The following is a 288,358-nucleotide window of genomic DNA, read 5'->3' as shown; positions in this document are numbered from 1 at the left end:
TCTCCATTGAAATGAATGCTGTCATTGAACCATGATCAGGTCTAACGCAGCACCAGTTCAGTGGCCAAGTTTTCCATGTACCTGATGGGATCCTGCAGGAGATGGTCTCTGCCACTGGACTCCGCAAGGATTCCAGCATTGGAGTGCTGCAGGAATCACTGGGGAAATTTACAATTTCTGCATATGGCCCTTTGAAGTAATGCAGTTAATGTGTTGTGCACCATTAGTTTACTATTTGTTGTAATTATTGCTAACCATTTTAACTCCCCTTCCCATTCCCATGGCAAGCTTTCTGTTCTGGGCTTCCTCCACTATTGCCAGAGTGAGGTTACATGCAAATTGGAGGAATAACACCTCATATTCCACCTGGGTAGCTTATAACTAGCTCAATGGTATGAACATTGAATTCTCCAAGCTTAGGTTACAAATACAAAATTACCCACAGCCACCTCCGCTGCTTTTTCAATCCTCTCATCTATATGCCCTACCTGGATGTGCAGCTCTTTCTCCTACCAACCCACTCCACTTACCACTCCCCCCCCCCCCCCCCCCCGTCCCGTCCCGTCCCCATCCCTTTCTACCTACTTCTCTTTTTCCCTTCCTCGGGCTTCACAATTTACTTTACTTCTCTCCTTGTCAGCCTTTTGTCTTCTTTTCATCACTTGCCTTTGACCACACATTTGCAAATAAATCCCCACCCCACCTGACTCCACCTATCACTTGCCAGGCTTTGTCTCCTCCCCACCTCTTTTCTCAGCTTTCGCCCTCCTCCAAAATTAGTGTGAAGAAGGATCCTGATGAGAAACATCGCCTCCCAACATCTTCCCGAGAAGCTGCCCGACCTGCTGAGTTACTCCAGCGGTTTGTGTCTTCATTAATTTAAGAAGTATTTTTTCCTTAAACTTATTGCAAGTGTACCCTTTTTCAAAGTTTCCTGCATTTGCCAGTACCTATTTGAACTCTCTGGTAATCTGTTACAATTCTCAACCACAGAACTGTGGCCCGGCTCTTTCTAACCAAGAATTGTCATGAAGATTTCATAATCCACATAATCTACGCTGGGAAAGTGCACGTATCCCCAGAAACATAAAAGAGTTTTAAACTGTCCTTATTGATTTTCAAGGCTGTAATACGCATATGGATGGCTCTGATATTAATCCCAGCATAGTGATATCTGCCACAGTCTGTCTGTGCCTGTCTGTGTCTGTGTCTGTCTGTCTCTGTCTGTCTCTGTCTGTCTGTCTCTGTCTCTGTCTGTCTCTGTCTGTCTGTCTGTCTGTCTGTCTGTCTGTCTGTCTGTCTGTCTGTCTGTCTGTGTCTGTCTCTGTCTGTCTGTCTGTCTGTGTGTCTGTCTCTGTCTGTGTCTGTCTCTGTCTGTCTCTGTCTGTCTCTGTCTGTCTCTGTCTGTCTCTGTCTGTCTGTTCTCTAAAACTCTCATCTTGTTTGTTCCGTACTTGTTTCTTTGTCCCGTTGTTTGTGTGGTTGTTTGTGCGCTTTTCATCCACAAAAAAAGGTACAAAAAGAAAACAATACATGATAGCACCATAATTTTAGCACCACCTTACTCACCTTTGCCCTGGGGACATTCAAATTGGTCTTATACTTTTAAAGTTAGAGAGGTTTAAAAGCTTTTAAATGACCTTATCAAACCAATGCTTGCCATGTTCAGCATGTGACGTCACAATGGGACCCGCCGGAGTGACGGCCAATGAGGGAGAGGGGGCCACGATGACCACCGGGGGCGGGACTCGCCAGAGTGATGGGAGTCGCGGCCATTGAGGGGGGGGTAACTTTAACCCCGCCCTCACAAACTCCCCCCCCCCCCGGAGGACGATCTGCATTTTCGACGTCAGTCCACGCATGCGCAGTTGGGGCCCGTCCATCTATTACAGATGCTCCCGGACTTAGTGGGGGGGAGGGGAGGGGAGGAGGGGGGGTGGAGTGGGTGAGGGAGGGGGGTTGAGTGGGGAGGGAAAGAGGGGGAGTGAGGGAGGGGAGGGTGCTAAACCAATGCAGGAGAGGTTTGGGGGGTTGTGGCGGGATGGAGTGGGTGAGTGAGGGGGAGGGGTGCTAGTCCAATGCAGGAGAGGTTTGGGGGTTCTGGGGGGATGGAGTGGGTGAGTGAGATGGGTGGGGAGGGGGGATAAGGTGGGTTGAGGAGGTGAGAGGAAGGGAAGGGGGAGGTTGAGAGGGGATCGAGGGGTGAGTGGAGAGGGGGATAGGGGGGTTGAGGGGGATGGAGTGGGGGGGAGTGGGGGAGGAGAGGGTGGTGGACCAATGCAGGATGTTTGGGCCCAACGTGTCCACTTGGTCTATTTCATTTTTAAAAAGCCGTTTAATTTAAACAGACAATGCTTTATTTCAAAGAAAGATTTTTTCCTTTTTTTTTAAAGATCACCATTTTCATTTACATTTCTTTCACCTTAAAAAAAGCCGTTTAATTTAAAGAAATAACGCTTTATTTTAAAGAAAATTTTATTTCTTTTTTTTAAATGCCACTTTCAATTACATTTATTTCATTAAAAAAAAAGTTATTTGAAACAAACATTTTTTAAAAAGCCGTTTAATTTAAACAGACAATGCTTTATTTTAAAGAAAGATTTTTTCCTTTTTTTTTTAAAGATCACCATTTACATTTACATTTATTTCATTTTAAAATAAAGTTAACTGAATATTTTTAAAACGTCGTTTAATTTAAATACAAAACGCTCGGTGACCGATTGGTCTGGGTACCACGTGGGAGGGAGCGCTGCTCTGATTGGTCGCCGGGTTTTCTCGCTCCAAGCGCCCTCGTTGTCCGTCGAGGCTTCTTCATCGCGATTTTCATTGAGATTTATTTTTAAAAAATTTTAAAGCCATTTATTTTAAAGAAAAAACACAATTTTCCCACGTCACAATGGGAACCCAACGAGGAATGGGCCCGACGGGTCCACTTGGTCTAGTAGGTTTTATAACTGACCATATAAACAAAGATGTTTGTTAAATGTGTGGCACATCGCCTTAATTTAGAGTTTCGACAACAAGACGGCAGAAAAAATGTAATTTAAAAATTTGTAATGTATACTTACGATTTTGAGATTACATCCATAACTGGCTACATTTAAAAATAGTCTCCTTGAGTTTCACTTTAAGTGAGATTTAAATTACATTTCAACTAAACTGCAAATTACAAACTGCTTTGGTTGCACTCGGGACTTCAGGCTTTGATTTGTTTTTTGCAGTGATTTGTTGAACTTTTTTAAATTATATTTTAATATTATCCACTGAGTACTGTGTTGATTAACCTGTTGAAGGTTTATTAACCTGTATGTAAGCATGTTATTGTTCTGTTTCAGTACATATGACAATAAAACACGACTCTCTCTCTTGACTGGTAAAATATTCGCAAAAGTGTCTGCATTGCACCTGACCTGAATGTTGAGACTTATATTTGACACAAACCTTCCTATTTCTATATCTGTCTTTTTCATATCTACCAGCAATGCATTGGAACAGAAAAGCAGCAAAAATTGGGTTAATTATGTGAGGACAATCCCATTCCCCACGTTTTACTCCCCCCCCCCCTTTGCTTTTATGAGATAAGTGGACTAATCTGGGGTTAATAACAGTTTATTTTCTCTCAAGGCAGCACCCATACAGAAAGTGTCAATAAATGTTTTACTACATTGCCAAATGTATTTGCTTTCAGGAAATCATTTTTTTTAAATTGTAGTGTGACCAAATTAGCCAGAGTATCAAGAATAGCAAAAGGAAGCAACAAGCAGTATAAGCAACAAGCATTTAGTGTGCAATTTTAAACAGAGTGCAAAACTGACCACACCAGTGCTGCTGCAAGATTGTAAATGTATTGACAGACTCAGATGTTAATATCAATGGTGAAAGGCTTCTGTCAATTTGCAACAATATATCATAATTGCTTCTGAGAAAATTAAATTATTGTCAAGCAGTTCAAATATAGACAGTGAAATCTTATTATTCCAAACATTAGTTTTCTGGGGGTCAGACTCTTTTCCAGATACATTTTCTTGGCTTTCTATTCTATATGCCACTTACAATCAGAAGAGTAGGTCCAATACTGCAATTCATGAGACATCGGTTGGACCATCTTGGAGTAAAGCTCCCTGTATATGATCTCCCCCCTGGATCAGTCGTGATTGGTGTTTCATGGATTCTCTTTAATGCAGAACCATTGAGACCACTAAGTCAATATGCTGGAAATTGACGGGCACAGACTTATATCTACAATTCAATGAAGCAACCTACTCATGTATGTAAGACAACACAGTGTCTTTCTTCAATCTAGCTTCAAGAGCTGTGAACTCCAGTTTACAATTTAAACATATTTCATTTATTTTAATATTTCATTTTCACATGGAGAGGAAGGCCAATGTGTCTATGCTGGATCTCAGAGCGATCCCATCTATCCCATTCCCTCACTAGTTCCCTTGTAACCTACCCTATGTTATATGTGCATCCACCCTACCCTAATTCTCCACCAACACACTACAGACTTTAAAAAATATAGATTTTATTTTATTGTCATGTGTACCGAGATACAGTGAAAAGCTTTATGTTGCATGCTATTCAGTCAGCAGAAAGACTATACATGATTACAATCGAGCTCTCCACAGTGAACAGATGTATGGTAAAGGGAATAATGTTTAGTGCAAGATAAAATCAAGTAAAGTCCAATTAAAGATAGTCCGACGGTCTCCAATGAGGTAGAGGGTATGTCAGGAATGTCCTCTAGTTGTGGATGGGATGGTTCAGTTGCCTGATAACAGCTGGGGAGAAAGTGTCCCTGAATCTGGAGGTGTGCGTTTTCACACTTCTGTACCTCAGAAGTGAGGGAGAAGAGGGAGTGACCAGGGGAAGACTCGTCCTTGATTTTGCTGGAGGCCTTACTGAAGCAGTAGGAGCGGCAACGTAATTTACTATTCAACATGGAGACCATGTGGGAGCTTCTACATGGAGACCACATGGGAGCTCCGACACGGACACCACGTGAGAGAATCCATGAGAATTGCTGACTGTCTTACAGAAACAGCAGCATGTGACTGCAGTATCGCACTGCTACCAAGTTTGGGTTCTAGCAAATCTAATGTAATTCAAGAAACAGAAACAAAGAAAAATTGGTGCATGAGTAGGCCATTCGGCCCTTCGAGCTAGCTGATCATCTAAATCAGCACCCGTTCCTGTTATTTTCCCATAATCCCTTGATTCCCCATAATCCCATTATTTCCCCATAATCCCTTGATTCCTTTAGCCCTAAGATGCTCTCATGAAAACATCCGGAGAATTGGCCTCCACTGCTTTCTGTGGCACAGAATTCCACAGATTCACAACTCTCCGGGTGATAAAGTTTTTGCTCATCTCAGTTCTAAATGGCCTACCTTATTCTTAAACTTAAACTACTTATTCTTAAACTGTGACCCCTGGTTCTGGACTCCCCCAACATCGGGAACATTTTTCCTTCATCTAGCCTGTCCAATCCTTTAAGAATTTTAAATGTTTCTGTAAGATCCCCTCTCATCCTTCCAAATTCCAGTGAATACAAGTCCGGCCGACCCATTCTTTCATCATATGTCTCGCCATCCCGGGAATTAACCTGGTGAACCTACGCTGCACTCCCTCAATAGCAATAATGTCCTTCTTCAAATTAGGAGACTAAAATTGCACACAATACTCCAGATGCGGTCTCACCAGGACCCTGTACAACTGCAGTAGGACCTCCTTGCTCCTAAACTCAAATCCTCCAAGGCCAATATGCCATTGGCTTTCTTCACTGCCTGCTGTACCTGCATGCTTGCTTTCAGTGACTGATGTACAAGCACACCCAGGTCTCGCTGCACCTCCCCTTTTCCTAATCTGACACCATTCAGATAATAATCTGCCTTCCTGTTCTTGCCACCAAAGTAGATAACCTCACATTTATCCACATTATACTGCATCTGCCCGCTCATCCAACCTATCCAAGTCACCCTGCAGCCTCATAGCATCCTCCTCGTAGCTCACACTGCCACCCAGCTTTGAGCCATCCGCAAACTTGGAGATGTCACATTTAATTCCCTTGTCTAAATATTGTAAATAACTGGGGTCCCAGCAACGAACCTTGCGGCACTAATCCCCCACTAATCACTGCCTGCCATTCTGAAAAGGACCTGTTAATTCATGCTCTTTGCTTCCTGTCTGCCAACCAGTTCTCTATCCACGTCAATCCCCTACCCCCAATACCATGCGCAATAGGTAGAAACTTGAGACCTTGCAGAGTGCGTTGAGTGGGATGTGAGCTACCAACTGCTGAACTTGTGTACAATTGTTTGTAAAATGCTTGTTTGGCAAGGTCATAGGGTTCCGCTACAAACTGATTCCTGTTCTTCCCTTGACACCACTTTGTGCTTCTGTTCCCATTGATATTCCGTCTGAGCTGTATCCCCAATTCCCAAGTAACTTAAATTGTCCAGGAATAATATAACAATCTCTTGCAGAGGATTCGGTTCATGGGAATGTGTGGGCCAGTAGCCTCAGGAGACGTAAAGGACGTAAAGGACGCAGTAGAATGGTGTCGGAAAATAAATGCCAAAGAAGAATGTTTCCCATTAAAATACAAAGTTGGATGAGCAAGACTAGAAAAACTCAAGACTAACAATGAGGCTTGGAAACAGTAAACAAAAAGGAGAATTCCATGTTCATGCCTTGAAGGAAAGCCCCGAACCGGAACATAGCCTGTGTATTTCCCTCCATGGATGCTGTCTGCCCCATTGAGTTCCTCCAGTAGTTTGTTTGTTGACTAACAATGGGGGCTGGGATGTTTTCCTCACGGCCAATTCCGTTTACAATTACCAGCGTAGCCTGAATGCTGACCGAGGAGCACTCCTGCTGACAATGAGCTAGACTGTGCAGAATAATACTGACAAAATCATCAGCATTATCCTTGATTAGCAAGAAAAAATTGATAGCAATTTGCGATTTCTGCCAGCACAGAAATCTGGAAGTTACTGGCAGCAGTTGTCCGCCAAGCAGCAGGGTGTGTGCTGAATCTGGACTTCTCATAGAGCCCAGTGTGGGAGACAGAACTTAGGCTAATTGGCCTACATTAGCATGATGATGTTGCCAGAGAATTCTGTAGCTGGTCTGTGCAGGGATTTCATTATTCTTGAAGGAAGTGAGTGGTTACATGCAGTTTACCTGAGGTGGGGATTTAAGAACACTTTCTGGAATATTTTAGTTTTAAGACACATCCAAATCTTTCCAAAAATCTAATGGATTGTTAATTTAAATAGTTGGAAATGCTCTATTTTTTTTCAAAGTCATTCAGTACTTGCATTTTTTATAGCTGCCTGTATTATGTATAGAATGCTGCTGTTACATCTACATGTTTAATAGATTTAAGAGTGCCAGTTCTGGCTAGGTCTGGTATTGGTTTTGATTTATTATTGTCTTGCAAAGAGAAAATGAACAGAGTACAGAATATAATATTACAGCTACAGAGAAAGTGCAGTTAAAAAAACTACCAGGGCCACAGAGGTAGATATGGAGATCAAGAATACATCCTTAGCGTGTAAGAGGTCCATTCAGTAACCTGACAACTTTGAGGAAGAAACTGTTCCCGAAGCCAGTTTTTGAAATATTTTGTATCTTCTGCCTGATGGAGCGGGGAGAAGAGAGAATCATTGGGGTGTAAATGGACCTTGATTATGTTGGTTGCTTTACCGAGACAGTATGAATTGAGGATGGAGTTGATGGGTGGGATTCTGGTATGTATGATGGACTGGGGTGCATCCACAACTCTTTGCGATTTCTTGCCGTCTTGGGCAGAGCAGTTGCCAAACCAAGCTATGATGCACCTGGAGAGGATGCTCTCTATGATACATCTGTAGGGATTGATGGAGTCATTGGAGACATGCCAAACTTCTTTTCACTTTCCAAGGAAGTGGAAGCATTTTGTGCTTTCTTGGCAGTAAAGTCATTGTGGAGAATAATGTGTTCGCAGAGGAAAGTTCCTGGGAGGGGGGTGGTGTGGGTGGGAAGGGATGAGTTACAAGTAAACCTTTGCCTCACCTGAAATTAATTTTTGAGTCCTGGACGATTGGGTACCTGCAGTAATACAGTGAGGAGAAACTACAAACATTGACAAGGTCTTGTTTTACCTTGGAAGATTTTCTTAGGGTCTTTACCTTTTCTCATCAGTTTCCAATGGATGTTGGAGGCCATGTTTACATCGCCCCCACATCAAGGGTCTGGACAATATCAACACAGAGATTGGGAACCAGATGACCTAAATTTAAGATCATTGGCAAAAGAAATCAAGGTGACATAAATGTTTGACACAGATTTGGGTTTCACATGCTTGTGGCAGCAGATATAACTCACTTTCAAACAGGAATTAGATAAATGCTTAAAGGGAGAAAATCATTGCAAACGGAAAAGAGCAAGGGAATGGAACAGATCAGTTTGATCGTGCAGAGTTGAGGCTGGCCCAGATGGGCTGGAAGGTCTTCAGTGCTGTAACAACTCTATTATATGCAATATTTGTTGCCATATTTACTCTTTAGGAATGGGTCCAAAGGAAAATTCTCAGCCTCTCCTGGACTTTTAGGATAGGCACCTCAAGCATACCCAGAGAATGCGACTTCAATGGTATCTGCTTTTCCTTCTCTGCAATGCTGCATTACGCCTTTAAATAACGGTTACAAACTACATGCTATTTCCCACCTGACTGACAACGTGCTCCCTTGGGCCAACCATATCTTGTCTGGGAACTTGCTATGAATAACAAATGAGGCTGCTCTCAGGAAATCCCATTTGATTGGCCTCGCTCAATTTCACTGATTTGAGATCTTATCGCTTCAGGGCTTGAATCAGAAGCTTTCCCCTTGTGTATGTGAATACAAATCCACAACAATCCCAGCTCCGATTCCATCGCAGGTTTCTGACGGATAGCAGGATGTGAGGACTTGAGATAACATTGGCGTGGTGGAGGCACGTAGATCGCATTCTTGAACCATTACTCTGGAAGGCAAAGGCTGTGATATCTGTCAAGGGCTATTCTTTTCCCAGATGAATCCTTGTATTCTTTTCCCAGATGAATCCTGTCATGGGTGGAGTTTGGCTTCCACTTTCCCAACTTTATCCATTACCTTTCATGCTGCCGAAGGTTCTGCAAACAAATCGCATCACTCCTCACAAATTTAGGTTTCCTCGCTGCATGAGTCTGTCGGTTGACAACGTGGTGACCTACATCACACTGAGCAGATTAACCCTGATAACCAAAGTGTTTTTGCTGTGCTGTGTAGGTTTTCTTCAATGTTTCATCCTTTTGATGATAAATTTAATGACAGTTAAATCAGTCTTTTAGTTTCGTTCCCACATAAGTACATATCTCCCCCTCAGCTAATCTGCTTACAACAGTCTCCAGCGATAAGGGGTTTGGAATGTGAGAAATGCATTCTGGGTGAGAACATGATGGAAGAGCTGCTAGGAATCATAAATTTATGATATGAAAAGTGATTTGTTTGCAAAACCATCAGAGATAAGGAAAAAATGGTGGGAAAGTTGAAGACAAAGTCCACCATGACAGTGGAAAGCCTCTTACAAGGAATTATCTAGGAAAAGGTTTGGAATATGATAGGCCGAGGCATTTGGATGCATAATGTTTTCATTTCATTTCAAAAAGGCAGCCAGCATCATCAGAGACCCACACCATCCTGGACACACACTGATTTCACCCCTGCCATCGGGAAGAAGGCACAGGAGCCTGAAAAGCTTCGTCCTTACAGTCATCAGGCTGTTAAACACTGCAACCTCAAATAAGCTCTGAATTACATAGACTATTATTGTATTATTGTTTTTATTGCACTATTATAGTTTGTTTTTTATGTGTAGGTATGCGTGCGTGTGTGTATATATACATGCATACTGAACTTTTTTTTCTCATTTATCATATTGTTTACAGTGTACTATGTTTACGTATTCTATTGTACTCCTGCAAGTAAGAATTTCATTGTTCTATCTGGGACATATGACAATAAAAACACTCTTGACCTCTTGACATTGCATCTGAAAGTCTTTTTTTTTGTAGCTAATACATTTGTGACCATCTTCTGATTGTCGAGGGTCGCCACCTTGTCACGGTAGAGAAGCTTGCGTGTGCCTAAGATCCTGAGAGCTAAATTGCCTGGAGCTGTGCTTCATGGTGTTCAGGGTCACCCATGGTCGAGGGGGAGGCTCCTGACAAAGTGCGGCACAAGAAGGCCTCATTGGTGGCACAGGCAGTGATGGTGACTGGCCAGCAGGTGGAGCACCACAAGGGCTGAGAAGGCTGCAGCAGTGAAAGACAGTGCTTAAATGTCTTAAATGTCATATGTACTGAAAAGTGGAAGAATGAAATTCTTACTTGCAGCAGTATTACACATCGTTTATCACAGTACTCAATAGATGACACAATAGGCTAAAGAATTTTTTATCAGTTAAAAACTGTATTAGTGCAAAACAAAAGTCCCAAGTCCCTAGTACAACCAAGACAGATTGCAGTTTGTAATTTAGTTACTGTTTGTAGTATTTAAGAAGTTATTCCTGAACCTGGAGGTCACAGTTTTCAGACTCTTATACCTTTTTCCCCGATGGCAGGAGTGAAATGAGAGTGTGGCCAGGGTGGTGAGGATCCTTGATGATCCTGGGCTGCCTTTTTGAGGCAGCATCTCCTGTTGATCCTTTCCATGATGGGGAGGTCAGTAGCTGTGACAGATTGAACAGTGTCCACCACCTTTTGTAATCTCATGTTCCTGGGCATTCGAGTTGCTGAACCAGGCCATGATGCAACCAGTCAATATGCTCTCGACTGTAAAGCTGTAAAAACTCTTCAATCTGCTAAGGAAGTAAAGGCATTGATGTGCTTTCTTCATAATTGCATCAATGTGCTAGGCCCACAGCATAGCTTCAGAGATATGCACGCCCAGGAACTTAAGGTTGTTGACTCTCTCCACTGCCAATCCATCATCAAAAGAATAGAATGAAATGCTGAGGACAGGTTGGATGATCTTCAGCCTTCCTTTTCTGGCACCATTCAATCAGACGATTGATCGATTGACCTGCCACATACATCATCTCCTGACTTAGCAACATTTAAGAAACAGTTAGACAAGTACATGGATAGCACAGGCTTGGAGGGATACGGGCCAAACGCAGGCAGGTGGGACTAGTGAAGCTGGGACATGTTGGCCGGTGGGGGCACGTTGGGCCAAAGGGCCTGTTTCCATGCTATATGACTATGACTATATCATTACCCATATTCCCAACCATCATGGAGTACATGCCATTGGACCTGGGTCTGTCTCTGTCAAGGGCGATGTGGTGGCCGACCATGCGCCAGTCTCAGATATTCACAGGTGTCCACCTGGATGGACACAGGAAGGACCCACCAGGAAGACAATCATACTTAGCTTCGTGTGAGTAGCAATGATGTTGAATTAGTCCAGTAATTCAACTAGGCACCTTTGGACATTAATGTCCCAAACACGTCTAGCTGGAGTTCTGTGGATTCAGTGTTGTCATGCCTGGTGCAACTCTTTCTTAGCACATTGCCTGGAAAATAAGGAAACATTATTCCAGGAATGTCTACCTCTGCTCCAGTCTAGGTCCCCCTATGGGGACAGTTCAGATTGTCTCCATATCATCCCCTTCTCAACTCTACCACAATACCAGCCCTCCCCTTCTCCCTCTTGCCCCCCACCCTGCAAGCCCTGGATCTGATTCCCCCCCCCCCCCCCTTCCCCCACACAACCAGATTCTGATAATCCTCTGCTTCCTGGTTTTTGTTTTAAATATATTCTGCCGTTGCACCAACCTTGAAGTATCGGTAGCAGTCATCACCCATCCTCTCTGCCATTCTCCCCCCACCCTTGGCCTGGAGCAAATGAAGAGACGTGCTATAGATGTTCAGCATTGCACAGTGCTGTTGAGCTTGAGGTAATAATCCCACATCCAAACAGTGCTGTACATTGACACCGCAGCACACTATTAAGAGCTAGATCATCTTCTAACTGTTCTATAAGATCACATGCTGCATTTGTATCTCAACACGTCATGCAAGAGGCATAAGAGTGCAGGAAAATAGGAGCAGATATCATCTCCCTGGTCCCTCAAGCCTGCCCCTCCATTCATACCATCCTGGCTGATCTTCTCTAGGCTTCAGCTCCTCCTCTGGGCCTGTTCCTAGAGCCCTCAAACATCTTGATCTTCCAAACATTTTTACACTTCTAAACATTTGGTCCCCAGAACTGTCTGGGGTAAATATTCCTGAGATGCAGTATCCTCTGTGTACTTCTGTTTTAAATTACCGGCTCCTTCTCTTGACCGTATGTCCCCATGTTCGTGGCCTTCCCTTTATGAAAATATCTCAGTACAGACCGTGCTATGCCCCCTCATTTGTTTCAACAAAATCACCTTTGGTTCTTTTAAATTCCTAGGAATGCAGATCCAACCAGTCTGGCCTCTCACGGTAGAACAACCGTCTCATCCCAACAATTAGCCTGGCGAACCTCCTTAGGGCTGTCTCCAATGCCTCTACATCGTGTCTTAGGTAAGGGGACCAAAATTGTGTGTAGAACTTTAGGTGTGACCTTACCAACACTTGGTTGAGGATTGAATACAAGTTGGTCCCTATTATTTTCTCATAGCAAATTCTCTGCATTGGTTGGGCAGTTTTTAAAGATGGACACAGCTTGTAGAAGAAGAAACATTCTCTATTGGCAACATTTCCAAACAGCTTATTATGTTCAAAGGTTGCCAAGGTCCTTGGAATATATTTGTTGCCTGACTTCTCTAAATAATGGAGTGTCATAAGTAATGAATAAAAATAAATATCTGGGTAGATGGAAACTTCATTGCTTTTTTTATAGAGTTGTTTTCTTTTTAGCAATTTAGTTCAAATTGTTTTACTCTTTAAATTGCTTCTCATTGTAATAGATATCCTAAAAATACATAATGATGTAAAATATTCATATCTGTCACATATTTGGTAATAGCCCCTGGTATATGGATGGATCTCAGAAGAGTATGTAAATTCAAACCTAGTTTATATGGAAGTGAAAAGGTTACATTTAGTTGAGTTGAAAATTGTAGATTGTCAGAGAGTATGCCAGATATTCCTCCATAAAACGCACTTAGCTGTAAAACTGTTCATCATATTTTATTCATTCAAATACATACAAAATAATGTTCTCTCTTCCCTTTTCCCCATGTAAAATAATATTTTTGCCATGGTGTTAATTAGATTTTGGAACCACACTCTTATTTTAGAAATATTGTTTGCACTCAAATCATTGCTTTTGAATTCAACTTTAATTCAAATTCAATAGCAAGACAAAGGTCAAAATGGGAAATTACAAATTGGGAACTTCATCACATCTCTTCCTTCTCGTATGGCAACATACCATTAAAGGGAAGCCAACCGTTACGTTTTGCAAAGCTCTTCCTGTTTATATGAGGTTTAACAACGATGAAGTAGATTATGGCAAAGGCTGAATGAACAGCGCTGACATATGTGGAACTTGTATTTATAAATGTGGTGAGGTTACAATAGTCAGTCAACAGCTAGCAAGTGTCAAATGCAATTGCTTGCCTATCTTCAGTTTCGCTTGCATTTATTCTGCAGTACAAACAGATTTTCTTGATCTCCTTTCAGGCTTTTATAAATGGCAAGTTCTCTGCCACCCCAGATCACTCCACGCCTAACCCCATCCCAATCACTGCTGCACAAAACCTTCCCTTCATCGTGTATCTCATTGTCCAGGATTTGCATTCCCTTAGAATATTGGTGAGAGTCTTCTCCTCCCCTGCAGCCTCTGTCTTTTCCATGGCAACTACAGTGTGTACTGCAGCAATGTGGTAGCCAGGAGGAATGTCGCTTTAATGGCTTTGAAAGCAGCACAGCAGTGTCAGGAGATGCACAAGGCTGGGTGCAGTCCAACTGCAAATTATGTAGGTCCCTCTTTATCGTTTGTTTCTGGATGCAACTCACCTAACATCATTTCCAATTGGATTTGCCACATTTTTGTGGGGGACCCAAATGAATGTTAGCATTAAATGCAACCATGTTGTGCAGGAAGGAACTGCAGATGCTGGTTTAAACCGAAGATAGGCACAAAAAGCTGGAGTAACTCAGCGGGACAGGCAGCATCTCTGGAGAGAAGGAATGGATGACATTTCAGGTCGAGACCTTGAAGAAGGATCACCTGCTCGGCTCGGCCCTGGGACTTTCCATCGCCCAGTGGGGGCTCAGGACTTTCATCGGCCTGCTCGGCTCGGCCCTGGGACTTTCCATCGCCCGGTGGGGGCTTCAAAAAGTTGAGAGCCTCGATCACCTCGTGGCACCACGGGAGAAGAATGAGGAGGAGATAAGACTTTGCCTTCCATCACAGTGAGGGTGTGCCTAGAGCAATCACTGTGATGGCTGTTTTGTGTAAAAAATTATATCTGTGTGTCTTGTGCTTTTTAATGTCTACTGCCGGACCCTGACGTGAGAGGACGCTGGCGTTGAGTATTCGCCGCTTTTCCGTCAGGATAGTTTGTCTGTTTGTTTCTATGTTAATTGTTTTTGTAAAGCGCTTTGAGCATGTGATAAGGCGCTATATAAAATAAATGGATTATTATTATTATTATTCCTTCTCTCCAGAGATACTGCCTGTCCCGCTGAATAACTCCAGCTTTTTGTGTCTAATGCAGCCATGTTTAGAGGTACCATAACAGGTACACGATAGTGCAACAATTTTAGCACAGCCTTAAGCACCATTGTCCTGCGGTTCAAATGGTTGTTATATTTAAAATGTTTGTCACTTTTTAACTTTAAAAATCACCTTTTTAAACTTTAATAAATCCCTTTTCCACCTGCCCTGCCCATCAGCCGTGTTCAACGTCACAATGGGAACCCAAAGCGTCCGAGCCTGTGCCAGTTGGGGCCCATTGATCTGATACTTATGTAAGAAGGCCGCCAGATCCGTGCGTGCGCAGAACAAATGTGTCAGCGTCAGTGCAGTTGGGGTCTGTTGATCTAATACTTACATAAAATGGCCGCCGGATCCCAGGTGGGGGATGGTTGCCGCTTGGAGGGGGGCGGGAGCTGCCCAAGTTACGGGAGTGGCGGCCAATGAGGTGAGGTGAGGGGAGTGGAGCAGAAGAGTCGCCGGCGTGTCCTGATTTGGTCTTGCCACTCCCCCCCACATGGGGTCCATTGATTGGCTCCGACCACCCGCTCAATGCCCCATTGGTCCGGGTGCCACGTGGTGGGAGCGGGACCCGCCTGAGCGATGGGAGTGGTGGCCAATGGGGGGGGCGGGGGGAGAGGAGAGCTCTCCTGCTGCTGGCCGATGTGATGGCCGCCCAGGGCCCAGGTGAGTGGCTCCCTCTACGCTTTCCTCTCTGCCTTCGCCCGTCCCTGGCCCCGGGGGAGTTTTATCGGGGGTTGAGGGGGGATGCAGTGGGTGAGTGTTGTCAGTTGGGGGAGGATTGCCGGGCCGCAGGAGAGGTTTGGGCCCAACGGGTCCACGTCCAACTAGTTAAACTATGAATATGAACATTTTTGGGATATGGAAGGAAACTGGAGCACCTGGACAAAACCCACGTGGTTACAGGGTGAACGTGCAAACTCCACACAAACAGCACCCAAAGTCAGGATCAAACCCAGGTCTCTCGCACTGTCAGGCGACAGCTCTACTAGCTGTGCTGCTGTGGGGAGAGATTTGATGTGTTGAGTTTCATTTCCCTGGAGCAAATTAGGATGACCTGATAGATGTATGAAAATAATGAGAGGTTGAGATGAGGCAGAGAGTCAGAATGTTTTCCCAGTCGGGCATGGGTTTGAGGTAATAGGAAGGAGTTTTAAAGAGATTTAAGCAAAAGTATTTTACATAGAGAGTGTGATCTAGAACTTGTTGCCAGAGAAGTTGGTGGAATCAGATACAATCAGTATGTTTAAGAGACATTTAGACAGGCACTAAAATGAGAATGGTATCGAAGGAAATGAACCTAATACAAGCAAAATGGGATTAGTGTAGATGTGCACAAAGCTCGGCATGAACATGGTGGGTTGAAGGGTCAGTTTCTGTGTTGTACAACTCTATGACTCTGATGACAACTGAATATGGAAATCCAGCTTTAACCTCAAAGAAAACATATTTTAAAATTCAAATAATTAAAAGAGATTATCATAAATTATAAAATCATTTTCTTTGTTTCCAGATTGCAAGAGGGTCTGTCAGAATTTTTCTGTGCAGAACATTGGGATCTAATACTATTATTGAATGGAACGTACTGAGCCAGATTATAGGAAGTCATTAAAATCATATCAATAGAGAAATGTAGGGTGAACAATTCCTTCAGCTGCTTTTCCATATTCAGCCACCATTGTTTATAGAATGTCAGATTTTGTTTTTGCAATGGTAACAATAAAATTGGAGGAGTCTTTTACTTGCCAGACATGCAACAGTGAATCTTGCACAGCTGCATGTAGCTAGAATAGGCTTCAATTATAAGCCGTGCACATCAGAGAAAGTCCATTGATTGCACTTTACTGTCCATTGACAAATCCATTGAGACCCTTTTCCAACATCTAAAAATATATGGAGTTAATGGAACTAAAACATTAACTTAAACATTAATTTAGATGTTCAGGAGAAATACTGGCAGATCCATATTAAAGTGCCAGTACTTCCCCAGATAGGGAGTTTGAGATTCCTCAGCCAAACATGAAATCCCAAGTTTTCTGGCAAGTGTAAAAACAAGGAACTACAGATGCTGGTTTACAAAACAAAGCACACGACGTGCTGGAGTAATTCAGATGGTCAGCCAGCATCTTTGGAGAACATGGATGGATGACGTTACGGGTCTCAACCCTTCTTCAGTCTAAAGAAGGGTTCCGACCAGAAACGTTATCTAGCCATGTTCTCTAGAGATGCTACTAGACCTGCTGAGATACTCCAGTACTTTGTGTTTTTCTGACAAGTGTTTGCTGTGGTGTTGCCATCTGCGTTCTACCATTGGACTTCATGAGCAAAAACTACCTTTAATTCCTCAGCACTAATAATAGGGAGTTTTAATAAGATTATCTGAGTGTCATCAGCATTCAGAAGCATTAAAAATCATGTGTAGTTTCGATAGTCAGTTATGGTTTTTCAGTACTTCTCTAAGATGGGTGTGCTTATTCCTGCTCAGTGATAAGATTTATGGCAAGAGAGCCGAATACTGGGTAGAACCTTTGTTGATGAGGATTGCAATGGGTTGTGCCAGAAGTCTCACCGGGGGATCGGTTTAAAGTAGAGGTGGACCTTGTGAGCTAAAGAGTAATGTCGGCACAGTCAGCTGCCCATGATCAGGAGATTCTGCGGCGTGGTATGGATGAAAAGTCCAATGATCAAACATTTTCATTTAGTTCTTCATTCAGGTGAAATCCAAATGCTATGAATTCATTAATTAATAAATATTTAACAAAATACAACTAATTTTCTGTCTGGTTGAAACATTAAGTCATTCAGAGGACTTTTTTTCATGTATTGTGTATATACATAGAGAAGAATGCAATTAATCATTTTATACACATAGAAAAACAGGTGCAGGAGTAGGCCATTCGTCCCTTCGAGCCAGCACCACCATTCAATATGATCATGGCTGATCATCTAAAATCAGTACCCCGTTCCTGCTTTTTCCCCCATATCCCTTGATTCCTTTAGCCCTAAGAGCTAAATCTAACTCTCTCTTGAAAACATCCAGTGATTTGGCATCTGTGGCATCTGATACTTAATTGTAGATATTCATAATTGAAACAAAAAAATTCTTACAGTTGTTCTTTGTCAGAAGTATCGACCCAGGTGCTTACCTTAGTTTGCCCTCTTGTCTCCAGAAATCAGCAGAAATCTAAAAGGAAGGAGATGTTATAAATGTTTCTTCTATCCCCTTGTTGGAGTTTTAACTCACAGGAACCCTCAAGAAATTTCAGAATTATGAACTCCCAAGAGCAAAGACACCCAAACTCACACTCCCATTGGGCCAAATAACACTACAACTGTTAAGATTATTAAACACCAGAGTAAGTTGAGGAGATAGCAGGTAGCAGGCCATCACGGTACTGAATTCCGAACCAAAGTGCCTGCCCAATTGTACTGGGCAAACTTTACATGGAAACACAATGATGCAGCTGCATAGAAACAATATTCCATGATCATATTGGCACCTTACCTGTTGAGCCCACATGTTGACGTTCAGGTGCCTGATCCTTAATGGAAGGAACATGCTGCAAATCGCTAATCTCAGCTGTTTTGCAACTTTCAGACTGGGCAAATTTCTTCAGCCTCACTGGTGTCTGAACTTCCATTCTGGAAATCTTTGCAATAATATCTGTGTTAATAGTATTATTTGTGCATTTCAATAAATACATGCAAAATATGACTTGAAAGTTCTTGTTATTGAAAAATTGCCCAATCATAAGAAGTATTTGAGAGAATGGATCATAATATATTGAATTGTGTGTCCGCAAACCAAGTTCATGCAGTTGAAAATATAATCTGTAATCCTTTAATCCAAAAATACAACTATACTAAATATATTGGGGTATATTTTAAGAATAAAGGACGATCCATTTTCAGAAAAATCCTTCCATGAATAACAAATTAAAGGTTTGACTCTTTTTGTTGCTGATAAAGTGGGATTATAGACACCTTCTGCCAGTGAAAATAGGGTTTATCCATAGATTAATGAACTTCAGTGGGCTTGGCCAATCTTTAGAGATACAACACGAAAACTGACTCATCGTCCCACCAGGTCCACGCCGACCAGCGATCACCCTATACACTAGAACCATCCCACTCACTTGGGACAATTTACAATTTTTACCAAAGCGTTTTAACTACAAACCTGTATGTCTTTGGAGTGTGTGAGGAAACCAGAGAGCCCAGATAAAACCCATGCAGCTCTTAGGGAGAACATCCAAACTCCATACAGACAGCACCCATAGTCAGGATTGAACCTGGGTCTCTGGCGTGGTAAGGTAGCAATATCACTGCGCCACCGTGCAGGCCCATTTGAATGATTCCCCATTTATTATTATATGTAATAAAGTCTATTTATATTATTCAGACACTTTGCACTCCTTTTGAAAGTAAGCTTTTTGGGGAATTACATTTTCTGCCTTTTGGCTTCAATGAATCCCTTTATTAGTACGTTTGTTCCCATAAATAATTAAGGTGAAGGAACAAGCTAGTTTTCAAGCAGGATATTAGGCACCATTTTGCTTCTGTTGTCACAAGAGGAAATCAAGTCAATGTTATCGTCAAAGACAATCGGTTGATTCCTTGCTGTACAGCATATAAATGTACATGATTACATCCACTAAGTACATTGTGTTCTTTTTGCTCTGTGGCCAATTTAATGATTATTTTAAAGGATAATCAATTATGTATAAGCAATATACTCGTAACTGGGAGTAGGAACTCTTTTCTTAGTCCCCCAGAATGGACAGGCCCATTTACAATCATGATTTATGTTAATTTGGTTCACGCACATTTTACTGATAAGCAACTGTTCGTTACTCATTGAAGATCGCTTTACCAAGTCACTAATACTCATAATAATCTACCAATAAATCAGTAGGAGACTGAAAATTGAACAAATTCACCTTAAAAAGAATTCTGATAACCATCATGTGTAGGAAGGAATTGCAGCTGCTGGTTTAAACCAAAGATAGACACAAAAAGCTGGAGTAACTAAGCAAGTCTTCAGACGTCTGAAGAAGGTTCTCGACCCGAAATGTCACCCATTCCTTCTCTCCAGAGATGCTGCCTGACTCACTGAGCTATTCCAGCTTTTTGTGTCTGATAAACATCATGATATTTTTGTTAAAAAAAGTAGTGGATTGACTTGGGTCTGAATGATAAAACCTAGAGCTTAAATCCATTCTGACCTGTATGAAAGAAGGAAATAGTGAGCTTGAGTGGGTGAGATCACACTGACAAAGCTGAGAACTATTTGGGCAAGGAATTGGGCAAGGAATGCAGTTCTAACACGTCTATGCTGGCTTATTATTTTCCACGTGATATCAATCAACGTCACATTAGTTCCATCCTTTCTTAGGGGAGAGTATTCTCCAGTGTTTGGTCTGTTTTAAAAAAAACATAAACCTCCCATTTACTGTTCCTCACTGATGATGATTGAGTTTTCACTGAATTGGCTTACACTAGCAAACATGATTAAATCTGTGGGTTCCGGTTTAGCTTTCCCTAATGTTAATAATTGCTGGAACCATGCATGGATATTTGGTTCAAATCCCTTATGTATTTTGCTTTGAAAAATCACAGTCAAGTGCTGATGTGATTGTGAATAAACTCGTGAATTCTCAAGAAATAGCCTTTCATTCTCCTCATTCCAATTTGCAGATATATGAAGACTGCCTTGATCACAGCCCCACTTAGTTTAGTTTAGAGTCACAGCATGGAAACAGGCCCTTCGGCCCATTGAATCTGCGCCAACCAACGATCACCTGTACACTAGTTTTATCTTATACATTAGGGACAATATTTTACAGAAGCCAATTAACCTTCAAACCTGCATGTTTTGGGAATGTGGAGCATCTGGAGAAGACCCACGCAGTCACAGGGAGAACATTTCCAGGACAAGCTGAACAACAGATGCTGGCAAGTCTGTCACTTTGTTCCTTCACCCCACTCCATATGGGGTCTAATGGCAGAGCCCAAACTTGCTGGGATGTTCCAGCTTGAAGTACTTTCAAATAGTAAAAGGAAAATTGAAAAATTGAAAGCTTAAAATATATTTTTGGAACTTCAGATGCTGGTATGCAAAAACAAAGACACAAAATGCTGGAGTAACTCAGTGGGTCAGGCAAAATCTCTGGAGAACATAGATAGGCGAAGTTTCAGATTGGGACACTTCTTCAGACTCAAAATCTTAACAATAAAGGATAATAAGACAGTGCAGTCATGTTTACTGAGAATTTAAATGACGTGTATTTAGATAGGAATTTCAATAGTTTGCTACTCTCCTTGCCCCACTCTTCCGTATAGCTCTTCCTAAAGGCAACAGCGCAGACAACCTACCCAGAGACAGAATATATCAGATGAGATATATTAACAACAGTGGTATTTAAACAACCTTACCGTTCTTGTAAGCCAGTCAGCTGTTGCTCATGGGAGGCCTGAGTGGCACCAACTGTTGAACCGAGGGGTCTGGAAATTTATGAATCAATGAGTCAACTTTCTGGGTCATTTGTGCTCAGATGGTTGTCATGATTCTATATATCTATGGTCGGATATTATTCGCCTGCTCAAAGGAAATTTGGATTACAACTTGATAGTTCTTCTTAGAGTAATTCAATACTGTATCCTCCTTCTGTTATTACGAGCACATTGTGGACAGGTGTTCTGCCATGGAAGTATCTTGGTGGTGAGGCTTGGGGAACAATCTTATCCATATTCTCACCTAAAACCACAATGGTCTCGACATAGAACATTTAACAGTCTTTTTGTTTTCATGCTGTTTTTTAAAAATGATCTACGTTTTGGTTTAGACATATTATGTACATTTTATCATCAACTGTAGTGTGCGATACACAAAAATGGCAGTCAATATCTCCATAAAATTCATAAAAGAACAAACTATTGCAAAAGTTCCTAAGCAGAGGCAGACTACACATATCTCTGGTCCAATATATTCAGAATTATTTATTTCCACAAAATTCAAAATTTCCTACATAAACAACAGGAAAATTTAAAAAATACATATATATAAATATCCAATATATTACTTTTAAAATATAGTTGCATTTTAGAATTTCTTTTGGAGTAGGGAAATACATTTGATGAATTGGTTTATCTGCTTTTCCCAGTGGGTGTTTCTTTGAGGATGTGATGTCATATGTGTAACTAAATCACATGTGATGATGTATCCCTCATGGGTTAAAAAAATAATAACTAGATTTCTGATAGTTATACTGTGGAAACTGAATTTGCAGTTCCTTTTGAACAGAGGAATTAAGCAGATCAAGATGATTACTGTCTCCAGGGCAGCACAGAGGCGCAGCAGTAGATTTGCTGCCTTACAACGCCAGAGACCCGGATTTGATCCTGACCACTGGTGTTGTCTGTATGAAGTTTGTACGTTCTCCCTGTGACTGTGTGGGTGTTCTGCGGGTGCTCTGCTTTCCTCCCACATTCCAAAGACGTGCAGGTTTGTAGGTTAATTAGTGTAAATTGTCCATAGTGTGCGGGATAGAGCAGGAGATCAATTGTCGGCATGGACTAGGTGGGCCGAAGGGCCTGTTTCCATGCTGTATCTCTAAAACTAAACACGCCTAGTTGACCAGAGGAAAATTGGCAGAAACACTTAACCTGGTAGGAAATGCTGAATGTAAACCCACTTCCACAGTAAACCACAAAGTAGAATTTGTTGAACAATCTACTAAAAAGCTGCTTCCATTAACATTCTGAACTCAAATCTCTGTACTTATTTGTAGACATACCACATCGGTTCCAAATCCTTTGGTCTCCATTACAGATTCTGAAAAATAGCTGGCCTATTTATATTTCTCACCGCAGCTGAACTTGTCCAAGGAATTCTTCAGCGACTGAAAACTCAAGTTGCATGGAAGCAGGTGCTGGATTGTGTTCGAGAGTCCACTCGTCATAATATGTAACTCTGATTTATTCCTGTACTTCTTTCTGCAAATCAGTCTGTAATTCTGCTTGCAATTCCAGGCAAGTGTGATGGGAACTAAATGTGGTAATGCCTAGACTCAGAGGCTGGGGCGGGAGATAAGCATGGTAATGAAGCATTAACCCATGCATGTTGATTCTGAAACAGGCAACATGCCAACATGTCTTCTTGTTAAAATGATTGCAGTGAAATAAATGCATAAGTGTGCTGTTGAGTGGCAGCATGCTTCAACAAACAGACTAAAAAATGTAAGAGGCCAGCATTGTTTAAAATTAACCATGCTAACACCAGCCTGTGCCTCTTAGAGTCATGGAGTCATACAACATGGAAACAGGCTCTTCGGCCCAAGTCGTCTATGCCACTCAAGATGCCACATCTAAGCTTGTCTCATTTTCCCGTGTTTACCTGTCCAAGTGTCTTTAAATGCTATTATGGTATCTACCTTAACTACCTCTTCTGGCAGTAGACACAAAATGCTGGAATAACTGAGCATCTCTGGAGAGAAGGAATGGGTGACGTTTTGGGTCGAGACCCTTTTTAAGATCTTCTGGCAAGTAAAATGGAAAGTGCCTTATGATTGCAGCTGGTTTTGAAAGTTACTGTGAACCCTGTGGACAAAGATATAATAATACAAAAAGATAAAATTCAAAGAGCTTCAAGATGTTTCAGAGCTGTCTTGGAGGCCTTAATGGAGGAAGAAGAAAGGAAATGAGATACGTAAGAGAACCATCAGATAACTTGCAGATAGCAGTGGAGCAGATAGTCAATGTCTCACATGGAGTTTCAATGACCTCATGCATGGTCCAGGTCAGTGAGTGCATTTAACTACCAAGCTTATGCTCCACAATGTACCACGTCCATCATTCACCAACAAACAATCTCTTGCTCATCTCATTCTCATACACTCAGCAACGCCGCAAACCTTCCCCCACCCACATTCACAGCTCGCACCATCCAACCATGAAAACACATCATCTTATCAGTTTGCATGACATTCACAAGCATATTATCCTTCTTCTTGCAAGCAATGTGATACATAAACACATGTGACAGGGGTTAATTGATGGGGGACTGGTGTGGCTACATGCTGTTATCTCAAAGGACAAGACAGTCTGCCAAAGCCACAGCCCATGGAAGGACTGAATGGTAAAAGCTGATGATAACCTTATTGTATTTTTCCTTCCCACATCACATTTCTCCTCCACCATTTCTACTTCAAAATAACATACATACAGCCTGCAACAATCCTCAGAAGGCCAACTTACTCTCCATACCCACTGCTATCTGTCAATATGGTCAGCTGTCTCTGAAAAAAAAGCATGAGGCCAAATAAAAAGCAATTGTGGATAACAATCAGCAAGATATTGAAAGTAGCACTAGCTCCAGCCTAGATGGAAGCTCGTAGCCACTGTCTCCTCATCAGCCACCAGCAATGCGGTCCTCCTCCTGCTTTGAGAATGTTATTGAAACTGAGCTTGGTGGACCTTCGTGGGAATAACAGAGCTTTATTTGTCGTTCGGTACCGAAGTACCGAACGAAACTACATAGCAGTCATAGAAAAAAAAAGAACACAACACATAACCCCAACACAAACGTCCATCACAGTGACTCCAAACACCCCCTCACTGTGATGGAGGCAACAAAACTTCCACTCTCTTCCCCACGCCCACGGACAGACAGCTCGTCCCCGACCGACCCGCACAGGAAGCCCACATTTTATTCCTCATTGAAAATTTCTCTTTGAATTCACTGAATATATAAGGTTTCCTGTTGGGAGCCCTTCAGTCTTTTGCCCCCACCCACACCCCCTTCTTTCTTCTTCCAGCAGCTTATTCTCTCAGCCATGCTCTTTTGAAATGGGAATGTATACTAATGCACATATGTGCATGAGCAACTGCTTTGTGCACAAGCCTTGGAATTAGAACAAAGTTACTGCACCTGTCACCCAACTCCCCATGGATGTTATCATTTTTAAAGCACGAAACATGGTATTGAATGTTGAATACAGTTGTAAAAAGTCAGCTTAGTTGACTTGAAAGTAGTTGATACTTCCTTTGAATAGTGCTGGTGGGAGGATTTCTCCCTGATAATTAAGACAAACTTACGTCATATGCTTAAGTGAAAGTATTGGCTGGAGAACCAAGGTAAAAAATTGGCGGGTTTGCTCAAATTGGTAAAGAATGCTAATTGACAACACAATCTATTTCCTCTCTGGGTTTTGAGTGCTTAATGGCTCTTATCTATTGTGAAGTGCCTCCCTAATGTCTACAAGAATATCATTTTGGGGCTGGAACTTCATTATTACAGCCAAAACAAACTGACGTCTCTGGATTGTATTTTTGGATTCAACTTCCTCATGAAGAAAAGTAGAGAGATTATGATCGGTGGATCTCTTGAGTGGTGAGGCAGCAGTTCTACTAGTTGTGCTGTTGTATTGCCCCAAAATGTCAAGTCAAAATAAGCTTGCCTGGTTCATGTATATATTTAATTCCTAACATGTGAGCATATCCTAAGCAGAGAGCATAATTATATAATTTGGAAGGATTACTGAAAGCTGCAATTATACCTGGAAGGTGAGTTTCAGGGCCCCGAGGAATAAGGAAAGGTAATGAGAATAGGGAAAGTTGCAAAACAAGTGGTAAGGAGAGGACCAAAGGTCTCTGGCCAAAACATGGTCTGCACATGCTCCCGTTGTATAGTTTCATTAGAAAGGAATATAATTGCTCAATATTTAGTGATTGCTCAATATTTATAGATTGAAACTGCGCTTTATACTTAATACCTGGCAGATTATTTTACGCAAGGTTTGCAATATAAAACAAACTGAGCTAATCCACTTTGGCGGCAAAAAAAAGAAGGCAGATTATTATCCCAATGGTGCCAGATTAGGTAAAGGGGAAGTGCAACAAGACCTTGGTGTCCTTGTACACCAATCACTGAAAGTAAGCGTGCAGGTACAGCAGGCAGTGAAGAAAGCTAATGGCATGTTGGCCTTCATAACAAGAGGATTTGAGCACAGGAGCAAAGAAGTCCTTCTGCAGTTGTATAGGGCCCTGGTGAGACCACACCTGGAGTATTGTGTGCAGTTTTGGTCTCCTAATTTGAGGAAGGACGTCCTTGCTATTGAGGTAGTGCAGCGTAGGTTCACAGGGTTAATCCCTGGGATGGAGGGACTGTCATATGAGGAAAGATTGGAAAGACTGGGCTTGTATTCATTGGAGTTTAGAAGGATGAGAGGGGATCTTATAGAGATGTATAAAATTATAAAAGGACTAGACAAGCTAGATGCAGAAAAAATGTTCCTAATGTTGGGGGAGTCCAGAACCAGGGGACACAGTCTAAGTATTAAGGGGAGGACATTTAAAACTGAGATGAGAAGAAACTTTTTCACCCAGAGAGTTGTGAATTTGTGGAATTCTCTGCCACAGAAGGCAGTGGAGGCCAATTCACTGGATGAATTTAAAAGAGAGTTAGATGGAGCTCTAGGGGCTAGTGGAATCAAGGGATATGGGGAGAAGGCAGGCACAGGTTACTGATTGTAGATGATCAGCCATGATCACAATGAAGGGCCAAATGGTCTCCTCCTGCACCTTTTTTCTATGTTTCTATGTAATCGGAAAATGTTTAAAATCATGAGGAGCATTGATAGGGTGAATGCATGGAGTATTTTCCCCATGGATAGGCGAATCAAGACCTAAAGGACATATGTTTATGATGGGAAAGATTTAATAGGATCCTAAAGGGCAAGTTTTTCACTCAGAGGCTGGTGGGTACATGGAATTAGCTGCCTGATGAGGTATTTGAGGAAGGTACTATAACAAAATTTAAAAGACCCTTGAACAGGTACATGGATAGGAAAGGTTTAGACGGATATGGTCCGAATGCAGGCAAATGGGACAAGCTTAGATGGGGCATCTTGGTCGGACATGGATGAGTTGGGCCGAAGGGCTTGGTTCCATGCTGTATGAATTTCCCACAGAAAGGCTTCTAGAACACTGAAATGCAAAGAAGTACAGGAAAGCGACTGGAGCATCCAAAGGAAGCAGGCACATTATTCCATCTGAAGTGACAAAGAATGGGCACTGCTAAGAACTGGATATCCAGTGAAGATGAGGCCCACATCAAATCATCACCAAACCTGGCGTAAGGCAACAGTGTCTCAGCACACACCACATCTCAGACAAGGTCATAGAGGTGGAGCGGGTCCTATATCAGAGAATTTGGTGCCATCTCATGAAAATCATTGAAGAGAATTGCTTGACTGAAGCAGACATGAAAATGTCGGGGAATGCACAACTAATCCTGCATAGCACCAGGCCTCAGAAGAAGGACTTCCAGTTTGGACCAGGTCTGAAAGGGTAATCCATGGGCCAATGTTAAGTGAAACTGGGAAGATATTTTGGATTTTTATATTCTGTTCATTTTAATTTTCATTATTGAGATAGGGATGTAACATATGTACTTTATAGAATGTTGAGTTTATTTGCTTAAGCTAGGGTACTGTCTGATTCACCTCTACCCCATTGCAGACGTTGGACTTTGTCTATGGAACCGATGTGCTACAATGTTGCTAACTATATTCTGCACTCGGTATCTTCCTCTTTGCTCTTTCTGTTGTATTTGAGTTTGACTTGATTGTATTATTGTAGAGTGTTATCTTATCTTTTTTGGATGGCATGCAAAACAATGCTTATCATTGTACCTCGGTACATGTGACAATAATAAACATAAACACCTTTAAGAATTGTAGCATGTGACCAAATGCCCTTTGTATGTGGTTATAAATGTTTCAGTGTAGAACCTGGGAGAGCTGGCTGTCTGAATGGAAGTAAGCCAAAGAAGGGATAATGTCCCTCAGTGTAAATGTTCCTTCTGCTTAATAAAGTGCCTTGCAATGTTAATTTGAATCATTGACTACTTTCCAATATCTTAGGGAGAGCTATTGAGACAAATTGTTACATCAATGATGTTTCCTCCATCATTTGGACAGAAATAGGGTTTTTCAATGATCTTTGCACAATGTTCAATTCCATTCACAACTCCTCGGATTATGAAGCAGTCCCTTGACAACAAGTAGGTAAAGACTAAGAATTGGCTGTTAACTCCTGAAGTACACATGTGCCAGGCAGTGACCATCCCCAATAAGGCAGAGTCTTAGCACTTCCCTTTAACTACCAACAGTGTTAGCAATACAGTACTACATTTTCCCATCATCAAAATCCTGCCACTGTCTCTAATAAAGAGGGTAAATATTCACCACCGTACTTATTTAGGAGAGAAAGCATCAGTTCTGTGACCTAGGTGACCCACAAAAGGGAGAACACAATGTCCACTAGTATGCTTGATGTCCTTCACATGGCACAATGGGAAACACGGTTATTAATCGACACTTGAAATAATGTTTCTATGGTTTTGTTGGAAAGGAATTTTGTTTAAGTATCTCTCTCTTTAATTGGGCTGCATATTAGATTGAATTCAGAGAACCTTTCACAAAGGACTCTCATCTTGCAAACCTTTCAGGTCACCCAGGAATAACTCGGTGCCAATCATATTGATTCAAGTAAATGAGCCCAAGTAGTTTCATCTTTTCCCTGGAGATCAATTTCATCGCTCAGTGACAATAAAATCCTCAAACAAATGGAACTGCACACCTCCCACCACTTTTTCCTGAACTTTTAATATCCCTCATTAACCTTATTCCGGTCATTAACCTAGCTTCTGCACTCAGTCAAGTGGTGCTAGTTTTTGCACAGTCATTGTAGTTGCAACCTTTTCATTAAAATATAATTGGCATGATTGTGCTTTTCACTTTACTACAATCTAATACTAGTTTGCGGCTCCATTGGATTTTATTAGGTTTTACATTTAAATAAATGGAGTTAAATGAATAATTTTAAATGCTTATAAAGCTTTTTTAACTGGCTAAGTCCTATCAAACTAAACTAGAATTGCATAGTGGTGTGTGTAAAAGCAACAAGATCAATCAATGCATCCACAAGCTCAAGTTACATGCAAATCTAATGCAATTAATCTTTTCTATTATACCTAATTGCCTAATTATTATGCAACAGCAAAAGTCATACAATAAAAATATAGCAATGAAGTCAATTCTTGGGTACAATAGAGCAGTGATTATATTACTGGATCCAGAGGCCTCTGCAAATAGTTTCTCAGAATATGAATGCTAATTCCAAAACTGCTGCTTGGAGATTTGAATTCAGTTTTAAAAGCTAAGAAATACTAAAAAACTTGTTTAAAAAACTATCCACAGAGTTGAATTGTCATTAGGTTAATTGATGTTCTTTTATCTTCCCTATTTTTGTTTAGATGTCCTACACCAGTTCAGTCCCACACCAATTTGGTCAATCTCTTAAATGTCTCCTGAACTAGCCAGTGAAACATTTTACCAATTCAAAGATACCCTACGCTATCCTCTCAGGGCAACTCGGGACGAGATGTAATTAACAGTGTTGTCAGTATTGGTTTCAACATGAGAATTTTAACAAAAGATTTTTCCATTGCTATTTCTATAGTCATTTTGAAAAGAACAAAGAAATACACTACTTCCATGGGGAACATTAGTTTTATTTTCTATGAGTTTACACAATGGTTTTCCCTAATTATAGAATAGGAAATAAACATGAGGCTAAAATGGAAGGTCTTTATCTGGAGACAGATATTTGGAATGGAGAACAGGTCTACATATTCACAGAGCAGCAAAAGGTCAGGTCATTTGTTAACAATAAAATGATTATTTAATCTATAGGTGCTAATAGATTACATTGAAAGGACCTGCTTCCATTGGCAGAAGATTCAAAGACCAGGCAAATAAAGTTAAAATAACTTGTAGAATGATTAAAGAGTTGAGGAAAATATTTTCACCTGGAGGGTGGTAGGTGTCTGCTTGAAAGGGTAGTAGAGGTAGAAATGTTCATTACCTGAATAAGGAATTTGATTGTGCTCTTGAAGAGCTGTGACCTGTGGATGGTGAGATGAAACAACAGAGCCTCCACCATTGGCTGTGAGTAGAGAATTGTAAAGATTCACTAGACTCTGGGGAAAATAAATTCTCTGTATCTCTCTCCTGAATGGCTGACTCCTGACTTTGAGGCCTTTTATTCATGTCTCAAGACACCCAGCCAGGGGGAACATCAACTCATATCCACTCTCTCAGTTCCTTAAGAATTTTGCATGTTATTCATTTGTTATTTTACAGTGCTGACTTGACAGACCAAATGTACTCTCCTGTGCTGTGGATTTTGTATAATTCTATGAAACAAAGACTTTAAAAAAATGAATTCTTGGAAATTTATTTGCCGATCATTTCTCTTTCAAGAGAAGTGCGGAGAAGATTTATAAAGGACTTGAGGGCCTGAGCTATAGGGAAAAGTTGGACAGGTTAAGACTTTATTCCTTAGAATGCAGGAAGCTGAGGGGGTTCTTTTGAAGGTGCACAAAATCATGAGTGGATTACATAGGGTGAATGCACAGACTTTTACCCAGGGTAGAGGAATCAAGAACCAGAGGACATAGATTTAAGGTGAGAGGGACAAGACTTAATAGGAACCCAATGGGCAACTTTTTCACTCAAAGGGTGGTGGGTTTATAGAATGAGCTGCTAGAGGAGGTAATTTGATACTATAACAGCATTTAAAAGACACTTGGACAGATACATGGATAGGATAAGGGCCAAATGCGGGCAAATGGGACTAGCTTAGATGGGGCATGTTGCTCAGTATGGACGAGCTGGCACTTGGGCATGTTTCCATGCTGTATGACTCTATGACCAGAGGAATAGATCTGTGCAATTTTTAGGAAGCTTGAACATTGAAACAGCTATTTGTACCAAGTAATCCATGTCGTGTTTATTCTCCATTCAAGCAAATAATCCTTATCACATTTGATCTTAGTGTTTCTTTAACACTTCATCATATTATCAGATTTTACTTTATTCACATAGCTAATCTGATGTTGAATGTTCACACCAACAGCCTGGAATTTCCTCTTAGGATTCAGCAGCTCTGCATGGACCTGCTGGCTTTAAGCTGTGCGATGTGCTGAAATTCAGGACTTCTTGCAAGCGTGCATAAATGTACACATTCAAAAGCCAGGGATTTACAAATTGCAACCTGACAAGATAATGGAAAAAAAACCCGCACACACAAAGATCTGGAGTAACTCAGAGTAACTCAGCATCTATGGAGGAATGAAAAGGAATGGATGTTCCTCTAGAGATGCTGCCTGACCCGCTGAGTTACTTTAGCACTTTGTGTGTGTTTTATTTGGTAAACATGCATCTGCAGTTCCTTGTGTCCACAATAAGATAATGGAGTCCAGTTCTGAAGTATGAACTCCAGTACATTTCAAACCAATTGTGCTGGGAAATCTGCCCATTGTTCCAAGGGCAAGAATTAGGGGACCATTTATTTAAATGGAGAAGAGCGTCTAGAATGGAGAAGGGCAGGCATAAGGTGATTTGTTTATTTTTCTTTCATTGTTAATTTAAATATATTTTACTGTCTTAGGCATTTTCCACTATTTTACTAGAAATATTTTATGTAAATAGTATGTTTACATTTTTTTTAGTAATTCTTGACTGTTTGTGAATGGCAGAGGCAGCACAAATTTACAAATTGTATGCCAACTTTGAAACATGATTCAGCCTTGGGCGCACAGTGGCAAAGCTGGTAGAGCTGCTGCTTTACAGTGCCAGAAACCTGGGTTAAATCCTGTCCTCGGGTGCTGTCTGTGTGTGGTGTTTGCACGTGCTCCCTGCGACCCCATGGGTTTCCTCTGGGTGCTCTGGTTTCCTCCCACATCCCAAAGACGTGTGGGATTGTAGGTTAAGTGGCTTCTGTGAATTGCCCCGAGAGTGTAGGGAGTGGATGAGAAAGTGAGAGAACATAGAACTAATGTGAATAGGTGATCAATGATTGGTGTGAACTCAGTGGCCGAAGGGGCTGTTTCCATGCTGTATCCCTGAAGTAAACTAAACAAATTCGAGTTCAAAGCAAGTTAACGGGATTGTTGACTGATCAGATATTTTGCTGCTTAGGCCCTTGTTGATCAGCTCAGACCCAGTCTCTCCATGCAAATTCATACTGGGATTCTGTTCCAGGTAAGAGTAGCGTTAGCAGGAAGACAATCAATAAAAGGCTGAAAATTGCTATGTGGATATTTTAGGCCTTACTTCCTGTTACTTCAACCTTGAATTGAACTCTACAGCTTTACAAGAAACTGGAGAGTTCAGTTCTGGCAATGTAAAGAAATGTTCTCTTTCTCTCTATTACATTTAATTACGTCATGAGAAAGGAGAAAGGAATACTATGGTATTACCCCAAGGTTAGGTAAAGAGAGGGTAAAGAAGAAGCATTTGGGTTTGTAAACACCAGAATCAACTGAGTGGGCACAATGGCCTGCTTCTGTGTTTGCATACAAGTTATTTCTTAAATATAATCTTGCATTTGGGACACATTCATCATAGCTGACTTTATAATCACCTTAAATTTAAGACTTTCATGTTATTTATATTTCCCATTACCAAACACGATCCCACTAAACCTTTCCAATATTAGGTTTCTTAATTGTTAGTCCAATGTTGCAGCTCGCTGTCAGTGTCAAAGATGGAGGTGAGATACTAAAGGTGATATTACCAAAAGCTCCAGAAGGGAGTTGCACTTAGTATTGCAAAGTGTATGTACTGGCATTGTGCATTTTCACTTTCTTTTCCTTTGTGGCAAATATGTAGATATTTCAGCTTTTAGGATAGGTGCAGGCTCGTTCAGTTAACCTTTGCACGTCGATCCCAACCTACTTTATTGCACAATAAAAAATTATGTGGCACCACATAAAACATATTGTAATAAATTTATGATGGTCATGAACTTGCTCAACACTATTCATAAATTTTGTTTTAGATGTGGCTAAGAGGAGTAGTTGAGAAAACAATCATTTATAAAACCTCTGCAACATTACTGCAATAGTCCACTCAATAGAGTAAGAGGTTAAATATGGGGAAACAGAATAATGTGGAAACATGTTTAGGCCAAGAGGAAGTGGAGAAGCAACGTGAGGCCAATACATATGAAAGGAGAGGAGTCTCAATATTCACATAATTTGTTGCAGGTTCCATAATATAGAACATTACAACACAGGAATGGGCCCTTCGGCCCATAATGTTTGTGTCAAACATGATGTCAAGTTAAATTTATCTCATCTGCCTGTACGAGATCCATGTCCCTCAATTCCCTGCATGTCCATGTGCCTGTACAAAAGCCTCCTAAACACCACTATTGTATCTGCCTCCACCATTACCCCAGGCAATGTGTTCCAGACCTCCACCACTCTCTATGTAAAAATACTTTCCCAGCACATCTCCATTAAATATTGATTCATTTTGTTGAGCATCGGTAAAAGTGATTCAGAAAATATGGTTGCATATCCAAGACATGAAATAAAAAAGTGAAAACATAAAATTATTTAGTGTCCCTAATGAAGTGTCAACCTATCTTTTGTACATGCTTATTAATAGGTTATGTATTTATGTCGGTACCAACAATTACCAGCATTAATATTTTCCCCTTTATTCTAGGCAATGTTTTAGTGCAATGAATTGGTGCTGTTGTTCCTAATGGTGCGATTCTAGTCTATTGAATTCATGGGCATGTTTGCAAATTAGGGAAAATAGCAAATTATATTAAGGAAATGAAAATATCCATCATTCTGTATGTTTTGCAGGACAGAGATCTGGTTGAGAGTGCTATTAAAAAACTACTAGAAAGTAAAATTGCACATAATTGTTGGAAACAGGCTTCAATTAAATGATTTATTGAATTTTCCTGTTTATGGAATTATCTATTTATAGTACACTCTCCACAATATGCAGTAAATTCTGAAAGACTTTGTTGATGACATTTGTGCTTTGCTGGTTGTTGGATAGGTTGTAAAATTAGGCAAAAAATGTGGCTACATTTTACACCAATGGTTTGCTTATGTTTGAGACAATGTTGCTGATTAGCATGCCTAGTGTAATTTAGTTAACAAGATGTTTATATATTGTTGGGATTTAGTGGCAAGGAGCATTTTTGGCCACTGCTGAATGCCTTTGCTACCACAATGATATTAGATATCCAGTTGCATGAGATTGATTCAGTGACAATGACGAATTACATTACATGTACCAATAAACCTGGTCCCCTTGCTATTCTGGGTTGTTGAAGATTATGAGTTTCCTGCAGTGCTTCAAGTTGTTCTAGCAATAGAGTGGAAATTTAGATTGTGGTTGTGGCATGCTCTGTCCGGAGGGGGAAAGAAAAAACTATTAATTATTTGATGCGATTGGGAATGAATGTTCCTTACGGGATGAGGTATTCACAAAATGGTGCTGCAGAGACTGACATCCTGCCTAATGCCACAGATGTAGTTTGGGCCTATTCATTCCAAGCTTAAGACATCTATATTCTGCTGACGGAGATCGACTGCCTCTCAGGATGGTGGCTTTGCTATTTCCTGGTGTAATAGATGCAAATAGAAATTCCTTTAATAGGTATATATATATGCTCAGCTCAATTGTAGCTAGCACTGCCACATCATTGTTGTGCACAAAGACGCTGATATCAAATAAGCAACCTCTGTGTTACTCTGCATGGCCAGAATGTTCATTCTTATTCCATGACAGTGCACCCCAATGAATGAGAAGGGCAAACATTGTATACTGAGGTTTAAGCTGGCCCAAATGTGTTGCGAACTTATAAATTCCTTATATTCACTGGAATTTAGGATGAGAGGGAATCTTATAGAGAAACATACCTGTTGGATATGCCTGTCTGAGTTAGTCCCATTTACTTGTGTATGGCCTATATCCCTCGCATTTTTTCTTATCCGTGTACCCAACTAAATATCATTTAAATGATCTGGATAGGAGTCAATATGTAGGAAAGAAAAGAACGTTAGTTCTGTCAAAAGTGTAGAAGTTATGGAGATGATCTTGAGAAGTGTATTTTGTGGATTTCTTTCTTTAACTTCTGTATCCACATAGAAAATTAGACAGCATTACAGGGTTGATAAATGTTCTATTATTCCTGTACACTAACAGCAAGCGGGAACTAATGGAAAATGGGAACCGATCTGCAATGATGTTCTAGAACTGAATATACAACGTTCAAAACAGATAACTGAATTTAGTGTAAAGAAGAGAGCAACATTAAAAAAAACACAAAAGCAGGAGGATGAGGGGTGATCTTATAGAGGTGTACAAAATCATGAGAGGAATAGATCGGGTAGATGCACAGAGTCTCTTGCCCAGAGTAGGGGAATTGAGGACCAGAGGACATGGGTTCAAGGTGAAGAGGAGAAGATTTAATAGGAGTCCGAGGGGTAACGTTTTCACACAAAGGGTGGTTGGTGTATAGAACAAGCTGCCAGAGAAGGTAGTTGAGGCTGGGACTATCCTATCATTTAAGAAACAGTTAGACAGGTACATGGATAGGGCAGGTTTGGAGGGATATGGACCAAGCGCAGGCAAGTGGGACCAGTGTAGCTGGGTCATTGTTGGCCAGTCTGGGCAAGTTGGGCCGAAGGGCCTGTTTCCGTGCAGTATCACTCTATGCAAGAGGAGAAATGGATAATATCATTAAAAAATTAATGAAATGGATAGCGCACAGAAAATGATAATGCCAGAAACAATGGAAATTTATTGGACTAGATATTAACAAGACAAGGGCTAAGATAAAAGAATTGGTTGGTTTGCACAAAGATTTCAAACATGGGAAGGGATTACCAGGGATAAAAGCTGAGAAGAAAATGGACACAAGAGGAGCAATTCTAAAATGTACAATGTGCATTTATTTAGTCATTTCAACATCATGAAACATCCCAAGGAATTTTGCAGAAACATTACAAAAGTTGTGACTGAGTCAGTTGAAGAGATAATGGGTCTAGTGACAATAGATTGGGTCAAAGAGGTAGGATTTAAGTGTGTCATAGAGGTAGAGAGAAATGGGAGCAGTTTCAGGGAGGGAATTTCGTGATGTTATGAAGGCTACTAACATTGATTTTTAAGTATCCGAAGACTGCAGGGACAGAGATGCAGCGGAAGAAACACTAACCTTGAAAGAATGCATTTACTCTGTTAGGACAGACATCTGATTGGAGAAGTTCAAGCAAGGAATCTTGGAAAATGTAGGCATAAATATAGACGTTTACCAAACGTTCAAAACATATGGAGAGGAAAGAGTTGAAAATTCAATGGTTTTAGTGAGAGCTCAGAAGTTATCTTCCTTGAAGGGATGGGTATTGATGGCAGATTTAATTTTCCCTTTCTTATGAGCAAATCATTCATGAAAATGCTGAACAGTGATTTCTGAACTGATCCTATGTAATACCATTTTCATATGTTTTGTCAGTAGCCACCCTTCATCATGTTTTGTGTTTTGTAAATTCTGCTACTTGCTCCCTGATTCTATGCACATTGGGCACAGTCTATATTGGAGCACCTGCTTCATATTCTTTTGAAAATCCAAATATGTCATTACCGCAACATCATTCTTATCCATTTTTTTCCTGTTACTTCTTCAAAATATAATTAATATAGCTCACCAAACATAACCACCCCTTTTGAAAGTCTGAAGAAGGATCCTGACACGAAAAATCACCGATGCATGTTCTAGAGGGATGCTGCTGGACCCGCTGAGTTATTCCACCATTTTATGTGTCCCATTTTGAAATATGTTTTTGAAAGTTTATTTCAACTTTCTACATGTTTTTCCTTTTACATTTTTACAACAAAAAAAAGTAAATATTTGTTTGGGAAAGTTCCAGAATTATAGAATTATGTGGACAGGAGATATTTATTAAAATAAGAACCAATCTTCAAAATGGCAAAAAACAAACTGTTCACAAGTTAACTTAAAAGGATACTGTAAGAGTATTGAAAAGTTATTGGGTGTGGCACATTTGGATCAGTACCACTGAGTGCAATAGATGAATGTACATGTTAATTGACCATTATTGAAGCCTCCATGAGGAAATCAGGAAAAACATGAAGTGGCCAACCACATGTATTAATACCCTCAACAACTTCATCGACTCCTCCCACTTCATCCAAATCCAAGGCGTAGCTATGGGCACTCGCATGGGCCCTGGCTATGCCTGCCTCTTTGTCGGGTACGTCGAACAATCCCTGTTCCAGGCCTCCACTGGCCCTATCCCCAAACTCTATCTCCGCTACATTGACGACTGCATTGGTGCTACCTCTTGTATCCATGCAGACCTCACTGACTTCATCAATCTTACCACTAATTTCCATCCTGCTCTTAAATATACCTGGACCATCTCCGACATCTCCCTACCGTTTCTGGATCTTACCATCTCCATCATAGGAGACAAACTAGTGACTGACATCTACTACAAACCCACTGACTCCCGCAGCTATCTTGACCTCACTTCTTCCCACCCTGTTTCCTGTAAAAACTCTATCCCCTACTTCCAATTCCTCTGTCTACGCCGCATCTGCGCCCAGGATGAGGTGTTCCATACTAGGGCATCAGAGATGTCCTCATTCTTTAGGAAATGGGGGTTCCCCTCTTCCATTATAGATGAGGCTCTCACTAGAGTCTCCTCAATATCCCACAGCACCGCTCTTGCTTCCCCCTCCCCTATTCGTAACAAGGATAGAGTCCCCCTTGTCCTCACCTTCCACCCCATCAGCCGTCGTATACAACATATTATCCTCCAACATTTCCGCCACCTCCAACGGGATCCCACCACTGGGCACATCTTCCCATCTCCACCCCTTTCTGCTTTCCGCAGAGACCGTTCCCTCCGAAACTCCCTGGTCCACTCGTCCCTTCCCACCCAAACCACCCCCTCCCCAGGTACTTTCCCCTGCAACCGCAGGAGATGCAACACCTGACCCTTTACCCTCACCCTCGACTCCATCCAAGGACCCAAACAGTCTTTCCAGATGAGGCAGAGGTTCACCTGCCTGTCCTCCAAATTCATCTATTGTATCCACTGTTCCAGATGAAAACTTCTCTACATCAGCGAGACCAAGCGCAGGCTCGGCGATCGTTTCGCTGAACACCTCCGCTCAGTCTGTCTCAACCAGCTTGATCGCCTGGTGGCTCAGCACTTCAACTCCCCAATCTGACCTTCCTGTCCTGGGCCTCTTCCATTGTCAGAGTGAGGCCCAGCGCAAATTGGAGGAACAGCACCTCATATTTCGCTTGGGCAGTTTACATCCCAGCGGTATGAACATTGACTACTCTAACTTCAGATAGTCCCTGCTTTCCCTCTCTATTCCCTCCCCCTCCCAGTTCTCCTACTAGTCTTCCTGTTTCCGACTACATCCTATCTTTGTCCCGCCCCCTCCCCTGACATCAGTCTGAAGAAGGGTCTCGACCCGAAATGTCACCCCTTCCTTCTCTCCTGAGATGCTGCCTGACCCGTTGAGTTACTCCAGCATTTTGTGTCTACCTTCGATTTAAACCAACATCTGCAGTTTTTTTTCCTACTCATGTATTAACATATTGTTTAATTTCTTTGATGCACAGTTTATCTGGCCATTTAATATCCTGCTGTTTATCTATCCAGGGAGCCATCCCTCAACATTTTATCAAAAGAGGCATATTTTACATGTCTGGGTTTTGTGGCTGATCTGGCACTCTGGTGTCAGGACAACAGCCTCCTCTTGAATGTCACAAAAACTAAGAAGCTGATTGTGGACTTTAGAAGGGCTCAACATCCGAGGACGTACACGCCACTGGAGTTAAATGGGATTACTGTGGATAGAGTGAGCAGCTTTAAATACCTGGGATTCCACATCACAGAGGATCTGACATGGACAACACACATTGCCGCACTGGTGAGTAAGGCAAGGCAGCGCCTTTACCACCTCAGACAGCTGGGGAAATTTAGAGTCTCTCTGAGGATCCTTCAGTGCTTCTACTCTGGGGCTGTAGAAAGGATCTTGTCCGGGAACATCACAATCTGGTTTGGGAACATCTCTGCCCAGGACAGGAAGGCTCTGCGGAGAGTAGTGCCAGGGCCGTCAACGCATGGGCCTGATGGGCACTTGCCCAGGGCCCCACGAGCATAGGGGCCCCATGCTGATCTGTGTATGTTAAGTGACTTGCAATAAATAAATACTACTTTAAAAATGTAGGTTCAATAAGTGCTTTTTTCGCAACATTTTCCATCCCTAAGTGCTTCTCACAGCGATCTGTTTCGCAACAATGTAGCACCCTAAGTCCATCGCTAAGTGCTTTTCGGTAAGTGCTTTTCGCCGGCACGACGGGGGGGGGGGGCTGGTAGGGAAAGGGGGGTGGGGGAGAGTAACGGTAGGGGCCCCAGTACACTGCTTTGCCTGGGGGCCCATAATGCTGTAAAAACGGCCCTGAGTAGTGCGTTCGGCTGAACGCACCATGGGAACTACACTCGCCCCCCTGCAGGACCTATACATCAGGAGGTGGAGATCCAGAGCCAGCAACATTATGGGGGACCCCTACCACCCCAGCAACAGACTGTTCCAGCTGCTACAGTCAGGCAAACGCCTCCGCTGTCACGCTGTGAAAACAGAGAGGATGAGACGGAGTTTCTTCCCACAGGCCATCAGGACTGTTAACTCTCATATTACCAGGAACTAATTTAATTTACTGTATTAATTTATTTTTTGTGTTAAAAATTGTTTTTTTTTCTATTCTGTTTTGTAGTTAGCACAATCCGCAGGCATTGCCACTTTCATTTCACTGCACATCTCGTATATGCATGTGACAAATAAACTTGACTTGACTTGTCCTCAGAACCTTCTAGATTATCCATATGAATAACATTGTCCGAGCAAAGGTGTTTGAATATGCAGTGGTGTCTTGCAGCTCCTGTGCACTCCCATTGTAAATATGTAATTCTGTTGTGTTACCTGTCTAGACTAAACATGTTAACGCTAATTAGATAATTATGGCCAGTGAATCTGTAGTTAAGTATTTATAGTTGTCTTTGTGTTTAAAAAAACATAAAAGCTTGGTGTACTTTAAGTTTGGGGATTCTACTGGGAGGGTCTCCAAGAGAATGTCTGTTTCTTCTTGATGAATAAAGATTTTGATATCATCCTCTGAGTGGTTTAGTTTACAAAGTCACAAAAAAACATTTTTACTTAATTAACTTAATTGGTCTGCAGACACAGGGCTTATTGCAACTGCCATTTTTTAAATATAAGAATCGAATTAACTGCCTGCCAGTCTTTTGGCACGACTCCATACTCTAATGGACTCTTACATATGAAATTAAGGCTTTGCTATCTCTTAGCTGCATTTCTTTTACCCAGCACAACAGTCCATTTGGATCAGAGATTTGTGCTCTCTGTTTGGTTGGTTTATCAATTAACTTCTAATGTTGACATATTTATCTTCTAATGTCATTTTCTACCTGTTACTATCCTAAGAAAATACTGAATCAAATAAGTTAAATATTTTTTGCCATTGCCTCTGAGATAATAATATGTGTCTCCCGGTGGTTCAGTGGCTGTCTTGATCTCCACTTATTGTTTATTTTCATGTTTCTCAATCATGTAACAAGAAGTTCCTTTTTGCTTTCTGACTTGTTTCCTATTGACTACCTTTCTAATCATTTACCATTCACTCCTTTATTGAACCAAAGTGGCGAATGTTTTTGAGGTTTGGGGATTAATATCTTTAAGGGGATTAGAAGAACAGAAGTTGCTGATGAGGAAAAAATATATACAGTGAACCCTCGTTTTAATGGACCTCTTTACAACGGGTTTTGATTACAGTGGACTGACCGACCGATGGATGATGATGCCACCCTTGGCTCGCACTGCGTCCCCAGCCGCTTTCAGCCCAGGTTTCCCACGCCACCCCCGGCTCCCATTGCCTCCCCGGCCACAGTCAAAAAGATGAAGGCCAAGAAGTCCGTAAAATGGACTTTCAGACAAAGCCAAAAGCAGCAAAACCCAAGAAGGCAGTGGCCAAAAAATAATTTAAAAGCGCATCTTGTAATCAAAGACCTGAACACAACGGCTCATTAAAAATAGGAAGGTGACCATGGCTGCTCAAGTATCAAGGAGGGAGTCCATGCTTGGAGTCATAGGTGAGGTACTAAAGGAGTACTTTGCATCTGTATTCATCAAAGAGAAGGACTTGGACGACAGCAAAAACAGTGTGGAAAATATTAATATGCTGGGGCAGTATGAGATGAAGAAGGAGGTAGTGCTGAGGTTCTTAAATAAGGGTGGCAAATCTGTGGAATTCTTTGCCACAGAAGGCTGTGGAGGCTGTCAGTGGATATTTTTCAGTCAGAGATAGATAGATTCTTGATTAGAACAGGTGTCAGGGGTTATGGGGATAAGGCAGAATTTTTTTTCCCAATGTTGGGGGAGTCCAGAAACAGGGGACACAGTCTAAGAATAAAGAGGAGGCCATTTAAAACTGAGGTGCGAAGGAACTTTTTCACCCAGAGAGTTGTGAATTTGTGGAATTCTCTGCCACAGAAGGCAGTGGAAGCCAATTCACTGGATGAATTTAAAAGAGAGTTAGATAGAGCTCTAGGGGCTAGTGGAATCAAGGGATATGGGGAGATGGCAGGCACAGGTTACTGATTGTAAATGATCAGCCATGATTACAATGAATGGTGGTACTGGCTCGAAGGGCCAAATGGCCTCCTCCTGCACCTATTTTCTATGTTTCTATGACCCGCCAGAGTGACGGCGAAAGTGAGGGGGGGGGGGGATAAGGGGGGTTGAGGAGGGATGGAGTGGGTGAGTGGGTGATGGGGGGAGAGGAGGGGAGGAGGGGGGTTGAGGCGGGATGGAGTGGTTGAGTGGGGAGGAGGGGGATAAGGGGGTTCAGGGGGGATTGAGTGGGTGAGTGGGGGGGAGGGGATAAGGAGGGTTCAGGGGGATGGAGGGGGGAGTGGGTGAGTGGATGGGAGGGGGAGGGGGAGTGTGGTAGAGGGAGTGGGGGAGGAGATGGTGCTAGACTAATGCAGGAGATATTTGGGCCCAACGGGTCCACTTGGTCTAGTAATAAATAAAATGCAATTTTTAGATTAACTTGTAAAGCTAAAAGAAGGCCAAAATACCCAGGCCAGGATCTAATAGGAAATACTCAAGAATCCTTATGGGATATTGTATAAGAATTAGCACAGACAGAGGAAATTACATGAGCATTAATGATTGGATGTATGTTGAAGAATGGGTGATGTCTAATAGTTATTTTCTCAAAAGCAGACAGAGCTAATCTCTATAATTATAGAAATCTGAAATTAAATCAGAAAACATTTTTAAAAAATCAGTAGGCATGGCAATGATTACGGGAGAGAAACAGAATGAATGCCAAAGGCCTTTCACCAGAACTTGGAAAAAGTTAGTGATAAATTAATTTTAAGATGCTGTGAAAGTGGAGGTGGGGGGAAGGGGGGTGGGGTGATGTGGAGGGGGAGGGATGAAGAGAAACTTAAAGGGAAGGTTTGTGATAGTGTAGATTATAAAATACATTAAATCACAAAGTGGTGTCTGATGTATGTACATAAGACACCACTTTGTAATCAAAGCAAACAACACATCTTTTGACTGAAGGTGTGAACAATAGCATCATTATCTGAAGCGAATGTAGATATCAGTCAATGTTCATGAGTTGAAATTGTACAATTCGGCATTAAGATTTGAAGGCTCTGACGTGTGTGCCTGAAAGATCTTAACAATGGTGACTCTGTCATCAAATGCATGAGGTCAAAGTTCTACAATGCCTTCCGTAAACCTTTATGTCTCCCAACTTCCTTAAACGCTTCTTAAAGTTTACTTTGGTGACCTTTGTTCATCTGTCTTAAGACTTCCTGTAGATTGGTGAATGTTGCAGTACTGTGAAAGTTTTCGATTGCACAAAACTATGTGTACCCAGCATTGAATTGTACAGATATTCAAAGAAATGGGATACTATGCAACAAGTAGCTTTGGAACAAATACAATTTAATGTGAGATACGGTTCTTGATCAAATTATTATTAAGAAAGGGGGGTAACCTAGTAAGAAACATAAAAAAAACAAATGGTAACACCGTCTAGAGATAAGTAAAATGGAAAAGACTTACTAAAAGTTAATGGAGGTCACTTAAAGTGGGACAGGTGAAATTATATTGATGAATAAGGAAATGGTGGAGAGATTAAACCAATATTTTAGTTTAGTTTAGTTTAGTTTAGAGATACAGCATGAAAACAGGCCCTTCGACCCACCGGGTCCGTGCCGACCGGCGATCCCCGCACATTAACACTATCCTACACCCACTAGGGACAGTTTTTACATTTACCAAACCAATTAACCTACAAACCTGTACGTCTTTGGAGTGTGGGAGGAAACCGAAGATCTCGGGGAAAACTCACGCAGATCACGGGGAGAACGTACAAACTCCGTACAGACAGCACCCGCTGCATTCGCTGTACAGATATCGCTGCTACAGATTCGCAACTCTACCGCTGCGCCACTGTGACTGCCCTATTTTCTATGCCATCACAGGAAACATACAGGGTGGCATGCTGCTCCCACTCTCCCTCTCCCCTCTCCCCTCTCCTCCCCAAACCCCATCTAACCCCCCCCCCCAACTCCCTACCCCCTAACCCCGACGACTGCCACTGAAAATAGTAGACAGCAGGCCCAGTATTAATGAGAGGCTAACAGAAATTAGCAATGGTTAAAAAAAAATGAAAAAAAGAATACTAAAAGCCAATGAATTTCTAGGACCTAATGACCTTCTTTCTAAGGTATTCAGAGAAGAGATGATGGATTCACTGGTTGGTCATCTTCCAAAATTCCAAGATTTCAGAACAGATCCCACAAAATGGAAGACAAATAGCAACATCTCACCACTGAGGTCTGAGATTCCCATCTGCTTTAAGAGAGCATCAATAATGCAGGTGTCCAAGAAGAGTAAGGTGACGTGCCTCAACGACCATCGACCAGTGGCACCAACGTCTGTGGTGTGAAGTGCTTTGAGAAGTTGGTTATGGTGGATATCAACTCCTACCTCAACAAGAACCTCGACCCACTACAGTTTGCCTCCCATCACAACAGGTCAACGGAGGATGTAATCTCACTGGCTCTCCACTCCACACTGCACCACTTGGACAATAAAAACACTTAGGTCAGGCTGTTGTTTATAGACTACAGCTATGATGGTTCAATACCAAGCTGGTTACCAAGCTCACGGAACTGGGTCTCTGCGCATCCCTCTGCAATTGGATCCTCGACTTCCTCATCCACAGACCACAGTCTGTTAGAATTGGCAGAAATACTTCTTCCTCATTAACAATCAGTACGGGAGCACCTCAAGGCTGCGTGCTCAGCCCCCTGCTCTACTCACTCTATACTCATGACTGTGTAGCTGGACATAGTGCGAACTCCATCTTCAGGTCGCCGACGATACCACCGTTGTTGGACAAATTACAGATGGTGATGAGTCAGAGTATAGAAGTGAGATCGACCGATTGACCAAATGGTGCCAGCACAACAACCTGGCTCTCAATATCAGTAAAACCAATGAACTGATTGTGGACTTTGGAAGAGGAAGGATGAGGACCCACAATCCTGTTTATATCAACGATGGTGGAGAGAGTCAAAAACTTCAAATTCCTGGGCGTGCATATTTCTGAAGATCTTTCCTGGATCCAGCACAATGATGCAAATATAAATAAAGTACATCAATGCCTCTACTTCCTGAGATGATTAAGGAGATTTGGTATGTCAAAAAAGATTCTCTTGAACTTCTACAGGTGTACAGTAGAGAGCATATGACTGGTTGCATCGGCAACTTTAACGTCCAGGAGCGGAAAAGTCTGCAAAAAGTTGTGAACACTGCCCAGTCCATCACCGGCTCTGACCTCCCCACCATCGAAGGGATTTATCGGAGTCGCTGCCTCAAAAAGGCAGCCAGCATCATCAGAGACCCACACCATCCTGGCCACACACTAATTTCACCACTGTCATCGGGAAGAAGGTACAGGAGACTGAAAACTGTAACGTCCAGGTTCAGGAACAGCTTCTTCCCTACAGCCATCAGACTATTAAATACTACAACCTCAAATAAGCTCTGAACTACAATAGACTATTATTATTATTATTATTATTATTATTATTATTATTATTATTATTATTATTATTATTATTATTATCCTCCTCCTCCTCCTCCTCCTCCTCCTCCTCCTCCTCCTCCTCCTCCTCCTCCTCCTCCTTCTCCTCCTCCTCGTTTTTTGAGTATGTGTGTGTGGTTTTGCAAATAGTGAAGTTGGTTGTGAATGATTGCAGCAAGATCTGGATCGATTGGGTGGAGGAATGGTTGATGGAATTTAATTCAGAGAAGTGTGAGGTGTTGCATTTTGGGATGTCGAACAAGTCAGGACCTACACAGTAAATGGTAGGCCTCTGGGTAGTGTAGTAGAGCAGAGGGATCTAGGAGTACAGGTGCATGGTTCCTTGAAGGTCGAGTCACAGGTATATAAGGTGGTCAAATAGGCTTTTGGCACTTTGGCCTTCATCAGTCAGTGTATTGAGTATAGAAGTTGGGAGGTTATGTTGCAGTTGTATAAGACGTTGGTGAGACCACATTTAGAATATTGTGTTCAATTCCGGGCACCATGTTATAGGAAAGATATTGTCAAGCTTGAAAGGGTTCAGAAAAGATTTACGAGGATGTTGCCAGGACTGGAGAGTGTGAGGTATATGGAGAGGTTGAGTAGGCTGGGTCTCTATTCTATGGAATGCAGGAGGATGAGGGGAGATCTTATAAAGGTATACAAAATCATGAGAGGAATAGATTGGGTAGATGCACAGAGTTTTTTGCCCAGAGTAGGGGAATCGAAGACCAGAGGGCATAGGTTCAAGGTGAAGGGGAAAAGATTAAATAGGAATCCGAGGGGTAACTTTTTCACACGAAGGGTGTTGGGTGTATGGAATAAGCTGCCAGATGAGGCTGGGACTATCCCATCATTTAAGAAACAGTTAGACAGGTACATGAATAGGACAGGTTTGGAGGGATATGGACCAAGTGCAGGCAAGTGGGACGAGTGTAACTGGGACATTGTTGGCCGGTGTGGGCGAGTTGGTATGTGTGTGCGTGCGTGCGTGCGTGCGTGCGTGCGTGCGTGCGTGTGTGCGCGCGCGCTTGTGAGTATGTGTATATATATACACACTGAACTTTTTTTTTCTCACTCATTTATCATATTGTTTACAGTGTACTATGTTTACATATTCTGTTGTGCTGCAGCAAGTAAGAATTTCATTGTTCTATCTGGGACATATGACAATAAAACACTCTTGACTCTCTTGAACTTAAATGCTCCGCCTCCACTTTGATTGGTCATGGACTAGACATTACCAGGAGACAATGAAAACGTTGCATTTCTTCAAGGAGGCTTTGTGCACATCCATGAATCATTTCCTATTCCCACTTTGTAATCATCTTCCGCAAAAGAGCTTGGTTTCAAGAGGAAGAGAAATCAGGAATGCAAGAGATGTAGCCTGCCCAGTGTTGCTGAATGATTGTAACTAGGGGTTCAGTACTGGACATGTTGGCCCAGAAACGGACATTGACGTTGATTTACTTGCCTTTCCAGTGAATTTGGAGGATTTTGAAGAAACATAATCGGTGGCATTTTTATTGAGATGTTATTGCAATAATTTAGAACTAAGGGAGTAGGAACAGACATGTGGAACATCATAATAGGACTGGCAGCACAACATGGAGTTAAGAAAGGAAAACACTATTTAACAAATCTGAGATTTTTAGGGTTGTAACTAGCAGAACATTTAATGGGGTCCAATGGATGTGATCTGTTTGGACTTCTAAAAGTCTGATGGAAATGGAGATGAGAAGGCCTACCGGGAGGAGGTGGCTGATCTGGCACTCTGGTGTCAAGACAATAGCCTCCTCTTGAATGTCAAAAAAACTAAGGAGCTGATTGTGGACTTTAGAAGGGCTCAACATCCAAGGACATACACGCCACTGGAAATAAATGGGTCTACTGTGGATAGGGTGAGCAGTTTTAAATACTTGGGAGTCCACATCAAAGAGGATCTGACATGGGAAACGCACATTGCCGCACTGGTGGGTAAGGCAAAGCAGTGCCTTTACCACCTTAGGCAGCTGAGGAAATTCAGAGTGTCTCTGAGGATCCTTCATTGCTTCTACTCTGGGGCTCTAGAGAGCATCCTGTCTGGCAACATTACAGTCTGGTTTGGGAACAGCTCTGCCCAGGACAGGAAGGCCCTGCAGAGAGTAGTGCGTTCGGCAGAACGCACCATGGGAACTACACTCGTCCCCCTGCAGGACCTATACATCAGGAGGTGTAGATCGAGAGCAAGCAAGATTATGAGGGACCCCTGCCACCCCAGTAACGGACTGTTCCAGATGCTACGGTCAGGCAAAAGCCTCCGCTGTCACGCTGTGAAAACAGAGAGGATGAGATGGAGTTTCTTCCCATAGGCCATCAGGACTGTTAACTTTTATAACTCCAGGGACTAAATTTTGTCTTCTCTGTATTAACTTTTATTTATATGCTGTAACTGTAATTCTTTTTTTTGCACAATCCGCAGGCATTGCCACTTTCATTTCACTGCACATCGTGTATGTGCATGTGACAAATAAACTTGACTTGACTTGATATAATTCAAATGGAGACAACAGTCCATCTCAGATGAAGGGTAGTGACTCAAGGCATTAATTATCCATTACTCGTTCCCATCCTGTAGCTTCCCCAGCCGCCTGCAGGCCGGGACTGAGGACTCTCCTGAGTCCTACTGCTCCTACAGCGGCCTCCAGGCTGGGCACCTTAACATTGACACCACTGGGGCCTGTTGCCTTTCCTGTAATCCTAACCAAGCCAGTTCGCCTCACTCTGAACGCCACCACACACACCCCACTCTCCTTTGAGCCTCCCTCCTCCGTACCTCCGCTGATCTTCCTTTCCCCCTCTGCCTTCCACACACCTTGTCTGACCCCCCCCCCCACACACACACACGACACCACCCCACCCCACCCCACCTATCCTCTCCTACGCTGAATGCTCTGTCATCAGCTGAGTCTTTATCTTTGTACCCCTACACACAAACTCAATGAGTTTGGAGCCCACCATGACATCAAACCCTTCACCGACATCTTCATGGCTACTTCTCATTCCAGCTTTCTCCCTACCCAAAATGTCATCTGTTCATTCCTTCCACAGATGCTGCATGGCCTCAAGAGTTCTATCAGCAGCTTGTTTTATTTTGCTCCTAATGTCATTAAAGTGTTTGGGAGAGTGTGCAGCGCTTGAGAAATAAAATGGTTGAACGAAGACGAGAAAAAACAGTGGAATAGGGGAAATACCGGGTAACTGGATTGATGATGATGTGCATTTATTGGGGATGGCCAAATCCAGCAGCTCGTTCTTATTGACCTTAGGTATGTTAGTTCATTAGTTAAATACAAAGATAAAGCAAACGTGTTTAAAACAATGATATTGTTTGTGTTAGGAGTTTAAAACCTTCCAGGATTGTGTGTGGAAAGCTGCTTGACAATTTACAGTTTAGCCCCAACCAGTCATCTCAGCACGAATCCAAGTGTACCCTTTTCATCTGTACCGCTAATCTCCATTGTTTATCTGCTTTAATTTTGCATTGTGAGACGTTAGCATCAAATTTTCCTCTCGGGTTTTGTGATCTTGGAGCTCAGCATCTCAATTAACAGTCACCCTTAAAACCGAACATAACATACCTTGTAAAAGGGCACTTTAACGGCTATGTAATCATAGAGCAATGCCCAATTACATGAAGCCATTCCGGAGCCTGTTAATGAGAGCAGAGGGGGAAGGTTTATCAAAATTTAATTGCAGGTTAAGAGATGCGAACGGAAAGCAACGTTGCGACATCTTCCACTGCAGCAGATATAAGCATTTACTCAATTCCTTTACAGCCTTTATGGCGCAATTGTTTTGTGATACTATTTCAGATACTATTATGGGAACTAACTGTGACTGCCGCGCACCAAATTCCAATATACCGACAACGCCCCTTGAAAATACGCTCCTTCGAAACAGCCCACTTTCGTGCCAGGGGTAAAGAAGACTTTGTTATATCAGAATCCAATCTCACCGAAGCATAACAGTGCTCCCTCCCTGATCATCTTGCCAGAAATCCCCTCCTTTTTAAAGAAAACTCAAATAGATTGCAATTTGTTCCTCCAATTTGTCATGTTCTCGGAATGGGAACTGGTGTGATATCTGGCAATGCAAGCTCGTTATTTCGCTAAATCATGTTCCCCTTTTTCACTCGTGGGAGAGAGAGAGATGCGTGATTGTGAAAGCTCGTCTAGATTAGCTCTTACGTTACTGGGTCGAGGTTTATTTATTTTTTAAATTTCACCTTTTTTTCTGCGCGACAATGAACGCTACTGTTTGTCATGCAGGTGATGAAACGATGCATGTACAAGCTCAGCGTATAAGAAACAAAACCTCCTTTGCGAACTGATTCCATTTTTAGTCATTTTGTGCTCCAGCTGTTGTTACAAACCTGAAGCAAATGACGCGCAATTGACCAACCCGGAAGTAACAGTTCTTGCACTTTCAGCCTGAATCTGCCTTCACTTGAAGATTACTTCCCGTTTTAACAAACTGTACGCATTTTCTTTCTCTCCTCCTCATCCTCCCGCAAGGTACAGTGCGAATGTTTTATTTTCCAACGATGAAAACAAGAAAACCGTACGGATTCAGCTTTGTTTTTTTAGCGATTGTGTTTATTAGAACATGCTCGCACCTGGAGAGGAAATTGAATTAGAAATCCGCAAAAGATCGTGAAGGGGGAGGGGGGGAGACAATATTTTTAAATATGTGTAAAACATAGTCTTTTAAGCAGTGCAAGATATGACATTTAGTATCGGTTGTTGCAAAGGATGGATTTACATTTTAGAATGATTCTGATTCCAATAGATTTATTTCTGGTTTGAGAGTGATTCGGATTTCAGCGGATTTTAGTCCATAGACTAAAGGTTGACGAGGATAGTGCAGCTGCAGAGGATGACATTGCTTCTAGGTCCAAAAGCCTGCCTTTTAACAGCGAATATTTGGGGGGGGGAAACTTTTTTTCTCTTTATTGTTGCTTTGTAATATTTAGAGAAATTGAAGGATGGATGAGTTATTTCATATTTTCTATCACAGAATGAATACGTTTTGATAATATTTATCTCGCATTTTGTGTACACTAACCTTAATGTCTGCACATATTATGTGATCGTTTTTGTTTGTCAAGTGAAAGGCTCTTTTTCAGAGTTCGTGTGAATATAGATACAATGTCGGTTTTCTAGTGCTTTTGATTTATGGCACTTAACGCGATTTTTGCAGCGTTTTTCGTAGTGCCTTATGCGATCGTCTGAACAGAATGTCATCGATTTAATTTTTATATTCATTCTTTTTAAATCCATCTCAAACGTGTAGTTGCACAGTTCTGAAATATGCTTCTGGGTTCAAGCTCAAACGTGCTGGGACCTGTGTCAATCTTGGTTGATTTGACAAGGAAGGGAGAGATTGAAGGCATGAAAGATCAACTCTATTATCTTTGATCAACGTACAGAGAGCTCTAAATGACCACCTGAGATTTTGCATGGCTAGTCCAAAAGTAATCTTGGTTGGATCATCTGTTGGGGATAATACTAGGATATCTAAATTATGTCATCATGTGACATTGTTCACAGTAATTATAGGCTGTGGTGAAACATGTTATCTGACGCGTGCCTGTTAAGGCACTATGGAATGTGAGTGTGACATTTACAAGTGTAGAATAAAGGCATACAGACAGAATATCTTATTTCTGTGCTATGGATTTATATATTTTATGACTTTTAATATCTGCTGTGCTAAATCACATGGCAAATCAGAGAAAAAAACTTACTCTTTATTGCTTTATGTGTTGATTCTCACTTGTAGAGAATCAGCACTAATAACTCAGAAAGAGTAATCACGTTGTGTTTCCTCCCCACCCCCTCCAATCTTTTAATTCTCTCTATTTGGGGTGGAAGGCAGACTTTAAAATGGCACAAAGTGGAATCAGGAAAAATGTGATTTCAGCAACTTATTTTACAGACAATCATACTACTTCACCTGCCTTGATTTCTTTTGGGTCCCTTATGTTCTACAAGTTCAACAGACTGCTATCACCAAGGACACAAGGATAACCTTGTGCATCCTTGTACCCTTTCTTCTTGCTCTGGAGTTCATAATATCTTGTGTCAAAAGCATCTTATCTTGCAAAACATGAGGTATTAATTCTTTGAGAGGAGTTATTTGTGAATTGACTTATTATTTTATGGTCAGAAACATGAATTGTATTAAGTACTCAGGTAATGAGACTGAGACCAACATTCAACATTGTCTGTAGAAATGTGAGTCCCCAGTTAAGTGCTAATGTAAACAAAATCATTTGGCTATTTCAACATTCTATCATTCTAATCCCATTTCTAAATCCTTGTTCCATGTTCCTGAGTTGTCCTTATTTCTTTAGCATCTATCCTGTTTTTAAATACTTCAATTCATTTGTAGTTTGTAGGAGGGAGGGGGGTTTGATGGTGGTGGGTGGTGGGGGGGGGGGGGGGGGCTGTACTTCTACTGAGCATTCCCTCGCATGCTATTATGGAAGGAGTTCCTGGATTTAAACTCTGCAACAATGAAGAAATGTTTGATGAAGGTGATTTTCCATGCCTGAAGCCTTTGTTGTGGAATGGTTGTGGATTTAGGAGCAGTGCTGGATTAACCTAGTGGCAAAAGTAGTGTAAGCTACGGGCCCCGCATTTTCGAGGACCCTGCACTAAATGCTCCATCCCACCGGTCGCTCCGCACAACGTCCCGGCTCAGTGATGCTTCCAGTCCGGGCTCCGGTTTCTCCTGCTGCCACTCCGCCTCTAGCTCCTGGGGGGCCCCCTGACGAAGCCCCAGTCCACGCTGATGGGCTGCCCGGCTAGCTCCGACTCGCTCAAACCCTCCATGGCCGCCTGCGCCTCCTTGTGGCCTAGGTCTCGTACTCCACCAGAGCGTAGCCCTTGAGTAGGGTTGCCAACTGTCCCGTATTAGCCGGGGTATCCCGTATTTTGGGCTAAATATGTTTGTCCCGTACGGGACTGCCCTTATCCCGTATTAGGCCTGCGGGCCGCTGTAGGCCCGGTCAGTGTAGGCTAACGGAGCTCGTTACCGTTAACAGAGTTCGGGGAGTGGGGCCGAGTGTGTTCGCCTCCCGGCCCGGGCGGCTGTCATTGGTGGAGCGGGAGCATACAGCCACTGGCTGGGTGAGGTCACTTGGGGTGCGGGTGGTGACATCACCTTGTCCCGTGTTTGGGAGTTAGAAAGTTGGCATCCCTACCCTTGAGGTAGCCGGTGCGCCGGTCCAGGTTGAGGTGCAGGTTCTTGATCTCGTACTCGGCAAACCTTTCGTGGATGTCCTCCTCGGTGGCTTCCTCGTGGACCCTGGTCACAAACAGGATCCACCCCTCCACCGAGCGTTGATGGCCTGGCTCGTTGCCATCTTGTTCCACGGAGCGTAAGAAAATAACTGCAGATGCTGGTACAAATCGAGGTATCTATTCACAAAATGCTGGAGTAACTCAGCAGGTCAGGCAGCATCTCAGGAGAGAAGGAATGGGCGTCGTTTCGGGTCGAGACCCTTCTTCGTATTCTTCTTGCAGCCTGGATCGAGCGCCTTCCTCGGAGCCAAATTCTCGCCCCTTCCTCTTCTTCGCTTTCTCCTTCAGTTTGTGGATACTTTTGTCGCCCTCGTCGTCCATGGTGAAGTTCTCGCCGCCCGCCTCATGGAGTTCCAGCAGAAGATGGATGACGTTTCGTGTCGAGACCCTTCCGAAGGGTCTCGACACAAAACATCACCCATTCCTTCTCTCCCGAGATGCTGCCTGACCCGCTGAGTTACTCCAGCATTTTGTCTACCTTCGGACACTGTAGGCCCAGGTGCCACCTAACGGAGGTTGCGTAGCAACCCACTTCCTGGCCCGGGGGCCGCCATTGGTGGAGCGGGAACACATGGCCGCTGGCTGGCTGAGGTCACGTGGGGAGCAGGGCTGTGTTGTCACCTTGTCCTTTATTTGGGAGTGAGGAGGTTGGCAACCCTAGCTACAGGCCCCGCACTAGCTTAACCCGGCCCTGTTTAGGAGGTGCTGTCAGCATTGCTGTAGTGAATAACGATGGTCATTTTGGTGATGGTGCACATCATATCCACTGTCTGCTAGTGGTGCAAAGAATCAATATGTAAGTCAGTGGGTGGATACCAATCAAACAGGGTGGTGTTGAGCTTCTGGAGAGTTGTGGGTGCTGCACTCACATGGCCAAGTGTGGAGTATTCCATCACGCCTTTGACGTGCTTTGTAACTGGTGGAAAGGCTTTGGATGTTAGGAGATGAGTCACTTACCACTAGATATACAATCTCTGATCTATTCTTGAAGCCGTGTTAATTATGTGATTGGTTTAGTTCAAATTTCTAGTTGGTGGTTTCCATCTGGAGCTTGGTGGGCTACTTGGTGATGATAGTGCAAATGAATGTCAATATATAGTCCTGGAAACAGGTTAATGACTTCCAACAACCACATTCATTTTCTTTTGTGTGAATATTGACAGAACATTGAAGTGGATTCTTGATGCCCATTGATTTCAGTCATACCGTACCAGGATGACTTGGTGCCTTGCTCAATGAAATGATGCCTTAATCGTCATTGTCAACTCACACCTGCTATTCAGTTCTTTTTCCATGTTTGGGGACTAAAACTGCAATGAAGTCTGAAGTTGAGTGGTCTTTATGAAACCCAAAGTGAACATTTTTCAGCAAGTCATTGGTGAGTAAGTGCTGCTGGATGGCATGGTTAAGGACACCTTCTACTACGAATTGACGATTGAGAGTTCATTTCATCAAGCATATTGGATTTGTCCTGTTTTTTTTTTTGTGGACAGAACATCCCCAGGGAATTTTCCACATTGTAACTGTCCTGGAATTGCGTTGCTATTTCTGGAAGAATATCTTTGGTACTCCATCCATCCTCACAGTTTGAGAGTTTATAATGTAGTTGATGAAAACTGCAACAAGAAAAATCAACACTGCTGTGTCACAGTAAAATTAGGCAAGTTATTGGCATTGACTATGAGCTACGTTTAAGGTAATATATAGGATTTAAACAAATTTTACAACTTAAACGAGATGTATGTGATCACTAATAAATCATAGCCAAGGAGATATATTGCTGCTGAAATATGCGGAAACTCGCATACATTTTTGGCTGGGGTGACTTCATCTGTGGAACTTTGTGGAGGAGTCAGAGTCCAAAGTGTAGGCACTTCAAGGTATTATGGAGAGAGAAAGTTACCTGCATTGTATTCTCCAGGAGGTGGATAACCCTGTAAAACTAAATAATTTAGAAATGACACATGGTCATGGGAAGGAGGGTGTGACAGGAAGTAACTGCAAGGCAGATATGGGAGAAAAAGCTAGAGGCTACTGTAAAGGATAAGATAAGAGGATACTTGGAAAATATCAATTGGCTCAGATATGGATTATGAAAGGGAAATTGAAGTTGACAAACCCACTGGAGATTTCTGAAGGTAACTGGTAGATTAGATAAGGGAAAGTCAGTTTGAATGATAGTGTCATTTGATAGAGCAAAAGTGGGCTTTTGCTTCCACTTTTGTGTTTCCTATGATTTGCGTCCTTTGCTGTATCCAGTGATCCTGGCTGTTTCTTGGTATCACTTGGGGTGAATCAAATAAGCTGAAGAATGGCTTCCATGATGTTGCGGATGTCAGAATGAAGTTGAAATGTGTCATTCACTTGTCACTTTTGGCCAAATGTGACTGCAAATGTTCCACCCTTTTTTTTTTAGCTTTTTTTTGGGGGGAGAAGGCAGGACGGGGTACTGATTGAGAATGATCAGCCATAATCACATTGAATGGTGGTGCTGGCTCGAAGGGCCGAATGGCCTACTCCTGCACCTATTATCTATTGTCTATTGTCATTCACAGCTAGACCGCATCCATGTCAAGGATGTGGATGTTAATGGGACTTTCTCCTGCCAATGTGCATGGCCGATGGTTATCATACAATAAACAAGACATCAGTCAGGGATCTGCTGAATACCATGTCAAAACATCACACTGCCCCTCTCCCTCCCTACAATAGCCCATGAATGGTAACCATCTTGAAAAATAATGGAAAAGCAGAGTTAATATTACAGAAGGATAATCTATTACTGAATTGACCAGTTCTAATACAGAGCAAGTGACTTACCTGAAACTGTTGGATTTGATACCGAGTCCAGAAGGCTGCTGCATGCTCATGTGGATGATAGGTTCTGTTTCTCAACCATCGATTGAGCTGAGATAGAGCATTGCATGGCAGATAAGTCGTAATGGAGTATTGTAATAAAGGAGTCAGTCTGTAAGGTATGGTCTGCTTCAGCATCAGAATCGTCCTTTATGGTTAAGGTGCCATAGTCCTATGTGAAAGGATGATTGTGTTTGCCTATCCAATTATGAATAATGAATTCTAATTACTTTCTATTCCTGGCCTTTGGTTAATATATTTGAATCTTACATTATTTTTGATTAATCGTACAGCTTTTGATAGGACTGATTTCTGAATTTCTTCTCCAAAATATAGTGAGTTTCAAAGGGTCCAATTTTGTGTCATTTCATTATCTACTCTTTAATAATTTGGATTTAGAAAGAAATCTCCTTTGTTGAATATTAGCCTGCTTTCAATCCCATTAGTTCAATTCCTTTTTCTGTAAAATATTTATATAATCTTCAACAAGACTTCAAAATGCCTCCCAAAAATCCACCTTAATGACTCAAATTATCCTTACACTTCATTTATCATAATTCTCTCTTCAATTATAAGAATCAAAGTGAACTAACTACTCGGTTACCCTTTCCATCAAGTCCTTGTCCTCATTTGTTGCAATTCATTGCTTTGTCATACCAGACTTTTTTGCAGCTGTCATCTAGGACTAAAGTAAACATTTGCTTTAATCCTTGATTACACCTGCAAGGGTTTTCCTAATCTTCCTCTTGGAATCATACAGCAGGGAAATGGGCTCTTTGGCCCAGCTTATCCATGCCAACTAGTCCCATTAGTTTGTATTTGTCCCATGTCAATCTAAACCCTTCCTATCCATATATCTGTCCAAATGGCATTCAAAAGTTATAATTGTATACATTAGCGTAGCTTCCTCTGGCAGCTCGTTCCAGATATGGATTATCCTCTGAATGGAAAAAAATTGCCCCTGAGGTTCTTCTTAAATTTCTTCCCTTTGACCATAAGCCTATGTCCTCTAGTTTAGAATCCACTACTCCAGAGGAAAAGGACTGTGAGCATTTATCTTATTGCGTCCTTCATGATTTTGTATATTATCCCTCTTTCGCCTCTGCTCTCAGCCTATCCAGTTTCCCCCTATAACTCAAGCTTGCAAAACCCGGTAACATCCTCTCAATAACTTCTGCACCCTTTCCAACTTAATGACATCTTTTTTATAGCTGGGGTATAACTCCTCCTTTGCATTTTGAAAGGAATGCATGGATTATGAAATTTGAATATAAATATTGTGTTAAAGTAATAGGATTGAAAGTAAATATTTTCAGCTTTTGAGTTTTCTTTTAAACCAAGCTATTAAAGAGTAAATGAAGCAAAATTTCAATTTTTAAAAAAACTTAATGTATTTTGGAAAACACAGGACCTTGTCAAAAATGAAGGCTGAATACCCTTGGTTGGATTCCATTGTCTGAAACAATCTCCCAGTCTTGCCATAATTCTCACTCTAAATTCTGTAGATTAATTTGTGTTTTCACCTTTTGCTTTTCGTTATTTGTATGTGTAGAATACAAAATGCTTCATAATCCAGTTGTAAAGTGTAAGGATTTGGGAGCAGAGTAAGCATAGCCTATTTAGAGTGGCACCTAATAGATAGGGCCAGAAGCAGGGAAAGATTATCCTCAGACTTCCCTTGTCAACTAATAAGATCATGGCTGATCTGGTCTTTAGTCTGAACTCCACTTTCTTAACACCAATAAACCTTGATTCCTCTATATTCCAAAGATCCTGTCCTAGCCTTCAATACACTTAATGAACGAATGTCCACAGCATATTGTTGGAGAACGGCAACAATTTGCCTCTAAGTGGTTGACCCCATTTCCTGACATAACAGATTTCCTCCACTCACCGGAAAGCATCCTGATGGCATCCATCCTACCAAATCCCCATAAAATCTTAGTTCATCCATGTAGAATAGTTAGAACCAGTAGTAAAACAAAGAAGAAAATAGCAACACAAACCTGGTTTGCCTTTTTCATGTTGATAATATTTTGAGTTATTATGTCTAAAGTGTACTAGACTCCTTCTTCATGCAAGATTGAGGAGACCGCCTGGAAATAAAGGGTAATGTAACAGTTAGAGATAAGTATGCTATTTCAAATATGCTTTAAAATAGTTTTGCTTTGGAGACAACATTTTCAGCTTAAAATTATCAAGCTTGGCAAAGAAAATGTTCGATGAACAAAATGGCAAGTCAGTATGATTGGTTCACCTTCTACTTTTGGTTACTGTGCTTTTGACTGGTAGGTCTGGAACTGTTTTTTTGTGCATGAATTGTACATTCATTACTGCTGAATAATTTTTATAATCATGTATTGATATATGTAACAGATGCAGGAAGAACGAGATGAACTGACACACTTTGATCCTTTCTTTGAGAAAAGTAATATATGCTGTGTGGCTTTTTGCTTATTTGCATTCTCTGATTTCCTAATCTATCTCAATGATTATATCGTATATCATTGGAAACTTGCTTCTGGCTGTGGAATCTTTTCTACAGCTTTTTTTTTGTATCAAAGGACGATAATTCCATAATTTTCTTTTTCATTTGTTTTAATCATGTGTGCCAATAAGCTTTCTTTCCTCTAGCAAAACAAAAATATGCTTGGTTTTGTGCTTTAAATCAAAACTAGCAGTGCTTAGAATTCTGATGACATTGTGCATATTTGTAATAAAATTCTACTTTATTAATAAATGTCATCCACCAATGGGATTTGTACTCTACACTGTTACCGCAAGTTGCAAGAGGGCTCATTAAATAATTGGGAGCATAAGAAGTAACTCATTGGCAGTGGTTCTGCAGGGGACAGAACTAATGAAAATGTATGAACTTGTCAGCATATTCTAGGGATTATTTGCTAGTCCTACCTCTGAACAGGCAGTTTACTGGAACCTCTGACAAAGTGGCCATATGCAGTAAACTCTTGTTATTACGGACCTCTTTACAATGGCCTTTGGTTGTAGTGGACAGAGTATTCCCCAGAAATCATACAGCATTGATAGATACAAAAAGTTGTTGTTATTCAGCAGGACAAGCAGCATCTCTGGAGAAAAGGAATGGGTGACGTTTCGGGTCGAGACCCTTCAGATCATACACCACTGTCTCTTTTAAAACACAAGCTGCTGGTTACAGTGCGGGAGGACATTTAGGTTGACAAGCAATTGCTTTGATCAGCACCTGTGCAATGATGAAGGACATAAAGCGCTGGAGTAATTCAGCAGGTCTGGCAGCATCTCTGTAGATCATGGATAGGTGATATTTCGGGACACGACTTACCGCTGGATTCCCGCCACGTAACCGACGCCATGAGGGTGAGACCCGTGTGGGCGCTGGGAGATGCAGCGCCAATGTTCACCACCTCCCCGGACCCTCTGAGGATGGGACCACCAAAAGCTGCCACCGACCTGAACCACCGCCACCCAGGCCACTTCTAATCCTGTCCTACTGACTTTCATTGTCAAGCCAGGCTGCCGATGCCACCTATGGCTCGCACTGCTTTCAGGCCAGGCTATCAACACTGGCCCCCACCGCCCCCCCACCCACCCCCTACTGCTGCCACCGCTGGCCCACACAGCTCCCTCATCTTTTTCCAGGCCGTGCCCGCCATCACTGACCATTACCTGCACTCTAGCTGCCCATGAGCCACGACCAATGACTCAGCCGATCCTCACCTGCTTCCCAGCTGCCAGATTGCCGGGGCCATCAATTCACCTGGATTCTAGGCCCAGTTTCAGACCAAGGAGTCTGAAGAAGGGTCTCGGACAGGGTCATCACCTATCGATGACCTCCAGAGATGCTGCCTGACCTGCTGAGGTTCTCTGGCACTTTGTATCCTTTCGTGTATCAGCCAGCATTTGCAGTTCTTTGTTTCTACTACTTGTATATTGATAATCCATTACCCGGTAATACTTTACTCGGTTAGAGTGGACCATTTGCAAAAATGTTGGATTGGATCGATAAATTCTCAGGTTTGTAAAGGAAACATTAGGTTATTTTGCTTGTATGTTTTTATTTCCCTCTACTTGCATGTATTTTGTAATATTGCTTGGAAAAACTTGTTTGAAAAATTCTTAAAGACTTCCACCATTTGAATATTAGTGGTGTGAGATCCAGATTTCAAGCCACTGAGTTTCTGAACAAATTTGTATTCCTGATAAAAGGATGTATGACCTTCCCGTGACAACTAGATTCGTTGCATAGCAACTTGTAGATGCTGACTCAAGAATGAGGGATGAAGATATGGTTGTTGAATTTATTTTTAATCTTGTATGAAGAATAGGCAGCATTTAAGTTTGGAGTTGAGCAGGTGATGCAAAATATGTATACACTTAACATAATTCAGAAATCTTTCTTTGAACACCACATTAAATTTTATATCCATTAGGATTTTTTTGCTTTTTTATGATAGAAAGGTCTGCGTTTCACAGTTTCTATGTTTTGCTGTTTTAATGCTGGCAACTGATGAGGACTAAGTTGGTTCTTTCCTTTCAAGTTTCCTCGATACATGACATTAATGCCTATCATATAGCCTGAAGGTCAAACCTGAAATTACTTAAACTCACTGGTAAAATAAATACCTTGCATTTACGTAGAGTGCATTTCGCAACCGCGGGCCATCCCAAAGCATTTCAAAACAAATTAATTATCTCTGAAATCCATCATTCTTCTTGGGAATCACACAATACATGGCAGTGTCCAACAAACAGCAGAGGTAAATTACCAATTAAATGTCCACTGAAGGACAAATGTTGACTTCATGCCCAGTTGAAAGGGGAGAGGTAATCTCAGTTTGGTATCACATCCGAAAGGGCATCTCCACACTGGAGTATTGGCTCACTGTTCATTTGATTATCGCCTTAAGTTATATGTACTGTGAATGGCTTGATTGTAATCATGTATTGTCTTTCTGCTGGTTGGTTAGCACGCAACATAAGCTTTTCACTGTACCACACGTGACAATAAACTAAACTAAACTAAACTGATGTTCAAACTCTGGACATATGATCTTCTGACTCTGAGGTAACGGTTCTCCTATGAAGCTATTGCTGGCAAAAAAAATGCCTGTTTATTAAAAAAATCTTTAATTTTCTTGTTGCATTCTGAAGGCAATGTGGTTACGTTCTACGGATATGATTCTAGGATTTGTATCCACAGGATATGGATCCTATCTGGAGGATAGATTGATAGGTAGGATATATCTGTCCTATATATATATAATATATCAAAAGTCAAGTGTTTTATTATCATATATCCCAGGTAGAACAATGAAATTCTTACTTGCAACAGCACACAGAATATGTAAACATAGTACACTGTAAACAATAATAAACAAGAAAAAACATTCAGTGTGTGTGTATATACTGTATACGCATACAAATAAATATAGATCGGATATATCTATATACATACACACACAAAATGCAAACGATAATAGTGCAATAATAACAATAATAGACTTATTCAGAGCTTATTTGAGATTGTAGTGTTTACAAGTCGAATGGCTGTAGGGAAGAAGCTGTTCCTGAAGCTGGACATTACAGTTTTCAGGCTCCTGTACCTTCTTCCAGATGGCAGAGGTGAAATGAGTGTGTGGCCAGGATGGTGTGGGTCTCTGATTATGCTGGCTGCCTTTTTGAGACAGCGATTCTGGTAAATCCCTTTGATGGTGGGGAGGTCAGAGCCGGTGATGGACTGGGCAGTGTTCACAACTTTTTGCAGTCTTCTTCACTCCTGGGCATTCAATTTGTGAACCAGGCCATGATGCAACCAGTCAATATGCTCTTTACTGTACAGCTGTAGAAGTTCAAGGGAATCCTTTCTGACATACCAAATCTCTGTAATCTTCTCAGGAAGTAGAGGCGTTGTTGTGCTTTCTTTATTATTGCATCAGTGTGCTGGGTCCAGGAAAGATCCTGAAAAGAGAATTCAGGGGGCTAGGAAGAGAGTTAAAAAAAAGGACTTCCAAAGTAATAATCTCAGGCTTACTGCCTGTGCCACGCGATAGTGAGAATAGGAATGGAGTGAGGTGGAGGATAAATACGTGGCTGAGGAACTGGTGCAGGGAGCAGGGTTTCAAGTTTCTGGATCATTGGGACCTCTTCTGGGGGAAGTATGACCTGTACAAAAAGGACGGGTTGCATCTGAACCCGAGGGGAACCAATATCCTGGCGGGGAGATTTGCTAAAATAACTGCGGAGACTTTAAACTAGTACGGTTGGGGGGAGGGACTCAAACACAGATAGCTAATAGGCAGTGTGTGAGGCAGGAGGCAGAAAAGGGAAACACTCAGACCCAATATGTAGGAGAGAAAGAAGGGAAAAGAAATAAACTGAGAATAAGAAATGATGGGTCCCTTAAATGTGTATATTTTAATGCTAGGAGCATTGTAAGAAAGGTGGATGAGCTTAGAGCCTGGATTGACATCTGGAAGTATGATGTTGTGGCGATCAGTGAAACATGGTTGCAGGAGGGTTGCGATTGGCAATTAAATATTCCAGGATTTCATTGTTTTAGATGTGATAGAATCGGAGGGGCAAGAGGTGGGGGTGTTGCATTGCTTGTCAGGGAGGATATCACAGCAGTGCTTTGGCAGGACAGACTAGAAGGCTCGATTAAGGAGGCTGTTTGGGTGGAACTCAGAAATGAGAAAGGTTTAGCAACACTTATAGGGGTGTATTATAGGCCGCCAAATAGGGAACGAGAATTGGAAGAGCAAATATGTAAGGAGATAGCAGATATTAGTAGTAAGCACAGAGTGGTGATTGTGGGTGATTTCAATTTTCCGTATATAGACTGGGAATCACATTCTGTTAAAGGGCTGGATGGTTTGGAGTTTGTAAAATGTGTGCAGGATAGTTTTTTGCAGCAATACGTAGAGGTGCCTACCAGAGAAGGGGCAGTGTTGGACCTCCTGTTAGGAAATGAGATGGGTCAGGTGACGGAGGTATGTGTTGAGGAGCACTTTGGGTCTAGTGATCATAATGCCATTAGTTTCAATATCATTATGGAGAAGGTCAAATCTGGACCAAGGGTTGAGATTTTGGATTGGAGAAAGGCTAATTTTGAGGAGATGAGAAAGGATTTAAAAGGAGTGAAATGGAAATTGTTGTTTTATGAAAAGGATATAATAGAGAAATGGAGGATATTTAAAGGTGAAATTTTGAGAGTACAGAGTCTTTATGTCCCTGTTCGGTGGAAAGGAAAGAATAATAATTTGAAAGAGCCGTGGTTTTCCAGGGAAATTGGACACTTGGTTCGGAAAAAGAGGGAGATATACAATAAATATAAGCGGCAGGGAGTAAATGAGGTTCTTGAGGAATATAAAGAATGTAAAAGGAATCTTAAAAAGGAAATTAGAAAAGCGAAAAAAAGATATGAGGCTGCTTTGGCAAGTAATGTAAAAGTAAACCCCAAGGGGTTCTACAGATATGTCAATAGCAAAAGGATAGTGAGGGATAAAATTGGTCCATTAGAGAGTCAGAGTGGACAGCTATGTGCTGAGCCGGAAGAAATGGGGGAGATATTAAACAATTTCTTTTCTTCGGTATTTACCGAGGAGAAGGATATTGAATTATGTGAGGTAAGCGAAACAAGTAGAGTAGTGATGGAAATTAGGATGATTAAAGAAGAGGAGGTACGGACACTTTTGAAGAATATAAAAGTGGATAAGTCTCCAGGTCCTGATAGGATATTCCCTAGGACATTGAGGGAAGTTAGTGCAGAAATAGCAGGGGCTATGACGGAAATATTTCAAACGTCATTAGAAACAGGGATGGTGCCGGAAGATTGGCGCATTGCGCATGTTGTGCCTTTGTTTAAAAAAGGTTCTAAAAGTAAACCTAGCAATTATAGACCTATTAGTTTGACGTCTGTGGTGGGAAAATTAATGGAAAAGATACTTAGGGACAATAAATATAATTATTTGGATAATCAAGGCCTGATTAGAAACAGTCAACATGGATTTGTGCCTGGAAGGTCATGTTTGACTAATCTTCTTGAATTTTTTGAAGAGGTTACCAGGGAAATTGATAAGGGCAAGGCTGTGGATGTTGTCTATATGGACTTCAGTAAGGCATTTGACAAGGTTCCACATGGAAGGTTGATTAAGAAGGTTAAATCATTGGGTATTAATAGTGAGGTTGCAAGATGGATTCAACAATGGCTGAATGGGAGATACCAGAGGGTAACGGTTGACAATTGTATGTCAGGTTGGAGGCCAGTGTCTAGTGGAGTGCCCCAAGGATCTGTGTTGGGTCCACTGTTGTTTGTCATTTACATTAATGATCTGGATGATGGTGTGGCAAATTGGATTAGTAAATATGCAGATGATACTAAGATAGGTGGAGTAGTTGATAGTGAGGTAGATTTTCAAAGTCTACAGAGAGAATTGGGCCTTTTGGAAGGGTGGGCTGAAAGATGGCAGATGGAGTTTAATGCTGATAAGTGTGAGGTGCTGCATTTTGGTAGGACAAATCAAAATAGGACGTACAGGGTAAATGGAAGGGAATTGAGGAATGCAGTGGAACAGAGGGATCTGGGAATAACTGTGCATTGTTCCCTGAAGGTGGAATCTCATGTGGATAGGGTGGTGAAGAAGGCGTTTGGTATGCTTGCCTTTATAAATCAGAGCATCGAGTATAGAAGTTGGGATGTAATGTTGAAATTGTACAGGGCATTGGTGAGGCCGAATCTGGAGTATGGTGTGCAGTTCTGGTCGCCAAATTATAGGAAGGATGTCGACAAAATAGAGAGGGTACAGAGGAGATTTACTAGAATGTTGCCTGGGTTTCAGCACTTAGGCTACAGAGAGAGGTTGAACAGGTTGGGTCTTTATTCTTTGGAGCGTAGAAGGTTGAGGGGGGACTTGATAGAGGTTTTTAAAATTATGAGAGGGACGGACAGAGTTGACGTGGGTAGGCTTTTCCCTTTGAGAGTGGGGAAGATTCCAACAAGGGGACATAGCTTCAGAATTGAGGGACAAAGGTTTAGGGGTAACATGAGGGGGAACTTCTTTACTCAGAGGGTTGTGGCTGTATGGAATGGGCTTCCGGTGGAAGTGGTGGAGGCTGGCTCGATTTTATTATTTAAGAGAAAATTGGATAGGTATATGGATAGGAGGGGATTGGAGGGTTATGGTCTGAGTGCAGGTAGATGAGACTAGGTCAGGGAGAATGGTCGGCGTGGACTGGTAGGGCCGGACAGGCCTGTTTCCATGCTGTAGTTATATGTTATATATATATGTTATGTTAATATTTCTCCTCTGTTTTTACTGTGGAGAAAGCCATGAAGACTGAGAAACGTGAAGTAAAGGAGATGTTGATGGAGGAAGTAGTTGAGGCAGGTCCAATAACAACATTTAAAGATAATTGAACAGCTACATGGTTTTGTTTAATTCTGGTGCTGTTCAATTCTGATGGCTACCTCATGAAACTTAATACATTTGAATATGAATAATTGGAATTGGGTGAAAGTAAATTTAAATACCAGTGAATCATTTTGAAAATGGCACAAGTCTTGAATACTTATGGCAATGATACAGTTGACAGATGTCATCTGTGCTGGATCGGTTCTGGATGCTGAGATATGGAAGTGGATATATAATACAAAACCAGTGGGGGGAAAAAATGGTTAGTAACACCTTTGCAGGATAATGTGCCAATGTTTTGGGGCATTTTCTAGTAAAATAGTTTTGTTTTCTATCCCAAGATTGATAAATAACAGATATAATTGCTATTTCTGTTGTTATATATTAATATTTATTTTCTTGGAGTGCACAAAAATCGTAGCCTTAATTGCAACTTTGATCGGTATCTTATCGCATCCATTCCCTCTCTCCATGCTCTGTAATTTAGGTTTATTTGGTCAATTTCTGCTTCTGATGTATGGTGGTTGATCTGAAGCATCATCTCTGTTTCACCCCCCACTGTTGCTGGTTGACCTGCTGAGTGCTTCCAGCTTGTCTGTTTATGTTTCAGATTTCCACCATCTGTTGTTTTTGGCTCTGATTATTTTTTCTCCTTGTTAATTAAAATACACTTGATCAATTTTATATGAACCTTTCACTTAAATGGTATCTTAAATTCATATTCCAGCTTGTTCTCAATGTTGTTGAATATTGTTGAAAGCATATCAAAGACTATTGTACCAAGAAGAAAAAATACTGCAGATTTTGTAAACTTTTTTACAAGGTCCTGGTTTAAATAAAAAAATTGCAATCGCACATTCTGTATTCACACACTTTCACTGAGCTAGGCTTTCTACCAGGTGAAAATTAATCACTTAAACAGAACTTCCAATTATTAAGTTATTATCAAATTTTGCACATGTTCAGCTTAGTGTCGTGGGAATTGCAAGCATTGGAGCCTTTGTCAACTTCCCTCGACCAGCAGAAAAAAATTCAGGCTAAGCTGTTTGGTGAGGTTAAAATACTAAGGTTGTTTGAAGATGATTTTTATGGGACATTAAATACAATAAATACTGCACAAAAGAAAATCATAAATGAAAAATGTTGTGCTTTTAATATTTTTAAACTTTATTTGTTGGGCAATTAAGATTTACACATTGAGTAATTTAAACGATATCATTTTATGTATCTTCTCATGTGAACAATGAATTTCATTTCACTGTGTAAGTGGCAAACTAATTTGAATCTGGTTTAGTTTCTGCTTTCTGCATAGGTTTTGACCACTGGAAAAGTGTATATCTGATTTAAGGATATGAGTAATGTGACATTTTAACCTATACAGTATTGTTATTGGTTTACTATTGTCTCATGTACCAAGATACTGTGAAAAACGTTGTTTTGCACGGAAATCAAACTACACATGGGTACATCAGGTAGTGCAAAAGAGAAAATAAACAGAGTGCAGGACATAATGTTACAGATGCAGAGAAACTTTGTTTTAAAAAAAGTGCAAGGGCTGCAACAAGTTAGATGGGACCATGCAAAATGCCTGTTGTATGATTAAAATAGATGTTTTATGTAATGCTTTTCCACATGTAAATCTTCTATGATATTCTTTATGGAGAATCAGAAGAGATGCTGTTTTTGGTTCTTTGCAGCAAACTTACAGTATAGGTGGACTATTTTACCCTATCAGTCTGCATTGGTAATTGTTCATTCCCAATCAATTATTAAATTATAGAGCTGTACAGTACAGAAACAAGCCACTATGCTCATGTTGACCATTTGCCCATCCATAGTAATCCCATTTGTCCACATGAGAACCATATCCTTCTATGCATTGCTTGCTTAAATGCCTCATTATAGTAGTGATCGTATCTGACTCCACCACCTCCTCTGATAGCGAATTGTGTGTACCTTTCACTCCATCCACTAATCCAAAACTATTCCTACTTGTCTTTGATAACCCATAGGAAAATATATTCTGATTACCCTATTTAGATCCTTTTATAATTTTATATATCTCTATCGTCATTGTTCAGCCCTTTTACTCCAGAGTACACACACCCTATCCTATCAATAACTAAAGTCAACTAATCCAGGCAACATCCTACTGAATTTCCTCTACTTTCTCCAAAGCCATCATATCCTACCTATAGTGCAGTAACCAGAACTGCACACACTATTCTAAGTGCAATTTAACCAGTGGTTTGTAGAGTTGAAATATAATGTCCCAACTTTTATATTCTATGCCCTGACTATAAAGGTAAATATGCCTGCTGTAGCCTGAGACAACATTTCTCACTATCCACAACACCATTTTGGATTATGCTAGCCAGCTTGCCTTTTCGGGGATACATTTGCTGTACTGCTATTCTGCTTCCTACACTCCTGCCAAATCAGTTTAAGTCTTCCCAAGTAGTGTGACCTCTCTGCATATGTATCCCCTCTGCAGTTTAAGTGCAACGTAACCTTATTATACCAGTCCCACCTATATCCAGAGGTGATCTCAATTATCCAAATGCCTAAAGCCCTCCTTCCTGCACCAGCTCTTTAGCTATGCATTCATCTATTCTATCCTATTTCCACCCTCACTAATTTGTAGTGTAGCTAGTAATCCTTGTTGATCCTACTTTTTAACATAGAAAATAGGTGCAGGAAGAGGCCATTCGGCCCTTTGAGCCAGCACCGCTGGCCTTCTATCAAACTCCCTCAATTCACTTTGCAGGACATTAAACCTCTTTCTACCTATGCCATTGGTACGAATGTCCACTGTGATTTATGACTGTTCCTGCTTCCCCTTTGGAAATGTGTCCTTTTAGCTTCTATTTATAAATCCTCTTCCTCTTTTCTTTCTCACCATTACTTGACCAACTTTTCCATAAATGCTGTTAACCTTACCTAATCTTATCACAACAATCTCTACTTATTAAATTTTTGGGGGGTTAAAGAACTTTCTCTCGAATTTAATTGGATTTATTAGCAACAATATTCCCTGTTTTGGAGACCCCAAGAATTGAAACATCTTTAATTCTAACTTTTATAATTTTAACGGCTTCCACTACAACTTTCCTCACTCTCGTCTTTTCTGAAAAAAGCCCAGACTGTTTAGTCTTTTCTGATAAATTACAGCCTCCTAAGTTCAGTTGATCTATTCATCTTTTTGGAGTTTCAAGTGTCTTTACTCCATTTCTTTTATAAGCAGATCAGGGCTGCACAACATGCTTAATAATGACCTAACTAAGGTTCCACAAAAGTTTAACCTAACTTCCCTAATTTTATATTAATTCCTCTTTTTTTTTTGGCCTTGTTAGCTTGCATTAGTCTGATGAATGATTTTTGAATCCTAAGCTCTCTTTGCCACTTTATTCTATCTAATCTTTTATTTCTTTATTCTGCCTACAAAATTGTATCACTTCACATTTATTTAGATTGAAATGAATTCTCTGTTTACCTAACTGTTTTATTTCTAAATGTATTTTTTCAATATTGTTCTTAGCTTCTATCGTATCCTAATTTTGAATAGTGAACAAATTATGCAATTCAACTTCTGATTCCTTGGTCCAAATCTCTTTTGTAAATAGTAAACAACACCAAGCCAACATTTTTACCTCACCTGGCAGTGAAAACAGATTTGTGATAAATTTCAAAAAGAGATCGTACCATTTTATAAACAATACATTTGAAAGTGATTTAGGTAAGGACTGAGTATTCAGCTAAAGGGATTGCTACCTGTTTAGTCATAATGGGACATAGCCCCCATCTATACAGTGGAGGATATGCTAACCTTCAGATGTATTCTCATCTTCTGCCATTGTGGTATACACTCTGTGACAGTTTCAAACCGTTCTGCAACTGGCTTCTGACCACCTATGCTATGACCTTGTTCATGAGTATGATAGACAATACTTTTTAAAAGCACTTTAAAATACAACTATATTCTTTCTAGAAGGTACCCAAGTCATCTTGTGTTGCTGTTTCCAAAACTAATTCATTAAGAACATTGAGCAGAATCTTGTCCTTTGCAATTCATATCAACTATTTGTTGTTTTTAGTTTCTAGATGTCTTTCTATTATTTATTTGAATACAAATAAATGTTCTTTCTACCCCCAAAATGAACTGACTTGTGTATCACTACCTTGATTTATTCTACAACAATGTTGAAGAAATATTATTAGTTGTTTGTTGGTCTACTTGCACCATCCACTGTTCCATTAAATGAATGATTGTGTCTATTATCATGTTTATCCTCATAAAGAATAACAAGTTCCAGTCTATTACTTAGATATTTGACTTGACCATGTCTTTCTCAACCATTATTGCAAACAATATTATGTAATGATTGTTAATGCTTATGTGTACCCCAATGCTGCATTTCTTATTTACTCTAGTTCATATCTATGCCTCAAGGTGGTTCTTACTTTGTTTGACCTCTGGCACATTGTGTAAGAAAACAGCCTGCATTACCATTTAATTCATTGATGTGATTTGAATATCATTGGCCAGGCCATTTTTTTGTTGCTGGAATAACTTTGACAAGTAATGGCAGCAATTATTTGAAGATGATGAATAATGTATCCATGACATGGTGGTGGAGGATGTGAAGATATGGGATTGATGGATGGTGGCCAATCAAGTGGGTTGCTTTTTCCTGGGTAGGGCTGAAATTCTTGCATTGTGTTGGAGGTGGACTTATCCAAACACCTGGAGAGTATTCCATCAAGCTCTTGACATTTGGTTTTTAGACGATGGAAATGCTTTGAGGTGTCATAAGATGGCTCTCTCACCCAGGATACTCAGCATCTTGCTTAACCTTGTAGTCACAGTATGTATATGTGCGTGGTCCAAATGAGTTTCTGAGCAATAGTGACTCTCCAGGAGCTTGGTGGTGGAGTTCTCGGCATTGGTAATAACATTGGAGAAGGACATACTTTGGCTTATGTGACAGAAATATTATCTGCCATTTATCAGACATGGCTAAATGTTGTTCATGTTTTGCTGCATTGGGACATGAAGAACATTTTCTGAGGAGTTGGCAATGGAATTGCTTATTTAGCAATCATCAGTGAACATTCCCATTTCTGAACTAATGAAGGAAGGAAGTAAAGCCTTGAGGAAGCCAAAGATATCTGGATCCACACACTGACCTGAGAAATTATTGGAATGATGCCCTTGGACTTTAGGACAAAGTACAAGGTATGGCAACTAATCCCATTGACTTTAGTGTTAGTGGGAATCCTTAATGCCACATTCAGTCAAATACTGCCTAGATGCAAGTGTAATCGCTCTCACCTCAGCTCTGGATCTTGGCACCTTTATCAATATTTTAGCTAAGGTTATAATGAGATCTTAAGTTGGGTGAGTCTGGTGAAATCCAGATGAGCCATTTATTGAGGAGTAGTGAGGAGTTCTATCGGATAACATTGCTGAGGAAACTTGCTATCACTTTGCTATCATGTGAGAGTAGACTAATTAGGTGCCAATTTGCTGAATTAATTTGCCTACTTTTTCTAGACGGTATAACTGGACAATATCCCATTTGTCTTTGATGAGCAAATTTCAACATTATACCTGTACTGGAACAATTTGGCTGGAGGTATAGAGGAGTACAAGTCTACAGTATTACAACCAAGGTATTGCATGTACCCATAACCGTTGCTGTATTTGGTATTTTCAGCCATTTCTTGGTAAAATATTGAGTGAATTGAATTGGCTGAAACATTGGCTGGGTTCTATGATATAGCATCCACTCAACCCTTCTGGATGAAGATACTTGCAAATGCCTCGACCTTTAATACTTTCTTTTGGGTCATACCATTGTACTGGATTGGAATATATTTATGAGTCACCTCACCCTTTAATTATCCACAATTATTCATGACTAGGTGCATCAGCACTGCAGAGCTTTGTACTGATCTGTTGGTTGTGAAATTGCTCAAAGCTGTTCAGTGCATGATATATTTGCTGTTTATGCACGATGCAATCATCTGTTGCAGCTATGTCATTGCCATCGTCTTGGGTATTCCTGCTATGCCCCTACCATGCCCTTCTATATTTCTCATCGAATCCCTGGCATGATAGTATTGGTGAAACCATAGGTATGCTGGGCAATGTGGCCACGGATTGTAGTGAAAACCATTATGTTGCTGCTGCTGGCCAACAGAAGCTCTTGCATTCACAGCTTTGAGATGCAGATCTTTCTGGATATTTCTCACTTTGGCTTGCATTACAATCCAGAGAGTGAAGACAGGACTTAATCTCCACTGTGATCATTTCCATTCATTTTATCATGGAAGGTACACCTGAACAGAGATATGTGAGAACAAGGTAAAGTAAATTTAACCTATATTCTCTCATTGTTTACAGCAGAGACCCTCTGGCTGCTATGTTCCTCAAGACTTGCTTCTGTCAACACTGCTTTCAAGTATTATTCAACATAGATACTCTATGCCCTTTTTAACTCTTCTTCGGTTTTTATTTAATTTTATTTGAAGATGGCTAAAATTGATATGGTTGCTCCATCTTTAGTAATTTCATAGATATATTTACAAATAGTTTACTTTTCTTTCTGTTATAGTTTGTAGAGTACTCCATTAACATATTTTGTTTATTATTTATCTCAATTCATACAGATCATGTGTCTGTCTTTGTTTAATTCATGTTTTTTCTGCTATTTTTATTTTTAATAAGCTATGCCTGCCCACTTTTCCATTGTTGTTTCCAAGTGCATTTAGAAACTTATGTTCAGTTTATTTTCAGAACCAACGTTAGTTCTGGTTTGGTAGTAATTGATTGAAGGAATTGTTTGACTTCACATTAATAACTCTTATTCTGTGTATCAGGTACTTAAGCCAAATTGAGTTCCTTTAAAATTGGTTTCCTCTACTCCTTTATTTATTTTATCCTCATATATATTTAGATTATTTAGTTCCTTGAGTCTATCTGTTTATCTAACATGATAATTTAATTTCTCAGTATATTTCAGTCATTACTATGTTGGCAACGTCTTCACATTTCTAAATGTTCTCACTATCTTGTATCTGGTGATGTCTGCAGCTGCTTCTGATAAATTGTGGCTTTAAGTGTGTTATCCTTTGTAACATAGCATAATTATTTTGTTAACATGAGCTGGTTATGTGGTAGGATTGATAGTGATGGGGAAGGAGTCCTGGGGCCTATGTGGGGAGCAGCTGGAATTGCTGCAAAATCAGGGAACGCTGGCAGAACTATCTAAAGGCATGGATGAGAAATTCAGAGCATTATAGATGCTCGAGAGGCTTTGGAGATCCTGGCTTATTTGGAAATGGTATTTTATGAGGGGCACCACAAACAAATATAGTTCTTTGGCGGCACGGTAGCGCAGCGGTAGAGTTGCTGCTTTACAGCGAATGCAGCACCGGAGACTCAGGTTCGATCCTGACTACGGGTGCTGCACTGTAAGGAGTTTGTACGTTCTCCCCGTGACCTGTGTGGGTTTTCTCCGAGATCTTCGGTTTCCTCCCACACTCCAAAGACGTACAGGTATGTAGGTTAATTGGCTGGGTAAATGTAAAAATTGTCCCTAGTGGGTGTAGGATAGTGTTAATGTACGGGGATCGCTGGGGGGCACGGACTTGGTGGGCCGAAAAGGCCTGTTTCCGGCTGTATATATATGATATGATATGATATTAAATTAATCAAGAATTATGGGTATGATGTAGAAAATTGCATTGAAGTGGAGGATCACCCTGAACATAAGACTAACTGTTTCCAAAGGTAGGCTGGTTAAATTAAAATTGAATAATATGAATAGTTAGACCCTTAAGAAATAATTAGCTGAACTTGTTACATTCCAGGAATTTTAGAAAATTCAGGTACTTCCATTGATATTTCCAAGATATTAAGGAGAATCAAAAGCATGGATAGAAAGAAACATTTTTGCTGATTAGAGACTCTAGCATGGCCTATAAATTAGAGTTGGTTTTCAGGAGTATTAATATAGGGAGATCCGGTGTGGAAATAGGCTCATCAGCCTTATGTTGTGTTGACCAACAGCCATTCATTTACACCAATGCTGCATTAATCCCATTTTAATTATTCCCTTCAATTTTTATCAGCTACCCTTAGTTTCCACCACTCACCTACACATGGGGCAATTTACAGACGCCACTTAAACAATCACTTTGCGATATGGGAGGAAACCAGAACACCCTGAGGAAGCCCTGTAGTGACAGGGCAAATTCCACACCGACAGTACCAGGTTCAATCCTGAACAAGTACAGGATTGAACTCTGGTCACTGCTGCTGTGAGGCAGTAGGTCTACTTCTAGGAAACATTTCTACGTGTAAGGGATGGGTTAATTTTAAATCTAAGATGGAGTAATAGTTGTAATTTAAAAATAACAGATCAGCCATGATCTCATTAAATGGTAAAATGGGGTAGTGTCTCACAAAGTCTGCTCCTGTTCCCATGAAGGGAGAGGTTGAAGATTCTATAAGAAGTGTTTGGGGCAGGTGAAATAACATTTAGTGTTTATTTTCCACAAGAAAGTGGAAATGTCCATTTGCTCTTTCATTCTTCTTTCACCATTCATCATGGGCATGGCTAATTTTCCACCTCGGTGCCAATTTTTGCACTATCCCCAAACCCCTTGAATCCCTTGCCCTGAGTATCCAAAAATCTATTGCTCCCTGTTGAACATCAACATTATCCAAGTTCTCAACAGTTAAAAAAGTTTTTTTTTCTCTTAGTACATCAACGTGGATGACTTTTCATTTTTCCACATTTTGCATCTACCTATTCACTCAGCATGTCCTTATCTCCTTGAAGTATCATTCCATCCTCTTCCTTGCTCTCAATCCTATCTAGATATATATCATAAGCAGTCTTGGATATTTTGCATTTAGTCCCCTCTATCATATCACTGAAATAGATTGTGAATAACTCCTGGTCAAGCACTGATATGTGATTTCCCCCACTATTGTAGGCTCCTTATTAATTCTTATCACCTCCTTCATTATACATTGCAACATTATTCTAGCCACAAATCATTTGTTTCCTGTTTTATTTTTTCCCTCCTTTCATAAATAATAGGATTATATTTTCTCCATAGGACAAATTCTAGAAGAAAACCAGTGTGTTCACTTTTTCTATGGACACCTCTTTCAAAACACTAGGAAATAAATCATATAAGAAAATAACTGCAGATGCTGGTACAAATCGATTTATTCACAAAATTCTGGAGTAACTCAGCAGGTCAGGCAGCATCTCAGGAGAGAAGGAATGGGTGACGTTTCGGGTCGAGACCCTTCTTCAGTCTGAAGAAGGGTCTCGACCCGAAACGTCACCGATTCCTTCTCTCCCGAGATGCTGCCTGATCTGCTGAGTTACTCCAGCATTTTGTGAATAAAGGGAATAAATCATAGTGTCCTTGACATTTTTCTGTGTTTAATGTACTATTAACTTTCCACTAATACTTCATTTCTACATTTTCGTTGGACCCTTTTTATTTTTGGTAGCATTTTAAAATTTTTATTTTTTATTTTTAAATTTTTGAAAAGCATATGTACAAATAGAAATAAAAGACACATTTGTTACAGAGTTCTTACATAGCTTCAATTTTTAAATTTTTAAAGAGAGAAAATAAAAAAATAAAGAAGAAAGGAAAAAAAACCCAAAAAAAAACTATAAACTATTGGGAAGAGAGAATAAGAGGATTAAAAAAAAGATATAACTATAAAAATTAAAGGGAGTAGATCCGGGAGACAATAACCACAGTTGTACATCCAACCCCTAACTCAAGTTTCAACTTTTAATTTTAAATTTTTATTTTAGTCCTGTGCCAAACCCATTTACTTTTCTAAAAATTCAATAAATTGAGACCATATTTTAAAAAATAACTCAGGTTTGTCAATTAAGGCAAATCTTATTTTTTCCAAATGCAGGGTCTCTGTCATTTCCGTAGTCCACATTTTAATTGTGGGGGTTATTGTTTTTTTTCCAAAATTTAAGTATTAATTTTTTCGCAGTTATTAGACTGTAATCAAGAAAATGTACCTGACTTGTTGTAAAGTTTGTAGTATGTTCTGATAATCCTAATATAATTAATTTTGGATCCATATCCAATTGCTTGTTAATAACTTTAGAAACTATTTAAAAAATCTCCAACCTGAAGTTTTGCATTTTTATACAAGTTACGAAAATATGAGTTAAATTAGCTTCTTGAAATTGACATTTATCACAAATAGGAGAGATACTAGGAAAAATCCTATTTAATTTCGTCTTCGAATAATGTAATTTATGTATTATTTTAAATTGTATTAAGGAATGTCTAGTATTTAATGAACATTGGTGTATATGTTGTAAACTTTCATCCCATATATCTTGCATTATGAGTTGATTCAATTCGTCCTCCCATGCTCGTCTATAAGATTCTGATGACGGAATGTCAGTGTCTAGGAGAGTATTATAAATAAAGGATATTAATTTATTTGAATTATGTCGATTTAGGCATACATCAAGTGTTTCTGGACCTCTAAACTTATATTCTTGCATGTGTAATTTTACATAATCTCTAAGTTGTAAATATCTAAAATAATTATTAACATGTAATCCGTACTTCTGCTGTAAATCCTGAAAAGAAAGAAAAGTTCCCTTATGATAAAGATCTCCCACCCTTTTAATTCCATAACTTTTCCATTGAGCAAATCCTCTATCTAAGACAGACGGTTTAAAAGAAGGGTTATTCGCAATAGGAAGGAAAACAGATAATTTACTCAATTTTAACGTAAGATTTAATTGTTTCCAGGTACGGATAACACTGTGTATAATGGGATTACCTCCATATGTTTTTTTATTTAAATTTATTGGAGCTAAGAGGATCGCACCAATATCAAATGGCAAACAATCCTCTTTCTCCATTTTGGTAGCATTTTGTGCTGGTGATTTAACTCTCAGGTAGTTTTTAATTGTCTTTAGAAGATTTTATTTAGTTCTCGGAAATTTCCCAATAATCTGGGAATAGCATCCCTATTTAGACCTGAGAATTAAACTGTATTTATCCTGAGGGTTGTAAAGCTGAATTATTTCTCCCGAAGGGCTGCTCATCCTCGCTTGTTGAGTATATTCATGACTGAGATGGGCAGGTTCTTGTACAATAATAAAAGCAGAGGATGTGCGAAAGTGAACATGATCTTGATGATTTGCCACGTTAGTTGAAGGCTCAATGGGCCATGGGGCTTACTCCTACATATGTTTTGGTTGAACTCCTGCACTGTAAATCTTAGACCATGACATGTGCCTTGATTTACAATAAGGGGAACCACAATGCCAGCTGGTTCAAAACAAAAATGACAGAGCTAATACGAGCAGTTTATGAAATTGAAGGGCATAGATAAGGTGAATGCACAGGGCCTCTATACCAGAGTTTTGGAATCAAAATCTAGAGTGCAAAGGTTTAAGGTAAGGTGAAATATTTAATAGGAGCCTGAAGGGCAACTTTTTCACTCTGATAGCGCTACATATATGAAGCAAGCTGTTAGAGTAGGTGGTTGAGGCACATGAAATAACATTTAAAAGCCACTTGCGTAGGTACATGGATAGAGGTTTACATGGATCTGGGACCAATCTGGCAAATGGGACAATCTTAGATAGGCATCTTGTGTAGGAAAATAACTGCAGATGCTGATAGGCATCTTGGTTGGCATTGATGAGTTTGGCTGAAAAGCCTGTTTCTGTGCTGTATTACTGTAAAAAGATTCGAAGCAGTTGGCTCTGATGACCTATGGCTTCAATCTTGACCCCCTGGCACTGCCTGCGTGGAGTGTGTATCTTCTCTGAATGCTGCTTCTGCATCTGAAAAACGTGCAGGTTGTCATGTTAAGGGACTAAATTGCCACCAGTGTGCGGGTGAACGGTGGAATCTGGAGTCAGTTTCCCCTACGGATTGCCTGCCTGCACACGACAAACCTATGGTGGGTGTACTGCTATAATGTGAGCGGGTCAGGAAAATCCACCCCCCCCCCCTCCGTGCCAACCAGTTACAATGGGCTTAAAACGAATCAGTGGGCACAGCGGGGTGCCACTGCAGGAGCACCAGCTGGCCGGATAAGGATCAGGTATAACCGGGGGAGGCGACGAGGGGCTCCGTCCGCCATCTGGGCATGAACACTGGGTGGGGGGTTGGGGGGGGGACAGAGGGGCAGGTGTGCGCGCGCACCAGGCCCCGCACGGAGCGGGTGGGTGAACGCGCGCGCGGCGGCGGCAGGCGAGGAGCCGGCCGCGTGACCGACGTTACCTGGCTCAGCTGGCGGACGCGGACGGGCGGGCGGGCGGCGGCGGCGGCGGCGCCGAGCTCGAGCGGTGAAGCGGGCGGACGGACGGACGGGAGGATGAGCCGCTCGCGCTAGAGCTCCAGCCCCGGGGCCGCAGGTGAGGAGGTCACGGGCGCGGCGCGGCGCAGCAGAGCGGCCTCGGACCAGACCGGGTGGTGGGGTGGGTGAGGACGGACGGACGGATGGTCGGTCGCGAAGCCTGACCTTCGGCGGAGCTGGCAGGCAGGCCGGCTTCCTTCTCTCCTCGCGGATAAAGTATGGAGGCGGCACCGTTTGCTGAGAACTGCCCGCAAGGGATTGACGCGGCGGCGGCGGCGGCTCTGCTCTTTGTCGGGCGAGGAAGCTGGCGAGAGGCGAGGATCATGGCCGGGGGGAGGAGGAGGAATGAAGAACTGCAGGGAAGAAAGGTGCCCGGGGATGAGGGCCGGAAGAGACCCTGGTTGTGGGGCGATGGAAGACGGGGGTGAGACAGGGTGGCGAGGGAGGAATGAAGGGGTGGATGAGAGAGGGCAGGAGACGAGTGGTGGCGGAAGGGAGGGGATGGAAGGAGGGAGGGCAGGGGGGAAGGGGTGCGTGCGATGGAGGGATTGTAAGGGGGGGGGGGGGTGGTGGGAGAAGGGAAGGGGGGTGAAGGGATTGGTGGGGTGGGGGAAAGAAGGAGGGGAGGTGGAGAAGGGATAGGGCCAGGGGATGGAGAGATGGGTGGATCGGAGGTGGGTGGAGATGCTGGGGAATAAATGATGGGGAGGGAGTAGGTGTGGATGGGGAGGAGGGAAGAGGGGAGGTCAGGTTTAGATCGGGGAGGGAAGTGGAAGAGGAGGGGTGGGTGAGAGTGGAGGGAAGGGGTAGGGATCAGATGATGGGTGGGGGTGAAGATGGGGAAGGAGGAGGGGGAGAGAGGAGGCTCTGGAGAGAGCTCGGGGATGACAGGGCTGAAGGCAGAAGAATGGGATTGAGGTGGGGTGGTGGAGAGGAGGGGAGACAAATCGTGGTGGTGGGGGTGGTGGAGAGCTTGGGGAGAGGGGAAATGACAGGATATTAGGGAAGGAGGGTGGGCAGAGGTGGGGTGATGGCAGAGGTGGGGAGGAGGCTTGGGAAAGGATATGGGGACAAACGGTGGAGGCTGGTGAGTAGTGGAGAAGGCGGAGGACGACAGAAGATAAAGGGGAAAAGATGGAAGGCAGACGGGGTGGAGGACGGCCGTGCGGATGGAGCTTGGGAAGGAGAGGGGGGAGGGCAAGCAGAGCCTGGGTGGGAAAGGAGGAGAGGACAGATGGGTTTGGAGGGAGATGGGAGGTCGGAGGATGTGGAGATTGGAGGTGTGGAGATTAGGGGAAAACATTCAGTGCTGGAGTAACAGCGGGTCAGGGAGCATCTATTGAGAATGTGGATTAGTAATGTTTCAGGTCAGGACCATTCTTCAGACTGATTGTGGGGGGTGGGGAAAGAAAGCTCGAAGAGAGGAGGGGAGGACAAAGCCTGTAAGGGAGAGGTGTGTGGGGGAAGAAGGGAGGGGGGAGAGTTGTAGTTCCTTTTAACATTGGAGAATTCAATGTTCCTACCATTGGTTGTAAGATACAGCACATTACCTTTGAAGTTATTGCTTGTATGGATGTGAACAAAGATGGCAGGGAAGGTAGACTGTCTATGGCACTGCAGTAAACACCGTTTGAACAGAAATATGGTAGGGGAAGATTGTAGAGAGAAAGAATAAATGCTATTCTCTGTATTTGTGAACTTGAATCCCAATTTTTGTTATTGTCATCTGGCACATTTGAGAAACTATCTTGGCTCAGAAGATCAGGAAGAAGACGTGATTTGGGTGGGATTAAAAATTGGACAAGGGCAGAAAAAATGCCCCATAATAGCGGCTATATTGTTCGGGCAATCAATCCATACAGTTGGGCAGTTTATCATTTGACAAATAGCAAGATCTTTAATCATTGTAAAGATTAGGCAAATCAAATTGTAAAAGTTATTTTTTAAATGATTTTGTGGAATGTATTTTAGACTATTTCCGAGAAAGATTGACTCTGAGCCGAATCAGGGAACAGACACTTTTAGATCTGACTTGTTTAATAAGGCAGGATTACTTAGTAACCATGTAGTAAAGGTTTCTTTGGAGAAGATTGATATTATACTGAAGAATTTCACATTTAATTCGTGAGTACAACTTAAAATCAGCATTATAATCTTAAAAGTTGGTTAAAGAAGGATGGTAAATCTAGATTCGTAACAGTGCGTGTGTGATGGCTGGCATTTAAAGAAATAGAAGTTCATAACAATCAAAGAATGTATATATCACATTAAAAAAATAAGGGCCTGTTTTGTAACCCAGTCTGCTGCCCCGAATTGCCTGCATTCATTGTTTCCCGGATGCACTGGATTGAAAGAGCAGCACAATGGCACGGCTGATGGAGCTGCTACCTCATAGTGCCAGAGACCCGGTGGCCTCGGGTGCTATTTGTGTGGAGTTTGCATGCTCTCTGTGTGACTGTGTGGGTTTCCAATGTATCCTCCGGATTCCTCCCACATCCCAAAGACGAGCGAGTTTATAACATAATTGGCCTCTGTAAATTGCCCCCATTGTGTAGGGAGTGGATGCGAAAGAGGGTTAACATGGACATAGTGTGAACGGGTGATTGAAGGTCATTATGGACTCAGTGGGCTGAATGGCCTGTTTTCATGATGTTTCTTTAAATTGACCAAACAGTCAGTTAGGTGACCCTCAGAACTGGCTCGAAGTCAGCACTATTTAGTCCAAAGATTCTTTGTGGGTGGAAATGGCTAATTGAAGAAATTGAAAGAAAGTGATTACAGGGTGTGAGAGGGTTCTGTTCCTGAGAATTAATTATGACCTAATTATGATCTAAACAGTTCGCAAGTCAGAAATGTAGCCACCTGGCAATATATTTAAATAACGTGCAGTTAAACCAGAACGTTTAACTGAGGCAATCAGATATTGTCGTGAACTGAATTCCTACATGGCAGGAGATGCCTATAGCAGATGGCAAATGCATTCTGCCGGTCTTTGAAAAACTGATTCGTATTTGTGGGCTGTACATAAGTCAGGCGATCGTAACCTGGGGTGGCCCTGCATTAAGTTCCAAAGAGTGGAAAAACTGAGGATTGGCTGAATATAGACAATAGGTGCAGGAGTAGGCCATTCGGCTCTTCGAGCCAGCACCACCATTAAATGTGATCATGGCTGATCATTCTCAATCAGTACCCCGTTCCCCAAATGTTAGAAAGCAACACAGAATGATGAAAAAAAAATTATAGGAAGAAATGTAACGAGTGCAAATTGGCAAGGAATTTAAAAACGGGTTGAGAGCTTCAGTAAGAGGTTACAGAGGAAAAGAGCTGAAAGTAAATGTTTTCTGCTCCTGTAGTATAAATAATGGGATATTTGGAAATAGCAGAGGTTAAACAAATATTTTGCATCTACACATAAAAGCATGCCTAAAGTAAAAGATAACCAAAGGGCAGTAGAGAGATGAGGTTATGTCAGAGTGCTACTGTTGGATTTCTTCAGTGTCATTTAACAAGATTTAAAAAAATCTTACTCTTGGCTCATTATGATATTACGACTTGCAGTGTATAAAATAATATGAGATGTTGACGTTTTTTCACCAACTGTGCCTAATAATAGTTTATTTTGTAAATTTTGTGCTTGTTTTATCAATACTGGGTATTACATTTCACAATTTCAATTGTGAATCTTTTCTAATCATACTATAAAAACATCTCTGGCTCTTTTCTACCCGAATGTCATGTTATTTTTATATTTATATGTGGTGAATATATCGCCGAGCAGGCTTGCCGATCTTTTCGCTCAACACCTTCGCTCAGTCCGCCTTAATCAACCTGATCTCCCGGTGGCTGAGCACTTCAACTCCCCCTCCCACTCCCAGTCTGACCTTTCTGTTATGGGCCTCCTCCAGTGCCATAGTGAGGCCCACTGGAAATTGGAGGAACAGCACCTCCTATTTCGCTTGGGCAGCTTACAGCCCAGCGGTATGAACATTGACTTCTCCAACTTTAGATAGTTCCTCTGTCCCTCTCTTCCCCTCCCCTTCCTAGTTCTCCCTCTATCTTCCTGTCTCCACCTATATCCTTCCTTTGTCCCGCCCCCCTGACATCAGTCTGAAGAAGGGTCTCGACCCGAAACGTCACCCATTCCTTCTCTCCTGAGATGCTGCCTGACCTGCGGAGTTACTCCAGCATTTTGTGATACCTTCGATTTGTACCAGCATCTGCAGTTATTTTCCTACACTACCTGTAAATTATGTTTACAGGTAATTGTGCTTTTCTATGGCATGGCATTTTTTAAAATGCAAATATTACTTCCAAATGCACTGGCTTGCAGCTGGGCAGTGTGCACATCAAATAAGACTATTGACACATACTTGAGACAATTGGGGGTGGAAATTGGAACATGGATTAGTCTTCGAAATGCAAGATTTTGTATTTCCTCTGTTGGAAGATCTTTGTTTTTATTTTCGTATGGGAAACGTGTATCTACTTATGGTCCCTTCATTTGGTAACATTGAGGTGCTGGAACATGAATGCAGGTTATTAATCTAAGGGTGCTCAATCACCACGGTAGGCTTTAGGTATCTGGATTTTAAGAATTTTGAAACAGTAAAAAATAGATTTAGTGCACATGGATAGCAACTTTTGAGATGAATTAGGAAAGGACTAGGAATGTGTAGATGATCTGCATATGTTGAAGTAGGTTTTGGCATAGAATTATATTCTGGAGTATTTTAATTGTGTGCACAGCATTTGCTGTTAACGTTCATGAAGAAGCTGGATGATTTCTTGAATGTGATTGAAAAGACTACAAATATTAATTGGATGGTATTATGTTTATCAGCCCAGGTAATGTTTAATTATCCTGGAATCTTTTTAATTATCCTTAGCTTTAGAGAAATTCTTCCTAAAATGGCCTCAATGTTTTTTTACCCTTTTGTCTTGCATAGGCTTGGGATTCACAGCTTTGGAGAAAAACAAATTGGACACTGTTTTTAATTTTGTTGGTTTTGCATTTTATGTTCACTACTAATAATTTGTTATCAGGCATTTTATTGATTGAAGGATGCCAGCATACCTGACAGTTGTTCAGGTCACCATCATCTGAAAATGTCATATTTAATGATGAGTGCTTTATTGATTGCAAAATAATTACACTATCCATTCGTACTTATCTTTCAATACTTCTGCAAGTCATTCGTGCAATAAAATCCTTTTATGGGCGCTCAACACCAAATATTAAGGTTTTTTAAATAAAGAATTTAATGACAAACAATTGCATATGTGGTGCCTAATTAATTTTTGGGTCATTTGAGCACTTTGCAGGAAATGAAGTATTCCTGAAGTGCCCTTATATATTACAGGAAAAGTAATGACTAATTTGTACTTGGCTCCCACATACAGTAATATGATAATGACCAGCAAATCAGTTAATAATGTGATGAAGTAATTGGAAACATATAAAGGTTAGCTCCCCAGGTCTTCAGATTAGTGCTATGGAATTTTTAGACTCCACCTGAGAGGACAGATCAGGACAGATTTGGTTAACCTCCAGTTTAAATTCCATTTGGAATATTTTGGAGAACCAAGAACCAAGAACAACTCAACTGAAAACAGTGCAGTGCTGTCCTAGAGATGGTTTAGGTATGTTTTTTCAAAATTATATCTTATTGGTATATTGGCAAGACCAAGCGCAGGCTAGGCGATTGTTTTGGTGAATCCACCTGGGCACGCATTTGCTAAGTCCGCCTGGGCCTATGCGATCTCCTGGTTATTAAACATATTAACTCCCATTCCCACACTGACCTTTCTGTCCTGGGCCTCCTCCAATGTCAGAGTGAGGCCAAACGTAAATTGGAGGAACAGCACCTTCTATTTCGCTTGCGCTTACAACCCAGCGAATATTGATTTATCTAACTTCAAGTAACGCTTGGTTTCCCTCCCTCTCTCTTTCTCTCCTTCCCTTCCCCAACCCTAATTCTCCTACTAGTTTCACTGTCCTCCTGATTAATTTTTCTGTTTGTTTTCCTCGTGGTTACCTTCCCCTCAACCAACAATGAACAATTGTACATTTCCTTGATCATCATTTGTCTTTTTCACACCCTACATGCTCTTTGCACCCTTCCATATCTCTAGTTTCCCTCACCCTGCAATTCCTTCCAATACATAAGTTTTCCTTGTCTGCACTAGAACAATGTTTGCTGTTTTTTTCCCCTTTGAGCAGGTACTTCTCAGCATCCACCTTGATCAACTGCAGCAGGATCATGTTGAGCATGCTGTACTGGAATTCGCACACTTTCTTTTGACTTTCTCTGTCATTCTGAATATATCTGAGGATGAAGAACTCTTGATGTTCATCTTAATTGCTTCCCACCGATGCAGGAGCAATGGAGTAAGGATTGAGTAATTTCAGACTCGTGGGCTCTCTAAGTTCTTTTTTCTGGATTGGGATGTTGTCTGTTTCATGCTTAGCTTTCTTTTTCCTTGCTAACTAGCCAGCCAGCAGGATACAGTGATCAGAGAAGAATCTCATATGACATTGGTCCAATACTGATCAATTGGACACTGACCAAGTATTAGTCAGAAGTATTGCTGTGTAGTTCCATCTGCAGATTTGCTGAAAACATTGCACAGCCTGGTATCTTTTACTGTGTCATCCCGAAGCCTCAATGTTGTCCTAATTAATTGTCATCTCTTCGTAGATGACACAGTTGAAGTAATCGTCTGGAAAGTCTTTCTGGAACATTTCAAATAGCAATGGAGGAAGCTGAAAGATGTCTGGCTACTTATTCATCAGAGATAAGGTGTAAATGTAATGAGAAAGGAGGGAGAGAGAAAGCAGGGAATTATAAACTAGTTAGTCTGACATCAATGGGGAAGATACTGGAGTCGATTATTAAAGATGTAATAATGGCGCATTTGGATAGCAGTAACAGGATCGGTTCAAGTCAGCATGGATTTACGAAAGGGAAATCATGCTTGACTAATCTTCTGGAATATTTTTGAGGATGTAACAAATAAAATGGACAAGGGAGAGCCAATGGATGTAGTGTTAGTGGGTAAAATTAGAGCACACGGTGTGTGGGAAAGAACTGCAGATGTTGGTTTAAATCAAAGGTAGACATAAAATGCTGGAGTAAATCAGCGGGTCAGGCAGCATCTCTGGAGAGAAGGAATCGGTATGTATTGGTATTGGGGGCAAGGCTCGGTGCTGGGACCGCAGTTATTTACAATATACATTAATGGTTTAGATGAAGGAATTAAAAGTAACATTAGCAAATTTGCAGATGAACAAAGCTGGGTGGCAGTGTGAGGAGGATGCAGGGTGACTTGGACAGGTTGGGTGAGTGGGCAGATGCAGTATAATGTGGATAAATGTGAGGTTATCCACTGTGGTGGGAAGTACAGGAAGACAGATTATTACCTGAATGGTGTTGGGTTAGGTAAAGGGGAAGTAGAATGAGACCTGGGTGTCCTTGTACATCAGTCACTGAAAGTAAGCATGCAGGTACAGCAGGCAGTGAAGAAAACTAATGGTATCTTGGCTTTCATAATGAGAGGAGTTGAGTATAGGAGCAAAAAGGTCCTTCTACAGTTGTTCAGGGTCCTAGCGAGACCACACGTGGAGTATTGTGTGCAGTTTTGGTCTAATTTGAGGAAGGACATTCTTGTTATTGAGGGAGTGCAGCATAGGTTCACCAGGTTAATTCCCGGGATGGCAGGACTGTCATATGAAAGAATGGAGCGACTGGGCTTGTATTCACTGGAATTTAGAAGGATGAGAGGGGATCTTATGGAAACATATAAATCTATTAAGGAATTGGACAAGCTAAATGCAGGAAACATGTTCTTGATGTTGGGGGAGTCCAGAACTGGGGGCCACAGTTTAAGAATAAGGGATAGGCCATTTAGAACTGAGATGAGGAAAAATGTTCAGCCAAAGAGTTGTGAATTTGTGGAATTCTCTGCCTCAGAAGGCAGTGGAGGCCGATTCACTGGATGCATTCAAAAGAGAGTTAGACAGAGCTCATAGGGCTAGCGGAATCAAGAGATATGGGGAGAAGGCAGGAACGGGGTACTGTTTGGGGATGATCAGCCATGATCATATTGAATGGCGGTGCTGGCTCAAAGGGCCGAATGGCCTCCTCCTGCACCTATTGTCTATGTATTTATGAGCAGGGAACTAAGCATTTTTACATATTCCATCTGCCACAAAGGGTGGATGTCACTCATCTTTCAACCATTGTTGGTGAGATTGCTTCTCCATACTGGAAACATAGAGCAGTGGAGAGAATTTTATGCTCAATTCTGCAATGAGGCTGGAACAGACATCTTTCTGGCTTGAGGAGAGAATACCATCACCTAAGCCACAGCCGTTACCTTTTAAATAAAGTAAGATTGAAATGTATTTAATGCCATGAGTTTTAAATGTTTTGATGTAACAATGCATCCACCTACCTGAAATATTCAGTACTAGATAATGAAAGTACATTTATAAAACAGTAAAACAAAGAGAATGTTTAAATAGGAAAGAGTTTTTATGGTTGAGATTCACTTTTTTTCTCCTATCTGATAGCAATTTCATGGTTGAGGTGCATGTTTTTTTTCAATTGGGACTAAAGTGAGTTATTTAGCTCCCATCTCATCAAAAGCCAGTTGATTATTAAAAATATTAAAATAGTATATTTCATGAATGATCAAATGAGAGAATAAACTACTTTGATGGAATGTACATATGAAATAACGTGGGAACTTTGGTTTCCTCCCCTATTCAGTGAGGCAGCTGGATTGACGTTCAACATTTGTGTATGAACCATTCATGAGACAACATCTGGGTTGAGTCCTGTTGTTAGGAATGTTTGAGTTTTGAGAAGACTGGCAATAGACAATAGAATAGACAATAGAAAATAGGTGCAGGAGAAGGCCATTCGGCCCTTCGAGCCAGCACCGCCATTCAATGTGATCATGGCTGATCATTCTCAATCAGTACCCCGTTCCTGCCTTCTCCCCATACCCCCTGACTCCGCTATCCTTAAGAGCTCTATCTAGCTCTCTCTTGAATGTATTCAGAGAATTGGCCTCCACTGCCCTCTGAGGCAGAGAATTCCACAGATTCACAACTCTCTGACTAAAAAAGTTTTTCCTCATCTCTGTTCTAAATGGCCTACCCCTTATTCTTAAACTGTGGCCCCTGGTTCTGGACTCCCCCAACATTGGGAACATGTTTCCTGCCTCTAACGTGTCCAACCCCTTAATAATTTTATACGTTTCGATAAGATCCCCTCTCATCCGTCTAAATTCCAGTGTATACAAACCTAGTCGCTCCAGTCTTTCAACATATGACAGTCCCGCCATTCCGGGAATTAACCTAGTAAACCTACGCTGCACGCCCTCAATAGCAAGAATATCCTTCCTCAAATTTGGAGACCAAAACTGCACACAGTACTCCAGGTGCGGTCTCACTAGGGCTCTGTACAACTGCAGAAGGACCTCTTTGCTCCTATACTCAACTCCTCTTGTTATGAAGGCCAACATTCCATTGGCTTTCTTCACTGCCTGCTGTACCTGCATGCTTCCTTTCAGTGACTGATACACTAAGACACCCAGATCATGTTGTACGTTCCCTTTTCCTAACTTAACACCATTCAGATAATAATCTGCCTTCCTATTCTTACCACCAAAGTGGATAACCTCACACTTATCTACGTTAAACTGCATCTGCCATGCATCCGCCCACTCACACAACCTGTCCAAGGCACCCTGCAACCTCATAGCATCTTACTCACAGTTCACACTGCCACCTAGCTTTGTATCATCGGCAAATTTGCTAATGGTACTTTTAATCCCTTCATCCAAGTCATTGATGTATATTGTAAATAGCTGCGGTCCCAACACCGAGCCTTGCGGTACCCCACTAGTCACTGCCTGCCATTCTGAAAGGGACCCATTTATCCCCACTCTTTGCTTTCTGTCTGTCAACCAACTTTCTATCCATGTCAGTACCCTACCTCCAATACCATGTGCTCTAATTTTGCCCACCAATCTCCTATGTGGGACCTTGTCGAAGGCTTTCTGAAAGTCGAGGTACACCACATCCACCGGCTCTCCCCTGTCAATTTTCCTAGTTACATCCTCAAATAATTCCAGTAGATTAGTCAAGCACGATTTCCCCATCGTAAATCCATGCTGACTCGGAACGATCCTGTTACTGCGATCCAAATGCTCCGCAATTTCGTCTTTTATAATTGACTCCAGCATCTTCCCCACCACTGATGTCAGACTAACTGGTCTATAATTTCCCGTTTTTTCTCTCCCTCCTTTCTTGAAAAGTGGGATAACATTAGCTACCCTCCAATCCACAGGAACTGACCCTGAATCTATAGAACATTGGAAAATAATCACTAATGCGTCCACAATTTCTAGAGCCACCTCCTTAAGCACTCTGGGATGCAGACCATCAGGCCCTGGGGATTTATCAGCCTTGAGTCCCATCAGTCTACCCAAAACTTTTTCCTGCCTAATGTGGATTTCCTCCAGTGATCTCTGGCCACTAGAACATCTGGGAGATTGTTTGTATCCTCCTTAGTGAAGACAGATCCAAAGTACCGTTTCAGCCTTGAAATACAGTGATTTTAGAGGTGCATAGAATAGTTGAGAGAAAATAATGCATATAATTTAAATTATAAGAATGCGTGGAAGTCTATTGCAATTAGTAGGGATAGATGACAGGAAATTCTTTATACCATGGTCACCATGCAATTCCACAGTCTCAAAAGATTTGAGTCTTTTAAGAAATGTAGTTGCTAAAATGGATGGAGTATCTGCAGTGGACTGAATGGCTTTCACTCATCTGCTGGTTCCTGTAGTCTTGTGAAAGTATCAGGTCACAAGATCATAATCATAAGATCATAAGTGATAGGAGTAGAATTAGACCATTCGGCCCATCAAGTCTACTCTGCCATTCAATCATGGCTGATCTATCTCTCCTAACCCTGTTCTCCTGCCTTCCGTCCAAAACCTCTGACACGTGGACTAATCAAGAATCTATCTATCTCTGCCGTAAAAATATCCACTGACTTGGCCTCCAGAGCCTTTTGTAGCAAAGAATTCCACAGATCACCACCCTCTGGCTAAAGAAATTTCTCCTCATCTCCTTCCTAAAAGAACATCCTTTAATTCTGAGGCTATGCCCTCTAGTCCTAGACTCTCCCACTAGAGGAAACATCCTGTCCACATCAACATCTCCACGTTTACGGATGGCACAAAGCTGGGTGGCAGTGTGAGCTATGAGGCTGCAAGGTGACTTGGATAGGTTGGGTGAGTGGGCAGATGCAGAAAAAATGTGGATAGGTGTGAGGTTATCCACTTTAGTGGCAGGAACAAGAAGGCAGATTATTATCTGAATGGTGTCAGATTTGGAAAAGGGGAGGTGTAACGAGACTTGGGTGTCCTTGTACATCAGTCACTGAAAGTAAGCATGCAGATACAACAGGCAGTGAAGAAAGCTAATGGCATGTTGGCTTTCACAGCGACAGGGTTTGAGTAGAGGAGCAAGGAGGTCCTGCAGTTGTACAGGGCCCTGGCGAGACTGCAGCTGGAGTATTGTGTGTAGTTTTGGTCTCCTAATTTCCCCGGTGTGGGATGAATAAAGGAATATATTATTATTATTATTATTATTAATTTGAGGAAGGACATTCTTGCTATTGAGGGAGTGCAGCATAGGTTCACCAGGTTAATTCCCGGGATGGCGGGGACTGACATACGATGAAAGAATGGATCGACTGGGTTTATATTCACTGGAATATAGAAGGATGAGAGGGGATTTTATAGAAACATTAAAAAATCTTAAGGGATTGAACAGGCTAGCTGAAAATATTCCCGATGTTGGGAGAGTCCAGAACCAGGGGTCACAGTTTAAGAATAACGGCGTCGGCTATTTAGGACTGAGATGCGGGAAAACATTTTCAGCCAGAGAGTTGTGAATCTGTGGAATTCTCTGCCACAGAAGGCAGTGGAGGCCAATTCACTGGATGTAGCCCTTAGATAACTCTTTGGGCTAACGGAATCAAGGGATATGGGGGAAAAAGCAGGAACAGGGTACTGATTCTGGATGATCTTGTTTCCTTTTCCCCTGACTAGTCTGAAGAAGGGTCTTGACCCGAAACATCACCCATTGCTTCTCTCCAGAGATGCTGCCTGTCCCGCTGAATTATTCCAGCATTTTGTAACTATCTTCGGTTTAAACCAATTTAATCTGCAGTTCCTTCTTATGCATTTTGTGTGATCCTTATCCATGTGCTTATCTAAAACTTAAATGCTTCTATTGTATCTGCCTCCACCACCACCCCTGGTAGCACCCGTCACTCTGTGTAAAAGCAAATTTGCCATACACAGCTTTAAATTTTCACTCTCATATTTGACATTTCCACCCTGAGGGAAAATAGTTTCGATCTATGCCTCTCATAATTCTGTACAGTACTAATTAGGTCTCCCCATGGCCTCTAGGAACAACAATCCAAGTGTCTTCTTCACCTTGCCTGATTCTCTATCACGTTTGAAACATTGGAAGCCTGGAACTTTGAGCTGCCTGTCCTATCCCCACCAATGATACAATGTATGTGTACTAAGGTACAGTGAAATACATTTTTTGCAAGCAGATTAGTAAGATTATTGCCTTACATAGCCAAGTCTCCGTGATGGCCACAGCATCATAGTTCCAACTAGTGATCCAGGCTCCTAAATTTATCTGCTTTGCCCATCATGCTTCTTGCATTGAAATTACACACTACAGTCCCTCACCGTTGCCATGTTCCTTAATCTCTCCTTGCCAGTCCTTCCTCTGTGATTTGCTGGTCATAACCTTACCTTCCGATCAATCCCGCCAAAGTCCACAATGACTTCTGGCAACTCACCCGTGAGAATGTCTGCAGCTGTTCCTATACTTTCTGTACTCTGGCACCAGAGAGGCAGCACACCATCCTGGAGTTCTGTTTGCGGCCACAGAATCTTCTATTTCCTCCACCTAACTACTGAGTCTTCACATACCAAGTCTATCTGCCTTCACCCTTCCTCAGTGCACCTTGGAGCCAGGAACGGTGCCATAGACCTGACGACTGTTGCTGCAGCTCTCCCCTGACAAGGCATCCTGTCCAACATTATCCAAAAATATAATTGTTTTGGAGGGGAATAGGCGCAGGAGATTCCTGCACATCTATATCCTGCTGTACCCTTTGGAAGCTATCTTCACTGTTCGCAATTCCACCAAATTTTGTGTTGTCTGAAAGCCTACTAAAACTCGAACCTCGACTTTGTACGTAAACAAAAAAAATCAAATCTCCATCACAGGAGATAGATTAAGGACTGACAATTACAAACCTACTGACTCCCACAGCTATCTGGACTACGCTCCTTCCCACTTGCCTCCCTCAAATACTCTATCCCTCCCAATTCCTCCGTCTTTGCCACATTTGCTGCCAAGATGAGGTTCCATACTAGGACATTCGGGATGTCCTAAATCTTTAGGGAATGGGGGTTTCCTCCTATCCCAGATGAGGCCCTCGCATGTGGCTCATCTGTATCCCATAGTTCCATTCTTGCTCTTCCAACCCCCCCCCCCCCCCGTGCCAACAGGGACAGTGTCCCCCTTGTCCTTTCACCCATCAGCCGTCGCATACAACACATCATCCTCCAACATTTTCGCCTCCTCCAATGGGATCCCACCACTAGTCTCATCTTCCCATCTCCAACTCTTTCTGCTTTCCGTACAGACACCTCCCTGTGCAACTTCCAGGTTCACTCATCCTTCCCACCCAAACCACCCCATCCCCAGGATTTTTCCCCAGCAACTGCAGGAGATGCGGCACCTGTCCTTGAACCTCCTCCCTCGACTCAATCCAGGGACTCCGGTAGTCCTTTCCGATGAGGCAGAGGTTTACTTGCACCTCCTCCAATCTTGTCTACTGTATCTGTGGTTCTCAGTGTGGGCTCCTATATATTGGTGAGAGCAAGCGCAGACTCGACGATTGTTTTGCTCAGTCTGCTTCGGCCTACATGATCTCCCGGTTGCTAAACATTTTAACTACTCTTCCCATTCCCATACTGACCTTTCTGACCTGGGCTGCCTCCACTGTCAGAGTGACGCCACGTACAAATTGCAACTCTTATTTTGCTTTGGGTGCTTACAACCCACTAGTAAGAACATTAATTTATCTAATTTCAAGTAAGTCCTGCATTTCCTGTCTCTTCCTGTCTACATTTCCAACCGACCAAGTCATCCTGGATCCCATGCACCGTAATCTTCTGGATCAGCCTATCATGCGGGATCTTGTCAAGTGCTTCAAAGTCCGTGTAGAAAACATCCACTGCCCTGCAATCATTGATTTCCTTCATCACCTTTCAAAAAACTCAATCGTACATACATTGCCCAGCACAAAGCTGTGCTGATTGTCCCTAATTAACGCATTCTCTTCCAAATGTGAATAAAACATTCCTACGAATCCTCTCCAAAAGCACTCCTACCACCAATGTGTAGCTTTAGCATCGTAAACTTTAAGGTAGCTGAACAGCCGATAATTTTAAGGATTATTCTTAAACAAAGTAACATTAATTACTTTCCAGTGCTTCAGGAGCTCACTTGCAGCTAGAAAGGATACGAAGATCTTCGCCAATGCACCATCAATTTCCTCTCCTGGGATAGATCAGGCCCTGGTTAAGTTTTTCCACCTTAGTACTTTTCAAGAGACCCAACACCACCACCTCCTTATTCTCAAAATGCCCTAGCATATTCGAATATCGCATACGGATCTCACTTTCCTCTATTTCCTTCTCCTTGGTGAATACCAATGTACTCTTTTAGTACCTTGCTTGCATCCTCCGACTATAAGCTAAAAATTCTTGTTTTAGTGGGAAATTTCAGCAAGTTGAATAGATTGTGATTTCCCTAAAATACGTTAAATACAGTTCAAAGGAAGAAGTTTATGATTTGGCTTTAATGACTGATCAATTTCTTTCATAGTGTGCTATTTATTTACTCTGGTTACAGGGTAATGATTTACAGCATTGCTGCACTCCATACTTACAAATATTAATTGTTGGTTATCATTTTGATAGTTTAGTGTTGCTAAAACTTTGTAAGAGGAGCCATATAAAAACTGCCACCTGCTCTCTGGACCCCATCCCCTCCAGCTTTGTCAAGGCCTGCCTTCCTGCTCTCTCTCCACTTATCACTGCAACAATAAACTCCTCCCTGTCCACTGGCATCGTCCCGCCATCCCTCAAAATCGCTGCTGTCACCCCCATTCTGAAAAAACCTGGTCTAAACCCTGACACCCCAAACAACTTCAGACCAATCTCCAACCTACCCTTTCTGTCCAAAGTTTTGGAACGTGCTGTAGCTTCCCAACTAAAATACCACCTCTCTACCAATAACCTGTATGAAACTTTCCAATCTGGATTCCGCTCAAACCACTGTACTGAAACTGCGCTCCTCAAAATCACAAACGACATTCTCCTCTCCTCCGACGCTGGCAACCTCAACATCCTCATCCTACTTGACCTCAGCGCCGCCTTTGACACCATAAATCACTCCATTCTCCTCACCCGACTTGAAACCTCCCTTAACATCACCGGCACAGCCCTATCCTGGTTTAAATCTTACCTCTCTGACAGACACCAGTTCATCTCCATTAACAACTGTAAATCCCCCACCGCTCCCCTCCCCCAAGGTGTCCCCCAAGGCTCAGTCCTTGGCCCCCTCCTCTTCATCCTCTACCTGTTCCCCCTTGGTCAATTAATCCGCCGTCATGGTCTCAACTTCCACTGCTTCGCCGATGATATCCAGCTCCTCATCTCCACCAAGTCAATCTCCTCCACCACACACTCTACACTGACAAACTGCATTACTGAAATAAAATCTTGGCTTCAATCAAACTTCCTCAAACTCAATTGCAACAAATCTGAAATCATCATCATTGGTCCAAAAATGCTCACCAAATCCACCCAAAACTTCATCCTCAACATTGATGGTCTCCCAGTATCCACCTCACCTCACATCCGGAATCTTGGAATCATCCTTGATCAAACCCTCTCCTTCGACAAACACATCAAACACATCACAAAGACAGCCTTCTTCCACCTCAAAAACATTGCCCGTCTCCGTCCATCCCTCTCCTCCACAGCTGCAGAAACCCTCATCCACGCCTTCATCACCTCCCGTCTGGACTACTGCAACAGCCTCCTCTATGGCGCACCCTCAAAAATCATCAATAAACTTCAATACATTCAAAACTCCGCTGCCCGTCTACTCACACACACCTCGATCCGTGACCATATCACCCCCGTCCTTTATAAACTCCACTGGCTCCCCATCCCCCAGAGAATCCAGTACAAAATCCTCCTCATAACCTACAAAGCCCTCCATAACCTGGCCCCATCCTACCTGACCGACCTCCTCCACAGGCACACTCCCACCTGCACCCTCCGCTCTGCCGCTGCCAATCTCCTATCCCCCCACATCCGGACTAAACTCAGATCCTGGGGGGACAGGGCTTTCTCCATCGCTGCTCCCACCCTATGGAACTCACTACCCCAAACCGTTAGAGACTCCCCCACACTCACCACATTCAAAACATCGCTGAAGTCTCACCTGTTCAGTACTGCCTTCAACCACTGAAGGTCACCTCACCTACTGTCTCCTTTCTCTGTTCATTTATTTATTTACTTATTTATCTATTTATTAATTTCCCTATGTTCTCAAAATCTCTGTAAAGCGTCTTTGAGTATATGAAAAGCGCTATATAAATAAAATATTATTATTATATTATTATTATTATATTGTGTGTTCAGTAATGCATAAGGACAGGTCCTTATGCGAAGAATGTTTAATAAAAATAGTCAAGTTAGAGGCTTTGCACACAAAATGCTAAAATAGAAGTGCTACAATTCTGTATTTTGAGGGTTCTCTTGCTTCCTCTTCTACTCGGTGAGCTTCCTTATTTTGCAAGCCAAGTTTTGCAGTGAAGTCACTATTATAGAAATGAGGAAGTTGAGTGCTTCAAAGCAGCTTCCAGTTCACAGTACTTTAGCAGTGTTTGCAAAGTTTGCTTTGACCTGTCACAGAAATCGTTGATACCGTTTGAACGTTTTCATCAGTGCTTAGTTTCTGCTGCCAATTTCAGGTCAGTAATAAATATTTATGAAACTTGGGTTCATTTATACCAGTTGAGAATTGCAAATTTCCTATTAACTATATTTACTTTTTAACCATTTAGTTGGGGTAAATTTGTAAGTGTAGTCATTCCTCTGGCTAAGATTTGATTAGTGTACTCTTAACTCGCAAGGGGATGTTCATGGTATTTCTAAAGCAATATCAAACAGAAAACTGATTGCATTTTATAATCAAGAACAGTCTATTGAGATTCGGTTTGCTTTATGACTGCACTAGTTTTTAATTGCATCACAAAATGTGAACATTCTTGATTTCTTACCTGAATGAAATCATGTTTCCTGAATAGAATAATAAGCGAGTTCGGTATTTCGACTGAGCATGCACCGGTTATAGGTCACAGGGGCTAAACATTCTCGCCGGCTGATCTGCTGCTTGTATACAGACCTGTGTTTCATCCGTATTTTCCAGTTTTGCTTTGTAGAGGTAAGAAAATACTGCTTTAAAATATATTAATTAGGTGTATCTATGGTTAATTTGTACGACTACGATGATTTTGTAGCTTTTATTGCTTTATGCTTCGGTGAATGAACGAGATTGTTACGATTTTCTTTTGCTGTTCATGCAGCGATTAGACAGCTGCAGAGGTCAGCATCCAGCGGAGTGGGTTTGTCTGATTAAACCCTCTCTATAATATCACCCGGTAGACACAAAATGCTGGAGTAACTAACCGGGACAGGCAGCATCTTTGGAGAGGAGGAATGTCTGACGTTTCAGGTCGAGACCCTACAGGAAGGGTCTCGACCTGAAACGTCAGCCATTCCTTCTCTCCAGAGATGCTGCCTGTCCCGCTGAGTTACTCCAGCATTCTGTGTCTATCTTCGGAGGAAACCAGCGTTTACAGCACCTTCTTACACGTTAAAAATTCCTCTTTACATACCTAAAAAAGCTTTTACTAAACATAGCACAAAAAGTAAGGAAATTTGTGTTTGGTAGATTATTTCTTTGTTGTAACAATGCTTCTTGGCAATAAATCTTATACCGTTGGAAAGCCTGTTTATTTCCCTTTTAAATGGTGCCACATTTGTAAGGAACATGCATTTGTGGGATGAGCAGCAGAGCTGAGTATATGGGTTGCGCCCATGAAAAATTTGCCAAATCTTCTCTGCCAATGCCAAACAGCTTATTCTGCTGTTGCTATTGACTCTTGTTTTGAGCTTCTCGTACCTCCAGGTGCTGACAATCAGGTGCCTGATTGGCACCTGATTGGCAGCATCTGTGAGCATGGGCCCTGCTACAGTGGTCAGTAGGTGTCTGCTCCAAGAATCGGCATGCCACGTTTGACTGATCTGGATAGGGCCCGTGCGATAGGGCAACTTCAAGCTGGTGTTCCGCAAAACCAAGTTGCGGCATTATTTCGAGTGAGCCCTAGTACCATCTCCAAAGTTAAGGCCAAGTTCCATATAACGGGGGATGTCGGAGACAGGCCGCGAAGTGGACGTCCCAAGAAGACGACACCCGAAGAAGACCGTTTCCTCACCCTGTCAGCACTTAGGAACCATAGGCTGTCTTCTACAGATTTGCAGTCAAGGTTTGCAGGACGATATGGCCGACGGCTCTGCCCAGACAATTCGGAACAGACCACGCAGCCGATCTCCGGTCTCATAGGGCTGCCAGGAGGCCTGCCATGACTGCCCTTCGAGATGAGATTCTGCAACCAGTGGCAATCCCATATCTCCACAGTCTGGGACCGAACTCTATCCTCCAAGATGACAATGCTCGCCCCCACAGAGCAGGGTTTCTCAGAGACAACCTCCAGAATTTGGGAGTGGAGAGGATGGAATGGCCTGCCAGCAGTCCTGACCTCAACCCCATTGAACACTTGTGGGATCAGCTTGAGCGTGCTGTTCGTGCCAGAGTGACCAACACAACCACGTTGGCTGACTTGCGACAAATGCTGGTTGAAGAATGGGATGCCATCCCACAACAGTGTGTGACCAGGCTGGTGACCAGCATGAGGAGGAGGTGCCAGGCTGCTGTGGCTGTGTATGGTTCTTCCACACACTACTGAGGCTCCTGTTTATTAAATGAATAAATTGTTAAATTGCCAATATGTCTTGTTTCTTCAGACTTCAATCATCCAATCCACCAAACAACACCGAACAAGAGTCAATGGCAGAATAAGCTGTTTGGCATTGGCAGAGAAGATTTGGCAGATTTTTCATGGGCGCAACCCACATACTCAGCTCTGCTGCTCATCCCACAAATGCATGTTCCTTACAAATGTGGCACCATTTAAAAGGGAAATAAACAGGCTTTCCAACGGTATAAGATTTATTGCCAAGAAGCATTGTTACAACAAAGAAATAATCTACCAAACACAAATTTCCTTACTTTTTGTGCTATGTTTATTATGTTATTGGCTAGTTTACCCTCGTACCTCATCTTTGCTCTCCCTATTGCCTTCTTAGTCATCTTCTGTTGCTCTTTAAAAGTGTCCCAATCCTCTGGCTTCCCACTTTTCTTTGCTTTGTTGTACTTCTCTTTTATTTTTATGCTGTCCTTGACTTCCCTTGTCAACCACGGGTGCCTCTTACTCCCCTTAGAATCTTTCCTCCTCTTAGTGATAAATTGATCCTGCAACTTCTGCATTAGTCCCAGAATACCTGCCATTGCTGTTCCACTGTCTTACCTGCTAGGGCCTCCTTCCAGTCAATTCTGGCCAGCTCCTGCCTCATGCCTCTCTAATCCCCTTTGCTATACTGTAATACTGACACTTCCGATTTTCCCTTCTCCCTCTCAATTTGTAGAGTAAAACTTATCATATTGTGATCACTGCCTCCGAATGGCTCTTTTACCTCGAGTCCCTTTATCAGATCAGGTTCATTACACAACACTAAATCCAGAATTGCCTTCTCCCTAGTAGGCTCCAGTACAAGCTGTTCTAAGAATCCATCTCGGAGGCACTCCACAAACTCTCTTTCCTGATTTTGATTGGCCAGCCGTTGTGGTACAGGGGATTATCCTTAATAGTCTTTAGGCTTTTTAGAAACTATGCTTTGGGATTTCAAATTAACTTGCAATGTATTTTTTCCTTTATACATGAGAAAGGAGTTACGGTTTTTAATGTATTCAAGAGAGAGTTAGATATAGGCCTTGGGGCTAACGGAATCAAAGGATCTGGGGAGAAAGCAGGAACGGGGTACTGATTTTGGATGATCAGCCATGATCATATTGAATGGGCCGAATGGCCTACTCCTGCGCCTATTTTTTATGCTATGTTTTTTCTCTAAAAGGTTGTTATATGCTGGTAACCATGCAACAATGTTTTTTTTTTACAAACAGTACATTTTTGCTCTCTGATCACCAATTCTAAAAGCAAACCATATAATGAAATGAGTTTCTGTGTAGTGCACAATAAAATGTTTGTCAAATGTTGAAATACTCAGTGGTATTTCTAATAATATCCATCCAGATTGGGAGTGATTGATAAAAATGTTTCTATTTTGGACTCAGTTACTCTTAAAGCTTGAAAAAGCAAAGTAAATCAAACTGCTTGCTCTGGTGCTCTCAATGTTTAGGTATGGATTGAATTAGACATGGCTGTGATATAATTTCGTAATCTAATGATATTTGCTTTTCTATCTTAAAATAAAATTGCTGTTAGTTTTTCTCTACCGCTTCACATCTGTTATGGAATGCATTCCAATAAGAAGGTATAGCCTTGAAAGAAAATCTGAATGTGTCTGAATTTTAGATGAATTTTTAAAAAGTTTTCTGCATTGCGTTAATTTATTTCCCCCTCAACCTTTGATTTTGTGTTAAAAAACGTTCTGTATTCAGGCGTGCTAAGTTCCAAGTGTAGCTAGCAGCATAAAATTTCCCTTTCATTATTCAATGATCCAACACTTAACTTTATTTTTAAAAGGATGCTGCATGCCATTGGGAGATTCAGCCTTTGGTTGCTATTTACAAACTTTGATCCATTTAAAAATAAAAAATAAATATATTATTATTATTATTATTTATAAATTGCCAGCAGAGCCAGCACTCTTATTCTTGTACCTGGTATTTTATTTTATTTCCATCTGTAAAATGGAATCTTTCTATTTGCATATTATATTAATGCAGGACACAGTCATTTTTATTGAGGTTTTCTAAAGGGTGAACTGTTTCAGCCGTTTGGCCTTTCAAAATGGTGAAATATGCTGGGAGTCATTGAGAATACTGCACTAATGTCACTCAACAGCCTAATGAAGATAACCTATGGAGAAGAACTCTTATTTCATCCTGGACGCAACTGGGTTTGACTTTGACTTCTCAGCAAATATTGAACAAAAACTAAAAGCTCTTATATTCTATCAGACAATATATCAAGTTTGAGCAAATCCAATTTTGTTTGTACTTCCTTTTAACATTCATATCAGGATCTGGTCTTGCCACGTAAGCTTTACACTTTCTCTTAAAATGCTTTCTGTAACGCTGCATAACCAATGTTGTGTCCTCTTTCAACTTGCTTCATCTTCAGGACCTTGGTTCAATTTTCACTTGTCACTTCTGACATTTGACTGATGGATTGAGCAAGCAATCTAGTGCCACCTGTGTTCCATGCAGATTCTTCATTCTTATTATGGCGTCTTACCGAGGACAAATATATAAGGTTCATTTACTTGCCCTATATATTTTTTAAAAACAGGCTTTTTCATTCAGTTTGGATTTAACCCTGCTCTTGGCAGTGTGCAGATCTTGATTGCAGAACTCATTCTTGGTAGATAACTTGTAATGCAAGTTCATCAAGGTATTATACATGATGTGCCATTAAAAAGCAGCCAAATACATATGTACTAATTTGAGTTCCAGTTAGGCAATATTCAGTTTATTCTGTGAAGCTCCTTCATAGTTAGAACTTGAATTATTGTGTTAGTTGATTGCTTCATACATGCCTGGTCAGATAGATTCTATGTGTAGAATTACCTCCAAACAAGTAGAAATTTCAAAGAGATTGAAAGTGGATTGGAGAATATCTGTCTATAAATTATAATGCTAAAATGGTTCACTGTGCAGTGATCTACCAAAAGTTCACTGACTAAAACCTGTAAGTGGATGCCAATGGATCAATGTGCACATATATTTAAGATGAATTGGTCTTGTTATTTCAGTTTCCTGTCTCAGCAACAACTGCTTTGAAATGCAGCTTAATTTTTTTTGTCTTTTACATGTACTGGTTCTTATATGAAATTATGACTACACATATGATCATACATTTAATTTTAAATATAGCCATTGTCACATTACATTATTGACACATGGTATATAGAAACATAGAAACATAGAAAATAGGTGCAGGAGTAGGCCATTCGGCCCTTCGAGCCTGCACCGCCATTCAATATGATCATGGCTGATCATCCAGCTCAGTAACCTGTACCTGCCTTCTCTCCATACCCCCTGATCCCTTTAGCCACAAGGGCCACATCTAACTCCCTCTTAAATATAGCCAATGAACTGGCCTCAACTACCTTCTGTGGCAGAGAATTCCACAGACTCACCACTCTCTGTGTGAAGAAATGTTTTCTCATCTCGGTCCTAAAAGACTTCCCCCTTATCCTTAAGCTGTGACCCCTGGTTCTGGACTCCCCCAACATCGGGAAGACTTGGGCCAATACCGATTCTCTGGAGTTAAATTCAGATAAATGTGGAGTGTTGCATTTTGGTAAGACGACCAGGGCGGGTCTTGCACAGGAAATGTAAACGTCCTGGAGAGTGTTGTAGAGGTGGACCTCGGGGTGCAAGTACATTGTTTTATGAAAAGTACTAATACAGGTATTCAGGGTGGTGACTTGCCATGCTTGGCTTCAGGATATTGAGTACAAGAGTTGGTACGTCATGTTACAGTTTTACAAAATTTGGTAAGGCCATATTTGTACTGTGTATAATTCTGGTCGCCCTACTAAAATTTAGGATGTTGTTAAACTGGAAAGAGTGCAAAAATGTTTTACAAGGATGTTGCTGAGTCTTGAGGGTTTGAATAATGTGGAGGGGTTGGGTTGGACTTTTTTCCTTGGAATGTAGGAGGCTGACCTGATAATGAGATTTACAAAATCAAGAACATGGACAAGGTGAATAGTCTCACTCTTTACCCAGAGGTAGAGAAGTATCAAACTAGAGAGCAGAGTTTAAGATCAGAGTGGAAAGATTTAAAAGTACCTGAGGGGCAAGTATGGAACAATCTGCCAGAGGAAATGGTAAAGACAGGTGCAATTATAACATTTAAAAGACACTTGGGCAGGTACATGGATAGGAAAGGTTTGAAAGGATATGGGCCAAGCACAGTCAAGTGGGTGTGGTTCAATTACTCAACTCGGTCGGCAAGAATCAATTGAGCCAAAGGACATATTTCTGTGCTGCATAGCTCGATGACTATATATCCTTAATCTTAACAAATTAAGAAGGGTCTCGACCCGAATCGTCACCCATTCCTTCTCTCCTGAGATGCTGCCTGACCTGCCCAGTTACTCCAGCATTTTGTGAATTAATAATCTTAACAAATCATTAGTATAATGAAATTTATAATTGTGCTGTCACCAGTCCATCAAGAAACAAATGTACAATTTATGAAATTAAAGATGGAATGGCAGGCCAGAGTTGACAATTTTTTTGCAGTTGGGTGGGCTCAATAGAATACAATAGCACAATTTTGTTTTTTCCAGTTGTATTGATAGTTGCTGAAGGCATGCCTTGATTATCACTGATTGAAATGAAACAAATACTTGCAAGTGTTTGTGGGCTGGAAGTTTTGGAGAGAAAGCAGAGGAAGGGAGCAATAGTGACTAAATAAAAAAATCTAAGAACAATTGCACTAATAGAACTGTTAAACATTGCTGTTCTAAAAGGAATGTTAAATGACTGGTCTGAGACATGAGATTGGTCTGAGACTCGACCAAAAAAAAAAAAAAAAATTGAATTACGATTGGAAGTTAACTCCCAATCCTTAAAATATTCTCTTTTGTTGAACATACCAGGAGTTGAAAACAGGATGACCATGGATAAATCCCAGTTGGGGAAAATTGATCATATTAAAATTTACTGTAATTGGCTGTTTCTTGATTTTAGGTGAGAATGAGAACTTGAGTTGGGACCATGAAGAGAACTGGAACTGAAACAGAACGTTGGAAATTTGAAATATTAAAACTTCTTACTAAAAACTATCCATGCCTGTAGATTTAGGATAATGAGTTGCATACACAATGTAAAGAGTTATTAATGGAAATGTGACCATTCTCTTTTTCTCTGTGAATCTAAAGACATCATCACTGCCGTCAGTTCATTTTATTTATGATTGATGATGAACATGTGTTCCTGCAAGCAAACTTCAAAAGGAATCGTACTAAAATTTGTTTAGTTTAGAGATAGTGTGGAAACAGACCCTTCAGCCCACCGGGTTTGCACTGACCAGTGATCCCAGCACATTAACACTATCCTGCACACACTTGGGACAATTTACACTTATACCAAGCCAATTTACCTACATACCTGACCGTCTTTGGAGTGTGGGAGGAAACCGAAGATCTCGGAGAAAACCCACGCGGTAACAGGGAGAACGTACAAACTTCATACAGACAGCATCCGTAGCCTGTATCGAAACTGGGTCTCCAGCATAGCATGGGCTGTAAGGCAACAACTCTACCGCTATATTTTAGCTACTATTTGGATAGTTACTATTTCACAAGTTACATAAAAGCAGTGGACTGAAATCCATTGAGGTGTTTGTTTTTTAAAGATGACATATCTTTTAGCATATTGCGCATGTTTAGAATCTGAAATACAAAAAATTGTGATAGTCATCATTTTCCCATCAGATTCCACGATCTGGAGCCCCTTGTTGCCTCAAATCACACCCCAAACATTTATCTCTACCTGTAGTGGCAACTTTAGTCCTTCCCAATAAAGTCCTTCAGCTTTCTGTTGACGAAGGAGGGGAGCGATGGGTTTTGACGCAAATAACAACAGAGATCTTCATGACGTTACAGTCTAATTAGTCGTTCATTGAAGTAATAATACAAAATAGACTAGTATATCTCCCGTCGTTAACTTGTTTGTTTGACTTGCTTGGTAGGAACTTAGTATCTCACCGTCACTCCTTCATATCCTGTTACTGACTTACTAAATCCTATGTTTAGTAGGCTGGGCGTGTCTTGCATGGCTTGCTAAACCCTGTATCTAGCAGCTCCTGTATTACTTGTATGGTCTTCCAAAACCCTTTGTTTAGCAGACTCTTGTCACACTGAAGCATTACGTCAGTGCTGGGTAAATTATACTCATAATTCTGACTCCTGCCATGGCTCCTCCCACTCCATATACGTAAGACTAGTATTATCTCACGACAACCCCCTAATGTCCAAAAATAATACAGCAGGATACAAAGAATATAATAACATGCTAAGATAGCTAATAAACACAAAATGGCTCCTACATTACCTCTCCTTCCCTTCCACCAATCCAGCTCTCCTTACAGGAACCACCTGTTTCATGCCAATACCCTACCTCCATCATTATGTCATTGTGGCAATCTCCTCTCCATTATGTCAGTCTCGGGCAGAAACATCAATTGTCCATTTACCACCACAGATGCTGTCTAACCTGTTTAGTACCGTCAGCAGTTTTTTGCTGAATATTCAATCATGAAGGACAGTAAATGGTTCGTCAGTTTAATTCTGAATACAACTATTGGTTGAGTAAGCATTGCGTAAGTAAGCATTGCGGTAAGCAATGTGTCAGATTGTGTGGAGAGCTGTATATTAAGTGTTTAAAACTGATTTTGTGTGCTCAGCAAAATAATACAGCATCAGGAAAGCACAGTACTTACAATATTTCCATTTAAGGACAGAAGAGTTGATCCTTCAACAAAGTATAAATTTAAACACCATTTTACATTTTCCGACATTTTTGCCAGTTTCAATGTGATCCCACCCCCTAGTCCATTCTTCCCACCTCACTCGTTTCCATCTTCCACAGAGAATGCTTCCTCCGCAACTCCTTGATTCACTCATCCCTTCCCACTCAAACCACCCCATCTTCCATTACTTTCCCACACAACCACGGAAGATGTAACACCTCTCCCTATGGCGGCCACGGTGGCGCAGCAGCAGAGCTGCTGCCTTACAGCGAATGCAACGCCGGAGACCCGGGTTCAATCCTGACTACAGGTCTCGTCTGTATGAAGTTTGTACGTTCTCCCCATGACCAGCGTGGGTTTTTTCTGAGATCTTCGGTTTCCTCCTACACTCCAAAGACGTACAGCTATGTAGGTTAATTGGCTTTGTGTATGCGTAAAAATTGTCTCGATTGTGTGTAGGGTAGTGTTTGTGTGCTGGGATTGCTGGTCGGTGCGGACTCAGTGGGCCGAAGGGCCTGTTTCCACACTGTATCTCTAAACTAAACTAAACCTTCCTCCCTCGTCTCCATCCGGGGACCCCAGCAGTTCACCCTGGTGAGACAGAATTCACGTACACCTTCTTTAACCTCATTACTGCAATTGGTGTTCACGATGTGACCTCCATTACATTGGTGAGATCAATTGTAGACCGTTGGTTACCATTTTGTCGAACACTTACACTTGTTCCACCAAGGCCTGGAGGATCTCCTGGTTGCTAACCATTTTATCTCCTCTTCCCATTCCCATACTGACCTTGCTGTCCTGGGCATTCTCCATTGCCAGAGTGAGGCAACACATAAACTAAAGAAACTACACCTCATATTACCTCTTGGAGTTTACAACCCATTTGTATGAACAATGAATTCTCCAATTTTAGGTAACTTACAAACTCCTTTCCCCCCACCCCCTCTTTATTTTGCACCCCCTCTCTTCCCTGTGTCCTACCTGGACTCTCACCCATTTTTCTCTTGCACCTAATTCTGGCATTACAATTTGTAATTCTTCTATCCTTATATCACACTTTTCATTTCTCAGTCTTTATCACAGTCTCAGTCTTATCTCAGTCTTTTCATTTCTAGCTTGTAACCAACCATCTGCCTATCCAAAGTCCCCATGTCTGTATATACCTCATTTGCTGAGCTTTGTCCAACCCCTCTTCCAGGTTTTTTATTCTCCCCTACCCCCAACTACAATCAGTCTGGTCAGGTGCTGGTTCGAAGGGCCGAATGGCCTACTCTTGCACCTATTGTCTATTGAAGAAGGGTCCCAACACCTGCCCATGTTCTCCAGAGCTGTCTGACCTGCTGAGTTACTCCAGCAATGTTTGTCTTTTTTGAAGGGCTAAATATACAGGGCCATTTTTTAAGTGAAGCAAGATTTTGTTCAAATTTTCGTTTTTGAATGACAAATAAATTTAATTCAATAAAATGCATGATGTTGAAACCTGAAACAAAATTGCTGGAGATTAACTGTAGGTCAAGCAGCATTGGTGAATAGAGAAACAGAAATAATGTTTCATGTCAATGACCTGAAATAACTGAGAAATTAAGAAAATCAGTATATTTCGAGGAATCATAATACAAATGCTCCAAAACTGGAAATTATGGAGAGATTTCCATGAAACAAGCTCAGTCATGGCTTAAAAAATAGGATCCGTTGTTGTAATTCTGCTGTACCTGGAACTAATTTGCGTTAGGATCACAATGGGTTCCCTTGCAGCTTACTTTATGTCTGTTTGTGGTATAGTATGTCTTTTGTGAAGAATATCTGTGCATAGTGCCACAGTGCTGTGCTTTCTGTGACTTGGATGTTTGCATGACTGTGTCCCAGAGACTTATTGTGATTTCATCGATTGCCTGCTACGAATGCAAAATTTCCAATTGATAAAAATGGTTTATTTCAAAGATAAACTTTTTTTTGTTTGTCGTGTACCTTCATGCACTGATCTCACCAGCTCTATTAATGTGCACATGAACAGTACAAGATTGTGATGTTTTTTATCCCCAGCACTACATTGATACATTGTTTCAGTCTCCAATCCTGGCATTATCAAGTGGTTGATCCATTTTGGTGGATAGCTGTTTCTAGCTCAGTGGTAGGACCTCGGTTAGCTTTCTGTGGATTCACTATGCAACCAGAAAACATTGGTTGTTTTCCTTCACATGATGCAACTATTTTTTCCACTGCTCCACCATATGTTCTGAGCCCATGTAGCATTTCAAATCAAATCAAATCAAATTTCTTTATTGTCATTGTAATGGTGCATATAGCGAAATTCAGGCGCACTGCCTGAGAGGAGCTCAAATGTACAAGATAAAAAATAACAATAAAATAGCAGTAAAAGAGTGAGGGAAATAAAAACTGTTCATACACTTTGTGTGCACACTGTGGCACATACACACAGATTCACACACGCATACACATTATGCCTACATATGCATCCTTATCAGAATATAAGATATTGCACCTTGTCAGAATATAAGATATTGCACAGAATAGTATTATAAAAATAAATTTTATAAATGAATATATCAGTATTGCACAGAGGTAGGTATTGTACAGTATAAATACTGTCTATGGGGGGGGGGGGATGCTTTCAGTGCAGAGTTCAGTGTGGTGATGGCCTTAGGGTAGAAACTGTTTGTTAGTCTTGTGGTGTGCACTTTGATGGATCTGTAGCGCTTTCCTGAGGGCAGAAGGGCAAACAAGTGATGGGCGGGGTGAGATGGGTCCTTTAGGATGCAGGATGCCTTCCGCAGGCAGCTGGAGCTATAAATGTCATCCAGGGCAGACAGTCGTGTGTTGGTGATCTTCTGGGCTGTTGATGACTCTCTGCAGAGCCTTCTTGTCAGCCACAGAACTGTTGCCATACCACACCAGGATCCCATGTGTCATGACACTCTCAATGGAGCAGCAGTAGAAGGACACTAGCAGCTATTGTGGTAGGATGACTTTCCTGAGTCGTGTTCTTAGGAAGTGAAGCCTCAGAGAGTTTGTGTTGGTTGACCACGTGAGATCTTCTGAGATGTGGGTGCTCAGGAACCTGAAACTGAAGACTATCCACTTTTTCTCTGTTTATGTGCAGTGGGGGATGGTTATCCTGCTTCTTCCTGAAGTCAATGATGAGCTCTTGTTTTTTTGGTGTTGAGTACCAAGTTGTTTTCTGAGCACCAGCCTGTTAGCCTCTGTACCTCCTCCCTGTAAGCTGACTCATCGCCCTCACTGATCAGCACCGCCACTGTCGCGTCCTCTGCATATTTAATGATTGTGTTTGTGTTGTGGGTTGGTATACAGTCATAGGTATAGAGAGAGTAGAGGAGGGGGCTCAACACAGCCTTGTGGAGCCCCTGTGCTGAGTGACAGAGTGGGAGAGTGGTGGGGGCTCATCCTGACTGACTGCGGCCGGTCTGTTAGGAAGTCCTTTATCCAATGGCAGATGTTGTGTTCGAAGCCTAGGTTGGACAGCTTGGAGACCAGTCTGCTGGGTATGATTGTATTAAATGCAGAGCTGTAATCAACAACAGCAGCCGTGCATATGCTCCCCGTTCTAGGTGGAGCAATACAGTATGGAGGGTGGTGGCAATGGTGTGATCTGTTGGCTCTGTGTGCATATTGGTGTGGGGTGGGTGGGAGAGCAGCCTTGATGTGCTTATGGACCAGTCTCTCCAGGCACTTCATGATTATTGGTGTTCGGGCGACCTGTAGTCATTGAGGCAGGTTATGGCTGCCTGCTTCAGAACTGGCATTATTGTGGATGTTTTTAAGCGTGTGGAGATAATGCACTGTACCAGGGATAGATTGAAGATGTTTGTGAACACGTCAGCTACTCAGCAGCGCAGTCTCTGAGAACCAGTCCTGGAACTCTGTCCGGACCAGCTGCTTTCCTTATGTTGACATTACCGTGTGTGCGTGTGACATCAGACTGTATGATGAGTGTCTGGCTTTTGGAAGCTGGGGCTGGAGCAGTGGGCACGACAGTCTCTGTACTCTCCACCTCATGACGGCCAAAGAAGTGGTTGAGCTGCTCTACCAGTGAGGCACTGCTGCTGGTGGATGGGTTGATGTCGTTATTGTAATTGGTGATGTGCCGTATACCTTGCCATGCACAATGGGGGTCTGAGTTGTCAAAGTGGCTCTCAATCCTCCACTTGTAGGCTGCTTTGGCGTCTCTGATGCCCCTCTTCAGGTCGGATCTGACCGCACTCTACAGCTCTGTACTGCCGGACCGGAAAGCCATGTTGTGGGCTTTTAGCAGGAGTTGGATGTCTTTGGTCATCCATGGTTTGTTATTTAGAAAGACACGGATGCAATACAATACAATGCAATACAATATATCGTTATTGTCATTGTCATTGAGATTGGGAATGCGCCTCCCATACGACGCAATAAATTAATTAGCTAGTCAGTATTAATTTAAACAACCCAATGAAACAAATTAGAACAGTTTTAAAACAGAATAAAGTGCAAGTAGATCTGTGCCGGTTCACTGTGCGATGTGACCATCCGGCTCAGCAGGACTGGTTCATAGCAGCTATGGCCCTGGGGATGAAGCTGTTCCTGTGTCTGGAGGTGCGGGCGTAGAAGGCCTTGTATCGTCTGCCCGATGGTAGAAGTTTGAACAGACTGTTGCAGCGGTGTGAAGAGTCTTTGTGGATGCTGGTGGCTTTTCTGAGGCACCGTGTGTTGTAGATGCCCTCCAAGGCTGGTAGCTGTGTTCCGATAGTCCTCTGAGCTCTATGGACTATGGACGTTTTGTGGTTGTGACATTGTATACATAACTTTTTATGTAAAACAATACAGCGGAAGTGTAGGTGTCAGTGTCCTCATCCTCAAATAAGTCCCAGTCAGTGCGGTTAAAGCAGTCCTGTAGTTGCTCAGAAGCTCCCTCAGGCCACACTTGTATGTCTCTAGCAGCTGGTTTGACCGTGTTGATAAGTAGTCTGTATGCTGGAGTTAAAAACAAGATGATGTGGTCAGATTGGCCCAGATGGGGGAAGAGGTGAAGCTTTGTACCCTTGTTTAATGCTACTATAAACATGGTTGAGTGTGTTTTCCCTCTTGTGGGGCACTGCACATGTTGATAAAATTTTGGGAGGACAGTCTTTAGTTTTGCATGGTTAAAATCACCTGATATTATAAAAACTCTCAGGATGGGCACTTTGTCGTTTGCTAATGGCAGTTAGCAGATAGCCCAAAGCTGTTGTAGTGTTAGCATCTGGTTGTATGTATACAGCTGTGATTATGGCAACCGTGAATTTTCGTGGCATATAGAAAGGGCGACATTTTATTGATAAATATTCCAAGTCCGGAGAGCAATGGTTATCAATGACCTTTACATTTGTGCACCAGTTGTTTGTGTATACACAAAATCCCCCTCCCCTGCTCTTATCGGACCGGAGTCTCTGTTCCTGTAGCGATGAGCTGCACGGCCTGCTAGCCTGAGAGCCTCCTCCGGGATCATCGGGTTGAGCAATGTTTCCATAATGATCATAATGCAGCAGTCCTGTATGTTTTTCTGCGTAGATGTGATAAGTTCCAGCTCTTCCATTTTGTTGGCAAGTGATCTTGCATTCGTGATGAAAAGACTTGGCAGTGGAGGTTTGTGTGGGTCTTTTCCTAGCCTAGCATGTATCCGAGCTCGGCAGCCTCACCTTTGTTTCCTCTCTCTGCGTTGCCTTCGTCAGTCTCCGGGTGGGACAGTCATCCAAGGAGACCCCGGCGGCCTGATGAACTCTGGCGGAATGTTGTGTCCAAAATTTGCGTCGTTATAAGCACAGCCATTGTGCATCAAACCGATGTTTAGTAGTTCGTGTTGGTTGTATAATATGTTAACGTATGCATACGTGGCACCAATAATAAATAAACTAAAAGAATACTAATTAAGGAGCACCGGCTCGAGTAGTGCTGAGCCGCTGCACGTTCGTGTTCCGCCATCTCCGACAACCCTCCGCTCCGACGGCCTTCCTCACTCTCCGACGGCCCTCCTCACTCTCCGACGGCCCTCCTCAATATCCGACGGCCCTCCTCACTCTCCGACGGCCCTCCTCACTCTCCGACGGCCCTCCTCACTCTCCGACGGCCCTCCTCAATCTCCGACGGCCCTCCTCAATCTCCGACGGCCCTCCTCACTCTCCGACGGCCCTCCTCACTCTCCGACGGCCCTCCTCACTCTCCGACGGCCCTCCTCACTCTCCGACGGCCCTCCTCACTCTCCGACGGCCCTCCTCACTCTCCGACGGCCCTCCTCACTCTCCGAAGGCCCTCCTAACTAACAAATAAACTAAAAGAATACTAATTAATACTTAATACTAATACTTAACTTAACACTAATTAAGGAGCGCTAGCTCGAGGCGTGCTGAGCCGCTGCACGTATGTGCATCGCCATCTTGGAATTTTACTGTGCTATGCAACCTTGATAGTGGTGAATAGATTTTAGAATTTTATTCACCCTTTTCTAAAATCAGAATGTTTGAAATTAAATTGGAACCTGCACTGCCAAACCTCTAACTGAACAAAACTGAGGCTAGGGCATTGGTGAGAATTTTAGCTTTGAGAGAGCTGATTACATCAAACAACTTCCAGTGCTTGCTGTTTTAATGCTAATTGTTGATCTAATGCCCTTTAGTTGCCTTAAAGTTAGGTCGTTCATTTTTTTCCTACAGCTATATTTCATGTAAAAATTCATTTGAATCTGATATTTTTTCCATAGAAAATAATAATGGAAAATATTTTCTTCAGTCTGACCTTGAAAATTACATTGCTGAGGTGTGATTAGATTTTAAAGTTTAAATTTACAGCGTGGAAACAGGCCCATCGGCCCACCAAGTCTGTGCCGACCAGTGATTCGCATACACTACCACTATCCTACATACTAGGGACAATCTACAATTAATCTACAAACCTGTACGTCTTTGGAGTATGGGAGGGAACCCGGGGCACCCGGAGAAACCCCACACAGTCACAGGGAGTACACACAAACTCTGTACATACAGCACTCATAGTCAGAATCGAACCCGGGTCTCTGGTGCTGTAAGGCAGCAACTCTACCGCTGTGCCATTTGATGTGTGTTCAAGCCAGTTCGACAGTGAGATGGGCTTGATAGTCTGGGTGGTCTTTCCTGACTTCTATTTCATAAAGCTGAAGGACATTGCAAAAAGTGTCTAATTTAAAATTGTTGTGAGATGTTACACTGCTTGACAGTCACTACAACCTAATTGAGTTCAGTGCAATTGAGCTTGATATTGGATGATGGGGTAGAGGCAGACAGCCAACATACAGGATGTTACAAGTTGTTGAATGGTGGCCACATGTGGCGTAAGCATGTCACAGAAAATTTATTTTGCTGTCAATTTTGAATTGTCGGCCTTTTCAGATCTAATCGAAGGCCATCAACATGTAATAACTTATTTCTTTCGCTCTCTATGGATATTTCATGACATTGAATCATTGAATTGAATCATTGAACATATTAAGATTTAGGGTGGCACAGTGACGCACTGTGAAGCTGCAGCCTTTCAGCACCAGATACGGATTTGATCCTCACTGCGGGTGCTCTCTTGCAAAGTTTGTACGTTCTCCCTGTGACTGCCGGTTTTCTCCGGGTGCTCCTGTTTCCGTCCACGTTCCAAGACATGCAGGTTTGTAGGTTAATTGGCTTCTATAAATTGCCCTAATGTGCGGTATGCGAAAGTGGGATAACACAGAACTAGTGTATGGATGATCGGTGGTGGCATGGACTCGGTGGGCCAAAGAGCATGTTTCCACGCTGTATCTCTAAAACTAAAAGTAAAAGTATTCTGTTGTGAATTATAAAGTGAATATAGAACTGTTGGATATTTGCACATTTTGGGCTGAATTATCTCAGTAGAATATTTTGAGGAAATTGAAATTGATGAGTTTTTTCACATTCAGTATATTGAAATTACAAAAACGTGGAAATAGCTAAATAAATGAGAGGAAATAAGGAATGGACAGACTTGATGGCTCAGTGGTTAAAATGCTGTTTGCATATTGCACACTGCTACCAGATTCAAACTCTGGTAGACTTGAGTAGTATAAAATGTTTTGCATTGCAAACAAAACTTTTTCACAGTGGTTGATCATATTTTTAAGGTCAGTATACCTTTGCAGAGTGGCTGTACACATGCTCACAATTAGAATATGAAGAAGTTGCTATTTGAAATCAGTTTCTATTCAAATTCTGCAACAAGATTAGCAAAGAGAACTTGGAAAAACCATCCGGAAGTATCACCCACATGCAGGCGTAGTGGTGCATGATGCGGCACTTTGAGAGGAAGTGTGGCATTCTTCTTTGTCAGGCACCCAAGCTTTGTTGATAAACCTGTCCAAATAAGGCAATAGATAGGATCTGTACAGAGCGACATCACTTGTCTTTCATTAATGTTAAGCTAATGTTAGCGTTTAACACTGATGGATACAGCAATTGTAAGTACCTGAAAGTGTAATGTTTCTATCTGTGTCTAGTTTAGGTATGTTTAGAAATTAAAACTGTAGATAGAATTTTCATTCGAAAGTTAATAACCAAAACTGTACATTATAATCCACAATGGTTGAGAAACATACTTTCATTATGCTAAGGTTACTCTTTCATTAATACTTAACAGGTGTTTTTGAGTTAGATTCCATTTCATTTGAACGCTTTATCTAAAATTTCAGAATGATTTTTAGGTAGTTACATATCCCAGTTATAAAATTGTTGGTGAACATTATTTAACAAGTGATGTTTTGATCTGTGTGTTTAAACAGTATGAGCAAGTATATTGTGTGTGGCATGAATTTTTGTCAAATATGTAGGTGTAATAGTTCATCAGTGCATACATGTGTACATGTTTCTTGCTGTGTTTCTTACTTTAGTTTTGTTTGTTTTATAATTTATATCAATGGCAAGCATTTAATCAACATCATTGTACAGTATCTGCTTTCTTTACTTATTCAAATAAATTAAAGTTTTGAAAGAGTTCTTTAGATAATTTGCATGAGGCAATAGTAAATTTATTTTCTCATGGAGATGGATTTTCACTAATTCACATTGTTTTGGGAAGAACTGAATCTATGTGATGAAGATTTGGGTAAGGGAAGTAAAACACTTTTGAGGCAACCCCACCCCATCAACCCATTCTTCCACCTTGTAGCCCCAATCCTCATCTTCACCTACTCACTTTGGTAATTGGTATTCCCAAGACAGTCTAAGAAAATAAAAGGTTGGAACATTGAAAGGTTTTGAGGAAGTATGAAGAAGGGTCTTGACCCAAAAGGTCACCTATTCCTTTACTCCAGAGATGGTGCCTGACCCGTTGAGTTACTCCAACTTTTTGTGTCTTTGGTTTAAGCCAGTATCTGCAGTAACTCCCTACATATTGGAAACAACATTTTCAGACAGACAGCCTCATGTTTGAGAACTGACCAGTTTTGATGAATGGTCAATAATTTATGATTATTTTATGAAAACTCAGGTCTTCTTTAATCAATGAAACTCCCTATTAAAATATTTACAACATTCTCTTTTATTTCAGATCTCTTGCACTCTCCCCCTCATTTTTCTTTTTTTCTCTCTTTCTAGCAGCAGTGAGGAAACTTTCACCTCAATGCACACTGATACTTTTTGCATCAAGCTCTTTGCCCTATCGCAAAGGTTCTCTTTATTGTTCACACCCCTCCCATTCTCTCCATTGTGAAGCATTACATTTTCTAGCCTTTCTTAGTTCTGATGAAAAGCTATTAACCTGAAGCTTTAACTGTTTCTCTCTAGATGCATGCTGCATGCACAATATTTTGCATATTTTCTGTCTTACTGGAAAATTCAAATGTTTCGCTGATTGAGGGAATATCCGTGAAATTGGTGCCTGCTCCCTAAAGTCAAATATGCAAGCTTCAGAGGATTATATTTCTCCACAATTTACCCAGCTACTTTTACAGCTTGCACTCTACTTATTCCAGAAATCATTAGAATTTAAAAAAAAGTATGTTGCATCACTAAACTTGCTTTGAGCATCTATGATTTACTTATTCCCACACCACAGACTTTTCTAACAGAATTGTCTAAGCCATTTTGGTCAAATCAATTTTTAAAATTTGCTTCTCTAATATGCCTATACAGGGTCAGAGCAGATGGATTTAATCTGCATCTGGCTGTAGTGGATTGCAGTGAATAATGATGATACTGGTTGCCTAAAATAGAATTATCCCAATCTCTAGCACTGGCATCCTTGATCATCCTGGATAACAACTTTCTTGAAAGACAATCTCTGGAAGGAAAAAAATTAATAAAACTTTCATTGATTTGCTTTTGGTATAATAGCTAGATAAGAATCTAATTGTAACGTATAGAGGCAAATTGCATTACAGCAGAATGTTCAGAAGGTCCATTTTGGTTTTGTGATATTGCTGTCCTTTTTTCACAAGTTGCTATTCATGGAACAGTTTCACATACATGTAAAACTATGAAAATGAACATTTCCACTGCATAATACAGAGGTAAAATAAGCAACAAACTGAAACAATATATTCTAAAACTGCAAGAAACGGCAAATAATCTGATATTTGACTGAAATACAGCTCTCAGTACCAGTTACTTAGATAAATTTGTTTTTATTCTAACAGCTTGTCATATCCTGTTCTGCTACTTCCCACTTATTGTAACATTAGTGGCAATTCAAGTTCAAATATTTCAGTGTTTAAAAAAGGTTGAAATATGTTTTGTACTAAAATGCCCCAGTGCTAAATAACCTTTTGACCCACTTTGGTTTTACTGTAATTTACTGTTCTTTCCTCAACACAAGTTACAATATTAATGTAGCAGTGTGAATAACTTCAGCACTTTGATTTGAGCTTATGCAAATACAGTTTTGATTAAGTAATGTTAACTTAGATTTTATTTAAATTACAGAATATTTAGATATATAGAGCTATGGAATTTTAAAATGGTTGCTTTACTAGCTGACGCTTTTCACAGGGGGTGGGTAAACCAAATTTAAAAAAAAACTATTCAGCTTTTTATTTTAATTGACAGGATGTGGCGGTATGAGGTTAGCGTTATTGTTGAGTACCTGTCCTTATAAATCTTATATTAGTATCAGAATCTATGCTACCAGGCTTTCAGAAACTATATTGCAAAAAGGCAGATGAAAAGAGTTTTACATTTATGTTGAATACAGTTAATTTACACAATACTGCATATCGTTATGCAGTATCTGCTTTTCTGTACTGTTCCAATATAGCCCTTCATTTTTTGGTTGAATCTTGGGACTAGGATAACCATCAAACAGGCTACTTTGTCCTGAATTATGTTGTTGGGGCAATTGCTTATTCAAACAAGTGGAGAATATTTTCCACGCCCCTCAGTTCCAGAGCCTTTCTGTATTATCCGTTTTTCTGGACCACTTGATAATGAAATGACAATACACCCTTGCCCTGCTAATTACACTACTCCCGTGTCTTTAAAGCACCATGGAATGCCAGAAACATAAATAAAACAAATATAAAATGTAAACTGAATGTGAATGGAATGACCAGCTGACCCATCCCCTCATGCACCGTCTCCCCGGCTGTTTAGAGCCCCAGCTTCCAACCCCACCTCTGACTCGCAGGGTGCACCAGCGAGTTCTCTTTCACCTACTGAAAGGACCCAGAGTGCTGGAGTAATTCAACTGGTCAGGATCTCTGGAGACCATGGATAGGTGACCCTTCCTCAGACTGATTCAGTCGACTGAGTTACTCCAGCACTTTGTGTCGTTTTACTAAAAAACTAGGCGCCAATGCCACTGGTCTGCACCAATGAGCCCTTATTCATTGGTTCACACGGCTGCTGTTGCAGCTCACGTTGTAGCCCCTAGTTCCCTCCCACATTCAAAAGCTGGGTGGGTTGTCAGTTAATTGTCCAGTCTGAATTGCTCCTTGTGTAGACGAGTGTTGAAATTGAGGGGAATTGGGATGGGGTGATTAAAATAGGTTAATTATAATTCTTGCTTGTTGATCACGGGAGATTTGATGGGCCGAAGGGTTGCAGAAATGCTGTATGACGAACTCTCCATGTCCAACCTCAGATCAGCTCTTGTAGCCAGAGTGTTTATATGGTTGGCTAGTTACTTAAATTTGAGATTAGACTGGGTAGTAATGAACTTGAATGAATTTGGCCTGCTTTTTTTGAACAGCATATACTGTAGAAATTTTCCAAATTGTAGGGTAGGTGCCATTGTGGTAACTGTACTGAAGCAGCTTGTCTAGAGGTGCAAATCTTTCGATTTACTGCTGGGATAGTGTGGTTTCATGCCGTTTCCTGTATCCAGTGTTGTTGGCCATTTTTTGGTATATAGAACATAGAAAAATACAGCACATCAACAGGCCCTTCAGCTCACAATGTCTGTTTTGAACATGATGCCAAGCTAAATTAATCTCGCCTAAGATCAATTCAGCCATGGTCTAACTGAATGCCAAAGCAAGCTTGGGATGCATTTCTTATGCTTGATGGGATCAATTTCAAAGTAAACATTAATCCATTTGAACAAGTTAATTCCTCCATTATAATACTGAAATGTGTGCTCTTCACGCAATGACCAATCCATAGTGTGGTTCAAGAGCTAAGTATTAATAACAGCTACAGTGCCCGCCATAATGTTTGGGACAACGTCATTTATTTATTTGCTTCTGTGCTCCATAATTTGAGATTTGTAATAGAAAGAATCACATGTGGTTAAAGTACACAATGCTAGATTTCAATAAAGGCCATTTTTATACATATTGGTTTTATCATGTAGAAATTACAGCAGTGTTTATACATAGTCCCCCCATTTCAGGGCACCATAATGTTTGGGACACAGCAATGTCATGTAAATGAAAGTAGTCATGTTTCGTATTTTGTTGCATATCCTTTGCATGCAATGACTGCTTGAAGTCTGTGATTCATGGACATCACCAGTTGCTGGGTGTCTTTGCTGATGATGCTCTGCCAGGCATGTATTGCAGCCATCTTTAGCTTATACTTGTTTTAGGGGCTAGTCCCCTTCAGTTTTCTCTTCAGCATATAAAAGGCATACTCAATTGGGTGATTGACTCAAGAATTGACCATTTTTTATCTTTGAAAAACTCCTTTGTTGCTTTAGCAGTATGTTTGGGATCATTGGCTTGCTGTAGAATGAACTGCCAGCCAATGAGCTTTGAGGCGTTTTTTTTAACTTGAGCAGATAGGATGTGTCCATGCACTTCAGAATTCATTAGGCTACTGCCATCAGCAGTTGTATCATCAATGAAGATAAGTGAGCCAGCCATACATGCCCCGGCCATAACACCCCCACCACCGTGTTTCAAAGATGATGTGGTATGCTTTGGTATGCTTAGAGAGTTCCTTCTCTCCTCCATACGTTGCTCTTGCCATCACTCTGATATAAGTTAATCTTCGTCTCATCTGACCACGAGACCTTTTTCCAGAACTGTGGTCGTTCTTTTAAGTACTTCTTGGTAAACTAACCTGGCCATCCTATGTAGCCTCTGTATTTCTGTTCATGGTCTTCTGCGGACAGTGGCCATTGACAAATCCACACCTGATTCATGAGGAGTGTTTCTGATCTGTCGGACAGGTGTTTGGGGATTTTTCTTTATTAGAGAGAGAATTCTACTGTCATCAGCTGTGGAGGTCTTCCTTGGCCTGGTTCCGTTGCGATTAGTAAGCTCACCAGTGCTCTTTCTTTTTCATGATGTTCCAAACAGTTGATTTTGGTAAGCCTAAGGTTTGGCTGATGTCTCTAACAGTTTTCTTCTTGTTTCTCAGGCTCATAATGGTTTCTTTGACTTTCATTGGCACAACTGGCCATGTTGATAAACAGCAATAAAAGTTTCCAAAGGCGATGGAAAGACTGGAGGAAAGACTAGGTGCTGAGAGCTCTCTTATACGTGCATAAAGAAGGCAATTAAACACATATGTGCAGTTACAAACGCCTGTGAAGCATTGGGGCCAAACATTACGTTACCCTGAAATGGGGGGACTATGTATAAATACAGCTGTAATTTCTACATGGTGAAACCAAAATGTATAAAAATGGCCTTTATTAAAATCTGACAATGTGCACTTTAACCACATTGATTTTTTCTATTACGAATCTCAAATTGTGGAGTACAGAGGCAAATAAATAAATGATGGGTCTTTGTTTCAAACATTATGGAGGGCACTGTATAACAATAAGTTTAATCACAAAGGTAAAGTGACTGGGTTGATGCAAAATTGACTAAGAAACATGAAATAAATAATGGTGAAAGGTTTTCACAGACAAGAGTTAACTATATGTAGGTGCTTGGAGTGGTTGGTATGAGGATCTCTGAACTTTTTAGTATATAGCAACTTATAGCAACTTTTTTTGCTCTGGTTTATTTTCACCCACAGTTTAGACCGTAATGGTGTATCCTTATTGTTTTGATGTGTTTATGCTTTATTCGTAATTGTTAACTGTGTGTTTGTGTTGCCATTTGTGAGCGGAGCGCCAAGGCATATTCCTTGTATATGCACACTTGGCCAATAAACTTATTCATATATGTTAGTAATCTGATGGCCCATAGAGAGCATAACTCAATTCCCTAAATATCCATGTGCTTTTCTAAAAGCCTCCCAAACATGACTATTGTATCGGCCTCCACTATTACCCCTGTCAATGTGTTCCAGGCACTCGCTACCCTCAGTAGAAAAAAAATCTTGCTCCACACATCTCTCTTAAACTTTGCCCCCTTTGAGCAGAGGGCTGAGCTTTAAAGTAAATTACATTTCCAGCCTGGGAGAAAGGTTCTCTCCACTTCTTAAATGAAGGAACAATATTGGTTACCCTCCAGTCCCCCGGAACCTTGCCTATGGCGAGAGATATTCCTATTAAAAATAATCTTAAAACCTATGGAGTTGCGAACACTATCCTCAAAGTGCCCTTTCACTGAAACACGAGTCACCTGGCGTGTTTCACAACACGAGGTCCAGTATGGTCCCTCCAAAGTCAGACTATCCACATGCTGTTTTAGGAAACCCTCTTGGATGCACCTAACACATTCTGTCCCATCTATGCCTTTTGCACTAAGTAGGTCCCAGTCAATAATGTGGAAGTTAAAGTCACCCATTGCGACAATCATGTTGCTTGTGGTTACCTGTCTACATATCTGTTCCTCTATCTCCTGCTGGCTATTGGGAAGGTGGGGGTGGGGGGTAAGAATACACTCCCATTAGAGTGATTGCACCTTTCTTATTTTTGAGCTCTATCTGTATTGCCTCAACAGACGAGCCCCCCAGTATGCTCTCTTAAGTGCTGCCACGATGCGGCTGTTTACGGAGTGAATCAGAATGGCTGAAGCCTCTGTGACAATGGGGAACTCGGGAGAATACAGAGAGATGTCAACCCAGCACTTCAGGCTGAACTTAGTTGTGAATACTTCAACCTCACTATTATCACTCGGGCTTTGTCAACATGGAGGATTGGAATGTTCTTGGTATTGCCTCCTCCAGTTAGTTCTTAAATTATCCACCATTCATGATTGGATATATCAGGACTGTGGAGCTTTGGTCTCATAGGTTGATTGCACCGTTGTTTAGCTCTATCTGTTGAATGCTGTTTTTGCCATATAGCATGTATGTTGACCTGTTCCAGCTTCATCAGGTTGGCACCTTTTAAGAATGCTTGATGTTGCTCACGATGTGTCCTTTTACACTCTTCATGAAACGAAGGTGATCGTAAGGGATTATAAGATTGCACTTTGCAGTGAACTGTGTTTTGCTGTTGATTGTTTACAGTGACTCATTGATGCCCATTTCTGAGCTGTCTGATCTATTCTGAGGCAATCCTATTTATTATGCTTAATGCCATGCAACAGTGGAAGGTATCCTGGAAGTGAAGACAAGATTTGCCTCCACCAAGATTCTGCACTGCTTACTTCAATCCTGGCTGTGGAGAAATACATCTCTGTATTGTCCGAATTTGATGCCGATTGATAGAAACATAGAAAATAGGTGCACGAGGAGGCCATTTGGCCCTTCGAGCGAGCACCGCCATTCATTGTGATCATGGCTGATCATCCACAATCAGTAACCTGTGCCTCTCTTCTCCCCATATCCCTTGATTTCACTAGCCCCTAGAGCTCTTTCTAACTCTCTTTTAAATTCATCCAGTGAATTGGCCTCCACTGCCTTCTGTGGCAGAGAATTCCACAAATTCACAACTCTCTGGATGAAAAAGTCTCTTCCCACCTCAGTTTTGGCCTCCCCTTTATTCTAAGACTGTGTCCCTTGGCTCTGGACTCTTCCAACATTGGGAACATTTTTCCTGCATCTAGCTTGTCTAGTCCTTTTATGATTTTATACATTTCTATGAGATCCCCTCTCATCCTTCTAAAATCCAGTGAATACAAGCCTAGTCTTTAATAATAATAATAATACATTTCAATACTTTCCAATCTTTCCTCATATGACAGTCCCTCCATTTCAGTGATTAACCTCGTGAACCTACGCTGCACTGCCTCAATAGCAAGGACGTCCTTCCTCAAATTAGGAGACCAAAACTGCAAACAATACTCCAGATGTGGTCTCACCAAGGCCCTATACAACTGCAGAAGGACTTCTTTGGTCCTGTACTCAAATCCTCTCGTTATGAAGGCCAACATGCCATTAGCTTTCTTCACTACCTGCTGTACCTGCACTCTTACTTTCAGTGACTGGTGTACAAAGACACCAAGGTCTCGTTGCACTTCCCCTTTACCTAATGTGACACCATTGAGATAATAATCTGCTTCCTTATTTTTGCCGCCAAAGTGGATAACCTCGCGTTTATCTACATTATACTGCATCTGCCATGCATCTGCCCACTCACTCAACCTGTCCAAGTCACCCTGCAACCTCCTAACATCCTCTTCGTAGTTCACACTGCCACCCAGCTTTGTGTCATCCGCAAACTTGCTAGTGTTGCTTCTAATTCCATCATCCAAATTATTCATATCATATCATATCATATCATATATATACAGCCGGAAACAGGCCTTTTCGGCCCACCAAGTCCGTGCCGCCCAGCGATCCCCGTACACTAACACTATCCTACACCCACTAGAGACAATTTTTACATTTACCCAGCCAATTAACCTACATACCTGCACGTCTTTGGAGTGTGGGAGGAAACCGAAGATCTCGGAGAAAACCCACGCAGGTCACGGGGAGAACGTACAAACTCCTTACAGTGCAGCACCCGTAGTCAGGATCGAACCTGAGTCTCCGGCGCTGCATTCGCTGTAAAGCAGCAACTCTACCGCTGCGCTACCGTGCCGCATATATATTGTAAATCGTTGCGGCCCCAGCACCGAGCCTTGCGGCACTCCTCTCCACTGCCTGCCATTCTGAAAAGGACCCGTTTATTCCTACTCTTTGCTTCCTGTCTGCCAACCAATTCTGTATCCATTTCAATACCCTACCCCCAATACCATGTGCTCTAATTTTGCTCACCAACCTCCCATGTGGTACCTTATCAAAGGCTTTCTGAAAGTCTAAATACACTACATCCACTGCCTCTCCTTCATCCATTTTACTTGTCACATCCTCAGAAAATTCCAGAAAATTAGTCAAGCAGGATTTCCCCTTCATAAATCCATGCTGACTTGGACCAATCCTTTTACCGCTATCCAAATGTGCCGTTATTACGTCTTTAATAATTGACTCCAGCATCTTCCCCACCACCAATGTCAGGCTAACTGGTCTATAATTCCCCGTTTTCTCTCTTGCTCCTTTCTTGAAAAGTGGGATAATATTAACTACCCTCCAATCCACAGGAACTGATCCTGAATCTATTCAACATTGGAAAATGATCATCAATGCATCCACGATTTCTTGAGCCACCACCTTGAGTACCCTGGGATGCAGACCATCAGGCCCTGGGGATTTATCAGCCTTCAGTCCCATCAGTCTACCCAATACTATTTCTCGCCTAATACAAATTTCTTTCAGTTCCTCTGTCTCCCTTGATCCTCTGTCCACTAGTACATCTGGGAGATTGTTTGTGTCTTCTTTAGTGAAGACAGACCCGAAGTACCTGTTTAACTCTTCCGCCATTTTTTGTTACCCATTATAATTTCACCCGTTTCTGTCTTCAAGGGACCCACGTTTGTCTTTAGTAATCTTTTTCTCTTAACATACCTAAAGAAGCTTTTACTGTCCTTCTTTATATTCTTGGCCAGCTTCGTTTGGCACCTCATCTTTTCAGCCCGTGTTGCCCTTTTCGCTATCTTCTGTTGTCCTTTGAAAGTTGCCCAATCCTCTGGCTTCCCGCTACTCTTATACATCTTTTCTTTTAGTTTTATTCCATCTCTAACTTTCCTTGTCAGCCACAGTTGCCTCTTACTCCCTTTAGAATCTTTTTTCCTCTTTGCTGGCTGGCTGGTTGTTTGTTTGCTTTAATTATTTTGCTTTAATATATCATTTAACTGGATGGCTTGTTTGGTCTTTTTCATAAGGCATTTGAGAGTTGATCACATTGCTCTGGACTGGGTGGCAGATTTTCCCCCCCCCATTTGGTGCAGTAATGGTGCTTGATGGTTTGAGCAGATTTAGTGGGGCGAAGGGCTTATTTCTGTGTTGGATGAATCCAATATGTTTTGGGAGTATTTAAATCAATGCAGTAGTCTTCTAGTCATTGTAATTAAGACTAGATGACTGAATTTAAATTCCATTGTTATTAAGGTGGGATTTGAATATATATTAGCATTCAAGCCATTGCTACATTATTGAATTATTTGCAAATCTCTGCGCACACACATCAAATGGCAATGGCATTTCAATGACTATGAGTTTTAAATAACTATATTGCCAGGGCTCAAAGTTATGAAGTAAGAATTGGAAAATAAAGCAGAAGGTAGGTTATTTAATAATGGTAGACAAAAAATATCTGCGATGTAAACCAACATCTGCAGTTCCTCCTTACATATTTAATAATGGTGTTGGGCAGAGAACATGTAAATCACCCATTTTAAATTTTTGTGATAATCTTAAGAAAATCCTCGTACTTATTTTGCCATAATTTAATTTTTTGTAATTTTGGTATTTTTGCTAATGTAGGAATGTAGGAAAAATACTAAACATAGTTCTGGGCATTGTTGCACAGAATTGAAAATAGCATACAAAATGTACAGCACAGACAGAGGCTATTTGGTTTATCATTTAAGTGTCAGTTAGTGCTTATGTTGATTGTATTGAATTTAATTCAGCCCTGAATAATAAGTGTTTCTACCTGACAAGTACTATTTTACCATACTGTACAAATCCAATTCAGTTTTATTACAATTTCACCATATATATTCACATGATGATCATCTATCTGAGGACGGTTATTATGTCCTCATGTTATTTTCTGTCACATGACATAGCTACTGTTCAATAATATTGTCACTGATTTTCCTGTGGTTGTGGGGGGGGGGGGGGGGAGGTGTGGGGATGGGGGGGGGGACTGAGTTTTGCATGGACTTAATATGTGCATAAGTGTGCTTCAGCTAATAATACAATGTTATTCTAAGACCCCACATTGGTTCGCTTAAGGGCTCCAGGGATTGATAGCGAGTGAAAGCCTTTGTTCATCCACTTTTAATTGTCAAAGCTTAAAGACAATTTGGTTGCTCAGAATCAAACTTGGGTTCACATCAAACTGTGAAGGAGAGAAGAATTATATATTCTTGTATTTGGTTCATTGGCTGCAGTGAACTGTTATTTTTCCCCAATTTTATTCTGTGATAGTTATTGGGTGGGAATTATGAGATAATTTGCTGCATGTGTGAAGGAAATGAACACAGATAATAACCTTTTTCTCATTTGATTGAAGATAATTTCTTTATGATTTTATGCTATGTAACTATTTATTTTACTGCTCCAAACATACTGTGCTTTCTGCAAAAATGCCCTTTGTTCTTTTCCTGTTTCCTGTAGAGTTTTACTTTTGCTGCTATATTTGTAATGAGTCATATTTGCAAACCAGATGTTTTTAATGAGAAACTAAATTTGAAAATCAACCAAAATAGAATGTGGCCAATGAGCAGTCTAGATTTTACATCATGAATAGTATTGGCATCACACTTTGGTTTGGTAAAATGAAACCCAGAATGGCTGTATTTTTTATAGATTGCTTCACCTGCTGTCCAGTGTATAATTTTATGTCAATCCTTAGTCATCATGGCATATTCTGTTTCTGGTGTCTCTTTCCATTATCAGTACTTTATATTTAGAAGTGTTGTTCAACTTAAAATTCCTCCATTAACAATGAAATGTTGTAGTATAGCATTTTTAACCCATTTAAATATCACAAAATGTTTCCTGACAAAATCTAGCACAGTTCATATTAGGTGATATTGGCGGATGATCAACATGCATATATCCATCACTGCCTCAGTTCATTTTCTGAAACAACCTTGCCGTCATCATCTCCTATGTGTAACTTTATAAAAGTTCCTTGCTAGAATTTCATCTCCATCTTCTATTTTCTCTTCATTGTTGACGCATCCTTCTTTCACTATCTTTGTTTATCTTAACAACGTGGTTCGGTATAGTGTTGACACAAGGAACTACAGATGCTGATTTACGAAAAATGCTGGAGTAACTCAGCAGGTCAGGCAACATCTGTGGAGGAAATGGGCAGATGATATTTCAGTCTGAAGAAGTTGGAGTTCAAATCCAAATGGCTAGTGATCAGTTTAAACACAACGTGTATTACTCGAACAGTTTCCTGTTACTTCGTCAAAATTTATCTTTGTCTCTTTGATCTAGTACTGTGTAACCCTATGTTTAAATGAAATGAAATGTGTGTTTTCTCTGTGGCTTAATTTTATTTGCACAGTGTAGGAATTTCTATATTTATATTCCTGGATGTTTCGTAGGTCTGATTGAATGCCTCTGACTAATGGTATTGCATAAGGATCAATGTTGAAACTTGCTGTTCATATGCCGTAAAGATTAGCAGAGCTGAAAAATGGCAGATCGAGTTTCCTCCGGACAAATGTGAGGTGATATGGACTTTGGGAGTACTAATGAGGCTGGGGCATACACCATAAATGCTGGAGTCTTGGGCAATATTGAGGAACGGAGGGATCTTGGAATTCATCTATATATCATTGGAGGTGACCTTACGGGTAAATAACATGGCCAGGAAGGTATAGGATACTGGCTTTCATTAATTGTGGTATTGAATACAGACGTAGAAAGATTGTACGCCAACATCAGAGAACTTTGGTGGGACCATGGCTGGTGTACTACATGCAGTTCTGGTTCCCAAGCAATAGGAAGGTGGTGATTGGGCTGGAAAGGGTGCAGAAGATGTTGCAGTTCAGTTATGAGAACATAGGATGGAACAGTTCAATTATGAGGAGAGACTGATAAGCATCTGTTCTCTCTGGAGAGGATAAGATTGAAAGGGAACAGGATGTGAGGAATTTAAGTTGAGAGGTATAGATAGTGTAGACTGCAGGAAGCAGTATCTAGATGTGTGCTTGAATTGTTCAGGCAGAGAAGGCCAAGAACTAAGTACATGGAGATGGGATTAATATAGAAGAATGTCTACTGATTGATGTGGACAAATAGGGTTGCATGACCTGTTTCCCTGCTAGTTCATGCCAGAATATGTTGTATCACGTTTTCAAGTTACGTGGAAAGGATGAGTAAAATAGTAATCAACTTTGAATGTGAACAAATGTTTGAGGGACTAATGATCTATTGCAAGTTTTGTACTGTAATATAAGTCTTGTTAAGTTAATTTTTATTTTGGCGCAGAATGTTTCGTGGCTGGGAATTGACCACAAAATATTCTGTTGCCCGAGGAATGCATTGTTGGAAAATGATTTTTTTTCCCAATATAAATTATGTATAAAATTGAAGGGGATTTTAAACTTTCACGTGTGAACCACTACAGTAATAGATTGGTGAAACAAGGAATTGCAGATGCTGGTTTATAAAAAACACAGTGTCGGAGTAACTCAATAGGTCAGGCAGCATCTCTGGAGAACATGGACAGGTAATGCTTCTTCAGACTAATTGTACTGGTGGTGGTGGGGGGGTTGAAAGCTGGAAGGAAGGGGGAGCAGAACAAAGCTTGGCAAATGATGGGTGGATCGAGGTTAGGGAGGTTTTTGATAGGCTGAGGGTTGGACAAAGGCCGGAGATAAATAGACGAAAGGTGTGAGCTGAGAATAGAAGAGGTGCAAATTGTGAAGCCAAAAGACGGAATATAGGTGGAAGGGGAGGAATGGGTGCGAGTCCATGTATTTTTTTATTTAAAAAAAAGAGTCCATGTAGGGCACAGGGAGGGGAGAGGAGGGGAACAAAGATTGTACATTTACCTTCATTCCTCAGTAGAAGACTAATTAGAAGCTTTTAAAGCAGAATATCCATACAAATGCGATGAGCATATTTATCGAGGTAATAATGTTACTCTAAGATTTGCATGGATGTCCTACCCTCATTCTGGCCTTCACTAAACCGAGTGAAATTTATTTTAAACGCCTGTTGTGTACATGCAGTGCTGGTGTTTGGAGTCATTCCAGTAATGCCTTGGTCTAGGAGATAACAAATGTTGTATATTGGTTCTCTCTGTAACAATTCTTATCTGTGTTTGCATATTGGTACGGAAGAGCCTTATCCCAAATCAGAACAGTATTTGGAAAAGTAATTCAGGATTTATTTCTTGGTATCTACTGATTTTTGAATTTCTTCAGTTATTTTTAGGTTGTGTGTATTGTAGAGTGACGTACTAAAATGGGTACAGCAGTATAATGATTGTCACGTTGTGGATATGGGTTAACATCAATATGGATGTTGGGGCATTTATATCATGTTATTTCAGATTTATTTAATATGATGAAATTCATAATGATGTATGTAAACTACTGGGCTTTAATAAAACTCCTCATGACCACTATTCTTTGCTACCTGACGACGTAACCTGGTCGACCATTTTGTGAATCCAAATCAACAGTTGTGGGTTATCTCTTAACTTGACCTGTGAAATGTACCCAGATGTATTTGACCAGCTTTCAGTTAATGCAATACAGTTAGTTTATTCTAATATTGCTCTATATTAGAGATGTTCCAATATTATACAAATAAATCTGTGCAAAGTCCACATCTGCCCCCCCCCACCCTCTGTCCCCTTCCATCCACATCCCTCCCTCTGGCTTGCATTCCACTTTTCCTCTTCTTATCTTACACCTTTTTATCTCCGTTTCACCTCCAGCCATCTGCCAATCCCCTCCTCACCTGAATCCACTGATCAATAAAGTCTGAAGAAGGGTATCGACACGAAACATCACCTATTATTCCTTTTCTCCAGAGATGCTGCCTGACCTGCTGAGTTACTCCAGCATTTTGTGTCTATCTTTGGAGGTGTAAACCAACATCTGCAGTTCCTTCCTACACATTTTGTTTGATCACTTGCCCGGCTTTAACCCACCCCTCTCTTTTCCAGATTTTTCCTCCCTACTCATCAGTGCCATATTTGAACATTGTGCAGTGCAGAATTCTAAGATCTAATTCAGCACAAAATAAATCTGGTTAGGAGTGTCAAGTTCAGTCAAGTCAAGTTTATTTGTCACATACACATACACGATGTGCAGTGAAATGAAAGTGGCAATGCCTGCGGATTGTGCAAAAAAAAAGTTATAATTACAGCATATAAATTAAAATTAATACAGAAAAGAAAATTTAGTCCCTGGAGTTATAATAGTTAACAGTCCTGATGGCCTGTGGGAAGAAACTCCATCTCATCCTCTCCGTTTTCACAGCATGACAGCGGAGGCGTTTGCCTGACCGTAGCATCTGGAACAGTCTGTTGCTGGGGTGGTATGGGTCCCTCATAATCTTGCTTGCTCTTGATCTGCACCTCCTGATGTATAGGTCCTGCAGGGGGCGAGTGTAGTTCCCATGGTGCGTTCTGCCGAACGCACTACTCTCTGCAGGGCCTTCCTGTCCTGGGCAGAGCTGTTCCCAAACCAGACTGTGATGTTGCTGGACAGGATGCTCTCTACAGCCCCAGAGTAGAAGCATTGAAGGATCCTCAGAGACACTCTGAATTTCCTCAGCTGTCTAAGGTGGTAAAGGCGCTGCTTTGCCTTACCCACCAGTGCGGCAATGTGTGTTGTCCATGTCAGATCCTCTTTGATGTGGACTCCCAGGTATTTAAAGCTGCTCACCCTATCCACAGTAATCCCATTTATCTCCAGTGGCGTGTACGTCCTTGGATGTTGAGCCCTTCTAAAGTCCACAATTAGCTCCTCAGTTTTTTTGACTTTCAAGAGGAGGCTATTGTTCCGACACCAGAGTGCCAGATCAGCCACCTCCTCCCGGTAGGCCTTCTCATCGTTGTCGGAGATCCGGCCCACCACCACAGTGTCATCAGCAAACGTGATGGTGGAGTTTGAGCTGAACCTGGCCACACAGTCATGTGTGTACAGGGAGTACAGTAGGGGGCTAAGGACGCAACCCTGGGGGGATCCTGTGTTCAGGGTGAGGGGGCTGGATGTGTGTTCTCCCATCCTGACCACCTGGGGCCTGGCGGTGAGAAAGTCCAGAACCCAGGCACACAGAGGAGTGTTAAGCCCCAGTTCCAGCAGCTTCTCAGCAAGTCTGGTGGGGACTATGGTATTGAAAGCTGAACTAATGTCAATGAACAGCATCCTCACATAGCCCCCCTTCTGGCTGTCCAGATGAGAGAGAGCGGTGTGCAGAACCTGGGAGACCGCATCATCCGTGGATCTGCTCGGACGGTATGCGAACTGTAGTGGGTCCATGTAGCGAGGAAGGAGGGCACAGATGTGGTTCTTGATTAGTCTCTCGAAGCATTTCATGACAACCGAGGTGAGGGCCACCGGTCAGTAGTCGTTCAAACAAGCTGGAGAGGCATTCATTGGTTGCCCAACTATGAGAAACAACTGAGGAATGGGTGTAAACATTCTATTGCCCTTGAGAAAATAAAGCTTTTTATTTATCATCTGCTACCAATTATATATTAATGATGAATGATTTCCAATATCGCCCAATGATACTGCATTTATTAATAGAGTTGACTCTTAATATCTAGTTGGCTGATTTAATATTTTGCAAGTTAGTGGTGTTGAGCAGGGAGGCATACGATCTGAGCTTTTGGGTTTAACTCTGTTAAGGTTAGTGGGTCCTATTGCTGATAGGAAACCCCACAGTTTTACAACTTCCTCCTCTAGCCATAGTAGGCTGACTTTGGGTATAAGTGACAGCTAGGTTATTTTGTAAATACTTATTGCTATTGGGAGCAATGTTGGGGTGAACAGATTGCATTTGGTTCTCCTGGCTGCTCTTGTTCTCAAACTTCAGGAGTAGGACAGAGTTTGCACTGGCAACATGAACTTCCTCAAGATTTCCCCCAGCCTGTCGGGCAGTGTCTTCATTGGTGGTCACCTGCCTTTGGGAAGGACAGTATTCAGTATACTCTGGAAGGTTATGATTTGTTGGGTCCATTGATCAGAGGTTGCTCGATAAAACATGTTGGGTAGGATGCAGCTGTTATGTGCCTGGAGTAGGTGCTCATTGTACCGATATAGGGAGGGCAGGACCTTAAAGTGAGGATGGCATGTGTGCATTTGCTCAGCCTTGTTCAGCACAAGCTGTTTGAGTGTATTCAGCAGCATAGTCAAGCACTGAAGTGTAGTCCTTGATCATTATGGTCAGTCGTTGTTGTTACCATTTTTGCATTATCTATTTCTCTTGATAAATGTGAGCCACCTATACCTAGTCAGGTCTAAAGCCCACATTTATAGAGCAGATAGATCATAGGAATGATTCCATTCCGATTTGTTTAAGATAACCAATTCTTTGCTATTCAAATGAAAATTAGTACCTTATTCAGAAGAGAATGTCTAAAAATGTGAAAGATAGCAGGAAGCAAATTAACATGAAGGAAACCTGCATAGAAGCAAATCTCTTTCTTCTTAGGGAGTCCCCTAGAATCCAGGATAATTTGCTTCCACAAATGTTAGTGCTGCAGGATTGTATATCATTCTGTTCTGTACTAATGTGCTGTACTGCCCTCAAGTGTTTACATGCGCTGTGGTAAATTGAGTTTATGGGCTTCACTTTGAAATTCCAAATGTAATAACATCAAAATAATATTTGTACCTAGCAGAACCGATGAGAATAATTTGGAGAAATTGGAAATTGGAGAGTATCATTTTCTATTTTTCCATGCTCACACATAGTCCTCTGTTACTACTTTTGTGGGTTAGAATGTAAATATATTCCCCGACTTACGCAATAGGCAACCTATGTAAACTCGTACTTGTGTAAAGCATTCTGTACTTGGTAGACACAAAATGTTGGAGTAGCTCAGCGGGACAGGCAGCATCTCTGGAGAGAAGGAATGGGTGATGTCACCCATTCCTTCTCTCCAGAGATGCTGCCTGTCCCGCTGAGTTACTCCAGCATTTTGTGTCTACCTTTGATTTAAACCAGCATCTGCAGTTCTTTCCTGCACATTCTGTACTTGGTCCCTAGTGCAATCAAGGCAGATTGAAATTTTCACAACACAGTACGATCACTCAAGTTTACGTTGGCAACAAGCCAGCAATGGCAGCGATACCATCTGATGGGGAGCCTATTCCATACATTAACTAACTGTTATTTTCTTTCTCTACTCAAAAATGTGAGTAACTGCAATATCCTCCTTGTATTGCAGTAAGCAGAACTGCAATATTCAATGTGCAGTCACTCCAATTATCAGGAATATTACAGGGTTACTCAATATTTGCCGGGCGATTCACTATTTTGGTTTCAACATGGTTTGATTTTAGACAAGCTGAAAGCTGTTTCAGAAGAGCAAGAGTTTTAAAAGAGGCCAGCCAATTACCGGGGCCCTACAGTTAACGAGCTGAGGTGAGCTGAACAAGCAGAAAGCAGTTTGCATCCTTGAGTGACTGCATCTTAGTGGTTGTATCGAAGGAAGGTAGATGCAAGTGGAGCGGTCGTGTGGAGGGCAACTGTGGTGTGGAGGGCAAGTGTGGTTTGTGGGGCTTTGGCTTGAGAAGCTTCAGCATAGAGGGTGACAATGGGTATGGTGTTTTTTCATTTTATTCATACACTTTCCTTGGACTAGTTAGAGCAGATGTATGGTCATCCTGCAGGGTGTGGGAAGTCAGGGAAATGCAAGGTGCGTCCAGCTGCAGCTCTTTACAGACCTTGGTTGGGAACTGGAACAGCAACTGGACGATCTCAGTATCAAACGGGAGACTGAGGTCACAGTGAGGTCGCATGCCTATGGTCGGGGCAGAAAGGAGTTAGGTGACCACAGGAAAGGGAGCAGACACAGAATACTGGAGTCCCCTTCGGGAGTTGGGGGAGGGGGGGGGAGTGGGAGGAGGAGTGTCTGTCATGGGAGGGTAGCAACAGTCAGGTAAGTGGCATCGAGCATGGTTCCTTGGCACTGTGGGGAAGGGTGTAGTAAAGCAGAGCGGTAGTGTTAGGAGACTCGTTATTTAGGGGCACAGGCAGGACATTCTGTAGCAGCAAGCAACACTCCAAGATGGTGTGTTGTCTCCCTGGCACAAGGGTCCACTGTGTCTCCAAGCTGCTTCAGAACATTCACAAGCATGAAGGTAAACAGCTGGAAATCACTCTGCACATTGGCATAAATTACATAAATAGGAAAAGGGACGAGGTCCTGCAAAATGAATATAGAGAGTTAGGCAGAAGATTATAAAGCAGGACGCTGAGAGTAATCATTTCCAGATTATCTCTGGTGGCACATGTTAGTGATGGTAAGAATAGGAAAATATGACAGATGAATGTGGGCTCATGAGTTGGTGCAAGGAGCAGGGATTTGGATTTTTAGTGTATGGGGTCGCTTTTGGGGCAGAGATGATCTGTACAAGAGGGAATGGGTTACATCTGAAATGGAGGGGGACCAATATCCTGGCAGCGATTAGTGCTACTTGGGAGGGTTTAAACTAGACAGGCAGGTGGTTGGGAACCAGAGAAGTAGGTCAGAAACTGGAAGGTGTGATGGGAAAATTGCGGTCAGGACCATTAAGTCTCAAAGGAAGGACAGACAGGTAGAGGTGAAGGACAGATAGGGAAAGATGCAGGAATATGATGATACTGATAGTGGGTCCCTTGAAGGCAGAAAGAAGTGAAATCATTATGGGTAACAAGGAAATGACGGAAGAGTTGAACAGGTACTTCGAATCTGTCTTCACTAAACAAGACACAAACAATCTCCCAGATGTATGAGAGGACGGAGGATCTAGGGAGGCAGAGGAACTGAAAGAAATTTGCATTAGGCGAGAAATAGTATTGGGTAGACTGATGGGACTGAAGGCTGATAAATCCCCAGGACCTGATGGTCTGCATCCCAGGGTACTTAAGGTGGTGGCTCAAGAAATCGTGGACGCATTGGTGATCCAGTTGTGGAGATGAGTGTTGACTCCAAGTTCCTTGAGTTTGGTGATGAGCTTGGATGGAATAATGGTATTAAAAGCAGAGCTGTAGTCTATGGATAGAAGTCTGACGTAGGTGTCTCTCTTATCCAGGGGTTCCAGAGATTAGTGTAGGGCCAATGAGATGGCATCAGCCTTGGACCTGTTTGCATGGTAGGCGAGCTGCAGTTGGTTAAGGTTGCTTGGCAGACTGGATTTAACATGTTCCGTAATCAGCCTATCAAAGCACTTCATGACGGTGGATGTCAAGGCCCCTGGTCGGTAGTTGTTAAGACACGAGATATTGCTTTTCTTCGGCACGGGGATGATCGTGGTCTTCTTGAAGCAGATGGTTACTCAAAGCTGAGTAAGGAGAGATTAAAGATGTCCGTGTACACTCCCGATAGGTGGTCCGCCAATTTCTAAGGACACAGCTCGGGGCTCCTTCTGGGCCAGTTGCTTTGGGTGATTTTTCCCTCAGGACAATTATGGCAGCAGTGACCCTGAGATAAGACACACTCGAGTCTGATGGGACAGATGGCATCACCCGTTGGCCTTCTTCTCAAAGCGAGCATAGAAAGCATTAAGTTCATCAGGTAGGGTCGCTCTATCACTAGTGATGTTGCCTGACTTTGCTTTGCAGCCAGTTATAGTATTCAGCCAGTGCCACATTCTGCAGGTGTCCAAATGATTATACTGGGACTCAGGTTTGTCCCAGAATTGTCTCTTGGCAGTCTTGAAGGCTTTGCGAAGATCATAGCGGGCCTTCTCGTACCGCTTGGGATCATTTGACTTGTATGCTGCCGACCTGGCCTTCACCTGTGTATGTACCTCACGGTTCATCCTCAATATGCACTTCTCCACGTACTTGCTGATGAAATCAGTCACAGCAGTGACTTGCTCATTCAAATTGGTTGCGGATTCATTGAATACGGACCAGTCCACTGACTCAAAGCAGTCACATAGGATGTTATCTGTGTCTACAAACCAGCATTGAACGACTCTACACCGGATCCTCCTAATTCAGTTTTTGTTTGTCCAACCAATTTTTGATTCAGTTTCGGATAGTCGAACCTGAGAAGGGAACATAAAGGACCTTGTGAACTGAGCCTGGTCAAGTGACTGCTGTTACAGTAGAAGAGCATTTTGGGGATAGTGATCACAGCTCTCGCACCTTTATTTTCATCTAATTGTCCAACCATCTACCAATCAGCCCCCTCCCCCCCCCCGCCTGTGTTCACCTTTAACCTGCCACACTTTGTCCTCCCCTTCCTCTCTCCTAGATTTCTTCCTTCCCCCACTCCGTCTACAATCAGTCTGAAGAAAGGCCTCGACCTGAAATGTCACCATCCGTGTTTTCCAGTGATGCTGCTTGACCCACTGAGTTACTGGCACTTTGTGTCTTTTTTCCCCCATAAGCTTTAAGATTGTTTTGAATAGGGAGAAGGATGAACCTTGTGGGAAGATACTAAATTGGAGTGAGGTAAACTGCAATGCTACTAGGCAGGAGCACGGTAGGGTACACTGGGAGCAGTTGTTAATGGGTAAGTCCACATCTGACGTGGGAGTAGTTTAAGGCAAAGTCATTGAAGTTAAGAAAAGGATACAGTTTGCAAAGTCAGGAAACCTTGGATAACCAAAGAGGTTGTAAATTTGGTCAGAGTGGCAAGGTTTATTAAGAGGATGTAGCGCCTTTGAGGAATATAAAGAAGAGCAAATAACTCAACCGAGTCATTCGAATGACCAAAAGGGGCCACAAAATGGCTTTGGCAAGACGGATTAACGAAAATCCCAAAGCTTTCTATACCTATGTTAGAAATAAGTATCAAGGGCAGTTTGAGATTAAATTGGAGATTTTGGGACTTTTGAAGAGCATGAAGGTGAATAAATTCCCAGGACCTGATAGGATTTATCCCAGGTTATTAAGAGAGGAGATTGCAGGAGTCTTGACAAAGATCTTTACGTCTTGTCTATCTACAGCTGAGGTTCCGGAGGACTGGAGTAGAGCGAATGTTGTTATTTTATTTAAGAAGGAAAGTGGAGAGAATCCACGGAATTATGATCTGCTGAGCCTCACGTCAGTGATATAGAACCTATTGAGGATTATTCAGGATAGGATTTACTCCCATTTGGAAGAGAATGAGTTAATTAGGGGCAGTCAGCATTTCTTTGTACATGGCAGGTCGTGTCTTACTAATTTAATCAAGTTTTTTGAGGAGGTGATGAAGGTGATCAATGAGCATGGGGCAAAGGATGTTGTTGATGTGGATTTTAGAAAGTCATGTGATAAACTCCCCCACAGCAGGCTAATTGGGAAGATTAAAATGCACTGGATTAACGGTGACTTGGACGTATGGATTCAGACCTGGTTTACTGATAGAAGACAGAGCGTTGTAGTGGAAGCACAATAGTCAGGCTGGAGGTCTGTGATCAGTGGATCCCCGCTATGCTATTAAACACCACAACCTCCATCTAAGCTCCAAGCTACATAGATGGCATAATTTTTGACTTTGCATTATTATTGTTGTTTATATACTGACCTTTTTTTGTGGCTTATTATGGTGTTTAAAGAGTACAATATTTACATATCTCTTGTACTGCTGCAACTAAGAATTTCATTGTTTTGTTTTGGGACATATGACAATAAAATACTTTTGACTCGACCGCTGCTGTTTGAGATGTATATAAATGATTTGGCCGTAAACGTTGACAGGTTGGTGAGTAAGTTTGCAGATGACACCAAGATCGCTGGAGTCATGAACTGTGAGGAAGTCTGTCTAAAAGTATGCAGCGAGTTATAGATCAGCTACAAAAATGGGCAGAGAAATGGCGTTTGTTCTGAGCAAATGTGCGGTGTTGCATTTTGTGTGGTCATATGTAAGGGGAAGATATACAATTAAGTGCATGACCCTTGACAGCATTGATGTGCAGAGGGATCTTGGGGTCCAAGTCCATAACTCCCTGAAAGTGGCAACACGAATAGATAGCATATAATATGCTTGTTTGCATAGATAGGTCAGTATTGCATATAAGAGGCAGGAAGTCATGATGCTGCTTTATAGGACTTTGGTTAAGCTGCATTTGGAGTATTGCATGCAGTTTTGGTCACCCCATTACTGGAAGGACGTGGAAGCTTTGGAAAGGGTGCAGATTAGATTTACCAGAATACTGCCTGGAGTAGAGGGCATGAGCTATAGGGAGCAGTAGAACAGGATTGGATTGTTTTCTCTGGATCATCGGAGGTTGCGTGGAGACCTGATATAAATGTTTAAAATTATGAGTGTAGACATGATAGATGATCAGAACCTTTATCCCAGGATGGAAAAATCAAATAATAAAGGGCAGAGCTTTCAAGCAAAGGATATGCACGGGGCAAGTTTTTTTTTTTTACACAGAGTAGTGAGTGCCTGGAACGTGCTGCTGGGTGGTGATTGAGGCAGATACAATAGTGGCATTTAAGAAAATTTTGGATAGGCGTATGGATATGCAGGAATATGGATTATTTGCAGGCAGATAAGAGTTGGTCTTGGCATCATATTTGGCACAGACATTGGGAGCTGGAGGGCCTGTTCTTGTGATATACTGTCCTGTTTTAACACTGATTTTTAAAAATATCCCAACTTCCAGTTTGGTTTGCTCACTGAACATTGTCACATTATCTTTAACTTATTGAAAATATGTCCAAATGTGCCATGAAAATTTAAAAAAAAGCTATAATAGGAAAAGGCCTATAACCTGTAATAGGAAAAGGCCAAAGACCAATCAATTGCAAGTAATGCACATTGAGAAGTTTGCAATATAGTATTGACAAAGAATTATGGTACATTCATCTATTGGACTGAGCAACAACATATATTTCCATTTATCTCGTGTGTTTAAGAGAGACAGTTTTTAATGGAAGTTTGCAAAGCCAGAAGGGAAATTAAACTTAAACTACAAAAAATGTGAAATTAGGTGAGGTGATCAAAGACTTTGTCAGAGATATGTTTTAATTGTCCTGAGAGCAAATATCCGAGTTCAATATGCCAATTCTAGAGTTTTGTCTTAGGCAGATGGAAGTGCAATAAATAGCCAGTGATGAGGTAGAAGAAGAAAATATGCCTCTCAGTCAATAATGTGCAGAATAAAGGTAATCATTTGGATGGTAAATGAAGGGAAGCAAAATGTTAGAAGTGAGGAACAAATTGTAAAATGCAAACTGAAGTAATATGCTACCATGATGCATGTTAAAGCTTACCATAGCATCAACAAATACGTGTTTCAGTGTTTATAAGTACATTGTGAGTATAAATACAAATACATTGTTATAAATACATTAAATACAAATTGTGTGTTTGATTGATGAAATTCAAGGAAAGGCATACAGATTAAAAATACATTTCCTTTTATATATAATTCCAGAGTGGGAGCGAACACGTAAAGCAGCAGAGGTTCTAGGTAAGTGCTTACGCACTTTTTAAAACATTTCAAATGTATATGATTACATAAATTAAAGGTTTATTTGGGTAAAATATTAAAGATTGAGGGAACATTGCACTTATAAATTATTATAAGAAATTGTTTATCTTAATAAATTCAAGCTATATTAAGATGTAGGTGACATGAGTTGCATATACCAGAAGAATAAATAATAAATGTTTCACAATATGTTGTTCAGTAACTATAGTTCATAAACTGGGAAAACCCTTGACAAAATAAACAGAAATAAACTGGGTAAAACATTGATACTGTTAGTTTTTAAAAATTGAGAATTTCAAAACTAGTTGATTTGAAATAACATCAAATTTAAAAACTAGGAAGTAAATGTTACTATTAATATTTTAAGAAACCTGGTACAGGCACTCCCCGACTTACGTAATAGCGTAAACAATTCACAATAGGTTGTCCCGTTTACTGAATGACCTGTGTTATTACAATGGAAGGCTGGCGAGGGCCGTCCATCCGTTTCATAGATATGAAAGTATTGCCCGGGTTTGCTACTCTTCCGGCGACACAGAGAAGGAGATCGAGAATGAGCGAGGCAACGGAGAACGACTCCTGGCCGAGTCGCTGATGTCTTCCACAAGGTACACCAGTGTACCCCTGGCCGAAAGCGATTTCTTCAGACTGCCGCCACCAACGGGACGTGCTGGGTCTCCATGGGTCACCCCCTCTCGCCAGCTGCGGCTTCTTCCTGTAGACGTTACTTTGTCTGCTCCCCCCTCCTCCACCTTCTCCTCCCACGGAGTTACCGATATCTTCCACCTTGGAATATATCGGCAGCTCCGGGGGAGAAGGAGGAGGAGGCAGCGGTGGAGGGGTGAGCGGCGGATTGGACAGAGTGATTGGAGAAGGAGGAGGAGACAGCGGTGGAGGGGGGAAACGACAGCCGACAGGAAGAAGCGACAGCTGGTGAGAGGTGCATTCTGTCGATGGTGGCGGTCTGAAGAAAGCGCTGTACTGTCATTTAATATAATTAACAATAATCGTAAGAACATTTTAATCTTTGCATTTCTGAGTCTGTATGCTCCGACTTGGACATCAACACCAATGGTATCTGGGTCAAATTTTTTGAGTTCCTTATGAAATGATTGTTATGGGAGCGTTATCACTAAAAGACTACAATGCTTTGAGAAGGTGATCCATCACTACCTCTTGATAGTAAGGAAATAATATTTCTGTACCACCTTTGATACCTATGATAAAAAACCTTAACTCTTAATTGCCTTCCCCATTTGTGTGTGAATGGGTTGAATTTAACTTTTTTTCTTAAATTAAGCACAATAATTTATTTTGGGTTAATTTATGTCACTTGGAAATTTTAATGTGATGTCATGAGTCACCCTTGTGCTCCAACAAGATTTTTGTATTGGGACATGTGGGATGACATCATGAGATGCTCTTTCTCGGGTGATACCATCTTATCTTGGCAGCATCCATCATTTGGCACTCTTGGAACAGTCAGAACATTGAGACAAGGGAACATGAAAGTAAAATACTATATGAAGTCCTTGACTCCTGCTCAACCTTCCCTGTCAGTGCACTATGCTGAGTCTGCAATTTATTTTTCTTCCCCTATGTCATTCCACCACCATCTTACCCCTCCCCATACAATTCTCAAGGAAAAACTCAATTCCTGGCCTTCAATTTACTCTGCCCTCCCCTCCCGAACACTGGAAAGTACAGGCAACGTCTCCCATCCGTCCCTACCTCTCATTAGCACCATTGAAATGGGAATGCTGAAACATCATTGCAACATGCCACTTCCATACCAACCACTCTGTGTTTCTGACTTTCTATGTACCAGCAATCTTCCAGTTTTGTTTTAACCATTCTCCTCATGCTGAATATCAAGTTTAAATTGTTAACTTGTTGTTATTAACACCAAACCTGGAAACATAGTTTGTTTTTAGATCCTCTCTGGTACGAGTATATTCACCATAAGAAAATATTCATCTTCTTTCAAAGGGCACAATTATCTTTAGTGAGACCACATGGAAATTAAAGGAATAGCACCTCATATTTAATACAACCCAGTGATATAAACTTTTAATTCTCTGATTTTAAATAACTTCAAGTAATATTCCCCTCCCCCCTGTGGCGTCTTCCTCCACCTGTTTAACCAGTTCCACAGTTCACCACGTTGTATCCCTCTTGAGATCACACCTTCCCTTTCCAATTACGGGCCTACCAGGGCACCACGCTGCCTGAGGTCATTTGTTGCCGGCCCCGATTGGTCTTGGTCTTTTCTCACCTCCAGCTCTTCACCGCTTCGACCCTCCTACTTTCAGTCTGAAGACATTTCACTTATCCTTCTCCAGAGATGCTGCCTGACCCGCTGAATTACGCCACCACTTTGTCTATCTTTGGTATAAATCAGCATCTCCAGTTCCTTGTTTTTGCAATTGCCTCACTACCTGGTTTGCAGTTTTGCTTAAATATCACCGGGCAGCACAACGGTAGAGTTGCTGCCTTATAGTGCCAGAGACCATGTTCGATCCTGACTACGGGTGCTGTCTTTACGAAGTTTGTACATTCTCCCCGTGACCGCATGAGTTTCAACGGGGGCTTCGGTTTCCCCCCAAACTCCAAAGACGGTAGGTTAATTGGCTTCGGTAAAAATTGTAAATTAACTAGTGTGTAGGATAGTGCTTGTGTGCAGGGATCGCTGGTGTCGCGGTCGTGGTAGTAGGTATTTTCCTTGCTGTATCATTAAACGAACCTAATCAGGCTGAATTTCAAGTTGGCAGTGAAGCAAAAGTGTTATTTGCTAACTATGAAGAGATTGCCCATGAAGAATAAGTAGACTTTGTGGTGTGAATTTCCTCTTTTCCATGTGCTGGGCAGCCAAGTGCCAACTATGGGAAATCTGTGGCATACCACAACTAATGCTGTACTAAGCAGCTGATCAGGTTGAAGAAGTCCCAGACGGCAAACAAACAAGAGAAATCAACCTCTCATTCAACTTACGCCAAGCAAAATCTAAAAAAACATGGAATATATTGTGAGATAATTTGGGGGTTGAATTATGAACTTTTTGGGGTTTTTTGGGGAGACTATATAATTTTCAGATACTCTGAGCGATAATCCACATACATCAGTTATGCAGAAATGGAAGAGTTGTTCAACAGTAGTTGTGCTGCATATGACATTTAAGTCTTCAACTGTACTCCATACAATAAAAGTAACACTTTTTAGTATTTTCTTTAACAAGAATAGTACTTAAAAAGTTGAAAAGCAAAAAAATGCTCTTAAATCTAGGATTGTGACAAATTGCCAGAAGTGCTTGACAAGTGTAGCGAGAAACAGAATTAACATTTCAATGTTCAATGTTCTTTTATCTTTTACCCTTTATCCTTAAAAAGTCGAGATTGAGCTCAATATAAATGCTACAAAACGGTAGTTAATTGCTGACGATATTTCTGAAACTTGTGTAGACACCAGAAATTACTGTCAGTGGGTAAAGATGATATTGTTTCAGTGCTATGACAGTGGCGGAACAGTAGTATTCGCTGCTGTATCCAGATTCTGTTTAGTTAGCTTTATTTTCTTCCTTTTCTAGTCTTCATTATAACCTGGAAGTTCAAATTATCATTAGCAATTCTAACTTTATCATATTTGTTCCTTGTAAAATAAATTAGTTTTATTCTCTTAATTGATCACCATTTTGATGAATTGAGTATTTAAGTTTCATGAGGATATTTATTTGGCTCACTGTCTCGTATTTCAATGTCTGAAATATATATTTGAACTGAAATATTATTTTAAAACCCTTTCAATAACTTCAATAGTCCCTCAGGCCAGTTTATTAAAATTTGAATCTTATCACCCAAAATTAAATTTGTTATTTAGTAAAAATATAGAAATAGAAACTTGATTTTTGTGTATCAAAAATTGTTGATCCAAGGTTATTAATGGTTGAGGGATCAATTGGGTATTCGGGTACAATGTACTCTCCAAATCAATAAAGATGGGAAACTTCTCTTAATTTACCCCATGTTTCTACTCAAATTGATATGGATATCATAAAATGATCTTTTTTTTTTTTTTAGAAACTGTCAGGAATTGGGAAGATTTTGCAATATTTTAATATTTTAAAAACTTGTCTTTAAAAAAAAAATCTATTTGATACATTTGAGTAGCAATAATGGGTTTTGATGTATTCAGGTAAAATTGGATTAGCTGAATAAGTGTTTTTAAGCGTCATCTATTGTCAATGGATAACTGGATGTTAAATCATTGTAAATTTAAGGAATACCCATTGGTCTTTCTGCAACTAAGAGGAATGGCTTCATTTTAAGAGATTCCTTAGAGATTCACAAACATGTTCCATTAGCAGAAACTCCCACTTCTGTTGAATTTTGATTGGCTGCATGGCTGTTTTTTTTAATAAACAAAGGCATGTTTTATGTGATACAATATATCTAGTGCAAAGGATCAAAGACGATTTGTGCTTGAAATTCTGTGGTTTTCTTTGTAACGATTGGGAGATGTTGAGTGAATTTGATTTGAGAGATAAATAGCAAATTTCATAACGTTTTTACAAAAAAATTAACATTAAGATTTGTTATAAAATCAAAGGGCTGAAAATGCTCAGCAACTTAGGCAACATCCATTTAAATTTTTTTTGTGAAAGGATGGAATAAAATGTGTACTAAGTATGTAGTTTTGGTCTCCAAATTTGAGGAAGGACATTCTTGCTATTGAGGGAGTGCAACGTAGGTTCACTAGGTTAATTCCCGGAATGGCAGGATTGTCGTATGTTGAAAGACTGGAGCGACTGGGCTTGTATAGACTGGAATTTAGAAGGATGAGAGGGGATCTTATTGAAGCATATAAGATTATTAAGGAATTGGACACGCTAGAGGTTGGAAACATGTTCTCAATGTTGGGGGAGTCCAGAACCAGGGGCCACATTTTAAGAATGAGGGGCAGGCCATTTAGAACGGAGATGAGGAAAAACTTTTTCACTCAGAGTTGTAAATCTGTTGAATTCTCTGGCTCAGAATGCAGTGGAGGCCAATTCTCTGGATGCTTTCAAGAGAGAGTTAGATAGAGCTCTTAATGATAGCGGAGTCAGGGGGTATGGGGAGAGGGCAGGAACGGGGTACTGATTGTGGATGATCAGCCGTGATCACATTGAATGGCGGTGCTGGCTCGAAGGGCCGAATGGCCTACTTCTGCACCTATTGTCTATTGTCTAAAATTAAGGGCAGTATTTCCATTTATAAAATAGAAATTGATTTAATACAGGTGACGAATACATTGTCTTTTCTCATGATCAAAACATTATTTGGTGCTCATGTGGTGAAAATATTTTTTCTCTTGATATTTAGATATTTACGAGAGGCATACAATATGTCAAATCCTGTTCATTGTTGATGTACTTACCAAATGCAGACTTTTTTTCTAAATCCATAATGTTGGCTCACATTCTCAATCCAGAATGGTAAACCCACACAGCAGCCTTATACACTGTAAAGCTTTCACATGGAGGGCCTAGGACAAATATGGCCCATGAAATGACTGAAAAATAACTTTGAAATAGGAACATTTGCATCTCCTCAGTTTGGCCATATGAATGATCCAGGCATTCAGAAACCTTAAGTTTTAAAAATCAGTTAAATAATTTTTAAAAAGGATTATAAAAGGTCAACCTTTATAAGTCTACCATTTGCTTGTCTTTGTCCCTTGTAGCTTTTACTCTCCATTCAAGTAAATTGGGTTGATAATCCTGAACTAGATCAGACTGGGTGCAGGTTCAACAGACACATTCTCCAGCATATCTGCAGCAGTTTAATTTAGGCACTGGGTTCCACATGGATGCAGTGAAAGGGTGCAGTTCTTATAAGGATGCAGCAGTGGAATATTGGCCAGAAACTTTGTGGCTTCACTGCTTACTCAAAAATTCCAGACTTAATGACACTTTTGAGAAAGTGAATACAGAATTGTTGTAATTTCTTTGTAAGCTCTGACCTATTAACATATAGTAAGTTTGACAGTTGGTGATTGCAAAAACATATTTCCACCTCTTAACTCTCAGTTTAAATCTTAGCCCTGCTTGTCTTAATTTACATTGCCCTCCATAATGTTTGGGACCCTCGTGATCATTACATTGGCATTCCTGAGAGTGAACCAGCGGAAAGCAGCTGATCCAGAAGGAGACTCCAGCCATATCCTCAGAACCTGCAACGAGCAGCTGGGAGGAGTACTCTCAGGCATCTGCTTACTCAAGCACCTTTCCTTACTCGTTTGTCAAATTTCCATCTTCACGTAGATCACTATCATCAAGGTGCCAAAGAGAAACATGATATTGTGTCTTAATGACTATCACCCTGTGGCTCTGACATTCATCATGAAGTGCTTCGAAAGGCTGATCATGGTGCACCTCAAATACAGCCACCCAGAAAGTTTTGATTCATTGCAATTCGCCTACCACTGCAACAGGTCGACAGCATGTCTTTGGCCCTAAACCCATCCATGGAACATAGATAACAAAGACATCTATGGCAGACTTGTATTTATTGTCTATAGCTCTGCCTTCAGCACCATCATCCAACCAAACACATGTAAATGAAGTCCCTTACTCCCTGCAGTATACTACCAAAGCTTTCTCTACATTCTGTGGAGCCTTCGGGTCTTTAGCATGGTACAGTGATAACACTCTATTATTGTTGACCCAGTGTAATGTAGACATTCAGTATATATATATGCGCTCTAAATCCCAGAACCTTTGATACTTGTTAAATTGATTGCAAGCAAATTGCTTGGCTAGCCTTTCCTGCAGTGAAAATGCCTTTGGAACTTTACTTTCAACACTCATGGCAACTTGGCATGCTCTTGTGGTCATATAACTCAATGTGATATACTCCCTTCAGTTAGAAATACAGAAGAAGATTTGGGGAAGATGAGGAAAGGAAAGCTGTTACATTTTTATTCAAAGCAGTAAACCTTAAGGGGAATGGAAAATTGATGTGAAGTCATGTTATTCAAATTATGTATGAAGAGGTTTTTGGTGTCTTTCCCCATTTTTCCTTATTTTTTTTTCTTCTTTGTGACCTTAGATGGCAATTCATGCTGGGGGCAGTTCTCTGGTATCTTGCTGAAGTGACCAAGTTGTGACTGGATGCTGTTGAGATTATTTGCAACCTCAACATAATTGTACACATCCTGCTTGGTAAGGAAATGACAACATGTTATTCAACTTCCTTCTGTACCATTCGATGCTTTAAAAACACAATTTGAAATTGTTATTATTGGTATTTGTCTTTTAATTATTTGAAATTAGTTACCATTATACAGTGAACTCAAAAGTATTTCCTTGAAATGGTCTTGTATTGCCAATGAAAGTTAAATTGCTACTTTACAGTCCATATAGTACTCGGTTTAATTATTAAGCCAGGGTCTTGCATTTTACTGCATGGAGCATGTTAGCGGCGTGTTGTACTGTTTTGTGTGTATTGGGATCTTTCAATTTTGTGCCATGAAACTGACAACAACTGAGAAATCTGCATGTGTCCTGAAGTTGGGTTGAGCGATTAAATGTACCCACACTAGCTGGGGTATTTTTAAGCCTTTTATTATCATCAAGGTAAGTCAATAAATTAATGTAAATTTCATATATTTATGAACTAATTACCCTAAAAACATTGCTTGGGATTTAATGATCTTTTAAATGGATAATTGATATTTATTAACCCCCTTTGGTCCTAAACAACACTAATCTTGTGTGCTTTGTTATTCCTTAAGCAAAGTAAATTGTAACATTTCTATGAAGTTACTGGTTCTGCTTTAATCTTGTTATATTCTAATCTTTATAGTGTTCTGGAAAAAGATCAAATATTAGCATATTGTGCATTTTAATCTAAGAGTTTTTTGTGCTGGATGCCAGAAATCTTCTTGAACTCAAGCCAACAACTAGAAAAGTCAAAAGAAGGAAAGTCTTTTGCCCACAAATCTCATTTGCAAAATCCAGGCCTGTATGAAACGGGTTATAAAATTGTGCTTTGCTTAGTGAGGATTCAATCTTCCCCTCGAAGTTACTATATTTCTTCCATCAGTGCTAGGGTTGGAATCCTACAATCCAGAAGTGGTTTGCAGCCTTTAGATAGGTTTAGGCACAGTTGACGTGGTTTTATGAATATGAAATTATATGTGACAAATCTGTTTGAAAATTGTAACTTGCAATTCGCTGATAGAAGATCTGGAATGCACCATACAAGAGGTTATCATGCAATACTAGAGTACATGGTATTGGTGATCGTATACAGACATGGATTGGTTATCAGGCAGTGAAGGGACGCCTTGAATAATGGTGGAACATTTGTAATCTATTTCAATAATTTGAATGAAGGCATCAAGGATAAATATATCCAAGTTTGCTGATGGAGCAAAGGCACTGCACTATTAGAATGGAGCAGGGCCTGAATGGTATATCGAGAGGCTAAACGTGTGAGATCATCGACTTTAGTGGAAAAATAGGAAGACACAAATAGGCTAAAAATGGGTAAAAGTTTGAAATTTTTTGATATTCAGACAGACTCTGAAACTGTGTAAAGACAATATCCAAATATTGGGTTGGTAATTAAGGACAGAATTGTGAAGCAATTTATTCACACACAGCAAGGTGAATCTTTAGAATTCTGTACTCGGGAGGGTTATAGTAGCTCAATATTTGAAATGTTGATCGATGGATATTTAAATTTTAAAAGATTTGAGATATAGGGTTAATGCAAGAAAGTGACACTGCCTTAATAGATCAGCCACAATATTATTGAATAGAGGAATGGGCATGGGGGAATGGTTAACCTGCTTCTGTTTCTTGTGTCCAATCTTCCAATCTGGCCAGTTGTTATGTTGTCTGCTCTGCCCTGGTTGCAGGCCTACCAGCAGCTCCTGGACCGCTAAACTCTTCAAAAGAAGTACTTTATTCACCATCAAGCAGAAGCATGTGGAGACTAAGTTTCTAGAGGTTACAGATAGAGTTGGACTTGCCGAGATGGGCAGAATGGCAGGTGTATGCACATGCAGAAATGGATGGGCACTGATATTTTAACATTTACCTGGCTTCTGGAGCCAGTCTAATATGGGTCTGGAGCATGAGACCGTCGATACATTAAAACACCCAAGTACCAGCAATTCATAGACCCTGTCAGATCCAGGCTAGATCTGGATCCACCTCCAATGCAAGACTATTGGCAGGCACAGACTTGCCATTGTCTTTAAGATACAATAATGGTGGACACAAGTCTGAATCGATATAACATCTCTGTACTGTTTCAAAGGGTATAAAGTTCAAATTCCAGTTGCATAGAACTGTTTTAAAGAGCTAGTACAAGCACAATAGACTGTAAGATTTTTGGAATTGCATGCCCTGCCCTGGCCTCCTCCAGTTGTTACACTTGTTGCTCTTAAGATGCTGGACTTCTAACTGCAGATGCTGGTTTAAACCAAAGATAGACACAAAATGCTGGAGTAACAGCGGTATGGCCAGCATCTCTGGAGAGAAGGAATGGGTGACATTTCGGGTCATGACACTTCTTCAGACTGATATCGGGAGAGGGAGAAACATAGATAAGGAAGTGTAAGGTGTGAAAATAGGATAAAGGGAGAGCAGGAGGAATCACGGGGAGCAGCGAGAGGATGTTACAGAACTCTCGTCGTAGAGCGGAGGAGAACTTCTTCAAAGTAGACATACCTTGAGGAGATTTCATAGTGGAGCAGAGGAAATGTGTAGGAAGGAAATTAGCTCCTCTTGTTATTCAGGTTACAGACTTATGAACTGGAGGAAATGTTAGCTATCGCAATAGTAAATGAAAATCAGATAACCTGCTGATGCTGCAAATCTGAAATAACAGTGCCAGAAACTGAGCTGTTCAGGCAACATCTATGGAAAGAGTTAAAGTTTCAGGTCCAAAGTTCTTGAGAAGAAGTGTCCCCAATTTTTCTCTTTCAATAGATGTTGAGTATTTTTCTTCCAGTATTTTTCCTTTATTTTCCTTTATTCCTTTATTTTTCCTTTATCCACCTTTTCCATACAATAAGGGAACTGGTAATGCAGCTGCACTTAAATGGGAAGCTGTACTGTCCTGATGCACCCAGCCCTTTTTTGTCAGTCACTAGATAGCTGATAAATATTAATATTTGTTGACCTTCTAAAATGGAATGTGGGGTAAATTTAGATGGGTAGGTTTTGCCAAATATTTTAGTTCTCTGTCATGTTAAGTTGATGAATTTGGTTTATTATATGCCAGCAGTGTTCCATCACATATTTATAAATTTTGACCTCTTGTATTTTGCTGATTAGGAATGGATGCGAATCTTTCTGAATAGTTGATGTTGCTTCAGTGTTTTCGACATAACAATGCTAGTTTTATCCAAAGACAGTGTAAAATGACTGAGATGGAAATCCTGCTACCTGAAATTGACGATTATTGGTATTTGCTGGATTAACAGATACAACAAAATCAAAGTTCATTACATTAATTTGAATGAAAATTGGAAGCTAAAGTGTAGTATCTGTAAAATCATATTCTAAAATAAATAATTTCTTTCAGGAGAAAAATTGAATAACATTTGAGAATAAATATCTTTGGTTTGTTTTGTAATGTTTCAGCATGTAAAATTTATTTGTGTTGTCAATATGGCTCGTGTTTCTGTAGTTTACTTAAACCGTGAAGTCACCAAGGTAAACAATGTTTTAAAATGCTTTGGTAGGACATGTGAAGCCTTTTTAGTTCCCGACTATATATTCCTTCAAACTCAGAGCAACATGCAGTTGATTGTTTTCCAAGATGGCTTTCGAAAATTGTTTATGTGCATTGTATTATTTTGCCTGTTTTTGTTCAATTTTCATCTTTCCACTTTGAGCATAAACTGCACTAAAACTTGTGAGGAAGTAAATTTCACAATTTTTCTATGATACGTGCATGCAGGGAGTAATGCATTTGTGCATTTACATTAGGCACACTTTTAAACACAACATGCCAGTCCTGAAAATTGGAAAAATGTGCAACTGAAAATTTGTCCTCTGTTTAAAATGCTGAACTTTCAATATGACCAGTCTACCAAATGAAACAGATTTTCAGAAGCAGTCATGATTGAATGACGGATGCAGGTGTTAAAGTAGCACAAATGAAAAATAACTGGTTTAACCACTGTGATTCATAAATTCAGAGGATGGTGAGATGGTCCATACCATGTTCTCTTCCATTCCTTTTAATAGAGTCAAATACTGAAAGACTTGAACAGTAAAGATACAAATTTGGGACTGGAGCAGGAACCTCAGCTCATCATGCTTGCCCTGCTAAATAATATCATAGTTCTGATTGTACACATCCTTCCTGTAATGGAATGCCTAGAACTGCACGTAATACTGCAAGTATTACTGCAAATGTGGCTTAACCAAAGTCCTATAAACTTGTATCATGACTTAATTGCCTCGAGTAATTAAGGCAAACATATCAATGCAGAGTTAGGCTATTCAGCCCTTTGAGTTTACTCCGTCATTCAATCATGACTGATCTATCCTTCCCTCTCAAGCCCCTTCTCCTGTCTTCTCCCCATAACCTTTGTCTGTGGGAAAGCTAAAACATTATCCTGAAGGCCAGGATGGCATTGAGAAGTTGCTAAATGATAGTTAATACTTCTGTCACGTTTTGTTGCAAGCTCAGTTGTGAAACCTTCTCCATTTTATTAGTGTTGTACACTTAAGGGCTTTGTTTAATACACTGGCCAGAAAGTTGCCGGTAATGGCTAGGAATTCTGATTGGAACCATTGGCATGTTAATCTGTCCTTACGTTCTATCTCTGAAATTCATTGTCGTTTTATACTTCAAAATATACTTCATTATCAATGTTCAATATTTAGTTTATTTGTCATTCCACTCCTTACAGATCATGCAACGAATGGGACGAAACAGAGTGCCTCCGGGGGCCATAGTTCAATACAAATGCAAAACATATAGACAGGGGATGACAGTGCAGTTACAAAATGCTAACATGTTTATATATACAGAACATAAGAGTCAACTCTTCAATAACAAATAATGTTATTCCATTATGTAACATTAGCACATTAGTTATCATCCATTTACAAATCCCTGTAGAGCCCACGAAGGAGCCCAGCTTTGCTGGGATTTGCCCACAGCCAATATTATGCTGCAAAGTCACCTTTTGTAACCTACTTCAGATCATACCTAGCTTATGATTCAGACACCATTGAATTTATTGGAAAGAAGAGATAAGTTGTACTGTTTTGTTTATTATGGTTTCATTTAATAACTCTGAACATGTTAATTGGTTTCTTAATATTTTAAATATTTTTAATATTTAATTCTCTCCAATCTTATTAGATTTTGAGTATCTCAATATGAAAGACATTTTTAAAAGACATTACTTTACTGCATTAGCTGCTTTAATAGAAGGCAAAACTCTGCTCCCAGCTTTGCCTGCTATCGAACCTTGTCATGGGTGGTGCCACCACACTGTTGCCTGAAGTCTTGTCAAGTCTGGACCTTGCTGCCCGACTTGGCAGTGTGGTGGGCCAATTCAGACGGGCTCCTTCAGCCCAGGTAAGTCAAGGCTTGTTTGAGCGGTTATTGTAGGCAGGATCCAGTTGATGCAGTCCAGTGTTTGTGCGTGTTGGTTTAAGAATGTAAGAAGAAAACATAAATTTGTATGTTTGAACACAATTTGTGTTAGCTTTGATGTATACCTTCTCATAACAGATTAATCGTTTTTTGGATCTGGTGGATGATCTTGTATTGCATTATTGTCAGTAAGTTAACTATTGTACTGAGGATTTGTGTAAATGTTTTTTTGAGAAAAAACAAATGATCATGCCGAGACCTTGTTTCTAGGAAGTATGATTTGACATCAGCAAATCCTTGCCCAACCCCAAAGAGTGGGTGGAGCTTCAAGAACCTAGCCTTAACTGAATCCAGGACCTGACTGAGAATTGTTCAAACTAAATGATTTACCATTTTATTTTTAGGTTTGCTGACATGGGTAATCTGATTAAGGTGCTAACCAGGGACATAGACCACAATGCTTCACATTTTTTCTTGGATTTTGAAAGTAAGTTTGATCCTTCACAGCTGGTGTATACAAAATATGTTCTGTCTCACCAGAGTGAAGGCCAGTGCAGGTTTTAAAAATGCACGTAAAAGCAGGATACTATCACTTAACAATGGTTGCATGATCTCTCCATTGTGGCTGCAAACTTCATCCCATGTGTTTTCTTTTGGAAAATCTTTTCTTTGCTATTATTTAAAAAGCTTTTTTAATTCCATTCACTGATTATCAGGTCCTTTTGTCAGGGTGGCTGTTTTGTCTGCAAACAGTTTTAACTCCTTCAGCTCTATGACTACGGGTAAGGGCATAAACGTTAGTGACATCTGGCACATGCCGCTGCTTACAATGTAACAAGAAAACCACGCAGACTTTCTAGTTTAAACAGTTGGCACAGCTGGAAAAATGCTTTACTTGTAGATAGTATAAACCATGTGAGCTGACTGGATTTTTTTCACATGGCTTGCAGTCTTTAAAAGTCTATATTGCTCCTTACTTTGGGTTGTTCTACATTTAGGGGAAAAAAACTTTTTTTTTCTTCCTTCTTGTCTTGGCAGGTATCTTAACATGGGGAACCTTCTTAAAGTTTTGACATGCACAGATCTTGAGCAGGGGCCAAATTTTTTCCTTGACTTTGAAAGTGAGAATGCTCTTTATTTTATATTCTTTTACTGCTTGAAATACTGCATCGGTTTTACATTGAATTTGTGTTTGATGCATGTTTAAGTTGTTTTTAATTAGTAAAGTGGAAAGGGCCAGAATTTATTTTTTCTTCCTCATTAGATTTGATCACTAAATTCTTGTTATTGCATGATGGGATCAAACTATATTACACAATAGATGTGGCTGACTGGTGAATATGGAAGACCAAAATGTCATCATACTTTAAACAACTTATTTTCTCTTTACAAATCAGAATGGATGTTCTGTATGCAGTTAATTTGTCTAACAACCAGTTCAATTGAGAAATTTGATTGTATTTTATTTAGCTAATAAATTCTCATTTTATCAATGCATACTCTATTTTTTTAGCTCTGGTACCATAAAGCTGTACTTTATTTTGGTAGTTTATTTAGATCAGCATTCTAGACTTGATCAGTATCCATGCAAGAACTTGAAAAAGGAAAGTAAGCTTTTCAGTCCTTTTTTTTCAGGGCCTTCACATGTTGCCCAGTCAGTCTCATCTACCCATCTTCATTTGATTTATTTTTGTCTGGCATCTTTTTAATTTGACTTCCAGAAATATACAAAGCATGCTGAACGAGAAACTGAAATAAACTGTCACATAATTGCTCTGGAGCTCCATGCCTCATTTGCCTAGTTGCTGATGTTTCTGAATATCAATTGCTTCTTTGTAGTCTTTCTGAACATAGTGTGCATATTGATGGCTGCATCTGAATGCTGATTGCACCTATTTTACAATATCTTTATTAAATCTGTGGCAAAACATCAATTAAGTACAGGCACCATGTCATACACTTGTCAAAGGTAATTTGGTGTACACTTAATCTATAATTCCTTATGGGTCTCTATCCCTTATGGGTCTTTGGCTGTGTCAATCAACCTGCCTCTGTGAAAAGATCATTTGATAAGCAGGAAAGTCAAATGGAAGACACTCCCACTATTCGGTGAAGGAACAATTACTTATTCATGCTGGGTGTTGTCCTCATTGACAAAATAAGTCTAGTTTATGACCTTTGCTGCTATGGGATCTGCTGTAATAATGCTGAGGCAGTAATGAAATTGATAGGGCTGATTAGAATCTTTTATCTGACAACTTTTTATGTCTAGCAGCTCGAATGACATCTTTCTATGACGCTGTCAGCTTCTGTTAGATGTATGAGCAGCTTCGTTTTTTACACATTTCTTTAAAGCACTGACTTAAATGAGATGCTTTTTACAGCCACATTGCGAACTCCCGTGAATTCAAGTTGAAAAATAAATCATCTGAGGTCCACATGAAACACTATCTCTTAAATCTTTAACAACATGGTGCTTGTACTTATTTATTTTGCTCCCTGAGCAATTAGCTAAAACATATAATAATTTTATGAACTGTTGCTACATTGTTGCATGCTCTCTGTGGTTTGTTTGTATCATTGTTTGTTGCTCTGTTTAGGATTGGGATGAAGGAAAATTGTTTATGTTTTTTTTAAATTGTGAAAATACTTGTGCATTGACGTTCTAAATTGTTTTAAAGTTTTGTGATTACTGTTTTCTCCATGATAATTTCCACTATGAACAGTATCTATTAATTTAAATATAATTTTTTCATTGAATAGTATGTAGCATATCTGAACAAAAACAGTGGCTTTGCATTCACATTTCTTCATCTCCTTAACTGATTAATTTCTATTGCGGGACACAACCAAAGTGGCTGCGCTGAAGGTCAATCTATGGTTGAACAGTTTGGAGAGTATCCACATCAATTAGAGTTTGTGATCATAGTTAGCTCTGGGTTGCCCCTTTTCAAATTTATGTCATGGAATTAAAGGATTGGATGCTGATGGAATTAAATCAACCAAGTTACATTGCAGGACAGATTCTACAGCAAAGGTGGTACCAACCATGTGTAATTGCTCAAACACATGTTTAGATTGATTTCTTTACATTTCATTTCTCAGTGGCTGAGGGCTGTTATTTGAAAACCACATTAATAACCTGTTTGGGAATACTACCCTCATCTATTGTGTTCTGAAATATTATTAAAATTTCTTCCATAGCACAATAGATACTGAAAATGTACAATGCTTCTACTTTGGAAAGGAGGCTGCAGCTGTAGTGTAAACTAAATGTACTGAGAAGACTTATTGTTATTTTAGATTTAACCAGCACTTTGAACTTGGGAATAAACGGCTCCCATTACACAATTAATTCAAGATTTGTAGGGATTTAGATTTTTTTTGTTAACTTGACAGATCACAAGAATGCAAAGGCATTTGCCCATATGATATATTAATGTAGCATTCAGATGGTTGATCTAAGTGGAGCTTCTCCAGCCATTGAAAGATAAATGTATAGTCTAGTGTAGGAAAATAACTGCAGATGCTGGTACAAATCGAAGGTATAGTCTAATATTACATTTCTGAACAACTATGTCTTTTGCTACAATGGGTTTTGAAATCTATCCTGCTAGATGATTTTCCTTTAAATACCTCTTCCACTGAAAAAGTATTACTGAGGATTTCCAAATCAGGTGAACCTGAGGTTTGGATTGCAATAAGAAGGGGTCACATGAACATTATTCCAAGTGTGTGTTCACAGAACCATCTAGACTGTTGATCTGCATGCCTAAATAAAAGAGAGCTTAGACAGTAACATGATCCATTTTTGGCTGATTTAGATGGTAAATATTTAACATTTAAAATTCCCATTACTTAATACTAATTCAAAGTATCTATCTGATTGTAAGTAGCTGATTCTATTAATATGAGAAACGAGCCAATGTGGTTGATATAAGATTAAGCTCCATTAGGGAAAAACTACTCGCCAAACCATTGGAGTTTGGGGATTCATCTCACCCCTAACTAAGATCCGTTATATATACATGTATGTATATATAGATTGCTTTCATTGTTTGTGAACAAATGCTGTTGTCTTTGTTTTATTGTACTGTGCTATTGCTTCACTTCAGTAGATTTGTCTGGCTTATTAATCTACTAAATTTGCATTATTTGAATATGATCCCTTATATAAGGAAGATTAAAGTGTAATGTTTAAATCTGACAATTCTGTCCTTGTTTAGTACAGCTGAGAGGTAATATTTAAATATGTGCTTACAATAGAATGGTGCTTTATTGTGTAACATGGCCGTAAGCTATTCTGCATGCTAAATGTATATTTCTGATGCTTAGTGCAATGATTATTCTAGCTTGCATTAACCTGAAATCATCTATATTTGCATCTCATGGAATGTTCAAAGAGTATACATGATTGCTTTGGATGCCATAAATTATATGGGTCATATCTGTAGCTGTTCTTTGTGCACAGATTTTCTGATTTTCATTGAAAAATGCCAGACTGTTCTTCATTCTTGTATACCTAAGTATTCACAAACCAAAATATTTGGCAATGTTTTTCAAATAATTAAAAAACAGAAAGCCTGCTGTTCCAATGGAGCTAACGTTTTCCCCACATTACTAAATGCAAATCAGTTTTTACTAACTTTGGCCAACAGCCCTATTGACTGTCATATTACAATCATCAGCAATATTTATTTTATTTACAGATGAAATATTGCATATTCCATTATCCTTTTTATATCCATATTATGGGTTGTTATTTGGATAAAATGTCAATTCAAGATTAAATCATCCATGTGCTGGTTTTAATAAGCATTGTTATCTTGTGATAATTGTTTGATCCTAGAGTGTATTTACAGACACAACAATTAACAATTGAAACCCGTAAGCATAATATTTTTACAATTCTCTGATCATAAAGGATCATTCTCTGAAGAAGGCAAATCTAACATTTTTAAATTTGAGCTGCAAGTCCATTTCAATTGCTTATGGTCCAATAGAATTGTTCAGAGATTATGAATCTATTAAAAATGTCACTGGAATGTTTTTCATAGAAAGTACAGTAATAAATGACTTGATGTATGGAAGCTTTAGTTTTAATTATTTTAAATCATGTTTCAAAATTTGGAAATACACCATTGATGGTCTAAAGTTCCTATTAAAGTTTGTGTGTTCATATATGCCTTATTATAGAGTCATAGAGTGATACAGTGTGGAAACAGGCCCTTTGTCCCAACTTGCCCATACCGGCCAACAATGTCCCAGCTACACTAGTCCCAATTGCCTGCGCTTGGTGCATATCCCTCCAAACCTATCCTACCCATGTACCTGTCTAACTGTTTCTTAAACAATGGGATAGTCCCAGCCTCAACTACCTCTTCTGGCAGCTTGTTCCATACACCCACTGCCCTTTGTGTGAAAAAGGCATCCCTCGGATTCCTATTAAATCTTTTCCCCTTCACCTTGAACCTATGTCCTCTGGATGATCTATTCCTCTCATTATTTTGTACACTCTTAAAATCTTTACAGTAAATAACTAATTATTTGAAAAAGTCAATAAATAATATTGCAAATACAATTTTTTTTCTTCATTCTTAAGAAGCAAAGAAGCAAATGTTCAAAGATTAATTCCTCATGGGATTTATTCGAGTGATGTGTTTTTCCATATTTGAGTTGGACTACATTAACTTCAAAAAGTTCAATTTAAAATTTCATAATTGTGCTATATTTATCCTTTTACTTTCACATTTGATAAAACTCAGAACTAAATTAAAAAAAAATTTTAAATGAGCTAATATGCATGTTTTCCAGGAACAGTTCTAACACTAAATATATTATTTTCCAAAAAAATATATATGATGGGTAGGATCAGGTACAAATCGTATGCCAATGATCAACAAATCATTGGTCACTTGTGTGCACTCAATGATAGAGAAAGTTGTAACAACAAACAAGGCAGATGAGTACAAACAAGAACCCATAATTAGAGTTTAAATTATGAACAGACTTTTCTCCCAACAAGACTCTTCTCATTTTATTTGTCTGTGCTAATATAATATACTTTTTATCATATCATATCATATATCTACAGCCGGAAACAGGCCTTTTCGGCCCTCCAAGTCCGTGCCGCCCAGCGATCCCCGTACATTAACACTATCCTACACCCACTAGGGACAATTTTTACATTTACCCAGCCAATTAACCTACATACCTGTACGTCAATGTAAGCCAAATGCCTGCCGCAGGTTTAAAAAAAAGCTTAGTAATAAAGTGATCTAGATCAAGCATGTCTAGGACTGAGAGATGTGATTTTTTTGTCAATCCATGAGGTGCATTTCTGAACGCCCACATCAAATGGGGCATCGCCCATAAAGGACTGGCACATTTATCACTCAAGGCACCATGCACCAATGTGCATCGGAACTGCCTTGATTTGTTAGTTACCCTGCCAGCTGGATATCTGTACTGTCAATTAGATTTTGCCATCTGTTGGTATTTCTACTTCAGTGACATTATCCCCCAGATAAACTGAGGCAGGTAATATTTCTAAGGTGTAGTAATAATACTTGGATAAAGCAAATACTTTTTACTTTGTATATTAATTCTCATTCAAAGCCCGTGTTTTCCTCACTGCATACTTAGACCTAATCATCTCCAAGGCTCTACTGGATGTTGAGGAGGAGGTATTTTTGCCAGCTAAGGGGAAAATGCACTCACTTCATTGTTGCCCCTTCTGGACTTCAGGTCACCGAATGAGAAAATTAAAAAGCACTTGTCATTATATTATACTTGTGTCACACTTGAGGAACACTAAGCCTAATACATATTAAGTCCCAGAAAAATCAGACATTTATGGTCTAATGTAATTTTAGTCACATAAAATTATCTGCAAGTTGCTGTTTATAGTCTGCTACCTGATATCGACCTTTCTAGCATTAATCACAATATTTAGAACAATTATATCTAATCTAGCAGATCACACAGTATTTCTGGAGAACATGGGACACATTTCGGGCCGGGAGTTGTCTGAAGAAGAATACTGCCCCAAAATGTCACTTATCCAAAAATGCCTGACTTGCTGAGTTATCCCAGCATTTTGTCTTTTTTGTAAACCAGCATCTGTTTCTAATCGTATTTAATTAATATTTTTCTTCAAAAATTCAGCTAAATTATTTGGAAATTTAACTAGTGATATAGATATTGTAGTTTGTTGTACATTTTATTTAACCCGATTTGATTTAAAATAATTTTCAAGATTAAACCCTGGAGTTGACAAGTAACTTTCGGGCAAAGTTATTGCTAATACCTTGATTTTTAAACCTTTCAATTAAAAGAATAGTGATTTTTCCTTTTTCAAAGGTGAATGCTTTTCAGAGTTACCCACCACCCTTTGAGTGAAAATTTAGCCCATCTGGCCCCCAAGTCTTTCCTGTTTCACCATAAGCCTACGTCCTCTGATTCTTGATTCCCCTTCATGGGGTAATAGACTCTGCATTCACTCTAACAATTCCCCCCATGATTTTATACACCTCTATAAGATCATCCCTTAGCCTCCTACGCTTCAAAGAATAAAGTCCTAAATTTCTCCCTATAGCTCAGACCATCAAATCCTGGTAACATGTTCGTAAATCTCTATGCTCTTTCCAACTTAATAATATCCTTCCTATAGCAGGGTGATCAAAGCTGAACACAACATTCAGAATGTGTCCTTACCAACTTCTTGTACAACTTTTGGTCTCCTAATTTGAGGAAGGACATCCTTGTAATTGAGGCAGTGCAGCGTAGGTTTACAAGATTGATTCCTGGGATGGCGGGACTGTCATATGAGGAAAGATTGAAAAGACTAGGCTTGTATTCACTGGAGTTTAGAAGGATGTGAGGGGATCTTATAGAAACATATATATTTATAAAAGGACTGAACAAGCTAGATGCAGGAAAAAATGTTCTCAATGTTGGGCGAGTCCAGAACCAGGGGCCACAGTCTTAGAATAAAGGGGAGGCCATTTAAAACTGAGGTGAGAAGGAACTTTTTCAGAGAGAGTGCACCCAGAGAGTTGTGAATTTGTGGAATTCTCTGCCACAGAGGGCAGTGGAGGCCAAATCACTGGATGGATTTAAGAGAGAGTTAGATAGAGCTCTAGGGGCTAGTGGAATCAAGGGATATGGGGAGAAGGCCGGCATGGGTTATTGATTGTGGACAATCAGCCATGATCACAATGAATGGCGATACTGGCTCGAAGGGCCGAATGGCCTGCTCCTGCACCTATTTTCTATGTTTCTATGTAACTAACAGAACGTCCCAACTTCGCTATTCAATACCTTGACTGATGAAGGCCAATGTACCAAAAGCCGCTTTTACTACTCTATCTATCTGTGACATCACTTTCAGGGAATCGTGCACCTTTACTCCTAGATCCTTCAACTCCACAACACTCCCAGGGCCGCTCCATTCATTGTGAAGGTTGTGCCCTTGTTTGACTTTCCAAAAGCAACACCTCAGATGTAACTGCATTGAACTCCATTAGCCATTCTTGGCACTATGGCTGTTGCAACCTATATTGAGAAAGTTACATTTCCTTACTATGACAACTATATTAGTCTCGCAGCTTCCTGCCATCTCCCAGCATATTTGTTGTTCTAATTCCCGTTTGAGGATTTTTTTTAGCCAGAGGGTGGTGAATCTGGAATTTATTGCCACAAACAACTGGAGGCTAAGACATTGAATATGAAGCGGAGATTGTTGGGTTCTTAATTAGTAATGCCGTCAAAGGTTACGGGGAGAAGGCAGGAGAATGGGGTTGAGACAAAAAAATAGATCAGCCATGATCGAATGGTGTGGATTCAATGTGCAAAATGTCCTAATTCTGCTTCCATGTTTTATGGACTAATTGGGGGGCCTATAGTGCATTCCAACAATTATCCCCATTTTATTTCTCAGCTCCCGCCATATAGCTTCACTGGATGATCCATCATTAATGTCGCCTTGAATGATTGCTGTGGCGTAGTCCTTCATGAGTAGAGCACCTCCACCTCTATCTCGCCTGTAGCACCTGTACCCTGGAATGTTAAACTGCCAGTCCTGTCCCTCCCATGGCCAGATTTCCGTAACTGCTAAAATGTCCCAGTTACATGTATCTATCTATGGCCTGAGTTTACCTGCTTTACCTGTTAGACCGTATGTATTGAAATAGATGCAAGTTAATGCAACAGTCCTTTTATGTTCCCTACCATATTCCTGTCTATTCTGTCTATGGACCTTTCTTTCATCCACTTCCAGTCTCTGACCTGCTGCACTCCTGCTTTAAATCATGTCCGTTTTTCTCAGACTGTCACCTTTTCCTTTGATTCCACCATTATGACCATTCTTTTCACAAAACCCACACTTAAAGCATCTGTTGCCAAGATTGCTCCATCTCAATGTTTATTTCATAGGTCACTGAACAAATATGTACTCAAACTTTGTCAGGATTTGTATTGTTCTATTCTAGTTTCTGACCTTGCTACCATATGAAAACATCTGTCATTAAAGCCACAATTAATATTGAGCATAACTATGCAAATGAGAAATCATCCTATCCATTTTACCTGAGTCATTTAGCCTTTGTCATGGTTAAGCAAAACATCCTCAAAAATTGGCCATTCACTATTTATCTCATTAGAAATGTCATTGATTGTTCAATGTTTGCCTGGTCAATGTTCCCTTGTTCAAGTTTCCAAAGAAGTAAATTCCTGATATAGCCCCACAGCTGATGATACCATATTTTCTTGCTCCACCCACTCTCTTGACCTATCCACTAAATGTAGACACTGCTGATTTATATATCCACCTAAATTAGCTGAAATTTCTTCTGGTTCAACAACAGCAAGACAAAACCAATTGTTTTGAATCTTCTATAATGTTGCTATTAATTTAGCTCCTTGGAATCTGCCTTGGATTTCTTTGCTTATGCAGCTTTAGTCACTTGGTTGGAGCTTTAATTGTCTGGTTTCATACCTCTGTTAAATTGCAAGCAGTGTTAAAATCAAACAAGATCTATTGTTAACAACAATAGTTGTTTCTTCTTATCTGACATTCCTGATGGTCCCCTCCCATTCGGTCTCCCCCTTTAGGTTTCCTGTTCATCTCTAGCTTTTGTCCATCCATCTGCCAATCACTTTGTCACGCTTTGTCCTGCCCCTTCTGCTTTTCCAGCTTTCTCCTCCCTACTACATTCAGTCTGAATATGGGGTCCAAACCCAAAAAGGTTACCTGTCCATGTCATACAACAGAGATGCTGCCTGACCACTGAGTTACTCCAGCACTTTGTGTTGTATGGAAAATTCTGGCGTGTGCAGTTCCTTGTGTCTTCATTTCCTGAACAATGCTCTTTCCTGATTTTTATCGATTTTACCATTGTTCGGTGTCATAATCCAAAAACATAGTGGTTCAGAGATTTGCTGACTGTATGGTCTTTTCTGTTATACCTTCATCTTGATTCATCCATTGTGCCAAATTGGCAGTCTTCTTGTCTGATAATATCTGTTAAAGGACAAAAATCTTCCAAGTGAAATTTGGGATAACCAAAGCCATTTTCTTAGTTTCTAAATAAAAATTCCATTCCCTAGCAATATCTCCATCTATCAACCTAGAAATTCTGTGGTCAAACAATGAATCTTTGCAATCTTTGCTGTACTTGACCTATGGATGAGCTCTGGAACCCATATTCAGACCATCATTTATTTCCTCCTGGCTAGCTTCATTATTGGATTAGTTTAACTGCAGTTGAAGCGCTTATTCATACCTTGGTTATCTTTAGATGTTTTTGCTCTCTCGGTTGGTTTCAAAACTTTCACCCTCTATAAACTTGAGGTCAGCCAAACCCTTTGCTGTTTGTATCTGAATATGTACCATGTCTTTTCACCCATGAATGCTATGTTTGCTCACACAATTGGGCCAGTTTAAAACATTTTCAAGCTTCAGATTCCACCATGCTCTTTCCTACATCCCTATCTCCTTTTACCACAGGTCATTCTGGGCTATCTGCATTTCTGTTTTTTTCCCCTCTTAAACAGTTATGATCCAGCCGCCACTGTGTGCCTTGGTACTGGGATTCCTTATATTGCTTTATTCCTTTCAATTAATGTCTTGAAAGTTAACAGTCATCAAGCTTTTTGTCCTCCTTATAATACCTTCTTATGATATCTGCTTATGTTGTACTTTGGGCATATTGTTACTTTAAAATCGCTAAGTGAGTATAGTAAACTAAAATATAGCTCCAAGTCAAGTACCAATCTCTACCTTAATCTGGATTTCTACCACTTTAGTTCCATAAAATGTGTAGGTACTCTTACCCCCCCCCCCCCCTTAACTGTTTTTAACATTGAGTTTGGCATTCAAGATGAGAGCCAATGGTTTGTGAATTTAACATGGAGTTATGATTCAAAGTAGGATATTTACAATTCTGAACATTTCCATGGAATAGCTTTCAATTCAAATTTTGGCAATGCTCTCAAAATTAAAATATGTCCAAATTTGCAGCTGAGCCATAAGCTTCCATAATCCATATGAAAAATGCAGAGATTTTTATGTGACTAACTTTGCATGATAACACAAGTACAACATTAATTCAATGTTTTTCTTTAAATCAGCTTTCTATATTGAATTCTGTTTGTACTGAATACTTATGCCCTAATGTTCAGATGCACAGCCTACAGAAGCTGAAAGAGAAGTATTTAATCAGGTGAATGTAGTGCTCAAGGATGCAGAGGGAATCTTGGATGACCTTCAATCATACAGAGGGGCAGGACTTGAAATAAGAGAGGTATTTTTTTACTTTACTTGCTTTGATCAATAAATTAATTAGTTGTTTGAATTCTAAAGGTCTCATAAAGAAAGATCTATAGAGGAAATTAAAATGTAACGTGGGATGGATAATGAAATGTTGATGTGCAGAAACCGTTCCCTTCTCAACGTTAGGAATACTCCAGAGTCAGATAGTCTGTTTACCCCATACTAAAGTGAGAGTATGATCAGTTCTTTTTGTGTGCACCTTGGTAAAAAAGATCAAGAACTCGGGGATTTAAGTACCAAATCTTCTGAAAGGTGATAGATCATCAGAAACGTAGAGATCATAGAATAAACTTGTCCAAGATAACACGGTGTTCTGTTTCAGTTCTTGCATAGCCACTTTACTGATTGTTTTTTTGTTCTGTTTTGAGATGATGAATGTAATTATATTTTCTAAAAATAATAACTTTCTTTTAAAGGCAATACAACATCCAAGTGATGAAAATTTGCAAGAGAAAGCATGGAGTGCAGTATGTCCCCTAGTAGGAAAACTAAAGAAGTTCTATGAGTTCTCCCAGAGATTAGGTACATACTTTTTAATTGACTCATAAATGGGACACAATGCAACTTTTTTTCCTTTTCTTTTCATCCTTGCTTCATTATCAAATGGAACTTAATTGTCAGAATTCATTAAGGGTAATAATTAGAAGCACAATATTGTGAACAAAATTATACATCGATGCGTAAAGAAACATATAAATATTGTCAAATGTTTTTAAGTTTCATGTGTGTTGGCACCTAATTCCACCATTATGATAGCATTTAATGTATATTATCAAGTGTGATTTATTACTAAAACTTAGGAGTTTTGATTGTCCCATTCTATGGCCACACAGATTGGTTGAAAGTTTATGTGAAGCATTGACATTTTTTTCTTGGCTGAAGCAGCTATGGGAAATCATGTACAATGTAAGCATCATAAGAAATATGTAATCATCAGTATATAATTTGTCTTTTATTGTAACAGAAGATCAGGATTTCCGCATGAAGTGAAAGTCTGTACAGTGGGATATAATGATCTGAAATTTGTATCAGTGGCGAGCCACTGACCTGGAAAAAATATTCCACTCCAGTTGTGCACTTTTTGGAGGGAACCTGTGGACAGAAGCTATTATCGGGAATTGTTAAGAGAAAAATGTCATGGAGTATGTATTTTATGAATAGGCTTTCAATTCCCAAGCATTTTCACACAGAAGACAAACTGTAACATTCAGAATCAGGTCATGAAAGATGTGGAATAACTGGACTGGGGAAAAGGGTCAATTAGATGAGATGAGCTTACAGTTTTCTAAGTGTAGAGCGGGAAGAAAGGAAAAGGCAATGAGCAATCTATATGGATCGTGGAGTATTCATGGAAGTGATACATGAAAACAGTCCCATTTGGAAGAAATTTAATTTCACTGGGGTAGACTGTCATCCTTGTCTTTTTATTGCGCAATGATCCTGACGTCATCCCAGGAGGAAATATCAATGTGCAATCATTAAATGGACAACCAAGAAAATTTACGAGATGAAAGGGCATCAAGCAGCAATGACAATCCCTTAATACAGAAGAAGGAAATGAACTAATACATTTAAATGGTCCATTGGGAAATGAAGCACCAAAAGGTTTAAAAATAATTAGTAACTTTCATCATAATTTGATGTTGCACAAAGATTGGGAATGCTTGTTTGTAACGACACCTAGTGGCCACTGTGGAGATTAAAACTCACCAAACTTTAACATTCAATGACATTTTCCCTTCCATTCAGTGACAAGCATAAAAATATTACATGCATTTTGATTGTTATTCATTGATGTTATGATTTCATATTTGCAACCAAATAGTTTTTAATAATTAGTATTAAATATTTTGAGTTAACCAACAAAGTAAAATTGCTTAATACCTACAGCAAGAAATAAATTTCAGTCAGATCCCTAGCTCCTCTGGAGAAAATAGGCTGCCGTTAGTTAATAATCATTTGTAACAAATTTGATTTAAATAAAATTATTAATCAAGAGGATGGGCATATTAGAGATTGTTAACATGGTAGATCATGTCTTACTAGCTTGATTTAGATTTTTGAGGAGGTGACATAGATAATTATTGATGGTAGGGCAGTTGCTGTTGTCCACAAGAACTTTAAGGTATTTGACAAGGTCACACATGGTAGCTGATCCAGAAGATGAAGATCCATGGATATCCATGCTGACTTGGATGCAGGACTGACTTAACCATAGAAACTGTGGGTAGTGGTGGATGAGTGTTATTCTGGAAACAAGTGTTCAACTCCAATTTCCATCACAACAAGTGATTACGGGTGAAAAAAAGAAAGAAGTCATTGGACTGAAAGATTAATTGGAAAAACTTTATAACATCTTCAATGGTTAATGGAAGTCCATAGTGCATGACCCCATGATTTAGAGTAGCAATCAAAATGGCATTTGAGAGCCTTTAAACCCTTCATTGGGAGCATGCAGGAGCCCCGTTTAAATAGTGGAAGAAATGTATCACCTCCTGACTATCCACTTGCGTCCAAGTAACTGAAGCACCATCTGTGGTAGTCTGTTGGTCACACATTTACCCTCATCAGCCAACGTACAGAAAGAACAAGTAGAAGAAAGTCATCTTCACCCAAGCACACTCTCAGATCTTGCTACGCTTTCCTTTCTTAACCTAAATCTCAGGCTCGCTGATGGAATTAATGAGATGATAAGGACAATATAGAAATATTACAATTAGAAGATGGTGATCATAAATGAAGCAAGGCAAATTCCTTAGTACATATTTGCATTATTTTAAGTTCTTGTGAGTTATTTTCACGTTGCATGTTTAGTTTCACGACAAAGTAGCCTTAGTTTAAATTAATGTGAAATTTGGACAAGGGAGGGACCAAAGATAGAATGTAGTAGGAGACAGGAAGACTAGTGGGAGAACTGGGAAGGGGGAAGGGGGGGGGGGGGGGGGGGGATAGAGAGGGAAAGCAGGGACTATCTGAAGTTAGAGAAGTCAATGTTCATACCACTGCGGTGTAAACTGCCCAAGTGAAATATGAGGTGCTGTTCCTCCAATTTGTGCTGGGCATCACTCTGACAATGGAGGAGGCCCAGGACAGAAAGGTCAGATTGGGAATGGGAGAGGGAGTTGAAGTGGTGAGCCACCGGAAGATCAGATAGGTTAAGACGGACTGAGCTGAGGTGTTCAGCGAAACGATCGTCGAGCCTGTGCTTGATCTCGCCGATGTAGATAAGTTGACACCTGGAACAGCGGATACAGTAGATGAGGTTGAAGGAGGTGCTGGTGAACCTCTGCCTCACCTGGCAAGACTGTTTGGGTCCTTGGATGGAATCGAGGGGGGAGGTAAAGGGACAGGTGTTGCATCTCCTGCAGTTGCGGGGGAAAGTACCAGGGGAGGGGATGATTTGGGTGGAAAGGGACGAGTGGACCAGGGAGTTACGGAGGGAACAGTCTCTGCAGAAAGCAGAAAGGGGTGGAGATGGGAAGATGTGGTCAGTATTGGGATCCCGTTGGAGGTGGCGAAAATGTTGGAGGATAATTTGTTGTATGCGACGGCTGATCGGATGGAAGATGAGGACAAGGGGGACTCTGTCCTTGTTACGAATAGGGGGAGGGGGAGCAAGAGCTGGGCTGCGGGATATTGAGGAGACCCTAGTGAGAGCCTCATCTATAATGGAAGAGGGGAGGCCCCGTTTCCTAAAGAATGAGGACATCTCTGATGCCCTAGTACGGAACACCTCATCTTGGGCGCAGATGTGGCATAGACTGAGGAATTGGGAGTAGGGCATAGAGTCTTTACAGGAAACAGGGTGGGAAGATGTGTAGCCAGATAACTATGGGAGTCAGTAGGTTTGTAGTAGATGTCAGTCAATAGTCTGTCTCCTGTGATGGAGACGGTGAGATCGGTGAGATGGAGTAGGGAGATGTCGGAGATGGTCCAAGTAAATTTGAGAGCAGGATGGAAATTGGTGGTGAAGTTGATGAAGTCAGTGAGTTTTGCGTGGGTACAGGAAGTAGCACCAATGCAGGCATCAATGTAGCGGAGGTAGAGTTCGGGGATAGGGCCAGTGTACACCTGGAACAGGGATTGTTCGTCGTACCCTACAAAGTGGCAGGCATAGGGGCCCATGCGAGTGCCTATAGCTACGCCTTGGATTTGGAGGAAATAGGAGGAGTTGAAGGAGAAGTTGTTGAGGGTGAGGACCAGCTCTGCCAGGCGGAGGAGAGTATTGGTAAATGGAAATTGGCTGGTTCAGCAGTCGTGGAAGAAACGGAGGGCTTTAAGACCCTCCTGGTGGGGGATGGAGGTGTAGAGTGACTGGACATCCATAGTAAAGATGAGGGAGTGGGGGCCTGGGAAACGGAAGTCATTGAGGAGACAGAGAGCATGTGAGGTGTCTTGGACATAGGTAGGGAGGGATTGGACCAGGGGGATAGGATGGAGTCGAGGTATATGGAAATTAATTCGGTGGGACATGAACAGGCAGAAACAATGGGTCTGCTAGAACAGTTCTGTTTGTGGATTTTGGCGAAAAGATAAAATTGGGCCGTGTGTGGCTGGGGAACGATAAGGTTATAGTGGGCTCAGCACTTCAACTCCCCCTCCCATTCCCAATCTGACCTTTTTGTCCTGGGCCTCCTCCATTGTCAGTGAGGCCCAGCACAAATTGGAGGAAGAGCACCTCATATTTCGCTTGGGTAGTTTGCACCCCAGCAGTATGAACGTTGACTTCTCTAACTTCAGATAGTCGCTGTTTTCCCTCTATTCCCTCCCCCTTCCCAGTTCTCCCACTAGTCTTCCTGTCTCTGACTATATTCTATCTTTGTCCCTCCCCTGACATCAGTGTAAAGAAGGGTCTTGACCCGAAACGTCACCCATTCCTTCTCTCCCGAGATATTGCCTGACCTGCTGAGTTATTCTAGCATTTTGTGTCTACCTTCGGTTTTAACCAGCATCTGCAGTTTTTTTCCTATACATATTCAATTTGGACAACATATATTTTTGGTGTCATTGATTGACTCTGAAGCTGTTCATGAAAGACTGGAAGAGGTTGTTTTTCACTGGTTGTGCTTGTGTCCAATAAAGCGTTTTGTCTGCATGCCTCCAAATATTTCCTGCCCAGTGGTGTTAACTTGCGGCTCAGATAATTCCATTCGACATATTCCAAATTAATGTACATTAAAATAAGCAATAACAAATAAAAATGAAGCTGAAGCCTAGAAATTCTACAGTAAATACAACTTTACCATTCCCATTCTGCACGTTGAAATGTTTGTGTGCCTGGCTGCACTTTGGAATTAGCTTAAATTAAAATTACTTTTCCCCTGCAAAAACCCCTAGGTCAAATGTTCCTAACTCATTGAATTGAAGATAAATTAACACATTTGTATCATATTGCAACGTGTTGTTTTCTGAGTATAAAGGCTAAATTGAAAAAAATTGATTAAAGAATGATCTTAATGATTAAAATGAAAAAATGTTACTCATTAAAGGTATTTTAGAATTGAAGCTTTTAACTCCCATAGATGCTGATTTCTGCTCATTCAACAAACTGTTTTGTGGTAAGTAGTTCTTATGTTAATGTAAATTTAGTACAAATATTCTTTCTTTTATAGAAGCAGCATTGCATGGCTTGTTGGGAGCACTGACGAGCACACCGTACAGTCCCACACAACATCTTGAGCGAGAGCAGGCTCTTGCCAAGCAATTTGCTGAGATCCTTCATTTTACTTTACGGTTTGATGAACTTAAGGTGAGCAAAACTATGCAGCAGTGTGTCATCAGTGCACATTGCAACAGTAATGAGCTCTGATACTCAAGTTTGATTACTTATTTTTGGCTCTTTCCTGTCGCCACACAACACGCATTCACAGTTTTCAAATTTACCAGTGCATGATCCATGTTTTGCTGATCTTAGAAACACTCGATTGAACATTAGATGACCCTGTTAGACTAGGGATGGCAAGTCAAATAAAATCTAAAACCAGTGACTTTTTGTATTCTACACCATGGGTGGAGAAATATGCCGGCACAGTGGCACGGCAGTAGAGTTGCTGCCTTAGTGCCGGAAACTTGGGTTTGATCCTGATTGCGAGTGCTGTCTGTATGGAGTTTGTACACTCTCCCATGAACTCGTAGGTTCTTCCTGGGTCCTCCAGTTTCCTCCCACACTCCAAAGACATACAGGTTTGTAGGTTAATTAGCTATGTTAAAAATTGTAAATTGTCCATAGTGTGTGCTAGTAAAGCAAGGATCGTTGGTCGGAGTGGACTCTGTGGTCTGAAGGGCCTGACCAGTGCTGTAACTCTAAACTAAACTAAATGGCAGATAACATCTAATCTGGGCTATTGTGAGTTGCTGCACTTTTGACAGGTCAAATGTATATGGAACCCTTGAGGTCTCTCAACATCATTGAAGTACGGAGAGATCTTGGGTTCCAAGTCCATATCCCCATGAAGGTGGCAACATAAGTGGATAAAGTTGTAAAGGAATAGGTGGGGGAATTAAGTCATATTGCAGCTATATAGAGCTTGTTAGGCCGTATTATGAAGCAGTGTGTATAGTTGTGATTGCCCGATATTATGAGGCTGTAGAGGCTTTGGAGAGGGTGCAGTAAAGGATTACCAGGATGCTGCCAGATTAGAGGGTATTAGCTATAAGAGTAGGTTGGACAAATTTGGATTGTTTTCTCTGGAGCTTCGGAGGCTGCAACCTAGGTGAAGTTTATAAATTTCTGAGGGGCAAAGATAGGGTGGACAGACGGAACCTTTTTCCTAGAGTGGAAATGTCAAATACTAGAGGGCATAGTTGCAAGGTCAGATGGAGAAAGTTTAAAGGAGAGTGAGGGCAAGGCAGGTGAGCAAAAGGAAGCTTGGCTGACGTAGGAAATTGAGTCTATGGTCAAGCGTAAGAACAAGACATGTCGTAAGTATAAGCAGCTGGGATCAAGTCTAACCTTGGAGGAGTTTCAGGAACTGAGGAGCAAGCAAAAAAGGATATCCGAAGGGCAAAAAGGGAATGGGAGATAGCTCTGGCAGATAGCATTAAGGATAATCCCAAGAGATTTTATCAGTACATAAAGGGAAAAAGGGTAACCAAAGAGAGAATGGGACCCTCAGGAATCATACATCTACTATGTATGGAGCCATAGGAGTTGGGCAAATTCCTCAATGAGTATTTCACCTGTTTTTACCATGGAGAAAGATTTAATAGGAACCTGAGGGATAATTTTTCTTACACAAAGGGTGTTGTGGCTGTATGGAACAAGCTGCCAGAGGAGGTATCACAAAATGCTGGAGTAACTCAGCAGGTCAGGCAGCATCTAGGAGAGAGGGAATGGATGACGTTTTGGGTCGAGACCCTTCTTCAGTCTGAAGAAGGGTCTCGACCTGAAACGTCACCCACTCCCTCTCTCCTAGATGCTGCCTGACCTGCTGAGTTACTCCAGCATTTTGTGATACCTTCGATTTGTACCAGCATCTGCAGTTATTTTCCTACACTAAGCTGCCAGAGGAGGTAGTTGAGACAGATACTATGGATAAGATAGATTTAGAGGGTTATGGGCTTAACGCGGGCAGTTGGAATTAGGGTAGATGGAGTATCTGGTCAGCATGGGCAAGTTGGGCTGAAGGGCCTTTAATCACGCTGTATGACCCTGCGATGTGCTGGGCACGTTTTTTTACCCAGAGAGTGATGGGTGCTTGAAATGCAGGGGTGGATGTGGAAGCAGGTATGATAGTGATGTTTAAGAGGCTTTTAGATAGACACATGAATATGCAGTAATGGAGGGATGTGGATCGTAGGCTGAAAGCCCTGTTCCTGTGCTAGCTGCTCCCTGTTTCAAAAGTTGGAAAGTCTCCGTACAATCACAGTTGACTTTTGTTTCCTTCCTTAGGGAAGGATTGGCTTAATAGACAGTTTTGAGAAGTTCTCCAGGTTAGGTCTTAGAATGAGGAGCAATTGAGCAGGTTGGGCCTCAGCTCTTTGGGGTTTAGAAGAATGAGAACTGATATTGAAGATGAATGTGTTTGAGCAGGTAGATTTGGGGAGAATGTTTCTCATTGTAGGAGCAAACATTGCAGGGAGACTATTTTCAGAGTGAGGTTTTACATATTAAAATGGAGATTAGGAAGAATTTACTTCAGTAAACTGAGCCTTTGGGATTCTCAGTTCCAGAGAGCTGTGGAGTTATTTGAATATATGGTTAGGGCTAGTTAAACAGATTTCCAATGATGTAAGATAGTGTTTGGGGAACAGGCAAGTAAATGGAATAAAGACCAAGGTCAGATTATCTGTGATCAAATGGGTAAGTAGGCATGAGGGGGGGTCACATGACCTATTTCAGAATTTGTGTGGGAGGGAGGTTAGTAGTGAATACATAAGCATTATCAACAGTGGAAAAAAATGTACAAGTGGTTGGAGAAACAATGGAAGGAGAAATGTTCTGAATGATAGTTAATGGGATTTCATAATATAATGTGGACTGTCTAAAACTCCACAGGGTTGTTTGCAAATATATCATTGCAATAGTCTCCATATTTTTTGTTATTTTGATGTAAAAATACACAGCAATATTCCTCATTCTTCAAGGTGTTTTTCTCTAATATTTCTTAATATTGACTATGACCATCTATCTTTCCTGGATATAACAACTGTGATTCATTATGTATATTTACTAATGACACTTGCAGTACTTTACAACTTTATATCATTTAATTTTGAGGAAAAAAATATAATTTCATTTATTTATTATGCAGATGACAAATCCTGCCATTCAAAATGATTTCAGCTATTACAGGAGAACTTTAAGCCGTATGAGGATCAACAATGTTCCAGTAAGTCAAATGTCTGATTTCTTGGCAGAGAAAAACTGAAAACAATTTCTGCGGTTTGCAGATGTGCAATGAAACTAGAGATTCTGAAGTTGCTGCCTTTATTCTCTTCTCTGAAGTGTGCTTTTAAAGTCGTCTCAGCCTAATCAGCAGACGTCTGTGAAATAATGAAGACTTAAAAGTATTAGCAAACTACTCTCACTGTTTCAACAAAGTTGAAAATCGAAAGCTTCTATGATAGAATACTGATATTTCAAGTCTCAATTAATGCTTAAATAATCTCCTGAACATAAACCAGCTGTTTAAACAAGGACTACAATTCCCTCTGATAAATAGATAGGACATTTTGAAATAAGATTAGTTTAAGACATTTCATCATTTATTCTAATTTCATGCATATTGGAATCTCACCTCCTTATTTCTGTCATCTTTCGCTCTTCTCGCCCGCTCGTCCCCAGCTCCCCTCTTAGGCCTAAATTTTGTTCCCCCACCTCTTTTACTCTGTGGCCGTGCCCCCCATCTCCGCTCTCATATTAATGGAAACAAATTTGCAGCATTCAAATAAGCTGTTCCCCTATTATATTCTTAGGATAGTTCTTCTGTTTGTTTTTATGTCATGACTGTTTTTGTAAAGCGTATTTGAGCACTTGGAAAATCGCTATATAAAATAAATGTTTATTATTATTATTATATTATATATGATCTAAAGAAAATTACTCATTCGACTTTCCAAATTTTGGACAATTGTCTTATTACATCCAGTGCTCATCCAGGTAGCATTCTTGAAGTGAGAGGAGGGCAATCAAAACTCAAAAATAAAAGTAAATGAACTTTCTTTATTGAGCAATATCTTCACTTAGAGTAATGTGAATATTTGGAATTCTGTACAGCAACCTCCAGATGCCTAGTCAATGAATTGCAACGCAAAACTCAAACATAATAGTTTTTTGGACACTAAGGGAATTAAAGTATGTCAGCACAACCAGCAAAGTGGAATTAGAGTCATGATCTTCATGAATGGCATTATGGGTTCAAGTGTTCATTTGATCTACTGTTCTTTACATTCTTGTGTGATTATTAAAGCTGGTTTCAGTTGCTCATCTCTTGAATGATTGCATTTATTGAACAAAATTATTAAATGCTTTATATGAATAGGCAGAAGGCGAAAACGAAGTAAACAATGAATTGGCCAACAGAATGTCTTTGTTTTATGCTGAAGCTACTCCAATGCTAAAAACCTTGAGTGACGCCACAACAAAGTTTGTTTCAGATGTAAGTACCTTGACATTTCCTGATATGCCCATTGTCCAAATAGAAAATAAGATCTTGCATTTTTATCAATCTCTGAAAATCTTAATTCAGGTTAATTAGATTTAATATATGATTTTATTAACAGTTCAGTGCTTCAACATATTGCAAAAACCATGTGAACCATTATCAGGACCAGCTATTTCCATGTTTGTAATTCTGACTATGTCTGCCTAGTTCAACATAACTGCTGACATCATAATTCATGATTTAGTTATCTCTAGGCTAATGTATTCCAGCGAACAAATGACTGCCCTTTCATTTCATGCTCAGGAAACAAGGGTCTATCCCAACTTAGCAGCCCAAATCTATCTATATACTAAAACTCTCGTTTGTTTGTTCGTTCCTGAACTACAGCCAAAACAGTACATGATAGCATGGCAATTTTAGGCCCACCTTACTCACCGTCGTCCCTTTGGTGCTAATGGAATAAGTTTAATTGAAATCGGTGTTATATTTAAAAAGTTATTCACATTTTAAAAGTTTAAATCTATCTCCTAGGGAGGGAGGGGGGGGAGAGGGAGGATAAGGGTGGTTGAGGGGGATGGAGTGGTGGAGGAGGGAGGGGATAGGGAGGGGGAGGGGGGGAGGAGAGGGTGCTGCACCAATGCAGGAGAGGTCTGGGTCACTTGGTCTAGTACTAAATAAAATCAGGTTTTATTCACTCATCATTGTGCAGCATCCTAGCTTGTGTTGATTCCCAGTTGGGCAGCATTTTGGTGTTGACATCCATTCGCTATCCCTGTAATATTTTCCTTCCCAACAACCTTCTGTCATATATCTCTCCAATTTTCGTCTCTTAGTCATACTCAAATTTAATATTCCATCAAGGGTGACTGCACTTTAAGATCTCCGAACCCAAAGATCCAGAATTCCCTGCCTAAACTACACCACCTCTTGACATTTTTTGGCTCCTTTAAAGATGCTTCCTAAAAACAACTTCTTAGACCAAACTTTAGGGCATTTGTGACTGTCATGTGACTATTTGTTAAATAGGTGACTCTTTGTTAAATGTTTTTCAATAATACTCTCGTAAAGCAACTCGCTATATAAGGACCCAATTTCAGCATATGTCATTGCTGATAACATCAGTGTTTCTTTTCATTTTATTCCTTTGTAGAACAAGTCTCTTCCTATAGAAAACACGACTGACTGTTTAAGCACAATGGCAAGTGTATGCAGAGTTATGCTGGAGACACCGTGAGTTGGACATGTTTCTTATTGGGAATTGTTTCAGAGAGATAGTATTATGTCCCAAATCTTACTGGCTGGACTGGGATGTTGTAGCAAGTGCTCTAGTTTGAATTGTTTGCCACCCTTCTACGTATAAGTAGATGCAAGTGTAAACTGATAATGTTTATGTAATGACGGAGTCGTCATTTTCCAGGACTGGGGAGGAACAGAGGAAGAAGATGATTTAATATTAAATTAGAAATTGAAAGGGAAATGCAAAGTAGTAAAAATATGACACAAATATGACAGTAAAAAATGATAACCATTTAAAGCATTTTCTAAATTTAATACTTTGAGAATGAGGTTTAACAGTTTAATTTTTGACCTTGTGTCAGTAAGATTGTGTTGCAGTGATTAACAACTTTCATTAAAGGGACACTTTTGTCCTTAATTATAAGCTCTGACTTTGTAAATTAAATTTAACCGACAATCAATATGCATGTACAGCAAATTCTTGGAAATGCAGAGGAGACTAAGGGTTAGTTGTCTTTTGTGTGGAACAATCTGCTTAAACCAGCAATTCCTGGAGATTTGTAATTCATACTAAATATCTTCATCTCCTGAGCTTACTGCCCAATTAAGGCATTGATGATCGCAAGCTTTATTAATGCCCAATGTTTCTGGTATGATTTGTCCATTGTATCAACATTTGTGGAATTCTGTGCTAGAATGTTCCAAATTAGCTATCAAATTCCTCTTACTACAACAACTGATTACAGTGCATTGGCTGTAAAACAGTTTAGGGAATCCTGAAAGTATAAAAGCTGTTGCATGAGTACAAGTCTGGATTTTTTTTAGGACTGATTTATGCTAATGAAAAAGGATGTTAAAAATATGTCAAATGTGATATCAGTGAATGTAGGAAAAGATTCTGTGGAAAAACTGTCCTTGGGTAAGAATATTTAATTCCTGTGCTAAAAGTTAGTAGTGGGTTTCATGTTTTTGTTTGCTTTCTACTGCTAGCATTTCTCATTCCTGTTGAAATGGTACCACAACACTATTTCAAAAGATGTATTGCAAATTTAAATTGCTACTATGAGCAGAAAGAAGCTAAGAAAGCAGTTTATTTGTCAATTATGACCTCAACAATGTAATCTGAAAAATCACTTTTACCATTGAAGTTTCAGGATGTGCATGCAATTTACAGCCTTCCATGTTACCAAAACATGCCTTTAAAGGAAATTATTTCTTCAACCTTTTCCTTTGGTTGCAATTTTTTAATATGATTTGCATTTAGTAAATATGTTGAAGTAAAATGTTGAAAGTTAAATATTACCATACTTGGTCTTTGCATAAAGAAAATTACAACACTTTTTTGTATAGCTTCTGGATTTTTATTTGGTATAATAGTGAGCCTTATCCAAACCAAGCAAGTGAGATATCGTAATTGGTTAGAAAGATAAATTAGCCAAAATATTTTCATGATGACTGATATGTTGGTATATTGTAATAATGGCAATATTCCATTAAAAATAAAACTGAATAATTATATTCATGGAAATGATTGCATTGTTTATTTCTTTGTATATAGGGAATACAGGAGCAGATTTGCAAATGAAGAGACAGTATCATTTTGTCTGAGGGTAATGGTTGGTGTCATCATTCTTTATGACCATGTGCATCCAGTTGGGGCATTTGCCAAAACATCCAAAATAGATGTGAGTTTAACCTACATTGATTCTGGATATATTGTCATTCATCCCTTCAAGCTGTTAATTTCATATGTTGGAAGTGTTCTTATTTGGGAATGTTCTCAACAGTTTATTTCATTTTAGCCACATCTTCCACTAAAGTGGGTTGTATTGTAGAGAGTGAAGATGGTTATCAAAGGTTAAAGCAGGATCTTGATCTGATGGGCAAGTGGACAGAGGAATGGTTAAAGGAGTTTAATGTGGATAAATGTGAGATGTTGCATTTTGGGAAGTCTAACCAGAGCAGGACCTTCACAGTAAATGGCAGGGCTCTGGGAAGCGTTGTGGAGCGGAAGGATCTAGGAGTGCAGGTAAAAAGTTCCTTGAAAATGGTGTCACAGATAGATAAAGTGGTCAAGAAGGTTTTCGGCACATTGACCTTCATTAGTCAGGGTATTAAGTATAGAAATTAGGATGTTATGTTCAGATGTAGAAGGTGCTGGCGAGGCCACAGTTGGAGTATTGTGTTCAGTTTTGTTCATCCTGCTATAGGAAATATGTTAAGCTGGAAAGAGTGCAGAGAAGATTTACAATTATATTGTCAGGACTTGAAGGCATGAGCTATAGGGAGGTTGGGCAGGCAGGACTATATTCATTGGAGCGTAGGAGGATGAGAGATGATCTTATAGAGATGCACAGTCTTTTACCCAGACCAGGGGAATCAAGAACCAAAGGACTTAGGTTTAGGATGAAGGGGAAAGATTTAATGGGAATCTGAGGGTCAACATTCTCGACACAGAGGGTGGTGGGTAATATGGAATGAGCTGCCAGAGAAAGTAGTTGAGGCAAAAACTATAACAGCATTTAAAAAGAACATTTGGACAGGTACAGGGATATGAGAGGTTTAGAGGGATATATGGGCCAAACTGGGGTAGGTGGGTTTTATGTAGATGGGGTTCCTTGGTCGGCATGGGCAAACAGGGCTAAAGAGCCTGTTTCCATGCTGTATGACTCTAAAAAAGTCACATTTCAAATCTAGAAATAATAAAGTAAGCAAATTTGCATCTTTAAAGAAGTGACTGTAAAATTGAGGCTGTACTTTTGTTTTACAGATGAAAGGTTGCATAAAAGTCCTAAAGGATCAGCCTCCAAATAGTGTAGAAGGCCTTTTGAATGCTCTCAGGTAATTAGATACACGGCCTTATTGACACTTACAGGAAAAGTAAGCAGTATTAAGTGTGCAGTCCTCTCTGGAACATGCAATTGCAGAAGAGTTTGGAATAAAAGTATGTTTCATCTGAAGTAAGAAATTGTTTTAAAAACAGTATTATCAGTTCTAAATCATAACTTTACGCATTGCAATCATGAATTATACATTTATGCAGGAATTTGTGCAGGGACTTAAATTTAGCTACTTTTAAGTGAATCTGTTAAATGTTGCACACATACATGCAAATCTATTAATCTGTTCTTTAGGAGTTGCACACTAGGCCTACTTGCTTATCCCTCATCTCTTTCCCAAATCACAGTGTGAATTGTCTTTCATTGCTTAATTCAAGGTAACGTATAGATTGGTAATGCACAGCACCCTCCATTCCATCCCTCACATCTTCCCTTGTGATTAAAAGGCTTTCCAGTAACTAAAATTATCTAAGCATCTGCCAACCCATTAACTTCATTTCTCTTTCCATTGATTCCTCTCTGTCAACTGTATCAATTGGACTGAGAGTTCTAGTTCTGCCACTTGACTTCTAATGCCTGACGACAGCTGGTTGCCTTATTCGTGCGCGAGTTGAGAGTATACTTTGTCCTCAGTGCTAAATGTTTGTGGCCTGGTGTGGGTATCATCGTTCTAATTCATGGCCTCTTGTTTGTTGCACATAAGTTCCTGGATGGTCAGCTGTAGAAGCTTGAATCTGGTACGTAAATGGGGTTTCAGCGGGTGATGTGCCCGTTAATACATTGGAGTAGTCTGATAATGGAAAAGGAAATGACTTAATTTCATATATTTCATAAGGCCGCTCGTTTCATCGTCTGCCCTGAATGCTCAGCATGCCCATTTGATGCTGCGTGATATGATGCTGTTGTCGGGTGCCTAATACCATTCTTCTCCACAAACACCTTGAATTCTAAGCTTGTAAAAGTCGGGCCATTGTCGGATACAATCATTTCCGGAATGCCAAATGTAGCAAAGACTGATCGTAATTTAGATATAGTAATTACCGAAGTACACGACATATGAGTAGGTGGTGCCTCTATCCACTTCGAATGGGCATCAATAGTAACCAGAAACATGTGTCCCCAAAGCAGTCCTAAATAATCCATATGAATGCACTTCCAAGGGAATTCGGGCCAGGCCCAAGGTTTAAGGGGAATCTTTGGGGATGCATTCTGCGTTGTCTGATAAATGGGACAAGCGCGTACCATATTCTCAATATCTTATCAATTTTAGGCCACCACACGTAGCTTCTTGCCAGTGCCTTCATTCTAACAAAACCAGGATGAGCATCGTACAAGTCTCTGCATATGCTCCTGCAGCGAGTGCCCCATAATATACAGCCATCCAGACGGCTTAATTCATGTTGACGGCTCGCAAATGGTTGAAACACGGGTGAAGGGCTGGCGGGCCAACCTTTTATCCCGTAACAGGAATGGATTGCGGGCTGTCCACTGCCTTATGACGTGACTCTTGACTGGTGTTTTATCTAGGCATTGCAAGAAGTGACAACCTCAAATGGAGGTACGCCAGAGACTATTCTCAACAATTGGTAATCTGCTTCAGGCATCTGCGACATTTTCTTTTCCGGAGGTATACTTCATTGTGTAAGAGTAAGCAGATAAGGGTAATGCCCATCTTTGCATTCTCGGTGACGCCATCTGTTGGATACCGTGCGTCTCTCCCATCAAGCCTAACAGGGTCTTGTGGTCTGTGTGGAGTTCAAAAGGACGTCCAAATATGTATAAGAGAAAGCGTTTGATGCCAAACGTAATACCGAGAGCTTCTCGATCAAGTTGTGAATAATTCATCTCCGCCTGAGACATTGTTCTTTATGCGACAGCTGTTCGATGCAGAAGGATGGCGCCTATTCCATGTGGTGAGGCGTCATATTTTATGATTATAGGTTTTTCTGGGCTATGATGCACCAACACAGGAGAGGAACAGCGGGCTGCTTTTATTTGTTCGAATGCTCTTTGCTCGGTTTATGACCATACCCAGTGCTTGTCCTACTGGAGTAATCGGTGCAACGACTTCAACACTGTAGCCGACTGATTTATGAACCGATTGTAATGCGTAACTAGCCCGAGGAAAGAGCGTAACTGAGCAACGTTCTGTGGGTGTGGGGCCTCTTATGTCTTTGACCTTGTGGTCCTAGGGATGGACACCTGTCTCATCAACTCTAAAGCCTAGATAATCGACTGAGTCAGCCAGAAATGTGTACTTTTCACTCTTTAGTGTAAAGCTGGCTTCCTCTAGGCGAGCAAGTACTCTGTCCAATGTTTCAAGATGGTGTGCCTCTGACACTAATATATCTTACTAATATGTCATCAAGCACACACATAAGGAATATCCTTAACTAGGTTATCAATAAGGCACTGGAATTTTCCAGAACTTTCCAGAACTCACTCCAAATGGTAGGGTAGCTGCTTGTAGTGAAATAGACCCCGGTGTGTGTTGATTGCCGTAACATCCTGCGACTCTTCACCCAACATGACTTGATTATAGGCATGTTTTAGGTATAACATTGAGAACTGCTGTCCTCCTGAGAGGGATGCATATAAGTCTTCTATTCGTGTTAGGGGATACGTGTTCAATTTTGTCGCGGTGTTGGTGGTTAGCTTATAGTTGTCGCAAATGCGAACAGATCCGTCGAACGTGAGGACTGGCACAATTGGAGTTGCCCACACCGAGTACTGCACCAGTTCGATCACACCTGTTTTCTGTAGGCGGTCCAGTTCTTCTTCGACCTTTGAGCCCGGATGGGCTTTGTAAAATTTAGGCTGACCGTTTTTCTTAGCTGTCGAGCTGTGGTATTGATGAAAATTTTAGGCTTAGAATGCTTGATATTTCTATAGTAGGGAGGTTAATGCCAGGCTTCCACTAAGACAGTTAATATAGGATAGAATAGATGGAATGTTCTTAATCCAATTTCTACCCAGCATGTTCGGCTGTTGGCCTGCTCTAACCACATGCACTGGTAAATGGAACAGGTTGGCGTGATGAGCAACATCTGCTGTAAAAACTCCCAAGTATATCGACACTAACACCGAGTCTGGGCGCTGTAATTTTGGTATTCGGTGTAACGATGACTCGCCTGTCAAAGTGATGATTGAACCTGAATTAGTTCAAACCTCACGGGTTGGTTGCCCACTGTCAGCGTAACTACATATGGAGGCTGGCTCCGACTTCATTCCATGGGTTTTGAAAATGGTCCTCATGTCTACATAATGGCCGTCTACTCGCGTGGAGTTGCGGATCAAAGTTTGTCGTCCCTTCCCAGCGTGTTGCTTTGCAAAACATACCTTCTCGATATGCCCTGCCTTCTGACAGAACCTGCAAATTGTGTTTCTGCGCTTGCAGTCAGACCACTGTACGTGACTTTCACCGCAGCGAAGGCACCTTTGTGAAGGTTGACGTGGTTGTCAAAGATACTAGATGTGGAGATTGAATGAAATAAATTGGGTTGGAAAGAGACTTATGTAGAGGTTAAAGAGGGATGGCACTGATTAGTTGGCCGAGTGACTGGTTTCTGTGCAGGAAATTCTAGAAATCTTTTGATTGAAAATCCCATGATCAACAGTTGATTGTTTTTGTGCTAGTATTAAAAATCAATCAGAAAGTAAGAATTATATAGAATTTCCTGCACAGAAACCAGTCACTCGGCCAACTAATCAGTGCCATCCCTCTTTAACCTCCACATAAGTCTCTTTCCAGCCCAATTTATTTAATTCAATCTCCACATCTTTTTGTATTTTTAATCTATCTTTCCATTATATCCAACTGCTTCAATTGCTCAAATGTGGTTGCAAGTTCCACATTTTAGTGAGCACCTGGGTGGAGAAGTTTGTCCTAAACTCTTTAGATTATTAGTAACGGTTGTACATGTATTTCTAGTTTTAAACATTGATTCTGCTCACCAAATTAATTAATTGTGTTATACATGTGTTAAGTGCCCACAGATGTCCCTCTTCCTGAGCTGCCTTTTGATAATGTTTCATTATGTTTTGCTGAACTGTGTACTTTGCCCATGTAGTATTACATATATTCACAAAACAGCATGTCTGCAAATAATTGCACTAATTTGAAGAAAGGCCTGTTGTTTTAAAGGCATGATGTTCTTCATTCCAGGTACACCACCAAGCATTTGAATGATGAGACTACCTCCAAGCAAATCAAGACGATGTTGCAATAAAGAATAGTAACAGAGCTGGCTACAGAAAACAGTATTCTGCAATGATTGAAATGCACAGATGTGTTTTTAATGTTCAAAGAATGCAACTGCTTTTTTTAATGTGTTCCTGCTCTTAAAACAAAATAGCTAAACTTTCTTTCTGTGCCAAACTCTCGATTCATAAACAGTGCAAAAAGTGTTTATTTGTTTCACATTTGAATGGATGAATGGAGCACATTGGCAGCTACTTTTCACAAGTTGGGTGTCTTTGTATGAGAGGAGATTGAGGATCATGGCCTAAGAGAAGAAAATCTCTGTTCCAATTCTATTGATTAATATTTAATACCGCTTCTGCATGATAAGCCTTTTCATGCTGTGTAAAACCTTTAAAAAAATCATTTTCTATTGCAGCTTCATCATTAAAAAAGATTGAACAGATGTTAAATTAACTATATATGTTTTATTGTACAAAAAGGTACCTAGCACAACGGACTACAAATTACTGTGTCTGTTTTGTCATACTTCAGTTTTCATTGACTCATTTTGTACGAGTGTATGTAAGTTTAACATTCATTATACTAACGTTAAACTTTTGTGTGTGTAACAGATGCGTGTGCATGTACATGTAAAGTTGGCAGCTGTGGATCAAATAAAATGAGCTTTTGTTTTTCTAAAACTCGACTAATGAGATTTCAAAATACATTTTTTTTCAAGCCATCACCTCACAATATTTACCAAATGATTACAAATCTATCCCATGAATTCTAACTCTTCAGCCCACCTACTATATCCATCCTATCATTCATCGCAAATTTTACTTTGTTAAATAAAAATATATTTGTTTGAAGTGACTTTTTTATCTACATAAAAAGGCTTAGAATTCGAGTATACTGGAAGCTCACTGAAAGCATGCGCGGGCAAATGGGACTTGCTTAGATGGGCATTTTGGTTGACATGGACGAGTTGGGTCGAAGGACTTCTTTCCATGGTGTATGACTCCATGTAAAAACATTACCTTTGGGCTGAAATCCATTCAGCAATAAGGTAAGGAATAAAACAGAAAATGTTGGTGATACTCAGTAAGTCAGGGAGCATCTGTGAAAGGAGAAAGACTCTCCAGCGTGTTTAAATGACTACCGACCGGTGGCCCTCACCTCGGTTGTCATGAAATGCTTTGAGAGGCTAGTCAAGAAGTACATCTGCGCCCTCCTTCCTCGCAACATGGACCCACTACAGTTCGCATACCGTCCGAACAGGTCCACGGATGATGCGGTCTCCCAGGTTCTACACACCGCTCTCTCTCATCTGGACAGCCAGGGGGGCTATGTGAGGATGCTATTCATTGACTTTAGTTCAGCATTCAACACAATAGTCCCCAGCAGACTGGTTGAGAAGCTGCTGGAACTGGGGCTTAGCACCCCTCTGTGTGCCTGGGTCCTGGACTTTCTCACTGCCAGGCCCCAAGTGGTCAGGATGGGGGAACACACATCTAGCTCCCTCACCCTGAACATAGGATCCCCCCAGGGCTGCGTCCTTAGCCCCCTACTGTACTCCCTGTACACACATGACTCTGGGGCCAGGTTCAGCTCAAACTCCATCATCAAGTTTGCTGATGACACTGTGGTGGTGGGCCGGATCTCCAACAACGATGAGAAGGCCTACCGGGAGGAGGTGGCTGATCTGGCACTCTGGTGTCAGGACAATAGCCTCCTCTTGAATGTCACTAAAACAAAGGAGCTGATTGTGGACTTCAGAAGGGCTAAACATCCAAGGACGTACACGCCACTGGAAATAAATGGGTCTATTGTAGATAGGGTGAGCAGTTTTAAATACTTGGGAGTCCGCATCACAGAGGATCTGACGTGGGCAATGCACATTGCCGCACTGGTGGGTAAGGCTAAGCAGCGCCTTTACCACCTTAGACAACTGAGGAAATTCAGAGTGTCTCTGAGGATCCTTCATTGCTTCTACTCTGGGGCTGTAGAGAGCATCCTGTCCGGCAACATTACAGTCTGGTTTGGGAACAGCTCTGCCCAGGACAGGATGGCCCTGCAGAGAGTAGTGCGTTCGGCAGAACGCACCATGGGAACTACACTCGTCCCCCTGCAGGACCTATACATCAGGAGGTGCAGATCCAGAGCAAGCAAGATCATGAGGGACCCCTGCCACCCCAGTAACGGACTTCCAGATGCTATGATCAGGCAAACGCCTCCGCTGTCACGCTGCGAAAACGGAGAGGATGAGACGGAGCTTCTTCCCACAGGCCATCAGGACTGTCAACTTTTATAACCCCAGAGACTAAATTTTTGTCGACACTAATAGTAACTTATGAACTTTATTTATATGCTGTAACTGTAATTCTTTTTTGTGCACAACCCGCAGGCATTGCCACTCATTTCACTGCACATCGTGTATGTGTATGTGACAAATAAATTTGACTTGACTTGACTTGACGTAATGTCAGCTTGAAATTAGAAAAGTGAGGAATGTGGCTTTGAAGTTGCACATGAGAAAAAGACGGGAGGAGTGAGAATAGCGATGTGTGTGGAGGCCAGATTGTTCAGGTGACACATTTGTTTTCAATGGCCTAAGACATTGAAATGAATGTTTCTAAATTATGTCTGATTTATCTGGAACTGTATATAAAATGGAAGATAGGTGAGGCCAGTAAAGAAAATAAATTTATTCAAACTATGAATGCAGAACATATCAGTTGCTGAAAATGTAAAATAATAGGGGATTCTTGAAATAATCAGATCACCTAACATTTGACAAGAGAGAACAAAATGAATCAATGTTACAAATGCATGATCACACATCAGTTCTGACCCAACAGGAAAGGCAAGTTACCTGAGGGCTGAAATATGCTTCATTGGAATAATGTAGGATACAAGAAACTGACCGAGCAGGCTAGGATGTGGAATTAAACACCTGGGAAGCTTAAAATCACTTAAGAGTGCAACACACAAAATTGGAAGAAGTGTAGGTGAGTTGCTACTTCATCCAGAAGGATTATTTTGCCTCATGGATGACGGGGATGGACAGAGTTAAAAGGTCAGGTGCTGCATCTGGCCAGTTCTGGTACAGAATTTTCCACCAGTTCCTTACGGCAGCAGCATAGGCCAAACTTGTGAATGTTGCCCACAAAGGGGCCATTGTGACTCATGGCCACATTTGACTAGGAAAATACATCAATGGTTGAAATCATACTTTGCACTATGGTTGTGGGATCCCAACTCCAGGACATTACTGTGGGAGTTCATCAGTGTCCAATGATATTCAAATGCTTCATCAATCACTTGCTTTCATCTTAAATTCAGAACAGCATCTCAAATTCCACTCAAAATAGCCTACAACCTAATGTTAATGATGTTAAGAGCAAAGCACTGGCGATCAGCAGGCCAGGCAGGGAATGGCCAGAAAACATTTTTAATCCGGACTCTTCCCCAGTCTGAGGAAGGGTCCTGATTAAAATGTCGTCCAACGCTTTGTTTTTGGCTCAATATTATAGCATCTGCAGTCTTGTATCTCCTGAGTTCATAGATGTTGGTTTCGTTTGTGTTTGGCCTCATGGTTAGGGGGATGGCCAGGAACAAACACGTAACGTGAGAATGGGACAGAAAGCTCAAGATGGCTTTTACAGACAGAGTGCAGGTGCTCTGCGAAACAATCACCTGGTCTAAACTTGGTCCTGCTGAACCTGAGAGTACTGTCAGAAAGACTACAGCAGTTTAAGAAGGCAGCTCACCACCACCTTCTCAAGAAATTGGGGATGGGCAACAAATACTGCCCCTGCTAGTAATGCCAGATCCAATAAAATAAATAGAAATACACTCCCTTTCGTATGTGAAGATTTGAACTGAAGCCTGAAGCATGACGAGTAGTGTCGAAAGAATAAAACCAAACAGAATTTGCTGTACATGTTGTACCCTGTTGCACTGGCCCACCTTTCTCTGGGAAAGTGTAGGAACGAACTGCAGATGCTGGTTTAAATCGAAGGTAGACACAAAATGCTGTCCGATGTTTTGGGTCGAGACCCTTCTTTGAAGAAGGGTCTCTGCCCGTAACATCACCCATTCCTTCTCTCCAGAGATGCTGCCTGTCTCGCTGAGTTACTCCAGCATTTTGTGTCTACCTTTCTCTGGGAAAATATTTTACTGCAAGCATCTAATCTTGTCCAGGTCTTACATAATTCAAGATTGAGCCCACCAAGCTCATGTACATCCTCTTGTCCTTTCTAACCCAGTAGGATAGCACAATATTCCTTCACAAACACAGCATAATCCCTTCATCAAGTTACTAATCTAAATGAAGTCAACTTTATATCATAATCGCAATTCTTTCAGAGTCATCGAGTGATACAGTGTGTGCAAGAAACAACATTGTCAGCAAATTTACTGGAACAAGATGGGGTGCAATTCCTGAGACTGCGATCAACTGCCTTGGCCCTTTGCTACTCAACAGCAGAGTATGCATGCCCAGTCTGGGAAAGATCAGCCCATGCTAAGAAGATTGATCCAGCCATCAATATAACCTGCCTATACATGCTATCTGGTATAGCGCCACCAGAGATTCATCACAGTGCAGCAAGCAGTAGAGAACGCCATCGCCAGACCACAGATGTATGACATTCCCTATTCAGCCATGACTCCTCAAAGAGTCGGCTAAAGTCCAGGAAAAGCTTCCTCAACGAAGTTGAACCAAATGCTGAAGCTGAAGGTACTAGAATTGCATTATGGGAAGAGAGACTAGCCAATCTCCTATCAACGACAGCCATTTCCATAAGAAGAACTTCCTCCTGGGGCCAAAACTGGTAGAAAAGGGCCCTCGTGGATTAGTCATCTTATCCAATATGTTCCTGGTTTGCCACAACCTGTAAGGTTCAGAGGTTGCTATGTCAACGGTTTATGGTGGCTAAAACCCAATGTGCGATTTGGGCTCCCTCCCAATTGCATTAGGATTGCTGGCAGTATTTTAGCCCAGGTCTTTCTTGTCTCCACCGTGACCTTGGCTAAAGTGAGTTTAATTATCTGTTCCAATCATATTCATATTATGTAGAAAACATAGAAGGAGGCTCTTTGGCCAGTCAAGTTAAACTGGCTCTCAGAGCAATCCAATCAATCCTATGTCCTCATGGAGCCATGTCCCCGCAAAACACCAAGATCACTGCACTCACGGCACTCCCTCTGAGTCCTCACCAGTGCAGGCAGCACGTCCATCGTGTTTTTTCGGCGACCTCACATTCCCCACTCTGATAGAAGGCAAATAACATACCTTCTTTCCTCCTTTTCTCCCGCGGCCGGGGCAATCAAAACCTCCGCAGTCGGGGTGATCGAAGCTCCCGCATCGGGGCGATCGAAGCTCCCGTAATCGGGGAGATCGGAGCTCCCTCAGTTGATTCCTAACAAAGGAACCGCCAGTTCCATGATGTTAAAGCTGCAGTGCAGATGGAGATACGATGGAAAAGTCGCATCTCCTTCGAGGAAAGAGGTGAAAAAGGTCCGTCCCCCCCCCCCCCCCCCCACCCTCACATAATACAAAAACTAAAGATACACTAAAAACATACAAGTAACACAGTAACAAAAGAAGAAAGACGAGACAGGCTGTCGGCGAGGCAGCCATATATGGCACCTGCATTCTCCTCCATACTTCATTCCCATCAGCTCCACCCTGATTCTCCTATCACCCATCTGTATTAGCAAATGATAAGTTCACCTATATCCAATTAACTTATAGGGTCATATCTTTGGGATGTGGGAGAAAACCAGAGCAGAGAATCTTATGTGGTTACAGGGGAACCAGCAGATCCATTCCCATAGCCGACTTCCGCAGCTGATTGGCGGTTCAAATTTGCCACCTGTGGCCAAGGTTCTGAAAGTACGGCCTGTCTGGATCTGGCCAATCCATTACCACAGCCGACATCCAAGGCTGACTTTGCAGGTCAATATCTTGGTTCCTCGGCGGCCTAAGGAAACCGTTCCGGTACAATTGGACTCCTCCCGGAGACCGTGACTTCTATGGTCCAGCAAAAAGGATAATCCAGAATCGCTCTGTAACCAAGGATGCCAGAAAATCAGTGATGGACCTTTAGATGAAATGAAAGTTGCAGCATGGAAACAGGCCCTTTGGCCCATTGTATCCACACCATCCATCGATAACCCGTTTACACTATTCTATGTTATCCCACTTTCACATCCACTCCCTGCACACTGAGGGAAATTTACAGAGGCCAATTAACCTACAAGCCAGCACATCTTTGGGGTGTGAGAGGAATCCAGAACACACGGAAGAACCCATTTGGTGACCAGGAGAACGTGCAATGTCCACTTAGACAACACCCAAAGTCAGGTTCGAACCCTGGGTCTCTGGCACTGTGAGGCAGCAGCTCTACCAGCTACACCACTGTGTTACCCTGCTGTTGGTGAAAATTTTCTTTCATTGACTTAAATCAACAAAATGAGATTCAAAGAGTGAGCATCTGGAAGAGTACACGATAAAGGAACAATTGACTTCAGTTTGCAGCATTTAGAAATGATGAGTTTCAAGCTAAGCATGAGATAGAATTGAATAGTTGGTAAGTTATTTGACTTTTAGTTTAGTTTAGTTTAGAGATACAGTGTGGAAACAGACCCTTCAGCCCACCGATTCCTCGCCGACCTGTGATCCCACACACTAACACTATCCTACACACACTAGGGACAATTTACAATTATACCAAGCCAATTTGCCGACAAACCTGTATATCCTTGAGTGTGGGAGGAAACCAGAGCACCCGGGGAAAACCCACGCAGGTCACGGGGAGATTGTACAAACTCCATACAGGCAGCACCCATGGTTCGGATCAACCCCGGGACTCTGGCGCTGTAAAGCAGTAACTCTACCGCTGTGCCACCATGTTGCCCCTTGTCGGTGTTGATCATTTAACAAAGTGAGTTTAGGTTTCAATGGAGAAGTCAGATAGACTAGAGACCTTGGCATTGTGTGTGACAGGTACAACACCTCCAGCAAGCAGACACCATTACACTTGGAGATCTGCTTGTGTGCTGCCACATTTCTCTCGTTGATCTTTGATGTGCAGTTACATAAATCCAGCAGGTGGTGGTCTTTCCCTGTGCAACAGTGCACATCATTCCAGCAAGGTGAAGTTTATTCCTTTCACTCCTAGTTAACAAATTCAGGAACATATGAAAACAAGTACAATTCAGATACAGTACGTTACATAAAATTTACGTGTGACTGCACGTCAATTTAAACGATATTATATTTAAGCATAATCACAAATACGTATTTCACTGGAGACTGACAAATTTACTCAGATGAATGTGGTTTGAGAATTTTATTGTTGCTGTTGATGATGACTTTTCAGATTTCTGGATACCATAAAATAAATTAAGGATATTTGTAAGAATTCTGTGTTTAATTTTCCATATGTTTTACTCTTCAGATTTTTCATGATGTCTCTCTCCTTGCATCGTCCCTACGTACAGGGAGAAAGAAAAAGTATTTCTGCATGTTTTAAACTATTTTCCTATTCCCTGGCCTTGCCAGATATCCACCCAAGCAGGAAGCAGAGCCCCTTTCCTGCATTTCTGTTTATGTCCCACTGGCTAGAGAGTAGCAGATTTTCACATATATACAATTAGGTGTCTCTCTGGTGTGTGGTGTGTGTGTGGGTGTCATTTTTTTTCTGATATGAAAACTGTTGCAAAATATCAATTCACAATATTTATGGGAACCCAGAGATATCTCCAACTGTCTTTAAATGACTTAATTTGAGTTCCTGGGATGAAGTGGCTTTGAATCTACAGCTAGCCATTTATATGACAGAGAGGAGAGTTGCTTGCGAGTTCTTGGATAAATGTTGTTTGTCCCATTTTTAGGAATATTTAAATCAGGTTATTAAAACAACTGCAATGGGGTATAATACTTGTGACTTTACTATGTATTTTTTTCTCTATACTTTTAGAAGTTTGGTTTATTTTTTTGTGTCTTGAAGCAGAATTCAATACGGAGAAGGTTTTAAAAAAACTATTTTGTATTTAATTTTGCGCCTTTGCACGCTTTAGATAAAGACTATTACGAGACTAAATTGACACATGGATTAAGAGCCTATCTTTACTTGGTTAGTTATTGTTAGTTTTATTCGACTTTTCCAATTGTGTTTAATACTTCATTTGAAAGGATTCATTAAAACACATTTGCTTGCTCTTAATCATTCACCTTTTTATGAAAGAAATGTGTGTGGATTTTTGTGTAGCCAAGGTTTCTTTAGTCCCTGCTTCCCAAATTGGATATTTTAAATATGATAGCACTGGTCTGATCATAGTACTGGTACTATACCCTCAGTTATCAGGTGCACTGTGTTATAAAATGCTGTGTGGGAGGTGGGGTGGGGAAGCATTTTAGGGAAATCTTTCCATGTGCATCATTGTTAATCAGACTTTCTATATCCCATGGCTCCATTCTCATCCTCACAAATCACATTGCTTCCCAATTTGATTTTCCACATCTTTTCTTTTCTCTCTCCGTTTCCTGTGATTACCTCAGTGAAAGGCTTTCTTTCTGAGCTCGAGCCTGAGAACAATTAATTCCTTTTCTTTTTCGGCCGCCCACCCCTCTCCTCCCCCTCCATCCTTCTCATTTCCTCGCTGCTGCTGTCTGTCTGTGCTGACGAACCAAACCAGCTGGCAGGAAGATGGCTGACATTCCTTTGATCTCGCTAATCCCTCGACCCCAGCATTTTCGCTGAGGAGCTGGAATGTTGGCCCATTGCCCAGTGCTGACTGCTCACTCTGATCAGCTGATGATGCCGTAAAAAAGACATTGCAGATTCTCTCAGTGAAAGCTTTGTCTTGTGAACAGTTGCCGTTTTTCCTTGCGCATTAATGCTTTCCATATTCCCCTATGTCAGTCACCACCGATGCCAGCAGCACAGGCCCACTTTCATTAACTGTAATTAGGAATTTAAAATACAGTTAGAATTAAATGCTGCCTCTTTTTAATAAACAATCTTTACTTTTTCAATGTCAATAATATATCCATCATAGATTCCAGCTAATGCAAAATTAATTAAACTGGAGTGAAACAAACGCAACTTCCTACAATTGGACAAAATACCATTAAACAGCTAAAATTATGGTTATTTTATGAGTGAAACCATCGGACAATTAAATATTTTGAGCCACAAAGATTTTTTAGGATGCTGGAATGTGATGGAAGGAAGATTAAGAAGCCAGAAGATCCTTCAAGCATTAAACAGAAAATACTGGAAAAACTCAGCAAATCAGTGGGATGTGAGACAGTTAATATTTCAGATTGCAGATCCTTTATCAGAGCCCTGATTTTCCCTGTACTGCTGACTGATCATTTCCTTGGCCGATGTCCTCAGATAATTAAAGTCCAGAGGTCACTGTACACTGATTGGAAGCAAGAACTTAGGCTGTTCCCCATGTTCTGTCAGTCGATGGTCAGTACTGCAGTCCAGGGATCTCATAGTCGTATGATTCACAGTCATGAGAATTTAAACTGTGTGCTTATTCATTCATTGGAGTCGTGAGTATTTTTATTTGACTGATTCAGGGAACAAATATGCATCTGCATCATTTAACAATACTTAAAAGACAAAACAAAAAGGACTGGTAATGAATTAACCTGAAGGTAAGAGAATGGCCATTCCTGTTCCTGTTGCAAAACAAAATAATGAATCGTTCTTTCTTTGCGTTATACGTCAATTTTGTTTTGGTACATACTGTATACTGCCAAAAACAAGTTGCATTAGAGGAAAAATATATTGAGGCCTATATCTTTTTGATCTTATGTGAGATGCAATTTTGAAAAGGTTAGCTTAAAGTTGGCTGTGTAGCCAGCTCACTGAGGAGCTTTTGTGCCTGTGGTGGCTTGCAGCCAAACTCACAATCCCAGGAGTGTCCTGATAGTCAGGGGTCAATCACACTTTCCTTAGATGAACTTAACAGGAAGTTAACATGCTTTGCTCCCAATGCTCAATTAAACAGCAGCATGAAAATCTTTGGCACTTGGCTGGCCTGCCTTTATGAATTCCTGAAGAGCAAGGTTTGGTGTCTAAAAAGCAAAACAAAATAGCAAGTAACAGGGTCAATAATAATGAAGAAAGGTGTCAATTTTATTGAAGCTAATTAACTTACAAACCCGTACATCTTTGGAGCATGGGAGGAAACTGGAGCACTCGGAGAAAACCCACATGGTCACAGAGGGAACATACAAACTTCGTACAGACAGCACCCACAGTCAGGATCAAACTCGGGTCTCTGGCACTTTAAGGCAGCAGCTCTATCGCAATGCCACTGTGCCACCAGTGTGATATTTCTTTGCTGTATTCTAGAGTCATTGAGCACTGAAACAGGTCTTTAGTCCACCAAGCCATTTACACTAATCCTATATAAATCCCATTTTATATTCCCTCCACAGTCACATCACCTCCCTCTAGTGCTATTACTAACGTAAATACCAGGAACAATTTGCAGTGGCCAATTAACCTACCTACAAACTCTCAGGATCACAGGGAGAACATGAAAACTCCACACAGACAGCACCCGAGTCAGGATTGAACTCGGTTCTCTGGCGCTGAGGTAGTGGTTCTACAAGCTGCGTCACTACTACATCCGCTTGACATTTATTTACTAAAAATTAATGTGTTGGTAATTTGAGTCACTAAACAATATTCATAAAGTTGGAGAGAAATTATACCTTAAATTAATAAGACATTTTAGCGATTTGGTGTTTTGGCTGCTGCAGTCTGAGCTTTATAACACTAGGTGGCAGTAAAGCTCTTCTGAATGAATGGCACTCAGCGTTCCTACTGAACCGGGAGAAAACTACTCACTGACAATCCAGAAAGATTACACTGACCAATAATGTTTTAAATTTAAAATGTATGAACTCAAAAGGCAAGGTCATAAAATTAATATTCCTTCAGGTTCTTCAATGACAGTTAGTCAGGCTTCACTCATTTTGTAGAGTTAGTGTGTTGCCTTCTGCAGTAACCCGTCCATGTGTCTGGCTGGTTCTGTCTACTGGTTCATCTCATGGAATGGGATAGATCCACCAGAAGGAGGGGAAGAGGCCTGTCTGATGGGAGAGAACAGTCTGAAGGGAATTGAAATATTATTTTGGGGAAGTTATTCCTCCTCTATCGCGTGGCCCCTTCCACGTCACGCTTCTGGTGAAATTTTCCATATGGTGAATGACAGACTGAAGCACTGGAATCTACCACTCTGGCACTGCCATTACCTGCTGGAGTGCCTAAGTAACAGATGTAAGAACAATACTTACACTATCTTGACAGTTGCCTCCACTGTAAGTGTATGTCTTATGAGGAAAAGGTCTTAGTGGTGAAGTGAGGAAAAGGGGACTTCGAGGGAGAAGGTGGGAGGGAGTTGGTGGGAGGGACATTGATAGTTTTTGGTGGGAGAAATAGAAATACTAAACAAAATATTTAAGGCTGAATCAGCCCTTGCAGCAAGAGGGCAAAAAGGGAGTGAGGTGGGTGCAGTGGTTTATGTGAGGATCATTTAAGGCCCAGGCTGCCGTAGAAGGGAGGAGGAGGTTGAAGATGGGAAATAGGTTGTAATGGATGTAAGAACCATTAGATCAATGTTACATGGGAGCTAGACCAGCCTGGTGGTGATGGGCTGATGGGTGACTGGGTCTGAGTGGCTGCAGACATTTGGTTTCACTGGCGAGTGGAGTCACTGAGGTGAGTGAGGGAAAGTATCAAGAGAGTTTCCAACTTATTCCCCTTGTTTAGCCAAGCAGTTCAATGACTAACAAAACCACTGCTGAAATTCTTTGAATCGTACGTGAATGAAGTCATTCTGAGCTCTTCTGGGCAACTTTTCAGGAACTGTGAGAGGATTTGACAATACCATGTTCTCCCCTCGACACCACCTGCCTTTTCACCTCTCAATTATACACATACATTCCAAATTTCAGTGTTTTGAAGGCTTGGACAGTGTGTCAGCACTTGCTCGCATAAATCAATCCTGTTTAGACCTGGCTTCCTCCAGTGTATTTCTCGTTGCACTGAACCAATCCTTTATCAAGCTCTGCTCAAGCTAGACCAAATATTTCCAGTTCTGTGTACTGGAAATCAGCATGTCCAAGAATTTCAGCTTGTACTTTAGAGCACCCTCTCAGCCTCTATTATTGATGTCATTTAGCTCAGAAAGGAAGTGTTATTGCTGGATTCAAGGAATGGTAGATAAAATACAAGCAAAAGAGGAACAGCTGGGAAGCTTGGAATAGATGGAAACCAATGAGGCAGAGAAACACAAAATGAATGGTAATGAAGGGGAACAGATGAAGCCGGAAGCTGGAAGCAGCTGGTCGAGCTGCTGCCTCACAGCACAGAGACCTGGGTTCAATCCTGACCTCAGGTGCTGTCTGTGTGGAGTTTGCATGTTCTCCCAGTGACCCGATGTTCTGGTTTCTTCGCACAACACAAAGATGTGCGGGTTTGTCGGTTATTTGGTTTCTGTAAATTGCCCGAGTGTGTAAGGAGTGGAAGAGAACATGGGATAACATAGAACTAGAGTAAATGGGTGATAGATGTTTGGCATGGAGTTGGTGGGGTTAAGGGCCTGTTTCCATGTTGTATCTCTAAACTGAACTACATTATATTCAGAAAAGAAAGGAGGATGCAAGGATTAAATGAAACAGGCAGGGAGATATTTTGACTGAATCTTAAGGTAAGGATTAGGAAGTCAGCATGGTTAATGCTCATGAAATTGGAGTTGGAAAGAATTCAAGATCTGAGTGCATTAAAGGAAAGTGACTACATAATTAGTATAGGGTGAGTGAAGAGGTTCTGGGATGAGTTGGTTTATTAGGGAATGAGCAATCAGAATAATAGCATGAGTTATAAAATGAGGAATCGGTTGGTATATGCTGCATCAGTGATCTGTGTTTGGAGATTACGATGGTACAGTATTCTAACTATTCAGCTTCAGATGTGGCCTGACATATTGAGATAACTTTGATTAAAAAGTGTTTAAATTGTCTACTTGAAAGCTAAATATCAATTTGCTTTTATTTATATAAGATTTAAAAAATTGTTCATCTTAAAATGTTGAATAGTTTAAAATGTGTAATTTCTAATGTGAAAATACACACTTTTTGGTGTGGGAGCTAGGTAATGATTTGAGAACTGTTTCCCCCACTGACATTTATCTTATTAACCACAAGGGAAGGACTTTGTATTGACCCTCTGACCCATGCAACACACTTTTATCTGTCTAGGATATTATTGACATGCCAGGTTTTACCAAGGCTGTGTCATCTTATCATGAAGTCACCAAGCCAGTCTTTGCACCAATCTTTGTTTGCTGCAGATATGCACAATGTTCTGGTTCCCAGCTGGGACCAGGGAGCATTGAAATGTTATCAAGCCTTGAATGGTAGGACAGGAACAGACATCAAGGGATATAGAGCAAAAGCCAAGGTATGCTCATGCTTTACATTTACTCTCTGCAAATGTGCTGAAAATACAGGAACTTGCTGCAGATGGAAATATAATAATTGGTAACAGATTTCACAGACCAGCTTAATAATGGGCACTCTTAAATAGTTGGGCAATTTTTATTTCTGCACTTTCAAATATTCAGTCAGGCTGCTGGACCATTTAAAAGAATTAGCAGTGTTGTGATCTCCCACCTGCTGCAGAGTTCCCGACCCTGCGGCTTACAGAAACAGTAAGTAATGTACCTGGATGTGCCGGGTAGGATTCCACCGGGATGACCCACATATAGGTTGGGGACCACAAGCCCCCTCTTGGGCATCCTCTTGGGCAGCATACAGTTCCTAGAAAATAAGACTGATGACATTACGGCAAAATTGCTTTAGTGAAAGGACATGAGGGAATGCCTTGTACTCTGTTTTACAGGTAAGGCACATCCCCAGCTCACCAGACTCAGCGCTCCAGCCCAAAGGTTTCTCAAGTCATTGCATGCACCAGATGGCGACATCAGAAAAGGGGGTGATGGCAGATTATGCCTCATGACATCTATGAAACCAGTGCCCAAGAAGAGTAAGGTTCTCAATGACTTGCCTCAATGACTACCGACTTGCCTCAATGACTACCGACCAATGAGGCAGAGAAACACAAAATGAATGGGAATGGGAAGTGTGGAGCTGGATGGTAATGAAGGGGAACAGATGAAGCCGGAAGCTGGGTTCAATCCTGGAGACCTGGGTTCAATCCTGACCTCAGGTGCTGTCTGTGTGGAGTTTGCATGTTCTCACATGTGGCACTCACATCCCTTGTGACGAAGTGTTTCGAGAAATTGGTTTTGAAACACATATCAACTCTTGCCTTCGTAAGGACCTGGACCAATTACAATTTACCTAACGCCACAATAGACCAACAGGGGATGTAATCTTGCTGGCTCTCCCACTCTGCACCAGACCACTTAGACAACAAGAACATATATGCCAGACGGTTGTTCATCAACTACAGCTTGACATTCACCCTCATCAACCTCTGTAAACATAAGGTTAACCGCAGGGATCTAAGTCTCTGCTCATCCCTATGTAAATGGATCATCAACGTAATCATCAACAGACCTCAATCAGTATGAATTGGCAACAGCATTTACTCCTCACTGACTATCAGCATAGGGGGCCCTCATGGCTATGTGCTCAGTCCCCTGTGCTACACTCTCAATACTCATGATTGTTTAGCCAGATACAGTTTCACCGTTGTTACACAAATAATGGGTAACGATGAGTTAGAGCACAGGAGAGAGATTGATCATTTAATTGAACGGTGCCAGAACAACATTCTCGACATTCTCAACATTAGCAAGGGTGGCACAGTGGCGCAGTGGTAGAGTTGCTGCCTTACAGCACCAAAGACCCGGGTTCAATCCTGACTACAGGTGCCATCTGTACAGAGTTTGCACATTCTCCCTGTGACCGCACGGTTTTCTTTGAATGCTCCAGTTTCCTCCCACACTCCAAAGAGGTACAGGTTTGTAGGTTAATTGGCTTTTGTAAAATTGTAAAGTTGTCCTTGGTGTGTAGGATAGTGTTAGTTTACGGAGTAATCGCAGGTCGGCGTGGACTCAGTGAGCCGAAGGGCCTGTTTCCGTGCTATATCTCTAAAGGCTATTGTTGACTCAGGTAGGGAAAGCCAAGGATCCATGCATCTGTCTTCATCGACAGGACGGCTTGGAGAGATTCAACAATTTCAGGTTCCTGGATGTGCATATCTCTGAAGATCTGTTCTGCCCTCAGTATATTGAAACAATCACTGAGAAAGCTCAACACAAGCACAGGCAGGTGGGACTAGTGTAGACAAGACATGCTGGTCAGTGTGGGCAAATTGGGGTGATGGGCCTGTTTTCACGCTGTACGACTATGATTCGATGTCTCTATCAAACCTCTACTTCCTCAGATGTTTGAGGAGATGGGCACATTGCGAATTTCTACACGTGTACAATATAGAACATGTTGACTCGTTCCATTGCGGTCTGGTTCAATAGCGCAAATGCCCAAGAGCAAAGGAGGCTTCATAAGGTGGTGGACATTGCCCTGCCCATCAGGGATATTGACCTCCTCCCCATCGCAGGGATCGATAGAAGGCGCTGCCTTAAGAATACAGCTACTATCATCAAAAACCCACACCACCACGCCATGTTCTCATTGTTGCTGCTACCATTGAAAAGAAGGTAAACAAGCCTGAGAACCATTACCTCCAGGTTCAAGAACAGCTTCTTCCCATCAATTATCAGGCTCATGAACCACACTGCATAACCCTAACCACATCCCTATCTCTGCAACGAACTACCATGATCTGGTTACCATTATGTAGGCGCGGGATGTTTTACTCATGATTCAAACATCTGCCGTCTCTTATGTCTCCGGTTTTATATCCATGTTCTCTATTACCTATAAACCTATCCATCCCTGCCTCATTTCATAATCTCCTTTGGTAGACAACTTGCAAAATTCAAACATACATCTGCAAATAAGGTATGTATATATGTTTTAAATCATAAAACATTTTCCAGTACATTACAGGATTCATCTACATGATAATGCTTTCTGCATTGGGCATTCCTCAAACCATATTCTGCATTGGAAATCTGTTTCTCTGTGAACATTTGACTTAAGTGACATAAAGAGATTCAATACGATGACAAGTCTCCAAGAAGTCCAGAATCTCACATAGAATTCCAGTGCTTTCAGAACTACAACTGGAATTCGGGGAGTTATTCGCAAGGCTGTGAAGATAAATGGGCTTTGATTATTTGTGATTAAAATTACAAAGCCAAGTGAAGTTTTGAAATTTTATGCGGTGAGCTATTGTTACAAAATGAAATAAATAGTGGAATTAAAGCAGTCGCTTATTTAAGCGATAATGTCCTTTGAAACAACTGCGTTGTTACTTATTCATCTATGGAGAGATTCCTTCTCCTTCCCAATCTCTTTTTCACTCCTGGATTACCCTCACTTTCAAAATTCTCTCCACACTTCAATTATACTCCCTGCACTCAATAATTACTCTCCTCCATACTAAATCACTCTCGTCACTTCCGTATCACTCTGCAGACTCTATAATCACTCCGTAATCACAATTTCCACACCCCAATCACTATGCCTATTCAATCTTTTCACTTCTAACTCACTCTACTTAGAACAAACTAAGCACACCCTCACTCTTTAATCACACTGAATCATTCTCTCACCCCCTTGATTGCTCTTGTAACACCTAAATCACTTGTCTAACTCCATAGGCAATATATCCTAATCTATGTTTATTATATCCAAATCACTTTCCTGACTGCTAAATCACTCCCTTTATTCACTCTCTTCATTCCATTATCAATCTGCTCCTTTTCTCCACTTGTTGATCAAGGAATCCTTGGATTTATTTTTCAATGTATATATGGGAAATTCCTGATCTAGAAGTCTAATTTTAATTACACAAGTACGGAAATGCCTGTTGGTTGATGAGCAACATGTTGTAGTTTCATCAAACTGTGTTCCATGACCACAATTAACCCAGTGCTGCAAACTACTGTCATCTGTCATTATTTAATAATTTGCTTTGAATCCATAACTTTACTGGAAACAAATCAGATTTGTTGATTAAAAGCAGAATAATAGTCTCAGGAGAGCGAATTCTTACTCCTACTCATCAAAGAACGGGAAAGTTAGGACTGAGTTGGACCAGATCTAGACCAGAAGCTATGAAAATGCTCAACATCAATGACCTTGACATTGCCATCACCATCCTTCATCAGCTCATCTAATGCTGAACTGTCTGTGGCTGTGCTCTCTGGTACTCTCTATCTATTTGAATTTGCAACAAACTTGTGGAGGAAACAACTGCAGATACCGGTTTATACTGAAAGACACAAAATGCTGGAGTAACTCAGCGGGTCAGGCAGCATCTCTGGAGAAAAGGAATAGGTGACGTTTTGGTTCGGAATCCTTCTTCAGACTGAAAGATAGAAGAGGAGAGGGGAAAGAGGGAAAAGTGAGGTCTTTTTTCACTTCCACACCCCCCACTTCTATCTTTCAGTCTGAAGAAGGGTTCCAACCTGAAACGTCACCCATTCCTTTTCTCCAGAGATGCTGCCTGACCCGCTGAGTTACTCCAGCATTTTCTGTCTATCCAACACCTCTTTGCTGGACTGGTTAAAATGCTCAAACTTGATTTCACCATTTTCCATGGATTTATGTCTGCCTAACATTACAAATGTCTTGATCTATGTGCTCCTTCAATTATAGACAATAGACAATAGGTGCAGGAGAAGGCCATTCGGCCCTTTGAGCCTACACCGCCATTCAATGTGATCACGCCTGATCATTCACAATCAGTACTCCGTTCCTGCCCTCTCCCCCTGACTCCGCTATCATTAAGAACTCTATCTAGCTCTCTCTTGAAAGCATCCAGAGAATTGGCCTCCACTGCCTTCTGAGGCAGAGAATTCCACAGATTTACAACTCTCTGAGTGAAAATGTTTTTCTTCATCTCAGTTCTAAATGGCCTACCCCTTATTCTTAAACTGTGGCCCATGGTTCTGGACTCTCCCAACATTGGGAACATGTTTCCTGCCTCTAGCCTGTCCAATCCCATAATAATCTCATATGTTTCAATAAGATCCCCTCTCATCCTTCTAAATTCCAGTGTATACAAGCCTAGTCGCTCCAGTCTTTCAACATACGACAGTCCCGCCATTCTGGGAATTAACCTAGTGAACCTACGCTGCACTCCCTCAATAGCAAGAATGTCCTTCCTCAAATTTGGAGACCAAAACTGCACACAGTACTCCAGATGCGGTCTCACTAGGGCCCTGTACAACTGCAGAAGGACCTCTTTGCTCCTATACTCAACTCCTCTTGTCATAAAGGCCAACATGCCATTAGCTTTCTTCACTGCCTGCTGTACCTGCATGCTAACTTTAAGTGACTAATGAACAAGGACACCCAGATCTCTTTGCACTTCCCCATTTCCTAACTTGACACCATTCAGATAATAATCTGCCTTCCTGTTCTTGCCACCAAAGTGGATAACCTCACATTTATCCACATTAAACTGTGCCTGCCATGCATCTGCCCACTCACACAACCTGTCCAAGTCACCCTGCATCCTCAGGGCGACAGTCTCTCATAATTATTTTCCTAATCTTGATGGCTTCTCTCTCGCTTCTCTCTCTCAACACCATTCTGCTGCCTTCTCCCCATAACCCCTGACACCTTTACTAAACATGAATCTATCAATCTCTGCCTTAAAAATATTCATTTACTTGGCTTCCACAGTCATCCATGGCAATGAATTCCACAGATTCTCCACCCTCTGACTAAAGAAATTCCTCTTCATTTTTTCTAAAGATACATCCTTTTATTCTGAAGATAAGGAATGAAGGTATGAAAATTCAACTCCGCTCAGAGCAATATGGGAATCCATGGAATTTTACTTCCATACTTGAGACCAATCGATGCTGGACTGACAGCAGCAACAAACAGCATTTAGCACCTTAAAAACATCAGATTGTACAAAGGACCTTTGCAGGGAGTTTCCAAACATAATTTAGCATCAAGTCAAATACAGAACTATTGTAATGGAACACATTTAAAAACAGGTAGATATTAAAGATAAAAAGGAAACTCTGGAGGAACTCAATGGTCAGACAGCATGGGTGGAAGCAAAGGCTTGGTTAATGCTTCAGGCCATAACCCTGCATCTGGGGATTCTGAAAGTAGAATATGTAGCGAAGGGAAGGGTTGGAAGGGACATGTTGCAAAGGGAATTGTTGTTCATGTATCCGGTTCTAAATTAGATAGCAAATAGTTTTTGGTCTATATTAATAATCTCAAAAAACTCATGAATCTAAAAGAAACACATTTGCATTGCAAGGATGTTTTTACCTTTAGCATTGACATCAATTATAACAAAAGCACTTTTTACTGAAAAAGAGCTAACTATAGGGTGGGTCAGCGTTCAAGAAAGTGGCTTGCTACCAACTTCTAAAGTGCAATTAGGGAAGAACAGTAAGTGCCAAATGTACAGCCCGAGATAAAGAAAAATAAAATCTTGAAATATTAGAACTAGGATGTCCATTCTAGAGAAAATAGCACAAACATCTTGTAATCTAGGAAAAAAAACTGCAGATGCTGGTTTAAATTGAATGTAGACACAAAATGCTGGAGTAACTCAGCGGGTCAGGCAGCATCCGGGAGAGAAGGAATGGGTGACGTTTCGGGTCGAGACCCTTCTTCAGACTGAAATCTTGTAAGCTAGAATAGATGACTAGGCTGGGAATGATCCTGAAATGTCACAACTGTGGGTGGTGTGCAACAGTAGTAAACTCCTGTGGGATTTTAAATCCTTTCAGATTTAAAAAGTAATATGTGGTGTTGATGCAACTTCCAACCGCAACACTTGTGGATTTTATGCATCTGGAATTTAACTTATGCTCTAACTAAGCAGCTCAAAAGAAATATTTATGGAGAGCAGATTGTTTTTGATCAATCAGAGCCATTGAGTTGTACATCACAGAGACAGGCCCTTTGGCCCATCATGTCCCTGCTGATCTTTTTGCCCTTCTGCACTAATCCCATTTCCCCAAATAGAACTATATCCTTCTATGTCTTGCCTCGCTACGTGTCTGTCTAAATGCCATAGTTATTGTGTCTGATTCCAACATCTCCTCCGGTAGAGCATTCCGGATATCAACCAATCTTTATTGATAAAGATAAAATTATAAGATAAGATTATATAAAAAATTCTAAAGCTCGCCTTTAAATCTCTTTCTTCTCAACTTAAAATGATTCCCTTTTATTTTTGATATCCCTGCCATCAATCACATCTATGTCTCTCATAATGTTATACCGATGATCCTGAAATGCCACAACTGTGGGTGGTGTGCAACAGCAGTAAACTCTTGTGGGATTTAAAATCCTTTCAGATTTAAAAAGTAATATTTGGTGTTATGGTTGGATGCAGGTCAAACATCAGTCCGTCAGTGAAGGTGTCTGGCAAACAGTAGCACAAGTGTTGCAGTCAAAAGTATCATTTTCAGGACTGGGAAGACTGTATTAATGTTCCAAAATTTGGTGAGTGTTTTTTTAAAAGAATTGGCAGTAAATCCAGAAAAATATGGGCTTTGGCGATTTTTATATATGATAAAGATGCTGCACACACTGAAGTAAATGCAAGTCCATTTACCTGGCAACTCATACAGTCAGAGCACCAGTTCAGGACTCTAAACAAAGGGCAGGAGGAACTCAGCAGTTCAGGCAGCATATGTGAAGGGAAAAGGACAGGTTCACATTTTGGGTTGGGACTCTTCTTCAGATGGATGGAGAAGGGGGAGAAAGCTGAAAATGAGAGGTAGGGGCGGGGCAAAGCCTAGCAAGTAATTTGTGGACATTGGTGAGGGGGTGGGGTGACTGCCAAATGACTAGGTCTAGAGGAAGGTCTAGAGGAAAAATAGAGACAAAATGGTGTCAGATGAGGAAAGAAGAGGAGGGAAATGCAAGGCCAGAGTGAGGGATATGTGTGGAAGGGGATGGGGGGAAGGGAAAGTGGGATAAAAGTTAAATGGAGGACTCAAAATAAAGATGGATGGGAGATGAGTGGTAGATGGGGAAAGGAACAGGGTGACGGAAGTGGTGAGAGAAATGTGTACCAGATTGAGGCCACACACAAACTGGAAGAACAGTTCCTCATTTTCTGCTTAGATAGCCGACAGCCTAATAGTTTGAACATTAAATTATCCGTATTTCAAGTAAAACCACCCATGTCCCTCTTCTCTCCATACCTCTTGACATTTCTCCCACCAGGAAGAATTAGGTAGTCTGTGTAACATCAATAGTGATGTAAAACTTTCTATGATATTTTCACTAATACATAATCTGTCAGGAACATTAAAGGATCATAGAATCATGGAAACCTTTCAAACCAACGCTCCCTTGCCAACAGTGATACCTTTATGGTTTTAAAGTTTTTCAGCATTGTTTGTTGTTATTTTAGTTTCCATTGATCTCCTTTCAGCCTTGGTCTCTACCTCCACCATCTCCTCATTTTACCTGCTCCAGCAGCCTTTTTCACTGCCTTTTTTCTCTCCTTATCTTTGCGACCTATCGCCCACCAGCTGCTGACTCACAACTCCATCCCTTGCTCTCCTCAACTTGGTTCCATCTGCTTACCATCTCCCTTCTCACCCGGATCCAACTATCGCCTGGCAAACCATGCCTCACTCCTCCCTCTCACCTCTTTATACCACCTATCTCCACTCTGTACCCTGAGCCCTGATGCAAGGTCTTGTACCGAAACATTGACTCTCCCTTTACCTCCACAGATGTTGCCTGACCTGCTGAGCTCCCCTGGCACTTTGTGTTTTGTTTTAAACTCCATTGTCTGACGTTTCTTGTGCTTCCACTTCTGCACTTTATCCAATGTCAGCTTCATGTTAGTGCTCTGGTCCAACCCACAAGGCATATGCCACTCTTCTGAAGTAGACTGAGTTTTCTCATGCCCTTTATGGTACTGATCCCATGGAGTGAAAAATTAGCACAGTACAGGGGGGATTTCGAGGCTTCAAAGCTCTGGTAATACTGGAGTTTCAGCATCACTGGCAAGTTTCATGTACTGTGCAAAATAGAAATTTGAGTTAATGAAAACGCTATCTTTCAAGCCTATTGAGAATAACTTTTCATCATTTGCCGTTATTTTCAGGGGACACAATTCCAATATTTCAACATAACTGATTTGCAATGACCCCGTGAATCTTTTGAGCACGTTATACGTGGATGGCGTTGATCACAATACTTGGCGGTTGTAGATGCTCTATTTGTACTTACAATAATTCACCCTTTAAAGCACACAGGCTTTGAACACTCTCTTGAAATCCTGTATGTGTAGTGTGAATATATCACAAACTAAACAGAAGGATTAAAGGTTGAGAACAAGAGGTTAATGTAAAAACAGAGTAAATGTTTGTTTCAACAGCTAAGCATATTTTCTTAATTTTCTTTAAAAAAAATTGGTTAACCACTCCAGAGAATGCAATTACAAAGGTGAGATTGTTTACCCTGGCAGTTGCATCAGCAGCAAATAATCAGGTCTGGAATATACAGTTGGAACTATTTCAATTATATTTTTGGTTCCTAGAATAAACATATTTGGGCTGAGAAAAGGACCAGGTATGTAGGCTGAAGCGAATTATTTTCTTGAAAAGGATTTCTTTTGCTGCATACTGACTCTGTACCTTCCCATCTGTTTCATGTGCCATGATAGATATTTGGAAACCATGAGCCACAACAGTCACACTTGGTTTGGTGGTCCAGTGAATCTGGCCTCATTCCCAACACTCAAATGCAGATGTGAACCGTTGCTTAGCAAACGTCTACTTTCATTTTGAAATGGGTTCAGTATTGAATAGTATGCATCTGTATTTGCAGGGTTCACGCGTCCACTGGCTGTGCTCTTTCCCTTGGGCAGGTCCTGACACAAGTGTCATACCAAAACCTTTTGAAATACTTACTGGACAAGAATAATTGAAGTGATTTTCCATGAACGCCAAACCTCAAAGTCAGTAACTATCCTGCCAGAAAATAAAGATGCATGTATAGGTTTTCTACAATATCAATATATGAAGCAATCAAAATTAAAGAACAACAGGGAACATGCCCACCTGAAAATAATTAAAAACAAGAAATACATCAACTAATATTTCTAACATCATACAGAATATGCAGAACATAGAATATAGTACCAAGATTAATATGACTCATATATCCAAAAATAAAACAGTGCTGTACAAAATGTTGAGCACAAATTTTACAGGTAATTACTTTATTAATCTGTAGCAATAAACTGGGCAAATAACTTTCAACATCTTCTCTTTATTTCCCCTAACACAATTAAACATGTACATAGTTTGCTTCATATAAAAATATTGTGTTATACTTTTATATCATGTGTATTCAAAGATGATGAGATAATAATCAATTGTTCATCCTTATGCATATACCCAAGAAATAGCAATCCATCCATTTCCATGTATATAATCACTGACGCTACAGGGAAATATGTAGTAAGGAACTATGGATGTTGGTTTAAACCGAAGATAGTCACAAAATGCTGGAGTAACTCAGTGGGACAGGCAGCATCTCTGGAGAGAAAGAATGGGTGACATTTTGGGTCGAGACCCTTCTTCAGACTGAAAGTCACGCGAAAGAGAAACAAGAGATATAGACGATAATGTAGAGAGGTTTTGAACAAATGAATGAAAGATGTGCAAAAATGTAACAATGATAAGGGATAAAGTCATTGTTAGCTGCAGCTAGGTGAGAACGAAAAGCTGGTATGACTTGGGTGGGATGGAGAGAGAGGGAATGCAGAATAGGAAAAGAGGATCAAGGAGGATTATAATGGGGTCAGGGATGTGAGAGGATGGGAGAGAGTAAAGGGAGCGAGGGACAGGATGTTGGTTGGAATAATGGGACGAAGATCAGGATGGCACTTTAGAATAAGCAGGGATGTTAGATGAGTGGCTTAAAAAGATGAGTGAGTCTCCACTGAAATAGTACACATTCCCAATGTTAAAACTAGCAGTCCCAGCCTAACATATTATGTGTTGGGAGCATATTCAAGAATTCACCGACAGTGGTCGAAAAAGACGTGAACGGTCTTAAATTCATTGGAAAACTGAGTGTGGTGCTAAATATTCAGATCTTCCCTCATTTCCATACAATTGTTAATGAACCCCACCATTAACATTCACTGTACTGGCAATTTGATGTACTGACATTGCCTAACTATATTTTCTATTTGGGATTTTACAATGTTTCCCATTACAACTCATGCGTGAAAACCTGCACCCAATGTTTTTTACTGGACCAAAATAGCTGACATCACATTGTTTATGAAGATGTCTGGAAGTGTGGTTCAGGAATCAGTGGAGTGCAATGACCCGATTCCTCAGGTTGCTTTGACATTGTTTTTGAGTGCGAAGCTTCTGGAAAAACATGCTAAACCCCATGCAAGGTCCTTTCAGCAATTGCTTTACTAATAGAACTGCAACAGGTCTTCTGTTCTTAGGCCCTGGTGACCAATAGTTTAGGACATATTAAAAAGATGGGCAGTACATTTCCAATGTGGAAAATCCATTGCCCATCCATTGTCTCTTTTACATCTGGAATACAGATATAGCATTATATCAACTGCATTATATATTTTCAAACACAGTTTTAAGTTTTAAATGTGAAAATTTGAGGTACAGTCCAAAATAATATCCTCGATCCCTATGGCTGATAAAGAAATGATCTCTAATGTTTTCTGGAATCTGATAATGAGCTGTGAGCAGATATGAGTGCCCATTGATTTTACTACCTGTAGCAAAAACTTGGCAGGTCAAGGCCTTATTTACTATCTCACAGGATGTACACATCACTGATCTTTTAGTTTAGTTTAGTTTAGAGATACTAAACTAAACTAAAACATCAGTGGTGTGTACATCCAGTGAGAAAATAAAAGAGGCCTGGACCTGACAAGGTCTTGCCTACAGGTAGTAATGTTGCCAGTGTTTATTGCCCATCCATACCCCTAACTCAACAATCAATCACATTAGTGGTTCTGGAGTCTCGTATAGACCAGACTGTATAAATTAAGGTATAGTTTCTTCCTTGGAGGATATAAATAAAGCCGTGGTATTTTTATTACAATCTGGTAGTTTAGAATTACTGATACTAAGACTATTTTTAAAAAAAATCTTGAATTTAAATTCTACAGCTGGATTTGAATTTGTGTTTCTTGATGAACAGTCCTGAACTCAGAACTTAAGGTGCCATTCTAGTAATCTAACCAAAATTACTACCATAGCAGCTAACAGCTGCACGGTTCGCATTTGACCTTGCTTGCCGTAGTGGGAAGGAAGGAAGCATTTCCTCGACTGTTAGGGAGTGTCTTGTTGGATAGAAGTTGCTTCAAGACGTGAAGTACTAACCATTGCTTCTCATGAAGGATCTACATCTGAGGAAGTAGCTATGACCAAGGTGGTGCCTAACCTGGTGAACGGTTAAGCATCTATATACTAAAACTCTCATTTGTTTGTTTGTTTGTTTGTTTGTTCCTGAACTACAGCCAAAACGGCACACGATATCACGACAATTTTGGCCCACCTTACTCACCGTCGTCCCTTTGGTGCTAATGGAAGAAGTTTCATTGAAATCGGTGTTATATTTTTTAAGTTATTCACATTTTAAAGTTTAAATCTAAATCCTAGGGAGGGAGGGGAGGAAGGGAGGGAGGGGGTGGAGGGAGGGAAGAGGGAGGATAAGGGGAGTTGAGGAGGATGGAGTGGGGGGGAGGGGAGGAGGGGGAGGGGAGGGGAGGAGGGGGAGGGGAGGAGGGGGGGGAGGGGTGGAGGGGGGGAGGGGAGGGGGGAGAAGATGGTGCCGCACCAATGCAGGGGAGGTTTGGGCCCAACGGGTCCACTTGGTCTAGTTTTCTATTTTGGGAAACATTTTCTATTTGGGAAACATTTTTCTATTTTGGGAAACATTTTCCTGGCTTTGAGTGAGGGAACCTCCCAACACCAAGTGGATTTACACCTTTTCTTTCTAGAAGGCACACTTCGGAAACTAAACTCCTGTCTCTAATTTAAGGATGAAAATCCGATCAGGGCCTCAGTTGCAGTCCAGAGTTCTTGGATTGCAGTTACTCGGACATTCAGTGGGCTGAAATCCACCATCTAGACACATAACTTGCCTTCAGTAGAATGTATTATGACTATCTTAGAACTAACGTTTAAAAAAAACTTAAAATAAAAATCACAATATAGTTCTTTTTTAATTTAATAATTGCCTTTGTCAGTTGTCCAAAGAACCAAGGGCCAGAATCTATAATAAACTGCATTCTTTTTGTGTCAGGTTACAAAATGTTTTTATTCACCGACCTAAAAAAACATTGCTGATATGGAACTGGCATTACTTACTACAAGAATAAAATTGCAAACAGAGAACTGAAAATGTTTGTGTATAACCTTTATCAGACCATACTCAAAATGTTGCATGTTTTTACGCAGGGTGTAAAACCAATGTTCAAAGTGGCAAACAACGAGTTTAAACTTAGTGCTTTCCATTGTCCAGGTATTCCAATGACTTGGAAGAATATGCACCTTATAAAATTATAATCAGCTCCAGCATTCCTTCACCCAGCCCCAAAATTTCTTTAGAAGCCTTACCAAGTTTGGTGGAATAAAGAAAACATGGACTGAAGTTTCATGTCACCTTGACCTGAACAGACCCTGGACAAAACCTCGGAGCCGGATGTGATCACGAGACTTGATGTGTTGTGATGTAGTGCAAATCAGCAATGTAATTTTTCACTGGTGACACTCCAACACATTGCCACTAAGTACAGGCATTTTGAAAGTAATATTTGTATTTTAATAATTATTTTAGAAAGTTATTTATCTGTTTAAAACATGATGTTGTGGACCCCAAAACGAGCACAAAAATTTGAGAGCTAAATATGTATGCAGCAGGATCTTTAAAAACACATGCAGACACAGCATTTAAGTTTTAAAATGCTCCATAAATGTAGAGGGAACATTCCTTTTAGTTAAGGTTGACACAAAATACTGGAGTAAATCAGTGGGGCAGGCAGCATCTCTGGAGAGAAGGAATCCAGAGATGCTGCCTGCCCCGCTGAGTTACTCCAGCATTTTGTGTCTACCTTCGATTTAAACCAGTATCTGCAGTTCTTTCCTGCAAACATTCCTTTTAGTTACGATGAAATAAAAATCCCTGGAAAGGTACAGTTTTTGCACAGTCACCATACTTTTATCTAAATGCTATCATCACAGCTCAAAGAGGTATGAAGCAAGTAAGATTGTGTAAAGCTCTTTTTATCAAGTGTAGCCAAAGGAAGCTCACAACTCCATGTGTGTTCAGCGATTTGAAAGCACTGAGTTTTCAGCAGCAGTGGAGATAAACACAACTTTACAGATAGCAATACTTACATTACTGAAGTGAACTGTGAATGTGAACTCTATGAAACCAAACTGGTGAATGAAAATCGATAGAGGTATCGTTATTTGAGAAGGAAATCCAAATCGCCACGATTTTTTGAGATTTTTGTATGTTTTTAATCAGGGCAGGATGTTTTATTTTAAACAGCAAGATATCATGATGTAAGAAACAGCATTCACACATCAGCTACCTGTCTGAGAGACCTATATCAGTCCCAGACAGGCAGGAGCTGTGCTATATTGCTTGGTTTTGATTGAAAGTCTGCAGTCTCTGTTGTACTGTGGCTGCAGAGTGGCTGCAAAATGCACCATGGATTATCTGTTTAGGCTTCAGTGATTGCATCTCCCCATCTCACAACCTCTAACAGCAAGAAACATAATGCCAGCAGGCATTTGTGAGATATATCACCATTTCTTCATTGGTGTTGGGTGTAATTCCTAGAGTATGGTAGGATTAAAACACAAAGTGAGTCAGGCAGCATCTGTGGAAGGAAGGGCAGACGACTCTTCAGGTCGGGACCCTTCTTCAGATTCTTCGTCAGTACTCGTAGGAGTACTTTCACCTGAAGGACAGCAGTTGATCTAATCTACTACAAACCCACTGACTCCCACAGCTATCTAGACTACACTTCTTCCCATCCTGTCTCCTGCAAAAAGTCTATCCCCTACTCCCAATTCCTCCGTCTACGCCGCATCTGCCCCCAGGATGAGGTGTTTCACACGAGGGCATCAGAGATGTCCTCATTCTTTAGGAAATGGGGCTTCCCCTCTTCCATTATAGATGAGGCTCTCACTAGGGCCTCCTCTATATCCCGCAGCTCCACTCTTGCTCCCCTCCCCCATTCGTAACAAGGACAGAGTCCCCCTGTCCTCACCTTCCACCCCATCAGCCAGCGTATCCAACAAATTATCCTCCAACATTTCCGTCACCTCCAACGGGATCCCATTACTGGCCACATCTTCCCATCTCCTCCCCTTTCTGCTTTCCGCAGAGATCGTTCACTCCATAACTCCCTGGTCCACTTGTCCCTTCCTACCCAAACCACCCCCTCCCCAGGCACTTTCCCCTGCAACCGCAGGAGATGCAACACCTGTCCCTTTACCTCCCCCCTCAACTCCATGCAAGGACCCAAACAGTCTTTCCAGGTGAGGCAGAGGTTCATCTGCACCTCCTCCAACCTCATCTATTGTATCCGCTGTTCCAGATGTCAACTTCTCTACATCGGCGAGACCAAACGCAGGCTCGGCGATCGTTTCGCTCAACACCTTCGCTCCGTCCGCCTTAATCAACCTGATCTCCAGGTGGCTGAGCACTTCAACTCCTTCTCCCACTCCCAGTCTGGCCTTTCTGTCATGGGCCTCTTCCAGAGTCATAGTGAGGCCCACCTAAAAATTGGAGGAACAGCACCTCATATTTCGCTTGGGCAGCTTACAGCCCAGCAGTATGAACATTGACTTCTCTAACTTTAGATTGTTCCTCTGCCCCTCTCTTCCCCTCCCTCTTCCCAGTTCTCCCACTGTCTTCACGTCTCCTCCTATATCCTTTCTTTGTCCCGCCCCCCCTGACATCAGTCTGAAGAAGGGTCTCGACCCGAAACGTCACCCATTCCTTCTCTCCAGAGATGCTGCCTGACCCGCTGAGTTACTCCAGCATTTTGTGATACCTTCGATTTGTACCAGCATCTGCAGTTATTTTCCTACACTAAATGGTATTCACTGTCACTTTCTCATGGGCAATGTGAAATGAGTGCCGGCCTCAGCACTAATGTCCAAATCCTGTAAAAATTAATGTATAAACGTCTTGCTAAGAATTTTGAACATCTCTGGATAATCTTGAGGTACGATCTGGATATCCAATGGTTCTACTGAGTATTACTTACACCAGATTTGATGCAATAACAGCGTTTAATTACTTGCGATGTCATAGCCAAACCCCAAGAGATTATTCTCTTCAATCTATTCATATATTGGATTTATCCATCATTAGCAAGTTTGGGACTCATTGTCCATAACAAGGCAATAAATTTTATGAATCCATTTCTAAATCTCAAGCATCTGAAGAAGGGTTCTGGCCCGAAACGTCACCTATTCTTTTCCTCCAAGGATGCTACCTGACCCACTGAGTTACCCAGCATTTTGTGTCTATCTTCAGTATAAACCAGCATCTGCAGTTCCTTCCTACACAGTAAGTTTTTATCCAAGTTTATTTAATGTTACATGTTTCAAATTTAGACTTATTTAAGCTCATGTCTTTGTGTGAGCCTAGGGGATCTGGAAGGAATTAATTCATTAACTTAAGCAAAATGCTACTGGACCCACACTTCTTCAAACACGCTTTGTATCTCTTTGGTCTAGAGTGCACCAGACTGAAATCAAATAATCCCATCCCCACCCTCATCAATCCCCAGCCTCTTCTCTATCTGACCTCCATCCCGTGCATTGGTATAGCACCCCACAGTGATGGAGCATGCAAAGGAAAGGTTCTGCATTCCAATAATAGTCCAAACGCATATAAATATTGCAGCTCCTGTTCTTCAGAAAATACATTTTCTGGCCTACCACTCTCAGCCTGTTTAACATGTATGAAATTTGTGGATCTCAAGCATTGCTATTGAGGAGTTTTAAGCAATAAAGTTGTAGAACCCATGCGGCACGGTAGCGCAGCGGTAGAGTTGCTGCTTTACAGCGAATGCAGCGCCGTCGACTCAGGTTCGATCCTGACTACGGGTGCTGCACTGTAAGGAGTTTGTACGTTCTCCCCGTGACCTGCGTGGGTTTTCTCCGAGATCTTCGGTTTCCTCCCACACTCCAAAGACGTACAGGTATGTAGGTTAATTGGCTGGGTAAATGTAAAAATTGTCCCTAGTGGGTGTAGGATAGTGTTAATGTGCGGGGATCACTGGGCAGCACGGACTTGGTGGGCCGAAAAGGCCTGTTTCCGGCTGTATATATATGATATGATATGATATGATATGATATTAAGAAAAATGAAAAAAAAGGACAATTTCTTTTAAATCACTGATATGAATACAGGAAAAAAAAAGTTAACAGTACTGCAAATAAATTATTTTAACGTATCAAACCAGTATAAAAGGAGCTACATTAAGAGATTTAGAAATTGATTTGTAACATTGTGCTTGTGGAATGATTGTTTAGGTTTTATGTTAATAAAAGCAACAATTTTAAAAACTAAAACAGTATGCACGTGAATAGGGCACCACGTTGTCTCAGTGAGTTTAAATGCCATCTGTTTTTATTAGGAAATTATCCCCACAGAAAAGAATATAGCAAAATTGAGGGTGTGAAATTCCTTTTTTTTAATGAACAGCAAGAAAACTCTTTTTATTCATAATTAAATACCTGCTAATCAAACATCTGATTTCAATAATCCAAATGTAGAAATATGGAATGGTTGCAGGGGAGAAGAAGGCTGTTCACGCTAAAGCTAATTAGGCTAAACATTTTTAATTTGGTAAAGAATAATTTAATCCTTGGATTCACTTCCTCCCATGTCATTTTATAAATTCAAAACAGTATTGCTTGGTAGAACATGGATGGGTATTGTTAATTGAATTATGTTCTCTGCATAAATATAATCTATTTTCTTCATTTAGGTGATTATATAAAATGTCTGCTCTTCCAAATAAATTAGTTTTTCGATTTATTTTACCATCTTTCTTCATTTAATTCTACTCGAACGAAATGATGTTAGATTCTTTAGACTTCTCTTATATTTAAAACTTCTTACCACAAGGTTCATTTTGGCAAATACATTCTTTCCTCCTTCTCCCTCCCACCATCTATGGCCATGGTAATCTTTCACTTGCCTGAGTTTATCTTGTACCCAATTTCTTACTTGATTTGATCCAACTGATTTCCAAGTGTTGATGATCTATTCACACAATAGTCTTAATTCTTGTGGGATATATAAAATTAAATTGCCTTATATTTTGCTCCTCTGGTTCATACAAGGATTTGCCGTTTATTATACACTTCCTCATTCTTCCTCCCTATATGTATCCTCTCATATTATATTTGCCCTTCTAAAGTGCATGGAGGTGATATTAAAAACTTGCAGCTTGTCAGGCAGCTTCTAGAGAGGTGAAACAAAGGGCAGCAGGGTGGCGCAGCGGTAAAGTTGCAGCCTTACAGCGCTTGCAGTGCCGGAGAACCGGGTTCGAACCTGGCGCTGTCCATACGGAGTTCTCCCCATGACCTGCGTGGGTTTTCTCCGAAATCTTCGGTTTCCTCCCACACTCCAAAGACGTTCAGGTACGTAGGTAAATTGGCTTGATAAATGTAAAAATTGACCCTAGTGTGTGGAGGCTAATGTTAATATGCGGGGATCACTGGTCGGCGCGGACCCGGTGGGCCGAAGGGCCTGTTTCCGCGCTGTATCTCTAAACTAAATTAAAGTTAAAGTTTCAGGTTGATGATCTGTCATCAAAACTACTGATGGTTACCGTGGCAAGTATTGTTACCAATTGTTGATTTCGAGCCCCAAAAAATATGAGTTGGACAATTTGTGCATATTATTAAGGGCAATAGCCCTCCTTTTGTATTCTCACTAGTTTAAAGAGCATTGGTTAATTGCCTAACTTATACTTTTTTTAAATCTGTGGTCCTACAATTGTTTAAATAAAATTGATTACTAAGTCTTACTTAAATCCACTTGTCCTCTATTTTACAGATGGTGACACAGGTGGAAATTTACAATACATAGTATATTTATGAAGCTGAAGAGTTGATCCATAGCTGCTCGCACTGAGCTCTCACAAGAATGTCAGATGCCTCTCTACTCATATCCGCACATTTGCTTCCAATATTACCGAATGTGCATCGCAAAGTGCAACCACCAACAAACATCCTCACACATGTTTAATACTGGCGATCAAAGGACATTTTTTTGTTGATTTTCAAAGGATTCCTGTAACTCAGCTCTAATGCCTTGTTCAACAATCCACTATGAACTATAAATCATCTTTGAACTTGCATGTGTACTTCACACAAAACAAATTGCAGTTTCATACATTGGTCAGTTGAAGGGAATCACCACAGTGATATTTATTTTTTGGTCCTCAATGGTATAACAGCAGCACTTGTAGAAAGACCTGTTGAAAGACCTGTAGAAAGTAGAGGGCGGCACGGTAGAGCTACTGCCTTACAACGCCAGAGACCTGAGTTCAACCCTGATGACAGGTGCTGTCTGTACGCAGTTTGTATGTTCTCCCCATGACCTGCATGGGTTTTCTCTGAGATGCAAACTAGCTTCAAACCCATCAATTCATTTATACTTCACACAGCCTTGGGAAAGCGGAAAAACCATTCATACCCCGGTTGTTCTTCCTTCCACCTCTCTCCCATTGGGCAAAAGATACAACAGCTTGAAAGCATGTACCACCAGATTGAAGAACAGCTTTTTCTATGCTGTTATCAGATTCTTGAATGGACCTGTCATACTCTCAGGATGAGTTTCTGATCTTCCATCCTACCTTGTGGCAGCCTTTGCACTTCTTTTAGCTGCACTTTCTTTGGAGCTGTAACAGTATATTCTGCACTCTGTTTATTTTCTCCATGATGTATTCATATAAGGTATGATATGTGGCCTAGCAGGCAAAACAAAGTTCTTCACTGTGTCTCGATACAGGTGACAATAATAAACCAATACCAATACCAACAATATATTAGGATAAAGAATTACTATCAATGATAGTAATGTATGAAAATTTAATGCATAGGCATAACATTTATTTATTTGCCTTTTTAACAGAGTTAATGTCACTATTAAAACAACAAAGGAACTCCATAAATATATGCTAACCATTCGTCTCTTATCATTGCCAGAAGTCATTTCTAGACCATAATCCCAGAGTTTTTATAAACTATTTTAAACACTTTCATATGTTCTGTGAGCAGATTTACTGTGCAGCTCTCTCACACAAGGTTTCTGGTGAGATGTCATTCCAGGAAATGCCTTGGTCCAGCATCAGCAGCACATGTGTGAAAGCAATTGCTAGTTCTAGGAAAAGAGCCCTACAACGTGCAGCTGGAACCTGTTACATCACCGAACGTGAAACTCGAAGCAGCAACCACTTCATGCAGAGCTAACACATTTGCTCTGCCTCCTTTAACCTCTGACCTTCAGCGCTGACCCTGTGCTGAACTCCACTCGACTGCCCAAGGACAAAGCATAGTTCGAGCCATTCTGAGTCAACATGAGACATTCCCACAGCTGTAAGGCAGAGGCATGAAATTGCATGATCTCTCCAAGTAGTACTGTTTGACCATACAAGGACAGTGGTTACGCAGTTAAAGCTTTTAAAGGGGAAACTTGCAGTTGCAGGAACTCTTTTATCTTAAGTTACGGTGGTTCTTGTCCCAGGATCAATTGCACTAGGCTGGTATTGAGTTGCTAGTCTGAGGTCAGGAGCTTTTCACTGGAGACACATATGGCAAGACTGTTGAGAAAGATTTGGAGTGAAGACTGGTGAGAATCGCAGAATTATCATTACAGCACAGAAGGAATCCATTCAGCCCATTGAGTCTGTGCCAGTTCATTGCAGAGCTGTCCAGTCAGTCTCATTCACCCATTCATTCCCTATGGCCCTGCAAACTAATTCCCTTCAAGTGCCTGCCCAATTCCCTTTCAAAATCTCTGCTTGAGGCATTTCCCAGCATACAAGCAGCTTGGCAGCATTGTAACTCTGTGTGAAAATGCTTTTCTACATTTCTTACTATATTTTAAAATGTGTATTCCATGGTTCTTGAACCAGCCACCCACTGTAAACCCGACATGCCTATCATATATTTTTCAACTTTCTAAAGAAAACTACTCCCGCTTCTCCAATCCAATATCCTGGTTGAAATTCCCCATCGCTGGAATTTTTCCAGCAAAATATTTTCTGTACCCTGTCATCCTTACTGAAGTGTGATAACCAGAATTGGATGCAATACTCCAGTTGTTGCACAATCTCCCTGATGTTTGAAGCCCAGGACTTTGATAACAGTTCTCAACGTACCCTGGAGACACAAGAGACTGCAGATGCTGCAAACTTCAGCAAAAAAAAACACAGCTAAAAGAACTCAGTGGGTCAGACAGCATCTATGGAGGGAAATGGACGGCCAATATTTTGGGCCGGGAGCCTTCTTCAGACTAATAGAGGGATCATGCCTTTTATGTTCCACTTTTGCAAACACCTCTTAAAAATCTATATAATCAATTATTTAATGCCAGAGACTCAAGAGATTGCAGACTGAAATCTGAGCAAAATATAAATTGCTGGATGAACTGGCAGCATCTACGGAGGGAAATGGAAGAAGCTGGGTACCTGAAATGTGGTCTGTCCAATTCCTTCCACAGATGCTGCCTGACCATTTTATTTCTTCCAGCACTTTGTTTTTTACTCAACTACTTAATTCCCGTCATCGTCTTTTCTATTTTTCGTCAGATCACGCTAGCATGATTTGCCTTCAGCAAATTTCTTCTCCCTTTTATTAATTCAAACTTCAACAAGAGCTATGATTCTTTTTCCTCCTGATTATTGTATTGAACTGTTTTCTTGTCATCAAATTTAAACTAATCTCTGTTTTCCAGGAATATCCTCACAACTCTTATTGACCAAGGATGCCACATTTATCAATTTCTAGTCTGTGGCACCTTCTCTCTATCAAAGGAGGTTTGAAAGGTTATGGCATGCTCTTTTGCTACCTAAACTCCCACTGGTCTCAGCAAACTAGGATGCATCCCATCTGCAGCAGATGTTATGTTTATTCTAAGCATGGGCTATCGTTCAAGTGCCTCCTCCTTATCAATTCCACCCACCCAGCTTCCCCCTCCCCCCACCCCTTGACAGGTTTGGGGACGTTTAATCTTACTTGCTAGTGAATGGTATATCAAACTCATTAAGCAGCCATGCCATCGGGTCTATGCACAAAACAGTTTATTTGTCACTTAGGCACAAGGAACTTCAGATGCTGGTTTACAAAAAGGCCACAAAATGCTGATGTAACTCAACTAGTCAGGCAGCATCTCTGGAGAACATGGATAGGCGGCGATTCAGGTCAAGTGTGAAGAAGTGTCCCGACCCATAATGTCACCTATCGCATGTTCTTCGGAGATGATGCCTAACCTGCTGAGTTACTCCAGCGTGTTACGTCTTTCTTTGACCTTGGCAGGTCCATCCCTCCTCTTTCCCACTTATCACCATGAGCCTTGGTTCCCGTCTCCACATTTATTTTCCCCACCTGACTCATCTGCCAATCAACCTCTCCTTACCTGGCCTCACCTATCATTAGCCAGTTCATATCCCTCGCCTTCCCCTGACCTCTTTCTACCAACTACCTCCCCTCTACTCCATTAGTCCGATGGAGACCTGAAATGTCTTCTGTCCATTTCCCTCACAGATGCTGCCTGTTCCATTTGCATTCCTCCAGCAGTTAGTTTCTTGCTCAACATTCTAGCATTTGTAGTCTCTTGTGCTTCCATTTTACTGCTCTGTAGAAAATATTTGGGTTCCCTCTTGTGTGAATCTGTCATCCTATTTTCCCTTTGCCTACCTTATTTTTCTTTCCCAGTTTATTGAATTCACTAACGTCGTTCTTGAATTATTTACCCTATGTGTACTTTTTTCATGTCATATACTCTGTCATCCGTCATCCTATTCTCTGTCATCTATGCTATTTGGGTCTGTTTAAGATGGACTGTGTTGTGGGGAGATACTTTGTCTGTATCCAAAATAGCCCTTCAAAAGTCATTCTTTGTCCTGCTACAATGACACCTGCTGAAGGTTACTTTCATTTTACCCTGGCCAGGACTCCTCCCACCTCAAGAAGTTTATCCTTTCTCCATTAAATAAGTTCTCCTTTGATTGTCGCTTGACCTTCTCCATTTTTAATCTACATATTATATAATGATCACAATTTTCTAAATGTTGCCCTTCTGGAAGTTAGTCTGCTTGGTCCTCATTCTCAAGAACCTAATCCAGATACACCTGCTCCTTTGACTGAAATCAGATGTTCTTGTGAACACATTACGTTGCCCCTTACGCCACCATTGCACCAATCAAGTTTGGCAAGGTATGGAATTCCAATGAGCTGACAAGTAAGGTGTGCACGATCATTCTTTTCCACCCCACATCTTAAAAATATTTCAATTTCACACAGCATTATATTTACGTAATGATCAACCAAGCCACAAAACTCCAACAGATTCATCAAACATGATTTCCTGTTCAGAAATCCATGTTTATTCTGTCCAGAACTTTAATTATTTTCCAAGTCTCCTATTAACTCTTCAATAATTAAACATCTGATAATCCGGTACCTGAACATTTTGAAATCCCATTGGTGTGACGTTTGGCTCACTTGGTAATACCTGCTGCACTTGCATTCAACTATTGCCTGCCGTTCTATTCCCACACATTCCTGTGCTTCTTTCTCACTCACCGGTGCCCCAGGTTCCATTGTCCCATCCTACTCATCATGATCCCAGTCCCTGTGCTCCCTTCCCACTTACCAGAGCCCTAGTTCCCAGTTCTTATGCTCTCTTTAAACTGAGCAGAGCCCCGTTTCTTACATTCCCCTTAAAACGACTAGGTTTTACTAGGAAATTTATTACAGTTCTGTGTAATATATTTTTTAAAGTGATTAAAAAATGTGCTGGGTTATTGATGATGAACAACATCTAATGCTGCAGTATATTCATTAGTCCTAATTTGGAGCATGCCGGATTATCAGAGCTTGACAGTACCATTAGGTGAGAGCTTTTAAACATAATTAGATTGCATGGTATAGCCTTTGATTTTTTTTTAAATGGTGAGAGATTGAAAGTTATTGCTGTTCAAACTGAACTGGTTGTCCTTGTATTCAAATCATTGAAAGTTAACATGTAGATTTAGCAAGAAATTAGGAAGGCGAATGGTACATTGGACTTCATTGAACGAAGATTTGCGTAAGAATAAAGACGTCTTCCTCCAATTATACAGGGCCCTGGAGAGAGTGCATCTGGAATATTATGTATAAATTGGTTTCCCTACGTAAAGAAGTGATCGAGGGAGCACAGTAAAGGTTCACCAGATTGTTTCCTGGAATGGCAGGTTTGTCATATAAGGAGAAATTAATCAGAGTAGACCTGTACTCTCTGGAGGGTAGAAGAAAGAGTAGTGATCTCTTGAGATGCTTATCATTCTAGGGGGCATGACAGGTTGATGGGAAGTTGACGCTTCCTTTACTGGGGTGCCTCGAATTGTGGAGAGTTAGTCTTTTGGGACAGAGTTGAGAAGAAATTTCTTCACCCAAAGGGTGGTGAACCTGTGGAATGATCTACCTTTGAGGGCTCTGTATCTCAGTATACAACATGCCTTTGAGGGCTCAGTATATCCATGACACAGATCAGTACATTTTAGGGATTAAGAAAATCAGGACTGTTGTTAACAGGGAAGTGTGTGGGGGTAAAAGATGAGTCATAATTTAACTCAAATGACAGAGCAGGCATGAGGGATCAAATTGCCAACACGTGTACAAAAAAATATAAATTAGGAACAGGAGGAGCTACTCAGCCCCTTAAACCAGGTCCACCATTTAATGGCCTACTATTTTTATTTCTTATTCATAAGTTCATAGGTTAAAGGAGCAGAACTTGGCCATTTGCCCCATCAAGTCTACTCCGCCATTCAATCATGGCTGAAGATAGACACAAAAAGCTGGAGTAACTCAACTGGTCAGTTAGCATCTCTGGTGAAAAGGAATAGGTGACGGTTCAGGTCGAGACTCTTCTTCAGACCGTCTTGACCCGAAATGTCTCAACCGTCTCAACCCTATTCTTTTTCTCCAGAGATGCTGCCTGGCCTGTTGAGTTACTCCAGATTTTTGTGTCTATCTTCAGTTTAAACCAGCATCTGCAGTTCCTTCTGACACAATCAAGGCTGATCTATCTTTTCCTCCAGAACCCCTAACACTTATGCCTTTATTATTCAAATTTCCATTAGAAAGTAGCTTCACACAATTAAATTTATCTGAAATAAATTTATCAAACAAATAAATGAAAACTTATATTTTTGCAGATTTTTTAAATCCAGCATCGCAAAATTAATTTTTAAAATATGGGAAACAATAAAATATAGTAGAAATAAAAATATTAACTTAACTGAATATTGTACCAAAATTGATATCCAAACCAACTTATTTTCGCTTTTACTGTGGAGCATTCTTTAACAGTTGATGACTTGATGAAATATCAATGGATTTTGGGCGTTTAAAAATAATATTTTTCAATAAAAGTTCCCTAAAGTAAAGCACATATGTGGAAATCTTGTGAAAAGTTATTGAATATTTACCATTTCTCAGGATTTTCCTGGCACCATCTGTGATTTTCCAGTGTGCATCAATGTGTGAAATAGCAGATGACACATGGTACAATTTTCATATTGGTACAGAGTGGAATTTCAATGAACGGTCAAAATAATTATTCTAACAGAATGGTTGCTGCATCTAAAATGATTATCTAAGCAAAGTATCCAAGATTTAAGTTATTGAGGCACTGCTCAACACCATGAACAATATTGTACCAATGATTAACTTAATTTTGTTAAATATCACAGCTTACCTTTGGCAAGGCTCTTTTTTGTCAAGACATTTTGCTCAATCAGAACACAGACAAGAGTCATAGTTATAGAGCCATACAGCACACAAACAAGCCCTTCAGCACAAGTCATCCATACTGACCAGGTTGCTTAACTGAGCTCCTTGCACTTGCCCATGCCTGGCCCATATCTCTTCAAACCTTTCCTTTCCATGTATTTGTCTAAGTGTTTTTTAAATGTCATTGTTGTACCCAGCTCTCCAACTTCCTCTAACTATTTGGTTTTGCATACTTCAGTATAACAGAGCTTTATTTGTCATTCGGTACCGAAGTACCGAACGAAACTACATAGCAGTCATACAAAAAAAGAACACAAGACACATAACCCCAACACAAACGTCCATCACAGTGACTCCAAACACCCCCTCACTGTGATGGAGGCAACAAAACTTCCACTCTCTTCCCCACGCCCACGGACAGACAGCTCGTCCCCGACCGACCCGCACAGTCCCCGCAAGGGGATGGAAGTCCCCGCGGCCGAATCGCACCGGGTGCTGAAACGTCTCACGGCCGAGCCGGGCGATGGAAGGCCCCGCGACCAAGCCTTGCGCAGCTAAGTCCCGTGGCCGAGCCGCACCGGGCGATGTTAAGTCCCGCGGCCGAGCCGCACCAGCGATGAAAAGTCCCGCGGCCGAGCCGCACCAGCGATGTAAAGTCCCGCGGCCGAGCCGCACCGGGCGATGAAAAGTCCCGTGGCCGAGCCGCACCGGGCACTGTTAAGTCCAGCGGCCAAGCCGCACCGGGCGATGTAAAGTCCAGCGGCCGAGCCGCACCGGGCGATGTTAGGCCCCGCAGCCGAGCCACGCCCCGCACCGTGAGGAAGAGAAAAGTTTCCCCCACCCCCCCCACCACCCCCCCACCCACACCACCACCCCCCACACATACACAACCAAAAAAAATACAAAAACCATCCCAACACCGACACACAACAAAAAAAAAAGGAAAAAAGACGAACAGACTGCTAGCGAGCCGCAGCCGTTAGGCGCCGCCACTTCCACCGGGCGATGGAAGGCCCCGCGACCAAGCCTTGCGCAGCTAAGTCCCGTGGCCGAGCCGCACCGGGCGATGTTAAGTCTGTATGAAAAGGTTATCCCTCTTGTCCCTTTTAAACCCTTCCCTTTTCACCTTAAACCTATGTTCTCTAGGTTTAGACTCCCTCACCATAAGGAAAAGTCTGTGGTTATTCACCTTGTTTATGCTCCTCATGATCTTGTAAACTTTTATAAGATTAGCCCTCAGCCTCCTACGCTCCATGGTAAAAGGACCTCTCCTTTTTCAGCCTCTCCTTATAACTCAACCCCTCCAGACTTGGTAACATCTTTGTAAATATTTTCATCCTTTCCAGTTTAATGACATCTTTTCTACAGCAGACTGACCAGAACTGCACACCGTACTTCAACATGTGGCATTGCCAATGTCTTGTACAGCTGAAACATGACATCCCAACTCCTGTACTCAATACCCTGACCAATGAAGACAAGCAGTCACATGGCTTCTTTTAAAGCTCTGATTCAGCCTCAATTTGCTCATTTCAAGTTAGTGGAGGCATGATTAAGAGTTGAATGTAGAGATCCTAATGTTTTGTCTGCTCCAAATAAGGGTAAAAACATCACAAGCAGTCCTGAAGCAGGCATACCTGTTACATATGAACTTAATCTACCATCAAGCTAATGAGTGGAATAAATGCAGTGGTCAAATTAATAGATTTTGGAATCTGTAATAATGTCATACAGATTATTTCATGACAAGAGTTACAGAATATTTCTTATGAACATAAACAGTTCAGTCTGTGACAAAAGACTTTAGTTTGATCGCTCCTGGAGCAAATATCTAAATGGATGATATCCAGAAGGAAGGAGGGTGGTTCTTGCCTGCTAATGTGAAATGAGGTGATAATAATTTTAATAACTGGGATCATTTCCAGGCATTCTACCAAGTGGGAATTTATTAGTTAGCAGGTGAAAATGATCTGCGGCAACATGATCTAAAGCCTCACAACAACTTTATTTGGAACTAATCCAAAGAAATCCCTTGTAAGTACAATGCCAAAAAGATTTTAACAATCTTACCAGGTCAGCCAAGATATGGGAGGCCAGCTATTAGAGACCAAATAAAAACAGAATTCTTGAAAAGAAAGAACAAGCTTGCAATATACACTCATCTTTCACGATGAACCATGGCTATTTTATCAGTGAAGCACTTTTGAAGAGCAGTCATTGTGATTTATTATTATGGTTCTTCATAATTTTGTCCATTGCAAGGATACATTCCTACCTGTTTTACTATGGTTTGTGTAGGAAGGAACTACAGATTCAGTCTGAAGAAGGGTCTCGACCCGAAACGTCACCCATTCCTTCTCTCCCGAGATGCTGCCTGACCCGCTGAGTTACTCCAGCATTTTGTGAATAAAAGGAACTACAGATGCTGGTTTAAGCCAGAGATAGACACAAAAGGCTGGAGTAACTCAGCGGGACAGGCAGCATCTCTGGAGAGAAGGAATGGGTGACATTTTGGGTCGAGACCCTTCTTCAGACTGGTTACGGATAAGGGAAACGAGAGACATAGACGATGATGTGGAGAGATACAGAACAATGAATGAAAGATATGCAAAAAAGTACCGATGATAAAAGAAGCAGGCCATTGTTAGCTGTTTGTAGGGTGAAAACGAGAAGCTAGTGCGACATGGATTGGGGAGGGATAAATTTGTATTTATTTAGGTTGATAAAGTATGTGGTGGCTTTGGAAAATGCGCAGAGGATGTTTACCAGAATTATGCCTGGGTTGGGGAGTAATAACTGCAAGGACAGGTTGGACAGACTTGGATTGTTTCCTCTCGAATGCCAGAGGTTGCAGGGAGACCTAATAGAAAGTATATACAATTCTGAGAGCCATGGATTGGGTAGACAGTCAGAATCTTTTTCCCAGAATGGAAAAAATCAAATACCAGAGGCTGTAGCTTTAAGGTGAGAGGGGCTTAGTTTAAAGGAGATGTGTGTGGCAATATTTTACACAGAGGGTGGTGAGTGCCTGCAATGTGCTGTCTGGGGTGGTGGTTGAAGCTGATACTTTAATGGCGTTTAAAATACTTTTTTATAGACATATGGAAATGCAGGAGATGGAGGGATAAGGGTTATGTGCGGGTAGATAAGAGATGGTCTTAGCATCATGATCGGCACAGACATTGTAGACTAAATGGCCTGTTCTTATGCTGTACTGTTCTATGTTCTGTTTTATGTGATCTTAGTTTTATGATTATCTGAAGAGATTCTGCAAAACTACAAGTAAGTGTAAATATTTGTGTGTCTGAAGTGGCTTTTCTACACAATAATCATGCATGAATTCAGGTGCCTACTGGTTATTTTGTAAGATTATGAACAACAATAAATTGCATCAATTTGGTGAAGATAATGTGATATGAGTAATTATTCATGAAATTGGGGGGCTGTGGGAACAATGGGATTTGAACAGGGTGTGAATGTTACTTTACAAAATTGTCATTGACAATTATTTTCTTAGTTTGCCATAGATAATAAATGTTCATGTCATAGGAGCAGAATTAGGCCATTCGGCCTATTGAGTCTACTCCGCCATTCAATCATGGCTGATCTATCTTTCCCTCTCAACCCCATTCTCCTGCCATCTCCCTATAACCCTTGACACCTTTACAAATGAAGAATTAGTTCAAGAAAATTTCAGTTCATGTGTGACTTGAGTCTGTATTTATAAGGCTACATTGACGCGAATCCATGAAGAAGGGAGTGTCCTTAATGAACAGTCATGGTTCCATGAAGGTGAGACTCTGGGCCACTCACTTGACAAACAAGTTTTTCAGTGTGAGAAGGGAAACTCACACTTACTGGTCAGACACTTCAAAACAATTTCCCGAGATCTTAGAAAATGGATGGTTGATGTTTCGGTCAGGACCCGTCATCAGACTGAACAAAGGTCCCAACCTGAAACTTCATCTGTCCATTTCTCTGCACGGATACTGCCTGACCCACTGAGCTCCTCCAGTAGTTTGACTCTTGCTGACGACTCCAGCACCTGCAGTTTCTCTGGGATCCCATCTGCCTGATGCCATGAACATAGTAATAAGGGAAGGGTGACTTTTCTAGTTGTTTAAGCAAAATGTGAAAAAAATACAGAAGGATGAAATTTAAAAAAATAGAAAGAAAGGTGGAAAGTATGAGACATATTAATTGGAAGTGGTGACAATGCGAATTGAGAAGATGTACAATTGATTAAGCAAGCTCTATTATCAATGAACAATGCTCCATGCACTGTGTGTAACAAGGTGCTGATTCCATCAGGGAAAGAGCTGTAACAGTCTAGTACTGGTTGGTATTGCGATTGGTATTGGTTTATTATTGTCACGTGTACAAAAAAGGTTTGTTTGTGTGCTACCCAGTCAAATCACACTATAAATGAGTACAGTCAGCAGCACTGGCAGAGCACCAGGATCAACTTAAAAGCAACTTCAGATCTCTGCTAGTCGACAAAATGAAAACATGGCTAACTACGACCCATTCCATTCCTCTTCAGACTGCCCATGTAATTACAAGTAGTTGATAGCAGGTCACAATTTAAATCAAGCCATCTTCTAAAGCACTCTAATTAATTGATGCATTTGTCAAGCTCTGTTTCCAGAGTACTTTGAAGTCAGTTTTGTCTATGGTGATTAATTTTCAAGTGCCACCCTCTTCCCAGTACTTGGTTTTAATGCAAGCAGTGGCACCAAATGGAATACCTGAATTCAGTGCTGGAAAGATACGATGCAACAAGCAGAATGCATAAGACTACCTAGTCTAAGTTTTACACCGAAGATAGACACAAAATGCTGGAGTAACTCAGCGGGTCAGTGGGAATTCTCTGCCTCAGAAAGCAGTGGAGGCCAATTCTCTGAATGCATTCAAGAGAGAGCTAGATAGAGCTCTTAAGGATAGCGGAGTCGGGGGTATGGGGAGAAGGCAGGAACGGGGTACTGATTGAGAATGATCAGCTAGAATCACATTGAATGGTGGTGCTGGCTCAAAGGGCCGAATGGCCTACTCCTGCACCTATTGTCTATTGTCTATTGTATATTGTCTATTGTCTATTGTCAGGCAGCATCACTTGAGAAAAGGAATAGGTAACGTTTTGGGTCGAGACCTCTGATTCTCAGTCTGAAGAACGGTCTCAACCAGAAATGCTACCTATTCCTTTTCTCCAGGGATGCTGCCTGACCCGTTGAGTTACTCCAGCATTTTAGGTTTATCTTCGGTATAAACCAGCAACTGCAGTTCCTTTCAAAACAAAGTTTTATATTTGTGGACAGATTTAAATTTCACTACTCTAAATTGACCGTAAGACCATAAGACAGATGAGCAGAATTAGACCATTCGGCCCATCAAGTCTGCTCCACCATTCGATCATGGCTGATCTATTTTTGTCTCTCAAACTCATTCTCTTGCGTTCTCCCTATAACATTTGACACCCTTACTAATCAGGAAGCTATCAATCTCCATTTTTAAAATACCCAATGGTTTTGTCGTCTGTGGCAATGCAATTCACAGATTCACCACCCTCTGGCTAAAAGAAATCCTCCTCGCCTCCGTTCTAAAGGTACAACCTTTTTCTTCTGAGGCTGTGCCCTCTGGTCCTAGACAACCCCACAATTGAAAACATCGTGTCCACATCCACTCTATCTAGGCTTTTCATCATTCGATAGGTTTTAATGAGATCTCCCTGCTTATAAACTGCAGTGAAATCGAAGCTCTGTAGGCCAAATGTTCTTTTCTCACCTGTCTTCTTGTGTATGGCTATTTGCACAGTCTTATTGAGGTTGTAGATGAATTTCACATGAGATAAAATCAGCAACAAAGGATCGTTTTAGGATAAGAATTTGCAATATGATGCATTATCCATTGGGTAGCATCATTGCAACTGCAAGCTTATTCTCCCTTCCCATGTGTGTCGAAAGCAAGCAAACCATTGCTGACTCATGCCCAAATTGTTGAAGATGGAGCAGGTTTTCTATGGAAGGTTAGAGCCTGGGACTACAACACTAATCCTAGACCAGAGTGGAATTTGTGATATTGGTGATCTGCCAAATGTTGTGCCATAGAATACGGGGATGGGTATTTACAAGGATGTTGCCAGGACTAGAGGGTCTGGGGTATAGGGAGAGGTTGAGTAGGCTGGGACTTGGAGTGCAGGAGAATAAGGTGTGATCCTATAGTGCATAGATTGGGTAGATACACAGAGTCTCTTGCCCACAGTAGGTGAATCGAGGACATGAGGACATAGGTTTAAGGTGAAGGGGAAAAGATTTATTCGGAATCTGAGTGGTAACTTTTTCATACAAAGAGTGGTGGGTGTATGGAACAAGCTGACAGAGGAGGTAGTTGAGGCCGGGTCTATCCCAACGTTTAAGAAACAGTTAGACAGGTACATGGATAGGACAGGTTTGGAGGGATATAGAGCAAACACAGGTAGGTGGGACTAGTGTAGCTGGGACACGTTGGCCAAGGTGGGCAAGTTGGGCCGAAGGGCCTGTTTCCACACTGTATCACTCTATGACTCTATGGTCTTGTGTTGCAAGAGTGGTGACTGTCCCCATAAGGAATGTCTAACATCTCTGTTGTCAGGATTGCCCCATATACAGGGAAACCATGCTGACAGGGTCGATTTTTGATTTTCTGAAAGTAATCTCACTTCAGGAGGAGTAAGTTGGGAACTACACTGGATAGCTTATATTGACTTCTGATTCTGCATGGGAGTATCAGGACTCCCAGCCATACCAAATATGACCACTGTGGTAATGATGGTAGGTCTTGTTTATCTTGGGGTGAAGGAAACTGAGAGGAGGAGGGGAGGGGATCTGTTAATGCAGAGGTCTATAAAACAAGAAGCCTATGCTTAAAATAAAAAGCAGGAAGGTTAAGTGGGCATCTGAGACAGAATTATTTCACTTGGAGGCTGGTTGGAATCTGAAACATAGTGCCCAGTGGAATGATGCAGGCAGAAAGTCCCACGGCATTTAATCAACATTTAGACAAACACTGAATCACCGAGACATGGAAGGCTATGGACCAAGACCATAGATGGTGTAATGGCAGTTCCTACAGATGTAATGGCAGCTCCTACAGATGGGATTAGTCTTGATGGGTACTCCATGGTCACCATGGACACATGAGTTGAAGGGCCTCCCTATGTGCTGCAGGGTTCCATGACTCTGAGACTCCAATCTGGCTTCTCCAAATGGATGGAAAAGGATGAACAATGTCTATGGGGGTCAAAGCCATTGAAACAAAATGTGTTGTACTTTATTTTTTAAATGTGTCCCTCATTATCATCAGATAACTGAGTGCTGCTGCACTGACATGAGAGACAGCTGTTCTATTTTCATTACATAAGATGCTCTGCAGTGTTTCTTCACATTAGAAAGAAAGGTTTCACCACCAAGGAGGAACAAAGGGATAAACTATCACCTTTGAATGAAAGGAATTGTGTTTTCAATGAGGTTGGAGGAATACTCTCAGAAAATATGTGTAGGAGTCTTTTTGTTGCATTTGACAATCAGAATTCAAAAACTAAGGAAGCTCAACTGTTCAATCTGACCTTTGCTGCGATAATGTAGTTAATTTTGATCATGTTAAAAACTTAGGGAGCTGGGAACAAGGTGAGTACTAACTTGTTGACCTGTTTGGATGTGAGGTGGGCAGGGAATCTACAGGACCAAAGGTGCCAAAAGATGTTTTCAGATCAAGGGAGTTGTTACAAAGGCTTGACAAATTGTGAGTGCATGAAGTAAAATACCGGAGCGAACAGTTGACAACAATGTAACAGGAGAAAAATTCCATGAAAAAATTAAAGAGAAATTTAAAAAAATAGTTTCACAGGTAACATTGTTTAAAAGTGGAGTAAATTAACACATATATTATTAATGCAGAGAACAGAGGAGGACACTGGTCAAGTAACTAGACCAGTATACAGTACCACAGGTCTGGATTGAGGATAGAGAAATATTGGGAGAATTTAAATGCAGTGAATTAATTAAATCTAGAATTAAAATAACTAGCATTGGTAACACTGATTTAGAAATTACCAGATTAATGTAAAAACACATCTGGTCTGTTAAGAAAGAAAATCTGTCATCCTCATCTGCTAGGCCTGAATGTGACCCACAACAATTTCGTTGACTCAACATAAATGCCCTCCTAAATGACCTAGGTTCAAGGGTGATTAGAGATGGGCAATAAAAGTTGGCCTTGCCAGGTGTCATCTAAATCCTATGAATGAATGAATAGAAAAAACATAAAAAGAATAAAGCTGAAAGCCTTTCAAAGCTGGAAATCAGAGACAAGAACAAAGTCTTGGCAATGCCCAACAGGTCAGATGGCACCTGTGACTGAGTTGAAGAGTTGGGGGTGGGAATTCATCTTTGGTCTCAAGTTCAAAACGCCCGTGAGGATCGGTTGCAAATCCTGCAGAATGCAGAGTTGTAGGGAACTACTTCAGTGCCATGTGTAAAACTCTTCAAGACCATCAGAGACTATCCAATAAAAGCAGAATACTAACACTAGTGCCTGCAAAACCTTAGTGTGCTTCTTACTGCTACATTTTCCATTGCCATTTTTAGTTGCATAGCACTACAGTGAACGATACTCCATGATCACCTGCTCAGCTTCATCCCCTATCTTTGGGTTTGCTGTGATTTGGAGGGTGGGACACTACAAAGCTTCCCTGAAGTATACTTCAGTTTGTTCCAACTTGTGGCCTTGAGTAGATCTGGCAAGTAGGTTCTAGAAAACCTGGAACAGTCTCCTTCAGACCCTTGGTGACATGAGCAGGGACACGACCAGAGTGGCTGTGTCCATCCTGAGAGAAGACAGCATGTGGCTCTTCCACAAAGAGACACAAAGAGCACAGATACTGGAATCCGGAGCAAAAAGCAATCTGCTGGAGTAAATCAGGCAGCATTTGTGGAGGGAAATGCACGGTCGACATTTTGGGAAGAGACTCTTCCTCTGCACTGAAAGATCTTTGGACTCTTTAATCTGCGGGTTGAATCGTAGTAAAGAAAGCAAACTCAAAGCTAGCAAACTCAAAGCTAGCATTTATTTCAAGAGGGATTGTATACAAAAACAGGGATGTAACGTTGAGGCGCTGGTAAGGCCGCATTTGGAATATTGTGAGCAATTTTGGGCACCATATCTGAGGAAAGATGTGCTACCTCTGGAGAGGGTCCAGAGGAGGTTTACAAGAATGATCCCAGGAATGAGCAGGTTAACCTATGATGAGTGCTTGTCGGCACTGGGCCTGAACTCGCTGGAGTTTAGAAGAATGAGGGGGGACCTCATTGAAACATACAGAATAGTGAAAGCCTTGGATAGAGTGGATGTGGAGAGGATGTTTCCACTAGTGGGAGTGTCTAGGACTAGAGGTCATAGCCTCAGAATTAAAGGACGTTCTTTTAAGAAAGAGAAATTTCTTTCGTCAGAGGGTGGTGAATCTGTGGAATTCTTTGCCACAGAAGGCTGTGGAGGCCGTCAGTGGATATTTTTAAGGCAGAGCTAGATAAATTGTTGATTAGTACAGGTGTCGGAGGTTATGGCAGGAGAATGGGGTTAGGAGGGAGAGATAGATCAGCCATGATTGAATGGCGTGGACTTGATGGGCTGAATGGCCTAATTCTACTCCTTTCTCTTAGGACCTTATGACTTTATGACCTCTTTACAGACTCTTATGAAGAGCCTCGACCCAAAATGTCAACTGTACATTTCAAGGTTTCAAGGTTTCAAGGTCAGTTTATTGTCCCTCCACAGTTGGACTCACGATAGAGGCTAATGGCAGAACATGGCTGGTAACTTTGGAGCTCAATATTTATGTAACTGTACCTGAACCTTCTGATCCTTATGTGGGTGAATGCTGAGGATTATGTGTGGAACTGTTCTCATTTGCCTTCGAAAGAAGAATTGTATTTTAAAAAACACAAAGTGCTGGAGTAACTCAGTGGGTTTAGTTTTTAATTTTATTTTTAGAGTCACAGCACTGAAACAGGCCCTTTGGCCCACCGAGTCTATGCCGACCAGCGATCCCGCACATTAACACTTTCCTACGCACACACCGGGCAATTTACAATTTTACCAAGCCAATTAGCCTACAAACCTGTACGTCTTTGGAGTGTGGGAAGAAACCAAAGCTCATGAGGAAAACCCATGCATGTCACGGGGAGAATGTACAAACTCCGTACAGACAGCACCAGAAGTCAGGATCAGACCTGGGTCTCTGGCTCTGCGAGGGAGCAACTCTACTGCAGTACCAACATGCCGCCCATAGAGTGGTTGGTCAGCATCTCTGGAGGACATGGATAGGTGACATTTTGGGTCAGAACTCATCTTAGGACTAATCATAATAATCATAATCATGTACTTTATTAGCCAAGTATGTTTTGCAACATACGAGGAATTTGATTTGCCATACAGTCATACCAATAAAGAGCAACAAGACAACCAAATAATTTTTTAACATGAACATCCACCACAGCGACTCCCCCACATTCCTCACTGTTTGGGAATGCAAAAAAAGCTCAATTTTCTTCCCTTTGTTTTCTCGCAGTCGAGGCATTCGAACCTTCTGTTGTCGAAACGATCTTGGTGCCGCAGCTGATGGTCGAACCCTCCACATTGGGGCGATCAAGCTCCAGCATCGGGGGGGATCTCAGCTCCTCCGCACCGGACGATCAGACGTCTGGGCTGGACGAGCCTCGTGTGGCTTGGAGCTTCCCGACATCAGTCTCTACCCGAGACTGCGAGCTCCTCGATGTTGAAATCCGCAGGCCACGGTTGGAGCGTCGATCCCAGGCAAGGGATCGCAGGCTCCGATGGTAAATCCATGGCCCCACGGTGGGGGTCAAAGTCAGTCTCGAGCAAGGCTGCCAGCTCCATGATGTTAGGCCGCAGAGCGCCCGGAGATACAAGACTAGAACCATTATTTCCATCTCTTTAAGAGTCGCTGGCTGAAAACTCACTTTGCATGCACACTGAATCAATAAAACTACAGAATCAATATGCTCAGCATGCATTAATAATGGGCAAGCACAAAATCAGCACTTTAATGTAGAATTAATATAGTCAGAAGCAAAGTGTATTTTAATGCAAAAATATTAACCACACAATGATGGAAAATATACTTGGAACGATTGCAATGTTTTAGATTTGAAATTCATTTTGAGGCTTGTCTCTGTGTCTCACACGGCCTCTAATAGAATAGAAACATAGAAACATAGAAAATAGGTGCAGGAGTAGGCCATTCGGCCCTTCGAGCCTGCACCGCCATTCAATATGATCATGGCTGATCATCCAACTCAGTATCCCGTACCTGCCTTCTCTCCATACCCCCTGATCCCTTTAGCCACAAGGGCCACATCTAACTCTTGTCCCGCTAACTCTTCTTGCCACCCAGACAAACAATTAAAAAGAGATGTCATTTGTTGTGTGCTTATAATTTCCAGATTTGTTTTGCTGAGTGCTAATGAACCCATTGCAGCAGGTCACAACAGGAGGTCAGGCCTGCTAATCGGAACTCATTAATCTTCATCTCACTGTTGTTTCCAGGCTACTTGGATAAACAGCTGTAGGTTGCTTTCACAGACGGAAAACAATCAAGAGTTACAATCTGCTTTTATTTGTCCTTAAGGTGGAAGAGATGTAAATTAGCTATAGGGATCACAGACAGTTCACTTAGATTCATTGACCAAAGAAGTCAAATGTTGAAACTGTATTGAAGTACATTCAGAGGTTTATCTCAGCTGAAGTGCAATTAGGTTGGCTTTCAATTCATCACAGGAAGCTGGGTTAGCAAGGGAAATGTCACCCAGGTTTAGGGTTGCCAACTTCCTCACTCCCAAACACGGGACAAGGTGATGTCACTGCCCCGCGCCCCACGTGACCTCACCCAGCTAGCAGCCACGTGCTCCCGCTCCACCGGGCTGGGAGGAGGGTTGCTACGCCACATCCGTTAGTCGGCGCCTGGGCCTACACTATCCGGAGATAGACACAAAACGCAGCAGGTCAGGCAGCATCTCAGGAGAGAAGGAATGGGTGATGTTTCGGATTGAGACATCCTCAGTCTGAGGAAGGGTCGCAACCCAAAACGTCACCCATCTTCTGCTGGACCTCCATGAGGCAGGCGGCGAGGACTTCACCATGGACGACGAGGGCGACGAAAGTATCCACAAACTGAAGGAGAAGGTGAAGAAGAGGAAGGGGCGAGGATTTGGCTCCCAGGAAGGCGCTCGATCCTGGCTGTGGGAAGACTACGACTCTGTGGAGCAAGACGCCGACCAGCCAGGCCCTCAACGCTCGGTGGAGGGGTGGATCCTGTTGGTGACCGGAGTCCACGAGGAAGCCACCGAGGAGGACATCCCCGGCAAGTTTGCCGAGTACGGTGAGATCAAGAACCTGCACCTCAACCTGGATCGGCACACCGGCTACCTCAAGGGCTATGCTCTGGTGGAGTACGAGACCTACAAGGAGGCTCAGGTGGCCATGGAGGGTTTGAGCGGGTCGGAGCTGGCCGGGCAGCCCATCAGCGTGGACTGGGGCTTCGTCAGGGGGCCCCCTAGGAGCAGGAGGCGGAGTGGCCGCAGGGGAAGTCGGAGCCCGGAGCGGAGGCATCACTGAGCCGAGCCGGAGTGCGGAGCGACCGGTGGGACGGAGCGGCCCGCACCGCGCTGGGGACCGAGACATGCCCGCAGATCGCCGTGTCCAAACTGAGCCGTGCGTTACAGGGGCCGTTTAATCTCAGTCGGGACTATCGTGGGGCTGGGGAGAGGGTGGGGAGGGAAGGCTAAGGTTGGCTTGTGCAAAGCAACACTCATAAATAAAGTATTTTAGGTTAAAAAAAAATCTTCAGTCTGAAGAAGGGTCTCGACCCGAAACGTCACCCATTCCTTCTCTCCCGAGATGCTGCCTGACTCGCTGATTTACTCCAGCATTTTGTGTCCACCTTCGATTTTAACCAGCATCTGCAGTTTTTTTCCTGCATTGTCCGGGCCTACAGCGCTCCCCGGAGCTAATACGGGACAAGGGCTGTCCTGTATGGGACAAATCAATTTAGCCCAAAATAAGGGATGTCCCGGCTAATACGGGACAGTTGGCAACCCTACCCAGGCTTTAGCCTTATGATTTTTTGCTCCTTTGGTCTTCTTGTGAAGACAATTCCCCTCTTAATTATTAGCTCGGCCTATTGGTCATGAAGGTAGTCGTGCTTCCATTGATGTGGCAAGGAAGATACGTTTCCTTCCCGAGGGAACAGTGATGAAGCATGTGGGTCTTTGCCAGCACTCTGTTCATAGCACATTTGCTTCCGAGGAAGAATGTCAAGAATTTAGGTTCTACTTGAACCTAAAATCTAGGCTTCCACTTCAGTCACTTTTGAGGGTGTGTAAACCTGTCAGAAGGGCTATTTCCTTGGATTTGACATTAACCTGAGACCCCATCTGCCTCTAAGGGTGGGTGTGACAGAACCCAGGGCAATATTGTTGAAAAAGATCAGAGGAATTCTTCTGGTATCCTGGTCAATGTTTATGCTTCAATCAACATCATTTAAACAGATTACCTGATCATGGGTTCATTGTCACTGGTGGGGCATTTCTGTTGCAAGGCAGCTGCCAAATATGATACCTTACTATAACAACACTTCAAAAAACTTCACAGTCTAGATCACAATATCTAGCAATGGCACTGTGGAGCAGTGGTAGAGTTGCTGCCTTACAGCAGCAGATACCCGGGTTCGATCCTGACTATGGGTGCTCTCTGTACTGTATTTGTATGTTTTCTCAATGACTGTATGGGTTTTCACTGAGATCGTTGGTTCCCTCCCACACTCCAAAAATGTACAGGTATGTATGTTAAATTGCTCGGTATAAGTGTAAATTGCGCCTAGTGTGTGTAGGATAGTGTTAGTGTACGGAGATCACTGATCAGTGCGGTCTCGGTGGGCCGAAGGGCCTGTTCCCACCTTGTATCTCTAAACTAAACTAAACTAACGTTACACTTCTTTCTTTGCAATGCTGAAATTTGAGCTCATTATGAACAACCTATCATATTCTCACTGCCAATGACCTGAAGAATGATTACGTGGGAGAGGTGCCATTCTCCATGCATTCAGTCTAAAGGCATTGTGCAGCGGAGGATGAAAATCAAACAAAAAACCCAAATGTTGGAAATAAATGCACGACTGGTAGACTCAGCCCAGTCCATCATGGGCACAGCCCCCCAAACCAATGAAAGCATCCACATGAGGTGTTGTCTCAAGAAGCCTGAATCCATCGTCAAGGGTCTTCACCGTCTAGGCCATGCCCTCTTCTTGCTGTTATCATTGGGCAGGAGGTACAGAATCTGAAGTTCCACCCCACCAGATTAAGGAACAGCAACTTTCCTACAACTATTAAGTTCTTGAACCAGCCCGCTCATCTCTTATCCTACTCAGCAATGCAGAAAACTACAGATCACCTCTTGCACTAATATAGACTTATGTTCTAATTGTGTCTTTGAACTAATCTTTTGTTTTACACAGTCATTTTCTTTTCACCATCTTGTATAATTTACTTAGGTTTTGCATTGTCTGAGGTGGTTCTTCCATAAGCTAGGGTACTGTACAATTCACCTCTCTCCCATTGCAGAAATTGGGCTTTGTCTATGGAACTGGTGCAATAGAATGCTGAGAACTATATTCTGCACTCTAAATCTTCCTCTTTGCTCTATCTATTGTTCTTGAGTTTGACTTGATTGTATTTATGAATAGTATTATTTCATCTGTATTGGAAGGAACTGCAGACGTTGGTTTAAACCGAAGATAGACTCAAAAAGCTGGAGTAACTCAGCGAGTCAGACAGCATCTGTGGAGAAAAGGGATAGGTGACGTTTTGGGTCGAGACCCTTCTTCAGACTGAGAGTCTGGGGAAAAGGAAACGAGAGATATAGACGGTCTATATGCCTTGCAAAGGAAATGCACACAGAAGTGCCCTAGCAGTACAAATTTATTAACAATACTAATTTATTATCTGGGTGGCATTTACGAGCCTGTTAAGCTGCAGAAAGTAAGAATTTCACTGTCAGCACACATGACAATTAAACAGCCTTCTCTTTCTTGACTTGACTAGATGTGCGATGTGCAGTAAATGTTCAGCAGATCAGGCAGCATCTGTGGAAAGAGAAACAACAGTCAAAGAGTCGTATAACACATAAACAGGTCCTTTGGCCCATCACATCGATGCTGACCATTGGTATTCATCTGTACTAATCCCATTTATGCACTTATGTCCATAGCGTTCTGAGTCTTAGTGATTCAGATGTTTGCCTAGATGGTTCTTAATGTTTCAGGTGTACATTCCTTGTCAGAGAGCTGAATTGAAGCATTTGCAGTACCTGTAAATAAATGGATCGAAACATTCAGTGCATATTTCGTCATCATGTAAGATAAAAATTTATACACATAAAAAACACCTAGATGGTTCACTTGCTTCATGTATGAAGGAGGCTGAAGTAAATCTTAAAATACATTTTGTTATTCTTAATCCTGGAGTGTAGTTGGGAAAATGACAGAATGTTCATAAAGACATAGAACGACTTGTCATCTTCTCCTCCATGGCCATCTAAGAAGGCACAGGCTTCTCCTAGTTTCCAACAAAAGTAGTAGATGTGATGATTATCATAGTTTTTTTTAAGAACCAGTGAATCTCCAATGATATTGTGTGAAATGGTGAGGCGTTCTGAAGTAATTCCAGGTGATTAAGCCTATTTTTGCACACTACATACTCTTAGGTTAGTGCTTTATCATTGCATCGATCACTCTCTGTGTAAAGCAAGTGTATTTGTTCATAATCAGCAATAATATCTGCAGCAGCCGACGGTACTCTCCAGTGGTTGTTTTGAAGATAGAGCTCACACTCCTGTCCTTTTACTGGCAGTTCTAATGAAATCAGCTTTTCAGCTCTTAACTCAATCAATGAAGCGTCTGCTTGCAATCAGATGGTGTTACAGGAGTGACAGAATGCATGGCTTTGTTGGTTGCTCAGCATTAAATGCATTGAGACATGGAGGATGTCAAAGAAAGCTGATAATGACCAAGTTGACAACATGGTAAGATTTGCTATGCTCCCTGTTTGCAGGAAATCATGAAAACAACCTAAAACAGAAGCTTACTGAGTATGTTTCAAACAGCAAACCGAAGCAATTCTTGCTCAGAGCGCACATCATTGCTGACATTTAATAGGCTGGTGAAGCCTTTACTTGTGGTTAGTCCGCATCAGAGGATATAAGACTGATATCAGAGAGCATCTTGGTTGGTAATGTAGTTTAAATCACAAAGGAGAATGAGAGATCACACTCATCTGAGTCATGGGTGTTTTCACAACAGAAACAGATTCCCAATCTGTTCAGAGGCAACATTGAAATAAATAGACCTCCTTTTACATATTAATCTAATTTAGACAACTAAAATCTCCCAGGACTTCCACATTTCTAAGAACATCAAATAACTGACAATTAAAGAAATAATACCTAGCCTGATGAACATGCAGCAGTGATTTGTTTTTACACCACCAAAGCAGTTGACCAGCCACTTTTGAAATTGCTGGAATGCCGCTCGAATAAACAGTGAAACCTGCGGGTGGTTAATCAACAACATGTTCTGAAGGCCAAATTGAAACAGGAAACCTACAGGAGCAGTGAAACAGCAGGAGGCCATTCAGCCCCTCAACCAGGCCAATGTTTAACTAGTTGTCTAATATAGACGACTAAAATCTGCTGGACTTCCACATTTCTAAGTAAAACATCAACTAATTGGATGCTCTGAGCATATTCAAGGCGGAGATCGATAGATATTTGGACAACTCAAAGGATATGAGGATTCGTCAAGAAGTAAACAGAGTTTTTGATCAGCCATAAGTTCATGTTCATAAGGCATAGCAACAGAATGAAGCCAATTTGGCCTGTCGAGTCTGCTCCACCATTCGATTATAGCTGATCTATTTTTCATTCTCAACCCCAATCTCCTGCCTTCTCCCCATAACCTTTGATTCCATTACTAATCAAGAACCGATCAGTCATTGCCCAGAAGGTACCCAATGACCTGGCCTCCGCCACTGTCTATCGCAATGAATTCCACAGATTCACCACCCTCTGGCTAAAGAATTTCCTCCTCATCTCCATTCATAAGGTACGTCCTTTTAATCTGAGGCTGTGCGCTCTGGTCCTAGACTCTCCCATGATCGTATTTAATGACAAAGAAGCTCAAATGTGATCTACTCCTGCTTCTATAACTTTATTTACCGCAGGTTTGAAATTGATCTGCCAACAGTCATAAAACCCAACAAGACACATTAAACATGAAATTAAAGTGATGAGTGGAAAGTCCAATATTATGGATGTGCAAAGATTGCTGCACAGAGGAAATGAACCAAATGGCATTTTAACATAACAAAAATGAAATGAACTAAGACAGCTTTTAGAGTTATTGAGTCATAGAGTTGTCCAGCACAGAAACAAGCCCTTTGGCCCACTCTGTGCACGCCTACCAAGTCGGTACAAATGGCTAGTCCTATTTGCGTGCATTTGGCCCATCACCTTCTAAGCCCTTCCTATCCATATGTCTGCTCATATGTCTTTTAAAAGTCATTATTGTATCCATTTCTATAACTTCCTCCGGCAGCTCAGACCACCCTCTGACTAAAAAGGTTGCCCCTGAGGTCCCTCTTAAATCTCTTCCCTTTCACCTTAAGTCGATGCCCTCTAGTTTTAGAATCCTCTACCCTTGGGAAAAGACTGTGGATGCTCACTTCATCCATGTCCCTCCTGATCTTGTACACCTAATAAGGTCACCTCTCACCTTCCTACGCTCCAAAGGAAAAGTCCCAGCCTATCCAACCTCTGCCAACATTCAATCCTGCAAGTCCAACTAACACCCTGATGAATCTCTTCTGCACCCATCCTACTTAATGGCATCCTTCATGGCTGGATGGCCAGAACTGCACCAGTACTCCAAGGTGACAAAATAGATTTATAAAAGGAGAATGGTGACAGGGAGAGTGGAAGATAGTGGTTGAAATTGGTGTGCGCCAGGGTGGGGTGGAGGTGCATGGGAAAGAACGGGGATAAGGGGTTATTACTTGAAATTGGAGAATTCGACATTCCTACCATTGGGTTATAAGGATCGTTCTGTTGCTTCCTGTCTCAGCTCCACTGGCACATGAAGAAACAATGCAGCTTTGCACTGCGTAGATGAAACAAGGAAGACAATTGCATTTTCACACCACTGTTGGTAATGCAACAAAAGCTTTTCACTGTATCTCGGTACATGTGACAATAAACTAAACTTAATAAACTAAACCGAACCCTCTCTACCCCCAACCCCACAAGGCGGAGCCATGGTGTTGTTGAAGCAAACAGGGCAGAGGGAGAGCCCGGGTGGTGGTGCAGAGCTTCACAGAGATATTCAGAGGGTAATGGGAGGAAGTGGGCAATCAGCACATAACACAGAACAGAAGGAAATACAATGACTTGAAACATAAAAGGCTTGAGAAACCCATTTCCATGAATCGGTAATACAAAACATGTTTACCCCAACTATAATCTCTCCCCATCCTGTTTTAAAGTGGTTGAAATGCTTATCAACATTGTCGGGGAGGTAGGACATCTTTAAATCTTAACGTTCTATTTTAGTCATAGGTTTTATCTAACGTTCATCCACACTGCCTCTCTCCCTCTTCTCATTTCCTCCATTCTCTGTCCCCCCTCTCCTTCTCTCCCAATCCCTTCCTCTCCCATCACCCCCCCACTTCCTCCTCCTTCCCATCCGTCCGACTGTCACCAACTCTCTTTTCATTCCCACTCTATCTCACTTCTCATCACTCCAATTCCCTCTCAATCATATACTCTCCCTCCCTGGTCCCCAAATATGTCTGTCTCCAGACTCCCTCATTCTCTCTCCTCTCTATCTCTTCTCTCCCTACATTCTTATTTCTATTACACTTATGGTCCCTCTCCCCTCCATTCCTCTGCTTTCCTCTCTCACTGTCTCTCTCCCTCTTCCTCTCCCTCTCTCTGTCATTCTCTCATCCTCTTGCCTAACTACCCCTCTCTCTCTTTCCTTCTCCCTCGTTCCCTTTCTCTCTACTTCTCTCTCTTTTTTATTTATCTTCCTTTCTTTCTCTGTCCTCCTTCTCCATCTCGCTCTCTCATTCTCCCTTTTCCCTCTCCATCTACCGGCTCCACATACGGCAGCTGTTTGCTGGTACCAGGAGAAAAGTGCATTCGGGTAATCATCCCACTTCACATATTACTTGTGAAGAACATCGAGTAATGCTACAGCCATGCCTGAAATCTCTGCAGCCACTGCAAGGTACCAAATTAAACTGTACCTGGCAGTCTCAGTGAGTGCATCCACTTGTTTCTTTGTGATCAAGTCCCATTCTGGAACCAGAAACATTTTTGACAGTCCTGGGCTGGTCATCATTGCATTTGAGAAGCATGGTTTTAAAACTTTGCAGATTTCTCAATAGCAGAGAAACGGCAGTGAATTGTAGGCAGGAAGGTTTACCTGCACAAGGTTTTGATACACCTCGGTACTCTAAGTTGTTCATATTTCCAGCTGTAAAGCAGGATACAGAGCTAATTGTTAATGCCATTCTTTGCTCTATCGCATTGTTCCTCTTTCCTTGGAAATACCATGTGTCTACTGATGACTCCATGTCGGCAAATGAGTTGGAAAGCTAATGAAATGGAATTTACAACAGAATCTACTTCAATTATCCAATACATACAAGGTAACTTCTATACAAATGTTACTGAGTGGGAGATGGTTCGATTCACCTCACACGAATAAAAACAATCTCAGTTAAAATAATGCACAGTGTCAAAATAAACAGTACACAGTAAATGGTAGGGCCTTGGTGAATGTTGTGGGACAGAGAGACTTGGTGATGCAGGTACATAGTTCTATGAAAGTGGCAACGCAGGTAGACAAGGTAGTGAAGACAATGTTTGGCATGCGAGCCTTCATCAGCCAGGGTATTGCGTAGGATGTCATTTTACAGCTGTGCAAGACATAAGTAAGGCCACATGCATTCAATTCTGGTCCCCCTGCATCAGGAAGGATGCTATTAAACTAGAGAGGCAGCAAAAGAGATTTGAGGGGCGTTGATGGGGACATAAATGAGGGGAATAGTAACAGTCTGTTCCCCAGGTAGGGGAAGCTAAAATTAGACGGCATAGATTGAATTGAATTGAATTGAATACAAGCCACAGTGAAATTATTTGCTTGCATACCTAAGGTTTGCATCAGACTTCTCTCATCAGTCTGAAGGGTCTCGACCCGAAACGTCACCCATTCCTTCTCTGATCAGTCTGAAGAAGGGTCTCGACCCGAAACGTCACCCATTCTTTCTCTCCTGAGATGCTGCCTGACCTGCTGAGTTATTCCAGCATTTTGTGAATAAATACCTTCGATTTGCACCAGCATCTGCAGTTATTTTCTTACACTAAGGTTTGCAAATAGTCGCCACGTAAAGGGCGCTGACAAAATTACAAAGCATCCCGACCAGGACCACCCTAGTTTTCTCCCCCTCCCCCTCCCCCTCCCCCTCCCGCTCCCTCAAGGCAGTTCCCCATGAGGAGACCTCCTTTGTTCTCCCCCTCACGGCAGTTTCTCCAAGCCGGGTCCTCCTTTGCTCCCGGCGGCCCATCCTCCAGCTCCCACCTGGCCCATCCGCGCCCTCATTGAACACCGCACCGACTTCCTCTTTCACCATCGCTGCCGGGTCCACCCAGCCTCCATCGGCCGCGGGCTCCACCGACGTGTGAGGCTCGAGCTCCGACCCGCGAGGCTCCGACTCCAGCTCCGACCCAGGAGGCTCCACTGCCCGGCTTCTCGGCAGCCACCTGAGGAGGCGTCTGCCGCGGCGGCCTGTGAAATGTGAAAGGGAACGGTTTAAAAGGAGCAACTTTGTTATAATAAAACACACCAGAGGGTGGTGCATGCAAGGAGCGAGCTGCCGGGGGAAGTGGTAGAAGTAGACAAAGTTACAACATTTAAAAGGCACTTAGACAGATACGTGGATAGACAAGGTATGGAGGAATATGGGTCAGGTGCCAGCAAATGGAACTAACTCAGTATGGGAACTTGGTCAGCATGGATGAGTTGGGCCAAAGGGCCTGTTTCCATGCTGCATAAAGCTCTACGATTCTATGCAAACAGGTTTGATGGAGAGGAGAATTAACCAATCAGCCCCATTCTGCCTGAAAATAATGTTCCCATTATGTATTAACATATAAATTCCACTTCCATTATATTCCATGTGTTTGGAGTACATCCTCTAAAAATATGTTCCCAAATAATCGTACTTCCAATAATCACTGGGAAATATACCTTTTAGTGTACAGAGGGAGCAGCTGACTTCAGGCATGAGTGAATCTGTATCATTCTCCGCTCATGAGTCAAGAGCGTTTGTGTCATATTTACTGCCCATACAACAATGGAATTCTTACTTGCTGCAACTTTACAGGCCATTAACACATCAGTAAATATACAATAGAGACACATCAGTAAATATACAATAGAGAGACACAAAAAGCTGGAGTAACTCAGCGGGAATGGAAGCATCTCTGAAGAGAAGGAATGGGTAACGTTTCGGGTCATGACCCTTCTTCAGACTAGAGATGCTGCCTGTCCCGCTGAGTTACTCCAGCTTTTCGTGTCTTTCTTTGGTTTAAACCAGCATCTGCAGTTCCTTCCTACTACAAATGTACAGCACTTTGGTCAACGTGGGTTGTTTTTAAATGTGCTATACAAATAAAATTGACTTGACTTGACTTGACTAGTAAATGTACAATAATCATTCATATATTCATATTCATATATGAATAATCATTCATACAATAAATTAATAATCAGTAATATGAGATGACAGATCATAATAGTGCAAACCAAAGTACGTAGTGGAACCAAAACAAAGTCCAGAATAGTTCATATTTGTTGAGGCAGTGTTGTAGTTAGTGCTGTGCTGTGTTCAAGAGCCTGATGGGTGCTCGGAAGAAGCTGCTCTTGAACTTGGAAGTCATGGCTTTTAGTTTCCTGTACCTTCTTCCTGATTTTAGTTGCGAGATGAGAGTGTGGCCAGGGTCTTTGATGATATAAGCTGCCTTTTTGAACGCCTCCTGTAGATGTCTTTGATGGTGATGGTGAGTAGACTTGATGGGCCAAATGGCCTAATTGCCTAATTCTGCTCCTATCACTTATGGCCTTATGGTGGGTTGCTGTTGGAGCAGGGTCCCACAAACAAACTGAATGCACTTTGGATGTTCAGGCTGATCTGTTTCAAATACCTTCTTCGTGTGTTTTTATTTATCTCTCGGAATGGTGATGGCTTTTAAGTGCACTGTAGGTGGCAGCAAAGATCTGGGGAGAGCTTAGAAGGGAACATCCTGTTCAGCGACCTGCCAACTGGCAGGTTGTGACGCTGAAGACACTGATCTTTGTGCTCACAATATGTGTGAGATCTGCGTGGTGCTGTGTTTAAAATGCAGGGTGAAATAACAGCAAAGTCGATAGCATGCTAGCCATGAGTGTAACATGCCTAGGTTCAAGATGAACAGATCACTGGCCATTTGTGTCCAATAAAATCTCAATAACTCGGCGAGCTCGGGACCTAGGTGGTGCCAGATTTGTTATAGACAATAGACAATAGACAATTGGTGCAGGAGTAGGCCATTCGGCCCTTCGAGCCAGCACCGCCATTCAATGTGATCATGGCTAATCATTCACAATCAGTACCCCATTCCTGCCCTCTCCCCATTCCCCCTGACCCCGCTATCATTAAGAGCTCCATCTAACTCTCTTTTGAAAACATCCAGAGAATTGGCCTCCACTGCATTCTGAGGCAGAGAATGCCACAGATTTACAACTCTCTGAGTGAAAAAGCTTTTCCTCATCTCCGTTCTAAATGGCCTACCCCTTATTCTTAAACTGTGGCCCCTGGCTCTGGACTCACCCAACATGTTTTCCAGGCTTTTGGAAGCTATTCCTATTGGCACCTAAACACTTTTAATTCACTACAGTATTATAAGAATCTGGTGAATTTACAGCGAGCATGGAAACAGGACTTCCTGGAATGAATCAAGAGAGAGCAGGAAATAGGGCCCCATTGAGCTTAAAGGGAGCATTGGAACTATGGCTCTGGTGAGTTTAAATGGATCACAGGCACCAGGGTCCAGGTGGGTTTAAAGTGACCATACTAAACGGCAATCAGTGAACCTGATGCTGAATTATCAGGTTTTCCGAATAGTCAGACAGTGGGTTATTGTCAGAGTGAGGCTAAACGCAAATTGGCAGAACATCGTCTCATATTCGCTTGGGCAGCTTACAGCCCAGTGGTATGAATATTGATTTCTCTCACTTCAGGTATCCCTGGCATTCCCTCTCTCTCTATCCCTCCCCCACCCAAGTCACACATGCTTCTCATTTTCACCCTATGAACAGCTAACAATGGCCTGTTTCCTTTATCATCGTTACTTTTTATTCATTGTTCTTTATCTCTCCACATCACCGTTTATCTCTCTTGTTTCCCTTATCCCTAACCAGTCTGAAGAAGGGTCTAGACCCGAAACGTCACCCATTCCTTCTCTCCAGAGATGCTGCCTGTCCAGCTGAGTTACTCCAGCTTTTTATCTATCTAGATACTACATTAAACTGCATATCCAAAAAAACATGTAGGATGCCTGACAATCTAGAATTTAGTGCAGTTACATCTCTGTTCAAGATGTTTGACACTTTGTGACACCATACTCATTTTTCCTGGAGGAAGGTGACTATATTGCAGTTGTCCTTGGTTTTATCTGTGAGGAATAATTATCTCTTTTACTATGAGATGTGGCATTAGAACAAAATGCACTCTTATTCCTCAGCTAATGAACATTTTCGCTGCTGTGCACTGTGAAAATGTAACAGATGGCACAGTGCAGTGAAACCCCTTTCCCCATGCAAACTTTGGTTATCATTGATGTTAATTGAATTACATTATTATTAAATGAAAACAGGATTACTTTTTCCTTCTGTGCAGCTTGTGCCCCTGTTTTGATTCTTATCATGCTTTACAACGACATGTTTCCCTTTCAGACACAAAATGCTGGAGTAACTCGACGGGACAGGCAGCATCTCTGGAGAGAAGGGATGGATGACGTTTCGGGTCGAGACCCGTCTGAAGAAGAGTCTCGACCCGAAACGTCACCTATTCCTTCTCTCCAGTGATGCTGCCTGTCCCACTGAGTTACTCCAGCATTTTGTGTCTACCTTTAATTTAAACCAGCATCTGCAGTTCTTTCTTATACATGTTTCACTGTTAGCTCTGTTTACCAATCCTTTGCCAAAGGTCCCTGCTCTAAGTTCCATGACGAACAGCTGGAAATTTTCCTCACCAGAGGATCTCCCAAGCCGCCTGGAATTGATTTAGTTGTCCAGGTTGCTTTCCTTTCATTCACTGCTAGCTACTGCTGTCAATGGGAAGAGTTTAATGTAAACAGCAGTGTAAACCATAATCATAAAAAAAATCTTCTAAAAGCTCACGAATTATCCGGAGGGAAGAAACAGTATTGTGATTATCGTGATTATTTTTCATTAAACACTGCGTAACAATCCTACGGAGCTATTCAAGAAGACCAGGTGAGCTCTGTTGCTACCCTGGCCAATAATTATCCTGCCATGCCGGTACACTGAGAGCACTCTAGCTAAACATATGGGAGGAGAAAGATTACATGGAGCATACACACTGTCACACTTTAAAAGGTTGGAAACCCATTTCTATGCTATAAATTTGATTTGAGATTATTTGGTTATTATTACAGTATTGCTCAGGGTACCATAGCTGCTGAGTTTCCTTGAACAGCAGCAGTCACTGACGTGGAAATTGGTGGCACCTCAAATGCAATATATAGTTGACTCTGGGTAGGATAACACACTCTGTGTTTATGGGCCTGCTGCTAATTCCCAAGGTTCTCTCTGCTACTGAATTGGCCTCATACAATCAATACCTTGCCGTTGTGGGAGAGAGACCTGGGGGGACGAGAACATAAACACAGAACATAAAGCAGTACAGCACAAGTACAGGCCTCTTGTCCCACAATGTCTGTGCGGAACATGACGTCAAGTTGAACTAATCTCCTCTGCCTGCATGTGATCCGTATTCCTCCATTTCCTGTATGCGCCTATCCAAAAGCCTCTTAAATGGCACTCTTGTATCTGCCTCCACCACCACCTTTGGCAGCTCTATACCTTTAATACGAGTGTTCTCTCATAATCTGCTGTCAGAGAGTTTAACTGACTCACAATGATGACTAACTATACAATATTACTGTGGTCAGATGTCACAAAAACTTTCACTCAACAAGTGACTGATGGAAATGTGCTAAAGGCTATGTTAACATTGCTTCAACTTGAGCTGCAAGTAGAAAGAATTCTATAAATAAGGCGTTGACACCATCTTCAGAGGAGTAGGTCATGAAGGCTTGACGAATGACAAATATTCCTGGGCATACACGGACTGATGGACGTGATGCTGTTGGTGTTAATTCATATCTGTTGTTGCTGAGTTATATTTAAAAACTACGGCAAAATTGTTGAAAGTATTGCAGAAAGATTATGCTGTCAAGCGCATATATTCTTGGTAATTCTTATCCACTCTATTGCTTGCTTTAAATGGGTATGGTGGCAGGGTACCAATGGTAATTTTGTCTACAGTTTAAGAATAAGGGGTAGGCCATTTAGAACAGAGATGAGGAAAAACCTTTTCAGTCAGAGAGTTGTGAATCTGTGGAATTCTCTGCCTCAGCGGGCAGTGGAGGCCAATTCTCTAGATAGAGCTCTTAAGGATAGTGGAGTCAGGGGGTATGGGGAGAAATCAGGAACGGGGTACTGATTGAGAATGATCAGCCATGATCACATTGAATGGCGGTGCTGGCTTGAAGGGCCGAATGGCCTACTCCTGCACCTATTGTCTATTGTCTCTGGTGTACTAGTTCCCTGCCTGCAATCTTCAGTTGCATTTTTTTTTCAATGAATATGCACTGCCTGTTCCTCTGATCTGAGGTTGGCTTCAGTGAGGGTGTTGGAATATTTGCTGGCCACAAATCAAGCGTGTGTGTGTGCAGTGGATGATGTGGTTTGGGGCTTGGTATAGGACCTTATAACCCTATAGTGCTGGAGTAGCTCAGCGGGTCCAGCGGCATCTCTGGAGGAAAAGGATGGGTGAAGTTTTGGGTCGGCACCCTTCTTCAGACTGTGACTTGTGGAAGGGTTGTGGAAGGGGAGGGAATAGGAGTGTGTGGTGTATAGGAGATCAAGGCTTGGGGCCTGAGACTTGAGGGGTTGTGAAACTGGGGTGTCAAGGTTGAGACTGAAGGATATTGGGGAACTTGGGAGTTATGCTGGCGTTAGGATCTGGGGTACAACAGCAACTCTTGTCTGGATACTTCACACTTTTGGAGTTGTGAGCCAAACTGGAATGGACATGTCAATGCAATTTGAAAAGACGGGTTTCAGTTGTATAATACTGAATTTCTGGACAAGAGTTCTTTCTTTGCTATATATCCAGGCATGCCAAAATGAGTGGCTGGACTGAAAACAGAGGAATTTACTCCTTGAAGTCTCTAATGATTGCAGCCCAAGTTCTGGAAACAATGTCATTATTAGAAAGCAATGGCATCAGAGTCTCTCCACCCTATGGCAAATATTCCTTCTAAACTCTCCACTTCCCCCTCTACTCTGTGACTTTAAACATGTTTGCAAACTCACTCTCTGATAAAAGGGTCATCGATTTGAAACGTTAATTGTTTCTCTCTTCATAGATGCTACCTGTCTTGCTGAGTGCTTTCTGTGCAAAATGATTTAAAGTTGCTAAAGGGCAGAATCAATTCCCATTGAGGCCAATAAGATAGAAAAGGAATTAGTGACCATCACGGTAATGGATTGGGATTGGGAATAAGTGTGGGATAGGGAGATCACCAGTCTTTCCTTCCCATTCACCACAATCCTCCATGCCCATGAGCATTCCACATAAACATTATAAAATAATTCTTACCAAACTTGACCAGAACATGCTGGATTCACAACATTTGTACTATGTTTGTAACAACTCAACATTTCTTGGAATGGGTCATCTTTTGCAGAGCTAACTGCTCTATATGTGGGTAGATCAACTCACTGAGAGTAAATTTCACTATATGTAGATGATTAAGAAGTGGTACTCTCTTAGAGTAATTGTTATGCTGGAGCATCAATTATCTACAAAATCTGTACGATTTCACTCATGTTCCAGCTTTATCATATTCATAATAAAGCTAGAAGGAACTCAGACAGGCAATCTGAAGAGCCGAAGATCTATATTTCTGCTTAGACATTGTATTGCTTAGCTTTTGTTCTTCAAATGCTGGCATTCTTCAAATTCACTCAAATGCAAGATTCATTTGTAATCTGAATAGATCACATTAGTGGTGATTTCTGGGTGAAGCCATAATGATTACAAAATTGGACCAGGCAGTTCAAATTCTGACTTCTCTCAAATAACAGTTTGTTTAATCCCTCTTAACCGTTAATACCCCGACCCAAGGAATCAATCTGGTGAGCCTTTGTTGCACTTCTTTTATCACCAGCATGCCCTTCTTTGGGTAAGGACACCAGATTTGTGCACAATGTTCCATATGTCTCACTCGAGCCCTCTACATTTGCTTCATTAAGTCTGTACTCTGGACACAAGACACGACAGATGGAAGAATCTTGAGCAAAACAACAAATCGCTGGATGAACTCAATAGGTCAGGCAGGATCTGTGGAGGAAAATGGACAGACGACACTTTCGGTGTGGGCCTTCCTGCAAGACTGGAATGAGACTTTGGATCTACCCACACATCCTTACTCTTGTTCTCATATCCTCTTGCTAAAAGGTCAACATATCATTTGCCTTTCAAATTGCTTGCTGTACCCGGACATTAACTATCAGTGGTTCATGTACAAGGAATTCCAGAATCCTCTGAAACATCAACACATTTTAATATTACTTCATTTTAAATATCCACAAACTTCTATTTATTCTACCAAAGTGGATAATTTCACATTTTTCATCCTTGTCATCCCCATGCTACGTCCGCACCCATTCACAGCCTGTTTGCTTCTCTGAAGCCTCAGAACCCACATCGAGACTCCCCCAGATAGACACACAAAGCTGGAGTAACTCAACGGGACAGACAGCATCTCTGGAGAGAAGGAATGGGTGATGTTTTGGTTCGAGACCCTTCTTCAGAGACTCCTTCAGTTTATTAGCAGCCCCTGAAACAGCTATTACTACCCGCCTGCTGATTTTTTCCGATGCAGCATGTTAAATCATTGTACATTAACAAAAATCAGGAGAGAGATTATTGAAAGAGAAGGCACTCACGGGGAATCTGCGACATTGAATCTTGGCTCTCTGCTAACATTTTGGGAATGATGTGGGAGGGATGACCTTTGCATCTGGGGAGAAAAGGAGAAAAACGCATTGTAGGAGGACTCAAGGGATTGAAATTGATGTGCGAAGAAAACAGAAAATGGATCAAAGAAATCTCAGTCCATTTTGCACCCCAAACCATTTCCCTTTCCAGGGTCTTCATTTGAACATGGGCATCCATTTCATTATTGCCTAACTTACCAAAGACCAAGTTCACCATCAGGACTGTCTAATGTCTGAAGAAGGGTCTCGACCCGAAACGTCACCCATTCCTTCTCTCCCGAGATGCTGCCTGACCTACTGAGTTACTCCAGCATTTTGTGAATAAAAGGACTGTCTAATAGGTCTTGGTGGAGTATTCCTGCAGGCTCTGGCTCGCAGGGAAACCTTGAAAAATGTTAAGAATGAACCATTTTGATTCATCTTTATGGTTTATCACTCAAATTTCTTTGTAATTGTTCCACTCATGAGTCATTGTCTTGTTTATTTTAACAAGTCTTTCATCACATTGGATTAATTTACCCTAAAGAATAAACAATGTAGATTCAACAACCAAGGGTTGAAAAAACTGTTTCCTAAAACATCTTTTTTTATCAAAACAGATCAAAGAGGTATGGGCGATGAATCACTTTTTAGATTTTTACAGAGTGAAATTATGCCCAATTAAATCATTACATTTAATTCATCTTAAACCATTTTGTTCCAGAAGTTGCATGACATTGTATCAATCAAAATAATTTCATAACATAATCAAATGAACAAAAAAGTCTAATGCAAAATTAAAGCCATGAAAAGTAACAGTAATTCATAGTTAAACACGACATTGTCTTTAATAATATTCAAAAGTTAAACATTTATGGAGAATTGTGCTGATTTTTCCATGAACTAATGATGCTACAAGAAGTTGATTAAAACTGGAGCCATTGCACATTACTGTTCAGGTCAACAGACCATTTCAGTGGATCTAACAAAACATTGATATAAGTTTAATGAAACAAAATTAGCACTCAAACCGTGACTGAAAATCCAGTAATTCATAGGTGGTTGAATAGCGCATTGAAAGAAATTAGTTTTTTGTTTCAAACAAACCCTTTAGTAGAACTTTTTTAAAGTTAGTGTGAGTGGAATTGGTTTGTTTCAGTAATGCGAAATGAAGTAAAAATCTTGAACAAAAAACAATCTGCTGGAGGAGTTCAACAGGTCGAATAGCATCTGTGGGGGTGGGGAGCTGGGGTGAGGGAAGGAACAGTCAATGGTTCAGGTCATAACCTGCATCAGGTCTGAGTGTGGAGAGGGGAGAGAGGCAGTATGGAAAGGAGAGGAGGAGGGGTGAGACAAGATCTGACAGATGATAGGTTGACTGAGGAGGGGTGAGGATAGATACAGCCTGCTGGAGGAGGGTACGGGCTGGAGTTGGGTGGACACAGGGAGATGGGGAAGTAGACACGAAGAAAAAAATATTCAGGTGGGGTCAGATGGGGGGGGAGGCAAGAGTGAAGATGAAGACAGCAGCTGAAGGGGGATGAGCAGCGACACAAAGGCCACCAGTGTTGGAATCTGATTATTAAGTAAGGAATCATTGCAGGTGGATATGAAGGGCAGATGGAAACGGATCTTGGAGAGGGTCTGGTAGGTGAAGTCTGTGGGTAGTAGGTGGCCGAAGCAGGAGGAGTGAAAGGATGAACATACAGTAGGTGATGCAGAGCTTGGGGATGGAGCCATGGGAAAGAGAACAAAATGGGAGGACAAGAGATGGATTAGAAGGATGGGGAGAGCGGAATGCGGGAGGAATGGGAAATTGTAGAATTCACTGTTCATAACATAAGGTTGTGCACTATTCAACCAGAATATGAATTGTTGTTCTTCATGCATCCCAATCCACAAAGTGACACACAACTTTTCAAGAGAATTGGCCCAAGTAACATTTCAAAATAAACTTATTTTACAGAACTGCCAGCAAAACATTTACCCCTTCTCCTCAACACCTTTCCCAACTTATTTTATCAGCATTTCAGAAGAGGCCTTTATCAACTCTTTGTATAAAATCTCTCAAGCAATATTGCTCAAGTCCCATTCACATTTTTTTTTAGAAAATGGGAAGTTAAAAAAAAAAAGTGAAAAGAAAAATGTCTAAATCATTATTATCACACTTGAAATCCCTATCTGGTTGATTTTGAAATATCCGAAACTGACCTGCAATTAGCATCTGCCAAGATAATCACTGGAAAAGGGAAGAGGTGGCTTTTAAAAGACAATTTATAATAAGGTTTAATGACAGCTTGTTGGCAAAGGATCTTTCCAAAGGTTATGTAATCGCCTATGTGCCATTTAAAAACTGCCATCTTCTTACAAACAAGAATAAAATAGGAAGACAAACTGTACCGTTTCTTTAGTTGCTGATGTGTAAATCTCTGAGGTTTTACACATCAGGTACATTGCCAAATGAAAGAGTAATATTTGTGAACTGTTTACTGAATTCGACCCACCATGAAAGCTCATGGGTGATGTAATGCCTGATCTGCCAACAGAATGCATAATGGATTTTACTAAGTGTGGTATTCTATGTAATTTATGTTATATTAATATTATATTTTGTGTAATGGATGTGATCAAGGGAACAGTGTGATAATGCCAGAGTACAACCACTCTTATCATCAGGCTGGTATTGCAAGGTGTAATGTGTAGCAAGCTCACACATAGCTGTTGCCTACATTCCCCATTCATGCTTTCGGTAGAATACGGCCCTGATATACACCAGCGTCCTGTTTCTGGAATAAAGTTAGACATGAGAGGTTTTTGTTGGCCCATTTTATCAGTGTGATGGCAATTGGACGAAGCTTGCCAAGTTTATGCGCTTTTGACATTGGATGTTAATTCCATCAAAAATACCCGGCTTCAAATATCAAATTAAGCAGATAATAATTTTTTTACTAAGTTAAGAGGGGCAATAGGTACAGAACCAATAGCCAAGAAATTGCAGAGTGCCAAAGCAAAATATGTAACATGGCAGATCCTGGGCATATAGCTAATACCCTTTATTCCAGGCATAATTCTGATAAAACTATGCTACACCCTTTTTAAAGCCTCCACATCTTTCCTGAAATGGAGTGACATGCAATACTCTAAATACCACTTAACCAGTCCTATAAGTTCATAAGTACTTAAGTTATAGGAGCAGAATTAAGTAATTTGGCACATCAAGTCTACTCTGCCATTCAATCGGCTGATCTATCTTTCCCTCTCAACCCTACCTTCTTCCCATAACCCCTGACACCCTTACTAATCAAGAATCTGTCAATCTACACCTTAAAAATATTCATTGACTTGGCTTCCACGACTGTCTGTTTGCAATGAATTCCACAGATTCATCACCCTCTGACTAAAGAAATTCCACTTCATCTCCATTCTAAAGGTACGTCCTTTTATTCTGAGGCTATCGCCACTGGTCCTAGACTTTCCCACTAGTAGAAACATCCTCTCCACATTCACTCTATCCAGGTAAGTTTCAATGATGTCCCCCCTCATCCATCTAAACTCCAGCGAGTACAGGCACAGTGCCATCAAACACCCATCATATGTTAACCCAATCATTCCTGGGATCATTTTCGTAAACCTCCTCTGCACCCTCTCCAATGCCAGCACATCCTTCCTCAGATATGGCACCCAAAACTGCTCCAAATGCGGTGTGACCAGTGTCTTATAAAGCTTCATCATTACATTCCTGTTTTTATATTATAGTCCTCTCGAAATAAATGCTAGCATAATAAATCTGCAACAAGACTCTCTGGCCAAGCTGAGGAATCAGACTGGGGCATAGGACAAAGAGGTTGGCAAGATAATATCCTTGGTTGTACATTTACAGACATTTGATTCCTTTCCTCTTTATCAAAAATAATAATTCATAGATATAGATGTCAGTCCATGCTTGAATATTGTCCCAATCTTGCTGTGTGCATGTCGATTCTGCTTTACTGCTGAGAAATAAAATTGAGGTTTAAGAGTGTTCCCACCTCTGTTGTCAAGATGGTTGGCAGGCAGATGATAAAGCAGCTGAATTAGGTTGGGCCTAGTTCATTGCCCCGAGGAGCTCTTGCAGTGAAGTCATGGAACTGGGATGATTGACCATCATCTCCCTTTGTGTGATTTCATCTCTTCATGAATTGCCTAAATCCCTTTAATCTTCACAAAGTTTAGGTTTTGCTATCCAATCAGACTAGATAATATTAAACATAAATACAATCAAGCCAAACTCATATAACAGGTAGAGCAAAAGGAATGATACAAAATGCAGAATATAGTTCTCAACATTGTTCTCTGCTAAGTAATGTGCCCCTGATGTTATATACACTGTTACAGTATATATGAGTTATACAGTATATGGGTTGAGAAGATGGCACTTCTTAATTCGGTCATTTTTCCCATCATCTCCGTTGGATACATTTCTGGAATACATTCATGTTCACATAACTCTTTGTTATTCCCTTGCACATCTCTCGCAGGAATCCCTTTAAATTCTATCTTATACTTTCAGAAGTTTTTCTTTATTACACATAATTCAAGTATCACTCTAACACTCCCATTTTCAAATGTTATATATGCCAAGTGGTGACACAAACTCTACAACACACAACATACAAACTCTATCACTTTGTTTGAATTATTTTTCAGCATGGCTTCATTTCATGTTTGATTTCTCTTTCAACTACTTTACTTCCAATCTCCTCATGGGTTTTGGTTGAATTTAACTCAGTCGTGTTTAGAGTCTTTAATAGAGCATAGACTCACAGACTGATTACTAATCTCTGCATGGCTCCCTCTGACTCTCAGTTTTGTGCCACCTGCATATTTGCTAATTGTATCCTCTGCATGCAAGTCGAAGTCATGAATATACATTAAGAAAAGCAGTGTCCCCAAAACTAAGCCCAGGAGAATTTCACAGCATACTTCAGTCCAAAATAAATCATTGAGATCAACTCTCTGTTTCCTGTTTTGTAGCCAATTGTCCATCCATGCTGCCACAGCGTATTTTACTCCATGGGCTTCGATGTTGATGACAAGTCAAACAACATGGTATTTTTCAAACACCTTTTGGAAGTGCATATAAATTGTGTCAACTGAATTTCTCTCTGTTACTTTATCCAAAACGCTATCCAGGTAATTAAACACAATTTGTCCTTAATGATCCCATGCTGTCTTTGTCTAATCTATCCATACTTGTCCAAGTGACTGCTAATTCTGTCGCTGATTACTGTTTCTGGAATATACACCATTACTGAGATTAAACTGATTGAGTTTTAGTTGCTGCACCCTATTTTGTAATTTTGCACCACCCTGAATCTATACACCATTCAAAAAATATGGTAATAGCCTTCATAACTTCGTATAAAGCCTCAGTAAACTAGGATGCAACCCATCAGGGCCAAGTGATTTCTCCCTCTTAAGTATAATGCGTTTGTTCAAATAAACGAATTAGTTACAAAATTGGTGGTTCTGTTTTCTGACTTGTGATACTGTAAGCATTTAATGGCCTAACGCCTTCAATATGGCACCAGGGGTTCATTGTACTTGGCGCATGGCTGCACTAATTTAGATATCCTTTCTTAAGTTGAGCTATCTTTTTGCCATTTTGTTGCTCCTGTGTAGGCATTCACCATTTAACCATACTTTTGGTTTGAGGTTATTCTGCTTCCACTATTAGCCAATGTGGCATAAATATTATTTAAGTCCAATGCCCTGTTATTAAGTCCAGGGCAATAATAATACTAATAAATGTTATTTAAGTCCAATGCACTGTCTTCGATACAATATAAACTTCCTTAGAGCTTTGGCTGTGATGACATCCCTTTGGAAATCATGTAAATGGAATTGCTTTGGACACATTAAGGATATTTGCCCTTTTCGCTGGTTCTTTGAAACACTTTGCATTTTGAGTTGACATACACCATGATAACCAATGTGTTCTGCATTCGCCTTTGGTACTCAAGCCTTTGCTACCACCATATGACCACCGTATGCACACCATACAAATCATATTTGTATCTTGCATTGGATGAGATTTTTGGATACCTTCTCCACGGAAGTTCAATTCTGAATGCTAGATGAAATGCTAGACTCTATTGATGTGATAACTTTGATTACATTTACTCATTGATTGAACCACGACCACATCACCCAGCACACAATCTAAAAGGGTTTCAAATTTGCAACACAGGACACATCCGTCAATGAGAAAATATATTTACTGATAATGTCACTGATTGATTTTTAGTTCTAAATTGGTAGCTGTTTCTGATGGGTTAGAATTGAATTGATCTTGTAGTTCTATGTCATTTTGCTAAACATTCATCTTTTGTTGTCCATGATATCAAACGATTTCTTAATACGTTTTTGATGATTTCAATTAGAAGAATTGCTTGCTTGTGTTTCCACAGAGCATCATTTTGTGAAGGCACGTATAACCATCAACATCCATTCCATTATTTGCTGGAAGAAACATTTCCATTCTTCCATGTGTAAATTGAAATTCTCACATAGCTGACCATAAGCACCAAGCCTTCTACTTGAGCAGCGCATATGTGGGCAGGCATTTTGCCCTAATCCCAGTCTTATAGTGGTCAATGCCAACTCAAGAGCTATTATGTGCTATGTCACTATTTCTCCTGTGGTTTTTAATCTGATTAACAGGCTTCAAAAAGCAATGTTTTCCATGGGTTTAAACTAATTGTTGTGCAAGGTTGAAGTTAAATCAAGTGGTTTCAGCTTCCAGTTTCACTCCAATAATGGTTTGGCTGTGCTCATTATCAAACCTAATTTTTTTTCCCGCTGAAATAAAAAGCCTATTTTTATTGTTTTCTACACTTGCCGCTAATTTATGGTATATTTGTGCCCATACATATTCTTCACATTGCACCTAGATAATATTATCCAGCATGAGAAAAGTAAAAATACACACAGAGTTGTTGGAACATTTGTATCTGGTGTATTCAACCAAATAATCGCACAAAGCCTCTGTGCATATACCACACGTATGTTATACCTTTACAAGAGGTACACTGCAAGGGATTGATAGATTATGTATTGAGGCAAATGAGGCAAAGCAGGTATATGAGGTTTAGTTTCAGATCCAGCCATTATTTTATTGAGAGGCAGAATGGGTACAAGTTGCTAAATAAACTGCTCCACTGTCTCTTCTAATTCCTCCTCAACCTATCTCAGTAACTCTGTCGATGTCCGCACTTGCCAAGGTATCCGGGAATGTCTCATGGTTAAAGTAAGAAAATAACTGCAGATGCTGGTACAAATCGAAGGTATTTATTCACAAAATGCTGGAGTAACTCAGCAGGTCAGGCAGCATCTCAGGAGAGAAGGAATGGGTGACGTTTCGGGTCGAGACCCTTCTTCAGAGCTTTCTGCTGGAATCAAATTGAAGCACATTTACTCTGATGCATATATAATCTAACATTAAATTGCTCCTGAGATTATTATTTTTTTGGGTTATCACTTGCAGCTGTTCAGAGTGCCATGTCTTGCCATGTTCAGGTCTTAGAGCAAAATCTGAGATAGTCATCGTTCAGGTGTTAGATGAACCCCAGCATCTAAAATGCAATCTTCAACTCTGTCTGCTTGGTTGTGTCATGCTGTCTCTCCTTCACATCCATTCTGTCACCAAGATGGATGCTTCCACTTCACAGATCACTAAATTAAACCTTTGACCTCTTGTGCCTCTGCTGATCTCATCAAAAGCTCCTCGGTTAACTTTAGGCCTGATAAAAATCCCATCATTCACTGGCAGCTTTTTCATGTTAAATGTTTTACAATCCATTTTCATTCTTCCTCCTTTTTTTTTTACTATTGGGGCAAGAAATAAACCAGAACACTTTGACTTTGAGGTCAGGTTGAAAAGAACAGCAGTCCGCAGCCTAATGGATGGCTGAAATGGCACAAAGGTTCCTGGCAGGAGAGCTGACCCCCAGCCTTAAGGTGGTTAAGCTCAATGGCAGGTCAGAGTAATCTGCTGTAATGAACGAAGTTTAAAACTTTCTCTGAATTGGATGAAAGCCATCTACCGCTCTGCTTTTCATTGGGTGAACTTCAGCAAAGCCCTGATTCCACAGGCAATAATAGTTGGTGTAGGCAAATTGTTAATTGATAATAAAGCTCCATTAAATGGGCAAATTTTCATTCAGTTAAATGCAGCAATGTAATTGTGAATCTGAGAGAAAAAGTATACATTAGCAACTCCCTGAATCAGTAAAAGGGCATAGCTGAAAATATAAATATAATACGTACTTTTTATAAGCTATTTATCTCACAAATGAAGATTATCTATTCAAGTTTTAGTTTAATAAATAGTGTGGTGAATGAATGAAGTGTAACGCTTCCCCTCCCACACACGCACGCACATGCACACGCACACACACACACACACACACACACACGTGCACACACATAGACACACACAATAAACTAAACTCCTTATTGACGATACAAGCGCGTTCAGTTGTTGCAGGAACTTGTGAATCCTTACTCTATACAGAAAAAGAACTAAAGCACCTTAGGAAAAGTGCTACATAAATACATGCCCTTTTAAATAAAAGGGAGTACATCCTTATTAATAGAAGGGTGTACATGAATGAGCAGTGGCATTTATGCAGGGTCCAGTGCACCCCAAGGGGCTTGACTGTAATGTTGTTTGGACCAGCAAGTCTTTTGATAGAATATTGACACAAGCACGATGGATGTATTCTTCAAAAGGAGGGTTGGGGAGGGAAATCATAATGGATACAACTGCTGTACTCAGGCATTTGTAATGCAGTATAAGTTAATGTGTGGGAAAGAGCAATCTCTCAATCAAATCTGAAGTCAGTCAAGGCTGTGCTCTGATTGTTTGTGTGTTGTACGGTGCAGTGAGGCCGAATGCAGGCAAAAGAGGGGTGATGATCCCAGGCAGTGCAGATTCTGTGGACAGGGTTGTGTTCTTCTGCTTGCACTCACTGTCAATCCGGATCATCGCGAGGATCATAGAACATAGAACAAACAACAGTATTCGATCTCCCAAAGTGCAACACCTCACACTTGCACACGAGTTAGTGCAATAATCTTGAAGAGGCTGAACATCTCTGATGTCATCCACAGTCTATGTCACTCTCTCTCTCTCTTGGTCTCCCTCTAACATCACGATTCCCTTTGTTCTCTCCACCCTTCCCTCTTCTCCACAACTTGAAACATCTTTCATTTCCAACTTTTTCTAGTTCTGATTAAAGGTCAGCAACATGAAACATTAACTCTGCTTCTCCCTCCACAGATACAATGTAACCTGTTGAAAATTCTCACAGTGTTTTGTTTATACTTAATAATATTGAGGTATTGTCTAGTTAAATATCTGACTGCAATCTAGTAAAGTAGGCTGAACACAAAATGAACACAATTGAAATAAGAGCAGGAATAGGATTCTGGACTGGGCTTTGAAAAACTAATTATATAATTGGAGTAGAAATTTATTTCAGGAATTCACCTACAATCAAGGAAAATTTAGCAAATCTTTAAATTCAAGCTTTGATCATGTTGCACGAGTATTTAACCACTTTTTGTTTAAATTCAGGATGATAACAGCCATGTGTCAATTAGCTTACAGGTCTTACATTTCTGTCTGTTATTTCTCAGTTGTTGCCAGTTACTGTGCAATTCTTTACTGTAAATGGAAAACCAGCTACACACTTCCCTATGATCTGCAATCCAGGCAACGTGCCTGTTGCAACTTTATTAAAAGTAAAATCTCAACAATCATGTCGCAGTGTATTGCTGAGGTATATACTGTATTATGGAAAGAATTAGGTTGAGTGGATGTTATTGGAAAAACCTTGTGTCAGGTCTCTCCACACTAAGATGGCACTTTGAGCTTTGAAGTCCTACTTGTGCACTAAATCTTTGGTTCCAACTGCCCAGCACCAGCAATGAAGTCCTAACCAAGGAGGTTTCACCCAATGTTTAAATGTTTTAGTGGTGATTCCAGCACTGATTAGATAGTGTTTGTACCACCAAATAAAGGGAGACAGACGTGTGAGTACATGAATTGAGTCCTATTCAGGACACTCCAAAATACCCTGCAACCAATGATGTATTTTGATGTGGAGTTAATGTTGTGATTTGGAATCTCGTGGGCTAGGTGCTCTGCTTGCTCCTTGCCTGTATTGTAATGGGCTGGGGGCACTGGGCGTTCACTGCCTGTACTGTAATGGGCTGAGTGCTCTACTTGCTCCTTGCCTGTACTGTAATGGGCTGGGGGCACTGGACGTTCATTGCCTGCACTGTAATGGGCTGGGGGCACTGGGCGTTCATTGCCTGCACTGTAATGGGCTGGGGGCACTGGGCGTTCATTGCCTGTACTGTAATGGGCTGTGGGCATTGAGTATTCACTGTCTGCACTGTAATGGGCTGGGGCTCTGGACGTTCCCTGTCAGTATTGTAATGGGCTGGGTGCTCCGTGTGCTCCTGGCCTATACTGTAATGGGCTGCGGGCACTGGGCGTTCATTGCCTGTGCTGTAATGAGCTTGGTATTCTGTCTGTTCCCTATCTGCATTGCAATGGGCTGGGGGTACTAGTTGTTATCTGCCTGTACTTTAATAATGAGCTGATTGTGCTCAGAGATGATTATATCAGGTTCCCCACCCACTAATACTGAGGCCTTGTTGCTTTGGAGGGGTGGGGAGAGGGGGCAATATCTCATTATTGAATCCTTTCTTTCAATGCAACATGCTTAGGTACAATATAAAGTTCTTACTCATCTTGGCCAACAGTTAGCGGAGCCACTGCTTTTCTCATCCCCACTCCTGTCATCAAATGTGCAAATGGTTTCCCGTTTAAAGGTGGACCTGTGGCAAGGAGCCATGGAACTGAGACTAACCAGACTCACTTTGTGTCACGTCACTCCATCTGTCAGAATGAAGAGAGTTTCTTGTCACTGTTTCGGGCTGAGTTTGAACTCGGGTCACTGAGATGCAAGGCTGATGTTTCACACACGGGACCATGTTAATCAGAGTCCTGGGACTTCAAAGACAACTTTGGCCAATATTTTAAAGTTCTAAGTTACTGATGGCAATATTACTGGGTGACTGCTCAATGCGGTTCATGACATTCCTCTGTGTGATCGAGTCTCACGGTGATAAATTTGTTGCAGGCACAGCAAATAATTATAGATACAGCAGCTGGGGATTTACAGGGGAAGGAAATAGTGGAAAAAAACCCGATGGACATAGCGAGGCAGTTATTGATTAACAACTCCATGTACAAGAAAAGATATATGAATATTGATTGATAACTATAAAGAAGTCAGCAGAGGATTCACACAGTACGGCCTGGAGATCTGATGATGAATTGCCCAATCCCTGTCTTTGTTCAATTGCGCCCGATGTATCTTCCTCACTGCCATCAAGATTAAAGTGCACAACAGGTCACATAATCTAGTAGCACTGAGGCAGTGTTGTTTCATGAGACTGTGCATTGGACATGGAGATCATAGAAACCACACAGATTTATGGTACAGGAGGATTCTGTTCAGTACCTACTCACTCCAGCTAAAAAAAAAGCTATTCATACTAATTCCACCTGCTTGCTCTCAGCCCATAGCCCAGACATCTAGTTTAAATACAATAAGTCTGCCTAGGCCATGCTTTCAGATAGTGAGTTCCAGGCACTGCTCTTTGGGGCCAATGGTTTCTCCTCAGTTCTCCTCTTATCCATTCATGATTCACATTCGATCCACGTTCCCTCGTTATTCACCTCTCTGTTGAGGGAAACGTGTCAGGGCACTCAATTAGTGATCTGTACGCTAATTCCCAGCTGGAATATGTTGGTGCGACCGGGTGGGTTGTGAACAAAAAGCAGATCCAACATTCTGGTGCAAGCCCTTGGTTATCAAAGCTTTGATCCAAGGGTGCACAGTTCCAAAATTATCCCCTACAGAACTATACATGCAGTAGTCATAATTTGAGCAAAGTACCAACACTTTTAGTAATGTTATGTCTAATAACTATGAAAGAGTTTTAACACTTGTGATACCCTTGATTTAACAGACTGAATTCCAGTTAGGAACAGCATTGTGCATGTAGTCATGTAGTCATGTAATCATGCCTGTCCAACATACATTGTTTAGGTTGCTTCACAAAATCAATAGAGGCAAATATCATCATATTGGTAAATATATACTTTGGTAACATCCTCTTAGGTGTCTTCTGATAAAAAGGCCGAAACACCCAGTGACGTTGAGGTACACAACTGAAGATGTGTCTGAATGGGTAGCAACATCACCTAGTGGTCACCCCCAAGAACAACACCAGTCAATTGTAGTGCAAACCTTAGGGATTGTAACATCTAGTCCTACTAATCAATCTGGTAACTTCCTCTTAGGTCAACAGGGAGCAAGTGTACTGGCTAAAATTTGCAGTCACTTCTTCACTTTTAGTTGCATTGGCTTTGATAGATCTGATGCCTGAGGGTTTATTATGGGCAGCCAATGATGAATTTCTCAACTGCTATACTGTATCTTTTATGTATTGAAAATACTAGTCAAAGTAAGATAACAGCTAAAGGAGTTCTTGGCAACCTATTAATGTGTGCATTCCTAATACCCTACAGTGGAATTTGAAGTTATTTGTCAGGAGTGGCACAGCTTTGTGGTAATCTGCCAATGGTTTACTACGTTAGAACATTCCTTACATTTTAGAGATACAAGTTAGAGATACAGCTAGGAAACACGCCCTTCAGCCTACCGAGGACATGTCTTTGGAATGTGGGAGGAAACCACAGCACCCTGAGAAAACCCCTGCAGTCACAGGGAGAAAGTACAAACTCTACACAGACAGGATTGAACCAGGGTGTCTAGTGCTGTGAGGCAGCAACTGTATTGCTGTGCCACAGTGCCATTCTACCCCACGGATTGGTTTCCTCCAGCAGATCTCACAATTGCCACACGTGCATGGGCAGGACATTTTTTATGCCACAAATATCCCAACTGCAGAGATCACAAGGAAGAGAAAGGAAACTTGCAGCTCCTCCACATTGTCAGTTACAGTATGTATGCTTCATGATAAAAGCCACAGCTAAAAAATGAATTGCCCATGACCATGAATGCTTGGATAGAGTGGATGCGGAGAGTATGTTTCCACTCGTGGGAGAGTCTAGGACGTTCATTTAGGAAGCAGATGAGGAGAAATTTCATTTAGTCAGAGGGTGGTGAATCTGTGGAATTCTTTGCCACAGAAGGCTGTTGAGGCCAAGTCAGTGGATATGTTTAACATATAACATATATAACATATAACAACTACAGCATGGAAACAGGCCTGTCCGGCCCTACCAGTCCACGCCGACCATTTTCCCTGACCTAGTCTCATCTACCTGCACTCAGACCATAACCCTCCAATCCCCTCCTATCCATATACCTATCCAATTTACTCTTAAATAATAAAATCGAGCCAGCCTCCACCACTTCCACCGGAAGCCCATTCCATACAGCCACAACCCTCTGAGTAAAGAAGTTCCCCCTCATGTTACCCCTAAACCTTTGTCCCTCAATTCTGAAGCTATGTCCCCTTGTTGGAATCTTCCCCACTCTCAAAGGGAAAAGCCTACCCACGTCAACTCTGTCCGTCCCTCTCAAAATTTTAAAAACCTCTATCAAGTCCCCCCTCAACCTTCTACGCTCCAAAGAATAAAGACCCAACCTATTCAACCTCTCTCTGTAGCCTAAGTGCTGAAACCCAGGCAACATTCTAGTAAATCTCCTCTGTACCCTCTCCATTTTGTCGACATCCTTCCTATAATTTGGCGACCAGAACTGCACACCATACTCCAGATTCGGCCTCACCAATGCCCTGTACAATTTTAACATTACATCCCAACTTCTATACTCGATGCTCTGATTTATAAAGGCAAGCATACCAAACGCCTTAAGGCAGAGATAGAAAGATTCTTGATTAGTACTGGTGTCAGAGGTTATGGGCAGAAACATAGATACATAGAAAAATAGGTGCAGGAGTAGGCTATTCAGTCGTTCGAGCCAGATCATCTGATCATCTAAAATCAGTACCCTATTCCTGAGAAGGCAGGAGAATGGGGCTAGGAGGGAAAGATAGATCAGCCATGATTGAATGGCAGAGTGGACTTGATGGGCCTAATTCTACTCCTATTCCTTATGACCTTATGAATGGTAAATAAAAGAGTTATTTGCAACAATTCTGAAAATAGCTGATAGCTGCTTTTAAATTATTGGTTTAATTGTTGGCTAGAATCTCTGTGAGTACTTCTTGAAAAAAGTTGTTAAACAAAAGGGTTAATATTTTTGTTAAAATTATGTCTCTTAATCATTCTTGCCTGCTCACATTTTCAAGGGCTTGGATAAACTGTTGTTGATCAAACAATATCGTTATGTCACACACACAGGAGCAGTACATTTAGCATGCCCACACCCTGCATCAACTAATCACCCTCTGTTGTCTTTTAGCCAGCACATGGAAGCTTGATGATGGAACAGCAGTTTACTGTCACAGTGAAGGGCGGAGGGTGCAGGATTATCATGCTTATTTAAAATGTCATTGTCTTATTGGAACATATCTCATTGGAACATAAGACGTTTTAAGATAACATTACATAACATAACATAAGATAACAATACATATCTTATTGGAACAAAAGACAATGTTCTAACATAAGACAGTGAACATAAGCTCCTGGCAAGTGAGATGGGAAGGTCCCGGTGGGCGCTGCAGTGCAGTGCAAGAGCAGACCCGGCAGCTCGCCGAGAGCAATGATGGAACTGGCGGATGACAAGAACAAAGATCCAACTGCGGCCACATGCAGTAATCGGCATGGTTCTTCGCTGCTAGGAAGGACCCGGTGGGCCGCTGCCTACAGGGGGAAGCTCGTAAGCCCCAAAGACCGACCGGAGAGTCAAGGAGGAGTGACCGCTTGGTGACTACGGGCATGAGGATTGGGCCGGTAGGAGAGGAACCGAGGAGTCCCCCACCCCCCAGGACACAGAGGCGGTCGGGCGAGGAGAGGGACCTCGGGTCGTGGCCTGCAGCAGCCTGGGGGCTTACCTGGGATTACCTGGATTGGAGGTGTAGCAGTACGTCCAGCATCTGGATCCGAATTTGGGCATTTTGTTTCTGTTGTAAACGGCGCCAAAATATGCCAATTGTGCATCTGTGGGTTGTGCAAAAGAATTTCACTGTGCTGTGCATATGTGACAACAAAGAACCACTGAAACACTGACCATACCACATTAACTTCAGTATGCCATCAATTATGCTATCAATTAAGTTATAAAATGATTGTAAGGGAACTAGAGTAGAAAATGAATGAATTGTTTAATCCCTCTGTTCATCCAATATGACTTGACCATTCCATTCTCGACAAGAATAAAGAACCAAATAACATAAGAAACAGATGCAAAATTAGAAGAACTTTCAGGTTAAATCTGAAGCGCCAAAACGTCATCTGTCCATTTCTCTCCAAAGATGCTGCCTGATCTGCTGTCCTCCAGCAGTATTTTTCTTGCACAGTCAGTTGTAATCAATAGAATCAAGGCTGATCACCATTTCAATTCCTCTTTACTGCCTAATCCTTGTTCTTTTTTATCCAGGAATGTACATTCCTCAATTTCCCTCCTAACAGGAACATATGAACCCCAACTTTGAATACACAACAACTATGTAATTCTAGCCTTTGGAAATAAATTTCTGCCCTCTTCATCCTAAATGCCCCCTGAGGTGTACTTTGATTCAATAGTTCAATGGTTCCTTTATTATCACATGTCCCAAGGTACAATGAAATTCTTTTTTTACATATAGATCAGAAGACTATTGCAACACATTAAGTACAATAAGTACATAATACACAGAAACAGCCCACTGAGTCCATATACAATATTCGCCAGGTTCTGGCACTGTTTCAGCAAAAGGGGGAGAGTCTATTGGTTTCTATCTGCAAAGCATATGGATTATTGTTTACAAATTACGACTTTGTTAAAACTTTATTAAAAGCCAAAGGCATAAACAAAAAAGGAGTGAAATTTTATGGGGGATAGATTTGGATAAGAGAAATTTTAATTTGTGATCTCTACGTGGCAGTGCTGCCAACAATAGTAGTTTGATTTACCATCATCTACTTTGCAGTTTCACTGCTATTCCATTGCTTTTCCTTCTCTCTTTCTTTCTTTATTTCGGGGTGAGTTTTGGGTCATTCTGCAAGTCCATGGTCAATGGTGATCACGAGCCTACCAGTATTTCCACCATTTAGCTGGTGGGTTTCTCTGCCAGGTTAAAAAGGTGGCTTTTTCCTCTAACGTAAAGTAATACATCAGTTTAGTTTTACTTTGCTTTACTATTACTGTACTTTAATTTTATAGACAATAGACAATAGGTGCAGGAGTAGGCCATTCAGCCCTTCGAGCCAGCACCACCATTCAATGTGATCATGGTTGATCATTCTCAATCAGTACCCTGTTCCTGCCTCTCCCCATACCCCCTGACTCCGCTATCCTTAAGAGCTCTAACTAGCTCTCTCTTGAAAGCATTCAGAGAAATGGTCTCCACTGCCTTCTTAGGCAGTGAATTCCACAGATTTACAACCCTGAGTGAAAAAGTTTTTCCTCATCTCTGTTCTAAATGGCCTACCCCTTATTCTTAAACTGAGGCCCCTGGTTCTGGACTCCCCCAACATTGGGAACATGTTTCCTGCCTCTAACGTGTCCAACCCCTTAATAATCTTATATGTTTCAATTTTAGTGTAGCTCAGTTTTGTTTAGAGATACAGTGTGGAAACAGGCCCTTCGGTTCACTTAGTCCACACCGACCAACGATCACGCTTACACTAGTTCTATCCTACACACTCGGGATGATTTACAGAAGCCAATTAACGTACAAACCTGGACGTCTTTGGAATGTGGGAGGAAACTGAAGCACCCAGAGAAAACCCACGCCTTCACAGGGAGAACGTACAAAGACCATATAGACACCACCTGTAGGCAGAATCGAAGCCGGGTCTTTGACACTGTAAGGCAACAACTCTAGCACTGCGCAACCGTGCCACTCCAGTTTTGCTGGGCATATTCAGCAAAACTTTGTCACACCAGTTAGTTGACACTTTGGAAAGTTTTGCATGATTATTGTTATGGACTACAGTGCACAGATATTGGCTATTATGATTGAGCCCAATATATGGATTTGTTAAAAGAATTACTTAGAGTTTTTTGTTTTATTAAGACCATTTACACTAAATTATTGGGAATACACTCTAATGTTCCTCCTCCCAAACCACGAGTCGGAAGTAGGAATTTTGATTCCTCTAATCTAGTGAACTTTGATTGGAGCATGGCTCTTATTTTTCTACTTAAATTACATGTCCCTAGGGTGAACAGTGAAACCCAAGTTGTCTCAAACGTCGGATGGAGCCAAGTTCTCAGTCTTCCCCGTGGCTCAGTGTTTTTAACCATTTGAACCAGCATTCAGGTTCATAGTGATCAAGGTCAGTTTGAGTTCGCTCATTCTTAATTCTGGAAAGAATGGACAGTTCAAAAGAATTCATGACCATGATAGCACTCATCTGACTCCTTGAAAGTTGAGATTTAATGGTAAGTTGTTTACTCACCCTGATGTCATATCCAGTTTCCCTATATTTTCCTCTTCCCTTCAGGAAAGCTTGTCTTCACCAGCATCACGTGGAGCTGTAATGATACACCATTCAATAGAAGTGTGTTGAGGGGCCTGGTGTACAATTCTCTTTCATAAAGGCTAATCTCATCTTGAGTTTTTGATTTGCTCTGCATTCTTATGGGATTACTAGCTTTCAATTACCAAGAAGAGCGGGAAAAAAAATGTTCTTATAATGCCCGAAAAATATCTTTCCTGACAGTACATGGAATTTTAGGAGAGGAAACCTTGTTGCAATTCATTTATATTGTTATATTCTCAAAATCTCATGGTGTCCACTGTTCCTCAAAGCTGCTAATAATCCACATCCTCCATGGTATACACTTTGTTATTATGAATGAGACAGATATATACTGATGAAATTGGCAGAGAATGAAGGAGATCTCCTCTTGAAATATGATCTTTATGCATTACAGATGACGCTGAGCATGGAAAGCATTTTCCCAAAGTTTCAGGGTAGCTTGATATTACAAAAAGTCTCCTTTCTCCTTGCACCATGGCTGTCTTTGCAGCCACCCGGATTGATTCATAGTATTTCCTGACCCCATGTAAACAGTTCTTTATCTTCTGATGTTATGGGATTAGTTTAGTTTAGTTTAGTGTATTGTCACCTGTACCAAGTTATAGTGAAAACCTTTTTTGTTGCATGCTAGCCAGTCAGCAGAAAGACAATACATGATTACAATAGATCCATTTACAGTGTATAGGTACATGATACGGGAATAACGTTTAGTGCAAGGTAAAGCCAGCAAAGTCCGATCAAGGATAGTCCGATGGTCACCAAAGAGGTAGATAGTAGTTCAGCACTGCTCTCTGGTTGTGGTAAGATGATTCAGTTGCCTGATGACAGCTTCGAAGAAACTGTCCCCAAATCTGGTCGTGTGCATTTTTAAACGTCTATAGCTTTTGCCTAATGGAAGAGGGGAGAAGAGGGAGTGGCCAGGGTGCTACTCATCCTTGATTATGCTGCTGGCCTTGCTGAGGCAGCTTGAGGTATAAATGGAGTCAATAGAAGGGAGGTTGGTTTGTGAGATGGTCTGGGCTGCGTCCACAATTCGCTGCTATATCAGCTGTGATGCATCTTGATAAAATGCTTTCTAAGGTGCATTTGTAGAAGTTGGTGAGAGTTGCTTCCCAAGCCTTCTAAGGGAGCAGAGGCGTTGGTGTACTTTCTTGGTTGTTGCTTCAATAGGGGTGGTCCAGGAAAAGTTGTTGGTGATATTGACTCCTAGGAATTTGAAGTTTTCAACCACCTCTAGCTCCCAAAAATAGGAACAGTTTACCTGCACATGTTGATAGCCAGGTTTACCTGATTGTTCACTGGTTCTTTATTGCCTTACTTATATCCCCTCTTCTGTCAGCTCCTTCTGTCCTAAGACGTGTTCAACTACCGTCCTGGCCCCTCGTATGTCATTTATGTTCATCTGTCCCACTATCACTGCCATCCTTGCCTTTGCATGACCTCTTGTATTCCCTCTCTTTCCTTCTTCTTAAAGGCTGCTTAAAACCGATAAATATGTGTAAGTAAAATACGTTGCAAAAATAAACTTTTGATTTGTTAGTGGAAGAAACAAAAGAAATTATAATAAGGGACGAGGAGGTCGTTTATGTATTAATCAGAATTTTGCATCCATTTTCACAATAAAACATCGAAAGAATATAGGGCATTAAGATGGCGCCAGAGGGTGACAACTCTTTGCTCCCTGGTCCCAGTAGACGATCTACTATTATTCAATATAATTGTGCTAGTCTTTTAAATCTTCTTTCTACCTGCAAATCTGGAACTATATTCTGCACTCTGTATCTTTCCCTCTGCTCTACCTATTGTACTTGAGTTTGGCTTGATAGTTTTTATGTATTGAGTTATCTGATTTGACTATTTAGCATGCAAAACAAAGCTTTTCACTGTACCTCAGTACACGTGACAATAATAAACAAACCTAAACCATGGCAACTACATGACTGTTGCGTATTTTATGAATAGAAAGGCCAACAACCATTGACCATGTTTAACTGTCTTTGAACTGAGTCCTTTGGTGAGTTACTACTGAAGAGAGTTAAGAGTCAAACACATCACTGTGTGTCAAGAATCACATACAGTTCAGTTAGGTAAAGATGTATTTCCTTCTCTGAAAGGCATTGGTGAACCACAGAGGTTCATAAAAAATCTGATAGTTTAATTAACTGGACTTAAAGTTTCCAGCTTCCTTGGTGGGGTTTGAAGCCACATCTCTGTATCATTAGTGCAGAGTTCTGCTTTACTGGACACAGCAACGTGATCATAATGGAACCAAACCCCAGCAAACACGGGCTGAGGCAATTGCATCATGTGAAATCATGAAAAGCTTTAAAGTAGATGGATTCTTATTTCCAACTTCCTCTAAATAGCAGTTCCAGTTTATGCTTCTTTAAACTGTTTCAATTTCCTTCCATTCACTTCCACTTGTGATCAAAATTTAAAACAAATTCCAAGTACCACCACATGCATGGATAAGCTCAATAGAGTGTGCAATTACTGAGTAATGGCCATCCATGAGCAATATTCTTGAGGAACAATACATTAACTAGCTCATCTTTCCAAATTTAAACCGAGTGAAGGTTAGGATGCCTATTATAATTTTATGTAAAAATGGCTGCAAAATAGTCATCAGCTTGTGCTAATAGATATCGACTTACTTTTGTTACAACGCTGTTTCATTTTACAAGACAGACACAATAAATATTTATAGTGACGGCATGCAGCAAAGAACACAAGAAAAGAGATAGTAATGTGTGAGCAATTTCAGTAACCCTCTGGAAATGGAAGGAAAATCAAGAGAGATGTAACACCGGTAGTCAATTTCTCTCTTTATAATTCAATAATGACAAGATGACCTCCAATGAGATGGTAGATATTCCAGTTCTTCTTCAGACACAATTGGCAATCCCATTGGATTGCAAGGGTTCATATGATCAGTTTCCACTCTTCTCTGCAGAGAAGTCTCAGCTTTCATTCTCTAACTCGGTCACTAGGTCTCCGGCATCTTCCCACTCTTCACCATTGCTTGATTAGTCTTTCAAATAAAACAAAGAGCATTTTTTCTTGAATTATTACCATGGGGAAGAAGAAAATGAAGATTTATATCTTCACTTTCAGAACAAGAGTGAAAAGAAATTTCTTCATTCAGAAGGTAATAAATCTTTGCAAATCCCCATCCAAAGAGATGGATGAATGCCATGCACAATGCCATCAGCACATTCAGAATACTCTTCAACCAATGATGTATCTTTTCAAGTGTACTCAATATAGTAAATGCGGCAGCCATTTTGGCCACGTCAAGCTCACTCAAACAACCTAGTGATGAGACCATCTGGCGGTGGAAAATCTCACAGGTCTATTTGGCGGCTTCTTTGCTGACTGGAACTAGTTCTAAGTTTTCCAATGGAAGCAATGACTGCATGCATTCCATTCTCCCTGAGCATAAAATTATCTGTCACATGAAAATGTGCAACACCATGGTACTTCATGGAGACCCAGATTGATTTTTTGTAGATGCAGGTGATTATTGATTTATGAGCGGAACAGGTAATAAATTGAACATGTAAACATTAAAAATCCTGACCTACCTGAAGATTGCATTTAGTAATAACTTTCCCGTAATAAAGTTATGCGAGAAGTATAAACCTAATGATATTTTCATGCATGGTGTCAGGTATTAAAGCAGTGATTACCCTTCCAAAGTAGTTCATTTTCTGACAAATGGTTTAGAGCACGTGCAAGGGAATATGAAAAAAACAATGTTAAAATACAAGTCTTTTGTATGTTATTTTTGGTCTGAATGACTTTTAACAACACAAGACATGTTGGGGTTTGGTTTTCTACCAGATCTCAGCCAGACTGAGGAACTCTATTTGCGTGCAATGCTTATGAAGATAATGTGGATCAAATCTTTGCTCCAGTTCCTCACCTTTCGTGGAAATACTGTGGCCACAGTTCGGCTTAATCTAGCCTGCCATGGGAACTCAGTAGGTTAAAAATCAGAATGTTCCTTGCTCTTTGTGTCCCAGGGATTGGTGCCTTCTTGGTGTGTCAAAGAACTTAATATTATCAATGGCTACAGTGAAGACATCCCTGCACGGCCCAGACAGAATTCCCAAGATAACCATTCAATGCACGGGAAGAAGTGTTTCTGTCTGTATGCATGTATAAATGGCAAAGGAAAATTTAACTCGTGCTGCACAGAAGGTTTAATTTCCCATAGATGATTCTTTAATGTGACAGCTGTAAATTGGATCTGTTAATTTTCTGAATTTTGATGAAGTGAATTCAATTCAAGTTATATTGTGTTTGAACACTGATTTGGCGCCCATTTCTTTACACGTTGCACTGTTAGTAGTACGCAGCTGACTGTGACGGTTCTATATTTAAGTGCAAAAACATGATTCTTTGCATAACCTCTTGTGCCTGGCCACTGTTTACTTGAAAACCTGCCAGTTGTAATGCAGTTGATGCATTTCATTCAAGCGCTCTATTCAAATATATAAATATTGTTTTTAAGCAGGTCCTAGTGGAATTTCAGAGGTTTTGTTTGCTGTTATAGTAAATGTAGTCATGCCTTACACATATATCAAAGTTGATTGGCTTCTGCTCCTTATCCATAGAAATGTAGATCAAGCACTGATGGGCAGAACCTTCGCACCCAAAAAGTATAGGAAGTCTGCCAATATATATACAGCACACAGCACACATGCGTACTGAGTGCAACAAAATAGGAAGCAGGTAGATTGTTGGATAAAGGTATCTGCATAAAATTCCACGCTCAAATAAAAATCCAGACAATGATTTATTGAGGGTCGCCGTAACACCCATGGATGAGATTGGTAGTTGTTGGGGAGGGGGTTAGGGGTGGGGTTGTGGGATTGAGAAAGGGAGTAGGAACTGCAAAGTGCATGAATTTTGTGGCTTGTAGATAATTTAGATGTTCAGCACATACACAAGCTTGAGTTTCGCTTCAGAACTTGATTCAATTCACAGTCTGGTGAATAAGAGCTTAACCCATTCTCCTTGATTCACTAACAAATCTAAAATACCTGAATTAACTGATCATCCATAGTCCATCGGATGGGGAATTCCAAAGATTTATTACTTTCTGAATGAAGACATTTCTTTTCACTCTTGTCCTGAAAGGCTACTCTCTCATCTTGAGATTTTGACCCCTGTTCTAGGAACCTCAGCCATAGGAAACCTAATCTTGCATCTAACCTGGAAGATTTTTATATGTTCCGATGACATCACTTCTCTTTCTTCTACACTCAAGGGAGTATTGGCCTGGTTTACTTAATCTCCCTTCATAGGACATGGCCTATGTCCTATGTCAAGACTCAATCTGGTGAAATTATGCTGCACCACCACCTTCCCTCTATCACTCATGGAAAGTAAACCAGCTTGCACAAAATATTCTCGGCGTTGCCTTACCTGCCCCTATAGTTTCATTAATATGTCTCTACTCCAGTAATCAAATCCTCTTCCTATTAAAGTCAATAAAACATTTGCCTTCCCAATTGCTGCAGAACTTGCTCATTAGCTTTCAGTGTTCATGTATGAGATCCAGGTGCATTTGAATGGCAGTACCTTATCATTAAAAAAATGCTTTCCTATTATCCACCAAAGCAAATTAATTCACATTTTTTGCACTTTATATTCCATCTGCCACATCCTAGTCCATTCACATAGCCTGCCCCAGAGCATTGATTGGAATGGGTGTCAAGGGTTAAGGGGAGAAGGCAGGAGAATGGGATTAGGAGGCAGGGATCAGCCATGATTGAATGGTGGAGTAGACTTGATGGGCCAAATGGCCTCATTCTACTCCTTTCACATGAACTTGTGAACTTGTCCAGATCTCCTTGTGACCCTTCAGATTTCTGCACTATCCAAACTGTTACTCAGCTTTGCATAATCAGCAAACCTGAATATATTGCACAGTGAGTCTCCTCCAGTCCCTCCTCACTGTGATGGAAGGCCAGAATGTCTTTTTCTCTTCCCTGCCGTCTTGTCCCGCGGTCAGGCTGCTGGAGTTGCCACGTCGGGGCGGTCGGGGCTCCCGATATTGAAGCCCCCGCTGATCTCTAATGTGACACCTGTTCAAAGGCTGAATGCACCAAATCAACAAGTTAGTTAAAGACCGCAAAAAGCTCTCTCATGAATCTATGCCTGCCTAATGCCATGTCCATTGTCTTAAGTACCCTTAATATCCTTCATAATAGATGCAAGCATTTTCAACACTTCTGAGCTCAAGCTAATTGGTTACGTAGTTACCTATCTGCTTTTTAAATGGCAAGGATGCATTTGTGGAAACCATTCTGGAATCTGTCGAATTTTTAGAATTTGGTAATCAGTGAATCATTACCTCCAGAGATACTGATTTCAAAATCTTGAATTGCAGGTCATGAAATCCTAGGAATTTATTGATTTTCAATCTCATTAATGTCTGTATTTTTATATTAATATTGATTTATTTTAGCTCCTCATTCACTCTAGGTTTGTTGTTCACTATTTCTGTGAATTGTTTTAATATCTCCTGTGATGGTGGACATAAAAGACGTTTAATTTTTTTGACTGCTTCCCAGTCCCCATTATACTTTAGATAGACACAAAAAACTGGAGTAACTCAGCGGGACAGGCAGCATCTCTGGAGAGAAAGAATTGGTGATGTTTCGGGTCGAGACCCTTCCACTTTGTCGTGTCCCACTCTATAAGTGACCCACAGTAATTGCTTGCTAATCTTTTCCTTGGTGCATTGCTATAGAAACATTTACAATCCGTTTTCATGTTTCTCAACAGATTACTCTAATGTTGCACTTTCCATTTTCTTATCAATATCTTGCTGAATTCTGATTTTTTCCCAATTTTCTGGCTATTTATTTTGATGGCATCATAAGCCTTTTGATTTTGATATAATATTATCTTTAGTTTCTCTGGGTAGCTAGAGTTGAACCATTTTCCTGTCGGGATTTGTGCTTTCAAGGGCAAAAATGTGTGAACTAAATATTAGTTAATGTTTGCCCATAGTTAAACCTTTTAAAGTGCATATCCCAATCTTCATCGTTTGCTTTTAATATCCCAGTTCCAGATTGAATTTAGTCATTGTCAATCTATGTTTACTAACGTTTTCATGCTCTGATCACTTTTCCATAAAGTCTTCTTAATTGCAAGATTATTTAACTCAATCTCTCTCATTACACAATACTGTATCTAAAATAGCCTGTTCTTTGAATGGCACCATAAGGTATTGAAACCATCTTGGATACATTCCATGAATTTGCCATCCACACTATTGCTGTTGATATTCATTTTTCAGGTTTCTGCTGCCCCTTACATTGCATTTGCCCAAAGGTATTGGGAAATGTTTTCTTCTAAAAATGATTGGGCCTAGAATAAAATGTTGCCTTGAATCACTCTTTGCATTTCTGTCTGACTACATGGAAAAATAACTCGGCCCTTTGTTTCCCCAAGTGAAATATTGAGATTTGAAGCTCGCTATGGGTGGGGTACTGTTCGGCAGATGAGCGATCTCACATTCTATAGGATTTGTACAGCAAATTTTTTGCTTGCTTTCTCCATTTCAGTGCAAATACAAAATATCCATACTTTCCTACTACTAATGTGTTTGATTCTTCATAAGCCATTCAATGCCTAAGGCTATGTTAGCGTTACAGGAATAGGAACACTGCTCACCGATTAGTGACTTTACCACTTTGATTCAGCGACTAATCCGTTTATTCTAGATTGCCTTTTGCCTGCAACCATCTCATTCTGTGTGAACTCCTTGATGCCTACTCTCCAGGTGCAGAGGAGATTAAGACTTCAAGGAATGGTAAAAGGAGTTTAATTCCGATAAGTGTGAGGTGTTGGGAAGTCAAATCAGGGCAGGATCCTTCACTGTGAACTGTAGAGCCCTGGGGAGTGTTGTAAAGTAGAGGGATCTAGGAGTACAAGTACATAGTTTCCTGAAAGTGCCATCACAGGTAGATAGGGTGGTGAAGAAGGCTTTTTACGTGATGGTCTTCATCAGTCAGGAAATTCAGTCTGGAAGAAGAAACAAGGAACTGCAGATGCTGTTAATACACAAAAGGACACAAAAGTACTGGAGTAACTCAGCTGGTCGGGCAGCATCTGTGGAGAACATGGATAGGTGGCGTTTTGGGTCAAGACCTTTCTTCAGAGTCTGAACCTTCTTGACACGAAACATCACCTATCCATGTTCTCCACAGACGCTGGCCGACCAGTTGAGTTGCTCCCATACTTTGAGCCCAATTGGGTATGGAACTTGAGATATTATATTTTAGTTGTGTGGCTTTACTTGGAATATTGTGGTCTGTTATGATTGCCCTGCTATAAGAAAGATGCCATAAAGTATAAAAGTGCAGGGAAGATTTATGAGGATGTTGCCAGGACTTGAGGGGAAGAGAAAGAGTGTGAGGTTGGGTAAGCTAGGACTTTAATCCTTGGAATGCAGGCTGAGAGAAGTGTACAAAATCATGAGGGAAATAGATAGGATGAATGCACACTTATTTTCAGGGTAAGGGAATCAAGAACTAGAGGGTATAAGGTGGGAGGTGAAAGATTTAATAGGAACCTGAGGGAGAAGTGTTTCACACTGAAGGTAGTAGATATATGGAAAGAGCTGCCACAGAATGTAGTTGAAGCAGATACAATAAATAATATTTAAAATTAATTGGGACAGGTACGTGGAATGTTTTATAGGGGCATGGGCCAAAGGTGGGCAAATGGGACTAGCTTAGTAGGGGCGTCGTGATCGGCAAGGGTGAGTTTCCATGTTAAAAGGCTTGTTTCCCTGCTGTAAGACTATATAACTGTAATTCTGTAATAAACTGTAATTAGTTTATCAGTGCATTTTTGGATTTCTAAAAATGCAGTAATTTCGTTTGCACCAATTACATAATAAAACCATGGCATAAGCAGATGTTATTTGCAGTCCACAAAACAGCAGCTGCTTTCACTGATAGTTATTGCGAAGCACAGTTAGAGCCTGAGAACTTGCACAACACTGGACTGACCGTTGACTTATGCAGCTGAGTGTGTGTATTCAAACAGAGAGCAAACTCCTTGTCTGGGGAATTGTGGCTACTGGTATTGATGGCCTCCACTGGTTTAGGCAATCTAACTTTAAGAGAAATGCAAGTTCATTTCCGAGAAAGCTGCTGACAATAGGAGGGACCACCTTTAAACTGACAAAACCACTTCCGATGATACGTTAACAGAATTGGGGAATGGGGGTCGGCAGCGGGTCATGCTAGAGAACTCAAGCTTTGACAGGCAGCCAAGACAGAGATAGAGTCAAAAGAGGACCTTTTCTTTCTTTACCAAGTATTTTTTCATGGCCACCTGGAGTGCATTTTATGTTTGATAGAAATTAAGGAGCAGAAAGACCCACAGGAATTTCCATCTGGTTAAAAGTTTACAGCTTTCTCTTTTATCCTTCTCCCAGATTCCCAGTTGGAGAGTGTTGCCTGCACATGGCCATGCAATGACTCCTCCTTTCATTCATTCATTCATTCATTCATTCATTCATTCATTCATTCATTCATTCATTCATTCATTCATTCATAAGTCTGATCAGGGAACACCGTTGTCATGGCTAACTAGGATCCTATCTATACATCCATGTTTCAACACACACACACATACACACATGTGCTAATGCACACATGCATGCACATACACACTCGTTGAGCACAAACATGTACTTGCTTGTGTACTTGCATATCCATGTACGTGTGTTGTCTTACTCATACCACATGTATGCCACACACACACAAACGAACGGATGCATGCACCTATCCCTACACTAACTGGTGCTGATTGATTTTCTCCGCCCCAGTTTAGGATAATAAACTTTGGTATTTTGAAAATGTAGCATGTCAAATTTAAATGGATAAATATAATGAAGTCTGAAATAAACTATGATCTGATTAATGGGTCATGATTAAAAGAGGCTGAATAAACTGCCCCTCTTTCTATATTGACTGCTAGGCAGAATACAGAATGCGGATTGAAACTGAGCCAGATATAGTCAGGTAGTTCAGATCAATAGGATGACCATATAGCTTTAGTCACACGGCATACATCTACAAAGTCACCATGTAGCATGAGGTTTACCCACAAATGATTGTGCTGGTTTACACAATAATGTCGAAGGCCATATATTGGATTATGACAAATTCTGAAAACTACTTGGAAATAGATATTTGATCATTTGATATTTGCAAATTACAATAGTTAGTGTATCCTTACATTTCTGAATACAGGCCACCATCTTAGGCAGGTCTGTCAATGTTGATCCTTTCTAATATTAGATGTTGAGTTTGCCACCTTTACAGTTACACTAGAAACAGTAATTATACAAAGTGATGTTTCTGGCACAGAGCTTCACTGAGAATACACATTGAAAATAGTTTAGTTTAGTTTCGTTTAGAGATACAGCACAGAAACAGGCTCTTTGGCCCACCAAGTCCGCACTGACCAGCGATCCCCGTACACTAACATTATTCAACACACACTAGGGACAATTTACATTTTATACTAAGCCAATTAATCGACAGACTTGTACGTCTTTGGAGTGCAGGAGGAAACCGAAGATTTCGGGGAAAACCCACATAGGTCACAGGAGAGAACATACAAACTCCATACAGACAGCACCCATAGTCAGGATTGAACCTGGGTCTCCGGCACTATAAGGCAGTAGCTCTACCATTACGCCTCCGTATCGTCCATCAATACAAATGATATTGTGGAACATTACATTGCAGTGACCAGCGATCTTGGCTTTGTGCTTAAGTGTTGCAGTTCAAGCAAGGAGCTTTGTTAGGAACATTTAAGCCAGGAAACTTGTTCACACTTCACAGGACAGATGATGAGGATTGTAACATCAGATAGAAATTTACTATGTCACATCAATTAAACTGCCAGACAAATTTGTCGGTTTTGTGTGCAAGAGTTTTAGTTTAACGGGTTATGCATGTACTTGACACCAAAGTTAGATTGCAAACAATTTGTTCGTTTTGTTCTTTGAGGAATTTGCATTGTCCAAACTGAACTACAAAATTATTTTCACCCTTTTTTACAGACTCTGTTCACCAGATTTCCCATTGATGCATTTGCGGTTTATGTATTTGTAATGGACAAATTTCATTACTCCGGCACAATCTGATTTGGACCCTATTCCAACAGGTTAGCAAAATCAAGATCAAATGAAAATACAGCAGTCCCCAGATTATGAAAGATGTGACTGATCGAAATACGACTTTACTCAAATTCTCCCATACATTTTTAAAGCATTTTCATGCTAGTAGTAATAATAATAATAATAATAATAATAATAAATGCTTCATGATATGTATCAATATCTATGTACAATGTATATTCCATTGGTTTAATTCAACATAGTGTTTCGGTGATTATTCATTGAAATGAAAGAATTATAACAAGTGCACTACAAGAGAAAAGGGATGTTTCTGACTTGAGGAAAAATTGGCTTGCAGCCAATTTATGTAAACAGGGAAATGCCTGCAGGTGGATTTAATCATAATGTGCTGGAGCAACTCAATGGGTCAGGCAGCATCTGTGGACAGAATAGATTGGCGATATTTCAGATTGGGACCCTTTTTCAGACTCTTAAGAAGGATCCCAACCTGAAACACTGCCTATCTGTTTCCTTCACTGATGCTCGATGAGTTTCTCCAGCACTTTGTGTTTTGGTCAAGATTACAGCATCTGCTGTATCTTGTGTCTCTCTGGATTTAATCATGGTTTGTACCATTAATGCTATATGGTATATGATGCATACACACTGATTTTATATGGAATATGGTGCATTCATACTCATTTTTCCACTTCTGGAAGTGGGTTTCAATCCAAGATTAACTTAATGGGATGAAGGTTTTCCTCATTTACTTAGCTATATGGATTTTGGTAGCTTCAACTCACTGTGTGACATTAATCCAAAGAATAAGATTGCTTAAATCAGCAGGATTACAATGTAAATTGCCATTGCAGGAAAATGCATCATTTGGTTGGTAATAACCACGTTCAATTGGATGCAATTTCGAATTTCACATTAATGTTTAAATTAATGATTGTTGATATTAGCCGATGAATGCATAATTCACTTGTATTACTCTCCTTTATGATGTATTTTGTGAAGATATTAACCTTGAAAATGTAATAGAATAAATGGATGAAAACCATTCAAAATAAAATAAAAGTCTGCCACTCAACTGCAGGAGAATCTGTTCATTAATACTGAAAACAAAATTGTCACGGATATGGTTAGTGCGGTGGTATATGAGGCAGAACATGAACTGACACAAAACAAAAAGGAATAATCACCTTTAAAAAGTGAAACCTTTCTTGAGTTTTATTTTTCAAGGTACAGCATGTAAACAGGCCTTTCGGCCCACCGAGTCAATGCCAACCATCAATCATTAATTTTCACCATTTCTCTGTTATCCCACTTTCACATCCATTCTCTCCACACTAGGGGACATTTACAGACTCCAATTAACCCTCAAACAAAATCAAATAAAATTACTTTTACAACAGCAAAATATGATTAAATTGCGAAGTTTTGAAGTATTTGTATTTTCACAATTTCTTATGAGATAAAGAAGACCGTTCAGTCCATCTACTCTTTGCCAATTCTCAGAGCAATCACAACAATCCCATTCCCCTTCTTATTTCCCCTCCCTCAATCCTGTCATTACTTTAATACTCTGGGAGTAAACACTAGGCCGACATTGTGACATAGCAGTAAGTTGCTGCCTCACAGCACCAGGACCCAGGGTCGATCTTAACTTACTAATCAATATGCCTTTGATTGTATCGTATGGTCAGGGAATTACAGAGAGTCATAGAGTAATGCAGCACCAAAACAGGCCTTCAACCCACCTAGTCCATACCGACCAGATTTTTAAAATCGGAGCAAGTCTCATTTGCCTCTGTACTTTAACTATCCATGTACCTGTCTAAATTAGATCAAAGGGCAAACATGCACACTCCATGCAGATAGCGGTGGAGTTGTTCGTTATGAGGCAGCAGCACTACCTGCTATGCCAGGTGGTTAATTGAAAAGAATGAAAAGCTAATTCACAGAGAACTCCCCTGGTGCAGCTTTTGATCCATTAAACAATACCAACAGAGAACGATTGGTAGCTTACCATTACATGTTATTGAATGAATTTGGAGACACAGGTTGTACATACTGGAACCAGGGGTTATGTTAACTATTCACAAAAGTTGACAGTTCATGTTTTAGACAGTTGAACACAGATGTAATCAGGATCCACAGGCATTTCCGGAAGCATATTTTACTGCACATATGCACTGGGCCTGCTCTAATTCCCAGAATAAAAATGAAAGGCGTTCTGATATTATACATAACATTGTGGTTTACCAAGCTTAGAAAAAGCAACTTCATAAGCGATTCAAGATTAAATGAGTGCGACATGTTGGTTGCTCTTCTAGGAATACCTAAGAAACCTTACGGGAAAATTAAAATTGAGAGTGGTTGACTAAAAAATAAAGCATATCTGCAGATGCCAAATCAGTTAGAATATTAGTGAGGTATGATCCAGTGATTCGCTTTGCTAACCTCAGACGCTAATAGTGTTGGGTATGGGTCTGCATGCGTGTGACATTGGGCAAATGTTCGATAACTGCCAAATTTTACATATGAAACCGGAGAACCAGGTGCCTACGGTGAAAATTGCTTTCCTCCAGCACGGTTCGTCACTACAATATGACTATAGTACATCAGCTCAGTTTAGCTTATTGTCACATGTACCGAGGTACAGTGAATAGCTTTGTTCCATGCCATCCAGTCATCAAAAAGACAATACATGATTACAGTCGAGCCATTTACAGTGTATAGATACATGATAAGGGAATGACGTTTAGTGCAAGGTAAAGCCATCAACCGCCTTGATTATTGAATGTTCCCATGGAATGCAAATTATGAGATATCAAATACAAATATTATTTAGTGGATAAAATTGCAAAGCCGAAAGAAATTAAAACAGCTCTAGGCTCACAAATCTATTAATTTGCTGATAGGAGTTTGATTTGACTGTTATTGTGGGTTATTGGACAATGTCAGGCATTAACCCACATGAGGATATTCTAATGGTTCAACATCAAGTCAATATTAATAACACACATGCTCCACTACCGTTGACATTCTAACCCACTGTATTTGACTGGTATCACTATCACCAGGACTCCCGCCATCATCATTGTGAAGGTTGACTTTGAACGGAAATTGGAACTGCTACTTAAATATCATGATAAAAGAGCAGAACAGAGGCTGGGAACACTGCAAATGACTCACTTCCTGACTATCTGCCCTATTTTATATACCTCCGCAGGTCACCCCTCAGCCTCTGCTCCATGGAAAACAAACCTAGCCTATCCAGGCTCTCCACATTCCTAAACTCCTCCAATCCAGACAACATTCTGGTGAATTTCCTCTGCACTCTTTCCAGAACAACCACATCCTTAGTTTGGCAATCAGATCTGCATGCAAGACTCCGTGCCATCTATGGTACATTCAAATGTGGTGATATTTATGCCAAAAATCTCCCACTTTACCAAGTATATCCATAAGCAAAGCATATCAGCAGTTAATATCTCTTTCTAACTCTCTCTCTCCCTCTTTCTCTCTCTCTCTCTCTCTCTCTCTCTCTCTCTCTCTCTCTCTCTCTCTCTCTCTCTCTCTCTCTCTCTCTCTCTCTCTCTCTCTCTCTCTCTCTCTCTCTCTCTCTCTCTCTCTCTCTCTCTCTCTCTCTCTCTCTCTCTCTCTCTCTCTCTCTCTCTCTCTCTCTCTCACACACACGCACACACACATACAACAATTGACACACACATAAGCTGTATATTAAAGTAATTTCTATATTTAATAATAAATAAGTCATGCTTGGTTTGGCCCTATATGGTAGAGGTTTGAAAAATTATATTGAAGACTTCTAAATCTTAGAATCATAGATTGCCCCATATCCCTCTAACCCTATCCTGTCCATATACCTGTTTAAATGTTTCTTAAACATTGTGATAGTACATGCCTCAACTACCTCCTCTGAGCAGCTTGTTCCATATACCCATCACCCTTTGCGTAAAAAAATGACCCCTCAGGTTCTTATCAAATCATCTCACCTTCACCTTAAACCTCTGTCCTCTGTTTCTTGATTCCCCGACTCTGGGCAAGTGACACAATCTATTCCTCTCACGATTTTGTACACTTCTATAAGATTATGTATCACCCTCCTGCGGGGATAGAGTTCTAGCCTGCTCAACTTCTCCCGATACATCCTCGTAAATCTTTTCTGCACCCTTTTAACTTCACCATCTTACATACTGTAACTGCAACATGACCCTTCAACTTCAACTTCTAAGCTCAATACTCTGATTGATGAAGGCCAAAGTACCGAATGCCTTTTTGACCACCCTATCTACCTGTGACACCACTTTCAAGGAATCTTCCTCGCAAGAACCATGACACATTTTGTGCACTTTTTTAATCGGTGCAAGGAAGATTCATCTAGTCGCAGTTCTTACACTCTCGAGGAGGAAGCATTACAATACAATACAATACAATACAAACTTTATTGTCATTGTGCATTCATGCCCCTCCCATTATACATTCAAGGAAGGGATATTTTAGATTGAATCAGATAGGGAAGAGTGGAGACTTTGTAGATTCTGATGAAAGGTCATTAATCTAAAATGTTCCTTCCTTACGGACACTGCCTGATCTGAAAAGTATTTCCCATTTTTATAGATTTCCACTATCTGTAGTGCTTTTGTTTTGGATTTTTGAAGACTGGACTTGGAGTTTTGAAGTTTTGGCTACTATAAATCAGAGAATTATGGATCTTATAAAAAGATTCATACCCCTCCCACTAGGATTCTTCTGAGTACTAGTATGAATCCAATGGGCCAAGTAGTCTCCTTCTGTGCAGCAAAGAAATATGAAAAGAGGTAGGGACTTGCATTTGATCTGCTGGTATTGCGACTGGTTCTTATTTTCACAGATACAATAGACAATAGACAATAGACAATAGGTGCAGGAATAGGCCATTTGGCCCTTCGAGCCAGCACCGCCATTCAATGTGATCATGGCTGATCATTCACAATCAGTAGCCCGTTCCTGCCCTCTCCCCATACCCCCTGACTCCGCTATCATTAAGAGCTCTATCTAGCTCTCTCTTGAAAGCATCCAGAGAATTGGCCTCCACTGCCTTCTGAGGCAGAGAATTCCAACTCTCTAAGTGAAAAGGTTTTTCCTCATCTCCGTTCTAAATGGCCTACCCATTATTCTTAAATACATCTAGAGATGGAATTGATGGAAGTTTAGAGTGAATTGCTGAAACACTAGCTTAGTTCAGGGAAAGCATCATAAGAGGATTTTCTCACAGTTCTGTCAATATTCATCTTTGTTGCCTGTGGCATAACTCACTGTTAGGGATAAAGTCACTAAAAGTAGTATCCTTCATTTAACCAGAGCATTTTAATGTATACATGAATGTGCAACATGAAGTATCATTTGGTGTGTGCCTATAGCCTATAGCTCCAATTGTGCCTGTTTCTCTTCACTGGTCCACTTTGTACCGGTCCCAAAACAAAGATAGTGGGAAATTCCTTATGAGAAACATATTTAAATGTGGGTAAAGGGGAGGTAGAATGAGAACCAAATAGCTAAAGACCCAAATGTAGTTGATTAAACAAGATACAAGATTAAAATAAAATGATCAATATTATTTATATTGCAGATATCTATTGAATTCTATAGACACAAGGAACTGCCGATGCGGGATCTTGAGGAAAAAACAAAGCTGAAAAGAGGTATGGGGCTTGCATTTGATCTGCAAGCCCCATAGAGGCTGATCCAGAGAGTCAGGCAACATCCATGGAAGGAATAGACAGGTGATCTTTCTTTCAGACTGAAGTCGGGTTCTGACTCGAAAGGTCACCTGTCCATTACCTCCACAGATATTGCCTGACCACTAAGTTACACCAGCACTTTGTGTTTTACGCTATTGAAATCTAAATGCGCTGCTGCTGTCATTTTGGCAGGTTCTCTGGTTGCTCAGTGTCTATTTTTGTAAGGCACAATTGCCACTCAGTATGGTCGATGCACTATATGGTATAAGATTCAATACTTGATGGTAAAGGTCTATCCTCCATACCAGGATAGGAATCTGGCATGGAAGATTATAGTTCCACGGCAAATCTATTGCTGATTTTAATTTGAATCAGGAGGGTCCATGACTTAGGCTGATGATCAGTTTTGCTACCCAAGTGGTGAAGATGAAACTATTCCGCCCTCAATTCTCCTGCTCATCCACTCCCCGTGATGTCATTGCATCATCATGAACATCCGCTCTAGGGCTGTTTTAGGGTTGTTTACAGACAGTGAGAGTGGAAAAGTATGTGGCCACTAATGACAGCTGCAGTCTCATGACAACGCTTTCATTCAGATAAAGTCTGGCCTCACTTGCTGTGCTCCTGGCACTGAAAGTAATAATTGACTTATACATGGTGCTGCTAAGTTACAAATATGGGAAATATGTTGTGCGGGGCCCAATTACGACTTTAGCGATAGCATTAAATAATTCAGTCATTGATTGCACAACTCTTTCACCTTTGTTTCCACTTCAGCCAATTCAGGAGATCTGAGTACTAGTGGCTGAATGGATTTTGTACAGTTTCCAGAAAGTCAAAATTACGCCCAGGTTGTCATTCCCTTGTTTGACTTTAGACTTTAGACTTTGGAGAAACAGTGCGGAAATAGGCCCTTCGGTCCACCGAGTCCGACCCGACCATTGATCACCCCATACACTAACATTATCCTACACACTGGGGACAATTTACAATTTTTTATCAAAGTCAATTAACCTACAAACCTGTACACCTTTGGAGTGTGGGAGGAAACTGGAGCACCCGGTGAAATCCCACGTGGTCACAGGGAGAATGTCGAATCTCCACACACAGCACACATAGTCAGGATCAAATCCGGGTCTCTGGAGCTGTAAGGCAGTTACTCTACCATTGTGCCACTGCGCCATCCTTGCATAATAATACATTACATTTACTAATACTTGGGTGGATTATTATACTTCCATAGCACATTCTTGGAAAATGCTCATGATACTATTAGTTGGTGGTGTTGGGACCAGCTGTGAGATTCTTGGTGTATTTACTTATTCAAGGCTGTGTATAGCATAAGTAGAACCTTTAATGATGACTGGGTAAGAAGGAAATGCAGAAGCTGGTTTATACCAAAGATAGACACAAAATGCTGGAGTAATTCAACGGATCAGGCAGCATCTCTGGAGAAAAGGAATAGGTGACGTTTCGGTCGACCCAAAACACTACCTACTCCTTTTCTCCAGAAATGCTGCCTGACCCATTGAGTTACTCCAGTGTTTTGTATCTATCTTTAAAGATGACTAATGAATTACTTTTATTTTTAACGTTAATGCCACTGAAAACCTGATGAGAACTTTGCAAGCTTTTTATACAAGTTTAAAAAGTCATATTTAGCCTAAAGCAATGAGGCCCAAGCTGATGAAATCCCAGATTTATTTAGCTTATTATTTCCTGTTCTAGCAAAGCAATCAATGAAGTGACCTCATCTGAGTTTTGCCAAATTTTATTCTCCCAAATCATTTCCTTTTCAGTACATTTAGTTAGAAACTGTTGTGTGTAAAACTGAGTTTGAAACATCTTCTCAGGAAACAGAAAATTACATGAACAATAGTTAATAAATATAATATTAAGGTCACAAATTATCAAATATAATGAAAGCCATCAGAGGTACAGGCAAGCCCAATGTTATGGGGGGGGGGGGGGGGGGGGGGGGGAGAGAGTGAGAGGAACTGTTGTATTCCAAGAAAACAGTCTTGTATTCTTGTATTCTTGGATTCCAGATTTTCCACAATGCGGGAATCTCCTACATATTACATAATTAAATCAGTGTTAACTAAGCCCTAATATGTAAGAAGGAACTACAGATGCTGGTTTAAACCGAAGATCGACACAAAAAGCTGGAGTAACTCATTGGGACACGTAGCATCTCTGGAAAGAAGGAATGGGTAGCGTTTCAGGTCGAGACTGTCTCGACCTGAAACGTCACCCATTCCTTCTCTCCAGAGATGTTGCCTGTCCTGCTGAGTTACTCCTGCTTTTTGTGTCTATCTTAACTAAGCCCTGTACTCTAACCTCATCCCTGACTGAAAACCAATCTTTACATTTTATAATTGTGCGATTATCCCTATTAGAGGCAGCGTATAGCAATGTCCCTCAATTTTAACAAGATTATCGTATCTTAATTCTGATATTTGATATCTGAATTTAATAGGCATGGTCAAGCTAGCTGATTATTAAGGACAAGGAGATATTGCCTGAATTATTGAGACGCAAGGAACCGCAGATGCTGGTTTACATAAAAAAGCACAAAGTGCTGGAGTAACTGAGCAGATCAGGCAGCATCTCCGGAGGAGGTGGAAGGGTCCTGACCTGAAACGTTGCCTATGCATGTCCTCCAGGAATGTCGCCTGACCTGCTGTGCTACCCCATTACTTTGTGTTTTTTATTTCCCTAAATTATTGCTATCAAGCTAAAATATGTTTTTAAAATCAGACTGTCTAGCCATAAATATATGGGTAATAACCTCCGGTACAATCAGATCGGTATATAGATATTATTTAAGATCCCTGTGTGGATAAAAATAAGTAAAGCTATTAGTGTCACACATTAGGTAGATGAAAAAAAATTGAAACATTTGCTGACATTAATGACTCTCTTAAGATTGATCTAATTCTTATGATTGATAAGAGTGTCAGTAATGTTTGCAAATCACTCCCTATTGATGATTACTGCTAGATTTCAATGGAAATAGAATAGCAACAAAGTATACAAAATTCCTTTAGCTGTAGTAACTCCAACACATTCTCTTTCATTTCTTCATCCTTTGGGGCCGCAATACAGTGTTGCCAAACCATAGCAATCAATGTGTGTGCTGATGACTGTAGATTTTATATGCATAATAGCTTTGTGTATCTTTACTGTGAACCTGAATTGCTCTCCTGAGAAATTCACCTTGCTTGATGTCACCAACAAAATTGTGACAGTCGTGGTAAATCATGTTGGGTGATTTCAAGCAGCAAATCCTTATAACTAATTGCCACAGAGGGCAGTGGAGGCCAAATCACTGGATGAATTTAAGAGAGAGTTAGATAGAGCTCTGGGGGCTAATGGACTCAAGGGATATGGGGAGAGGTTGGGCACAGGTTACTGATTGTGGATGATCAGCCATGATCACAATGAATGGCGGTGCTGGCTCGAAGGGCCGAATGGCCTCCTCCTGCACCTATTTTCTATGTTTCTATGCCACCCATTCCTTCTCTCCAGAGATGCTGCCTGTCCAGCTGAGTTACTCCAGCTTTTTGTGTCTATCTTCGGTTTAAACCAGCATCTGCAGTTCTTTCCTACACATCCTTGCAACTTTAGTTGGTTATTCCCCCACCACAAATAACAGTAAGGATATTTCTACCACTACTAATATGTTCGAACGAGAAGGCAGGGGAAAGAGTCATACATATACAAATCTAGTGACTGTGCAAGCAGCCACAGTTTACCTGGGTGTGAAGGAAAAGCATAATGCAGTCACTGGGTTTTTCCAAGTAAAAGACAAATATAATTGTAAACCTTCCGTTTGAAGAAGAGACCTAACCCGAAACGTCACCCATCTTTTTCTCCAGAGATGTTGCCTAACCTGCTGAGTTTGTGTCCATCTTTGGTATAAACCAGCATCTGCAGTTCTGTGTTTCTACATCTTACATATATATAAGTGTGCTGCCAGATAGACAATAGACAATAGACAATAGACAATAGGTGCAGGAGTAGGCCATTCAGCCCTTCGAGCCAGCACCGCCATTCAATGCGATCATGGCTGATCACTCTCAATCAGTACCCCGTTCCTGCCTTCTCCCCATACCCCCTCACTCCGCTATCCTTAAGAGCTCTATCCAGCTCTCTCTTGAAAGCATCCAACGAACTGGCCTCCACTGCCTTCTGAGGCAGAGAATTCCACACCTTCACCACTCTCTGACTGAAAAAGTTCTTCCTCATCTCCGTTCTAAATGGCCTACACCTTATTCTTAAACTGTGGCCCCTTGTTCTGGACTCCCCCAACATTGGGAACATGTTTCCTGCCTCTAATGTGTCCAATCCCCTAATTATCTTATATGTTTCAATAAGATCCCCCCCTCATCCTTCTAGATAACTAATATCCAATTGTATTCTGGCCGACAGAATGTACTTTTCTCCATCTTCGCTGATATTACCAATTGCAAAAATGAAACTTTGTTGCGGGTAACTTCACAAATCAAAATGCTAGTTCAGGAATGCTTTAATTTTCCTTCATAAGTACAAGAAACAAATCAGAAAATGAAAACTCCAATATTACAAATATGCCAATATAATCACTTCTAATATTCCAAACATTGTGGTGTGGTGGGGGTGTGGATGCAGCAACAAGACATGTGGCTCACCCATCTCCCCAAAATATCATTAAGTAAAATATGGACAGGTATGTGTAAAATGTGTCAAAAGTCATCAAATGTAAAGTCCTGGGCACATCCAATGCATTGGAGCTAAACTGTACAGAGTGATGGAGAGAAGTACATTCTTCCAACAATTTAATACATCATTTATCTGCTGATCAAGACCACTGCTAGATTGTGCTTCTTCGTCCCTGCTCTCATTTAGACTAAAGCTTTGAATTAACTAGCACTCTCAAAGCTTCCTCACCATTTTTTCTTCGAGTCTGTGGAATGTTCTTTTCAGCCTTTTACTTTGTTTGAAATTGTTGAATTATTGCATTGGAATTCTTATGAAATTTAAAAAAAGATATCTGTGTCTGTGCAGCGTTGACCTAATACTGCATTTTCCACAGCATGCAGTCTTTGCTCCCTGGAATAATTTTTCACCATTAAGCTCCAAATGTTTCCAGAGGCGATAAAGGTTAGTCATCCAGTCTTACATGGTTTGGATAGTTGGGCATTGGACTTTGAATGAACGCTGAAGGTAGATTCATTATTTTCTTTATTTGCAGCTTTATACTTTATTCATCACTTCAAAATGTAAGGAATGGGCAGCACGGTGGAGTCATAGAGTCATAGAGTGATACAGTGTGGCAACCAGCCCTTCAGACCAACTTTCCCAAACTGGCCAACATGTCCCAGCTACACTAGTCCCACCTGCCCACATTTGGTTCATATTTCTCCAAACCTGTCTTATCTATGTAACTGTCTACCTGTTTCTTAAATGTTGGGGTAGTCCCTGCCTCAACTACCTCCTCTGGCAGCTTGTTCCATACACCTACCACCCTTTGTGTGAAAAGGTTACCCCTCAGATTCCTTTTAAATCTTTTCCCCTTCTACTTAAACCTCTGGTCCTCAATTCACCTACTCTGGGCAAGAGACTCTGTGCGTCTACCCAATCTATTCCTCTCATGCTTTTGTACACCTCTATAAGATCACCCCACATCCTCCTGCTACTCAACCTCACAGTCTACTCAACCTCTCCCTATAGCTTAGACCCTCTAGTTCTAGCAACATCCTTGTAAATCTTCTCTGTACCCTTTCCATCATAACAACATCTTTCCTATTACATGGTGCCCAGAACTGAACACAATACTCTAAATGCGGCCACACCAATGTCTTACACAACTGCAACATGAACTCCCAACTTCTATACTCAATACTACGACTGATGAAGGCCAATTTACCAAAAAACCATTATAAGTTCAATAGAAGTTCTAAATTCACCCCCGTTTGCAAAAATCACACTACAGAGAACATAGATAGAGCATAGAACAGTATAGCACATTGGCCCAAGATGTCTGTGCAGAATATGATATTTACATATCTGCATTGAATTCCACTTCTTAAATTTTGTTACGTTAAATTTAATAGATGCAAATACCTCATAATGTCATGAAGTTAGCTGTTGATGCTCAGAGCAATGTCTTTCAACATGAGGATTCTTAACACCTATAAAACAGATTTTGCCAAGACCCTTCAACTGAGCCAAACATTTTGGAAACCATGATCTCAGCTGTGGTAACAGTAGAGGGATTGAAATTTGCCCAATTACACAAAGGTATGTATAACAGTTAAATATTATTAATTGAACACTAGAGGGCCCTCTGATGGGATGAAACAGAGTGTGGCAACGATACTCCAGGATCTCCTTGCATAATCAACCTCAGATACAGAAAATTCCAGTGAGTCTAAAATAAAAGCAACTATTACATTACCACACAATGCAAGCATTGATGGACCATGAAGAACCATGTGATGAGGTGTTTTGCATTACCGGTAACTTATTCCTTGTTGCTAATATCATATCATATCATATCATATATATACAGCCGGAAACAGGCCTTTTCGGCCCTCCAAGTCCGTGCCGCCCAGCGATCCCCGCACATTAACACTATCCTACACCCACTAGGGACAATTTTTACATTTACCCAGCCAATTAACCTACATACCTGTACGTCTTTGGAGTGTGGGAGGAAACCGAAGATCTCGGAGAAAACCCACGCAGGTCACGGGGAGAACGTACAAACTCCTTACATTACAGCACCCGTAGTCAGGATCGAACCTGAGTCTCCGGCGCTGCATTCGCTGTAAAGCAGCAACTCTACCGCTGCGCTACCGTGCCGCCCTTGACTGATACATGTTATTTTGGCCAATGGTAGATTAGCTATCATTGAAGATGAATTAAAATATCACTGTCCAGAAATTCAATTGCCTAGCACAACATTTATATGTGTTATATAACTATGTTTCATTTGGAAATCTTTTTGATGAAGATACCAAATTAATTGTTATACTTTTAATGATGCAGTTGAAGTCTGTTTGGTCCATTTGGTCTATATTGGCTCTGAAGGGCACATCCCTATTTGACCCAATCCCCCTCTCCATATTTCCCTGAGTGTTTGAAACTTTTTTTTGCCACATATGCCTTTCGACAATCATAAGATTCTTTTTGCTATTAACCTACATTAAGGTATCATTTACAGCAGGCAATCAAACTACCAGTACATCTTTGATGTTCTAGAAGAAACTGGAGCACATGGGGGAAGCCCACATATGGAAGAACATGCAAACTCCACAAAGTCAGCACCCGAGGTTTGGATTGAACCTGGGTCCTGAGGCTGTGAGGCAGCAGTGCTAACCACTGCACCATTGGCT

General features: G+C 41.1%; 1 protein-coding gene and 1 pseudogene across 7 annotated transcripts; both read left to right on the top strand.

Annotated features, from left to right (window-relative positions):
• Positions 1-49,288: 49,288 nt before the first annotated feature.
• On the top strand, positions 49,289-179,339 carry fam49bb (family with sequence similarity 49 member Bb). Of its 7 annotated transcripts, XM_078397754.1 has the most exons (14): positions 76,711-76,907; positions 135,773-135,808; positions 142,915-143,027; positions 148,845-148,927; positions 149,479-149,561; positions 160,123-160,244; positions 160,690-160,795; positions 165,886-166,022; positions 169,027-169,104; positions 170,257-170,373; positions 171,530-171,609; positions 173,174-173,300; positions 174,386-174,456; positions 178,621-179,339. In XM_078397754.1, the coding sequence occupies exons 5-14, from the start codon at positions 149,489-149,491 to the stop codon at positions 178,682-178,684; spliced, it is 975 nt and encodes a 324-aa protein (XP_078253880.1). In that variant the 5' UTR covers positions 76,711-76,907; positions 135,773-135,808; positions 142,915-143,027; positions 148,845-148,927; positions 149,479-149,488; the 3' UTR covers positions 178,685-179,339. The 7 variants fall into 7 exon arrangements, with proteins under 7 accessions (XP_078253878.1, XP_078253879.1, XP_078253880.1 ...); XM_078397752.1 differs by lacking the exons at positions 76,711-76,907; positions 148,845-148,927 and adding an exon at positions 49,289-49,399; XM_078397753.1 differs by lacking the exons at positions 76,711-76,907; positions 148,845-148,927 and adding an exon at positions 76,570-76,594.
• A 47,309-nt stretch (positions 179,340-226,648) lies between these two features.
• Positions 226,649-230,490, top strand: LOC144593019 (RNA-binding protein 8A pseudogene; annotated as a pseudogene).
• Positions 230,491-288,358: the final 57,868 nt, after the last annotated feature.

This window comes from Rhinoraja longicauda, chromosome 4 (assembly GCF_053455715.1).
Source record: "Rhinoraja longicauda isolate Sanriku21f chromosome 4, sRhiLon1.1, whole genome shotgun sequence".
Classification (NCBI taxonomy): Eukaryota; Metazoa; Chordata; class Chondrichthyes; order Rajiformes; family Arhynchobatidae; genus Rhinoraja; species Rhinoraja longicauda.
The sequence above is the reverse complement of the archived record's forward strand: the minus strand, read 5'-3'. Positions and strand labels throughout refer to the sequence as shown.

Coding starts and splice junctions, on each gene's coding strand:
- fam49bb (XM_078397752.1), top strand. CDS start 149,489: ATGGGGAACCTTCTTAAAGTTTTGACATGCACAGATCTTGAGCAGGGG. Junction 169,105..170,256: donor TGAGGATCAACAATGTTCCA/GTAAGTCAAATG, acceptor TTATATGAATAG/GCAGAAGGCGAAAACGAAGT. Junction 174,457..178,620: donor GGCCTTTTGAATGCTCTCAG/GTAATTAGATAC, acceptor TCTTCATTCCAG/GTACACCACCAAGCATTTGA.